Source organism: Liolophura sinensis, chromosome 7, assembly GCF_032854445.1.
Source record: "Liolophura sinensis isolate JHLJ2023 chromosome 7, CUHK_Ljap_v2, whole genome shotgun sequence".
In the NCBI taxonomy this organism is placed as follows: domain Eukaryota; kingdom Metazoa; phylum Mollusca; class Polyplacophora; order Chitonida; family Chitonidae; genus Liolophura; species Liolophura sinensis.
Genome location: NC_088301.1, coordinates 55,483,089 through 55,771,446, shown reverse-complemented (window position 1 = coordinate 55,771,446; position 288,358 = coordinate 55,483,089). Strand labels below are relative to the sequence as shown.

General features: G+C 38.4%; 15 protein-coding genes and 1 non-coding gene across 35 annotated transcripts in view; 10 read left to right on the top strand and 6 right to left on the bottom strand.

The window, feature by feature from the left end:
- Window positions 1–9,350, bottom strand: part of LOC135471045 (trichohyalin-like) — a 40,775-nt gene extending 31,425 nt beyond the window's left edge. Inside the window, 10 exon segments of the mRNA XM_064750093.1 lie at window positions 187–398; window positions 673–824; window positions 1,470–1,656; window positions 2,122–2,308; window positions 2,634–2,787; window positions 3,290–3,592; window positions 4,027–4,202; window positions 4,449–4,528; window positions 5,385–5,995; window positions 9,287–9,350. Coding sequence (XP_064606163.1) covers window positions 187–398; window positions 673–824; window positions 1,470–1,656; window positions 2,122–2,308; window positions 2,634–2,787; window positions 3,290–3,592; window positions 4,027–4,202; window positions 4,449–4,528; window positions 5,385–5,933 — 2,000 coding nt within the window. The 5' untranslated portion in view covers window positions 5,934–5,995; window positions 9,287–9,350.
- A 244-nt stretch (window positions 9,351–9,594) lies between these two features.
- On the top strand, window positions 9,595–9,665 carry Trnag-gcc (transfer RNA glycine (anticodon GCC)). The gene has a single exon. It is a non-coding gene; the product is annotated as a tRNA-Gly (tRNA).
- Window positions 9,666–12,563: 2,898 nt separating this feature from the next.
- LOC135471624 (solute carrier family 23 member 2-like) lies at window positions 12,564–24,987 on the bottom strand. The gene is made up of 12 exons (XM_064750920.1): window positions 24,857–24,987; window positions 20,931–21,118; window positions 20,177–20,328; window positions 19,706–19,806; window positions 18,414–18,487; window positions 17,595–17,776; window positions 16,702–16,822; window positions 16,238–16,394; window positions 15,513–15,766; window positions 14,982–15,267; window positions 14,561–14,656; window positions 12,564–13,542 (listed from the first exon to the last, which is right to left on the bottom strand). The coding sequence occupies exons 1-12, from the start codon at window positions 24,945–24,947 to the stop codon at window positions 13,349–13,351; spliced, it is 1,896 nt and encodes a 631-aa protein (XP_064606990.1). The 5' UTR covers window positions 24,948–24,987; the 3' UTR covers window positions 12,564–13,348.
- A 17,449-nt stretch (window positions 24,988–42,436) lies between these two features.
- LOC135471492 (solute carrier family 23 member 1-like) lies at window positions 42,437–55,993 on the top strand. Of its 2 annotated transcripts, XM_064750747.1 has the most exons (13): window positions 42,437–42,573; window positions 43,556–43,674; window positions 45,729–45,916; window positions 48,416–48,567; window positions 48,813–48,916; window positions 49,392–49,468; window positions 50,112–50,293; window positions 51,131–51,251; window positions 51,592–51,748; window positions 52,819–53,072; window positions 53,970–54,243; window positions 54,963–55,058; window positions 55,656–55,993. In XM_064750747.1, the coding sequence occupies exons 2-13, from the start codon at window positions 43,665–43,667 to the stop codon at window positions 55,847–55,849; spliced, it is 1,809 nt and encodes a 602-aa protein (XP_064606817.1). In that variant the 5' UTR covers window positions 42,437–42,573; window positions 43,556–43,664; the 3' UTR covers window positions 55,850–55,993. The 2 variants fall into 2 exon arrangements, with proteins under 2 accessions (XP_064606817.1, XP_064606818.1); XM_064750748.1 differs by lacking the exon at window positions 42,437–42,573 and having other exon boundaries at window positions 43,259–43,674; window positions 49,395–49,468.
- Window positions 55,994–81,537: 25,544 nt separating this feature from the next.
- Window positions 81,538–93,757, top strand: LOC135470058 (TBC1 domain family member 25-like). Of its 3 annotated transcripts, none has more exons than XM_064748775.1 (7): window positions 81,538–81,642; window positions 83,848–83,925; window positions 86,038–86,147; window positions 86,815–86,963; window positions 87,796–87,816; window positions 89,762–89,911; window positions 90,232–93,757. In XM_064748775.1, the coding sequence occupies exons 2-7, from the start codon at window positions 83,872–83,874 to the stop codon at window positions 92,202–92,204; spliced, it is 2,457 nt and encodes an 818-aa protein (XP_064604845.1). In that variant the 5' UTR covers window positions 81,538–81,642; window positions 83,848–83,871; the 3' UTR covers window positions 92,205–93,757. The 3 variants fall into 3 exon arrangements, with proteins under 3 accessions (XP_064604845.1, XP_064604844.1, XP_064604846.1); XM_064748774.1 differs by lacking the exon at window positions 81,538–81,642 and adding an exon at window positions 81,794–81,900; XM_064748776.1 differs by lacking the exons at window positions 81,538–81,642; window positions 87,796–87,816 and having other exon boundaries at window positions 83,771–83,925.
- A 5,294-nt stretch (window positions 93,758–99,051) lies between these two features.
- On the top strand, window positions 99,052–101,979 carry LOC135471044 (solute carrier family 23 member 2-like). The gene is made up of 5 exons (XM_064750092.1): window positions 99,052–99,123; window positions 99,679–99,860; window positions 100,273–100,393; window positions 100,939–101,095; window positions 101,687–101,979. The coding sequence occupies exons 1-5, from the start codon at window positions 99,052–99,054 to the stop codon at window positions 101,977–101,979; spliced, it is 825 nt and encodes a 274-aa protein (XP_064606162.1).
- Window positions 101,980–106,938: 4,959 nt separating this feature from the next.
- On the bottom strand, window positions 106,939–119,517 carry LOC135470573 (uncharacterized). 2 transcript variants are annotated; one of them, XM_064749595.1, is made up of 4 exons: window positions 119,426–119,517; window positions 118,040–118,233; window positions 116,040–116,579; window positions 106,939–108,487 (listed from the first exon to the last, which is right to left on the bottom strand). In XM_064749595.1, the coding sequence occupies exons 2-4, from the start codon at window positions 118,182–118,184 to the stop codon at window positions 108,057–108,059; spliced, it is 1,116 nt and encodes a 371-aa protein (XP_064605665.1). In that variant the 5' UTR covers window positions 118,185–118,233; window positions 119,426–119,517; the 3' UTR covers window positions 106,939–108,056. The 2 variants fall into 2 exon arrangements, with proteins under 2 accessions (XP_064605665.1, XP_064605664.1); XM_064749594.1 differs by lacking the exon at window positions 106,939–108,487 and adding an exon at window positions 112,570–113,506.
- Window positions 119,518–126,763: 7,246 nt separating this feature from the next.
- Window positions 126,764–136,582, top strand: LOC135471487 (L-xylulose reductase-like). Its single transcript, XM_064750743.1, has 7 exons — window positions 126,764–126,892; window positions 129,905–130,002; window positions 130,344–130,498; window positions 131,102–131,144; window positions 134,057–134,218; window positions 135,135–135,252; window positions 135,539–136,582. The coding sequence occupies exons 1-7, from the start codon at window positions 126,835–126,837 to the stop codon at window positions 135,640–135,642; spliced, it is 738 nt and encodes a 245-aa protein (XP_064606813.1). The 5' UTR covers window positions 126,764–126,834; the 3' UTR covers window positions 135,643–136,582.
- Window positions 136,150–153,310, bottom strand: LOC135471486 (uncharacterized). The gene is made up of 3 exons (XM_064750742.1): window positions 153,164–153,310; window positions 152,377–152,946; window positions 136,150–136,607 (listed from the first exon to the last, which is right to left on the bottom strand). Exons 1-3 carry the CDS (start codon window positions 153,306–153,308, stop codon window positions 136,150–136,152), a joined length of 1,173 nt encoding a protein of 390 aa, XP_064606812.1. The 5' UTR covers window positions 153,309–153,310.
- Window positions 153,311–155,954: 2,644 nt separating this feature from the next.
- Window positions 155,955–177,691, top strand: LOC135471497 (uncharacterized). 4 transcript variants are annotated; one of them, XM_064750755.1, is made up of 5 exons: window positions 155,955–156,012; window positions 156,960–157,146; window positions 157,566–158,205; window positions 166,119–166,858; window positions 169,107–170,312. In XM_064750755.1, exons 3-4 carry the CDS (start codon window positions 157,824–157,826, stop codon window positions 166,763–166,765), a joined length of 1,029 nt encoding a protein of 342 aa, XP_064606825.1. In that variant the 5' UTR covers window positions 155,955–156,012; window positions 156,960–157,146; window positions 157,566–157,823; the 3' UTR covers window positions 166,766–166,858; window positions 169,107–170,312. The 4 variants fall into 4 exon arrangements, with proteins under 4 accessions (XP_064606825.1, XP_064606824.1, XP_064606827.1 ...); XM_064750754.1 differs by having other exon boundaries at window positions 166,119–168,361; XM_064750757.1 differs by lacking the exons at window positions 166,119–166,858; window positions 169,107–170,312 and adding an exon at window positions 176,425–177,691.
- Window positions 177,692–186,668: 8,977 nt separating this feature from the next.
- Window positions 186,669–209,006, top strand: LOC135471122 (uncharacterized). 11 transcript variants are annotated; one of them, XR_010444410.1, is made up of 6 exons: window positions 186,669–186,733; window positions 190,687–190,853; window positions 191,952–192,605; window positions 197,074–197,726; window positions 198,228–198,316; window positions 200,111–200,220. XR_010444410.1 is itself a non-coding variant. In XM_064750194.1 (5 exons), exons 2-5 carry the CDS (start codon window positions 190,709–190,711, stop codon window positions 200,569–200,571), a joined length of 1,476 nt encoding a protein of 491 aa, XP_064606264.1. In that variant the 5' UTR covers window positions 186,669–186,733; window positions 190,687–190,708; the 3' UTR covers window positions 200,572–202,649. The 11 variants fall into 11 exon arrangements, 8 of the variants coding, with proteins under 8 accessions (XP_064606264.1, XP_064606272.1, XP_064606268.1 ...); XR_010444409.1 differs by having other exon boundaries at window positions 198,228–198,333; window positions 200,111–200,121; XR_010444408.1 differs by lacking the exon at window positions 200,111–200,220 and having other exon boundaries at window positions 198,228–198,350.
- An 11,441-nt stretch (window positions 209,007–220,447) lies between these two features.
- LOC135471340 (uncharacterized) lies at window positions 220,448–226,104 on the top strand. 2 transcript variants are annotated; one of them, XM_064750536.1, is made up of 4 exons: window positions 220,448–220,556; window positions 222,498–222,646; window positions 223,173–224,462; window positions 224,978–226,104. In XM_064750536.1, exons 2-4 carry the CDS (start codon window positions 222,502–222,504, stop codon window positions 225,121–225,123), a joined length of 1,581 nt encoding a protein of 526 aa, XP_064606606.1. In that variant the 5' UTR covers window positions 220,448–220,556; window positions 222,498–222,501; the 3' UTR covers window positions 225,124–226,104. The 2 variants fall into 2 exon arrangements, with proteins under 2 accessions (XP_064606606.1, XP_064606608.1); XM_064750538.1 differs by having other exon boundaries at window positions 220,528–220,556; window positions 222,498–222,608.
- Window positions 226,105–229,163: 3,059 nt separating this feature from the next.
- LOC135470399 (uncharacterized) lies at window positions 229,164–247,527 on the top strand. Its single transcript, XM_064749318.1, has 5 exons — window positions 229,164–229,214; window positions 230,943–231,109; window positions 231,408–232,061; window positions 243,954–244,896; window positions 247,346–247,527. The coding sequence occupies exons 2-5, from the start codon at window positions 230,965–230,967 to the stop codon at window positions 247,404–247,406; spliced, it is 1,803 nt and encodes a 600-aa protein (XP_064605388.1). The 5' UTR covers window positions 229,164–229,214; window positions 230,943–230,964; the 3' UTR covers window positions 247,407–247,527.
- Window positions 247,528–251,638: 4,111 nt separating this feature from the next.
- On the bottom strand, window positions 251,639–265,173 carry LOC135470378 (sodium- and chloride-dependent glycine transporter 1-like). The gene is made up of 16 exons (XM_064749280.1): window positions 265,035–265,173; window positions 261,851–261,991; window positions 260,952–261,243; window positions 260,484–260,627; window positions 258,753–258,912; window positions 258,128–258,260; window positions 257,345–257,479; window positions 256,952–257,055; window positions 256,529–256,653; window positions 255,866–255,978; window positions 255,206–255,334; window positions 254,587–254,686; window positions 254,014–254,114; window positions 253,653–253,829; window positions 252,838–253,011; window positions 251,639–252,616 (listed from the first exon to the last, which is right to left on the bottom strand). The coding sequence occupies exons 1-16, from the start codon at window positions 265,044–265,046 to the stop codon at window positions 252,476–252,478; spliced, it is 2,181 nt and encodes a 726-aa protein (XP_064605350.1). The 5' UTR covers window positions 265,047–265,173; the 3' UTR covers window positions 251,639–252,475.
- A 3,567-nt stretch (window positions 265,174–268,740) lies between these two features.
- On the bottom strand, window positions 268,741–273,942 carry LOC135471259 (polyglutamine-binding protein 1-like). The gene is made up of 7 exons (XM_064750418.1): window positions 273,818–273,942; window positions 272,374–272,719; window positions 272,092–272,192; window positions 271,672–271,739; window positions 270,946–271,036; window positions 270,530–270,593; window positions 268,741–270,064 (listed from the first exon to the last, which is right to left on the bottom strand). The coding sequence occupies exons 1-7, from the start codon at window positions 273,891–273,893 to the stop codon at window positions 269,920–269,922; spliced, it is 891 nt and encodes a 296-aa protein (XP_064606488.1). The 5' UTR covers window positions 273,894–273,942; the 3' UTR covers window positions 268,741–269,919.
- A 282-nt stretch (window positions 273,943–274,224) lies between these two features.
- LOC135470091 (MTRF1L release factor glutamine methyltransferase-like) lies at window positions 274,225–281,058 on the top strand. Of its 2 annotated transcripts, none has more exons than XM_064748839.1 (9): window positions 274,225–274,445; window positions 274,862–274,944; window positions 275,973–276,066; window positions 277,524–277,654; window positions 277,886–278,004; window positions 278,527–278,632; window positions 279,318–279,413; window positions 279,680–279,790; window positions 280,467–281,058. In XM_064748839.1, exons 1-9 carry the CDS (start codon window positions 274,245–274,247, stop codon window positions 280,498–280,500), a joined length of 975 nt encoding a protein of 324 aa, XP_064604909.1. In that variant the 5' UTR covers window positions 274,225–274,244; the 3' UTR covers window positions 280,501–281,058. The 2 variants fall into 2 exon arrangements, with proteins under 2 accessions (XP_064604909.1, XP_064604910.1); XM_064748840.1 differs by having other exon boundaries at window positions 279,926–281,058.
- Window positions 281,059–288,358: the final 7,300 nt, after the last annotated feature.

Here is a 288,358-nt window from a genome sequence, read left to right as displayed (position 1 = left end):
AAAATTTAATAAAATATTTTGCTGACTAGCTTCACTAAAAAAGCTAACAAGTTGTATTTATAAAAAATAAAAAATGTCTGTATCACAAAATAACACAAACATTTCAGCTGTAGCTAACAAGCACTAATCAATACAGATTAGTCTTAGAGGACTAATGTCCAGGACAATGATCTTAGAGGAGAGCACCTATTCCACGAGGTTCCATGTTTACTTCTTAAAGCATGGAGGAGTATAGTTTCTCTGATGGTCTGATACTTCTGGTCCAAGGTATCAATAAATCGTCTTTCCTCTTGGGTCACATCCAGTACGCCCAAGATCACAAATGCAATCGTGTCCAGATGTTCATGTTCAAAAGTCCTCACACAGGTCTTCATCAGCTTTTTTAGCTCTTTGGTGTCCTGTCAAGCAAGATGATTTATTTGAATACATAATTCATTTTCTTCATGTTTCTGAACGAAACTGTTCCAAGTACAACTTATTATATGAATTAATTCTAATCACACCAGTAATTAGTTACACATAAATGCATCTGGACTGACTTTAATCTGTGTTCAAGATTCTTGATTGCTGGTTACATTTCTGATTTCTGGTTACAATTCATTGTAATTTGCCTGATGTTCTTTCAGCTGGTGTAATGAAGGCCATGGAGCTTACAGTTCTAGAGCCACATACCTTTGATATGAAGTCCTTTATCAAGGTATCGAGGTCTACATATTGCTTCTGCTGTAAGTCTGCCAGCAGACTGGCATTCACTGCATTCTCTATCACATTAGGCTGCGTATTCATCAGGTCGAGGAACCTATTCTCATATGCAATGCCTACAGCTGTTACAGACAACACAAGAGAGTGGTCATCAGTTAATAAATGGAACTCTGATTATGAGACAAAACCTGGCTTCACTAGAATGTACCCCTCTCATCCTTACAGTTTATAGGTCATCTGGTCTGCTCTTTTTAGCCAATACATATGTAAGTGTAACTGGAATACACAGTTTTTCTTTTATCACATGGTTAGTTTATCTAATGAAAAACATCCATATTTTTACATTTCTGAATAAAAAAGGACAGAATGTAATCTTTCAGTTCCCTCGATATAAGAAGAAATACAGTAGGTAACAAACATGTAAGGAAGCAGGTACCCCCTAAAGCAAAACTACAGAGCACTTGTTGTTTAGAGATGTGCTGAGTTTTAAATCACACTGCTGTTACAATTTGTCAATGTATTCAGACGTGTATCACCATTTACTAGAGAGGCTAAGTAACTCATATTTGTCATTGTTATTTGTGCAGCTACATCCACACATGGCCAATGAACTTGTATACACAAAGGTTGCCTTGAAGACCTGTGGTTCAATTCCTCAAGCCTCTGTATAACAATGGCATTACGTGTTACTATTGTACTACTGACCCGATTATCAATTGCTTATCATCTCTTCACTCATGAGATTTTTTCAAATACCATTGTATTACCTTCTTGTAACAACTTCCTCTGATTAGTTTTCTGAGATTCTGAGGCCTCTGACCCCATTCCATCTCTCAAATTTTGTCTCTGGGTTCGCAGGCCATTCAGTTTACCTCGTCTCTGCTCCACTGATAACTTCTTAGCATCAGACTTACTCAAAACACTGTCTCTGCCTTGAAGCATGCTGATTAAAATCTGAAACAAATGAAATATGTATCATGACTATGCAGTGCTATAGTTCAGGTGATCTATTATTTCTTTACTGATTTATTTCAACACATACTCAAGAGCTTTACAATGAAAGCAAACAGGTGTGTTCAGGGTAAACAGTTGGCCAGGTAAACCTCCTAATACAAAGGAACATGTTGAAACAAGCACATTAATGTTCATTATGTTAAGGATTGTTACAGCAAGAACAATGCATTTGGCCCATCCCCATCCCAAGGAAACAGTAAATAAATTTCAAAAAAATTCCCCCAAAACTTCTTTTCAAAACACTGGAATGTACCAGTAATTCAAAACATTTTGACAAAACAGATGTTTTGTATTTCAGTATCAAAAATTTCATGAAGCAAGAAAAATCATTAATTACTGATCTGTCGACAAATGAAAAATTTTAACATTCACACATTCTAATCTAATGGCTTCACATCAAATTACCTCTCTTTCAGCTATGAAAGCCTCAACCATTTGATGCAGAATCTCTACTTGCAAGTCAAGTTCGCTCTCCTTCACACCATTTTCTTCAACATGCCTAGTGTGCGATGGCTTTCGAGGTTTTCTGCCCTTGCTTGCACCCAGATATAGAGCTGCCAACTTCTCCATCCTAGCCCTGTCCCAGTCAAACCTGTAGTAAAGATGAAAGAATCAGTGTACATTGTCACGTAATAAAGTAACACTGCATTATCTTATGTCATCAGCTTTGTGCAAGTTGTTAATTACGTGTACATGTATTTTTACCACAAGATCCTCTAAACATTTATCCATGAAGTATATTTTGCATCTTATTATCTCTTTCACTATTCTTATTTACCACTTTAAATTAAATAGGCACCAAGTCAAAACACCAAGTATAAATTAAGTCACTTTAGATACTGAATTTATTTACCATACCGGCATATGAAAAATGCTTACATACAAATACATTTTATAACATCTGCAAATGATTTTACCTTTTGGACCTGTATATCTGTGATCTTTCTCCCAACCCACATGCTAGTGCGGCCGGGATAAAGCTGCTCTCTTCACAAATCAAAATGTCCTGCAGAAGCAGCTTGAAATACTGTTTGAAATCAGAGAAGTGGCATCCCCTTGAGAGACCCATGTCTTAATAGCAGATGCTAAGGCATCTTTTTCATCTTGGTATCTTCCAAACAGGTCTGACATAATTTCACCACAAAGTTGACTTCCTGTGAGCATAAGAACAGAGGATGTTATATACTATATCAGTATCTGGGCTACATACAGTCTCCAAAATAGTTTAGATTTATGATATAGTTCATAAAATTTACATATTAGATATTCACCCCCAAAACAACTATTTTGCCTTATCTATGTTCCCAATTAATTTTATTTGTATTCATATTAAATTATTATTTATCTAATAGATATTTAACACCATGCTCATGATTTTTTCACTTACCTGGCAGTTATCAGGTTTATGGCCAAAGGAAACCAGAGTGCCCCAAATTATTTTTATAAATTATCATAATACTCAGATAACAGAATATCCATTTGACAAAAATATTTGTCATCTATTTCATCTACTTCTTTCACATCAATCCATTATTTCAAATTTTTTCAAAAACATCTAAAATTTTTAACTTACCTTTACAAAATTCCTGGTACTGTTCTTCGAGAATGTGGCAGGCCTGAAAATGGGATTTCCCTTCCAAGAGAAGTGCCTCATAATGCCTCATCACATCAGACTTGTGTTTGGCATCAGTCTCCTGCAGTTCTGCCATCAACTGTGTCATAGAGGAGGGTAAGTGGGAGGAGCTTCCTGGAAGCTCCGCCCACTTCTCTCTCAAGGTGCGACTTTTCCACAACTGTTTCACATGAATCTCCACTTCATGATAATTCTCAATGCCATCACCAGCTGCACTGTCAGAGAACTGTCCATCTGAAAATCCTATGTCCAATGTCAAAGAATACCTTAATTCCAATAACACAAAATCAAGCACACAAACTTATTACTGGCTTTTAATACATTTTGTTGCCTTGCTGTGTAAACAGAGTTCAGACGTATTACCTTTTTTTGTTGCTCTGCCGTGTGCAAGACTTGCACTGATTTTACACCTTTTGGTGCCCTCACACAAACAAAGCCTTAAAGTGACTTGCCCTGCTAAGCACATGGAGTTTTTGTTGTTTTATATATTTTTTGGCCAACTATAGAACAGTGTACCAAAGGAGAGTACAAAAAAATGTTGTTTCTATCAACTGCACATAACTTCATTAAAATGCAGGGTCAATAATGGATGGTGACTCGAGAGTTAGACTGACTACTTATCATTTGTTAAGCTTTGAACGTAGTTAAGTTTATAGGGTGTCGTAGTTTGTATTTACCTGATGTCACAGAAACCATATGCCATGTCAGCTTCTGTCTGAGGTGATTGTATTTCTCTTCCAAGAGATCATACAGATCTTTTATTGCAATCTTTTGACGTGACTTGACTGCTGTAAGTCTGTCCACATCTTCGCCATCATCAAACAACAGAGCTTCAATACCTTCTTGGTCCCACCTGTTTGTAAATAATGGTGACATCCCAAACATGTAAGTTTAAATATTTCCCAGTTTTGATGAGTTTTGATGATTGTGAGTAAAGCTGTTAGTCAGTAAAGTAAATGTTTTCTGTAGAAACCTAAAAAGAACTGACTGAATCTCATTTTAATCACTGAAGAAATCTCTTGTATGGAGAGAAAGATACACATTTTGACTATTTTTGGTCTTTAGCAACAAAAAATCTATGACATCCAAGTAGCCTTACTTTTTCTGTTTACGTTCTGCTTGTGTGAGCAGACTTTCATGATAGTCTTTCCTGTTTTTCTCCTTTGCAGCTACATTCTCCTGAATAATGTAAAATATTATAGGCATAAACTCCAAAGGCCACCTCTGACCAAACCCCTCCCATAACAAATTTCTAAGCTATATATACATATAAACTACATATACAGCAACAGCTCCCTGAAAGGGCTGTTTCATAGTCATTAGTAATGGGCTATGTTCATCACAAATGCCCATATGGATTGCCAGTACCAGGAGAGCCAGTGGTATTTCTCTTCCCACGTAACTGACTTCTCCTGAAGAATTGATGGGAGGCAATGTTCCCAGTCATGGCCTTGCTCAAGGCCCTTGATTCAAGTAATACTGCAAACAATTTTAATGAATGACAATAATCGAATAAAAAGTTCAGACTACGAGCCTTTTTGGATCGTTGTTCAGGTTACAGGTATGCCTAACATATATTAATTTTTAAAAAATTCAAAAATGCTGTCTATGGATCAGTATGAAGACACAGTTTTGCTGATTGTTACAAGGTAACATGTTTAAAACCCAAACAGATCTGTAAATGAGAGAGAAGCAAGCAGTGATGATTTTTATGGTTTTGGCTTTCATCACTGAAATGAATCAATTGTCCCAACAAAATGAGGATGGAAGACAGCATAGAATATGCTCATTAAGCTACTAAGGCTTTCCTAGTAGCTGACATGACAACACACAAAGTTAACAATAATGGAACCCAGGGATTACTAAAGTGAATTTGTTGGGAATTATGTAACTCAAATGTCTTACTGATTATTATTATTATACTGAATATTATACATTATGACTATACATAATGTAGTTTATTAATTTATTAAAATTCACCCCTTCTAAAGACAAAATGACAAAATTACAGGCATATTGTATAATGTAACATTACCTGCCAATGCTTTGCATTGTCATATAATTCAATGGCACGAGCTAGATGCAGATCTTCTAATTTATCTTCCTCAGACTTGAGCTGGTCCTTGTCTAATGTTGCCTCATGCTCAGTTGGAAGATTACATAAACACATTCTGATCTCGTCAAAACAGACTTCATCATTTGTGTTCTCCCTCTCAGACAAAAATCGCTCCCAGGCAGTCATTGAGAAATTCTCCCCATGGCTGTCTCTAAACAACAGTAAGGCATCTTTTAGTGGCAGTCGACCATCAGCATTGCTGTCCAGGGCCTGGAAATCCCAATAAGCTCTTTCTTCCACCGCTCGCCTTCGATCTAACTCTTGCAGGACGTTCAGAAAATTGTCTCTACCAACAGTGCCTTGACCATCACCTCCACAAATCTGTAATACAGCCGCATACACATGCTGGATGCATATTGGTGTGTAATGAAGAATCTCATCAAACTCGTGCAGTTTCTCACAAGATATGAATCCATCAGAGGATAGGTCAAGGGCATCAAACACAGCTGCAAAGTCATGAAACTCCATAGTGTTGTCACCAGCAATACCCCAAGGCATTACCTCTAGTTATGTGATTTACAAGGACAGCTCTGTAACAGAAGTTACAGGAGTAAACATATTCACTCTATGTGAAAATAATAAAACTACAATATAGAAAAAGGATACACATTATTGTGACATGCTAATAATTAAGGCAAAGAATTTATTTATTTATTTATTTATTTATTTATTTGATTGGTGTTTTATGCCATTCTCAGGAATTATGGTGGGAGGAAACTGGGCAGAAGTCAGAGGGAGGTTGTTTCAGTTTGTAAACCTTTCCAGGTACAACCGGAAAGAAAGCCAGCATGTACTGGACTTGAACTCACAGCCATGGCATTGTTGAGAGGCTCCAGTCCTGTGTCATCTTGCAGCTCTAGCATGGTAACATGGATGTACCATTGCATGAACTGAAAATGTTTCACTTAAACTTTGTTAGTCAGATTTAGTGAGGAGGTAACAGTCTCTACAATGTAAGCATTATGACTTAATTTATTTACTTATTTGATTGGTGTTTTACGCCGTACTCAAGAATATTTCACTTATACGACAGTGGCCAGCATTAGGGAGGAAACTAGGCAAGGCCCGGGGGAAACCCACGACCATCCACAGGTTGCTGCAAGGCCTTCCCACTTACGGATGCATTGAGACTTAAAGCTGCAGCTAAACCAGACAGCTTGATTCAAACATTCAGCCTGATCAGTCAAAGGGACTGGCATGTTTTGGGAAAGTTTACTCTTCTGGCCACCAACAGCTTGATATGCATAAGAGTTGGACTCCTCTGAATTACCTCCGTTGTTACACTACTGCATCTAAGACACAAGGAGGGATTAGTCTTCGAGTCGTGAAACTACGATAAAAGACCTCACCTAAAGAAGTATGCCTAGGAAGCAAGAAGATTATGTCACGACAACCACTTTCTATGCAGTATAAAGAAAAACATTAAGAGATCTCAGAAAACCGAGAGATCTTTAAATGAAATTGATGTTTTCTAGCTTAGGTATAATTTATGCATTTCACAGAGTTTGGCAAGTTGGCTCTAAACTGTACATGTAATCCTACATGTATTTCAGTATAAGAGAATTTTAAATTTCCTGAGAGTGGCTTTTCAGATCAGTTAACGAAATTAAAATTTGTTCTTGAAGGTCTTCAACTATCTTATGTCACTCCAGGGTTCAATGGGTTAACTGTCACTCTTGTAGATTTCGAAGGTCTAACAGCTCTAAATGGAGAAGGTCTGACAGCTTGTATTCCTACATAAAAGTTGCACTTATATGACGGTGAAGTATACTGAGTGTTGGTGGTTAAGATGCATAAACCAGCCTCATTATTTAGAAATTTGAAGTACAGTATTACTCAGATTGCACCGAATTTAACAATATATACAAGGGTCATTAATTTTGAGTAAATAATAAATCTGGACATTAATCCTTTAACCTCGAAACTGTCCATGAGCCGTTTACACCAGTTTCATCTAAACACAGCTTACTCCTAAGTGGAAGAATAAACTCAGGGAGGTAATTCACTGCAGCCCTAATCTCCAATTTGAATCATGTGCATGATCCTTGTATGATCCACTGTATACAGTATAGTATACATCATTCTCTCTACAGAAAAATTTATAGAAAAGATTTCTGGTGGTATCCCTGATTTCACTCCGAAGTCATTCTGTCATTTAAGACTCATGCAAACTAACATGTCAATCTGACCTCTAACATTAGGAAGACGTTGATTTAAGTGAGACTGTATGGTTCCCATATAATGATATATGGCCATTTTTGAACTGTTCACATCCATGAGGTAGTTCAGGGGAGATAACTATAGTTAGGCAATAGGTATGTTTAATTTCCATAATGTCACAACAACGGGACCCATCAGTGTTTATGATTAAATCTTTTAGATGTTTAAAGGTTCATTTCATCCTACAAGCAACATTTGCATTTTCGGGATACACACCATTCATTCGCAGACAATGGCCTTTGAAATTTCCACTTTTCACGGCCAATAAAATGGCAGGCTTTCAAAGTAACACTTTTTACTTTGTGCTTTCAATTTCTCTATTGTTTTTACTATATGTTACTGTGAATTGGGACATGATTTTCAATGCAGAATTTCAATGAAACAGATATTTTATTTAAGCAAGCATGCAGCCTCTAGATTAAAACAAAACTTTGATAACGGAAACATGTGTGTTCCTGCTCTGTTTATAGAAAACCTATTATGCCTGATAAGTTAAAATTGACTTCAACTTTCACAATGTGTGCGATTTTGCTTCAATGAACCCGGATATCTAGGTGATGCAACATCACAAAAATAAAAAAGATAAGCTTTTAAACTTCATGTGGGATATTGGTAGGCTACTGATCTTGAATGCATAGGTATATAGATAGCTCCAGTTGGCTGTTTCAACTCATCTCTTTATGCTGGGCTGGCAGTTAGGGTAGTCACAATTGCAACCTGTGGTAAACCGTACAACGATTCACGACATCTCCAATAAGTCCTTTCTAAATGATGTCTGCAGTCCAAAACAGACGTCATCTTTGGCTCTTACCTGTCAGCTTTCCCGCAAAAGCAATATTCCAGGTATATTTCGACACACCAGCCTTGTATCCATGATGCTGCAACCTACTTCAAAACAAATCCGCCATTAGGCTTGTTGTTTCAGGGTTAACGAGCCTGAGGCATTCAGGAGCAACAACTTTTTCAAAACCCATACCTGTGGTGAAGGCAAAATGGCTGCTTCTTCTGTACTGACAGTCTCATAAATTCAGAGCAGGTGTGCCATTAATGAGTGGAATATACCTGGGGTGTTGCGTGTGCGGGCGAGCTGAGAGGTAAGAGCCACAGATGACGTCTGTTTTGGAATGCAGCCATCACTGAGAAATGACCTATCGGGCATGGCATGAATCGATATATGGTTTATCATAGATTACCCTTGTGGCTGTAATATTCCGCCAGCCCAGAATATGGAGAGGAGTTGAAACAGCCACATAGCTGGGGACAATGTATATACATTTGGTGTAATGTTGTCTTTCCTTTTAATTTAAGACAGGTGGCTTGTTTGTGATTCGTTGACATATAGTACTAATACAATGCAGTAACAACATACAATTACTGCGCGGCCTGTCGCAACCTGTTGTTTACTCCTGCATGAGAAATATTTCTTCTAGGTCATGCTGTTGTTGTTGTTCAGTTGACTTTGACCGAAGATTTGTGCCGTGGAATAGCCAGTTCACCACTACATGTTAAGCAGAATGCGGCGTGCTGGCCGTAAGAACGCCAGGCAGTTGATTTATCATGCTGGTTTATCGAGACAAAATTTAGCAAAAGTGAAAACAAACCTTTGTAACCCACGAAGACAAATTGTGATTTCACGGCCATGTTGTTTACACAATTTCCATCGTGACAAGCCCAAACTTCACCCAAAGTTGCCCATTAACTCGTACATTGCTAAAGGTACGAGTGTCTAATAAAGCACCTGTTGACCTGCTTGACATTTGCGTCACGATTTTCTGACTTTTGTTGTAGTATTTAATATTTCTTTATAATCCTTGCTTAATCGTAGACAATTTACTTTATCAACAAGGTAACAGTGCAATTTGTTTTTCACTTGAAGCAGCTCTAAATTTTCCCCCGGTAATACTGTGAAGCATCGGTGGTTCAGTGGTAGAATTCTCGCCTGCCACGCGGGTGACCCGGGTTCGATTCCCGGCCGATGCAGCGGTAATGCTTTTTTTTTTTTCCTCCGATTTTTCTTTTTATACTGCTGTGTTCATAGCACCAGGGCCCATTCACATACAACTTTGTACAATTATTCCATGCTGAATCCTTGATGTTTATTATCGTGTAACACATCAGAATTGCCATATTATGGTGGTGGTTGGCTGTGTCAAAACATGAAAAATGTGTCAGTAATTTGTCAAATGTTGGCGTTTTCCCCGGCACTCATCTTCATCCAGACTGCTATCTGTTCGTATAAAGACGAAAAGAAAAAAATAAATAAGTATTGTCACTCGTGCCATTTCGTTATCCTTATAAGTAATAATATAATACCTCCATGCATTGTTATGAGAAAAAACAGAGAGAAACTCACAAGACGATTGGCGTATCTAAAATGAAAACCTAATTTCTATTCATTTATGTGCTGATTTATAGACGCGATGGGGAAACCAAAATAACAAACTTCTTTGGTACAGGTATTGGAATGTGTTTCTTAGTACATATGTATAGGTTTCTGTGATCTAGCGGTGATAATATAGTGAACACTTCCCGGCTTAAAGTAAAACGTGCCTATAAGCTGTATATTCTACTTTCCATTCCTTGCGAGAACACTTCTCATTGCGCGGTAAAAGATACCCCCATTGAGCTAAAACGCTGCATGCATGTTGCTGTAGATATAACATATTTTACACAGTAGGCCTAATTTAACCAAGCGCTACATATAGCCTATATGTTTCCTAAGTGATGTGTTAGAAGAGATTGTTACTGCAACATACTTAGGTTATGGACAACGCAATGACCCATTACATCAACAAATGTATTAATTCTGTTGGAACAACAAAAAAGTCTCTCATATATGACATCATATTTCGTAACAATAATATAATCTATTCTGCTGTCGCTCAGAAATTATAACATTATGTCAGTTTATAAGAGTTTAATTGTATTGTTTGTAGTGTGGATGGCTTTACGCCAGGAATATTCATTGTTTTCAAAGGCTTTTGTCCATAAGCTGATCAGCGTCATGCATGCGTCCATGAGACATTCTTGAGCATGACAATTATAACGTTCTGAAATCACGGTAATTAAACTAAATTAATACGTTATATATCATCAACGTAGCCGTAAACTAATCTGAAACTTTACACCACATTTAATTATATATCATCAAAGAGCCAATGGTTGAAAAAATCGCTGGCTTTATTGTAAATGTACATAATACTTTGGGATCAACCTCATAATGGATAAGGAGGCTATAAATACATATGTAAGGTCTACTGTAAACTAAACACGGGTGAGGACATATTTAGGATTATGAAGATCTACTGTGTCCTGCATAGGCTCCTACATGCAAGGCACATGTATATGCTCGTTCGTGTACTTTTACTGTGAGTGCAATGGCGATTTCTTCTAACCAACTAAATGACGCATGCACGGATCGCTAATTGAATTGTAGAAGCTTTGGTAAACATTTGTACTTATGTGACTAGATCCATTCAGTAGTGCGTATAATGGAACAAAGTATTCAATTTCACGCCCGGATTCCGGCAGATAAATGAAGAAAGTGTGTCTATTATGAAAACTTGACCAATTTATTTGAATCTTGTCACCAGCTAATGTAGCAGAGGCATGTGTACATTCCCAGGAATTAAGTGATAAGTGGAAAGGTGGATGTAATAAAATTACTCTTGTGTCGGTCATTATGTTCTCAAGTGGATGTCATTGCCGAGCTTTTTTCAGCACCAAAACACCGATGACCATCGGCTTGAAAGGATTTTTGTGAAAGGGTCCCTTCTATATAGTTATAGCCCTCACACAAGGAGGCTCGCCTAATAGGCAGAATTATAGACTCATGTCCCCTGTATAGTTCTTTCATCTCTACATTTGTCTATACGCTCCAACCAGAAGATTCAAGTATTTTCAAAATAAAGATCGTGGAATGGTTTTGCTTGTTTGTATATTGTACCTCCAGGCAAATAAATATGTATTTAACATCTTGGGAAGAAACTATATCCAACGGATAAGTTAAAACGTGTACATGTTCCAGATATACGTTTGTAAGTACATCATGGGCAACACATGATACACGTATAAGCGCTATATCCGTTCAAACATGACATACTTTATATTATATTGAACAAAAATCTTAAAAGTCTCTAAGTCTTTTCCAAAGAGTCATTTTTTTTAAACTATTGTTACTGTTGTCAAGACACTGATGATCTGGAGTGAACAATAGTTCTCTCTCGCTGGTTATAGAAACAGTCATGGGTATAGGTCTGTGTATGGCGTTTAACGATAATGGTTACCTACCATATAAAGTCACAAAAAAGGTAATTGCGTGCTGGTACATGTATGTTTGCAATTTCGAGTCCGACCAATATTCTGAAAACATTAGTGCCACTCATTCATTTACGGCCATTGTGACAGATATAAATGTAACTGTTAATCTAAACGACAATAAACCACCCAGACATGCATGATGAGGGATAAATCGCCAGTTGAAGACAGATTCAAAGTTTCTTCATGTATGTACAACGCGTACTTTTTATACAGTTAAATACCAGTAGAACTCCTTCAGTACCAGAACATCTCAATTCATAGTTTACACAAAGAAACTGTTTCGTTAATAGTTGCCATTAAAATAAATCATATCGCATGTTTTCATCTTACGGCATGTCTTGTCTTCATGAACTTGATCAGATAACTATCAGACTGTTGTTTCTCCATTTAGCTCACATTGTCCTTTTTGCCAAAACACAGGAATCTATTCCGTCTTGGTTTGCGCTACTCCGCCCAGCATGCATGCTCAATATGTTACATGTACTCCAATTATCCAGGCACACGTGGCTAACACATGTCGGAGATACAGGCATGCGCGGAATGACACGGAACAACGAATAACTGTAAAGTGTTAATATTTGTTATTACTATTTACGTCACATATAATATACAAGGATATGCATATGTACAATGCTGAAAAAAAATGATCACACTTTTCATTTCCTGCATTACTCAATGACAAAGAATATTTCGACAAATCTTATACTCTGTCTTCAATGTCCATTATTTTTATACCTATAATATGTAAACAAAGTGCAATATATGCATGTAGAAACATATGAATTAGATATATACATTGGCCATCTTAATTACACCTACAATGGCAAAGATACATTAAGCTGCACTAGCGGCATGTTTTAATGTCAGGCACTTTTACGCCACGAAAAATGACGAGTGCGATGTTAATGTATTATTTGATAACATCAGAATTCTTTGAATTGATTTACTTACACACAAAATGAATGATAAACAAACTACCGTACTGGAAATTTAGTTCTACTTTTGTGCATTACATAAACATTCGGATATGTTGCATGTTAGGGATACCGTAATGGCATACAGTTACTTAAGATACTGTGTTTGTGCATTAGAATGAATGGAAATGGGTTTTCCATCACAAACAGATATATTATTTTATCTCTTTCAGGAATTTATCTTGGTAAATTACTAGACAATTACAACTACATTAAAAATAAACATACAAATTTATACATATAGCATCAAGACAAGATACCCATATTCATCATATAGGCCTATTCATCAACATGTCTCAATGATGAGGTCTTTTTTCACAACTGAAAGGCACCAGTAAAGCTATATGCCATGTATTTATACCGTGTGAACTATGAGGTACCATCGCTTGCTTCCGCGTCAGGGTGGTAAGGCAGAAAAGGTACGAATCTGGCCCATTTACCGCGGAAAGCCCTGCTGGGTATAAAAGGCAGTTCATACAACCGCTCGTACTTCTTCTGTTTCTCCTTGGAAAGCATTTTGTCACCGGATTTCCCGCTGAAATCGTCAAACCGGCTTCGTTGACCTATACAGAGTACAGATTGTAGAATGGTCACGTGTAAAATGCCATGTAAACCAGTTTGTGTAAAATGCATGCTCAAAATACATTTATATTTTTATTTATTTCATCGGTGTTTTACGCCCTCCTCAAAAATACATTTATGTAGTGTTCATTGTATAATAAGCATGAAACTTTGTGACACAGCATTAAAACTTTTCCACCGCGGAGAAAATTACATGCACAAGGGTGAAAAGTTTTGTTTCTTTTCCAACATTTTTTTATACTTTTTAAACCGCAAACAGGCTTTGTTATTAAAATTATCTTTAAAAACAAAGAATTTAAAGTATGGGCAAAACTAACTAGAGCAAACACAGAAACAAAATATACAGAAAATCGGTATAAACTGAAACTGAACTGGACACATTTTCCCCGCGGTCTAAGCCTTTTCTCGACGATGTAAACCCTTTCTCCACGGTGCAAACGTTTTCTCCGCTGTGGAAACCTTTTGTCCGCTATTGAAACCTTTACTCAGTGGTCGAAAGTTTCTCCGGGGTGTAAACCTTTTCTTATACTGTATAGAAAGGTTTTCTCGGCGATAGAAATGTTTACTGCATCAAAAAATCATTGCTTTTTTTCAGATAAGTTTGTACCTGAATATGTCAAGTTTGTTTAATTTGTATCAATCTCTATTTCGCACATAGTTAAAATTCTTTGTTCTCAATGTTGTGCTTTCAGTAGAAAAACGTATGAATCACTCTAAATCAATGGAAGATGTTAAAAATTTTGAAAGGTTCTATAAGGGACACCGCATATATAGGAAGTTTGTCATATAACATAGCCCTGATGCTAAAATACTTACATGCAGGTTAGTTACTGTAAGTTAATGTTATAGATAATCAATTTTGAATTATGATTTTTTAAATAAATATTTAAAATAATCGCCAACAAGTTATTTTTCACTATGTACCTAGCGCACAATTATAAGGTTTTATACTAGGCTTTCTTCAAAGAGAGGATATGGCATGGGACAGTCAGAACTCACCTGGAAGTGTTGAATCAAGAATAAATCCAATAAATCCACCAACGAAGACCTCATTTCCCAACAAAGCCAAAAGCACGTGATCCAAACTCCTGGTTCCTGCCGGAGATAAAGGGCATTGGGCGCATGACATGCCTATGTGTACATTTAAGATTTATCCGATAACGGGAGTGGATTAAATACTCATGTGAACCAAAGAGGTTTAAATGTTTTCTAAACCGGCCTGTAATTTGCTAATTTGGAGCTTCAGCCATTGATCTTAAATGGTAATTTATGTATTTGTATAAATGGGCCAATTTATACAACACGGGCTGTTCGTCACGAAGAAACGAGCCCGTATGTGATCTTTGGAGCATTAGGTGCCTCATGGTACAAATGCAAATTAGGAATTCATACAGGTGAGTTATCTATAGGCTTCACCTACCTGTTTGGATGCGGGGCTGGCCGTCCGCAGTTTTCTCCCTGACCCACTCAGGGATGAGAATGCCTAGGACGATGGATAGGCCAATGCTTATGACGGTACGAGACTTAGTTAGGTTCACTGAGTGAAGTACCTCTATGCCCATACCCAGTAATGTACCGAGGGTAAGGAGCGCTAGTCCTCCTAGGACAGGGTACGGAATGTTGATAAGGATGGCGCTAAGCTTTCCAACGACACCCAGTATCATCATGATGAATCCTCCAATGATGAACACAAAGCGACTTCCCACCTGAAATGGTAAGAGATACAAGTCGTAATCAGTCGTAATTAAATTACGTACACATTGCATAGGCGGCGGATATGATATGATTTGATTTAACTGATGTTTAACGCCTTATATATAGGGATTACTTTTGAAATATTTCACGTATATGATGGCGGTGAGGTTTATTGATGGAAGAAACCGGAGTGCATTTGTTTCATTTGTTTTTATCATTTTTATTGTGTATTTCATTTTATCGTTAATTTAAGCACCTTTGTCAGACCGATAGCTGAGATCATTTCGCTGTAAGACGTTGTACCATGTCCAGCACCTAACATTGCTGATACCGCGCTGCCAACTCCCTCCGCCAAAATTCCACGGTTCAAGGCATGAGAGGGCGCCCGGGGAACTCCACAGACGTTCCCCACAGCAATGTAGTCTCCCAGAGATTCGACGACGGACATGAACACACACATCACCATTCCAAGGAACAAGGCTAAGTCAAACCGAAGAGGCCCGAACTGAGCTGAAACAGGCAGAGGTACAATCGTTAGTAATAAAATTCTCACCTAAACCAGTGTAAACAGAAATTGTTTAAAGCTGTGTAAAACATTGGTAGCTTGTAAAAGTGGAGTAAATTACAAGACAAAGATCATCTTGAAAGCCAGTATCATATCACACAATTAGCACCCAATATGCAATCTGGGATTAATATAACAGCTCCAGACACAATTAAGCCACTCGTGATGTCAGTGAAACAAATGTAAGTAGACAATCAAAAATATGTCTACGCCGATTAACTACGTGACGGAAAATATTATCCAAATGAATGCGAACTATTCATGGTAAGGTGGCCATTATGTTGTTTAAAATTTCAGTGATATACATCCGTGTCTTCCCCAATCGGGGATCCTTATACTTTTATAACATTTTAAATCAGTACATCTTTAGCTTACCAATGTGCACGGGAGTTATGAAATAGGCGATGCTAACTTACTTGGGTATGGAAAGTAAAACCAGTTGGCCTTAGTAATAGCCTCAGCATTGAAGTCTGTCCGTGCTTTGTACTCAACGTCATCTTTGTCGTCCGTAAACGTCCCAGTGGCGGTAAGAATATAAGACAGTATCCAGCCCAATCCCAAGGACACTAGAATCTGGTAAACATGCATTTTACGAAGAAATAGCGAACGGTCCATACATAGTCGCTTATCTTTAGGTCAAACACTAACGGCAGCGGATGAGTTAAACCAGACATTCTATCCTTGCAAACCAATGAGAGTGATTTTATTCCGTGTTACTTATAACAAGACGCTGTAATGTTTTGCTTGAATACACGAAGACACCTTATAACCATGCATTACTATAAACGTATATTTTACTAAAGACATATTTTCGTAAGTTGCAGTAAACTAAACATGCACTTTTCCTATAACGGAACTGGCGAGAACAATAACGGCTTACCGCCAGTACTTGGAAGACTGGATATGGAGATACATGGCAGCCCTGTTGCTTGTTGTAGGCCGGCATGGGAACTCGGATGAACTCCATGTAAGCCGTCATGATAAGGAATAGCAGAAACGTGCTGCAAGATGAGCATGGACAAAAAAGTTATTGGGAAGCTGTTCCTCTTCTATAAGCTCATAGAAATCCTGGTCAAAGGGGAAGAGTGTATGTCTTATACAGTGGGAGATGTGGCCTTAGCCACTAGCAGGTCAATGCCAGTAAGATTTTGGGCCACTGCAATCGGTAACCTTGACACATCGGTGGCTTGGCGATGAGCTTGGGTACTGGCACCAAGTCTACCGACACTAACAGTCAATGCGGAAGTGATTTCTAATTTATCAACATATGGCCAGTAAAGGCAGCATAGAAAACGGAAATTATTGCCAGACTGAACAAAATTGTGAAGTTACCTAATGTTGATAAATATACTAGCCTCCAGAACGTAAGGATAAATGAAATGTTTTCGGATCACATATTTTCCTCATTATTTAAAATTGTCAATCTGTGAAGGTATATGAAACTCACACCACTCTGCTGACATGTTTTCCATAAATTCTGTGCTTACACATGTGATCTTAATGGATAATGTGATTCTCAATGACTGACAAAAGAAGTAAAACAGCAAACATTTGTGTGACAAATTTGGGCGCATTCTGGGTATAGCGCAGAGCAAATATCTCATTTTGAGACCGTTGGCTCGTAACAGGGGAGTGATCTCCGCCAGTTTTCAGTACTACAAACTGCGTATACCCAAAAAATGCACAATCAAATTAACGATAATACTATTTCTCCAACCACTTTCTACATGACATGCACCAGTCTGATGAATATATAATATTAGTAAAGCTCACAATGCTGCGACTCCCCAGTGTGCCTCCATGAGCTCCGCTGTGGGCGGTACAAGCGAGACAGCGATGAGAATTAGCACTGGCGAGATGGTCAGCGGTCCAATGAATCGCATCAGCAGGCCCATCAACCCACTGCCTCCCAGGAACATATGAACCGCGGAAGCCGCCAGCAGACTCCCAGACACCTGCAAGTCAGATGCATACATGTAACAAAACCATGGTAGCACTGAAATATTGAGACACACTTTAATTAACGATTTATATATATATATATATATATATATATATATATATATATATATATATATATATATATATATAGCAAACAAAACTAGATGTTCTTGGTCCATTACAAATTTTACAAACCAAGAAGATTTTGGTCAATTCGGGTGAGAAACGAATTAAAAAATAATTTCCGAAATCTGTGTCATAGAAATGAACCGAACCGATGGTCAAATGTGATGTCAACCTTCAAAACTTGTTTGCCTGGATGAATGCCTGGATGAATCGATCCACTGCAGCTGTGAAGCCTGTGAGTTTTAGACAGGACTTTCTCTCTCAGGAACAGGCGGGCCGCATATACATGCATGTATATATATGTATAGTGAGTAGAACTTGTTGTTATAAAGGTTTTACTTTACAAACAGATACATAAGAAATATAAGAGTGACAAGTTCAAAACGCACACATTTTTATGGGTTTTTATAAAGGTTAATTATCATCAACAAAAATATGAACAATATCTTTTCACCATAATTACAGAGTAAGATTTACATCTTTTTCAAATTAAAAAAAACTCGTCAATAATACAGCTGCTCTTACCAACTCCATTCTACTACCACTGGACAATAATTCCACTGCATTCACATCTGTCCTGTTCTCCACACTTGTAATTTCTAAAGCGTATAAAGAAAAATTCTTTAACCTTGCTTAAATAAAATACAAAAGTAGTTTTATACATCTCGCTTAATCTGTATGTCCTATTTGGACGATGGATCATCTGTGTAGTCTTTCGAACTGAATAGTTAAAAAAAAAAAATATATATATATATATATATATATATATATATATAACAGGAAATATATATTTTAATCAGAAATATCACAAACAAGAATATGGGGACTGACTCGGATTTTCCCGAAGTAACTTACTGAGTAAGATATATCTACATATAAGATATAATAATATGAGATATGGATACATGATATGAAGAAGGCTTCAGTAGCTACATCATTGAATTGTGTTATAGGTAACAAATAACACACCAAACCTTGACAAATGTCATAGTCCGCATTTTCTGTCAGCGAAGACAAAAGGGAAATAATACTGAATAATCAAAGGTGCGTCTTTTCTTTCAAATTTAACATCTCTGTCTACACCGAAAAGGATTCAATATTTTCTGTTGGTGTATATTTAGTTATACTTATACCATGGAGCTTAAATCCCGACATTTTAGCTCGTCTATACCTGTGATTTGATGTTGTATATAAATATCAAAGAGCTGGTTAACTTCAGTTGTTGAAAACCGCCCCTCAGATTCAAAACTGAATGAGAAAGGTTTCTATATTCTCAAGTAAGATAATTTTTTGTCCTGTGACAGCCATGAAAGATTTTGCTTTTGGTACATATATTGTTGATTTCCCACCTTGATCTTTTGGTGCCAGTAATAAGACATTCCTTTGAAGAAAGTCTGTATAAAGGGACCTTCAAACACATTTAAACCCGACAAGTGAAATTCGTTCAGTATCGGGTTGAGGTGTTTATCTGGTCTGTTGGGCAAAATACAAATGCGAATGTCTGGGCTTGTGTGTTTAGTTATCCATCTCAGTTACACTGGTAATGAACCATGTAACTTTTAAATAGATATTTTCTTCAAAAAGGGGATGGGTTTTATGCAAAGGATCGGCTTAATAACTCGCACTTGGTAAAAAGTAAATGACGCATATACCTGGATGTGAAATTTGTTTTTTTTTTCCGGATTACTGAAGCCCATGAAAAAGAGAAGCTGAACAGGAAAATACGATTTCATCCATTTCGAATATAGATATATCATATATATCATGTAATCATGTAAACACTCGACGCCTTCTCACCTTTATGAAATTTGCCTCACCTGAAGTTCCATTGATGTTCGGGCATTGCCATTCAGGTAATGTTTTCATATTCAATAAAGGCACTAGGAAGGTAGGATTTGGACCTTGAAAAATTGGTAATCTGAAAAAGGAGTGAAAAAAACACCGCACATGACTTTTGAAGTACTATTGTGCTAAACATTAACCAGAAAGTTGTGACTTTAAATTGCACGAATTCTTCTTAACATTAAACCTATTTTTAGAGATCATTGTGAAATTTTCGCGATCTTTATGAACCTCATAGCGCTTTTCCTTTTGGTTACTGAGTTTTGTTCAGTGTATATCCTTATCAGATTGTAATGAAACTCGTTGGGAAGTTAACTTTAGAGTCGTTTATTTCCATTCATCTCTTGTCTGAAGTTAAATAATATAAAACTAACAGGTTTTTCGCAAATTTTGGCGAATATCGTTTTATACACGTATTCCAGGTAAAACGATGAAGATAAACTGACCTGATACCAAGAGCCGTTTGAATCATTGTGCTCAGTCCGGCCATAAACAGAGTCGTGCTGGTCAACTTGGCGGTGGTTTCCGGGTCGGCGCAGAACGCATTGGCCACAAGGATAGCCATGGTCACAGAAAAACTCACATTGATCAGGGCCAGCTGTAACCCATGCGTTGTGTGTATATATAAACATAATACATACACTTGCACTGAGTTCTACTACTAGCGCATGATGTCCACATGTTACGTGAAAACCAAAATGTCTCAAGCTTGGATTACAAAAAGTATGTTAAATAAGAAAATTTGTTTATTCACAAATATCGAAGTTTAGGTTAAATGATCTGCCCTCTTAGAGGTAGAAATATATGTGTTAACATATTGATATATTTCCTTGAATGCATTCATTAATATTGATGAAGGTTCCTAGCGGGCTCAGCACTAGAAGAAGCCGTTCTCAGCGCAGTCAATCAGGTTTTAACTAATGTTAAATAATAACAGGAATACATCTCTTTAGGAATCCAGGACAAAAGCCCCGTCAGTCAAAAGTCCCGTGGACAGAAGCCCCGAGGACAAAAACCCCGGCGGACAAAAGCTCCGTCTTCTTAATTAATCGACAAAACATATCCGACAGTCTGCATGACCGTGAATAAAACATTCTTAGAAATATGAAAACAAAATAGAGTATCCGAATGAGGCTATGTTAGACGTCATTACAGACGGACAAGAAAAGGATTTTTACCGATTTTTACGTTTTTACAGACCTGTAATCCATATATGAGTGTAATATGAATGGGTGGATAATCTTGGACTTCGTACAACAAATCGACTTCCTCTCGTCCTTCAGCTAGGCTTGGAGGAGTGTCATTTACTTCTACCTCGACGACATCGCCATTAATCTGCCTCTTCCGAACTCCATTTTCATCCGTGAAGGCAGGATTATCATAATGTCCTGAAATACATTCATGTATATAGTCATTAATATACATGTAGATGTTTACAGTTAAACCAGTGGAATGATGAAATCGGACAACGTTCCACAGCTATAGTTCCTTAAGCATGTGCATACATTTCATATATCATATGAAAGACCTCCAAACATTGCCCATGAAAGCAGTTTGCTTTATTTTTGTGGAATTGTTCCAACCGAGCAGACTGCTTTTAAAACATCAGATTCTACGGTGTTCAAAATAATAACCCACAAGGTATCAGTGACGTCACACCCATACTTTTGCTTGAAACAGTTCGTTGTAAGGTTCATTCGGCGAATGCAGTCATATATCTATATGAATATATGCGTTTAGAATGATGACGTTCTAGTGGTGAGTGACAAAAGTCTGATGTGACATCACTGGTCCTAATATGGTTGGCAAGGGTCACAGTAGAAATTTTAAATGCATTTTACTTTTAAAAATAAATCCAACTACCTTTGTGGATAGGAAAATGTTTGGATTTTTGTGTTTTTAATCTGGCATTTATTTCGTGTAAGTGTTTCTTTGCCTATAAAAATATGGTAGCCCGAAGATGTTCGCTAAGTGTTATGCTATTGGCGGACTACATGTGAGGTTTCCTCTTGGCCAAGAGGCTACCATTTAATATGTTATAAGCTTGTGGAACCAACTCTCCAGACAAAGGAACGTGGAGATGCACGTTTAAACGTCTCTTAAACGCCAAAGTGCATACGGATCTACATATATTTGATTGCTGACATTCCGTTTTTGTATACAGGATCGTAGTATAACTGTACAAGTTAGAAAAAGAATGCACCAGTGCTAATGTACTGGCAACGATTTATCTAGCGTTTAGTCTGCAAGAGGGTTGTAGGCCAATGTGTTTATAGCTAACAATGCATGCTGTGCATGTGTCGGTCTTTGCAGCAGGAATTCTTAGGGTAATTACAATGACATAAAACATCCATCCATGAGCACTTATTAAGTACAAAGAATCTCTTTCAACTCTTGCGTGCACTAAAACGTGTGTCGTTTACAGAGTGGCAGAAGCGAAATGCTTATTTTACAAAGTAAACAAACTTCATAGAAATTCGGTATGACGCACGATGTGCATCTGGCTATTTACTTCTCTATACGGCTCGATACAAGACTGTGCTCGCAAAATAACGGGTTACTGCGCAAAATTCCGTGCTTGCCGTAATGGGAGCTAGGTCGTTGCAAGGACCAGTCACCAACAGAATGCAGAATGCAGAAACCAAGTGTCAACAGAACAGAAATCAAGATTTCGCGAATGTAAGCTTTGCTTTGACGGGAGTGCTTAAGAGACCGACTATACAATTACTCTATTCTGAAGCTCTCATCCGCGCGAAATGACACGGGCAGTAAACCTCTCTATCGCAGTGCATAACTTTTTAATTTCAGGACATTTGACAGTCTTTGATCTGTGGTTCTTAATGTTTCATCTCCCACGCATGGAATCTATTATGAAAACTATTTGTTCAGACATGCTTTTAGAAATTAAAGCACTTTCATCGTTCTGTTTGTGATGCTTGAATGTACAGAATAATCACCACGTGACTTGGGTGGAGAAAACGCCTTCAGCCAATCAAGTCATGCACCTATAAGCCTATGTTAGATACTCCATTGAAAATAGAATTAATCCAATTTCTTCCACATCACTTCCTGTATTCCTGAATTTCTGAAGATATAAAAGATTTGAATTCCGTAAGAAATGCAAAGAATAATCAACCATGGTGTTAAGGCACAATGAATGTATCAGCTAATGGAAAGCGCCATCGCCGTTTTGTGCCTGCTAAGAAGCAACATTTCGGATAAGGCGTGTTTATCAGTATTAAATTCTATTAATTTTTTTCTCACTTGTCAGTAAGGCCAGTACACATGCGCCTGAAATTCCAGGCCTGTTAGCGTGCACAAGCCTCTGAAATACATTGGAATGCGTGAGATGATATATACTAATGCCGATATACAGATCTTTATATAAATTCAATAACTGCACCGGAAAAGTGCACAAATCCTGTCTAATACACCACGTACCCTTGGATTTATGCTGATGCTGAAGTCTTATTACATCTGAAATATATACTTTTAGCGAAATTTACGGCAGACGAAATGAGCCTTGGATGTTAAGACATAGGACGCGAAACCAGACAACATTTTTTCTCACATTATACCTGTCTTATCTCGTCCATCTGAAGACTAAGAGCGATGTAAGAGAAATTCAACAGATGCATTTTGAACTTAATGTTTTTAATTATATCTGTATATTCACTTCCAAACTACTGCATGTTTTAAATAGGTTTCGTTTTAATGAACTTCAGTCTCTTTACCAGGAACTTTGCCATATTATTCAGCTAAGGAAACACTGACAATTTCTGACATCCCTTCTCAAGAAAAAAATAATTGGTTAATTTTAAAGAGACCCCACCTCCTATAAATACTGTTAAAATTGTCCTCAACAACAAAGAAATCAAACATGAAAAGATACTTTAAATTTTTTTTATTTTTCTATGAAAGTTTTATAGGCCACACTCCACTATGAGACCTTAACCGCTACCTGTAGAGCAGCCGATATAGACTATATGTACACGCACCTGATTGAAATGTATGTTGATAAGTAGGCCTACCTAGTTCTCAAAGTGTGCATGTAAGGAGGATCATACACTCATAAATGAAGCAAAAGGCAAGTAAGTTCTATTATCGACATTCTTATGCCAGATTCCCCAATTTGTATAAAAAGGCCTATTTGTTGGGATTCACTGTCGGTTATGTTCAACTTTTTTGTCATAGAGCCCAAACATTTAATACTTAGTTGAAGTGGACAAATAAGTCTTTAAACGATAAAATTATCAAATGCTTTTCTTGAGAAGACTGTGTTTTCAGTCTTATACTAAAGTTAAAATGACAATGTTGGATGTCGCATTTTCTTATATCGAATTTCCTCCATTTAGGCTGACAATCCCGTTGTCTGAGTAGTTGGTAATGTTTTTGCGCATTGCGTAAATAGTGGTATTTCGGTGTTGTAAAGCTCCAGGTGAAGGTCAAAGAAATACCCTTATTCTTTTACATCCATCACATTAGCCTATGCACAATGTACACTCATCTACATACATTACCCAGAAAATTAAGGAAAAAGAACTATTCTAGTCAATCATGGCAACAGTTTTCAGAAATTTTCAAGGGCTCATGATAGTCATGCATGCATGTAATCCTCTCTTGATGAACTCTAGAAGTGTTTTTTCTCAGCAACGCAACTGAAAGGTGTAACTCAGCCCGTGTTTATAGTTGGGCTATTTGCTGAAGAAAACTACAAAACAGACATCCGCGATTTACAGGTGTGTATTACACGCACCGAGATAAAAGCGCACGTGTAGTAGGGTGTATTAAAACATGCGATACAAGGTGTGTGAATACGTACGGGCGGCAAGACCGGCTTGATATAATTCCATTTAAATCTATATGAAAAGGATATTTTAATAACGAGCTGCGAATAATAATAAGTGAAAAAATATTCAGGGACAAGGTACCGAATGTCTATATGCCAAAGACGTCCTATATAAATAAAATATAACCATCTGTATAAAATGTCTAGAATCATATAAAGCAGTACGAGTCATGAACCTTCGACGAGACTGTCATCTTGTCCGAGTCTAATTCGTCGCGAAAGACAGCATAGTTTTAAGAGGTTTAACTTGTGTGGCAATAAACCGTTTTTTACATACCTGTGCTAACAGTGTAGACTCCTTTCATTGTGATACTCAGGTGAGAGGGAGCGTCGTGTGTCGAACTGCCGCACGGCAACAAACCGTTCATCAAGTGAGACACGCTGTCCTTCAGTCACCGAGCCGTGGCTTCCCCGCGTGAATGGAAAGGTATTCAGAATACCACACAGTATGATCTATTCACGTTTTATAAACTTTCAGGTTGTGGCAGGACGAGTAGTAGAAGGTAAATATATATTTAGACTACACATGAAACCGAATATGTGTGTTGAGGGAAGATTTCAGCCGTCATGATAAAAACAAAATTCAGCCTTATATGCAATGAACAAACCAAAAGAAATGCGATCCCCTTGCAAGTGAGATGATGTTTATTATGCAACTGTTTTAACTGTTACAAGGCCTGCACTGTAGCAGTGACTTCATTTACCTGTGTTGTGTTCGGAGATGTGCTTATACTTTCTGAGAAGATTCCAGGGTGTACAGACCGTTACGGTAGTTCAGCAGTGTGATCGATGGTGCAGCTGACACAGGCATGGGGTTATAAGAGGTGCACCTATTGTGAAGCTTATCCTGATTTATGCTTATGTCATGACCAGTTGAAAACAGCACAGCGATGAGGTCAATACCGATCCCAGGGATCTATGCATCACCTGCCGGCGTCGCGTGGCCCGGAAGGCCACTCAGACGTTGTTAACATAAAGAATGAGAAACGATGTATAATTCGGATAACTTATTTATCAGTTTCATTTCCGGGCGTGACTTGCCAGGTGTGACACCAGGAATTTTGTACGAAATACCGTTATCTTATAATGATTTAATTATTAGCATTTCCAGATTAAATGTGGGTTAAATATTAGCTCTATTTTTTATATTCCTGTCCAATAAATAAGCTTATTTATATGGAATGTGTTCCGAACTCTTTCAACACAATTCTAAACCTTTCACACCAAGTTAGAAAGCATTGTCCTGAAGAATATTAAAATCATCAACAAATCCCACCACTGTCAGAACTGATGAATCCCCAGCAAGACGGATACATAGCCCACATACAAAACAAAGGATTAAAAGTCTGTAAAGAACTGCCACTTGTTATCGTTTCATGCATATGCGTATTCATATCATATCAAATACTGCTTATCTTAAGGTTTTTCAAAACTGTTTAAATGTGTAATTATGTACGACGTCTAGCCGGTTAACCCTTTTAGACCCTTTCTATATCCCAGTGTATCATATTGCATCTTCAATGCCGAAGAAACCGAAATATAGAACTGAAAATGCACCTAATTTCTCATAGTTGTGACATTTGTTTACTGAACGCCAAACTGTGCCGTGGGAGTCACAATAAACGCTGAGCGCTGCGCATCACTGAGACTAGCCCATTATGGAGAATAATCAAATTCAGAAATTCACTGAAGCTAAGAACTGTGAAATACTGTACCCAACCTCGCCTTTCAGACAAAGTTCATATCGTTCACAACTTAACATCTAAATTCATCCAATGGAAAAAATCTACGACGACTGTTAAGAGAAGAATTACAGAACAAACATAGAAAAGTTAATTAAACTTAATGGAGCGGTATACCAAGATGTATCTAACATTACCGCAGCTACCACGTGGCTCAAACTGAACGTCCTTTAAGCTCATAGTGGGAACACTTCCAACTATAACATCGCTGAAGCCAAACGTCAACATGGTAACCAACTGTTGCGTCAGGTCCTCAACGCCAGTGTAACTAGTGTAACAATGACTAAAGAGAAAAAAGATACTACCATTTGACCTGAAACATGGACATGCCTATTATCTGTCTTTCATACATAAGGGGATACATCTGCTTGACTCATCGTCACATGAGGGATCGTTTATCACGTCACATCAGGAAAATTTTACGGAAAGTGTCGAAGATTTTGTTTTTGAGGACTCTTCACCTATACGAGTTAAAAATTGTTATTCGTCGTAAATCTTTTTGAACCCTGGTGTTTGGCTCTCTTCCCTAGGGTATCCGTCATATCATTTTAATATTTCGCGTACCTTCTCTTAAGACTACAGTAGCACTTTAAATTCAATTTCTGTGTGTAGACATCATTAGGCTTACCCACTGACAGTTCCCTCGACAGTAAGTAACTTTTATGTTGTCACACATATGCTCAACCCGATAACAAATTGCAGGGAGAATTTGGGAGGAGCTTTCAAAACATATTCTTCCAAATTCTTAAAGAGAGAAAAGTCACAAATCTGCTGAAATTCTTGGAGTACAATTTGTGGACCTTAATGCTTGTAGACTGATCTCATATTCTAAGCGCATTAAAACGCTGACACATCTGAAAATCAAGTTTGTCAGGCCCGAATCGGATAAAGACAAAGGGAAGGGCTTATTACCCGCATGTACAAGGCGGCTAGAAATAAGGTGGTCCTTGTAAATGACCCCTTGCAACTAGATAGCAAGTCGTCCCACTTCAGTGCAGCAGCGAGGTGTAATTTATTTTTCATGCAGAAAAACAAGTAATCCTTACTTGAATATGAAGTACAGTTACTGAAGAACATGTGTGTGAAAAAATGGAATGATGTAAGTTATACCTTTTGTATTATCAAAGGCAAAGTAGGATCAAAAGCAGATTTTACTGCTTTAAAGCTTTTTCCAGTGGGAATTCCGTTTGCAATATAAATATGCTTACTTGAATCAGAATAATTTCCACATATTTGGTGTCTAGGTAAGGAGTATGTAAGGTAATGGGGGGAGGGGGAGGGGCGGAGGTTAATATGAACCACCCAAAAAATCTTTTTTTTTACAAACTCAGGGCTATTTACTGACAGAGTATCCTACAATTACATTGAGAAAGGGGGGCACCTGTTTGTCAGTTTAGCCTCGTAATAGATATATACTAGTATAAAAGACGCTGTCATATGTTCACAGTATAGTTCGTAAGACAAAACTTATTTCAAATTATTCTCCAAAGTGTGCCACTGTGTAAACAGGCTGATACTGGTCTCAAGGGTGTGTACCATGGATATATCATTCCAACCACCTTCAACAAACGATCCATGGAAATACCCATTCTCTCTGCGTCTCTGTGTGTTGATCCACAAGCAGATAGGCAGTGTATCCACTGGGGTTTCTTAAGCATCCACTGTGAAATACGGGATTATTATGACTTTGAACAACAAATTAATACAGGTGTTATAGAATACTATGGAAAACCATACATTAAATATGAACTTCTCTGGTGAGAGAAACATTTCTTATCTACATTTATTAATCTCTTTATCAAAGAGGTCACTACCGCAGAAAATGAATTCATTCTGTATTGTTAACTCGCTTTCTGCTTTCCAACCGTGGCAGTGCAAAACTTCCCTTTGATCAGATCATTGGTAGGCAAAGCGAGGACACTCAAAGATATTAGGAAGTTTGCGGCACAGGATTACTTTCCACCCACTGAAGCCAACAAACTTTTACAGTGAAACCCACGGAACAGCCCAAATAATTCCGCGGAGGATGTTAGTGGAAAAGCGTTCTAATACAAGTACAGTATCAGGACATATCTACTTGGGATTTCTCCACTCTCTTTACTATGATTCCTCACACGGATTTAATAGATAGAATTTTATCACTAATTGTTTCGGTGTGTAATAAAGTCAGTCAGCGTCACAACGTCAGAGGCAACAAAGCCTTCTTCAGTTCCACTACCTACAAGGGTTTCCATGTTCAATGAGTTCCTTGACTTTCCCATTAATAAGATCTATGTGAAATTCGGGGAAACCGTATACATGTATCAACAGTGTATAGGTATTCCGATGGGTACAAATTGTGCCGCACTTTTGGCCGACCTCTACCTGTTCTCATCTGTTCTCATATGAATACCACTATATGCAGAAACTATTAAGGCGTAATCCTCACCAGGTTTCCTGTCTCGCAGACTTTACAACAAGAGGGATAGTTTCAATTTTGACACTGTAAATTATCCTTACCTGGACAGCAATATACCGAAGGGTCTTGTATATGGCGTGTACAAATATTCGTTAGCATCTGTTTGATCCTGTGTGTTGTGCGACGATTTCAATGAACGTCACAAGTTATTATTGCAAATATTTTAAAAGGTTATTTCAGCAAATGCCTTGAATCCAAGTTTCTTAGGTTTTACAATTATAATTATCTTCTACGTGAATACGGACAGGGCGTCCAAAATCCCTGCCACACTGCTTCATGATTATGTGCAATTCCCCTTAACCTGGGGCTATGGTCTGGATATTCATCGTGTTGAATTAGATCAACACGTTGGATATATGAAGAGTTGCAATCAAGGTGCAACTGAGATACATATTTTGTTATCGGCAACTGATCAGTGATGTTGGAAAGGCGCAAGGTATGAGTGAAATTCAAGCCGTGCACCATGCTAGAATATATGTTGTTAATAATATATGTCTCTCATTTGTGCTTCGGTTACAGCTGTTCGTGTATCCAACGTGGCGATCTAAATTAAACACGATGAATATGAGATCCTAACTGCGGGTTAAACGGAATTAGACACAATCATGAAGCAGAGCACCAGATGTTCTAGACGCTTCCTCCATATTTACTTACAAGAGAACTAAACTCATTGTGAAACTTAAGAAAGTGAAAAAGTGAAAGCGTTTGATGGAATAACCTTGACACACTAGTTTTTGTAGTATCAACTTGTGACGTTGTTTAATTTGCCACACAACACGCAGGATCTTGTAAACGCTAAAAGGTGATATGTGTATTGGCCTTATGGTGGAGGTAGAAACAGACGATATATTTCATTATTGTAGTCAGTCAAGGAGACAGTATCAAATATAGTCACGTCACTGACTGAGGTCTAACAAGAAAAGAGTTATGTAACAGAGAATAAAGGCAGTTTCTGTGACATAAACTCAAGAGCATTAGCAAGTGATGTGATTTTATGAGATACACGTGAGGCAGTCAAAAGGTGTGCAGCGTGTTCTTGGATATTGACTAAGTGAAATCGTATTCATTGGATCATCCACAACCAGAGCAAACGGACTATTACATAGTTCACGGTGACCGAGCATGCTATTTCAGCGGCAGATGAGTTACTTAGACGCACCGTACAGTGTTTTTGCATTTTCCACCTTATACTAGTACTTGTAAGGTCTAATCCAAGAAAACGCGAATGATTGCATTTGGCTTCTAGAATTTGAATCACTACTGCCGTATATTAAACAGCATGGAAGCCGGTTAAAGCCAGCATCGTACGCTTGTATATTATAGCATAGTGAGGTGATGCAATGAAACGGTGGGGGTGGTGTCATGATACGACTAAATGATGCATCGAAGCAATGGATTAACGTCAAAAGACAATGTATTATGCAAATTACCCTATGGTGATTGGTGGTCAAAAGCGGGCAATGCACTAGTTGTTATTTAATAGTTTGAACTCATTGTTTTTGATTTTTTCGAAACCACCACCGTGACGATGACATGACCTATACTTTGCGTGCGATGGGAATGTTTGTTATTTATTGATGGGCGTTTTGCTTCTGCAATTATGATCAAGATATAAATCCTGGTGGTAACATATGCTGTTTGAAATTAAAATTAAGGGTATCATTTATTATTAGAATGTGAGAGTGCTTTTCTCTCACATATTATATATATATATATATATATATATATATATATATATATATATATATATATATATATATATATATATATATATATATGTGGAAGCAGCTTCTTGATCCCTACAATGCTGCAAGTTCATATAGCTACGTTAGAATGCTAATTCGTTATATCCTACGATTTGGTATCAGTGTTTCATATCTATGCCTTCTGTTGATTCCTATACCAGCTGTTAAAAACTATATAATTGAAATATGAAGGTATAAGTCACAGGCTAAATGCGTAAGTATGCTCCTAATAAAGAACACCTCACGGCTGTGTCTAATGCATCACGTGGTGACAACGTTTAAACTGTTTAGAGCGACATACCAGGAGTGATCACAAAAGAGAAACGAAAAAAGTCGTATCCGTCCAAAATATGTGTTACTTGAATTCCTGGCGGTTATATTAGTATAAATTTTTTCAATTAGAACATGTTCCTGTCATCAAAGGAATCATTATGTCTGGACAGGAAAATGAGAGCGTATGGCTGGACATAACTTGAGTGCTTGAGTACAATTTTAGAGCGCTGTGGTTTACCAGTTATTGTTGCCTTTTCTTTAATATGTGTAAAATGACTGTAAGAATGTGTCGCAATGGTTGGTTCACGCAGACTTGATTGGTGCTTTACGCCGTACTCATGACGGCGGCCAGCTTTATAGTGGGAGAAATCCGGGCAGAGGCCGGGGGAAACTCACGACCATTTGCAGGTTGCTGGGAGAGCTTTCCACGTACGGTCGGAGATGAAGCCAGCACGTACTGGGCTTGAACCATTTAATGTGTTTAATGTTATAGTCAAGAATTTTCCACTTCTAAGTCAGCGGTCAGTATTGTAGGTGTTCAGAACCGACATGTTTGCCTGGAGTAAACCACCGCCCTTCCCCATATATCTGACAAACCACGTGGCTTACAGAGCCTCCTAACAGGACCAGCGAGAGTTGGAATCTACTTCAGGCACCTCTCAGAGGTACGTTTGCTGAGAACATTGGAAAAGGGTAAGTTATAAAAAGAGCGTGAATTTGGGTTGATGACACATCTCGCCGCTAAACACAGCTAGGAACGTATTTATTTGCATTTTCGTACTACTTGTAGGCTATCAGGTCCAAAATGTAAGGGGTAAGGGCATGTATTTTCCCCTGACAGCCTCTGTGGGTGGTTGTTAAAAGTTCCAAGTGGTTTTACAGTTAATAATTTAGTCGAGTTAAACAGCTTTGAGCGATTCTAGTATTTGTATTTACCATCCGTCAACCATATTGGACGTTCCGAAATCCAAGACAAATGGTCAAACACAAGAAGTTCATTTTGATGTCATGGTATTGTAGTCAGAGATATATTGCATGATAAAAAGAATAATAAAATCGTTTCGGTAAATTACAGTTTAGGAGCTTCACAATCTTCATCACAAACTATTACAATACATTGTAGTGACTAATGACGATTCTATTCGAAAAAAAATATGAGACAGAAACCATGTTCATTGTAGGCCTATATGTATTGGAATAAATTTGTAGCAGTAACGCTATTAAAACATTTAAATGTCAACATATAATTTTTCGATTTGATGTCCTACTCAATATTTTTGAAAACATGCCTTAAGGAGGAGTACACACATTACTTCATATTACGAAGTAAAAGAACAGTATTCGGCACTATATGGCGTTTATAGCAGCAAACTTGAGTGTTTCTGTGACCTTTTTCAGACCTTTGCGTGGACGAATTCGTACACGTCACGAACAGCGAGGGAAATGGGAGGAAGGGGAAGAACTATGTCGATGTGAGTAGTGTAATGCGTAAAAACGTGTCGGAGGAGGAGGGAGAATCCCCTAGGTATGGTATGGTGTGGTATGATATGACTGCTGAGCAAAACGTTGGCTTGTAAAGTTGGGTTGAGCGGCTCCGTGGCGCCAAAACAGACCAATGCGCGACGAGCAGACCAAGAAACACAAGTCTTGGGGGGGAAAAATCGCCCTGGAACGCGGCGTTGGCGCGCGAATTTCATTGACGTCCCCGCGGGTGGGACAAATAGATGTGTGGGGAGCTGTAAAGTGGCAAGTTACTACGGCTATAACACCTGCCTACGCAACTCCCTTCCACGCTCGCCAAGACGCTTTTTTTCTTGATAGACGCTGCCATTATGTTGAAGCAATCCGCTTCTGCCAACCCTTTGCTGCCAGAGCCTGCCGAGAAGAAGGCGTGCCCATCTCCTAGCGAAACCGTGATCAAACTTCAGCTGTCTCCATGGCTGTGGCATCCTAGACTGTAACTCACCAGTACAACGACACCACCTAACCCAGCTTTTCTTACCATGGATGTTCGATGGGAACATCCGTTTACCTGCATTGTCAGCGGACCGACCGGGTGTTGAAAGTCCGTGTTTGTGAAACGGTTGGTTGCGCACGCTCAATCCCTCTTTCACTCATCCCCGCAAAGCGTCGTCTGGTGTTACGGGGAGTAGCAGCCGATATATGTCACGATACCGAACGTTCGGTTTGAAGAGGGTGTGCCGAGACCGTCAGCATTCGACCCAGGTGTGCGGACGTTAGTCGTCGTGGACGATTTGATAGCCGAACCGGACGAACGAGTGACAATGTCCTTTACCAAAGGCAGCCACCCCTGCAATATCATCGTCTTGTAAGAAAGCCACACCCGGCCAGCTGTGGCTCGCATCATCCCCGGAGAGATTTAGCACGCCTACCTGTCCAAGTCATAAAACGTCGTGTGTACGGTCCGCCGAATCAGTTGCTTCAACGTCGGCGACCGAGATGTCACGCCCTCTTCAACAACATGCGTCCTTCCTGTCCTTGCTGGCTTAAACCATTTCACCCGTTCGACGGGTGGCTCTGCGCGACAACGATGGAGGTCTACTTCTGTGTTTGTGCGAATGCACCAAAAATTTGTTAAATAGGAAAGTTCCACTCATGTGGGCGCAGAAGGTGACGTTACAACCGCATAAGACAGGTACCTTGGTCGAAATGCCGTTCCCTGCACAGGAAACGGAAATGGAGCTCGCCAAGAAAACGGCCTTGGTCCATGCTCTTAGGCACACTCACGCAGCCGCCACCCATCTCCCCATACCCCGTGCCCAGTACCGCCAAAGCCGTCTGCTTCTCCAGCACATCAAGCAAAGTCCTTATATGGGGAGGACGGACCGCGGAGAACTGACCGTCGATGGAAATATAAGCGTCAAGTCGGACATTCCTATACCATTCGTAGTCCGTAAAGGGCGTTCCAAGTCGATAATCGCTAGATCCATTTCCAAAACAACGTTTAACACTAACTCCCGAAGACAAAGGTATGTAAGAAATTATACAAATAAGAAATAAAGCCGGTAACACACAAGAGAAGCGGTCATCAGTTTTCAATGATGCTGGGCAGACAATGAATATTCCAGGCATGAATTCCATATCAAAGTTCGAATTCGTAGTCCGTGAATGAGTTCCATGTCAAATAAAGTCCCCGTGATCGACTTGGTGAACGACGCCTCGCGTGAAAGAAACACTTCCAAACAAGGGGTCGAGAAAATTTCGCCCGCTGGCTGAGAGTCTTGCTGACAAACTGCCACATCCCATACATTTGAGTGGCGACTGAGAATGTGGTTTGATAGAAATACAGTGCCCCAGCACCTGGTTTAACGTTCGGGAAGACGAAGTGTGGTATGTCATAGATTCAAAAGACGACCCTCACCTCGCTAAGCATAAGTTAAAATTACCAGCAAAAGAAAACGGTCTCGCTCGCCAAGACCCTGGTGACCTTGTTGATGGCTTGTTAACCAACGCGAACATCGCCTTGCTCACGCCGATGATTTGACGTTCAGTTTCGATGATGTGCAGAGGAAATACACCGAGGGACACAATTCGGAAACATATGGGGCTCAGTTTCAGGCCGCGTCTGAAGCAGCTCTTGAATTTACCGGACGACAGGATAATGGGGCCGGCGGATGCCGAGGATTTACAGGCGACCAGGCCAAATCTGTACGTGTACACGAACATTGTCGAACCACGCGTGGTGGGAGACACGCTGGCGCCACTCTGCGGCTGGTGACCACAAAGGGAAGTACGGGTAGCACACCTCCGAGACCTTCCAATACGTGGAATACATCCCCGTGCGGTGCAGGCATTTCTCGATGGTGGAAATCGATATTAGGGACGAAACGGGCGAACCAATAGAACGCGGTAAAGTGGTGCTGACACTTCACTTTCAACAGCGGCGCGCTTTACATGCCTACGTATGGGGTGTGAACACTGGTGAGCCGTGCTTTGAAACGCCACGCTATCGAAGGAAGAAGACAGTTGTTGGCCATAGCCGGTCTCCAGGCCCAGTTTATGGTGAGGACCAGGGTGAGGGGCAACCCTATAAAACGGAAGCCCCAACGCACCGTTCCCACGCGTCACCTGCACGCCCGGCGACTCCCGCAAACCTCGACACACAAACCACGGCCCGCGCCAGATATTTTTAGCTGGCTTTCCCTCACGCGAAGTGTTGTTCTGCGGTCAGCAGTGACATTGATTTGTGGAGGTTACTTCTTGCCGTTAGAGATGGTCGCTGGGATGCCTACAGTCCCATCGCCAGCCTGAGCGACGTGGGGCCCGTGGAATTTCTGACACCAACGCGGACGGTCACACTTACTTGGACTTGACCAACACCATGTACGTGAAGGCGAAAATCATTGACGGGGAGGGAGAGGTGTTGGAGGCCAGTAAGGGCGTAGGTTCAATCAACCTGTGGCTGCTCTCGCTGTGGCAACAAGTGAACGTTTCTCTGAACGAAAAACTCATCACCGCTTTTACCAACAAGATCAACAATGTGAGCGTCCGTATCTGACTCACCCCGTCCAATGACGCGTTTGCCTTGATGTCCGATGAGGAGGACACCCGAATTTGAGGCCGGGAATTTCGTCAGATCGTACATGAACCTCTTCTCCAAAACGGGGAAAGTGATCTACGACGAGGGGAACAGCCTACTCTCGACGTTCGCCAAAGACAACACGCTGTTTTGTTTCGAATTGACCCTCTGCCTTCAAGACAATCCCCAATCCCGGTCCAAAAAGGCGATTTGCGGCTGGAGATGCGGTTTGCCAGACCGCTACCGGAAACCATTAACGTGGTTCGACAATACCCCAGAAGTAGACAAAAACCGAAACATGCTGTGTGGCTTTAGAAAACCATGGACACGGTACAACTGTGACGCGTCATGCATGGTAACGCGTTTACCCGGGTCGTGCTGGGGGATATCTATGTTCGGGACCAACTCCCTCGCCAAATGACTGAGGGTCCCTAGGCCTGCGTCATCAACAATGACACTTGACTCCACCCCGGGCAACACTGGGTGGCCGTCTTCATAGACGTAGTGACACGGGTCACTATCAACCCGTGAACGAGGTAGCACTGCATTAACGAGGGGGCCAGCAGAACATTCTAACTAACTCTAACAGGGCATGATGTCATTGACCTGTGCGAACTCCGCCATGGTTGGGCTATGTCCGCCAGGCTCGCGTCAGTGTTTTAAAATATGGGTTAGCATTCCGCGAAGTGCGGTTTGAGATGGTCAAGGACGTGGATATCACATTCCAGGAAGCCAAAGAACCGGCCTCGGACAACAGCCTCCACCAGCTGAGCTTGCCTTGTGGGCCGTCGTTGTGATGGCGGTAAGGCGTACTGCAACAGGAAAGCGCGCAAGACAGGTTCTGTTTTCCGCATTCGAAGGAACTCGCACTCACATATGGATTTCAGCTCGTACGCCTGGGCTGGACATTCGCTTAGTTCCTGTCTACTTCACGTCGTAGGTCTTGGGGGGTAAACCCTCGTCGGTGGTTGTAGCGTAGTTAACCGTGGCGTGGGTGATTCAGGTTACAGCTATGGTATCTTTAATAGCAACCATGGAACTGGAAGACGGTGGGATGCCCGACGACGTGGGCGAACCTGTCTACGGGGAGTTGACGATCACCGATCTGTTTCTTCGTGTGGTTGAGCCACACGTTAATGGTCCAACCAGCCCGATCAAGAATAGACCATCAGCCTTCTAGACAGCTTGTCGTAAAAGGCGACAAGCCTAGAAAAACCATCGGACTTGTTAGACAAGGCTAACACCTCAGCCCTCTATGCAGGTTGTCGTAAGAGACGATTAACCTAGAAAACCCATCGGACTTGTTCCGACTAGTTTGTCTAGGTCAACCCTAGAGAGTGGCAAAGCAGTGCTAGGGGAGGCTTCATGAACAGAATTCGCATGATGTGTTCGTGAGGTCTGAACAGGCTGTCGGATGTGGTAAAAAAGTTAGCAACACGCGCGGTCATCGAGAAAAGACGGCTCTCGTTGCCAGAAAAAGAAAACTGAAGAGAATGAGTGAGCAAAGACAGGCGAGAAAGTTAATGGACAAAGAACAGACTTCCTGTGGTATGGTCTTACGTTACAGTTAGCAGTTAGCAGAACACACAGAGGAACCCGTTCTCGTCCGGCCTAAGTCGGGTTGCCGCCAGGGCAGATGTGGTACATTACGCAAGTCCGGTAGACGTTTCAACTCCCAGTTAGCAGCACGAGATGATCCCGACAAATGACAAACATCTAGCAGGCAGGAGTTGGGATTTTCATCCCTGCTGTGAAAAGGCGCACCTTTACGCAAGACCTGACCTAGACAGTGGACTCGATGCGGAGGCGTTGCCGACCGTTGCCTTGTGTGTGTGACATAGTGAGGAGAGATGGTGATGATGGCTGCGGTGTGCACATGCACCGAGAACACGTTTTGCCCGGCAGAAGAAGTACGGATTGGTGTCCTGCTGCACGAAGTGTATGTAAGTCCAACGAGTAGGAGTTTTCACCTACTGCGCGAAACGAGTCCTACGCAATTTATCCCCGGCGGTACTACGGGTTGTTGTCCTGCAGGAAATATATGCCACCCTAAGTGGTAGGAAGTGTATACCACAGTGTAAGTCCAGGCATTTTATGCCCCGCAGAAGCTGGGAGGTTTCACCTACTGCACGAGGCGAGCCCAACATAAAAGGTAGTCTACAGCGAATGGGGATTCACCTGCAGTGCGCGCGAGCCGTTCGGCTTTTCCGTTCCGTGTTGAGCTCGTTGATGCACTCGCCAATCCCACAACCGGTAGAACGTCTTACGGAACAAGTTCGCCCGTCGGGCAAACGTCTGGGCATATGTATCGCACGTGAAAGTCTCTCCCCGCAGGGTGGTGGTAGTGGTCTGCGTTAGCTGATGCCTGAGTCAGTTGTCCTGTCTGGAAAATGTCTTGGCACACGTTCGGCAAGTGAGCACACCCCTCTCCGAAGACTCTCCTCCGTCAGACGCTCCATGTTCTTGGCGTTGATGTCGCAGTAAATTATCTCGGTGACCAAACTCGCGCTGGCATTGTGCACGTGTGTGGGCCACTTTTCAAGCCGCTTTGTACACGCTGCTCCAACATAAATGCCCTTAAACGGATCCACCACTACTGCGGGTGCTCCCTTCCTTTTGTCGTCAGCGAGCGGTGAAAAACAATTTTTTTGTTAAATATAATGTTCAGCATCTCTATCCAGTCATCTATTTCTAAATTCGAAATTTATAGACCACCTTAATTGATGAACCTTAACTTAAAATTGTATGTATAACTTAAATAACATTTTCCTCGCTCTGTTGCTCTGTCGTCTTTGATTTGTGCAACATGAACGGGGCCATATTTTGTAAATAAAATACTTTGGCATCGCGTTGTCGTGCTATCAGTTAAAGCAGAAAAGTGGAGAACCACGTCATTAAATGTAGGCTGGTGTGTTCAGGTACTTTTGAAACATCTATATATGGAAACACGTCAACGCGATTTCAACTTAAAATCTTGCGCTGTCGCTCGTTTTTGCTCATGACATTAAAAATGAATGAATTACGATATTTTAACGTAAAATTACCTGTTTCTTAAACTTTTGTCATTGAAATCAAAATGGTCGACATCGCGATAACACGATATTTCATTTGTAAAAGGACCATGATTAGTTCTACCATATCGTTTACGGGCAAACGATGTTTTAAGTTCAGAATAACGCTCTGGCGTTTGCTGAGTTATAGCGTTCTCGAATTGTCATCTATTGAAAACTATGCCAATACGACATGTAAAAATGTTTAAATGCTACACTGATGCAGTGTTGAAGCCATGGAAGCACGAGAACACAACATTTTTACTTTTTATAGATGCTAGCCGAAGACGACGACGATCAGGAAGGCCAAAAGAGGAGGCCGACGAAGATCGCCCAGACCGAGAACTAGGTGAAAACAAACCCTCTGAAAACGAGACAGAACTGATGCTCTTTGGTTAGGTATCAGCCGCTTCTGTTTGTATTTTCTCATTGGCATATTGTTTAATATCGACGGATCAGGAGAGCCTCTAGGTTTTGTGACGTCACTCTACATAGCTATAACAAGTCAAAATGGCGTTACCAAATGAGTGGAGAGGTACTGGTGATCATTTGAATTTTAGTTTGTTCATGAGAGGTGTAGAATTTTTTAAATATTTTTAGAACATTCCTGGAACACTACTTTATTTATTAATTAAACTTTTGTGGCTGACTTTATGTTCATTTTAATCTGGAACTGAACGAGGCCATGGAATACACCATTGCGTGTCACTCGTAAAAACGGGGTTTCGGCGATGTCAGTCGCCCTCTGGGGTTGTAGAAATAACTCTGATTAGCTAAATTAATAACATTTACCGATGAGTATATTTACTTGGTCTAGCATTGTCTTTTCTTTTAAGGTTTCTATGTTATTCCGGTGTCTGAAATCATTTTATTGTGTCATAGGAAGACCTGTGAAGTGACCACATTATTGTTTAATGGAATAGGAAATTTATGAGCAATATCTACGTCGGTAGGCTGAATGGCATTTTGGTAGTAACTTGGTATCAAACCCAACAATATTTTTGTAAGCCATACTCCAGCGTATATTCAAGGGTGACTTGAAGCACTCATGTTCTAGACTATATAGCATTTTAGACCATATCAAATTGTACGTGAGTTTGGAAGCGCACATACCCTACAGATTTGAGAGTTTCTGATATGATCACCTTGAGCATTTGACTGACTGATGAATTCGGTCGACAATCCAAAAATATAAATAAATTCGCTTATCATTTATATTCATTTGATGTATAGTATGTATGTACTCAAATGTAGCGTGTAATATATTTACAGATTGGGATTCAACAAATATAAGAGTTCCATGCATGAAAACATCCAGGCACCACGATGCAGTAATGCATCCTGGGATTCATACTTTATTATCACTTTCACTATTATAATTCCACTGGAGACAAGTATCGGTATAGCAAAGAGACAGCAGAGACAACACTGCACTCCCTTAGTAACATGGAGATTCTTGGGGAGGAGGATAGCACGACGGAACGAAGAGATGGACCGATAGTACAATGATTGCCTTTCCCGGCTTTCATATTTCTTGGCTGTTTAAAAATAGATTAGACGAAGAAAAGTTAAATCAAACTAATTTGGATTTTAAAACCATTATAAATTCTTATGAAATGAGTTATTTCTATATTCCACGTATCAAGGGGATTAACTCCTGTAAGGTAAATTTTTTATAACATTCTGTACAATCTTTCTTGACTACGACGTGTGTCGTGCGTGTGGACTCGTCATAAACAAGAAGACACAGTATATGTACACACACCGAACGATTCCGCGTCGTCATGTGACTGAACAATTGTTAAGTACAACGTAAAAACCCAAGCATACATAAAATGTATTTGCAGAATAATGAATGAATCAAGGAATAAATCAGTGAATGATCAGAAATCAGTGAATGATCAGAATTTAGCAAACATTGTAAGTGTTTCAGTCTTGCATATTGTGGCGAAAACATGTTAGAACCAATAGTAACATATTGTGTACTCTCGTTGCCATTCAACAATGTCAACATGTTAATACACATACCAGTGTCATATATGGACGTGTTTTAATCACTTAGTTATAATGAGTTTTTATCTTCTTCAACTTTACTGGGACGAAAAGCTTAAAAACCATACATATCTACACGACATTTTAGAGATATCCAAAAGTTATAATTAACTATGGGACTACTCTGTTATTCATAAGAAAAGTCAGTAAGCGATATATATTATAATCTGTACATCTGTTATTGATGTTTTTTCAGTGCCCTCTTGCAGGCTGCTACAATCCATCAGGCGGAACAGCATTCAAGGAAGGGGGTGGGGGGCGTATTCCAGAGCTTGTCGTGGTGGCCTATTTAAATGTAAGGCTGGAACGGACCCATTCTTGGTGGATGCCTATACAATATTCCACGCAGACTGCGCCTTTCTTCGCTAAAATCCTTTCAGTGGGTCATTCGCGGATTTCAGCAATGGATAAATAATAAGCCCCTTCCTTATTAATGAAGAAAAGACGTATATTAATAATATATATATATATATATATATATATATATATATATATATATATATATATATATATATATATATATATATAATTTTCCCCATTACGTTCATAGGAAGGTGGCTCAATTTTTCCCATTACGTTCATAGGAAGGTGGCTCAATTTTTCCCATTACGTTCATAGGAAGGTGGGCTCAATTTTTCCCATTATGTTTCATGGGAAGATGGGCTCAATTTTTCACCTTACGTTCATAGGAAGGTAATGCTAAATACAAGGTCATAGATTAGGTCTACTTTCTGCTGGAAGCTGTTTAAAGCGTACATAGTACCCATCCTATTTCTGAAGGTGTCTATTTGTATGCAGTGAGGACATATATGTCAGTATATATATAGTCTGCATTATATGTCTGTATCCTTAGTTTTATGTATTGAAATATTATTGGTGCATGGGCACATCATTTCTGCTCTTTATAGATGCTATGTAAAAGTATCAGACATCATGATTCCTTTTAATGATATGTAATGTTAGTAGTATTTATTTTTATATTGTGTTTGTGGCGCACACGAACTGGTTTTATTTGGGGGTTCGGGTTTTATACTTGGTATAGAACCAATTACGATAGACTACGCCAGAACTCTGAGAAAAGATTTGTCAGGCTACATGTGTCTTTTAGCCCATTCATTCCCGTGGACGTAATATCACGGCTGTTCCACTTTTGGCAATAATATAGGTTCAGATGTGTTTCGTACGTTTAGTTATGCTCTCCTTGTCCTGGCGACATGGCTGTGGTTTGAGGGCAACAGGCATGCGGTCATCACTGATGTCAGGTTAACCAATGACGGTGTTAACGCAGTGGGAAGGCATGTCAGTGGTTTGCATCGGCCTTACTCCGTGTAAAAATACCAGAGGCTTTTAAGTGAACGAGATGCGCTAATCCGAAAAACAAATAATGTAACATGGTCTTGTTTATTATGATTAAAACACAGTGTAACCCAGGAACCAGGATATAAGGATGTGAGGATGTGTTCTTACTGAGATCATTTAAACGACAGATTATATGTTACAGTGTGCGTATGAATCTCGAAAGTGCTGCATGCGGCTTTTAAAACGCTTCCACTGTAGACATATCTAATTGACGATATCCAGGTCCTACATTTCTTTTCATTTGTAGCTACGATCCACGTGTTCCTGTTAAAATATCCAGCAAGATAAAGAAAACAAAACTTTATCCCAAGCCGTAAAGGCTGTACTATCGTTGGCAAGGGAGAGGGGCCACCATTTGCTTTAAAAGTGTTCATCTAGAAGGTGAACACTGTCCTGAAAGCAGAAGCAAACATGTAGTTTGCAACGTTCACCGAAAAACGGTGTCATTTGAAAGCATCTGTAACAAGTATTACTTTGGCTTAAAGTCAATTTTATGGGACTTTGTGATTGTATAGCCACTTTGAGAGCGTACAATTTGTGATAAACATACTTTTTATTACAGGTAAAAAAATGTAAGACCGAACTGGCTATTGAGGAGAAATATATGCCCTTATTTTATTTATGTACTCATAGGAAACACTTAATCTGTGGTTTTATGAAATAAATCGCTGGAAGAGGTGATGGCAGAACAGAGGAGGTTTACCTAAATCTCGTTATCCGGTCAACCGCTGGTTGAAAAAAAACGGACACCACATTGCGCGCGCTGTCTACGGTGGTCAGTATATATTATAGCATGTACATGCAGCTAAAGACGCACAGTTTGACAGCAGACCTTCCTCACGATCCAGTATTTATATTCAGCATGAGCTTCTCCCGATAATCTTTGAACATGTACTGTATTGCGATGGTATATGAGCTGACAGTAAATGACGTACATGCAGATTACTGCACACTAACTCTCAACATATGTACAGGCGTAAACGGGGCTTCATATAAAACTACATTTTACTCTAACCCATGAAAACCTTATTAAGGTTAAGCTATAGTGGCTCATTACACAAGGGCCTTTACATGTTCGAACAATGCAGTAAAGAATTTTTCACAGCCATCTATGTATACCGTGCGTGAAATTTACAGGATTAGTTGTTTAATTTGCTCACACTGACACCACAGCTCACATAGTTTTGTCGTACACAAATCGTTTAAACTTACATTTTCGGTTACTAATTTTATTTTAGATCCCATCTGCACTAAGTATGAAAAGAAAAATGCACTAGTTGGTTAATGGAGCACACAAGCGAACATGAAAGATGCATTATTCCATTCTTATATCATTAAAGACCATTCGTATATTCTGAGGACGAAAAAGTAGACCGATGTTTTTTAAAAACAAACTTGCAGAACACATTCAACATTTCCTCTCTAAATCTGGACATTCGTTACAATGATGAATTGTTGTAGTAAAGATGTAATTGAAGTAAAATGCTCTTTTTTTAATTATGTCACTGTAGTGGAGATATACAAAGACGCTTTATGAACAAGTATTAATGGCTTATTACAGATTAAGAACTATAACAGTGTTTCGTGGGCAAAAAAAGGATTGTATTTCTGTCCTCTGTCACGTGTGGTCCCTGACTTTGATGCACGTCAGAGACGATGTTAGGGAAGTAAAACATACGTCCTGAAATAGGATCCGTGGCACTACAGGTAGCAACAAAACGAAGAGATGGCCGAACTCGTGGTCCATCCATTTTCAGGGCTGTCACTCAGAATCACACCTGGCGGAAGGATATCTGGTTTGATCAGCTAAGTCCCAATTGTGTACGAAATTCTTGACGGAAGAGGGTCATAGCTGAGAAGCCCAATATGCCTCAAGGTAAGTCAGTAACTTGTTTTGTTTACCAAATAATCAAAATCACACGAAAAGACAAATCTTTGACACATTTTACACTAGGTAATAATGATTATTATCAGGATCGCTGTTTAACATGTTTAAAATTTTTTGAACCACTGAAAGCAATGTCCATTCAAATTGAGAAGGGCAATCTTGAATGTGTTTTACAAGTTTTAAATTTACAAACATCGATCTTTCACTTCTGTTGAGCGATATCATATATAGGTAGAAATAATGTATCTTTCATGTTCGGTTATGTGTCTTTCCGTAGGAGTGAGACCTGCTTTTCCAATGAAAATATTCCCATAAAATACATCACCTAGGTACACGATTTGGATGAACTGATTTCAAATTCATTCACCTAGGGCATTCCTTGTATCTTTCCAGCATCAATGAAAACTGTTGACTGCTTCTGTTTACATTAATCCACCCTGTTTTCGTACTTTATATACTTTGTTCGTTCTTTGGTGGTTTGTGTTGAATGTTGTTGTGGGAATTGGTCTTGTGAATTTTTACCTGGAAAATCCATTTTTAGTTGAAGGCTGGTATACGAATGTCAGTTTTGACGCCAGGGCGTCTAATGAGCCGAGTATATTCCTGATACTCCAAATAAAATACGTATTCATCAGATAAGAAAGCAAGGTGTATCTAGACGAAGAATGAAGCAGAAAAACGTGCATAGCATTCTGATTCAGTCGTTCAGACTCTGTTCAGTCGGTTTGGCCTCAGTGTCACCTCATTTTTTATGCCCCTAGTTCAAGCAAATATACTTACAACAACCCACATGAAGTATACCTGCTTATATTCAGACCAAGTCGCTGTGATGTGTGTCATGGCATCTTTCTTCTGTAAACTTTGCATGGTGTCCATTCTTTCTGCAGCGGTTCGTCCGTGAAAGCTGCAAGTATTGTATGATCGGGTTAACTCAGTATTTGATCCTTCTCAGTTTTCTCTTGTGGTATTCCAAGCATGCATACATAAAATACACCAACACTACCAACACTAAAACGATATTGTCATAAAAAGAGTGCATTCAGTCATATATACCGAATGATGGTCATGCGCGTGTCAGTGCCACTGACTAGATTAAGATGGCTGGAGTGTGCACAGTGACATCAGGTAAGACGAATCGTATTTATAACTATGAAGAAGAGATAGCCTCACAGATTCACGGAAGAACAGCTATTAAGGCTTAATTACTCACAATTTACACACACAACAACATATATGTCATGTATTTCGTTTCTGAAGGAGTTACAGGAGCTACCCTAGAAAAATGCACATTTAAATATTAGCCTTATAATGTACTTTTTTTATTCATCGCAGAATTTAACATGTTATGTCGCAAATTCTTTCCTTTTCAGAATTTTATATGTGTATGGTATTTAAAATTAAAATATATATATATTGTTATATAAGCTATAAGACAAGCTATAAAGTACTGGCTTGTAGGACAAAAGTGATATTTTACACTGCAACATTTGCCACGTTTGGCATACATGCTTCAGTATATTAATATTTAACCCACTTGGTTAAAGGATTGGGAATTTCCATCTGATTCACACAGTTATAATAACCCTTTCACACGCCTATTGCACTTTTTTCAGAAAGATGGAAATAATACACCTGGTGCTCATTGTCCTGCCTATTGTCATATGACTCTGGTTTATAACCCTCTGTGTTCTCTGACAGACCGAGATTCAGACCAATCGATATATCATTAACCTGTATATGCTTGGTGGCGTTTTTAAGGCTGCCGTTGATAATACTTGTGCTTATGGACGACCCGTCCATGGCTGTCTTTCATCAAAAACAAAATGAGTTCAATCCCAGCCTCGGACGATAACGACAGCGCTCATACGTCGGTTTAGGTGAAGTTACACGAAGCTCTTTGGGGATCACGTGCCTTCCATCAACTTGTCAAACACCTATTACTTCAGAAGTCAGTTATTTGCCAATAGGTGGTGGTTTAATCCGGTCACTCCTCTCTCCCTTCATTTGAAAGCATATTTGTAATTTTGCACTATTTATTTCAGGCTCTATAAACTTAACCCCCATTGAAAGTACCGGGTCTGAGAGAAAACAGCAAAGCCAAGCCACGCAAGGCGTTGATAAAGTCAACCTTAGTGAGTTAAATGGAGGTGATGAAGGTAGCACCTCCGACCTTCTGTACGGTGTTGAGGACATTCCCCCTGTCCCTGTCACCATCGTGTTCGCCATACAGGTAATGGCACTGGCAGGAAATAAAGTTAGGTACCGGTACCACAGGGATATAGGCAACGGATACCCTGCTGGTATATAAAAAGTCTTTTCTGTTAGCAATACCTTACATGTAAAATGGTTAGTTACGCCCTATTTTTGTCAGAGGTGATTATCCGGTCTTTGCCTCTAGGGCCTTTCCATGGTTCGAAACTTGAACAAGCAATAACCAATTTTTACCGCTAGAACCTGCGCTCAGCACATAAACGGTAATTTGTTGCCAAGCATTTGTGCTACAAATAACGGTAGTGTGGTTATTGATTTTCTTGGGCTGGACTTAACCCTTGGATAAATTCGGCCTAGTGAACATAGCAGAACCCATATAGTCATGCCCCAGATGCACACAAGTAACTGCTTTGTCCATCTGCAATTAAAGACGTACAGCATAGAGAGTAAAAGCAGAGAAGCGACGACAGCGTGATGGCTGGTAAATGGTCGCACGCAACCAGTGAAAGACGGCCTCTTTTCAATTTATCTCAATCAGGGTTTTATTCTAACTGTTAATGTAAATGCATAAATAGTAGCAATTCATACGCCTCCTAGAATTAGGTAAAAAGATATGCAGTGAAGTTAATTGCAGTTTACGTCACTGGTCTAGAACTACTCAAAATGCTGTGTTGTCATCATATTTAGCATACAATAACATTGAAACAATGCAAAGGGATCAGCAGACGTTTTGATCAGTTATCATATTGGGTGATTTGTCAGGAGGTTTGTAAGGTACGTGGCGAAGGCGGGTGGTTTCTTCCACCAAAACTTACTGCCTTTAACACCAATCAAATAAATACCTTTTATGCTGACATAAATGTAAATTTTATGATAGATTTTATCGATGTTTAAAATAAATTGCCAACGAAGTAGTTAAACGTTAACCTCTCAACAAACATGACATCTGAAAGTTTCTTTATAGCTTCTTGCCTACATTTCACGTTAGCCTTTCACATACTAAAGTATTGCCTTCCTTACCACGGCAAGGTTAGATGATGATGATGACTTCCCTGGAGTTATTTATTTATTTGATTGGTGATTTACGCCGTACTCAAGAATATTTCACTTTTGCGACGGTGGCCATGCAGTATTATTGTGGGAGAAAACCCTGCAAAGCCCGGGATAAACACATGACCATCCGCAGGCTGCTGACAGACCTTCCCACGTACGGCCGGAGAGGAAGCCAGCATGAGCTGGACTTGAACTCACAGCAACTGCATTGGTGAGAGGCTCCTGGATCATTGAACCGTCTGTCACGCTAACCGCCTCTGTCATGGAGGCCACCCTCTTCCCTATAGAGACTAATTTTTACCATGCGCAACGTTGGATATCCATAAGATGGTATCATGGTACAGTCAGAATTTAAAGGCAAATAAATCAGACAGGAAAAGTGTCAAAGGAAAGACCATCGTGGGATCAGTTATGTCACATCAGCTTTTTTTCCACTTAACACATATAGACTGCCAGATCTGAACTGTTTAAGGGTTTATGTTCATGTCTATGTGTGTCAAGGACCAGTTGTATGAATGGTATTCGAATGATTGTGACGAGTGGCTGGCTATAGAATATTACCCAAATGCAGACTGTTTACTAGATAAGTTGCCCGAATCCTAGTACATACACGGTGGGTGGTTTCACCTAGGCCTATGTGCGGTGTTTAGCTTGATACTGGCACATGTGATATGTTATATAATACTTCATCGCGTTTCTTACCTTTCAGATATGTGTACGTAAAACATTGCTTTACTCCTTCAACAGCATATTAGATTACAAAGATAAGGCTACCTTGAAACAGAATGTTAATTTATTTGATGTTCTTGCTCAGATGTTACTTTGCCTGTGCAATATATCACACTGTAATAAAATCGTTGCTGTTTTCGGGACAGTGGGAAGGATCAGGTTTTAAAGCATACTACTCACAGAAAAAAATCACTAAACTGACCTGTCAGTTACAGGAATGGATATCCATGTGTTGTCATGAATACACCTACATGTTCAATATATTTAATTTCATTACACAAAAGCACATATCTACTGAATCTCCTAGCTTTACAAAACAAAAATTTTACAACAATGGTTTGGAGAGAATGCTCGACTATTTGTACACGTTATAATCCCGAGTTTTACTATATTACATACCGCGCATATCTATAATAGCTTTGAGGATGAATAATTGCTGTTTTGGACATGTTTGACAAGTACATATTCAGCGGTTGGGGGGCCACATAGCACAGTCCTCTCAACAGCTATATACAACGTACATGTACTTGGCACACATAAAACCATGCCTGTACTATGGATACCAGCTTATGGGTATCCAACATCCATTTTGAAGATCTGGTGATGAAGGTAGTGCTTTCATTATAGCCTTTAAAATGATGTCATGAAATATAACGAGCATGAAGCTATATCCATTTTATTTTACTCTGAAAGCGGTAAAACGTATTGATGTAATGTGTTTTTGTCGTTTATGTAGGTCGCTGTCATCAACGTATCTTTCTGTGTAACCATGGCTGTGCTGATTGCCGGAGTGTTATGCGCAGATGCGGAAACGAAAACAAAACTGACCAGTACCACACTTCTTATGGCCGGCATTGCTACAATCCTCCAGACAACATTTGGAGTCCGGTATAAACATAAGTACTACACATAAAGATTATAAGCCTGAATCTTCACTGGCGCCTTCAAATACGTATCTGTCGTTGTGTGTCACAATAGCCTAAATTTAGTTACATTCATTGGAATGCAACTGTCAGTTATAGCATAACGCTGAATGCGTTGCAAAGTTTTATAAATGCCGATGTAGTGCACTTAAGAACGACAAAGACAGAAACCAAGATGTTTCGAAACATTCACTTTTATTTTCAAAACAGACTGCCGATTTTCCAGGGACCAAATGCGGTGTTTTTGGTGCCAATTTTAAACATGGCTAACTTTCCTGAGTGGCAGTGCCCAAGCAATGCGACCTTAGGTACAGGTATGTATATGTATGAACCCTTGTATAGGTCAGGAAGATGGGAAAATATGGTTCATAAGCAGTCACAGTTACGAGATTCATTTAACGTAAGAAGTCTGGGGTAATATAAGTAATATAAGTTAGGCCTAATAGGTCGTGTGCATGGCAGGAATTGCCCGCTTCCTTGGTTAGGATGGCCTTAATCAGTCAGTGTGAAAACATGGGAACTCAGATTTTCCATTTTTGCTCATTAAATCGATACGGAAAACAACATTTACGTCTATTACAATACTTAAGTCAAACTAAATGATATTATTATATTGATATATCTGATTTAGTAGCCTACTCATATAAACCGATTCCAGCAACCTGAGGATGATCGTTGGTATCCTGCCAGCATAATGCTGGCCACCATCATATAAGAGAAATATTGTTGAGTATGACGTATCAAATAAATAAATAAATCATTACATACTCATTACAGTTTTCTATTTAGTAGGGTACTTTAATGAGTCGGGATTGTCTGGCGTCGATGGAGTTGAGATTTTGTCGACATCCACTCGCATACAGAGGGTTAGTACAACACATACAATCTACACCCGCAATTTTTGCAAAATCTGGTGTAATCAGTTAGTCAGTGAAAAACAAACAGACACAGTGGTCGTCAGATTTTAGACTTTAAAGGCAAGAATGTCGCAGATGAAAAGTAGATTGTATTAAGGAACACAACTCAGGGCCAGGGATCATGAAGCAGTCTTGGACTTAAGTCATAATTTCATTAACTATATTTGTATGTTCCTTTCCGTTATTTTAACTGAAATTTGTTGTGCAACATAATTTACCTAGAATTTACATTGCCAAGCAATATTTTAGCCTTGTCAATACGTAGGAAATAACAATTTTAAATTGATTTAAAATTTTTACTGAAGTCTAAGATTACTTTGTGATCCCGGAGCCAGATCAATGGATGGGATTCAATCAGTACTCTTCTTGCGTTTCTAGGAGTTAACAAACTTTGGGGTTTAATACCACCAACACATTACCAAATTTTACGCCTCATTTTTCACAATAAGTATTCTTATAATATGCTGAATGCTGGTGTGGTATTTTCTATCTAAATATTAAGTCCTAAGTAGAAGTGTGAGGTATTCAGAGAGTCAAAAGATAGTCACACGGACATCGACCTGAGCAATTTGCATCTTCCTTTGTTTCATAGTTTGAGGGTAGTTTGTTGGTGGCTTCAGCTGTGCACATAACTCTGGGAGCCAGTGGTCTGGTAGGCTATGTGTCGCATTTCATTGGACCTTTGACCGTTGCACCAACCATCGCTCTTATTGGGGTAGTGATCATCGATTCTGCCATAGACCTCTCCTCCACGCATTGGGGAATATCCATATTGTGAGTTACACATTCCAGATTGAACTTGCACGACATTCTGGTTTTCGAATCGTACAAAGTGGAATTCCATGAAATTACTGGAAACAACATGCTGGTTTTTGTATAGTACACAGTGGAATTCTCTGGAATTATTGGAAATGATATTCTGACTTTTGTATAATACAAAGATAATTTCTGTGAAATTACTGGAAAAACTTTATCCTGGAGTTTATCATGATATGTTGAAAAATTCATGAAGAAATCCAAAACTAACATTCTGGGCTGGTTTTTTTTTGTTGTGGCATGTAATAATAATCTGCAAGATTTGCTTCATTTGGAAATAATACTAGTCATACACATTTTTGAATGATAACTACATCACAAGAAGAAAATCTATTGCTTCAAATATTTGATTTTGCCAAAGAAATGTATCTACCTCCTTTGAAATTCCGATATTTGCCGAAAATTATTGTAGGCCTACATGTACCACTTTTCCAGGCTTTTCTGTGTATTGTTGGGTCGTAATCTTAGATATAGGGACTTTGCGTCATACACGTTAGAATAGTACCGTATACAGTGCATATTTTCTGTACCCATGTATATATTGCGCATATGGTTCAGTTATCAACCGAAACAATTACCCCTTAAACAAATTGATACATGCATTACTTTTCTGTAAATATCAGAATTTGAGACTCCTGGTCTGCCCGCCCCATAGAGGGACCTGGAACTGTACGCGTTATTATCAATTACATATTATATAGTGTAGTATATTATGACATCATCTGGCCTACTTATTGGTCAACACCACAATGGCATTGGTATTACTCAGAGGTTGTCGGTTTCTCTGTTATTCAGTACAATGTTGGTGGTGGTCCTCATGACCTCGTACCTGGAGCATGTCAAGGTGCCCTTACCGGCTTGGACGCGGGACAAAGGTTGCCACGTTAGCCCTTACCCGGTTTTCCACGTCTACGCTGTATGTATCTTAATGTTGTTATTATCTTTGCAGACGACACTGCCAAAGAAAATTCAACTAATACATTATTATAGCCATTATAGTTATTGTTGAATCTCGTATTATTTCATGGATATTTACTTCACACCACTTTTTCACGTAAAAGTGTGTGAAGGAGTATACGAATGGGTATGATAGATGTCACTATTTGTGAAAATAATGCCCAAAAGAGTGAAGCAAGAAAAGTTAAAAATCTGAAGTGATATACCGGCTACATACAACTTTGGTACGATTTTAGCAAAAGATATCTACATGAAGTCACTGACCAAGCTGATGGTACACGTGTACGGTCACTTTGCAGCTATGTGGAGCTGTGCTGTTGGGATGGTTGCTGTCACTTCTGCTTACAGTGACTGGAATGCTGACCGACAACAAAGATAGTCCACAGTTCAGAGCTCGAACAGACGCTAGACTGGACGCCATTTCATCAGCAAACTGGTTTTACTTTCCTTATCCAGGTAGGCCAGCAGTGCAGTGCAGAGATAGTAATTAATTAATTAATCATTTATACTGTGTACCATTTGATATCAATCCATCTAAAGCGTTGAATTTGCAAAAGTCTCTGAACGCAATTGTTTAAGAATTATATTGTCCATTTCCATCTACAGTTTCTACACATGACACTTTATGACAAACTAAGCCTTAACAGTGAATCTTGATGCCTACTCATGTGACTTGCGGCCGTATGTGTGAAGGTCTGACAGCAGCGTGTGAATGGTCGTGGGTTTACCCAGGGCACTGCGCGGTTTCCTCCCACCATAATGCTGGCCGCCGTCGGATGAGTGAAATATTTTTGAGTACGGTAAAAAAAAAAAAAAAAACGTAAATAATACAATATAACCTGCGGGTCACTTGCGCGGTTAAATCTCTGCGAGCATACTGCGTACAACGCATGCATTGTTCTCTACGTTCGCTTTACATCACTGCCATCACTAGCATATTTTTGACAGAAATCTTGAACCACGCCGAGGTCACTGGGGTCAGCGAAATAAGGCAGGAAGTGATATAAGGCAGGAAGAAACCCCTAAAACTCTGTCTCAACCTTTCGTTATAATAATATAAAATACACATGTATTCTCTGTATCCAAAGTATTCACAAAATGATTCTAACCAACACCCGAACCATTTTTGTGGAATGCTGATTACCAGTGGCAGTGATGTAAAGCGAGCGGAGGGAGCGGCACATGTGCTGTAAGGTGTATGCTCTGCAGGCACGAAGTAGTTACGAGCACAATTATGGACATATGTACACTCATGGTATTTCTGGTGGTCACGGGAACATGACTTTTGCAAAAGGGTTTACAAACCTCTTGCTTTCAAACCGCAGCCAGAACAATGAGAGCTGAATTCGAGCGCTCGCTCTGATTGGTTAAGGACCAGGCGGTTGCAGTGAGCTTGGGGATTAACCCTCAGGGCCAACGATGTCCCTACACGTTATCAAGCCAGTGGGACGTAAAACGCTGATGTATATAATTCATAACATCGGGCAGGACTTGAAAACTTAGACTGAATATCATATTTTTTCCAGGTCGGTTCGGTGGTCCGTCTTTCAGCTTGAACATTTTTGTTGGGATGGTCCTTTGCGTGTTCATGTCCATCATAGAGTCCGTTGGTGATTACATCACAGCCAGCCGCATTTGTGGTGTGCCGATGCCGCCTACTCATGCCATAAACCGTGGATTGCTTGTAGAGGGAATATGTAGCCTAATATCTGGGGTCTTGGGAGCGTCTCATGCCACGACCTCATACAGCGGCATGATCAGCGTCATCGGACTGACCAAAGTACTACCTGTTTATATCATAATTTACCCTTTGAAATAGTAAATCATTCTGGGAAACGTTTACGCTTTATGGATATTGTGATCTTCAGGAAGAAGCACTAGCTGTCACTTAAATCAGATATCACTTAGCAACTGAAAGATGAAGGATTGATCGTATTATTTGGATACGGTTTCGACTAGTATATGTACGATCAGAAGTCCATGGCCTAGAAGTGTGGAACTTTCCTATAGCTAGTCTGCACTGCACTTTATGCTTTCCTTCAATCTTTAACACATTATGTGACGAATCTGCGCAGTCATGTATTTTTTTTCTTTCTGCTGCGCAGTAAACGTTTGAGAGTTTAGGGTAGAGTTTTGTAAAGAGCAGCAATGTCTTTGATAGTAATTGTTTTAGAGTTGCTTGGAAATATAAAAGTAGTCCATTGGTTCTTAATGATTTACCAGCAAAATCATATATTCCAATGATTCAGTTCACAATTTCCACCCAAGAGCCTGGCATATTTCTCCACCAGGTCACGAAAGCTTTTATAGATGACATAACTTGTATTATGTCCCTTGGAGACAAGCCATAGAGATGTTAGATATATATATATAGCTATATACATTCTCTAGCTGTAGAGAAACATATTTCTACGTAATGGGTTTCTTGTACGATGAATTCACGAGGATCAATCCGCTTTTTATTTCCATCATGCTTGTTTACAGTTCTTCAATCAACCGTTTGGGAGGAAAAACCGTTTCCTCCCAAAATAATGCTGACTGCCATATTAGACATGAAATATTCTTGAGTATGGCATAAAACACTTATTTTATATGTTTTAACATGAATGGGTCACACTCCTCTATTCTTATACTCATTTGAACATCGTAAATCATGGCTAACGACATATGACTTCAGGTCGGCAGTCGTCTTGTATTCCAACTCGGAGGTTTCTGTGTGATTTTACTGGCAATCGTGGGCAAGTTCAGCGCCGTGTTCGTGTCTATACCCGATCCTGTTTTTGGAGGGTTAACGATAGCCAGTATCGCGACGCTGACCGGGGTGGGGATTGCCTCATTAAACACGGTCAACCTGTCCTTGTCCAGAAACTACGTCACCTTGGGCTTCTCACTCATTTTGGGCATTCTCTTGCCCAGATGGGTTCAGGATCATCCCAGTGATATCGATACAGGTAAGGTGGAGTGAAGTGTTGAATTGGGATATATGAGAAAGAATAAAACAATAAACTTGAAGATTGATGTAGGTGAAAAGTCACAAGGACCTATGCTCGGTAGGTATTCTTTCCAGTCACAGGATTAGGCTGCCTATCTGTGTCTCAGGAACTGTAAAACCTAAAGCAATAAACTCAAAAGTGGTTTGGTTCATGCTCATGTGATAAATGGCCATAGCATGTGACTGACATATTAAGCTGATTCAAATTTAAATAGTCAATTTAATATCTACGCAAGAGAGCCGATTATAAGTTATGTTGGAGATAAGAAACTTGTAAATGATTGCATTAAATGGGTAATGTAATATTGCAGTTATTTAGAAGTAATAGCTATTGTGTAAGAAATGAGAAATATAATTTGCGCAACGGTTGGCATTGTTGATTGAAGTGAGAAATGTAATTTACACAACGGTTGGCAATGTTCATTGAAGTAACAATGACATACAGAAACAATTGTTAACTTGGGATTTACCTCTTTGCAGTCTGTTCTGTTATATCAGAGGGGGCAAAAGTTGGAGCAACGAAAGTCAATACCTATAATTATATAGTATATATTTTAAACTATACCAGTCCTGGCTATAGCATGCCTGAGGTATGCGAGAAGTATTATGAAGTTCATGTCCTACATGTCTGTCTATCTGATTCCAAGATTTCATTTCTGTTATATATCTATTGTACAGGTTCAGTGGAAGTGGACCGGTTTCTCGTTGCATTAATTGGGAACTCGCCATTTGTGGGAGGTTTTGTGGGATTTTTCTTGGATCTAACATTGCCAGGTAGATATTTTAAACGATCAATTATTTGAAATGTAAATCTCAGCATTTTCAGCTTCTCTGGGATTTTTGCAGTGTTGTCTTGTACCACCATTAATTCCCATTGTCATATAGATTAGTGCGCTTTATTATATATCTTTAATTTTGATCAACTGAAAACTCTCCAGTGGTCCCACGTGATCATCCTTTACATGGAGTGACACTGTATTCCGAAGGCCATGCTTTTCCCATATAGCAATGTACCCGAGGAATAATAATTTGACGCGGCTATGAGTTGTGTTTGTGTCATCTACTTTCTGTTTCGGCAATCTTGACAATAATAACTGGATGTTGACCACCCATTGCGAATGAAACAGGACTTCTTGTTAATTTGCCACAGTTTGGATGAGGAAACAGCAAACAACAGAGTTTGTGTCATCCTCATTGTAAATACAGTGTTGAAAAGTATGGACTAATAAATAGGCCTAGATTGTTGTGAAGCGTTTGGTGCAGTTTAAGTAAATTCCCCGCATGGACAAGTACGCCTTCAGTACCACAAGTGCATACAGTAAAAAATACAATATACTTCACAATACCCATTTAATACTTCTCTTATTTCAGGAAAAAGATCAACATTTCAAGACATACACCAAGAGAAGACACAGAAAGAAAGCATAGTTTCGTCGGAAAAGTTTGCGGTATACAACTTACCATGGTTGCCTAGTCGATGGTTCGCTGGGAAGTGGGCAAGATTTGTTCCCATTGTGCCGTCATTTTACGACAACGAAATATATCCAATACAACAGATAGAATAACACTGGATTGCTTTGGAATTTTTAATATACTAATTCCAGCAAGAGCTCATACAAAGTTAGTGTACGTTTTTACCGCTGTTTCATTCTATTGTTAATTTAAAATAGTTGTGTATAGTTCATATTGCATCCTTGAATTAAAACTTCAGCCGTAATATTCTGACCATTAGTGCTTTTTGTATTTATTTGTATATGCCAGCTAAACCTTATTCTATTACCTTAGATCTTCCCTGATCGGCCTGAACGTTTAGGTAAACGTTCCGACTTCAAGCTGCAGCCGGATCACGCGAGATCTAAATCTTAGTAAATCTGACTTATTTATAGCGGGCAAGAGCTACGGGTTAATAAAACAAAACTGGTATATGGTGGATAGAATAGAAGGATAGAAGAGTAAGGATGGTACATGGTGAAGGTTTCCTCCTGGTTCTGCTCGGTTTCCTCTTGGCTCTGTTCGATTTTCTCATTTCTCTGATTAGTTTCCTCTTGGCTCTACTCGGTTTCCTCCGGTTTCCGTAAACGTATACTGCCGTCATGAATAAGACAGATATTCATGACTACGGCGTTAAACACTGATCAAATAAATAACTAATTTTGCTTAAAACGGGATCGATTCTAAGGCATCCTGTCTTTTCTCCAGCAGCTCTGGTGTTGGGAAGATGACTTACCATGAGGCGAAATGTAGCTTGGATTTCTTTTTTACAACTATTTCGTTATAAACAAACATGACATGCTTAAATGATCCTATGAGGGAATGTCTCAATCGAAAACATAATATAATATGCGGAATTACACGACTATCATTTGCCGTCTCATTTTCTGCATCTGGTATCTGATAACATACGCATTTAATGTTGTCTTCAGTATGCGTATTTATATCACTGATAAGTATCCGAAATTCTTTCGCTCTCACTGCTGAAACTAAGCTACCGCCGACCATGGTAAGGCCGTTTCCATAATCTAACGTTCGTGATGGTAGGCATATTTGTATGTCAAACGTGGGAAAAGTCGGGTCGCGGGGCGAGATGTCCTCATCCGGCTTCCATACCTGTCTCCCACCTGTATGGTGTGTACATCTGTACATGTCATATGCCGGAAAATCGTCTGTAAAGGTCGCCAAATGTTGGTGGTTTACCGCAAGCTCCCTGGGTTTTTTTTCACCCTTAATGCTGAATGCAATCGTACACTTAGAAGTGGAGAAATTTTAACTATGGCGTTAAACAACAGTGAAATAAATGAATAAATAAAAGAAACAATATAGTGCATGGTTATAATATTCATCCTAGCAGCATAGCCGAGCAATATCAACCTATAGTAATAAAATCCACTTAATTACACACATCACCCTTTTACATGATCATGTGTGGGAATGTCTGGACCGATGCCTGATGTTCAATTGCTTTTTTTTTATCCCCGTTTACCTCAGCGGACCTGATGAAACGTGAAATATTTACCCTGTGAAATACCCTGGCTCCATTACTTGCCGCTAGTCATTCATTCTGTAAGCCCTTGGCCCCAAATACAGCTAAACATTGAGAAAAGGTAAACATGTTACATCTTCAGTTAAGCAAATTAAATTTTACAAACTACTGGATATTTTTCAAGCAAATTTGTTATGTGTAATAATCATAAAATATCTATTTAAGATTCTAAATGAGCTGTACAGCGAACATTTGCTGAATAGATAAAGATCTGCTTTTAAAGTGTGTTTGAAGTCTATACAAATACAGAAATTTGCGGTATTCTTGGGTACCGCCATGAGATCAGGCTAAGGTGAGCTAACTTCCGTGGAACAACTTACTAAACTGAACGTTACCGAATAACAGAGTAAGCGTTTGTGGTAAACCTGTGTAGTTTGTCTCGGCACCAAGTGCTCATTTCGACAACTCCGAGGAATGTATTCTCTCTGTGCGGTGTTAATGTTTTATCACATTGCTCCGTAGACATTATTTGACTTCGTAAACATATTAAAATTATTAGTTTTACAAGTCTATACATATGCATAAAGTGTCACATGGGTATTAATTAAGGTTTAATATTTAGAAAACTTCTTACTTCAATCGCTAAAACATTGTTTTCAACCGCTTCTTCCCAAAACAACGAAAACTTTGTGTAGATCTATTAACGCCTTTGGTTTCGCGACCTGTGTAACAAAAGACGGCCTCGACTGGATGATCATTCAAACAATGTTGTGTAGCATTGTGTGGGCCCCACATCCTAGGATACTGTTGCCAGCGTTGTAAACACAGCATTTGAAAAACAGATATCAGAGTGGAAATAAACTGTACTGTTGAAATGATTTAGGAACTGTAACTACATTTGTAAATCATATTGCATCTCCAAATCAATGCGAATATAATGGTGAGGGTTCATTGGCTCTACATGTGACATTATGAAACCGCCTAATGAACGCCCTACGTAAGCAAAAAAAAATTAAGCTTACCAACTAAAGATTGCAGATCGCGCAATGTGGCTTGTTTTCGTCCCCAAAAAAACTGCTAACCGTGTTCACTAGTTCAGGGATGTCTCTAGGAATGCTCACTGGTAACAGTGTCTGTTTCAAAACCAAGGCATTTCGGGAATGTGGAGGGCCAACAGTTTTATCATGGGCCAGTGAACCCAAAGTCGGCAGAAATGTCAATAAACTTACCCATAAGTGACACGCATGTGTTGGTGTTATTTTTTTCGACAATAGTGACCCATAGTACTGCAGTTGTGTTTGTGAACTGTTAGCCCGTATAAGAAAGTAGACAGTGTTTCAGATGTTCGGCAGGATACAGCACACCCTACTGGAAGGCATTTGTCAATGAAGCAGTTACCTTGAAATTTATTACCCATCAACTCAAACTCCCTCGGAAGGACTGGTAACAATCGGTACGCTGATTTAATGTCCACCTTACCAATCAGTATCCCTTTGCCTAGTTTAGCAATCATTTGTATAACTGTACCAAAAGTGTATAGCTGACTGAGCGTTGTGCGGGATCTATGAATGCAATAACGCTACTTCCCAATGGATAAGACAAATGGCTAATTAACCCACATCCTTCGTCCGTCTTCGGGATAACACCTATAGGGATACTCGTGGGCTGGGTAATGGTAACTCTGTGAAAGGTCCGCTAATACGCCAAAGTTAATTTCTTTCGCATACTTGGGACGCACATTCACTTGCCGAGTTAAGATTTTTACAGATTTATTAAACAAGGACCAGAATAATTAAGGGTGTACCCTTCACGAAAGTCAGATGACAACAGTGAGGCAGCGTCAGTATCAGGATATAGAGCCAGGTAATTATTGTGGGCCTCGGGTTTGATAGGGGAATTGTGCTGGAGGTGCAGGGCCGGATGGTTGGAATCGAAAAGTGGGTCGAAATGTACGAGGCTGTAATGCTCATAAGTGACACGTATGAGGATTACGCTTATGGCAGGTAACGGCTAGGATATTGCAGTTACACCATTTACATGCATGGTAGTAAGGACAAGATTGTTTGAGACAAGAGTCCGTGTTGTTGTACAATTAGTATTTTGCTTGCACTGGCTGTGAACTAGGGTCAGCTCGATACCCGATTGAAGAGCCCATGTAGATAAGCCATAATTCCGACTCTACCACCGCCCAAGAATGAGAAGGAATGGCTGCTTTCCTTACCTATATTGTATGAAGCATTCTTTCCACGCTCCCCGGTTGACACCCAAACGGATAGTATGCACATACTTCAGCAATCCCCTGGCTGCTCCAGGGTGAGTCAAGATAAATGTCCATAAAAATTATGAAAGAATCGAACCACCTGTCAAAAGTATCTATCTTATAAGGATTTACATCTCCTGTGACTATATCCCCAAACCCATGTAACGTAAATCGTTTCTCGAACTTTACATCAGGATTAATTGGTAAATAGGTTGCGAAGTCGACATACTGACCTTCAATAATTTTTTGTTTTATTTGTTGAGAAACATGCATACCTAAACCACGCGCATTGCACGAAACAACTGGGATGGGCCAGTCGCAGGTGTCAGGTGGTCAGACGTGTACATCAGGAGCCCTGCTCGTGCTGGTCACCGGCATGACGTTCTCGCTTGTGGGCTCAACTACAGGTACGTTTGACAAGGGAGACCACTCTAAATTAAAGTATCAAATTATCCCCCTTCAGTAATATCGGATATTTCTTATGAAATAAATAGTATTTCACTTGTACAACATCGGCCAGCATTATGGTGGGAAGAAACCGGACAGAGCCTGGTTACATGTATATAGGTCTGTTGGACAATTGCATATTGATGCAGATACTGGTGTAGACTGTCGGAAGTTGAATGTATGAATATCCCATATCCACAAGCTAAAAATGACTACCTTTCTCAATAATACGGTATATAAGCGAAATATTATAAAACCTGTGAGATTAAGAGTTCGTTTTGGAAATAGTGGTATATTCATGAATATCCCAGAGAACATATACATGGTGTGTAGAAGATAATAATCTTGCCATGTTACGAGGGTTTTCTGCTTTTGCAAACACAGCAGATACAAATAGAGATCAGCATATAGTATCACAATTTGTGACAAACGCAGTTTGTGACAACTGCTTCAGATCTATTTGGGTGGTTGACAAGGAAGGCCAATATATGACACATTTCCCCAGTAATGCATATTAATATTCAAGTGATGCAGACAATAGCTATAAGCAGACAACAAGTGATATCGCTTTACTATATAAACTACATTTGTAATAATGATTTTATCATACAGTTGACAATTCCAGGTCAACGATACATACAGTATAAAATTAATAACATAATAAAGAACAGCTGTTGTACGCAACAACATCGCGTAAAGATGGGCTGTTTTATCACCAGAGGACATGTAAAAATAAATATTACGAATACCAGTATACTTTCTCTCCATACAAAGAACAGAATTACCTCTTTTCAGCCTAGCAAAGCAATATTCTGCCACACTGACCACTGTTCTTCTTGAAACCAATGCGCAAGATTGACAGACAGACGATTACAAAAAAGCTGTGGTCTTTAAAGTTTAATTTTATTGTGAAATATTATTTTAAATGTGCGTTGCACGTCACGTGGTATGTAGAAGATTGTTCATTACGCGAAACGCATTAAGAGGCCGTCACAAAACAGAACCTCCGGCTATTGAGATTGGCCCATCTCACAGACTTAACATTTCATTTCTTCGTCAAGGGTTTTGTGTAACGCTGATGATTTGTCTGGGGCAGATAGACACATGGCTGCGACATGTGTTATTCCTCATTATTTAATGAGGTACCATCAACATAAAAAGCTGGACGAAAGCAAAAGGTATACGAACTGTAGCCACCATACCTTGGCACAGGGTAATGCAGTTTATTATACAGTTTGCAGTTTATATTATACACCAGGTCAAAGGATCAAGTAAGAGCTTCTGAAAACAGGGCCATATAGGACCTACATTTCCTAAAATCATACATCACGATCTAGGGTTATTTTCCACTTGAAACTATTTTGAAGCATACCGTTTGTTTGCAAACGGGCTAGTAGAGTGGAGTTCAAACTATTTGTTTCCAAATAATTGAAGCAATATTTTTGTATACATGTTTGAATAAATGTACTTACTAGAACTGTATGCTTCACTAAGAGTCCATGTAATATAACGTTAATAGCAGGTTATGTAATATGCATTTTAAAGCGTTGTGTAACGATACCACATGTTCTCAGTTTCTCTGATATTTTGGCTACAAAAGATACCTAGATACATTTGTGCGAGGTAAAGTGTGTTGGATACAGTGCTATGGAAGAATTGTATCACGCTCTCCGTGTAAACTAAACAATGTACCATTCCTTCTTCAAGATGCCAAGCAAGGAGCTGTGGACAGTGACACCCCAAATGGAAACTTTCCGATGGGTGACGTATGCGGCGCGAACGTAGAATCTGTTCGAAGAAGAAGAAGAGCTCAGAGCTTCTGTATAAAGTTCAAGACAACCCGAAGTTCCTGGTTACGCATGTGTTATGGCTGCACGTCATGGAAATGCATACATTGATACTGTAAATGCAAACATCAATTAAACACGTATATAGAAATATTCTGCTATAATTTCACATGCTACAGACTAACAGTTTTTGCCCTCAGGTATCTCCTTTTTTCGTGTTGTTTAACTCAAGTTGTATTTAAATAAAAATGCCAATTTCATATTTCCAAGACAAACATCTGTTCCAGATGTCTTAAAATGACAGAAATACTTACACCAACTTACAATACAATGGTGCCAATATGATATACTTACAAGCAAATTTAAACGATATGTATTCCAAATTGATAAAAATTACAAATTAAACTTTGTAGTTCCATTTTATTTCTTGAGACTTTAAGAGTTTGAAAACCTGAAATTGTCTCTTGTGCACGCCTGCTTCGTAATGTATTTTGAGGAATACATTTAACCGTCAGTCTGTCAAACTGTAAATCATACTAAAGTGTTTATATATTCACCATGTCTCAGAGACTAACACAAAAGTCAGCAGTTCTACCATTTCCATGACTGGAATTGGTGCCGTTCTTCAAACAACTGAATTTTCTGAAGCAGTATATCTGCATTAAATTGTGAAAAGTTTACTGATCGTTGAACTTTGTTAATTATTTTAAATATTACTTAATAAAACTCTGGATCAGACCACACGTTGAAGTTCTTTTTCCTTTCTCTTATGGTTTCTATAGTTAAAACTAGAGAATGGAAAATGCTGCCGTTAAGTGCAGGCAGGCCTAGACTACCAAAATGTTTGGGAATATGCGGCGTAGTTAGTGAAGGATTCCTTCCTATGATAGTTTTGTGAAAACAGAAAATAAAAGCTGAAATACGTGCTGGATAGAGATATACAAGGATTTATACGTGACGGATTACGAACGATTATCAGGAAACAATGAGAATGTGAGGTTTGAGGTGAACGAGGAAGAGCCCTTGTATTTTGCCTCGTAGGAAACACTCTTAATCCAGTACATAATCATGTTGGAACCCATAGTTTATCTTTATTCCGTTTACGTCATCTCTGTTCATGGCGAAGTTTACTAATACTTTACTAATGATCGCTTTGCAGTGAAAATGCCATTTAACGTTAACTGTATATTCATTGTTTTAGGTTGCATATGATACAAGCACTAAAATATTGCTTTCCTGGTACCTATGCTCAATACTGAGAAATTACCAGAATGGTGTTGTCCAAACAACTGGACAGAAGGTAAATTGTTTAGAATAATTCTCAAGGAGCTTGTACATTGAAAATATATGGTAAACTAAAAGCAATACACAAGTTTATATGTATGCATACATATATAAATATGTAATTCGATTTCGTTGAAGTGAACTGTTGAAGTTAAAACAGCAGTTGTAGAATACAACGATGTAGAAACTGAGAAGGGTAAGCTTGTTTGGAGTTTTCTTGTGATGTTGCTTTCTACACACGTTTCCTCAATGAATATAACGACTAACTCAGACGTGCACATTGGGAAGAACGTCTCAGCAGAAGTCTTATCTGAAACTCTTCGTGAGTAATTTGGCAAAGGTTGTTGGTTTTCCTTTCTGAAATTCCATAGCCATTGCCGTTGGCCTCCTCCTCCAGCAAAACTGAGTTTCATCGTTATAAGTGGAATTAGTGGAGTATATCAAATAAATAAATACAAAAAATACATTGCCCGAGGGCGTTCTGGTAACAGCCGATCAGCTAATATGTCCACATGATCGAATCCAGCTCTGGCTGAACTGGGCGCAACTTATGTGGCCTGGGGTTATCAGGTGCCTAACAAAGCTCGTGTTTAACCACGGGCACTCCGTTTACCTCCGTCTATATGACTACAATTCTTGATTTCGGCGGTAAACGAACAAAACAAATAAGCAAACATAAACAAAAACATTGAATGAGGCGTGATTTGTATAAACAGATGCTTATAGTTTCATCTGTTTTCTGTTCATCATTTAAAAAGCCAATTGTTTTTTACCCATACGCTATTGCTAACCAGTCATCATTTGCTCGGCCGTTGAACTTGTTCCACCCAGTTAATCATTAACCATTTTGTTGACTCGTCCTTGACTTTAAAGCGTATAACTTCATACTGATCTAAGTGTAATACTCTTCCTGTTGTTCCAGTGTGACCATTGTTTAACCTGTCGATGTTGGTGTATATCTTAAGGGCTAGTTTTTTTGGTCATGACGTCCTACCTGGAACACGTCAAAGCTCCTTTGCCAGTTTGGGCCCTGTAAAAGAGATGTCACATTCTCACCTACCCTGTGTTTCACGTCTATTTGGTAACTATAACGGTTGTGCTCTGTTGAGATCTTTCAGTCTGCTTTGGCACAGTAATTTTTGGACAGTTGTAGACTTAAATTATAGATAACTGTCTCATTTCACACGCCACGTTTCAGTCCACATTCTAAGACCTTTATTGGGTTTAGTAACGGTTTTTAAATCGAAACCAAAATATTTCTACATGTGTCATAAATAAATGAGAACTTGTTAAAATAAAATGACAGTTGAATTTCTTTCTGTCAATACATCGGACAAGATTGTAAAATTCTCAGGTACCAGTCATAATCAGGAATTCATATCTGTATAGTCCTTCACTCACTAACCTGAAACTCATTTCGAGAGTGCTGTTCTCCACACATGCCAAATCTCTACCCTACAATTCCCACAATAATTCAGACTTCTTATCACCTAGTTATTCGTGAATAATAAAGATTAACAATTAACGTCACAATTAACACAAACGTACCTAATGTCTCGGAAGCAATCCAGACTTTGCTAGTCGACATTTTTGCAGACCAGTTAGAATGTTTGGATTGAAACAAAGAAGATTACAACAGTAAAAGGGCTATTGACAAGTTGCTTGGGAATCTTAACATTATTTTTGGTTTTAATAATGAACAGATGAAACTATAAGCATCTATTGTTAAAAAAGAAGATAATCTGAATTTGGAAGAGCAGGAGAAACAATCTTAGCAACGGAATCACGTTACACGAAAATGGCGGTTTGCCAAGTTCCGATCCTGTCCGATTGCATGCGTCCGTTATATTCATGACAATTGTAACGCTATGGTCTTTCAAGTATTATTCCTGCATATGGTGAGATGATATTACGAATTAATTTAATATCATGGGAAACTGTTTTGGTCGTGTACTGTACAGCTTTGACACTCTGAGGACAGCGCAGGCGACAGGGCCGAATTTGTGAATTTCTAAATTTGTGAATGTAACAATTCAGAGCGGGAACATGGTTAACTGATCTCAGAGCTACCGTCATATATAATGGAATGTATACAGAATGGGTTGTACACTAGCTAACGCTTTGCATGCAAGATTCTGTTTAGCATTTCTATGTTAAAACGAGTAGGTATTCATAATTAATATTCAAAGTTACAGCTGATATGCATACGTATTACACCTGACGGATAAATGGAATTAGAGATCATCTTCAACTATTGCGCTTTCAGATGTATTGAACAATACAAATCCCACATCACTATTTCACATAAACTTTCGATCAAAATATTCTCTAAGTATAACTGAATACTTTGTTTGTGTTACTTTCCGTTTCTGAAGTTTTAAGACCATATATATTTAGGTTTGAAGGTTTGAAGGTTTGAGACTCTCCAGTATATGTATAGTTACCATATAATATAAAGTATCTTTTTATTTAATCAAGGGATTTAGTGTGGTGCATTTTGCTGACATTGCATGACCGTATTATTTACAGGTGATTTTGTCAATGTTTTTGGGATGTTGTGCTTGTTTCTTACGATGACAGGAATTTTATCGCATAAGCCAGAAGCGTTCACGGCCGGATGCCAAATCAGCCGCTATCTTGTCAGCAGACTGGTTTTACTTCCATTACCCAGGTCGCACTCTTACTTACTGTTTTGGTAGCCATTAAAATATAATCAATACAGGCGATGTTTTTTCTTTGGGAGGGGGGGGGGTTGTGTGTATTCAGACATTTTATGTGTGGCTTCAGTGTGATGCATTCACTTAAATAATACTGTGTTCCGTGCATGTATATCTAATTATGAAAGGCTTATCTAAATTTGGGGGATATAGTGACTTTGTACCTGTAAGATGATAAAAGGTGGTGAAAAATTAATAATGGGACACATTTCAGGGCAAAGTTATACATGACATAAAATTTTTAAAACTACATTCTAGTCGTCTATAATTCTTTACACTGCTTTTCAAATTTTCATTTTTCTCTGTTTCCTATTTTCAGGGCAGTTTGGTGGAGTGTCTTTTTAGCCTGGGCATTTTTGTGGCCATGGTTAATTGCATTTTCATGTAAATCATCGAGCCTCTGGGTAACTATATGGCTGGTGTGTAGGGTGCCCTTCCCACTTTCTCACGCCGTCGATATGGGAATCTTTGTCACCGGTGTATGTAGTATTATCTCCGGAGGGCTCGGCATAACCCACGCGTCATCGAGCGTCATAGTCAGCGTTATTAGCCTGACAAATGCAAGCTGGCAGCGCCAACGTTCCGCTTATCGTCCTGGTTGTTGGTTATTTACCTTATGCCTGTATTTGCATGCAAGCATGTTTATCCTAGCGTTAAACATATGTCATGAGTTTCCAATGTGCAGACATACACATTACACTCCCCTCTCCCTCCGTGTGTATTATTTCATTCAGGTTGGAAGCCGATTAGTTTTCCAAGCAAGCGGTCTGATCCTGGGGTGTTTCGACGTTGTGGGCAATTTCCACTCCGTGAGGATGTCTGTTCCTGACCCAGTCCTGGGTGGTTTAATAGCGGCCTTAGTCGCCATCGTGGCAGGAGCGGGCATCGCCTCCTTCAACATAGTTCTCACTTCTCACTTATAATTAGGCATCATGTTTGCCCGATGGGTCCAGGATGATATGGATCTCCACTTGGGGTTTCTCTGCTGTTTATACTACTATTCCTCACAGAGATTTAATTTATAGAATCTCATTAATAGTTTTTTTTGTGAACGTCTGTATACAAATACACATCTAGAATCAAATGACCGAGGTAAAAATTGTTGCTTATTCTTGGAGAGTAGTTGATTTATGAGGCTTTACCCTAACTATAGATCTCTGTTAATCATGTTGGGGACTGAAAACTACGCAAGACACTTTTTGCTTATACATAAATTCGGCTTTTAAATTGACTTGAAAGGTAAGGACGCTGTGAACAAATTATATAACACTGGTATATCTCGTCTGTACGGATTTGTAAAAAGACATGGCAGTTTTCTTTTTAACTGTGCGTTTTTTATTTTTCCCAATTTTGCAGTCGGAGTATTTTTTTTTTTTTTTGGAGCAGACAAAGATCTCGGGCCTCAACATAATAAGCCAATCTGATTACGTTTTGCTTCGCGCTTTTTTGGAAACACTCATGTATATGACACGCACTGTCATTGGCTGATTAAGTCGGGCCCCGGGATAATCATGCAGTGACAGTGTCATGTCGGGGTCCGGGATCTTTTTATTTTTTCTTTTTTTTTTTGTTCGTCTTTTGTGACGGTTTTTCTTTGGGGGGAGGGGGCAGAGGGAATGCAATAGTGGAAAATATAAAAACGCACAAATAAAAGAAGATTTCTGAATCAGTTTATTTCCTTTTTCTCTTTATACGAAAGCCTACGAGGAGCCATATTACCATTTCATCGAGAATTATCGATAATGATAAATCAATTATTGGTATTGATATAGGATCTATTGATATCGATGTACACAATCGATAAATTATTTATATAGATAATAGACTTATCTATTTCGATAACTCTTAATTTGGCCGCCCATATTTGTAATATGTGGCTAGTCAGTAAAAGTACGTGGTCAAGCCTCAAAGACGCGCTGTTCCTCAATTTGAATTCTTTTTCAAGAACGTTGGAAATGTATAACGTACGAACGTAAAATTGCCTAATCATTCCTTTCACATTTACCAATAATATCAAATTTTACTTGAAGGTAATAGAGAAGTCAACCGATTTCTTCTCGGTCTCTCGGGAAACTCTCCATTCCTGGGAGGATTTATAGGGTTTTTTCTCGACCTCCCATTACCAGGTAAAATAAGATGAATCAAGATCGATGTTTGTTTTATGTACTATATTAATTTATTTTATGTGGGTCTTTATAGACTTAGCAATCAATAACCCATCTTTGTTTACAAAGGAATTACGAGTTTCTAACAAAGATCATTGTATCATTCTATCTTCTTCTCGATTCCTTTCAGTTTATTGTAATACAATCATTAACCATTTGTATATTTTGTTTTGTTTATTTATACATGCATGTCAAAGATCCAGTTGTGTTAAGGATGAAGACAATCAATTATGCACAGGTGACACTAAGACTGCTACAAGTGACAAGGTGTGCGATTTCTTGTGGATACCCGGACGATATTTTGTCGGAAAATGGACAAAATTTGTGCCATTTTTACCAAGCTACTACGAAAAGGAGACTCAACAATAGACACAACTTGAACTAAATTTCATGTTTGTTGTGAGTGAAATTAATAAATGTATGTTGATTCAAAGAATTTATTGACAAAATGCTGTCGTTCGTCCGTTTTAGCTATTTTGGAGTTAAATCCCATGGAATGGAAAATACTGGTATGCCTGTTGTTGATTTTTTTTATTTGCTTTTCTGTAAGCTTCTTGTAGTTCGTTTCCAAAAGATGAAATAGCAATATTTTGTACGTGAAGGTGTAATTAGAAATCAAATGTGGAAAATGCGGCGATTTATACGTTTTGCATACTACGGTTCTGATACGAAGCAATTCTATTTCGCCCTCTATGCTATTTTGTCATTCTTACTGACTGTTGTTGACTATAAAACGTTGACAAACAGCACACGTGAAGGAAGTCGTAAACACTTACCAGTGACAATCAAAAGAAAACGGGAACAATAGAGCGAGTTCATGATCAGGTTATAACCTGTTTTTATTTGTGTGCGAATTAACTGCATCAATCTGTCTATCGAATGACACGAATGCAGAGTGTGCAACAAAAATGATAGTTTGTTTTCCATCATTGATTACCGGATAAACCGGACAAAAACAATAACAACGTCGCTGATGGTGGGCAGAGCTGAATATGATGAACCACATATGTAAGTGCATAAAGACCAAATCAGCTGATCTCCAGCTGATCATCTCTCACTGGCTTTGCCCTTCTTGTTGGACAGTCCTGTGTTGACAGACGCTATCACTGTTCAACTTACATACGCTTGACAAAAGGTGCGATATTACTTTAGAGTGGAACAGAAAAAAGTACCACCTTGACATGCACGGAGAGTGTGGTTAAGGACCTAGGCTATACATATTTCGTGAATCAGTATCATTATTTACACTTGTGTTTTGGGATACCAATTATGAATGCCAAACGTAGGCTATATGAAGTGTGAAAGGATGTCTGACAATTTCGGTATCATTGAACTATACCGATGAAAGAACCAACAATGTATGTTAACACGTGAACTGAACACACGTGTCTATCATCCGAAATAACCGTTGACTGAGCGACCTACATTTATTGAACTTTGAAAATGACACTACAGAGCAGAAACTGATACCAGATTTGACGTAGATACAGGTGTAAAACGTCAGAGTTACATGGCTAGTTCCGTGTTCGCTTTAATATCAAATCACTCTGCATGTTATGAGATTTAGTCATGCAAACAGAGAAGTCAGACTTGTAGTTATTAAAAAAGTTCTCTTTAACAATAAAGTCATTACTTTTAATGTGTGACCTCTCGTTCAGTTTTGTTTATTATGTATATTTTTAAATAGCGAGAAACTTCCAGGCGCATTAGAATCACTCTTCATGTCATTAACATGCGCAGGTGGTTTCTTATATGAAGAGTTTATATTTAGGTGCGACTGACTTCTGTATCCTCTTTATATAGCACTAGTTATTACTTACCTGTATGCGAGTGTCGAATACAATTTTGCACAACTTTGGTTATCAAAGAAAAAAATGAATCTTCCCGAGAAGTTTGTACAATTTATCCTTGATTAAGGGGTTGTACGATATAAGTATTCATGTAAATAACCCGTCTATAATGCTGTGTAAAGTAGTTATAGTTTTAAGTAACTATGCCGGAAAAATATAGTCAATCTCCTCATCCGGATCTTATGTAATTCTTATCTCCGATTTTATACGTAACATGTGTACAAGCTGGTCAGCTCCACGACAATGACTGCTAGACTTCTGCAGGGTGTATTAACATGCAGATCCGTTGTATATATGGCGGATTAGTCAGTTACTCCAACAAAATAACTAAACTAGAAGGCAATCCCACAGAGCAAATCTATGCAACAGTTGTAAATGTACAAATGCTCCGCTATGCAAACAAAGGGACAATACTGCAATGATGTATTTTGCAATAGTAAAGCATCGAGAGTAATGCCTTCGGGCAATGATGAAGAATCGTTTGAAAAAAACCCTAGTCATACTAAAAATATTTCAGGCACCAGGGTAGTGTTAGCTTGTGGCATTATTTTCAAGTATAACCTAATCGCTAATTTTCATTTGTCATGGAGGTCTGAAACATTTCATCACCAAAATGTAATGACTGGCACTTGTGAGACGACCTAGCTTTGTGCAAATGTTATCAAAATCTGTAGGCAAGATCTTTAAAGCTGCACGGTGGAGATGAAGAATCACGTTCCATATCCCAAAAGCCATCTAGCACAAAATTTCATCGAAATCATTCCAAAACTAAATTCTGGACTCAAATTTAACAATGGCCAAGAATCTGTTTCCGAAACCAGATTCGGATCACCATCATAATGGATTGGTATACTGATTAGTATCATTAACGTATATGGTTTGGAACTTTAATGAATCGTGAGATAGTCTGAAGAGCCGGCTTTAATTGTCGTTAGAGAAGTCAATGTTGCTTAAATGAACTGGCAACGACACGAACTAATAAAAGGATTTTACCCGGACGTTATGTCGTGTGTGGGGAGGGGGGGGGGTCTGAAAGGAAACAAATATTTACCTGAATATTCAGAGAGCCAGAGTTAAAGAGTTACCTGTGTCAAGTCCCAGGTTAAAGGGTCAAGTTTATATATCAGCACTTCTTAAGGGGATTGACAGAACTAAGTTTCAGCTCCTAAGGTCATCTCCAGTTCAGTCAGTTTGAGAGACAACTAGCGCGTGGCTTACTGTTAGCCTACAACTGTACTTTGATCCATCAATTCATTAGTTTACCGCTTACCCTACAAGACGGACTACACTGACGAAGCCTTTTTAATACGGTCAGTTGTTGGATCGGGGTTTACAGATAAAGCTTACTTCTTGTTCAAGATAAATCTTGTTCAGCTCCATCAGCATAATATTGTTCACGAATGACTAGAGCTGCTAGTGTAACTTAGTTCACATTGGACAAAGTAAGTACACAAAACCGTTTTTCAGATATTCATCTATACAATGAATACACACGCATATATTTACATAACAGATTGCAAATAATGCGTATAGTATGTCGGTAACCCAATGAACACAAAGGTGTATAATTTTTTTTAAAAATCATCAGCTACGAAATTTTTTAACTTTAACTGCACGATGTGCGTGATGTCTAAGGGACAACAAACACATGGTGTGTGATATTTAAAATAATAACCAGTCCAGATTTAACTGCAACTTCAAACCAGTTTTCTGAGCTGAAAATTGTGACTCATTTTCAATGAATAATGTTAATTGACTAAGACCTTCATGACAAAAATGTCCAAGCAACCTCAAATCTAAAGTCACGAGTAATACCACCAGATAAGACTAAGTTTGACTTGAATGTAAGACAGCTTTGCAATCCTGGGCCCAAGACATTTAGTATGCGCCCAGACATCACAAAAGTATCATGTAGGCGACGCCTGTGCTCTTTAATACACGACTCTTATACTGTGTGAGAATTAACATTATAATCTATATACATTTATCTCCGAAATGAAGAATTTTCATATGATTGGTGCCTGTTGTTATAAAGTACAGTCTGTAACAAAACAACAAAAGATCAGAGCACATAATGTAATAATATGACAAACTATATAAACCCCGACGAGTCCTCTCCATTTAATCAAGGATGTCCAACATCATAATTACGAAGCCAGTAGTGGAGTATCAACCGTTCTGGTAGCAAACTCATTTAACTACATTACAGCGTCTTATTCCTTCACACTCATTCCACGTTAACGCTCATTCCATTGTCACAAACATTCCATGTTTACACTTATTCCATCTTCACACTCTTTCCATCTTCATACTCATTCCATCTTCACACTCTTTCCCTCTTCACACCCATTCCATCGTCACACTGATTCCATCTTCACACTCATTCCATGTTCACACTCATTCCATCGTCACACTCATTCCATGTTCACACTCATTCCATCGTCACACTCATTCCATCGTCACACTCATTCCATGTTCACACTCATTCCACGTTCACACTCATTCTATGTCCACACTCATTCCATCTTCATACTCATTCCATCTTCACACTCATTCCATCTTCACACTCATTTCATGTCCACACTCATTCCATCTTCATACTCATTCCATCTTCACACTCATTCCATCTTCACACTCATTTCATGTTCACACTCATTCCATGTTCACACTCATTACATGTTCACACACATTCCATCTTCACACTCATTCCATCTTCACAATCATTCCATCTTCACACTCATTCCATCTTCACACTCATTCCATCTTCATATTCCTTTAGTGTTCACACTGATTCCATCTTCACATTGATTCCATCTTCACACCCATTCCATCTTCATACTCATTAAATGTTCACACTGATTCCATCTTCACACTCATCCCATGTTCAAACTCATTCCACGTTCATACTCATTCTATGTTCACACTCATTCCATGCTCAAACTCATTCTACGTTCACATTCATTACATGTTCACACTCATTTCAAGTTCACTCTCATTCCATGTTCACACTCATTCCATGTTCACACTCATTTAATGTTCACACTCATTCTATAGTCACACTCATTCCATGTTCACATTCATTTAATGTTCACACTCATTCCATGTTCACACTCATTCCATGTTCACACTCATTCCATCTTCACACTCATTCTATGTTCAAACTCATTTCATGTTCACACTCATTCTATGTTCACACTCATTCCATCATCATACTCTTTCCATGTTCACACTCATTTAATGTTCACACTCATTTAATGTTCACACTAATTCCATCTTCACTCTCATTCCAAGTTCACTCTCATTCCATCTTTACACTGATTCCATCGTCACACTCATTCCATCTTCACACTGATTCCATCTTCACACCCATTCCATCTTCATACTCATTAAATGTTCACACTGATTCCATCTTCACACTCATCCCATGTTCACACTCATTCCACGTTCATACTCATTCTATGTTCACACCCATTCCATGCTCAAACTCATTCTACGTTCACATTCATTACATGTTCACACTCATTTCAAGTTCACATTCATTCCATGTTCACACTCATTCCATGTTCACACTCATTTAATGTTCACACTCATTCTATAGTCACACTCATTCCATGTTCACATTCATTTAATGTTCACACTCATTCCATGTTCACACTCATTCCATGTTCACACTCATTCCATCTTCACACTCATTCCATGTTCACACTCATTCCATCTTCACACTCATTCCATGTTCACACTCATTCCATCATCATACTCTTTCCATGTTCACACTCATTTAATGTTCACACTCATTTAATGTTCACACTCATTCCATCGTCACACTCATTCCATCGTCACACTCATTCCATGTTCACACTCATTCCATCTTCACAATGATTCCATCTTCACACTCATTCCACGTTCACACTCATTCTATGTTCACACTCATTCCATCTTCATGCTCATTCCATGTTCACACTAATTCCATGTTCACACTCATTCTACGTTCACATTCATTCCATGTTCAAACTCATTCCATGTTCACAATCATTCCACGTTCACACTCATTCTATCTTCACACTCATTCAATCTTCACTCTCATTCCATGTTCACACTCATTCCACGTTCATACTCATTCTATCTTCACACTCATTCAATCTTCACGCTCATTCCATGTTCACACTCATTCCATGTTCAATCTCATTCTATGTTCACACTAATTCCATCTTCACTCTCATTCCAAGTTCACTCTCATTCCATCTTTACACTGATTCCATCGTCACACTGATTCCATCTTCACACTGATTCCATCTTCACAATGATTCCATCTTCACAATGATTCCATCTTCACACTCTTTCCACGTTCACACTCATTCTATGTTCACACTCATTCCATCTTCATACTCATTTCATCTTCACACTCATTCCATTTTCACACTCATTCCATCTTCACACTCATTCCATCTTCACACTCATTCCATCTTCATGCTCATTCCATGTTCACACTCATTCCAAGTTCACACTCATTCATGTTAACACTCATTCCATGTTCACATTCATTCCATGTTCAAACTCATTCCATGTTCACTCTCATTCCAAGTTCATACTCATTCTATCTTCATACTCATCCCATCTTCACACTCATTCCACGTTCACACTCATTTAATGTTCACACTCATTCTATAGTCACACTCATTCCATGTTCACATTCATTTAATGTTCACACTCATTCCATGTTCACACTCATTCCATGTTCACACTCATTCCATCTTCACACTCATTCCATCTTCACACTCATTCCATCTTCACACTCATTCCATCTTCATGCTCATTCCATGTTCACACTCATTCCAAGTTCACACTCATTCATGTTAACACTCATTCCATGTTCACATTCATTCCATGTTCAAACTCATTCCATCTTCACTCTCATTCCAAGTTCATACTCATTCTATCTTCATACTCATCCCATCTTCACACTCATTCCACGTTCATACTCATTCTATCTTCACACTCATTCCATCTTCATGCTCATTCCATGTTCACACTCATTCCATGTTCAATCACATTCTATGTTCACACTAATTCCATCTTCAAACTCATTCCATCTTCACACTCATTCCATCTTCACACTCATTCCAAGTTCACTCTCATTCCATCTTCACACTGATTCCATGTTCACACTCATTCCATGTTCACACTGATTCCATCTTCACAATGATTCCATCTTCACAATGATTCCATCTTCACAATGATTCCATCTTCACACTCTTTCCACGTTGACACTTATTCTATGTTCACACTCATTCCATCTTCATACTCATTCTATGTTCACACTCATTCCATCTTCACACTCATTCCATCTTCACACTCATTCCATGTTCACACTCATTCCATCTTCATGCTCATTCCATGTTCACACTCATTCCATGTTCACACTCATTTATGTTCACACTCATTCCATGTTCACATTCATTCCATGTTCAAACTCATTCCATGTTCACACTCATTCCATGTTCACACTCATTCCAAGTTCATACTCATTCTATCTTCACACTCATCCCATCTTCACACTCATTCCACGTTCATAGTCATTCTATCTTCACACTCATTCAATCTTCACACTCATTCCATGTTCACACTCATTCCATGTTAAATCTGATTTTATGTTCACACTAATTCCATCTTCACACTCATTCCATGCTCACACTCATTCCATCTTCACACCCATTCCAAGTTCGCTCTCATTCCATCTTTACACTCATTCCATCGTCACACTCATTCCATCTTCACACTGATTCCATCTTCACAATGATTCCATCTTCACAATGATTCCATCTTCACACTCTTTCCACGTTCACACTCATTCCATGTTCACACTCATTTCATCTTCATACTCATTCCATGTTCACACTCATTCCATCTTCACACTCATTCCATCTTCACACTTATTTAATGTTCACACTCATTCCATCTTCACACTCATTAAATGTTCACACTCATTTCATGTTCACACTCATTCCATCTTCACACTCATTCCATCTTCATACTCATTCCATGTTCACGTTCATTCCATGTTCACTCTCATTCCATGTTCACACTCATTCCATGTTCACACTCATTCTATGTTCACTCTCATTCTATCTTCATACTCATTCTATCTTCACACTCATTCCACGTTCACACTCCTTCCATGTTCAATCTCATTCCATCTTCACACTCATTCCATCTTCACACTCATTCCATCTTCACACTCATTCTACGTTCACATACATTTCATGTTAACACTCATTCCATGTTCACACTCATTCCATCTTCACACTCATTTAATGTTCACACTCATTCCATCTTCACACTCATTTAATGTTCACACTCATTCCATCACACTGATTCCATGTTCATACTCATTCCACGTTCACACTGATTCCATCTTCACACCCATTTAATGTTCACTCTCATTTCATGTTCACACTTATTCCATGTTCACACTCATTCCAGGTTCACTCTCATTCCATGTTCACACTCATTCCACCTTCACAATGATTCCATCTTCATTCTCATTTAATGTTTACATTCATTCCACGTTCATACTCATTCTATCTTCACACTCATCCCATCTTCACGCTCATTCCACGTTCATACTTATTCTGTCTTCACACTCATTCAATCTTCACAATCATTCCATGTTCACACTCATTCCATGTTCAATCTCATTCCATGTTCACACTCATTCCATGTTCACACTCATTCCACGTTCACTCTCATTCCATGTTCACACTCATTCCATGTTCATACTCATTCCATGTTCACACTCATTACATGTTCACACTCATTCCATGTTCACACTCATTACATGTTCACACTCATTCCATATTCACACTCATTCCATGTTCACAATCATTCCATCTTCATATTCATTTAATGTTCACACTGATTTCATCTTCCCACTGATTCCATCTTCACACTCATCCCATCTTCACACTTATTCCACGTTCATACTCATTCTGTCTTCACACTCATTCAGTCTTCACACTCATTCCATCTTCACACTCCTTCCATGTTCAATCTCATTCCATCTTCACACTCATTCCATCTTCACACTCATTCCATCTTCACACTCATTCCATCTTCACACTCATTCCATCTTCACAATGATTCCATCTTCACAATGATTCCATCTTCACACTCTTTCCACGTTCACACTCATTCAATGTTCACACTCATTCCATCTTCACACTCATTCCATCTTCACCATCATTCCATGTTCACACTCATTCCATCTTCATACTCATTTAATGTTCACACTAATTCCATCTTCACATTGATTCCATCTTCACACCCATTCCATCTTCATACTCATTAAATGTTCACACTCATTCCATCTTCACACTCATCCCATCTTAATACTCATTCCACATTCATACTCATTCTATGTTCACACCCATTCCATGTTCACACTCATTCTACGTTCACATTCATTCCATGTTCACACTCATTCCAAGTTCACTCTCATTCCATGTTCACACTCATTCCATGTTCACACTCATTCCATGTTCACACTCATTCTATGTTCACACTGATCCCATCGTTACACTCATCCCATCTGTACACTCATCCCATGTGTACACTCATTCATTCGCCACATTCATTCCATGTTCACATTCATTCATTCGCCACATTCATTCCATATTCACACTCATTCCACCGTCACACTCAATCATTCGCCACATTCATTCCATGTTTACACTCATTCCATATTCACACTCATTCCATGTTCACATTCATTCCATAGTCACACTTATTCCATCGTCACACTTATTCATTTGCCACACTCATTCCTTCTTTACACTTATTCCATCGTCACACGAGTAGCAGTCCATTGTCAACACCTCCCCCTACCCAACTTTAATTGGCAACACTATTCAATTTAAAACTGCCCTCGCACTTTCTAAAGTGGGTTTTGGGCAAATATTGTTCTGGGTTTTCAAACTTTCAAACCAACCATAAAAAAAATTCACCACAGTGATTATTCATCATCATTTATCAGCGTCTGATCGGTTAAAACATTTCTTTTAATTCGTTCAAACATATTAATGTACTGCAATTTTACTGGTCAGATATTTTAACCTCGGGAATAGCGATCATGTCGTTATTGAAATTGGGCAATGTAACTCAGCATTGAAACAGCGAAAGTATTAATAGTGAAAAACAGAAGTGCCCCTAAAGGCAAATTATCCGCCAGTACTTGCCCTATTCCATATTTATAGCAAGGAAACCCTACTAAGTAAATGTTTTATGACGCCATGACTGTATGTTTCTAGAACAAAGAAAGGTTAGATATCGAGTACATGTCGAGTTTAATTAGGATTTTACCGTAATGCTGGATAGGAATGCCCCTTTTTGCTATTTTACGGGCCGCCCGTCTTCATTCAGACGAAGTCGACTCGAGCTCTTAGCACACAAATGTTACAGGCTCCGTACTTGGATGGTTGTGCCGATTGCACGACCCCCTCAATCTGGTGGATAAAGGCGTGGATGAGGGCCAGGTTACTCTAGTAAATGTACAATTAATATCGTTCATCGCTTATCCGCATGTGCTTTTCGAGTAACTATTTATCCAACATACATGAGCGTATATCAGCTATATTTGCGTATCTGTGATGTATTTGTACGTAAAGTAAGGTAGTGATCCGGTAATTAAATTATGAATTGTGCCAAAATGTACAGTACTTAATCCAAACCTTGAGGGTGGATATTTTTTGTGTTAAAACACGCTCAAACGCGTGAACGGCTATATAGAATTCGAGAGCTTTCGGGGCTCTGCCGTCCCCTAGACCCCCTTGTCATTGGTTGGTATAATGCCGCCTCTCCTCTCACTCCAACTTTTAATTTGCTTCCTACATGCATGTTTTCAATTTTGCTGTCTCCGTCAAAACTGACTTTGTGAAAAACTTTAGGCATTTCTACTTTTGCCTAAACTTCTGTCATGCAAGAATACATGTCGTCCCCTATATTACAGGCTCAAGGGTCATGAAGCTGTCTTAGTCTTGAGTCAGACTTAGCTTAAATTTAAAAACTGTTCAATGTGGTAAAATTGTTGCTTACCTTATATAAAAATTATAAAGACCTTCATAACAAAATTGAAACTTAGCGTTTAGATTCATAGCTAAGTACAGAAATAATAGCACAAGTTAAGACAATAAGTCTGACTTAAGTCTAACACACCTTCGTGGTCCTGCATGGGGCTTGACGTACTGATGAAAGGATAATTCCAAGGCTGTCAGAGACCCGGACAGGGTTGACAGAGATACCCACTATTTATATCGTAAAAAGTACACTATATAGCTCCAAACAACTGGGACTGTAAGTCATTCAGTATATGTCGGATTATACTGTCTCTTTGCAAAAGTGGGTCCAACATTACATCGTGCAGTTTAAATAAAAGGACATGGTTACCCTAAATCACTGACATCTCCATGCAGATACGCCAAAATGTTGCTAACGTTGTTTGGAACTCTACACACGAAACTCTTTTAACAGATTGTTAAGCCATTTTCGTTACGTTGTTAAGATCTAGGATACAAGCGTTCAAAAGAAACTTATTAGGTAAACTATATAGATATGACGGGTTCGAGTAGAATGCATGAATTTGTAGGGTATCAACAGTCAGTCTATATATCTTACTCGAAACTAATGTCAGAAGTATAGATTGACATACAAAGAGTAATGTGCAGTAATTCTAGGCCAATAATTTCTAATAAATGGCCGTTAACATTTCTGCATTTTTACATGATTCTGCATAACCCTAACCCTAAATACAGAAGAGGCGGTATTTCTCCGGTTACGTGTGACCATTTGCCAAGTATATACTGGTGTCGCTGCTCTGGTTTTGCTCTCCATCCTGTATTCTTTTAGATTATATAAGTATAGGCCGACGTATATAGGATAGAGGTTCATGCGAATAGATTGCGTAGACCTAGCTTTTGCACCTGATACTATAACGATTAATATCTTGTAGGTTATAGCTTATGCACATTTCACTGGAGGGGGATGTTTCCTGAGAATGATCCTTCACCCAGCTTGACTTCTAAATTGCGGAGCTGTACACTTTTAATATGACAGAATATTTAATGACACCTGCTCGCTATATCGATCTCAAGTGCAGTGCGTCACTATCGTGGGAGGTATAGAATCCGCTCACGTCAACAACAGTCAAGACGCCTATTAGCAAGGACAAACATCCCTGTTCTTATATATGTCAACATGTGTATAACGGCATATAGTCTACAGAGAAATTTTACTGTAAGTGAACCCTTATTTATACACTCGCTGTTACCAAACCCTTGCTGCCCTATTGGTTGCATATACATGTACCCGTGTGATATTTTATTTATTATTTAAACAGTGTAAGTTGCTATATGTGACCATAAGAAAACATGCTGATAGACCTTGAGTGTCCTTTTGACAGCATCGAAAGCAAACGATTTTAAATAAGACATGTTTGCATTTTTTTTTCAAGAGAATATTTGTCTAACGTTATTTCTTCAAGAGCATCACATCTCTGCCATATGATGTTCAATGTATATTACAGAACTCTGGTTATCGGCATAAAAAAATCAAGAAAGTTACATTGTATCCGTGACTATCATATATGTACATAACGAGGTTTATAGATAATCACGTCTATTTATCCTGTAAGAGACGTTACAGGTATAGACACTAGTGATCGAGCGGTATTTGGCTCAACTTATACATACCACTTAAGGAAGAATAATATAGATATATATTTGGTTCCGAGGAACATGTCCTGGTCGAGTGGTTATAAGTTACTGGCCATTCAATCCGCAGCTAGGTCGCTTGGGCTCCATATCGCCATTTCTCGGAATTCAGGGAATTGTTACGATTCCCCTGTTTCTGGGGCTCTCGGCGCCTTGGTGACAATAAGCGGGCGACGGCGCTCTTTCGTGAGGTGTTATATGAAATTTGCTGGAGAACGCTTGTCGAGTCCGGTCATCAGTATTACGCTTGTTTTAGGTATCTTTTATTCTTTCCTTTTGTATACATACATCTACAATGTCCCCCTGTTCCGCTTGTATATATGTATAGTTGTTATACACATGCTCATTTATATGATCCATTGCTCTATATATATATGTAGTGTGTGCTTATGAGGGAGTGATGGAGCTTGATGCAAGAGCCACATGCTCTGCATGGGCATTGGTTTAGTAACATATAACGGACTGTGCACCAGACAATAACATATTGTGTATTTATTGCTTAACTCCACAAAACATTAAACCATAGTCCAAGTAATTGTCTGCGCGAAGGAAATGTATGTCGCCAAAATATCGTTTTTTTTTGTCTTCCATGTGTCAAAATATATCACCGGCCGTTTTGTCATGTACTTTTCGAAATGTCATTTTTTCTTTTTTTTTTTGTTTTGTTTTTAACATTACATTTAAAATATATCTCCAGACTCCAAATTTTGTGCTTCGAAATGAAGATGCCAATGACCTGTTTACTTCTGGGTGTTGGTTTAGAAACACAAAACCATGCTCCTGGATGACCTCCCTTGGCCTTGTGACACTAACCGCTGCTATGGGTCAGCTCATGATGAAACATAATACTGTGTTAGGTCTATATGTCATCGTGACAAATGGCAATCCAGATCAACATGTCCCGTCGACACCATTAACCACTTCATCTCTTCTTTCTGGGACGTTTGTTCATCACGTGACGAGAGTGATAGTTAGTAAATTGCCGACAATCTCTACTCTTATCTTATAGGTGTTATATGCTGTCTACATATATGGCCTACATCGGTGAACAACGCACCATCCAGTGATCGAGTCCTTACCCAATCAACTCTTTCTAGTCGGTCACAAGGTATCACGGATTTACTATCATGCATGCACGTGAAACACTGCTTGGTGTATCAGTGTATCAATCAATATACGTCATTACTTCTCCACTAACTAAAGGTCTATATCTATGTACATTTAGTACGTTTACACTCTCTGCCACTGAAGTACATCAAACTATGCCGGGGGTTTTGCAGCCTGCCTGAATAATAATAGTAGTATAGATACAGTTGTCGACGCCCACCCGATTGACTTGCCCTTTAGAAAGTCGACAAAACGAGAGGTAATTTCTCCTTATTTATTTATTTATTTATTTGTTTTCCTGTCTTTTCTTTCATATTCTTCTTTGTCTTGATTAAGCTTTTAATCAATACTGCCTCTGTTGACATTAATATATAGGCCTATTGGCCTACTTGACCTTGAACAATGACAGGTAATAATTAAACTTTTCCGGGTAGAACAATTAATGTTCTAATAATGGGAGTATTGAACATTTAGTAATAATATATTTATGCATTAACTCACATACATAAACTCATAAACTTAACTTCTGCCAAATACAAGCCGGCTACCAATATAGATTGTTAAGATTGTTTTCATGATTATAACACTTTTTATCTACAATTCCGTTGTCTGAAATGAAGAAACAAAAATCTTATTAACCCATGTATTACCAGTATTAAGACAACAGGCAACCTAAATGTTGTAGGCCTACTAGTATTTGTACATAGACAACCTAAGCTCTAGGTCATTAACTAGTCTCGCATGCATGGGTGGTCTTTCAGCATACACTTGGATATTGCAAAAAGATGGTACATGACTATAGAGTTGCATGCATATGGCGGCGGAGAAAAAGTGGCCTACTTACTCAGTGAAAGCTGATGCATGTTCTCATGTCTAAGAATCATGCATGTCCTCGTGTTTGTTCCAAGCTTATCAGACCAGCATGTAGGCTACTGAAACATTGCAAGTAATTCACGTTAATCACACAGTACACGTGAAGTAACAGTTAAATTATGCCACATGGTTTATATTGGCATATACACACGGTATGCCTTTATTTATTTAAAATTCTTTGAAACTGCACGAAGCCCATGTACAAAAGCCATGCACGACAAAAATTCCTCTCATCCTTCAAATCAGAAAAAAGTCTTTATACTCCTGATGAGAATTGTAATTATTTCAAAGCTTGGCACAACTATACATATGTATCACCCTAACGCCTTACTATCTAATTTTCAAAAACAAGAAACTTAATTGGCGCAATATTGTGTCGTCTTATTTGGGGTGTGCGTATGATTTATTCGTCTTTATGAAGTAAACTATTAACCGTATCCACTCTCACAAGCAGGTACAGCTGGCGAATCACTTAATTGTCTAGGCATATTCGTACAATACAAACCGTGACATCATGAAGATGATATGTATGTACCCGGTGTCTAATTTTCCTGTAAATTTGCATTAATTTGCCATGTTTAGGGAGATGTTAATTACAGGTACCGGTAACGTACAAATTTCCGGCGGAGAACCACTGGATATTGATTTAATTAATACTTCCCTTGCTTATTTAATTTTACTCTTACCATAATGCTGGCTGCCGTCGTATAAGTGAAGTAGTCTTGAGTACGGTGTAAAACACCAATCAAATAAATAAAGGCAAGGACCTATATGCTTATATGTGCCTAAATACTATGTCGATGGGTCTGTACTGAAATAGAACTGAGATTCTGGAAGACTGAATGTGGGGTTTATGATACAACCTTATAGTTGTCAACATACAGTATATCTTACACATGTATATGAGCAACCCTTATGCCCATAAGACCGAATAAGTCCATATTCATTGTTTTTACCATAGCGCAACAGAATACTAAAGTGGTTTGAATTTTCATTTCAGGATATTATACAAGGCTTGGATACAATGTGGGCCACTCAGAATTCAATTTATTCATGCGGACAGGTCAAAAATGAATTTAATGAGATTAAACCTGAATGAAATAATATGCATACACATGTAGGCCTAAATGTCAATATATATGTGTTATGTGTTTATAATATATGTGGCATTTTAGCAATATAATTAATTCTCCCGAGTTATCGCCCTTTGTTGCTTACGTCGGTAAAGCAAAACGAGGCTGTGGCATTTTCATCGAAAAGACTGTCGACAGGTTGACAGCGAAACCGAATATGTTGGAGTAATTGTTCACGTATTCTACATTTTGTCTTTCAGCCGTCTGTCCTGCTTGTTGAAAAGATGGCAGGAATGTATGGTTTGGTCAACAGGGAGGTGATAAGAGTGAAAGTTAAGGTCAGTATTCAATGTCTGTCAGATACCCGCAGTCACATTTTTATGACAAGATCAGCTGACGAACCTTCATGAATTGCTCTTCCTCGTGACACCATAATATCGTAATTATACGATTAATATTCATCGGATAGAGGCGTAAATATGATAGTCAAGGTTTAATGCTGTTGTCCAAGAGTGAATCGGCTGTAAGTTTGACAAAACAGCCCCCAGCCAATGTATGGAGACATATAGGCCTACTGTACTCGGTAGACCTGCGTACCGTACGTATAAGCCGGCTTAGCCTGCTAGGCCTACAGTTACAACCTTATATAATAGTTATAGGCCCTTCGTATGATGTAGATAAAGGCGTGCGAGACAGAAAAAGATAACAACTTCTAATGATCTTTTAAATGTAGAGATCCTATCCTCGACTTTCCATTTCTGCCGTGTATGCATATTAATCTATTCGTGGACATGACCTAGAGTCATATGCACTCCTGGAGTGGATGGGGGGAGGGCTAAGTGGTAGAAATGGGGTGGCTTTGATGGGGGTGTCATGGTGAAGATCACCATTGCTTATAATTTTTTGATTATGTTTACTCTCCTAGCATACATAATCACATTGCTTATAGAATGAGGGACGTCTGGCGTTCAAGGTGGGTGGCTCTCACAAACCACTGCAGCTAAAAGACAGCATCTATGAGTCTAGAGACAGATGTAAATTCACACGTTTCACCCAAGTTCGTTTGGAGAGCCCTCACCTTGTCTCACCTTCATCTGCATGAACTTGATGATTGGACTTATGTTAGCATTGTTAGCTTGTTAGCTTATACTGTGTTTCCTTGTTTCAAGATAGACTTGTGTGAATTCTGTATGGGGTAACTTGCAGCCAGGTTAAGTTTTAGGTTAAATTTCTTTAGTAGTATTTGGCAATGAGACTGCATTTGAGTCAAGAGCAAGATCATTTTATGGTAGGCCTTCCAACGGTCATTAAAACTTGCTTTACTTTGACCTGATATTGGTTCAATCAATTAAATGTTTCCAGTTCAAGTCCATGTCATCCAGCTTGTTAGAGAAAAAAAAAAAAAATAGAGAAGAAAAGTGTTTTTGGAAGAAATTTTCAAACTACCGGTACCAGTATGTAGCTTGCCAGAGGTTTGAGTATGAAACGTAGGAGTATGAAACATAGTAGATGTCAGTTTCTCAATTCAAATGTTTCAACCGCTGGATTATTGGTAAAAGAGGTTTTGTCAGTGTCGGTTAAGATATTTTTGAGAACAGGATGATTCAGTGTATGCCAAACTTTAGGACATGTTCAAGGAAATATTTCTTGTAAGGTCATGTATGACTAGAGCCGGGCTCTATGTAGTGGGGGCAGAATAGCTTGGGCTGGGCTCCTTACTGACTCAGTAATTCAGATGAATACAAAACTGTTAATTTCATCCCAGGTAATTTTGCTCGAGCTTACCCTTTGCGGCAGCCAATATTCCTTAGATGAATGCCAGTGGCATTGTATCTTTGAATACAATATTGACATTAAAATCTAATTGCTGATCAATTATATGTTAAATAAACACACTTATTTTAGCAGTTTTTGTACCATAGTCACTCTATATTTATAATTTATGTGTTAGCTCCAAAAACTGTTTGATTTAACACGTGTACTTGTACACCTTTGAAATCTATTAGTGTACTTTGAACTGCTGTCCAAAGGCACACACATGTAATCATGTCTGTTCAGAAACCCAAGTTGTGTCAACAGTTAATTACCTTTTTGTTACTCAAATATTCCCTATTGTCATGTAATCTTACGTGTTCATAGCAAAATGTATTATTCTGTGGACACACAGGTGTGTGTTTTATGTGCAAGGTTTTGTTTGATCAAGGTTAAAGTATCCTGATTCTGTTAAACCCACACTGTAGTTTTCTGGCTTTGTCTGTCTCGGCATGGGTTATGCTATCAGCTAAGATATGTAATGTCTCTATTTATACCTCACTGTAGCCTTGAGGCCTTGCCTGGTGATCTGTCTATAGAATTAACACAAGGACAACAGCATGCTGTTTATTTAGCATTGACAATTTAGCCTGACACGAAAGCCCTCTTGTTATTGTTGCACTGTTTTGTTTCTACAGAAATGCGATGGCTTGGTACAGCCTGAGTATAATAAATTCAGCGTGGACCCCCAGATCACCTCATTTGAGATGCTGCAAAACCTTTTGGCCAGAGCATTTAACATTTCCAGGTAAGAGAAAGAACATTGACATGTTTAATAGATGGATGATACAACATTGCCTGGTTTAGGTATTGCTCTTTCATATTGGTAAATAGTGCTTTGCCTTCTTATGAAATCATCACACAATCTTCTCTGTCGCTGACAGAAAAATTTGAATTATTCGTAAACAATGTTCCATTTCATTGTTTTGTGTTTGGTTATGAAATCATCACACAATCTTCTCTGTCGCTGACAGAAAAATTTGAATTATTCGTAAACAATGTTCCATTTCATTGTTTTGTGTTTGGTTGCGTGGTATCAACTCTATTTTACTCAAGAAATATGTCTATGTGTCAGACATGTACCTAAGCAGTTCAGACATTGGTTGATTTAATAGATTTCCAATGATGCCATGACAACTTTGGCGTATGGGTAGCAGTAAGGATTGCATGGCAGTCTTCAATTGAGTTTTTATGTGGCTGTGAAGTGTTATCTCTGAATGCATCTTTATGTGGTGTACAGCTATGATACTCATTAAAGTTACCTCCACATGTTTGCCTTTGATTTTAACATAGAAAGCATTCATAGATCATGGGTTTAATTAATGGGAGTGGCTCCTTCTGTGACAAAGTGATATATGTTGCCCTCTTTCTGCAGAGATGGCTTTGCTGATCTGTTTGTGCATGTTACATTTCAGTGACTTCACAGTGAGCTACTTGGCCAAAGGAGAAGCGGGGCAGAACACTTACCTTAGCATGCTGTCAGACTGGGACATGGATGCAGCATTTCAGACGGCATCTGACCCCTACCTCAAGCTGAAAGTTGATCTGAGGCCATTTGATGATGGTAGGCATTCTTACACATATTTAACATCTTTTCCATACTGTCAAATATATAGAAACGAGTCTGAAGCTCAATTCAGATTGTCAGGCTCAAGGTTTACAGTGAATGTAACACTTTCTTTGACCAGCTGAAGAAATACATGAAAACGATGTAACTGTGTTACATACAAATACATTATAACAGCAATATGTGTAAGTGGTATCACGTCTGCTTTTTCAGCATGGATGTTTTGGTATTTTGTGAGTGTCAATTATTATAATAGCCAGTAGCTGCTGATGTTCAGTTCAGTTAATTCTTGCATAGTCTTTTGTCTGTGTTTTGATTCTTATTTCAAACAGTTAAATGAAGTTACCATTTAATGTTAAACATTTTGACATACCAGAAAGCAGTTGTATCTGTTGCTTTGGCTGTCTCTGTGTGCACTGCACAGCTGTATTTGTTTGAAGGCTTAAACTGTACACCCTTTGGTCAGTTGGTCAGTCAGTTGGGGGCATCTGTCTGTTAATGGTATCAGGAGACTTTTACAGTTAAAGCCATACATGTTCATACGTGTGCACAGGTCTGTTGTGGCAGTACTGAGGCACTTCCCACTGGAGACATGATGCATCTGAGTGGGTTTGCTGTTGCCAGTAACTGTTAGTATGCCTGGTACCTGTGAAGCCCTGGGCACACAATGCACATACTATGACCTATGTCATACCAAAGATACATGTAAGCACAGCTGTACAGGGTGCATGGTATTGATTGGAGGCCTAGCTTAACAACTCTCTGTTAATGCCACTTATGTTTACACCACCAAATTTACTGATGATTGTTCTCTGTATTGTTTGTATAGATTGTAAAATGGCAGTGGCAGGTCAGTGCGCTTTGCTTTCTGTGTTTGGGGAAGTTCAGTATATCTAGATATTTGCACTTAATAATATCTTTTTGTTTGAATAATAGTGGTTGTGGTGTCAGCCTGGTAGTATCTGTATGATGGTAATACTCTCTGACCATGTCTTTGACTATCACATGTAGGGTAACAAAGAACATCTGTACCTCTCACCTCTAACATGAATGTTGTAAAAATGACTAATACACTGTACACCTGCAATAGGGAACTTGGCCAAAACTTTTAATAACAAATGTAATAAATGCGTACATAAACATGTATATTCATGCGCTCAACATATGCATTACTATTTATATACCTGTCATCTTTTGTATACTTTTATATATTTGGTGTAAACTGTGAAGTTGTGTTTGAGTTGAGGTGATAGTATTTGGGTGAAGGTGAAGATGTTTTTTTTTTTTGTGTGTGTGTGGAAATTTGGATGGTTATTTTATTCACTTGATGCATATAACTTGCTAGATGAAGGACATTATATTTGTGTACTCTGCACCAAGTGAATGATTTCACACCTGCTATTTACATGTACTTTAATATGTACATGGACCCACAGAAATGTCCAAATCAGATAATCTCCAAACTACCATCTTTACTTACTTCAGATAAGCATGTATATCTTCGAATTGTGTGTTTAATTGTGTTGGGATGTTTAAAAACATTTTGTATGCTTTGAACATAATATGTGATACGACCGTCACTGTATGGTATGGCAATAACTGGAGACAGAAATATCACTGTATGGTTTGGCAATAACTGGAGACAGAAATATCACTGTATGGTTTGGCAATAACTGGAGACAGAAATATCACTGTATGGTTTGGCAATAACTGGAGACAGAAATATCACTGTATGGTTTGGCAATAACTGGAGACAGAAATATCACTGTATGGTTTGGCAATAACTGGAGACAGAAATATCACTGTATGGTTTGGCAATAACTGGAGACAGAGATATCACTGTATGGTTTGGCAATAACTGGAGACAGATATCACTGTATGGTATGTCAATAACTGGAGACAGAAATATCACTGTATGGTTTGGCAATAACTGGAGACAGAGATGTCACTGTATGGTTTGGCAATAACTGGAGACAGAAATATCACTGTATGGTTTGGCAATAACTGGAGACAGAAATATCACTGTATGGTATGGCCAAAACTGGAGACAGAGATATCACTGTATGGTTTGGCAATAACTGGAAACAGAGATATCACTGTATGGTTTTGCAATAACTGGAGAAAGAGATATCACTGTATGGGATGGCAATAACTGGAGACAAAGATATCAGTGTATGGTATGGCAAAAACTGGAGACAGAGATATGGCAGTATGCCATGGCAATTACTGGAGACAGAGATCTCACTGTATGGTATGACAATAACTGGAGACAGAGATATCACTGTATGGTATGACAATAACTGGAGACAGAGATCTCACTGTATGGTATGACAATAACTGGAGACAGAGATCTCACTGTATGGTATGACAATAACTGGAGACAGAGATCTCACTGTATGGTATGGCAATAACTGGAGACAGAGATCTCACTGTATGGTATGACAATAACTGGAGACAGAGATCTCACTGTATGGTATGACAATAACTGGAGACAGAGATCTCACTGTATGGTATGGCAATAACTGGAGACAGAGATCTCACTGTATGGTATGACAATAACTGGAGACAGAGATCTCACTGTATGGTATGACAATAACTGGAGACAGAGATCTCACTGTATGGTATGACAATAACTGGAGACTAGGGAGGAAGACATTTTGGATGTTTTTTTAAATAAGCTGGGTAATGGTTGTTTGATTCACTTACAAAAGTCTATTATGTTGCAGTATAAGGGTATCTTGTGCTTGTAAATTTAAGCTAGAATGTGCTCATTATGTTTTGTTTGCTGTTGTTAGGCTTAGATGACTGGGACATCATTGCTCCTGTGGACATACCACAGCACCGGTTCAGTACGCTGATTGAGAAGAGCTCCTTCCTGAATTCCATTACTGGCACTATCAGCAGTCAGGTGGAGAGAACGGTCAGCCAGATGCAGAAAGTCATGCGTAAGTCTATCAGCCATCCACACAGCACTACAAAGCATGCTTCTGTGCCAGTATTTTAGTAATTCTCATATCTAAACTTTAGCACACAATCAATGAAGTAAAATTTAGTTGACACAGAAATTGACCAACCCAGATAATATACATGTATTTTTCATAATTTAAACATTTTTGAGCCTGTATTGTTACTGTCGTTAGGACAACATATACTAGTCTGTGTTAGTTCAGCATAAGGTAGTCTGTGTTGATCCACAGCTAGTCTAACCAAATACCTCAGGAAACATATGCTCTAAGATAATTATACTCTACTTTATTTTCTGTAGGGTTGAAGACAGACGAAAGCATTGTTTACAAGCCATTGAAGCCACCCATGACTGACTCAGAGTTCCACCATTATATGGACTCCGATGGCCGTCTGGTTCGACCAGAGGAATTTAGGTTAAGCATTTATCAGGGTGGTGTTGAGCCAGCGCTGAGACCTGTTGTATGGAGGCACATGCTGAACCTTTTCCCAGAGAACATGACTGGCAGGGAACGTTTTGACTATGTTAAACGAAAAGAACGAGAGTACTACAAACTACGTGACGAATGGAAGAACAGGTTCAGCAATGGTAATATTAATGAGGAGCTTAGGTTTGTCACCTCCATGGTGAAGAAGGATGTGTTACGAACAGATAGAACCCATAAATTCTATGCGGGTTCTGATGAGAACAAGAATGTGGTCTCCCTCTTCCATATCCTGGTCACCTTTGCCATCACACACCCACAGATTTCCTACTGTCAGGGCATGAGCGACATCGCTTCTCCTTTGCTGGTAATTGAGAAGGACGAGGCTCAGGCTTACCTGTGCTTCTGTGGGATCATGCGGCGCCTCAGAGCCAACTTTGCAAGCGATGGAATCGCCATCACTACAAAACTGCAGCATCTTCAGGACCTGCTCCAGCTGAATGACCCTGTGTTTTTTGCCTATCTGAATGATTGTAGTGCCCAGGACTTGTTTTTCTGCTACCGCTGGCTGCTGTTGGAGGTGAAGCGAGAGTTCCCGTTTGAGGATGCGCTGTACATGTTGGAGGTGATGTGGAGTACACTCCCTCCAGATCCACCAGATTATGACCTTCCACTGGCAGATCCAGAATACTCACCTGTAATCCTTTCTCCTTCACCAATTTCTCCCAACTTCACAAGCAAAAAGAGTGTTTACGCTAAACTCCTGGCCAGGCGGCAGTCTACCACTGGAAAGAATCAGATCAACAAAAAGCTGAAGCCTCAGAAGAATGTTTCAAAGCTGTTAGGGGATAATTCCATCAACAACAACTGTGAAGTGTCTCAGCTGGATCTATCTCCTGGAGATGAGGACAAGTTTATTATTGGTACGATTGAAGACTTCCCTGCCAGCGAGGACTCCATGACGCGCTCTCTGAGAGCTAAATCCACTATAATTGACATGTCCCTAGAGTCTGGCACTAAGCTGGAGAGACAAAATGGCTTTGACATAACTCCTGAGGAATGCTCAATGTCTGAAATTACAAAGTGTGATTGCAATGAACATGAGGCTGAGAATAAGGTAAAACCGGACTTGTGCAATGGCAATGGGCCAAGCTGTAATGACCATAGTGCTAGTATTGACGAAGAGGCGTTATTGGAGAGTGAGGATGATGTCACCAAGAACGTGTCTAAGCGTAGAATGTCAGCTTCATTGTCTCGGAAGCGACCAGAAGAAATAGTAATTCCAAAGCCTGTGTTCAGTGAAGTAGAAATGGATGTGGGAACAGGGCCAAAAGTCACTGGTTCCACAGTTCCGGATGTAACAGTTGATCGGTGTCCGAATGGTGAAGATAGCTTGGATGGGAAGGATTCCTCAAAGCATCAGTTACCAGTCACATTGAAAGAGAACGGTCAAGTCCAGGCTGTGCGTGAAGGTGTAGGCCTTCACATTTCAGACTGTATCGAGGCATCAGAACTGATGACGCCCGAATCCCCTGATCAGACTTCTATGGAAATTATAAAGGTAACGGAAAAGATTTTGAGTTTGCCGCAGCCTGAGGAATTTGGATGTGGGAATCCTTTCCTTATGTTTGTATGTCTGAGTCTTCTGCTTCAGCACAGAGACCACATCATGAGAAACCATATGGACTATGATGAGCTTGCCATGCACTTTGACAAGATGGTTCGCAAGCACAATGTTTACAAAGTACTGTATCAGGCTCGGTCTTTGTACTCAGACTATCTGAAAGACCAACAGAAACAGATGTTACAGGATGATGGAGTCGAGCCCAATAGTGACTTTAGTGTTTGAGACTGTGTGGTTTTATTTGCCATGTCACGTTTTCTTCCAACGTACTTACGAACTGTGGAAATGCTTCATATAAGTTTATAAGTAGATGTAGCGATTGTGTCATGGATATTCAATGTGAGCTCAGCTGGAAACAGATTGCTGTGTTGCAGACACTGGACTGACGTGCCTCGATGTGCATCATTAGTGCCCATAAACATCAGTACAGTGCAGTAGAAGGCATATTTGTGTCACAACAAAAATTCTGACACCAAATTAGAAATGTGTCCTTCCTTGTGCAAGAATTAGATGAGCTAGGTGTCTACAGGTTCTGGCTCATCTGATTTTAACGAAGTTTAGAAATCATGCCTTTTGGAGAAAAATGTCAGTATTCCTTGCAGATTTTGCTCCAGTAAATTAAAGCCAAATAATTGCTTATGCGATCATAAATTATGTTTTACGAAAAACCGAGGGTTGATAACTATTATGTGTATATTTATTATTTACCTTCGTATTATTATGCTACGTATATGACTGATCTCAATCCAGCCGACTAGCTTTATCTTTAGACAGAGAATGGGACGTACGGTCATAATTCTTGTCTTGTATGTGCAATATGAATGCTTTGCATGACTGATTTATTTACGTTGTATTTTATTTTAGTTTAGAGTATTCTGTATCTATTATGATTATTTCGAATGCTCTTGTATCTTTTGGCGTAAACAAGTGTGCATTCCATTTTATTTCCTAGCTATATTGATCTCGTCATACACTTCAAAATGTGACAGATTTTTCAGTTTAATGTCTTAGCAAGTCTTAGGCGCATTTTTAAATTGTAATGTTTTTCATTCCGCTTTTACATGACACTCTTCGAAAAGAAGTACCACATTTTGTTTGGTACGCCTCCATTGTTGTGTATTAATTTGTTATGAGCTCCACAATCCAAACTGTCTACAAAAGCCCAGTATGCACAACAGGTGAATTTGGGTATCTCAGTGCAAGAACACTGACAAACATATATTCACGCTAAATGGAATGGAATTGGTGGTTTTTGGGTGAAGCTCCATGTGTAAAAGACAACAAGTGGTTCTTATTAGTCATACACAAAAGTGTAAACGTAGGTTCCTGACTCTACTGCCTAGTGCAATACCAGTTGTATTTACTTGTTTTGGGGTGATTTGGACTCTGATGAGCTGAATCCAATATGTCTTGCCGTAATGTTAATCACCATTGATTGTTATAACGATAACAGTGGGTTCGGGTTCGGTTATTATGGCGTTGGGTGCGTTGGAGAGTTTGGGCTTTGGCATGGGGCACGTATTTAATACTGCTTAATGTCATCCGTTTTGTTGGGTATTATTGTATCCATATGAAGTAGGAAACGTTAATTTTTTGATGCATAGTTGTTGTTTGTTATTGAAACGCTATCCTCTCTTTGAGAAAGGTGGCTTAACTTTATGCTCAGTTAAATACACCCCATGGATGTGTATGTTATACAGGACTGAAGTTCAAAACGTGGAAAGTTGTGTTAATATACTTTCAGTCTCTAACGTTCTGCCACTGTCTTCGCTTTTCTTCTTTTCATAATAGCATTGCTTAAATATGCCTTCTGGTCAAGTGACGTATAGTGGAATTTACAGTCAGAGAAATTCACGATGGTATCCCGTGGTGGAGAAAGTGTTCAAGTGGTATGTGCACTAAAGTTACCGGCGACGACCATAACTGTTACAGTACACTCTATTCAGCAGAAGTCCATAGTTATATTATAATGGTGTAAACTTGAACCATTCATATACAGTTATGTGACATCAGTGACACTATATCCCATTTTGCCTGTTACCAGAAACCTGTGATAAACGTCTTACTGCCTTTTTTGAGTGTGGTTGAAAACTGCCATGCTTAGTAGAGCGAACAACTTCCATTGAGAGCAACAAAAAAGCTTGTCAGTTAGGTTCGGGATTATCCCTTGTATTGTGTGTGATTTGCATGTATGGATTTTCCCACAAAAAGCATTATTGAAGCGCATATATTTCAGAGTACTGCCGGTAGATCAAGGCTTTCGAAAGGTAGGTTCAGTAATTGCAAAACTTGTCAGTGGTGGCTAATTTCCACATGTTGTTGCTTGACGCAAACAAGAATATAACACCTATACCTCTAATCCCTCTGCGGATTTTCTAGGGCTCTAGGATTATGTGATTGGAAATTTTGTGACTTATGTCGAAGAAAGTAAACTTTATTGCTCGGTCAATTTGTAAACTTACAAGGTTTCACGGAACAGCTTTAACGTCTTCGAAGAACTTAGATGTCGTTGAACTTAACAGAACTGATCATGGGATACATATTTATTTACACTGATTAGTCCACTTTGCCGCTTACATATTGGTACACTGCATGGCGGTAAGGGAAAATTGTGTGATTGTATATGATGATGTTATATAATTCAGGCCATGACGCTATGCATTGGCCTAGAGATCTCGCATCGGGATTGGTAAATGGAGGACACCTATTATACCTGGAAGATACATGTAAATACAGCTGCAAGAGAAATCACAGAAACTGATATATTAAAACAATGTTATATCAGTCTCACCTTCCAATATACCTGATAACACTTATCAAATATCCCAGCATTTACAAAAAAATAACAGAATAACTGCCCGCCAAGTCATCTAGTGTTCATGTTACATCTGCCATGGTTTCCTGTGATGTAAGTTTTGCTTGTAAATTTGTTAAAGGCATACATTATGGAGAAGTGGCTGGTGTTAGGCTGATTATGGAATGCCTGTTGTGTTGTTACACATCATGCTTAGGATTAGCTCACTTCTATCATAGCCAAGGAGAAGGAGCAACTACAATCTTGTTGGATACTTCCAGTAGGCCCTACAAAGTGTTTGGAAACTACCCATTACCATTTTGTCTTACTGGTATACACCGCTTTGGACTATCGTATGATACCTCAACCCTTTCGATCTAGGTAAGCATAAGGCCTGGGTTCACCTGTAAGAGCAGGGCCATATGTATTAACATAACGGAGGCAATGGTTGAATAGATTCAGTCATAAGGCGAACAGAGTACTTAAGGCCTCTCAGGCTTCACTGTACATTTTCTTTGCATTAAATCACTCCATGTTTAGAGATATAACTCCACTTACAACATGCAAATGAGCAAATTGTATTCCAAAGTGGTCTGACATACAAACATAAAACGTATCGGAAATGAATTGTCTTTTGTTTTTGTCTCTGTTTTGGCTTCGTATGGTGATGTACGCAACACAAGCATACACAGCATGTTAATACTGATGAAAGTCCAACCATGTAAACTCGCAACATGCTCAATCCTCCGCACTGAGGCTCAACAGTCACGCACGCCGTTCCCAGATGTTACTTCATAACGTGTGTCAAACTACAACTAAACTTTTATTCACAGTGACCACTGCTTTTTTTTTCATTTGCATTTGATTCATCACTTCTAGGTCAGCACAAGTTATCCTGCCTTTACATATTGGTACACTGCATGGCGGTAAGGGAAAACCTGGTTTGAAGTCATATACCAGTGGATGTTAGTAGACTGAGCATATATTCCTACTAAACGCCTTGATTAGAACTCACTTAAGACTGCCCAGTATACATGTAGAGCATTGACGTTTGCATAATCACACAGTTTACGTCACGCATATGCCTAAAGCTAAGCAGTTGCTCTGTGTGTATATACACTCTCTGTACTATAGCGCCATGTAGAATTGTACTGATTGATTCGTGCTTTCTCTATATACACATGAAATTAAGTCGAACCCCTTTTCCTTCCGCTCAGCACTGGCGGTGTACTATAGATTCCTGAGACCTTCATTCACGTAATCCTAGAACGCTACACATCAATTACAGCACTAATTAAAACCTTGCACGTTTGTCACGGATTCGTAATGGTGTCTTATGAAAATAATGCTAAAGTCTACTCTCCCACACGAATATATTCCTCGATGTTTAAAATGACTGCTTATTATGACTTATACAAATGGTATTTTCTACACATAATGTAACATATCCTATATGCTGCGGTAACCGGACCTGTATATACACTCTTCTGTATAAGTGTATAGATTCTCAGAAAGAAAGAAATGTCAAGCTCGCAGAAATGACTCGTGTGATTTATATGTTCAATAAAATGCAAAATTTACATGTCCCCGTATACAACCATCGGGAAGTCATGCTGCATGGTCATAAATTATGAACCTTCATGCGTTTTGTACCGGCACCTAGCTTATAATAATCAAATTCTGATATAAATGATCAGTGCGTATGCATATTATACGTTTTAGTGTTGAATGGTCTGTTAAAATGTTTATAAATATGTCGCACCTGTTTATAATCTAGATGGACAGGTAGATAAATTCTTGCATTTAAAGATACCCATTTCATTTCTTTATATATCTTTAAGTTAGAGGGCTTTGCAAATAGTTAACATAATCATAACACAGATTGTGCCTTGAAAAATGGATTATAAATGCTATCGGCTCAGTCGTAAAAAGGGCTCTCCATTATACAGAAAACTTTCTCACGCGCGTTTGTCATTCACACATTATTTGTACAACTGGCTGTTGAGAATGCACTGAGCGAACAGTGACAAACGAGTCCTTTTCTCTAGCCCTTGTTGCATTTAGCTGCGCTTTGTTGGACTGTACAAATGACAACTGTCGCACTTTACAAGCAAGCAACCTGAGGAGGCATTAATTGAATTTGATCTGCTGTATAATTATATAGTCCCATACATGTATATATTCCAGTACAAGAAGCTGAGTGTAGTCTTACAGACATCTATAACCATTGACCGTTGATCCAGTACATACAGAGTTAGAGAAGAAAAACATCACGAAAGTGTCAGAAACTAATGGCCATACGATATTTACTGACAAGACCAGCGGTCCTTTGAAAACGTTTCCTTCACTGCCTTACCGAAAGCACGGGAGGCACATTTAAATCGCCTGGATTGGGGAACACCAACAGTACATATTCGTTGAAGAGTTGGATTATTTTGCTGTACCCGAAAGTGTCAAGTATACCATGGGCGACTCGGAGACCACGGAGGGGAAGTGGGGTGTTGTTATACAACGAGAAGATAAGACCTCTAACCTGCTGTACAAGGTCGAGGACAACCCTCCTTTCTATTTGACTGTGGTATTTGGAATTCAGGTGAAGTTGTTTTTTTGATCTATACCGGTTCAATCACGACTCCTTAGTGCTTTAGACCTACAACGATATTTTCACTCGTTCTGTGCTGAAGGATAAGACAACAGTATCGTTCAGCTTTTGTGCTTATGTCGAAATGTTTATTTTCTGAAATAAAGAGATGTCACAAGCTATGTTAACACCTTCGACATTTATGGTTGGAACCATTGGTGTGGAGGTTATCGCTGGCCTCTCTAAAACTCCAGGTAAATAAAACGACCTGCGCCCACAATCTCTAACAGTAAACAGCTAATCTGAGCTATTGTGGAGAATATTAAAAGTTAGTTTAATAGGCTATAACTGGCCCTATGTATGACATAAAATGTGACAATTTCTTCTACGGAACTTGCTTTTTATGAATATTTTAAAGTAAATGATTTTGACTTTATTACTTGGTGATAACTCTGTCCTCGACAAAAAAAGCCTTGAAATAATGTACAGTGTTTCCTTTGTACTGCCCCTTAACCTACGCACCGACAATCTTTCTGACATCTTGTACATAAGAGTTGGCTGATTTTCTATGCATGCAAACTTAAGTTTTATGGGAAGTGGCTTTTAATAATTTGATCGAAACTGAGCTTTATAACAACTGACTTTTGAACGAATTTTCAATTCTAGTAAACTTTGATATTTAGATATGGAACCAATCCCGACATATTCACGGTTCGAACAAGTAGTCACTGTCTTTTTGAAATCCATACTTTCGCACCCTGAACAGATTGCCTTAATGAATGTATCGTTCTGCATAACGGTCGCCTTGATCATCTCAGGCGTGTTTTGTGGGGACGACATCCTCACTTCCAAGCTCACAAGTTCCACGCTGTTCCTGTCTGGGGTGGCTACAGTAATACAGACGCTGCTTGGCCTGAGGTGAGTCTGTTGTCAGATAGACCTATCTATATACATTATCTGACTATAAAGATAAAAAATACAACATATGTCAGGACAAACAAAACAAGTTGGTTGCTCTTATCCAGATAATCGGACCTTTTTTAGCTCGAAAAGTAGGAGAAATTGAATAACAAAATCTGTTATAAAAACTCCATCATAATTCAAATTCCTCTCAATTACTGTTCAAAGGATTACTTTTGTATCAATATACACACATCCACTATTTTGAAGCATACAATTGTCTTCTCCTTGGTGGTAGGTTGCCGGTGTTCCAAGGACCCAATCCCACATTTCTGGTACCTCTACTCAACATGGCCGTACTTCCGGAATGGAAATGTAACAGACATGCCAACCTGACCTTCGGTAAAGAGCTAATGTTATCAAACTGTCTTTTCAGTTGTATGAGTGCATGATATATAAGTAGGCTTATTCATCATATTATAGTAGGCACAATAATATTTGAACCCAATGCATGATTAATGCCTCGTTCAGGGCTATAAGAACATATAGTGCGATATTGGGTAGTAGGGCCTACATACGTTGGGTTTCGACATTGCCTGTTTTGATTCACATTGGGGTGTCAGGTATACATGTAGTTTATGCACAGCTTTGTCTGGTTTTTCCACTTAATGATCAACACGCCACCCTATTCACACACCCATGCATTAACCTAAGGCTGCCCACGTGTCAGCGTATAGTTTTGGAGTGTTTTAAATTCTGACATTAAGAGATCCGTTTGTTTCACTTCTTTGTGAGAGATGGGGAGCCCTAACAATCACACTGGCTTGGATAATGGAGCAGTTTTATCTCCGATTGAGAGGATACAGATGGTAAGTCGGTAACTTAAGACACATTTCTGCTTTTTGCTATACATCGTTGACCTCATGAGTAATGGTTTCAAAAACGACAAGACACTATTTACTATATATGTAATTTAGCTAGTGATGATTCTTAACTATATTTCCATCAGTGCATACATACAAGCCTGAAGTCACAAGCAACCTTAACTCTATACAAGAATACCAGCTAACCTGTAGTCCTCAAAAGTTATAGTTCCACGCAAGCCTTGAGTTACAAGCAAATCTATAGATACGCACAATGTTAGAACAGTAAGCAAACATATAGCCAAAGAGAAACCTTGAGTTACAACCAACCAGTAAACTATATAGGTATAAGCAAACCTTTAGTTTTAAGCAGGCCTATGTAGTAACAAGCAAATCTAAAAACCTACTCAAATTAGATGTAATGCTGATAACCAGTTAAACGATTTAACGTACTGTTTTGGTTATATAGATAGAGGTTTACAAGGATGGGGGACACAAGGCCGGTTTCATTAACGCCTTGTAATGTATAGTACATGATGAAATTGCATATCTCTTTAACAGACCGAAGGAAGTTTAGTTATAGCTTCAGCCCTCCACCTTCTACTGGGCGGGAGCGGATTGATGGGCAAGCTCATGAAATACATTGGCCCCCTGACGATTGCCCCGACGATTGTTATGATAGGAATATCTCTCTTCCGGCCGGCGCTCGAGCTATCGGAGGGTCATTGGGGTATCACGGCATTGTAAGCTATATACTTTGAGGTGCATTGTATAGTTACTATGCACAAACTTCCTTTTTCGGAAAACTGCGTCTGAACATTCCTGGTGTATTTCCGTTATCATCGTTGACAGTTCTCTTTACATGACTTTGTGTTACGGTTGACAGCTTGTATGTGAATGTCTGTTTCGATGCCTAGATCTATAACAATATCAACCATAGATTTTCCAGCTACAGACAAGCTCATATTTATTATTGGTACTGATTTTGGTAAGCAATGGGGCGAGGCAAGTTAAGCCAATACTATTGTGCCCAAAGTTGTTTTTTTCTTTCGTACTAAAAACCTTATGGTCAGTTGTACATGTTCATTGCAGCATTCATTCGCTACCTATGTTAGTTCTCATTATTACTTCTGTTCTATACTGCTCATTTTGAAGGACGTTCATCATCTTTATGGCAATGACGGCATATTTGGGTCACTTGTCTTTACCCATTCCAGTCTGGACAAGAAAGAAGGGCTGTCACAAAATACGTTACCCCATCTTACAGATCATTGCGGTAATTTCTCTCCTAGGCTCCATGTACAGATATTCCAAATTGTGGTGTCTCTAAATGCATATTCAAGTACATGCCTGCTGATGTTTGAAAAGCGTTGCTTTTAAAACTTTGAATATTGAATACAAAATGAGATTTTATAACATTTGATGTTACTGGTTTATTTTTCAAAAAGCCCGTCCTCACTTCATACACACAGGTAGGTTAGTCACAGGTTACTTGTGCGTATATACCGGTAGTGTAAGATTATAGGACAAAGTGTTCAAATTATATTAAATTTTGCAAATGGAGGAAAAACTATATGTGAACTCAAACCATCTTGCACGATCCTTCATAACACTGGTGTGGTTTGGTCAATTACAATCTTTTCAAGAAAATGAATTCATTTCAAGCGATAGACAAAGTTAGCTTAATTACAATATGATTCAAGATAAGCATACTGGTGGAAAAAATGCCACCAAACCGCGTTCAGTTTCCCTTTGCATGTACGTCTACCGAATATCTACAGAGGAACACGGTTTTCATTCCACGTCCAATTCCTTTGTCAGGTGTTGGCGGCTTTAGCGGGAGGCTGGCTGTTGAGTTATATCCTGACGGTGACGGGAATGATCACGGACGACCCGACCCTGGTGGAGTATGAGGCTAGATCAGACGCCAAGCTGGATACCATCCACCGGGCGGAGTGGTTCTACTTTCCATATCCAGGTTAGTGGCGATGCAGTCAGGTCATGTTTAACGAAACATTGCCACGCCAATTACTGGTTGACGTGTGATATGGGTTTGTCAGAATTGACGACTAGATCCCAATATAAGGATTACGATAGACGATAACTATTTCACAATATAATAGACTGTGTAGTTTCACTGAACATATACAGTGGACATACATGTAATTAACCAATGCGTCATAATACACCGACATTACAAACTTGAAACATCTCTGTCAGGCGAATCATACTGTTATCGACACAATTCAATGGACAGAACGATTATTCACTAAATTCGACCACCATAAGTTGTTTTACAAAAAGAAGGATCAAGTGTTTTACAATATTATTGCTATTCCACACACAAGAGAGCCATATTTGGAACGATATATCACATATTCAAGGAATTCTACTCTCTTACTTGGAATAATTGACAAAAGGCAGATTTCCATTAATTACCTTGTATCTGTCAGCATACTTTCTGAAGAGTGAAAACAATCACGACGGCAGCAGAGTTGTTTTTATGTTCTGGCCCTGTCTTTGGCAAAGGTCGGTGAATAAACGTGTGATTCCAGTCTCTTCATTTCAGGTCAGTTCGGGCCCCCGTCCTTCAGCCTTCCGTTGTTCACCGGCATGGTCGTCTGTGTGCTCATGTCAATTGTGGAATCCCTTGGTGATTATGTGGCGGTAAGCCGGATCTGCGAGACTCCCTACCCCCCTCGGCATGCCCTGAACCGAGGGGTCCTAGTGGAGGGCATTAGCAGTGTCGTCTCGGCCGTATTTGGAGTCGGGCATGGAACCACGTCCTACAGTGAGATGATAAGTATCATCGGGCTAACAAAGGTAAACACATCTGCTACAAATAGAGATGTTGAGCTATAAACTAACTCAATGCATATCTAATAATAAGTTTCCCTTTTACAAAAATATTTTCATGGTTTCACTATATTTTTAACTAAGCGCTGTGAGTCAGATCAAAATAAATAGTACAGTTATATACAGCATAATCGAAGTCTCTCCTATATACCGCGATTTCTGCATCAGAACCTCCTTAAAGAGCGGGTTTATTTTAATTAAAACTAATATGAGCTACACAATGATAAAACTTTTAAAGACAGTTTCAAGTTTAAATCTTTTATTTAACTCAATAAATTGAGGGTCAGTAAAGTCTCAGAGAAGTTTATTCTGTCAGAAGTTAACATTTCATGTATGTTATAATGTGTATTTATCCACGACCTTTATTGTCCGTCTCCTCAAGCTGGAAATACCCAACGTTCTCAAACAACGATGGAAAGTTTTCATATTTCTTCAGGCATTAAACTTGTGTTACAACTGAAACAATCAATGCAACTCCATGCAGCATTTTCATATTGTAGGTGTCTAGTCGGCGTGTTTTCATCATGTCTGGAGTGATCATGATTCTCATGGGAGTGTTCGGGAAGATCGGGGCCGTGCTCGTCTGTATCCCTCCGCCCGTCCTGGGAGGCAAGATGATTCTTGCCCTGGGGACACTCGTCGGCATGGGCCTGTCTGCCCTGCAGTGCGTCAATCTGACCATGTCCAGGAATTATGTCTCAGTAGGCATGGCCTTGTTTCTCGCCATAGCCTTGCCAAGGTGGATCCTGGAAAACACGAACAAAATAAATACAGGTGATTCTAATTCTAGATCTGCTAATTTAAGGTGGATCCTGAAAACACGAACAAAATAAATACAGGTGATTCCAATTCTAGATCTTCTAATTTAATGGACAGATTTTATCTATTTGTTTTAACTTAGATTTTCGCATTGATTCGACTGACTACAAGATATTTGTCATATTTCACATAAATCCTGATTTATACTGGACCTATAAGGACTATCCAACCTGGCTGGCATCCGGGCTACCCCTGGTCTTAACCTGGTTAGTTAAGGTTATGGTCTTGGTAAGTCTATTACAACTCAGTGTATGAAATCAAACATTTTGCATAGATGGCAAAACTCACAGCATACCATCGAGGCTTATTATGTTCCAGCAGGACTTGTTGTATAACTCCAGCGCTTACTGCATTATCACCACATCTCTTAGTATAGCATCGAGGAATCAATTTTGGAAAAGACAGATTATTCCTCCATACTATGAACTAAGCATCCCTTAAGTCTTATCTCTCTGCATTGTTTTAATGTTATTGTAAGGTAAAGGTGATGACAACATCAAGACCAGCGACGTTTAATAAACTGCAAATAACATTACTGCAATTTTTGTATCTCACCAGATACCTGTGTACCATTTGCCATTTGCCAATTATCATGCACTGTCGTCGCTGCTCTAGTTTTACTGTGCTTTTTTTAAATATGCTTTAAGCCTTTCATCACATTTCATTGTACTTGGAACATCACATATTTTCTGATAATTTCAGGCGTGCGAGAACTAGATAACACTATAGTAGCACTTTTTGGAAATCCCATATTCATTTCCTGTTTTGTGGGATTTTTCTTGGACAACACATTACCAGGTAGGTACTATGTCTAGGCCTAAAACGGGTTGAATATACAGCAGCTGTCCATGCAAAAGAATACATGAAGGCCTAACGCCAAATCGGCAATATTTCTGCCACACCGTGGCAACATGCCCCGCAACAGGCAGACGGAGGGTACCGCCTGGTAGCCTGCAACATACGTGCCACTCAAGCGGCGATAACTCTCAAGTTTTAGCTAATTTTAATAAATTTTGAAATTCAGTAGATCAGCATCCTTTCGTAGAATTATATGTAACAAAGTAAACCTAAACTCGTCATGTAATACAGACATCAGTTAAACATATTTATATACGCTGTAATGTTCAATCTTAATTGCTTCACCAAATTTTGTTTTCGTGATACTACAGGTAAGAGAAGTCGCTTTGAGTTGCAAGACGCGAAGGCCTTCATGTCTTACAAAGAAAAGAGCCGTTACTCGGTGTACGACATTCCGTGGGCCCCCAAACGATGGTTCACTTACTCCTGGATCCGGTTCATTCCATTTCTACCGTATTACTCATATGACCAAGTAACATCACAGGAATGCCCTATGCCGATTAATGGGGACTCTTCCTAGATTATGATATTTTACATTCTTAGAAATATACCACACAAGAAAGGCTAGATAATACCAATAAATAACACAATGGAAAGATTTTGGAAGAAATCCTTAAGGGCGGATGTCAATGATTTTCTGGTCTCTCCTTCCCCACCTTGCCCAGGATTATCCAGATAGAAAATGTGCCGAAGGGATGAGACTCACCATATATACCCCTGTGCTGCTCTTTGAGTTTAAGCAGTTTTTCCAGCCATGAATTCTCGACGACGATAGTTGAGGCGGCATTGGTTTTGCTTTTTTTGGTCAACCGTTTGTAGTCCCTCACCTAAAAAAATATAAAAAAGAAAGCAACGTTAACTATATAACAAACATACAAAATGGCATATTAATAAAAAAAGTATCAATACATACAATAGTATACTTTAGCGTTTGATTTGTGTTTGCTTATTTTCGTGCAGTAAATAATGAAGAAGTATACAATCCCCAACAAACGTCTACCACAAGCTTGGTAAACACGATCGAATATCAGGTCTAGTAGAGCAACCATTGTTTGGGTGGCTTATCAGTGATGTACCAGAGCTCGATAATGCTTGGAGCAATTCAAAATGGATTGGACACACATACTGAAAACGGAAAACAGTTTGTTGAACTAGATCGTCACATTGACACTTGGGCAATATGACTGGCTAAAATAACTGAGACATGGCCATCTACATGTAGCTTTCATATACCCAAAATACGAAGGGTTGTTATTCAAGAAACCACACTTCTGTGTAAGACACAGGCGAATTTCTCAGCTGACATTGTCATTCAAGATGTACGAATACTACAGTATCTGCGGGCATACGACATTGACCAAATTATATCGTTTTGATCTGTAGACTTTATACATCTATATATATATATACATACACAATGGGCACTCCAGTCACTCCGCAACTAGACTTCTTTTATAACAGAATTTTCTAACATCTAACTCTGAGGACGGTGCCTTGAGATCATATAGCTACAAGGGACGGAATAAAATTCAGTTATCAAAATTATATTATAGTAAAACTTGAAAACAATTTCGCACAGGGCAGTGTCAGAAACCGGATTAAAAATGAAGTCTAGTTTAGGTAAAGTTGGCCCTAGCGCGCTCTTGGTCAAAACATGCTGAACTCCACCCATTACCCAACATGCCCTCGTATTTGAATTATAACGTCACTGGTGGCAGTGAGTTCTTGGTGTCCAAAACAAGCTTATGTAAGTTTAACAATATGAGTTTAACAGTATTCCAAGCGCATTTTCCTTGCAATAAAATGAACGTCCTTCGTATCAATGTGTATAGAGTTTGTGGTGTTACGTGTCACCAACTATACGTACTTATTGTGAGTATGAGCGTTTTCGTATAGCGGAATGTAGGCAACAAGTTAAAAGAAACGGACTAAAGGATAGTTTATTTGGTAACCTAAAGGAGATACACTCCTCAGTGTTAGCGATTTAAAATTTCTTCCCTTGCACAAAACTCCAAAGTGTCAAAATGTAGAATTTCACACTCAAAATTCCAATTATGACGATTCTAAGGATAGGTTGATGCAGGGGGAAAAATCATGACTGAATGCGACTTCATCACAGACTTCTGATGGTGTGTTCGGAGTATATCTAATGTGACCACTGGCTCATGTGATCCATGTGTAAAAAATTGTGAGCGTAAAGATTTATCCAAGTAGAGTATAGTAGAGTGAAAGGAAAGCCAGGCGTTTTTTTCCCGAATTCAAGGGACGTGGATCAAGAAAGGTGGCCATGTGTACTGCACGGTGTCCTCCGTCCATAATTCCAAACCTAAACTCTTCCTGGATCAAACGTTTATTCTTCTATAGAGGTCGGTCCTATTTCACACATATATATCCCACATTAAGTAAACATTTTTCTAAAACAAAATTACTAGAACTTGGATATTGTGAAAGTAACCTCTGATTTGCTGGAGGAATGGACTTTTCTAACTAATCACCTTGTAACCGTCATACTTTTCGCAATTAGAAAAATGTGATAGGAGAATTCCTTTAATTTGTATAGAGTGTCATAGACCAATTGTTGGCCCTAACCTCATGGCAAATTGCTGTGGATAAGCCTGAAGTATTATGTTGTCGTGTATCTTTTGTTCCAAATCAATCATGTCCAATGGTCTCTTGTTGAAGACCGGCGTATCACTTGCTGATTTTATTTGATTAGTGTTTTACGCCGTATGCATGAGTACTTGTTTACCTGGCTACTGTTAAATAATGCTAGATATTACCAATTATGTCCACCAATGAGGACATTGTGACAACACAGGTGGGCGAAAGAAAAAAGCATCTAGAGAAAAATGGATAAGGTCAAATCGAAAATTTTTGCATGGAAAATGGCCAAAAACGTTTCGAGTTTCGTTTAAGCAAAGTTTGTACAATTCAAAACTCTAGGACTGAAGTAGGAACGCTGGTTTTTAAAATATTACATCGGTCTGCTTTTGAAATTTTGAATTCTGCGTTTCCACTGGCAATGACTCATCACACTGCTTTTTCATTGCCTTAAACCTCATACCCTGAACAATTCGCGAACCTCGCTTCAAACGAAGTTATTTGAAAAATAACTGGTGATACTACTTTCTATCGTATCATAACAAAACCTTAGCCAGCTAACTATTGGGTCGTATCAACTAAATGAATACACAATCTCCATGCATGTGTAATGTAAGTAGGTTACAAATTTATAATTCCATTTAAAAGTTTGGGACAATACGTCAATATAAACAATCTTTTATTCCGTATGTACAAACAGAAGTCATAACGAATGTAAAAACAATACTGTGAAGGCAATGACCCATTTCAAGAACATGTTTCTTCCATAAGGCCTTACTGGTCAATCTCTGTTAAGCCATAATCTTTCATACATTCTGGTCAATCTTGAAGAAAGATGTAAAAGATGTAACGTACATATAGGACTTTATAAAAACAACATTTAGAAAATATTAATCACTTCTACAAAGCACCTTGAGCTTTAACATGGACATGTCTTTGACTGTCTATCACTACTTCCAAACATTATAAAAATATATACATATACATAAAAAGCACCATTTCAGACAGGTTTTACACTGGCTCTTCATGAGGTGGGTTACGTTATTGTGAAGGAGGATATCTACAGTCTGAGGTTTCACTGGAATTGATAAAGTGATAAGTTGGATCACAGTATTGTTACAGTGTATACAATGTGTCAGTTTCACAGGTAGCCATAATTTTTCCATTTGTCAATGTTGAGAAAACAGTGATATGGCTATTAATCAACTTATCTAAACATAAGTTTCACAATCGCCAAAAATATTGCTTTCAGTCAATATTTCAAAGAAGCGAAAATCACAGAACCACTCTGATTTACATCAGGCACAAACGTTGTATACATGTTGTCCAAGATCATTAATGATAACAGTTTCATTACTCTATATTCATGTAAACACTTCAAGCACAAATGTCAGCCTGACGACCAACGCAATGATTTCAATCACAGTATTTTGGAAGCGGCAATGAATCGACCATCTTAATGTCTGGACACTATAGTATTATATTTGATTGGGCCATTCAGTGTCTGTGTGTTAGCCATGTTGTGATCAGTGTTCATTAGGGGCCTCCGTGGTTCAGTTGGTTAGCGTGTTAGGGCAGCGTAATGATCCAGGAGTCTCTCACCAATGCGGTCGCTGTGAGTTCAAGTCGAGCTCATGCTGGCTTCCTCTCCGGCCTTATTTGGGAAGGCCTGCTAAAAACCTGCGGATGGTCGTGGGTTTCCCCCCGGCTTTGCCCGGTTTCCTCCCTCCATAATGGTGGCCGTGGTCATATAAGTGAAATATTCTTGCCTGCGGCTTAAAACACCAATCAAATAAATAAATAAATCAGTGTTCATTATGATTATTGCTGATCTCAGCCTGTTGGTGTCGGGCATGTGCTTGTTTGAGTCTTCTTTTCCGCACAGCTGCTTGGCTGTGACAGAACAATGGGGAGGAACGGATGAGATGAGGGTATCCCTTCTGTCTTAGGTACTGCTCCAGCCCGGACCGAAGTGTTATCAGTGAGTCGTAGCCGTATTCACCACCTCGGTCCGTCTTCAGAGTGGTAAAGAACTGAGCCAAGTAGGCGTCAAGCTGCTCAGGGGGAATGTCTTCCATGTGGCGGCTCTCGTTGAACTCGGCCTGGACCCATCGGTCAAACTTTGTCACGTAAGATCGGAGTTTGTATAAGGCTTTGCGCTGTCGTATGGCAGCCATTTCCATTTCACTGGCATCTCCGACCGAAGATTGGCTCTTGTTACCGGTAGACTGGTTTACTGTGGAAAAAAACAGAAATGGAGACAGCAGAATGGTTGTTATGATTATGTATCATCATGCATAATAACCCAATGACGCCAAAATGCAATCTGTGCCTTGAGAATCCCGCTACTTTTAGGAAATCTAACATTCTATTTTGAGCAATTGTAATTTTTGAAACCGACACAAGTAAAAAGATAATCTATTTTGAGGCATAGTATATCAAACAACATGATTGTACAAGATAATACATATCAACATAATTGAATAATAATCACATCTTATGAACCATTTTAAACACACGTATTGTTCTATATTTATGCTGAATTTACATTTACATTTTGAACAAGCAATGCCTTTATATGCTTGTCCCAGGCGTATGTTTAAGACCCTGAGTCTCCCTTCCGTGTTCAAAGGACAACAGTCAAGTATGGAATCGTACCTCTAAAGGAACCTTTAGCAACACAGAACTGCCATATTTTTTGCAGAGCGACCGTAACGTTGCTACTCGCTGAACTTCCATCGCCAAGTACACTGAACTGTTGTTCAGAATTCATTGCCATGATAGTTCAGCTAGGAGTAACGTCCCAAACGCCCGACAAAGTAGGATAAATATTACAAGAGTTTACGAACTCCGTTTCACTAGGCGATTTTAGGCGAATTTCATCGTCAGAACTATTTTGACGCAGGACGCTAAAATAGTACTATACGAGGACTTCAGCGCAAAATTCTCTGTGTGAAAGTCAGTTCAAAACAACTCATAAGGCACTGACAGAAGGGCGATCACGCTTTGAAATACCAATGGCCCTGTTTCCTACAGCCAGAATATCCTGAGGTAGACTTATCTAGCATGACGACGTTCACTGTCTGTGTACGTCATCATGGAAAATTAAGGATACTCTCAGGCATGAAAGGCTTTGTAAAACCAGGCTTCTCCCTTATGACAGGACAGAACAGAACCGATATGTCGCATGTGCTTTGCCAGCATGCAGATGTCTACCTTCCCTGGCGGAGGAACTGCCGCTGAGCAAGGTTGCCATCAACATGTGACACAGACAAACAATGGAAATATAGGTGCTTGACCGCCAGTGCGAGTCCTGCTGTGCTGGGGCTTCATATATCGCCAATGAACACGGAAAAGGGGTCCACAAAAACCGGAAACAAGACACGTAAAGGGTTGGCTTCAAGACTTAAAATCACCAAAGGGGACAACAATGCTTTATCGTGGAATTGCGCGTTTTTCATAGGAAAAAAATGCGTGAACATGGCTGATGCATCTCATGTATCGCGTTCAACCCGAAGACATGATCAAATCTGCCAATGAAACGAATACTGGGCAAACAAAATAATCGGTCATACCTCAACGGCATCCTCTATGCTTGAACGCCACTTTCTACTTTTTATCGCCCAGACTTGCTGAAACTTGATGTTTTTCAGTCCACTCTTCCATTTTCTTCTCTGCTACAGTATGCCGTCGATCGTTTCATCGGTGCAATGCAGGCAATTCGCACTTCGTTATTCGTGGTTTTGCTCGATTGCTTTTGTGATATCCATTTTGATTGCCAGAATATATCTAGCCGCGATGTGTTGATGATTTCTCTGTTGTCTTACATGTTGTTGAAGCAAGGTTTTCTATGAACAGCGTAAGAGATTCGGGTGCATACAACAGGAAGATCTCTGCGCATAAAAACATCTTCTTTAATGATAGAATTACGTTTCCAAGAAGTCACCAGAACTGTTATCAAGTGAACTTTACAACAGCACTGACGTGTTCTCAGATACGTGATTCCCTCATTAATGATGATGCTGGTATTCACAAAAGGCTTCCAGTTATAACTCCGGTCACTTCAAAGTCATATATATTTTTACTTTTATTTAAGTATGGACACCAAAGGCTGCAGGACAAGTATCAGTATATGCCTTTCCTTGCTTCATACCCGTCGCACTGCATAGCTGGGGCCCAAGCATCAATAAAAGTAAAATTAACGACTGAATTCTTTATAATGAAAATCTTGAAATCAAACAATAGCTTATACACAGAAAGGTATTCTAGACAACCTTTCAGACACAACCTGAAACAAAATTATTTGACAAATTTCTGAAAGAAAGTATTTAACACCCCCAAACAAAAGTAAGGTATCCTAAAACAGATTTTGTCTGGAATGTAGGTTGGTGGTAAAAAGTGCTGGCGGGATGCTTAGATTTATTGGCTTACACAAATTGTCCGTCTTTAAATACTACACCAAAATAAGGTATACCTCAAGACAATATTTATTCCCAAGTCTCCATGAGACCCTTATATGCAGAAAACACAAACGGGCTTCGTAAAGCATAGTACATCTTTGCAGTACAGCTGCATCCATAATCAGATTCACAGCATTTGACGAACCCTTGTGAAACCTCGAGAAAGCTTTCAGAAGGGGAAATCTCTACCAAAACAGAATGAGAAAGTATGAAACCAATCATTTCTCCCCCAATTACACTCTCTCAGAGGAACATAAGACCAGGATTTACTTCGATACAAGATTTATCATTGTATGAAAATAAACCAAAACTACACTGGTTTGTCTATTAGGGCCCATGCAGGTGTGCACATTCCTCAGATTTGACAGAAGAGACTTTCTTCGGTATTTTACTTTTTTTATTCAAATAAAAATATTCACGTCCTCATTCATTTCCATTCACTTTCTTACAAAGAAAAACATCACGGTAGAACAAAATATTGACATCATTGTACGTTAACATTTACACAAAAATCTCTAAAATTGGTGGGGCACAATTGGCAAGTGTGTTGAGTTCATTATGTTAACTCACAATACTATCTAAACTTGATTCAAATGCTCACTATAACAAAATAGACGTTATCTTCATCCAATTATTTATATCCAATAGTAAGAAACAAGTATATTCTTCTCAAGTAGAAAACAACTGTCTACACTCAATGCCTAAATAAAAAAGTCAAATTGCGCAATGTCTGCAAACAAAATACAGCACCACTACCTATAATACACGAAGTATTCCCCCCCCCCCCCCCCATTAAAACGTGTTAATTAAGCTCAATATAATACGAAAGAAAAGAGGCCAAAAAAAAAAAAATGCACTCATTGAAGTTCAAATTATTGCAAACTACCCTTTGCCTCTTACAAGAATAATCCTACATGTATCAACATGTGGAAGCAGTCAGCAAGACAACACTATGGTTAAATAATTCTAAAACATGTGGAAGCTGAACAAAGGGTAGATTCATGATTCAAACACAAGAAAAACCGTAGAGTCTTCCAAGCCAATTTGTATGTTTTTGTACACTTGCCAGTGGCTACATGGAAGAATCATTCTCTCCAAGTCAGTCTACAAGGTGTTAAATGCATCAATAAAGCAGGAATGCACTGGACATATATAAATATACGGTAAAAAAAATGTTGAGCGTGTGTCCAGCAAGATATGCATAAAAACTAAGAATGGAACCACTTGGGTTTATTGTAAATGCACTCATATTATCATTAGTAGATGACCTTCATAATACAGCATTATGAAATTTTCTGATGGCAAGATGTGATTTTCGGTGAACTCAGTCATTCAGAATAACAGAAATCAATGTCCAGCACGAACCCAGTCAACGTAACCGTTTACGAACATACAACACAAAATGATGGCAAGTGCATAATACTCCTCCTCATTGGTTCAACAAAATGAAATACCCGTAAATGATTAACTCTTTGAACTTCACCCACAAAAATGCCTAATTTTAACACCATTTCTGATTTGTTATGAACCTTAAAAGATACATTGTTACACTGGAAACAGTGCAGTATACCAATAAAAAGGCTGAATGATGCATTTACTATGAAAATAGTTTCGAAGTTCTTCTGAATAAACCAGCCCGTATGTTTTTTTTTTTTAATTCATAGCAACTGATATTCAGCCAGCACTTTTAGCGACACAATCATGATGATGCTCGACAAAACATCATATCGGGATTATGGAGACGACAAAGGCTGCTGAAACCTCACAATCACTCTCCAACCAAAAACATATTACAGATTGCCTAAAGAAGAAAACTTGATGATGAATAATTGCGGGAAGGAGATCAACCCGTGACTTCTGTTGCTCACAGAAACTCGTCAAAGCTTCCTGAAAGACATACCGGTACATATAATGAAGTTGGGTTTGATATTCAAATCTCCAATGTAGCAGTTTTCATTCCTAAATCATGAGCTAAGTCATTTTAGTGGCTATACTTTTACTTTGGACACACAATGTAAGAGCCTTTAATTGTCTGTTTTTCAAGCTGTCTCTTCTGTCGGCAAAGGCCATTTGGCTTGATACGAACAACTTTGAAGTAGTAATATTAGATGGGTAACCGCATTCCTTCAAATACTGGTTCATATTGCCTTGGAACTTTCTGAAAGTCCCATGGTCGTAATCCTCTCCATTGCGATTTTTGATAACCGAAAAGAAATGGGTTAGATAAGGGTCCAGCTCTTCAGGCGGTATAGACTCGCACTTGCGTGTTTCTCCCGGATACGTTTCCCTTACCCATCGTTCAAATGTTTTTCGCATGTAAAGAAGTTCTTGTCTCTTACGATCCTTTGGGGAGTACTTCCGCGAACGTTTGGCCTCAATGCCTTTCTCCTCTTGTTCCGTCGACGTCTCCGCCGGAATTCTAACCGACCTCCTTGTGTTATATGAATCTGCCGTTTGGACTTCTTGATGCTGGAGGGAGCTGTGATCAGATGGTTCTTGGTCCAGTCTAATTTCTTCGTCAGTGAGTGACTCCTGAAAACTTGTGTCATCCTCAAAACTACTACCGAGCTTACCCGGGGACAACGGGAACTTTAAGGAATAGTCTAGACTAGATGGGTCTTGATGCAACAATGTTTGTTCAGCAGATAATGAACTAGATGTGTCACCAGCTAAGATAAAGTCATCAAATTCAGGTAAATCTTGATATAATTTTTTATAGACCGTTTCTGATCTAAATTCCCTCTTGCCTTCGGACGATAGGAAAGGGTCACCTCTCTGGATTGGTTTGCGGGTATCTGTTGGATAAATCGGATGCATTCGCATAACAACCCTTTAATGTCAAGAAAATAGTGTGAAGAAAAATCTCCACTTTTATGCAGGTTATAATGCTATGTCAAAATAAGACAAAATAGGTTTCAGAGTCCACCTGTTCCATTATTATTACACAGCTGGAATAGTACAATTTCAGCAGGAGAAACTTAACCACAGTGATTAAATGCGCAGCTAAATACCACCCATCTCGCACACCCTTCAACCTCAAGGTACCAGATGGAGTCGGTAGCACAGTTTTGATTTATTTATTTATTTATTTGATTAATGTGTCTTATGTGGTACTCAAGTAAAGTTTTGCAATTTGTCCAAAATGTTTACACTGTTCCTTATGCTTGTGTAAATACATTTTCTGTATGTACAGAAGCTGCTGAATTCTGTCATTTCCAAATGTGTTTGTTCCAAAAAAATCAGTTGCAGCAAAAAGTAATAAACCACTGTCTAAAAAGATGGACAGAGAAACCAATCAAACCTTCGTTAATGTGAGCTCTGTGGCACAAAATTTATCTTTTATTTCCTTTACTATTTTCTCATAAAATGGTGCAACCAACCCAGTAATTGTTTTAATAGTAATAGATCGAGTATTCACAGCATATAATGACCTGACATCCAATTCAGCGCAAGACAATCCCCCTTTTTCTCCTGCAGCTAAAAATGCACTATTCCTCTCCAGTACATGTACCTGTTTTCCAATTTAATGGGCACAAAAGCACTCTTTTTTGATTAGAAAAAAAATGCAAATGAATCTGTACCACTGAAGGGTGACTTCCCCATACAAATCTCTGAATGACTTCAATTGAAGCAAGACTATACATATACTACAACAGCAATATACATTGGTAGTTGGATCTCATAATCAGTTAATAACTGATCAGTTATTTAAACTGTAAGCAATACTGCAGATCTATTAAAACTTTTTACTGCCAAAGTAAACTAGGCAACCTAGTACATGAGAAACTGGATGAACTTACAGTTGAGCCAACCAGGTAAGAATTCATTTACAATAAAACACAAAAAAGACCGAAATTCCAATTTTATTAGGAAGACTGGAAATGACACAATGTTCGTCAAATGGATGGCCTGTACAGCAACCATAGTCTGCAGATATTCACCTGGAAAAAAAGGAAACAAATTGAAATCTCAAAATTGAAAGAAAGAATTATTCTGTTTGTAATAAAATATAAAGCTACATATATATGTAGTAAACTAATTTATATTTTAAACTGTCAGAAGGCATTTTATTTAGAATCTACTGTTTTCTGTATTACATCTACAACATCTACAACATCTACAATACTACCATATGTACTCAAACCAAATAAATAAATCAAATAAATATTCTGCTGCTTAATCACTTAATAAAAATAAAAACTAAATTTACATTAAATTTATGGGTTATTGGAATTCGGAAAGTTAGGAAATAATAACCAGAACACAGAATAAATTGTACTTACACACGGAATTTGGTGTTCTCACTGAAGGCAATCATCTGAAGAAACACACTGTTCACGAACACACTTGGATGACATCACCAAATATAGAAGCCAGTCAAGTGATTAAGCCTGTTATTCGTTGTATTAAGACATATCTATACCATGACAGTATTAATTAGAATGGTGATTGCTAACTTCCCACATCAAAACTCCAATCAAACAGCCTCTGTATGGAGTATTAAACCTTATGTCATACTCACTTTAATAGTGCTTCAGTTATATAAGATGTCAAAGATGAATATCTGACAATCGAAACCAACCATCTAATAATATTTCTGCACAAATGTGAAACCATACAAAAATATAAATAAAAAATCCTGAATGACTGACTTATTGATGTAGAGATCTGTTTCCAGTTCCAAAAGAGGTATGACCAACCAGAAAATTGGCCAGCTAAGCACAATCCTAAATAAAAGGAGACACTAAACTCTCATGTATCTTTTACACAACATGTGCTTCATGGAGCATTTATAACACAATAATCATGCCATTGAACAAAGAGAGGTTAGGGATTCACTCCCCAAACTTTGCCTCTAAATAACCTAACATACACAGCATAGAGCAACCCATCCGCAACAAACTTCAAGCCAGAAACTAACCTTAGCTAATGACACCTGCCAACCAGCCAAACTTCACCAATGATATAGAGACCAGATTTTGCTTTTCGCAATCCAGCCAATAGAGCATGACACATACATGGTACTTCCTTTGTGGATATCAAGGTAATTGCTCAAAACATACCTACAAACATCCCAACATGGCTCTTCTACAATGTTGTGTTCAAATCATATTTTACAATGGTGGGCTTTCCTTGGTGTGTGGATGTATGAATATGCTTGTTGTAGTTCAGTCATTACTTTTATACAGATGTAACATTATTCACAACCAATGCTGTAGTGAGAACATCTGCTATGGGTTGATAAATTTCAAGAGTTTAAAGGTGGTATACATGTATGTGATGAATATCCTGTTGCTGTTGAGAAAGATGAAGATATATCAGACTCACCAGGGCTTGGAGTTTCATTGGTTGCAGCCGGAAGGTATTCTGAACCTGTGATTGGAGATGCCGTGTCTAACAATGTTGTCACTCCCTCATCTGCAACAACCTGCCGTGGTATGGACTGGAAATCGTCAGGCAACACAATACTCTGACTGGACGGAATGGTTTCAACTCTTTCCCTCTTTGGTGATTCTGAAGAGACTGTTTCTGCAGCACGTTTTCTCCTGATGATGTCACCTAAATAGGCATGGTCCTGGAAACTTACTTGTGGATAAACTTTCTCTTCTTCCGGTTCTCCTTTAACAATAAAGTTAGGTGGAATTGTCACTTGTGGCTCCACAGTCTGTTGAGCTGACCGAGGTCCTGAGATTCGGATAACGGGAGTTTGCAGTTTTACCAGGCTCTTAACTTTCTGGTCCTCTCCTGTGGCTAGCATACACTTGGATGATGATAATACTGCTGCTTTGCCCTTGGCCAGCCTCTTAGCTATTAAAGCACTAAGAATGCCTTTCAGCCATATCGGATCAGGTGTCTCGCCAGAGCAATCTACGTGAAATGAAAAAGTTACACAATTTTTATACCAACAGTATTTTATATGCACCTTATCTTTGTGGTGATGTAAAATCAGTCCTAGTCCAGAATGTTCCTTGTCTTTTCTTGATTGTATACATGCGAAATCATTTATAACACCCGCCTTTATTTCACAACTGTGAAACAGCTCTGTCTCACAGCAAGGTAAATTTAATACTTATTCCTTGACTTCAGAAAGGGATATTTATTTATTTATTTATTTGATTGGCATTTCACCACAATTATGGTGGGAGGAAACCAAGCAGAGCCCTGAGGTAACCCATGACCATTCGCATGTTGCTGACAGAGATGTACAGCCGGAGAGAAAGCCAGCTTGAGCTGGACTTGAATTCACAGCAACTCCATTGGTGGGGGGCTCCTGGGCCATTGCACCGTGCTGGCATGTTAACCCCCTTCAACCACGGAGGCCCCAAGATATGGATACGAAAAGAAAAGAAAACAAGCATCTGTTTCATTGTGGAGGAAAGATGTTCCTTGGCTGATGTAACAGTAGCAGGACATGAATTGTCCAAATTCCAAAATGAACCAAACCAAAATTGATGTAATAAACAAACATTTCCAGGCTGTTTTATTCATTGGACTGTGTAGTTTCTTGTAATAAAGTCTGCTTTTTCTAAACCTTGTCTGGTTTCTAATTCATACACCATAAAAAATAGTGATCAACAGCAACTGCATGGGTGTCCAAAGGACAACCATAAAATTCACTATTTTGCAAACCCCGATTTGTCTGTTGGATTTAATAATTATAAGTAAAGAATTAACAGCGTTTGTGTTGTCCAGTCGTTTTGGCATTTTGGGGGCGGGGTGGGGGGCGGCTTTTCAACCCGTGGACATACATGCTGTTATCGTGAATAGTTGTGGTCATTTTGTTGGAAAGGGAGACAATTAACTTCCCAATCAATTTACTACTTTCTTTTTATTTTACTAGATCTACTTTTATCAATGTTACCCTATGCACATGCACTGAAGCAGCAATAGTAACTACATGTAGCCAAATAATTATTTCATTGGTGTTTTACGCCATACTCAAAAATATTTCACTTACATGACAGCAGCCAGCATTATGGTAGTCAAATAATGAGCAGAATTGTCAAAACAAATTTTATTTGATGAAAATCAAAATGGCATGAAATAACAATCAATAAATAAACCTACCTGGTTCGTCTGAATGCAATGCACATGTGAGCACATTTTAGACGCATGACACTATAACACTACATGTATCTCTGTATTTGGCAAACAGACAATGTGCTACATATAAATGTTTATTGATGCTAACTGACAACTGACATTCAAACACAGCATCCCTTGATAAAATGAAGAGGAAAAGCAGCTAAAACACAGTTCAGCGCTTTTATCCACAAACTGATTTAACATAGCCTTTTTTCCACGACAAACACAAAAGAAAATCTTACCCAAGGAGATAGATCCTTTTAACTTGTATTCTGCTAATCTGAGATCCACCCATACTGCAAATTGTGAAAGGATATCTGGTTCACTGCAGAGTTCTCCAATGATGGAGGCAAATTTGTATTGTACTCGCTCCAGTGTTACACCCATGGTGTGTATGTGTTAGATTGTTACTTTTTGGCTGAGCAGTGAATTTTCACTGAAACAAAAAGGGAAAATTATGACTGTTAAAATTAGCATAATGGCAGTACACATAACAAATAAACATAAAATCTAATTTCATCTTTACTTGCATTATTCTACCTATCACAAAGTGACATGCACATATCTGATGTTAATTGTACTGTCGCTTAACTAATCCACAGAATAGCAACAGAGGATTAAATAAGGATTAGATTGGCTAGAACCTGCATTATATCATTATGGCACCCACCAGTGAAAGACACTAAGGGCCCAGCTGGACATGTTCTACTTGCCATGTTACTTTATTTATGAAAACAATAACCGTAAACAGTAAGGAAATATATAACTTTTGATAGCTATGACATGTATCCAGATATGGAGAATGGACTCTACGTCTATCCTTGAAATAGACCTTATATTATGTATATTTACCATGGACCACATTGTGCATATTATATGTGGTACATATACCTCTTGTTATATAATGTCATAGGTAGATACAGGTATGGCATTAGTTCTAGTATGCTGAATGCCACTGCAACTACTAAACTGTGTTATATATAAACTAGAATGGATTCTAATCTTCACAATGTTCCTTTGTCACAGCAAGCCACCTACACCCCATGCCATTTTATCTACATGTACAGCCACTTATTAAATCATAATGGATCTGAATGTTCAAAATTTCTCTGGATAACATTTACATAAGTGGAATTCATATAAGTATTTTCTGCTGGCTTACCAATTCAAAAAAAACAACAAGTTAACACCAACACAATACAAAAAAGAAAATCTTAAAACACACTGACAGAGATGGCTTTACAGTTATGTTCCTACACCCAAATACCCAAGTGCAGCCATCTTCTATTTCCAGCTGCTGATACTGTAGTTCACAAGGCTCTTCAACCATATGATAACATGGTTATCTAGTGTTGGTGCTGCCAATCATTCACTTATATGTCCATTGTAGGAAGGCAATTGGACAGAAATTAAAGTATAAGTGACTAGCAATTTATAATTATTGAAACTTATTTTCTTCACCAAAACTATATCAAATAGCAATGAACATGTATACATAAGTATGCTATTGTCAGATAGCTGTGAGATCAAACCCAGCCATGCAACAGGAATTTCTGGATATGATAACAGTCAAGCTCAAGCTACTTAATTTGCAAAGTAATCAAGACTCTCATGGAATCCACACCTACCATATTGAGAAGAATATTCAAAGTAATTTCTTGCAAACTACACAAGCTGGAATGGTTCCTGGAAGATGTGTATCACTTCAATGACACTTCTGCAAAGATACAAAGAAGTCATATGTTATGTGATTAGGGGTAGAAGGCTGGGTGTGTGTCTGGTGGGAAGAGGGGGAGCTATGGTCAAATAGTTGATCAGAAGTGGACAGGTTACAACTATCTCAGCCTCGCTCCCCTACCCCTCCATACATAGCACATGTCTATGCATTGTCATAATTTAATTTAAATTTTTTTCTTATTATAATGGATCTCCTGCCATCAATCAGCTTCTAGATCAGATACTTTTGTGGCATGACATTCAATTTCACTGGTTTTAAAAACTACAACCAAGAAACGCTACAACTTATACATTAGATACAACATTCCACCATATCACAGTACACAGGCACTGAGGCAAACACAACTTGATCAATGCATGTATGTGGAGGGCTATGCACGGTGTTTAAGACAAGCAAGCTGCAGGCGAGAGAAAGCTGTCCACTGGTGCCCCTGTAGGCATTTACTTTGGATACTGACCATTTAAAGCAAAAAACAAAAAAATTTTAAAAAATAATAATAAATAATATTTGCTTTCAATTCAAATATATACTTTTGAGCTCTGACTTTGATCTTCTCTAGAAAATAAGTAACAGATCATCCTATTGAGTTCAATATGCATCAGTGGCAAAGACACTGATCTGGCTCATAGCAAAACAGTGTCACTTTGAATGTTTAAAGACAAGATAACCTTATTAGAACCATTAAAACCGTACAAAAAAAATGATCATTCTCGTCAATGCAACAACAGTCAATAGACCTACCAGCTAAATACTGGTAAAGCACGTCAGACTTAAATCATAGCATCTGATGTTCAAGACTCACTGTGTATTTTTTGTACATGTATATGTAGGCCTATTTCACAAGTTTATTCTAGACAGTAAGATATATAACGTCGTGGCAGTATTCACTGAACTGGCCACCTGGCCATGAGCCCAGTCAAACTTTACACCACAGAATTATATACTGAGAATGGAAACGTGGAATGCACCATTGAGAAGTTGAAATCCAAATGATTTTATGAATTCGTTTAGGTTTTTGTTGAATCGAGCAATGCCGGCGAGGTCAAAACTTGCTCCACAATTACATGTATGTGTGAAAGACTTACTGCTCTATTCCGGTTGCTTCATTTTAACTACTAAATACCCCGTAAAAACAATTTGTGGTGTGAGTGGGTCGAACATGAGCATCTTCAATCGTGAAAGTTGCGACCAGTTTCTACCTCCAGTACAGAAGAGTTTAGAGTGCTCAGCCGTTTACAATGAAAACAAGTTCAGGTTTGCTGCACTTCAGGTTGCCGAGGAAGCTTTTAGCTAAAGGCAACTTTTTGGACAGTCGACAGTGCCTTATTTAACTCTAAGATATTTTGCACACGTCTGAGGAGCATGTAAGGAAGAAAGTAAACATGACTGACAAAGGGCGGGCCACATTTTGTCACTGAATCTCAACAAAATCAACTCAAGCCAGCCTAACACTGTACAAAAGAGGCAAAGGTTTTAAAGGCAAATTATCCAGAGGACCACTTACAAGCCCAGGGGGTATCAATTTGATGTTATTCATTCCCTGAGATATCGTACATGTGCCATTTGACCGAATCATTTTTCAAGCTAATTTTAGTGTTTAACCCGAGAGGGGAGATAACTTTTGCTGTTTTACAGTGGATGATAGCTCTATATTTACAGTACCGTAGGCCATATGTAGGCCTACATGTATAAAATAAATACATGTAGGATTAAACGGTGGGCGAGGCATCGCGCAAGATGTTTCGACATATGATTCATGTGAGGCGGCACTTTAAATATATCAGTATTGTGGCACTGTGTGTCCTCTTTGAATGAAAGTTCTTATAGAATCTCATTAAAAAAAGTCATGTTATAGGCCTAGTTGAATGTGGACAGGCCTACCGTCAGACCAACTTGTGTGTACCCTGCATTGAGGAACACTATGGTACCCATATTTATGTAGCGTACTTCCCTGAAAGTTTCGCCAGAAATAAATTGTACATAGGCCTATATCGTACCCAGTATGTGGGTAATAATAACGATTTCAAACCTACCTGAATAGGCCTAGGAAGATGCACCAAATAGGTGCTAAAATATTACAAAGATCCTGTCATACACATATATAGATTATAGGCTTGCTCAGATTATGACTGCTCGTCCTCAGCTTTAGAGACAACTTGACACACCCGCTCAGTTGTGAGAAAAACTCTTGGCAAAACCAAATTCTGCCGTGAGGTGGGGGAGGTGAGGTGGGGGAGGTGGGGCGGGGTACGTAGATAATGGCGTGTTCTGTCGTGAGGCACGCCGACTTCACGTTATAAACGAGGTTTGCATGCTGTTAATTGGAATGGGCAGTCATGTGACCAGTGCCTTTGTCAAGTCCATCCTGGAAGACGTTAAACCATGCAGGCATATGCATATATGCATATATGCATGTTGTTCGTGCATGTTGACCATTTTAATCAGTTCACTACTTATTACCGTACATCACACAAAAACAACCATTACCGGTAATTATTTACAAATTTTCAAATATATTTGTCTACTCAATTCGACGATTTCTGGAGAATATTTTATTGTGGTTATCAGAAATTATATACGTGTACTAGTATCCCAACTAAAATCATTTGCTTCTTTACAAAGCCGGACAACGTCCAAGCCCTGGGTTAAGTTACATAATTGTTCTGATCTTGGTGGGTATAGTAGATGTGTGCATTTATATTAAATACTTTGGAAAAGGGCAACGACATGATACATGCAAGTGCTGGGAAACATTCAAGGCACAAATATGAGGCTAACATTGCCTAACATACTAGTTCATACAGGTTTCAAGTGTACGATATTCTGGGCTGTATTTTAATCGTCGTAAGCGTGTAGCCCGAGTACAGTTTTCTCTTGTCAGCTGATACCAATGTGCAAAACAAGAACATGCAGAGAACGCTGTTCTCCTGTTGCATCCCATCCTTAACCTGGAGAAATGAGGAGGGAAAATCTTTACGAACAGTGATCTGGTGTTACACTTTGGCATTTGAAACCTCATCTCGTGTGTGATCAACAGCAGTGGAGGGATTTGGATATGCCCGTTAATTATGCCTTGCATTATGCATACCGATGATATGGTAAAATCTTAAGTTTTGAGATGACACCGATATAAGTAACCTGAAAGTCTGTCATCTTTGAGGTTTCTTAAGACCTTGACACTGTTTGTATAACATCCAGGAACTTGTCGATGAGTGATCGTCAAATTGCTGAAGGAACCATCACATCTCCTAGGCACGATCCTTTTATTATAAAATATGGACGGGTGTCTTGTTTCACACGTGGACAGTTGAATACGACGTAAAAAAAATTTGAGGTCATACATTGTGTTTCAAAGGTGTGAATAAGGTTTCATTGATGAGCATTGTATGAAAACAACAAAGCAATGGATAAACTAACAAATAACCATTTCTGTCTGAAATTAGGAATATTCCCCTCACACGCTGTTCTCAGTCCATTCTACCAGCCAAAGCATGAGTGTTGTTTCTTAACTTGCCTTATTTGTTTTCATGTGTTATTACACCGCTCGCACCTAGTTCCTGCGTGCTTGCACCAAGGACAGCCAGACTGTGTATGTGTGGCCTTGTGACCCGTGTTATGTTAATAGGTTACTTTCGTAGACCGTATGAAATAGCCTACATAGCTCAATGTTAAAAGTTTCGTGGAATTTTGGCGTGCATCGCTTCTTCGGGGGCGGAAAAGGCGTGAATGAGGGCACCTTTTGACCCCTGGAATATTTTACACAAAGAAATGGACTAACTAAAACGTATAAACGATGTAATAGTTTATCAGACAAAGCTCAGTCAACATTTATAGTATACGGCGCCAACTGAACTCAATAATTCCATGTATATATACTAAGGTCCACTAACTAATAATATTGCAATATACGGATCCGGTAGGCTAAAATGGTAGTCTAAATTTAGATGTTGTGAAGTTGAAAGAAACATTTATTTTACCGCAGTTTCGGTGCATAGGTTCTCAGGTAAATGGCTAAACAATTGTACGTCCATATTAAACACTTGTTGTGATGTCATTCAATTCAGAAACCGTATTTTCTCTCTCATTAAATCAGTGTGTACCGCTTCGGTAGCCTAATGTTAGAGCGTCCACCTCGAAGTCGGGTGACTTGGGATCAAACCCCTGTAGGGCCATACCAAAGACTGCTACTTACTGCTGGTTCGCTGGGTGCTCAGCGCCAAGAACTTAGAGCAAGTAAAGTACGACGCACAAGCATAATCATTTTTTTAGTCTTTCCATTCGAAGGCAGATGACCTGGGATCAAACCGAGGTCGGATCATGCCAACGACTTTAAAAATGGTACGTTTTACTGTCTCGCTCTGCGTTCAGCCCTGAGAGGTTGCAGGAAGGAAACAGGAATGGTTGGCGCGGTGTTAGAATAATATATTCGGACATGTATTCTAAATATAAATAACTATAGCAACAGTAAAACCTTCGGAATTTGGCTTTCCACTGTCAGTCGGCAAACGCATAAGGCTATATTTGTTAATGAAATCGTATTTGCCAGAAAAGATTTGCGAAAAAATCTTGTCCAGCTGTCATAAAAAGTATGTGAAAAAGTCTTGTCCAGATCACAAAAAGTATGTAAAAAAATCTTGACCAGTTCACATAAAATATGTGAAAAAGTCCAGCTCCAGAAAATATCAATAAGAGATTGAATGTTCCTGTGTGCACAACCTACATAATGGAATGAAACAAAATTTTTAAAAAACCTCCTTCAAAAAAGTATAGATTCAACAGCAACATTGGCAAATGGATAGCAAGAGAACTGATATACGTTTATCACCTCAGAGCATTGTCCACACTTTGCGTGAGTTCAAGAAACCTACATGTTAAACCTTGACACCATAAAACCCACTTGCGATGTTATATGTATCAGTCTGTCATATGTGGTTGGTTCGTTGCTTGCTTGCTTGCTTGCTTTGGCTGCAATAGTATTTCAGCTAATATGACAGCAGCCAGTGAATTACGGTGGGAGGAAGCCTGACAGAGCCTGGGAGGAGTTCACGCTTCTCTGTAAGCTTCACTGACACAGGCTTAGCCACTCAAAGCCTGGGAGAATAGAGTGAGAGCTGGATTCTACCATTGGCTTCATTGGTGGGAGACGACAGCAATCGTCAGGCACAAATTGCAATATTCCCTTCGCCCTTATTAAGATGGGGGGGGGGGCGCACATTTGGCACACTTTGTGAGTTTGAAAATTCTATACCTAATAATGCCGAGATATGGTCCGCACAAATTTGTGCGGAACGGGAGGACTGAAATAGCAATTGACATATGCTCCAACTTATCAAGACAGGTGAAGAGCATAATTACACACACTGAGAAGGTATGAAATCCGGTCAACTGGATTTTTACAGTGAAGGGTTGCCAAGGTTGCGTTAGCCAAATGCCTCCAGCAAGTACTGGAAAATGAAGTAAAGGTTATGGATCTGCACACACGCAGTAATACGTGAGTGGTACTCCATTAGTTGTAATTTTACCCGAATTACAAAAACAAGAAACATGGGAGAAAACAAGAATACAAACAACCGATTAAAGAATTAGAACCTGTGAGAACTGATGGACAAAGGATAAACAGATTTTAGGCGAAATTTTTTGATAATATCGAGGTATAAACACTGGCTTCATTGTTTGCCATGAGACATTCATCATATACACATCCACTTGACTAACAGTGGAATTGTTGTATTGTACGGGTATAGCAGGACGGAATTAATATGAGCAATGGTGCTTATGTAACTTGTTCCGCACAACGAAATTTTAATCTCGGATCTCTACAGTACAACTATTGCGCTCTATAGGAAATAAATTATAGCGAAGTCTTCCAGCTTCTTGTATAAACAGTTGTTAGATACCATTATTCTTCCAAGACACGCTCACATTCACAGGCCCAGTCACACGCTTAAGTTTTTGAACTTATTTTGTTAGGGCATCAGTGTAATGATCATATAGTAAGAGCTCCATATAAAACCACATCAATTTCGCCAATAGACATGGTTCAGTTCAACGGCTTTAAAGAAATACACAAAGATATATATACACGTAGTCTCCACCCAGGTACATCAAAGTATCAATAATTACATGCACACTGTTTCCTTAAACTACTTAGGCTTATTAAAATTCGTAAAAAACAAATCACTTCATAAGCCTAACATGCATTCTGTCTTACATTTGTATTAATCAAGGAATGTTTTAATATTTTAAAAACTCTTTCAGTCATCCAAACTTTAAAACGGTGGTTCCATCAAATGAATGAATGTTGCCATGCCATGAAACTATAGTGTAGGCTTTAGTTAGTTACCACCTTCTGTTTTGGTGTCCAAACTCGGTCGAGGCCGAGGCTGGGCGGTCATCCACAGCCAGAGTACAGAAAAAGAAAGTGACAAATATTACATACTGAGACGTATAGAAGCACTGTAGAAGAACTTTTACTGTAGATGTCATAAACTGAGCCTGAACGGTTGAGGGAAGGGTTTTCAAGTTTTGACCAGACTGTCTTTTCAAAGTATTTCGATTCTTTGCCCAAGACACATGTCAGTGGATTTTTTGACAATAATTTCACTGTTTACACAAATTCTAGAATCTAGCCACAGTACGTTCTCAAGCAATGATGTTACATTGTAGTAAATCCATCAATTTACATTGTTTGTATGTGTTTCGTAAGTAAGAAGGGGGTATACTCTGTGAGTGAAAGAAAGGACATCTTAAAACATACCTGTAGTACATGGTATAAGCCATACTCGTCTCCCAGCAGTACAGCTGTAATCACCGAGTACAGATATAGGCCTATACTCTTTCCTTTAAAAGTATTATTGTTCAACGTCCAGCTTCTATATAGGAAAGTTATGATGTCCTGAATTTTGACAAACGTAATTTGCATTTTTTTCTTTTAGTTAATGAAGTTAGTACAAATTTTATGTTCCGGTTCATTCCCCTTTACCCGTCTTATCGCATTAATATTAAAATGTGTAGGCATACCGACTGCAATGACAATCCCTTTATCGGAGGAGGGTAAAGCTCATCTCTCTTGTCAATCGTCTGCAGATTTGAAATTTAATCCCCACAGGTCTTCGCGCATGCCCCTATGTGGCTTGGGAAAAGTGTCCTTCAGTAACTCTTAGCAGAGACCACCCCAATAAGGAATAACCGGTTGCCAAAGCGCGCGATACGGTTTGCCTGGCTAAAACTAAAGTTCTGGTTTATATTGTTACAATATCAGAAAAAAAAAAACCACCGTACAAGAGGCACCTGGCTTTAATGACAATGGAGGTAAGGTTTGATGGGAAAAGAGCTCTAGTGACTGGTGCTGGAAAAGGTAAGATTTTCAACACCTGCATATATACTATAGTATTACAGGTACCCTCTTATACCTATTTACGCTTTCTTCTACTACTACTGAACAACGTTAAGAATGTTGAAAACTATAAGAAGGATTCAATGCTTTTTTTATATACACTTTTCTGTTTGTGGAAACCTGTTGTGTAAACCGGTTGGAGGTCTGCATACCTTCGAGTCTGAATCTATGGTGTCTCGGTACGGGCGTATGCATGCATGGTGTAACGAGTCGGTAGTTGTCTATAAAAGACTATACAGCACATAGCGTAAAACCAGAGCAGCAACGACAGCGTGATAGTTAACATATGTGCGTGACCGGTGAAATACGGTATATTCTCCACTTGTCTCGGTTAGAGTTTCCTTGTCTTAAAGTCAGTAACCCGTCCAATGTGAAGTGAGTGCGACTTTCGATGTTCATAATTCGGAGTGGCAATGATCTTTAAAACGAGGTGAAATTTGCATTCATACATACGATTCATTTTTTTTTTACAAAAACGACATTGTTCCACTCGCATTTGTACATTTACTGCACTACAGAAACAACAGTTTATATGAGTTATGAGTTTTTTGCTTTGAATCCAAAAAAAAAAAGGGTTTAATGCAAAAAATCTGGACGTATTTAAGCAACTTAAAAAACATAGGGTACAATGTATATACAGGTCTACTGTATATGTTATGCATCTTTCATTCTGAGATGCGTTTCTAACTTTTCTGCACCAAGTGACGTGAAATCAACCTGGAAAGAGCATAGTCAAACTAAGGTCAAGTTGTTGCATGCATGATGATTAAATCTGACTACTTATATGTATTTCTAGACTGCTTTCTACGTAATTCTGATGAATTTATACAAGATTTCCCATCAGACCTGTGTGCGCGAGGACAACCTCCTATATATATGTGTGTGTCTCGTATACATTGACTAGAATGTTTCCTAAATGTTATTTTAGAATAGACCAACTGATACCTTTCAGTAAATATCAACCTGTCCAAAATCGGCAGTGATGGTCCTAAAACTTATAAAGTGGGTCGTATTGCTATAACTATTATTTTAACTTTTCCAACCTTTAGAATCGTTTTAACACTATAAACAGTACAGGTACTAGTCTGATATTTACTGAAAGACAATAATTTGAGCTGTTCTTGGTAAGTACAGAGCATTTTTCCAATTATCTCTGTTATACCCTCTTCAGGTAAATATTTGACAATACATACACAATCCACTCTGAAGGAAAATTCAACAAGTCACTTTGGCTATATAGTTGAAAAATGTCTTTCAAAGTGTAGCCAAGGACTATATTAAAGTTTTTATCCATCAATATTTTTGTAATGAATGGTTGTCGTAGTAGGCCCTACGAAGCAACGTAATCAGTCTTAATACCACATGCATAGTGCAAGCAGAAAGGGTGGTCATGACCTGAGGAAAGCGTGTAACTGTACCAATAGCCTATAAGCAGTAATTATCGACGGTCAGGCACTCAAAAAAATCATCGGTAAATGTAGATTTACGATATTCCATCTAGTTTATCCAGATTAAACTGTCATAAAATTGTGTGTAGTCACACCTGACGCCAGTACGTCGATTACAAGTCGGGATATGTGTTGAAATTGATAGACGAATATCAATAGAGTTTTATTTCTATACTTCTATTGGTTTGATGTACTGACTTACAAGGCGCGCGGTCGTGCATCTCTTTCAGGTTTTAAAGACGTTGATATAGGTGCATATATACATGTATACATAGCTGAGAGTGACATATAAGACGCCCGTGTCACATTCACTATTTTATGGAAGCTAGTTCTGACCATGTTTATACGCACACATACAGATACATCAAAATGACAATATAGGTGCAATTTCGTTTTCCGACATTTAATGTGACATAGGTAATTATCTGTTCATACTGTTCATGTGTCCGCTGAATGCTCTGTTTTGAATTATATGAAGAATGTTGTGTTCTCCATGCCCTAATGTAATTAACCATGCAAACTGTGTAAATGTGTGTAATGAATCTTATTTGCATGCTTCACACACACACGATACAATTTCCACACAATATAAATACAGTTAAATTGGTAGGCATGAATAATAGATCTGCAAGATGTGCGTAAATGTTAACTGCATACGTGACAGCGGTTTATTTAAGCATTTTTTACTCGCCAGGCGTAGCTAATGTCATACCTCAGTGTTGACAATGTAAGGTAAATGTTTGTGGCGATATCTTTAAACGTACTGAGCTTAGTTTTAGCACAGGCCTACATCTAAAGCAGAATGACTCGGCGCCAGAGATTTATGCCCATCGCTGATGCGCCGTGTCGAATTAATTACTTAAATTTCACACGACTTTGTTTCTTGAGTATAAACAGTATCTCAAACAGTACTACATGTATTGAGCTTATCAAGTCTGGCGTACAAGTAAAGCAGAATAGCACTTTATTGTCATCAAATTATGTCATTCGAAATGAAATGGCGTCTGAATTCCTCGGCGACCGATTAAGTGCGCTCAGCATAGACCTTTGACATAGGGACGCATACTCCGCACAGCGCATGCGTCCTAAGGAGTATGAGCGGAACAGGGACATTCACATTAATTTAGCATTAGCTGACAATGCCTGCTTGCATGCGATTCACTATATAATGTGCATGAGCTTTCAAGTTTTCCAGTTGTATGTGATGTTGGTCACGTAAACACATACTTGTATACTGTTATTCGAAATTATACATTTATGACTCTATTCATTCAATCTCTGTACAACACATAATTTCTCTTAGTGGCGGTATGTTTCGGAATACCATCATCCCGAAATTGTCACACATGCTTCATTACCTAAGAATAAGTATAACATCTTGTAAATAAATAAAGAATAATTTATTGTTTTATAGATCATGGCACTATGATTTAATTAGAATCATTGCTTTTTATATTGACTTGCATAAAAGAGTCGTGACACTATAATATCAACCTCAAGAAAATGGATAGTGCATTTTTCACAGGCATTGGGCGTCAAGTGGCAATAGCTTTGTCCGAAGCAGGAGCAGAAACTGTAGCTCTGAGCAGAACACAAGGAGATCTTGACACCCTCAAACAAAAGGTATTTTTATTTTTAAAATCTAATTGATGTCTCTAAGTAAACAACAATACGACTGTTGAAATGAGCTGTTGTTAAAATCTTAGACAGTGCTACATATACACCTGCAGAGTTTTAATGCCAATTCTGATTGGAGATCCTCTTGCTCTTTTGCTACTTTCAGTTGAAGAATAAAACTTGTTTCATCATGTACATCGTGTTTCCTAATGATCATATGGTTCACACACATTTTGGCAGACACAAGAATTTAGAATGCATGAACTTATAACTATGTACTTTAAGTATCGAATACATATTGATGCAATAAAGTTAAGTTTCTCTGGATTGTCCCAACTGTTTTGCAGTATCCAAGGATGAAAACTGTTTGTGTTGATTTGGCCGACTGGGATACTACAAGGAGCTGTGTGGAGGATGCAGGGTTTATAGACATCTTAGTGAACAACGCAGGCGTTGGGTCAGTCGGACAATTCGTTGATGTTCCAAAGGAAGAGGTAGACAGGTAAATAATATCACATCTCACAAGCACACCTGTAATTCATGACAGGGGAAGGGACTCCAGACAAGATGATATTGCTCTCTGGAAAATCATCCAGCTGAAGCTTTTCCGAACTTAATTTTCGTGATAAATGTTATTTTCGAAGCCTTATGTCTTCATGGTTTACTTTGCCAGTGGTGATCTGCACACGACCATGTTTTCTATGACACTGTACTAAAGCAAAAAAAAAAACCGTCAATCGAGAAAGATAGTTTAAAAAGTGAAGTTCTATGTTATATATGGAAAAAAACAGACCGCATTAATCCATTTTCTATCAGTGAATTGTAGATTGGAATGGAGATATGTATGGCAGAGTGTGAAGAATACACTTCGGAGATATTCCAAGTCATATAAGTTATTCAGGACAGATATACAACTCTCGTCAATTTCATTTAAAATGAGGCTGTTCTCAAGTTTTCATCTTCAGAGTTGTATGGCTGGTCCTGAACTGTGTGCATACATGGTTGTGCAAGGGTAACTTACGGCATTTTATGCCTTACACTGGCTCACGACTTCATGAAACAACTTGAACTAAGCACACATACACCTAAAACATTACTTTTTCAGGGTTTTGGACATCGACCTCAAGGCAATTATAAACGTCTCACAGGTATGGATTTAATTATTTAAAGCTTATTTGCATGTCTGCTCCCCAAATCTTGAATGACAATTCTGCAATTGCCTTAGCCTATTAAATTTATCAGAGTTTCGAGTGACTCTCTCTGCCCATTCTTTTGTTTGTTTGATGTTTGACATTGCAGTAGACTACAACCTTATCCGCCTTTTTCTTCAGGGCCAACGAATATGGCTTGACGCTAAATCACACGGGACTTATAAGAACTGATGACCTTTGGCAGTATACACATCTGACAATTTATCAATCTGTTGTTATTTCACACATTGTAAAGTAACGAGGTTATTGTTTCAGTATACTATTACAGTTATGATGCAGATCAAAATATGTAACGATGAAGGATATTTAAAGAGAAGGTATAAAATAGCTGATGTCAACCGCATGTGTAGTGATGAGGGTTTTAACAACAAATTAAACACATATACAGACTGCAAGTGAGATGACAAAGTGTCAGCAGATTCATTGACTGCTTGTGGGTTCGACAGTAAGTAACATAAATAACCATGGCCTAGCAGAAAAGATTGCCTGGCAAATATCGCCAGAAACACACTTGTCCTGGGTCAGAAGAGTCCATGACACGCATTTTTGTCACACTGCGACCAGTTCAATGCTTAAAACAGCGCCTAATCTATCTTATCAACCAACAGCCCAGTGGCCAGTTTAACATGGGATCAGCGGTTACTCTTACAGCGATTAACTTCTAACTACTTATCAATAAATCCAATCATCAAACTAAAATTAAAATTGGGGTCATATCAACACTTGCGCGAACAATAGTACACTCGCCGTTCAGTCAGCAAGCCATAGTTGTGGGTGTAGCCCATTTGAAAATTGTATTCGTACTGACTTCAATGACTATCCTGCATATGTGAGTAACAAAATAATTCTCAGACCAGTAGATCATTTTATCAATAGCAGCTAACTGTAATTCGCTTATTAGAATTACTACCAGATACCAGACGACTATCAGAAGAGCCAGCGTTTCATCAGAGACTTAGACACCACATGAACACTTCAGGAAGACGGGCATCAACCCTGAAAGCACGTTTCTTTTAAGCATTATACTACACGCCCCTGGAAACAGCATTATCATCGCACCCAAACCGGTATAAAATACGAGAGGATATGTTCGCCTGTCTGTGATCAATTCTTCTACGTTTTTTTTCGGATTTCCATGAAACTTGGTGGTCACGATGTGATGAATATTTCCCTACGTTTGGAGATACAATTTGGACTCCTATAATGTTCGTCCCAACCAGAGGTGGCCAAAACAGATACACGCTTGATTTACTGGTTCGAAGTCCTGGGAAATCGTGGTCTTCTGGTGTGACTCTTTGTATTAATTTGGACAGACGTCTAAATCGTTACCACACAGAACCAAGGAGGATCAGAATTCGGTGGAATTTCAATGCTCGAAATCTGCTATCTCGGATCATGCAAAGTTGAATTCCCGCACTGCAACAGACTGGTCAAGCGTCGAACCATTGAAAACAAATTTAACCACCAACAAAAAAAGGAAACCATATACAAGTATAGAAATACGACATACAAGTATAGAAATACCAAGGTATGGAAATACGAAAACATGACTCTCCACTCACACGGCCTAGATCCAGTGATCTTATTTCGGCTGATACACGCTACTCGATCCACACCTAAGCCTGTTGGTTGTTTATTTCGTTAATCTGTTGTTTGTAATCTTTCTCACAGTTACCATTTCTGAATAAGTCTTCTCTTTAAATATCCATAGTTGTTATTTGTTGATGATTATACCTGATAACGGTATTATATTCTATATCAAAACGTTGCTTACAGAATAATTATAAGTTTGTTTTTTTCTATCTCATTATATGTTACCTATGTTAACTTAGAATTGCTACTGAAAGAAATTTGATTTGAACAGTGTATTCAAGAATATTTCACATGTATGACGACGGCCAACATTATGGTGGGAGGCAAACGGGCCGAGCCCTGGGGAAACTCGTGACCATTCGCAGGCTGATGAAAGACCTTTCCGTGTAAATATAAGTGTCATGTCCGACATTCGTATACCATTCGTAGTCCAAAAAGGGCATTTCTAGTCGATAATCGCAAGATCCATTTCCAAAACAACGCTTAACACTAACTCCCAAAGACAAAGGTATGTAAGAAATTACACAAATAAGAAATAAAGCCGGTAACACACAAAAGAGAAGCGGTCGTCAGTTTTCAATGATGCCGGGCAGACAGTGGATATTCCAGGCATGAATTCCATATCAAAGTTCGAATTCGTAGTCCATGAATGAGTTCCAGGTCAAATAACAAGGTATCTCAGTCGTACTTTGACTGCAACTGTTCATAAAGGCATGATGCAGATGTAATGAGAATGGCTGCCTTTACAGCCCCTAGCCCCAGGTTACGCGATATTAGATACAGTTCGAAAATGACGAGCATTACAGACCTTAACTGAACAGATTGTGATTCACAAGTAACGGACGATTACGTCTTTCCCGTTAATATGTAAGGATCTCATACTACAAGAGGCGCCATCTATGATGTTGCTGGTGACACATGACATGCTGGTCTGTATAAAAGCTGTCTACCGGAGAAAAAGCCAGCAAGAGCTATACTCAGTGACCACATTTATGAGAGGCCCATGGGCAATTCTGCTTGCTAGCCCCTCAATCACAGAAGCCCCGAAACGAATATAAGGCACAATAATCACAATTTAAATGCACCAGTGTCACGTCCATGCCCATAACAAACTATTGGAAGCCATCCAACATTTGATAATGACTGTCTGAAAATATGCTGCAAACATTATAAATTAATTGCAACGATATAAAACATGCGATTGTCCATTCCCTTTTATGGCGAATCATAAGGGATTTATGTAACTGTCTTTTCAGGTCATAGTGAAAGGTATGATGAAACGAGAAGGCGGAGCAATAGTTAATCTGTCCAGTATTTATGGTCAAAGAGTGTGCGTCGGGTCTGCCATCTACAGTACCACGAAAGCTGCAGTGGAAATGCTGACAAAAGCTATGGCTCTAGAACTAGCACCAAATAAGGTATAAACGCTGCATTTCTTATGTTCATCCAATGAAACAGGGGGTGATATTGGGCCTGTTGATAACACACTTGTATATTGTATTTTTATATCACTTTATCGAAATGCCAAAGAGACAATGCACGACACATGTGCTCAAGTATTACGGGCGTTTTTTTCTTATAAATATTGAGCGTGTATAAGAACCATTTAAATAAGTAGACAAATTTTAAAACCACTTAGTAAGCGAAGTTATCAGATCTTAATTTCACTTAGTAACAAAATCTTGTGACATTTCTCGAAATGCACAGTGATCTAAAGCTTTATATCACAGAGGAAGTGACTTCAGAAAACAAAGTTAGAGAAAACGGATTAAAGAAGTTTTATGAAATTAAGCGAGTACAGATCACTACGATGCAGACAGGATAGACAGAAAGTTAACAGGATAAAATAGAACAAATCAGCCTCTGTGGCTACATGTAATTTACCAGTATCAGAACAGGTGCCATCAGTGATACCACGACCACAATATTGCTTTGAAAGACACAGCTGGAAGCAGAGGAAAGAGAAATGTGGTAGGGTACATATATACAGATACAGAAGGATGTTGGACGTATTATTTGGGTTTGGTATAGTACAAGGCAACCAGATACAATTTGCACTTACACTCTGTGGTGAGGATAGGTGGGGTCACTGGGTGCATCTATACAATCAACTTTAAAAACAAATATATTATCGAACTGTGTCCCATCATCAAAGCTATAACCCCTAGGTTAAATCACGATGTGTCCACCTGTAACATTCAGAACTAAAATCACTGTACTGACGTGGAACTCAGATTCAACGACAAATTGGACAGATAGATTTTGACCAGATTTTATCACCGACGGACAGGTCACTTGTTTAACTGTTCTTACTGATCTTCTCTGTTCTAACAGATACGGGTTAACTGCGTAAGTCCAACGTTTACGTATACTCCTATGACGATGGAAGCAATGTCTGACCCGACATTTTGTAAAGCTGTCCTACCCCGGATTCCTGTCGGTCGTTTTGCAGGTATGTCCACATGTGTCTACAGTTTTCCCTAACGTTGTCTTGACGTGATTTAGAGGACTGAATCCATTCTTTGCTTGCGTATTGGGTTTTGCGCATAAGCATTCATCTATATATGAGAGTAGTTTAGGCTTATTATCAATTACGGTATAGACATGAAACATTGAACACTGTCACACTGTGCAGTCAAATGCAAGAAATCATGGGATTACACAGTATGATTAATAAGAATTGAACAATATTTAAATTTATTTATTTATTATTTAAACAATTTATTTTTTCCTTTTAGAGGTCGATGATGTCGCCAATATGGTCATGTTCCTACTTAGTGAAAAAGCAGCTATGACAACCGGCTCAGTCATTGCAGTAGACGGCGGGCACCTGCTCACATGAAATCATAAATTGACTTTGGGGCGTGGTAAAGATCAGATCTTATGTAAACAAGGGAGCTGAAATACCAATAATACACAGCATAATTCAGCAAATGCGTTTTATTTCCTCCAATCAGACAAATATTGCCGCTTTTGTGAATGGCAATCCAGAACAACAGACAGACACATTGCCATTATAGCGGACATTACCTGTACCTATATTTGATCACCATATAATGTCACAATCTCTTAACCCTTATAAAGACACAATATTTCAGATCAAGAAGCATACATTCATAATTACTCCGCCCATTACATGTAGCCTACTTACATTTACATTCCTCAGAAATAACATGCACTAATTAATCAGAGTTCAACAAATCTCGTGCCTAACTGCCGTAACAAACTGTGCGTCTTCGGTTAATGCGAATTGTTAATGTTCAAGAATCATCTTGGGAGAAGATATATAGCACACGGTGGGATTTATCTAAACCTGCAAAATGTATTCACAATATCGTTTGTCCTTTTTTCATTTTATGTGTGAAGTTTCATCTGGTAAGAGATTTTCAGTAGCTCGACTTTTATCGGCGGCGGACATCCTTTGTTGCTCTTGGAGTTGTACTTTGCGTGCTCTGTACGCCTGTTGGCTCTTGATGAATACTGGGGATGATGTAATGGAATGAGGATAGTTCACCTCTTTGAGATGTCTCTCTAATCCAGAGCGTAAAGAGATTAAAGAGTTCAAGCCATATGTCCCTTTCCGACTGGATGTGACTGTGGCGAGAAAGTCAGCAAGGTAAGAGTCCAGAATATCTGGGGGCAGATGTTCAATGTTCCTCCAATCATTTCTTGGCTCTGTTCTGGCCCAGTTTTCAAATTTGTTCACGTAACACCGTGTCTGGATGGCTCTGTAACGCCGCCTTCCTTGATCTATCACAAACTGTTTCAATGGGGAATTCTGTTCCATACAGCTGATGTCCACTTCCACTGAAAGGCAAAATAAGACAAATGTATCATGAGGCACAGTTCAAATTTAAGATGACAGAGAGACGAACACTCCTCAGCGGTCCGAGTCATCCAGAAATCTGAAGTCAACGCTACATATCCACATTTCATTGCTAATTAGTTTCTGGTCTAAAAAGTCACTGTACAGGACAATACACATATTGGTTGTCTGCCTAATGGTATTATGTATCACTCTATCAACCCAAGCGATAGTGTTGAGTCGGTGGTGAAGCTTTAAGTGGTATCTCAATGTTTTCTCCTGTTGTTTGTTTGCTTGTTTTTTGTTTTATTTTTGTTTTTTTCCTTTTTTTCAAAAATTACATCCAATAAATTATTTCAAGCAGGGAGATACAGTAGCCTATTGATAATCCTATAGAAGACCTAATAAAAAGCCGACAGATGCCAAAATGAAATATTCTACAAATAACCAGAGGCACGAAAGTATGAAGTTTAGATGCCAAACGGAGTATTGCAGGGTTGGATGACGCCTGACTGACAATGTGCTAGGCCTCAGGCTGGAGCACGTGCTGGAGTATGAACAATTGCAGTCTAACTTTATGAACCGTACCAACAATCTAGCTCATCCTTCACCTTCTATCAGCCAGTCAGCATCAATTCATGGTCTTATTGTTCTGGGATTGTGCTCGAATGGGAATAGCTCAGTCTTCCTCATCTCAGTAAGCTTTTCGTGCAATAGGCCAGGTGTGTCATCCAGCATTGACGTTCTCATGCTCTGGAAGCGATGACCACACATTCATTCTCTATGCGTAGCCAGATATTATGCTTCCCGGGTATTTCTATAGGACTACAGTTTGTGAAACAATTGTAAAATACCTTTGCAAGACACATGGTAACTTCATAAAAAAGCAAATCAGAAATGGTTCGACACATTAATGCCACGATTACTTGATGGGTGGAGGAAACCACTGCCAGAGGCAAACCACCCAAGTTACTGACGAACTGTTCCACAGATTTGCACGTCACAAAGAAAGAAGACAAGTGGTCTTCAGCGAACGATGGACCATGGGAAAGGCCTAAGTTGGATTATACTACAGGCTTTAGTTGGACTATGCAAAAGGCTTAAGTTGGCCTATGTAAAAGGCATAGACAGCGGGAATGGAACCATTTACATGCAAAATGCTCTCATAAAATGCATGCATTAATGGGTTTGTTGCAAGTTTTGACATTCTGCCCAAAACTGAAAGAGACACACTAAAAAGTTATACAATCATCTCCATATGTCGGTTATGATGTTTATTGAAAACATGACTGAAATCCTTGAAAAGCTGTTGCACTGACACGGTTCCTTTAGTCATTCATAGGATAATCTATTCTGCTCTACCATATCATAGCTCTACCAAAAGCAGCATGACACTCAACGACAAAAATATGTCACATGCAAATGTCCATATTGATTATGACAACTTTTACACAAGTGCATATATTTAACACTATTATAATTGGGGAGACGACTTTCAGGTCCATAAGGGACTTGACAAGGTCCAAACCGTCACATCTACATATATCGTGGTATATAATATTTTTTCCAATTAACTGAGAATAACGAAAACTCACTTTGAGATGTGAAAACACTTGGAGAACTGAAAACCTTTGGTGGATATGTGAAAGATTTCTTGAAAGACAACTGAAACTTGAACTTCTGGTGGACAACTGAAAAGTCTTGGCGGAAAACTGAAAACCCTTGGTGCAGAGGCGTCGAGAAGAATCGTCATATAACCCGACGCACATATAGCTATGTCTGCTATATGGTAACAAAAATAATAGGTTGATTTTTCAATCCTGTTGAAGTCCTATTACTCACTATGAAAAAGATGGTACAAATTTGAATAAAACATAAATCGAACGTTTCAGCCGACATACGTGTTCTACAACCATCAGTCATTCTGCAGCGAATTTGTGGGCTTCCGTAAAATACATACATCACCATACATTCTCAATTAAGAGGTTTAGTCTTAAGTAAACCATTTTGTTAAGATTGATAAACTCATGTACGAACCAGACAACAGAATGATCGATAATGAGTATAGAAACAACATAGTGTTGCAATGTATGCCTATACATCGTAGATTATATGCTGAGTTCTGCAAAGGACACACTCAGCGCTTCAAGTTTTAATAGTGACACAAAACTGTATTACACCTTGACGTAAGACAGAGGAGTCGCATGTTCATCTTCATGAGTATACATGATTTTCGTATATAGCTCTTCGCCAAATAATTGTCACTATACATGTTCTTCCAGACACGGTGTCTACTTTTTAGTTTTCACCAACAAAAAACTGGGAAGTTCTTCATATCAAATATTTCTCTGCGATTTTTTACGGGAAACTTTACTTGCACCTCGAAAGAAAAATTACAGACCCGTTACTCATATAAAAGACTACAGCTGGAAAGTAATAATATAGGAGCGACTACTGTATGATGCTTAGCAAATTGTAGTACGTAGTTCACTGGTCTAGAATATTTGAAATCAAGGTATAAACATTATTTGAAACTAGTTTGTGTATAAATCACGTTTGTGTTTCACGTAAAACAATCCACGCATATTTATGAATGCTAAGAAACAGCATCTAAAAGTGAATATGTTAAACTTCCGTTTCAGTTCTTTATTTAAGATGTAGCGATTTCTCAATAACAATAACACTAATTGTGGTGGACAGTAAGATACATCCTAACAATATGCTTTCAGACAAATGTGACAGTGTTTCATGTATAATATTTTTAAATGTAAGTATTTACGTAATAAAATTTATACGAAAATTTCTCTTTATTGATGAAACAATCCATACATGTTTTTAAGAAATAAAATATAACCACTTAAATAAGATCTTATACTATAATAAACAATCCATACATGTTTTTAAGAAATAAAATATAACCACTTAAATAAGATTTTTGCGATAATTATCTTCAGGGTTGCTTGATCACTCCAAAAATGAATCATTGATCACTTTATGGACATTTTCAGTTTCATAACTGTAAGAAAAAAAAGAGATGAATTCACATTACAACTCATGGGTTGCGGTACATCTCACTAAACATCAAGGAGGGGTTTTACTAATAACATGAAAAAATTCATTACAACCTTGTTAAGTCTCATTTCATCACAAATGGTCATAAAGGGAGATTATCTTTGCAAGCTTATAAATGCATGCATAATGAAACGCTGCAAGATTGTATCAGTCGTGCTTTTTATCCTGGGATTAGCACATGAATTCTATACTGAAATATAAAGGGGCTTTGCGACTTTTGCAGCGTGCCTATTACAGGATATATAAGACTTTTATTATATGACGATTCTGAATGCAACACACCAAACTCGCTATTATAGTAGAACCTGTATCTACTGCTTGCGTGTATCTAGAAGACTGATATCTTACACAGCATGGGTGTACGGCGTGAGTGGACACATTTACATCTACATCACCTGATCAATGCAAAACCATACAAATCACCTATAATTTCATGGCATCTTCTACTAGCTAATCCGTCTACTGTACTTCTGTTCGTGAAAAATCACGGCGATTTATATGTGAATGATTAGCAGTAATTCACATATAACTTCACACATAACACGTTCAACCATCACTCCTCTGTGCTATACTCATTGTGTACAACTGGGCACGTGTATATCAAGCAACTTAAGACTTAAGCCATAAACTGCAAGCCCTTAAAACGCCACACTCAGAACCGGAAAGAACTCAAATTGCGGTTTGTATATTGTTCTGCAGTTAAGAATCGGTGTACAAATTTTCTAAAGCAAAACATTTAATTTGTAACTGTGCTTGAATATTTGACTTAAGTGTTAAGACGTTTGATAAATACGGTCACAGGGTGACAAGTTGGTGAAAAATTCCATGACACTGTAGGTCGTTTAGGTAATCGCTAAGTTAAGTTTCCATATACAATTCTGTATAAGCATCAGCAATATATGTATTGTACAAGTACCTCACTTGAAATTTGTGGTAATTTTGGCACAGGGAATGCATGTAGGTGACTTGAGCTCGGCATACACGAAAGCTACAGCCACACTCTAATGGTCCTGGTTCCTGAATGGAGGTATATATAGATATATATATCACCGACTGCTGTATATGGACATACACCAGGTAGCTTCAGATGAATCGCGTCGTTCTTTCAATTATTTTTTCAGCTCTCCTGTATACCTAGACTTTTTGTGTCTCAGTGGTCCGACTGTACTTTTTTATTACCCACACAGTAAATTAGCTAATAATAAAAGTCGTGATCAGCATAGTGATTTTACTAACATACTGTTTTCTTACCTGTTAATATGTTTCTAACAAGATCATATTAGTCCCAATATATGTACAAATATTCTTCTCAAATATTCAGAGCTTCAGGTTAAACCATTACTAGCACACCAGAGCCATTCTCTGACAGAGCTATCTATCATACTGATTAATCACCAAAATATTTTGGCCTAATTAATTACATATGTAAAATAATATTGAAAAAAACCCCCACGAGATTAGTCACTCATTGTGACCAGTAAGGATGAAGAAGGTGTGTTTGTGGTTAAAGGTCTGAAAAGGTAATTAAATCAATGCCAGTGATCATAAGGGTATCACCCAACCCTACCAAAAGTATTTCTTTTATGTAAAATGCTGTCTTTCTCAACATCTGCAAGTCTTAATAGTGCATCATGACAGCCCTAACAGTCTTTGTCGGTCATTATCACAAAATGCAAATTCAAGCAGTATCACCTGATGTGCATTTACCTGATGGGCCAACATTACCCACTTGTGGCACAGCGGTTAAACATACCAGAGACACAAGGATACAGTTGTGACAAAAGCTTAAATCGCCGCTTCTGCTACATCACTCAATATAATTTGCCTAACTTATACACCACACACTATTATAACTATTTGATAATGGTAATTCCAAAACTCAAACGGATTCCATGCATTTTGCTCTCACATTTTGCTAACTACTACTGTCAGCGTCCTTGCTGGACTTTCTGTGGGTTGGGGTGCTGTGCGATGCATTATGGATGGCCACTCTTGGCTTCTCTGTGATACATCAAAGCTGCTTTGCTCTTTTGGTGAAGAGTTTGACCTACAGAGCGCAGCAGCAACCTTCAGACTCTCCTGCCGCTGGAGAAACATTGCACGGCTCTTTTGGAAGAGAGAGGAATGTGAGATTGCGTGAGCATAGCCATGCTCCCGGAGATATCTATCAATATTTGAGCGAAGGTTTCGCCATGACCTGTGGTCATAATCCCCACCGTTGGTCTTTGTGACTGACCCAAAGAATGTAAATAAGTAGGCGTCCAGCTCAACTGGTGGGATCTCCTCTATTCTTCTCAACTCTGGAAGATCTCTGTTCTGCAACCATCTCTGAAGTATGCCAGCTGCACAGGCGGCATTTTTGCTTCCTGTAGATGTTTCCCTTCTTTGCGGTGTTGAAGGCATGCTGTAAGGGTCCAAGTCTGCTAATCCTCGCAAGTCTTCTGGTATTGTCCCTGGAACGGCCAAGGGAAAAACTCAGAACAGAATACTAAAGAAGAATTTTGCGAAGTAAAGACATACTTTTTGAAGGTCTACATGTGACCAGAATAAAATATATTTGTCTTTGTGCAAATATTAATATTATCATGAAAAATGAATTTCTATGTGTACTGTAGGCTCCTAAAGTTATGTTACTGTCAACCTGACTTATATGCAAAACACTAGGTCTTTCAATGCAAGAATCCAAAACATTCTCAAAAACACTGATCCAACCATCTCTGTTCAACAAACTGAAGAAAACCCCTTAAACTTTATGGTGGTGTTCTCAGGGAGTATGACAAGCCCAGTCTGCCGACTACAAATTGAAACACAAGAAGACAAGCTTAGGAGCCTCAGCAATCGACAAAGTTTGTGCAGAATTAAGATGTTTCTGTAATTCTTCATTCTGTGTAATGAAGTCTTGATAGGGCAGAAAGTTTATGACTTCACTCGACATATGAGTTAATATATATTTATCATGCCGTAAGTATAACTGCAATATTCTCTAATTATCTAACAGTGCCTTGTGTTCCTCTTCGGTCGTACATGGATCAGTATGTCTGCAGTCTGCGCATGGCCATGGGTATCCCCTCTAGGTTCCTCCAATCATAATGCTGCCCACCCTCATATAAGTGAAATATTCTTAGGTATGTACATAAAGCACCAATGAAATAAATAAGTAAAAAAATAAAACTAACAGTGTCTTAATACTTAACCACACAACAGAGAGGGCTTTAATTGGTCACTTTGTTTTGCACTTTGTTTCGAGAATCTGTTTGGTACTTTGCAGAGTTAGCCTCACACTAACTAATGATGGAAGAGCCTGAAACACACTCAAGCCAATAAGCTTTGAGACATGATCACCAGAGTCTTCTAACACCTGCAGGGCTTTGACAAATAGCAAATATTTGACAAATGTAAGCATGTTTACAACTGTTTTTAATAAACGTCATCTCAACTGGACTACAATCTAGATGCAAGCAGCATATCATCATTATATGCATGTAGGTTGTATGGCTATTAATATCTTCCCTTGAGTGTGAACTCACACACGTTTATGTATACTTAATACATGTATATCTCAGAGCAATGCATGTGATTCTGAAATGATGGATGTCTCAGCATTTCCCTTCTTTACAATAACATAAGCATGTCACAAATGAGTCAAATTTTACTTTTTTCCATGCTCCAGACCACATGCCCCAAATTGCGTCATCAGATGTGGGAAATTCAAGCATTTTAAGACACCTCTTTTCCCAAAAGGAAAAGTACTGTCTGTGAGTCAAGCTTATTTATCAGACTAAATTTAGTTATTATTTTACCTTTCTTTGGTTTATGGTTGAGTAAATCAGCCACAAAACCTCAATTTAAGTTAACAGACTACACAGAAAACAATTTGTAGTCTGTTCAGTCACGATATCAACTTATACCTGCAAAAGCTGGAAAATCAAGTTGTACATAAACAGCAAAGTGAACAATTTTCATCTTTCCTGTGTCACACATGATACATGTATATGTAGACTATGATGCATAACAATGACATCTAGTGGAGATAAATGTGTATCAAGGTAAACAATCAGGATCCTCTGTAAGCCCATAAATTCTTGTGATACTGGTTTATAAAACAAATTCCTGAGTCAATGCAACTATCAGTCCTCGTAGATTATACTGTACTTAAATATGATAAAGATATGAAAAATGTAACAAATTTAAAAAAAGGCGACTGATGCATAAATACTGAGAATGAGACGCAAGTTGCCACAAACATACACTGCATACTTTTAGCAATTCTAATTATCCAGAGATGTATTTATGTCATGTTTTTATGTCTATTCCACATAAACATTCAAAAAGAATGTAAAACATACTAGCATCTTTATAGGTATACTCTATTTCAACTACATGTTCAAAATCTCCAATTAACTCCTTTAATTTACAGAAAAGTGATATTATATTGTTTCTGTTGTTTCTATACTATGAGTTTTCTAACACACAAGTGCCGCCTTGATGCCCAAAGTAATCTTATATGAGCCACTCGACTTTATTCGAGATGACTGATCAAATCTGTCAATCAATGAACCATATTTTGCGAAAAACAAAACAAATTGCACAATTTAAGATCTAAATACTTTAATAAAGGCAATACTGAAATATATTCAAATCTACTCTCCTCATATACCGGTAATGAACTAAGCCAGGATGTTTGCAAATACATAAAGGCAGAATATCATATGTATATAAATGGTATCCAACTAGTGACTAGAAAAAAAATTACCCAAAATAATTACACAAAACTCACATCAACCACTGCTACAAATGGCTAGATTGTTAGCTTCCTTTGTTCATGTCAGCATGTTCTGAGTATGGTAAAAAAACCAGCTTTTGATATCTCAGAGACAAATTTCCATGTAGTCAATATTTTAAATAAACAGGTTTATAAGACATTCAAAAAATGTCAACAACAAAAAGATGCCGAGACCTCTTCAATGTGGAATTCTTCAGTGTGTTCAACACAACATGTTCCTCAATTCACTGTAAACTGGCAAAAGCATGAAGATAACACATTTTTAAACTAAAATCTGTTCAGTATTTCAAAATCAACAGATAAGGGATAATCTAAATGCTTGAAATCTAACGCTATGAAACTAAAACAAGAAAATGTTTCAAGGAAGGGAAGAAAGCCAAACAGGAAATGAATAAGAACAGATGGGAAACTCAGGAAATTCCCTGACCGACATTCTCACTGTCATCATTAACACATATTTTGTCTTTTTTAACGGACCAATATTTAACAGTTAGTACTGAATTTTGGGAGAATGCTGAGCCAACTCCAACTGACATTTTCTCGTTCTAAATGCTAGTGAGCTTTTGTTGAAGAAGACAGACTTTGTGATAGACACAGGGTAGCCAGTTTTCTTGAGGTGGCTCTCTAGACAAGTTCTTAGTAAGTGTAGTGATCTTGGGTAATAATCTCCTCCATCTTTCTTCTTGATTGTGGTGAAAAAATCAGCCAACAAATCGTCCAGTTCTTCCGGAGGAATTTCTTCAATTTGACGACTGTCACCTGGACTTTTTCGACGGAACCAGCGGCCAAATATGCTGACTGCACTGCTAGCATTTTTGACATATTGGGAAGTTTCTTTTGGGCATCTTGCTGCTACGCGGGGAACATTCCGATAGGTGGAAGAGTTGTGGGAGGAGTTGAGGGAAGAGGATGGCAGGGCGGGATCAGGACTAGCTCCATACATGTACATCAATGATGTGTGTAAAACCTCGTCTACTTCCGCAACAGTCATTCTGCCCTCCATGGCCAGGTGTGACACAGACCCAGTTTCTGGCAATGAAAGGAGGAGACATTGTGAAGTCCGTGTTACATCCAATCTATATCCATCTTATTCAGCAGCTGCACACGACAAATATTATGCATCTTGAGGCACACATTTTTTTCTCTACTACTGCCTAAGAAAGATACTTGGCATATAAAATTTGTATCCACATTGCTAAATGCACACTTGAACGACAACAAAGCTCTTATGGTCAGTGTTTCCTATGAGCAGATAACATGTACATGTATATTGCATCAGTAATAAACTACATGCAAATACTTCTTTTATTATCTTCAAAAATTAATGAATTCTCTTTAACTGTATATGTGTTACATTATATGAAGACGTGAAAATGTTTCTCACAGGCTTTCTAATGGGCAAAGCCGCATGATGGCATTTTTATACCCATACACACGCATCTCTGAACTTTCACAAATGGTTATGTATAAATGTGATATGTGCATGTGTAAATGTGACTACATGTGCATGCGTAAATGTGACTACATGTGCATGCATAAATGTGACTACATGTGCATGTGTAAACGTGACAACATGTGCATGTATAATAGTTTCAATAAGTTTTGCCAAAAAGATTAAGTGTGGCAAGCAAGTAACAGATATACATGTAAATACTGCTTCGATAACCCCTATGCTTATATTACAATAATCCCTACAGATCTATAATATAGTCATGCTATATACATGTATAGCATGCAAATAAACCTATTAGTTGTTACTAACATGTAAGTTAAATGTACCCTATAATACACTGTGATCTGATTTATGTGTTCAATATTAGCTTTTAGTATGCGTGTCTTTAACCCACTGTTTTGTGTATGGCTTGTAATTTGTCAAACTAAGTTTGGGAGCCCAAACATTTCCTGGATCAAAAATTACTATAGATATGGACCTGGCCATAGGGGAGTTTTTTAACACACCCATTTCTTGGCACTCTTCTGCCACCCATAGTCAGACATGCATGTACATGTGAGCACATCATTACAATAACAACTTAAGCTACATGTATTTGCATAAGTCCTTTGATAATATTAAGACTGCTTCGATGGCCTAATGGTGATAGCGTCCTCCTTGAAGTCCAGGAGATAAAGGAATAAAACCCAAGCCGGGTCATAACAAAGATTTTAAAAATGGTACTTGTTGCACAATTATAATGTGACTGGGTGGGGTGTCATGTTTGGTGTCTTTGGCATTACACTTTGGTAACGGCAGCACATTGGCAGCATGGACTCGCCTTGCCACAAGAAGACACCGTATATGTACACACACCTGATGACTCCTCCTCATCACATGACTGAAAAATTGGTAAGTACAAAGAAAAACCCTAAGCATACATACTAATGTTAACATTTATAACTTGTCCATTTGTAGAATGGAATGATGAACGAGAAGAAATATTCTTAGAAATTAACTCGGTTCAAGCTTGAGAACTGAAGTGACACTGCAAGAAGTACCACCACACAGAACCGTAACTTTATATGTACATCTAATTATAACTAACTGAGCTCCAAAGCTTAACCAGAGAAGTCATTTCTTGAAGACTAGACTTACATCAGAATCCTATAAATGATCACCTTAGTTAACACACAAAGAACATTATTTCGGCCTAAAATACTGTACTTTGCAACTGTGGGAAAATGACCTAAAATTATCACCATTTTGAAGCCAAAAGGGAATTTCTACAGGCAAGTAAACGCCATGAAGTATAACTGAAACTTACATTTTCCACTCTACCTTCCAAATAAACCCTAAAACACCACTCTAAGATATAGAAAAAAAAAATCCCTAAATTCAGAAATATGTGCAATTCAGTCAATCATGGGTGAATTGGTAATTTATAGCTGTGAAAAAAAATACACATCACTTGAAAGGCCGTTTTGTTTAGCATACATGCACAATTTAAATATCTTTAAAGTCTGCAAATTCTATGACAGTATTCACTATGACTGGCTTCACACATACCCTAAGTGACGTTAAATTCCGACCATAACAAACTTTCCCTTTTTCCTGATCCTGAGAGTTCTATTGATATTAGAAAGGTGTTTTGGGGTTTGCTTGCAATATGCGATGATATTCTATTGGAAAATTGTAAGTTTCAGGACAGAAATAAAATTTTTTGACATTTATTAACCTATAAAAATGCAATTTTGTTGGCAAAATTTTAGGTCATTTAGGGTATCCTCATTTAGTCCACATCATAGTCCAGTGTATGATCAATCGCACATGAGATGAACAAAATGCACCAAAAGTGACACCTACATGCACTAAACCAAAACTGTCATGGTACATGTACCTTTGAAAAAGCAGTGGAAAGCAATATAGAATAATGTTGTGAAAAGTAATTATCAAGAAACTCTTACTTGACAATCACAACATGTTGCGAAAGTGACCTCCACATCTTACCACCCTATTTGTCTACAGGCTCAAGAAAATGACCCTTACATATTCACAAGCAAGGTATATTGAACAAAAACTAAATATTTAGCAACAATTAATCAGCTTGTGCAATGTATCCTTTTGTTGCTGAAGGACTAAATCAGATTTGAAGAGCATAAAAGAGGTAAATGAAATTTCCCGAGCACATTATTTATTTGAATGGGCTGTAATCCCGTATTGAAGGATACTATACAATAGAGGTCAGCTGGAAGAAGCTGAAGAGCACCCCTACTCTTGGCTGAGTTCCACAACCATATCAGCTGTATTCAAGCAAAGAAGCAATGCTTAAAAAGCTTAATGATCAAGAGAGCCCATGGGTGCTAAATTGTCTGTTTAACTTTAAATGTGTCCAAAAGCCAAGGATGTATTACCACATAGTTAAGCAAGCTACTCCTAAGTTCTTGGCCTTTCTGGGTACTACTGCATGCTTCAGAACTATCCTACCCAACAATACATAGAGTATCAGTGCTACAGTTATTTATTTTTTCACAGGGAGTGCGGTAATCTCAACTTTCCAAGAGAGGTAGTAACGAGTAGGCCAGTACACATTTTTTGAAATATTCAACACTGTGGGTCCCCAGCAAATAATACACCTGGAAAGTACGAAGTTGATCAAGTGAAAGGGGGTGGAGAAAATCACATGCATGCATGTATACATAGGCCTACATCATGTACAAAGATACTATATCCTTTGTATTTACATATACAAGTTGCCTAGATGTACATGTAGATTGCCCAGAATAGCCATACTTACGACTTGCCATAAATTTCTAAAGTAAAGTAATTATTTCAGCTTTTCCTCAAGAAGAATTAATTTTAAAAAAGTTCGTAAATAATACTAAATAAATAAGAGTTCCCAAAAACAAACATACATGTGCATACAATGAAATAAAGGGGCGTTACTGGCTCATTAGACAGGGTTCGTACAGGTATACGAAAATGAAATTCAAAGGGTTTTCCAGGAGTTTTTTGTCATTTTACAGCCTAGATTAAACATACCATGGTGCAAATTCTAGACTATGTTTTAAGTCTGAATTATAGATGCTTTAATTTACATGCATGTATGTTGAATAGTACACTTGCTTTTGCAAGAAATATCTGCCCTTCACCTCTGTAATGCGACAAATTCTTTGCTCCGTAAAAAAAAAAGAATGCTATACATCATTATGCAGGGCTTCCTCTGGGTCAGTATTTTTTTCAGTCAGTCACTTTAGCCACTCATCAGATTTTGTAGTAAATACTATTTTTCCTTAGTGGCCATGACTCTTGTAGGTCTCCCTCTGTAATTCGTTTTTACCTGCCTTGGTGTAACTGCTAGAATCAGTTTGGTCTCTTCTAGCTATATCTAGAGTTTATCAAATGAGGGCAATTTAGAACAATTGCCCTCAAAAATCAATCCTTTTTTCAACCTATCTTTAGGAATATGTAAAATGTAATTTCCTCTATAAAAAAAATTTGTTACGAAATTAATTTGTAAGTTCAGTTTATTTAAATGCAGCATTATGATCGGTACACTGGAGTAACACAGTCTGACAGGAGAAAACCAGACGACACAACGTAGACATTTATGTAACAGCACATATTTTGAAACGTTTAATTTACTTCAGATCCAAAAAAAAATAGTTTATTAAGTAGAAAAGTTTAAATTTTTCATGAGAGATAACTTCATTTACAGGTGTAACTCTACCTTGATTTATTTCCCTTGATGATAATGCCATGATTCTCATTTGTTATTTAACAAAAGTGATTTCAAGCTTTATATAATGTAAGTCAACTTGCATCAATGCTGAACCCCTTTTGTAGATTTCTGCCCACTATTCGCCATACCCATATGCATTTGTTGTTGTTTCGCCAAGATGAGGTCGTTTGAAGTGAAAGAAAGTGGATTATTTTTTTCATAACTAAAATTGCGAAAATCTGCTAAAAACTGTCATGATAGATTTTGTATAACGTTTGTATTTTTTTTAAGTAAAAAATTTCTCACCAAAACATTCAAATTTTATCGCCATTTCAAAGAATTGTTCCAAATTTGCGACAATGGCAAGTGCCAGTGGAAACCCTAATTATGGGAGAATTATCAGCAAGCTCCCGATATACAAACACGTCTTTGTCACGCTAGCAACTGTCGTCTTGGGGTCAAAATATGCTAAGATGGTTGTTGATATAGGCCTACCCTAATTCCTATACCTTTTCGCATATGAAATACCGATAGCAGCTTTTAGTGGAATTCATGAACATTTTTAATTTGGTTTTGGAGACAAAACTACATTGGTTAGATTCGCCAATTTCAGGGCTTCACAAGCAAAGTAATTTTATCCATCTACATATAATAATGCCTTCAGAATATGCTTGAATAAACACCTTGCAAACATGCAAAAAGCTAATTAAGGTTGAAGAATTACAGCATACGCTCAATCCAAATGGACAAAAGAGGACAAAATGTATTATTTTGTGCTTTAATTTTTGGCAGTATGTAGTACAAATGTTGTATTTCGTTGCATTAGCTTCTCTTGCATGAACATGCATACGTCAGAAACTAGACGTCTGAGAGCGATATTAGGACCAGTTTGTGAAATATAGTGGCAGAACTTGCAGAATAGCAACCTAAATGACCATTTTTTATCCATTGCTACATCTTCTTTGTGGTAAACACTAGAGAATGTCACAGACAAATATCACTGTATTCATTCTTCATGACTGTGGTTGGTGGAACACGAGCTTTTGCTTACAATGTCTGAAAACTAACACACGGTGGAGACTGTTCACTATGGAGATTTACTTTTCGATTTTCACAGGACTGTCTGCTATTTTCACATGGCTACCAATTTAGGTTTGGTTTCCCACCTTTGTCTATGATTTGCACATTCCTTTTCTGCGACATGAAATTGGCTTACAAGTGCATTAACCAATCAGCCATGCTGTAGTTTCTGAACTGTTACATAGGTAAAAAATGAATGGAATTATGGAATCAAGATGGCAGGTTGAAAAGACTTATTTGGCTGTACTAAAAAGTATACACTTGAAATTCTAACAGTCCAAAGTGGGGAACTGTGTTGAAGGTTCATTCTTAACTATCCAAGATGATGTCATTGAGTCACCAGTCAAAGTACATTTCATACTTTAACTCATGTCCACCATAACTTACAGGTGAGCTGCAAAGATTTTTAATTAACCAATGAAAATATGTTACATGACAACATGGCGATATAACAGAAGTTATAACCAATGGTTATAGTAAACGTGATAAATGCGGTGGCAGCATATTTTTCAGTCCCGCGAGTTGGAGCTAGTATGAAGCAGGGCCTTAAGTCATTGTGATGCCAAAACAATACTGTAGCACAAAAAAATGTCTAGAATGTTACAATTTTATTAGTTTTCATTGAAATGTCATTAAAATGTCAATAAAATGTGACATCACGATCAGTTGGGAAATTAACATTTGACGTTAATTAAAATACTTCAAAGTCCTGCTTCCGGGCATTCACAGGTCCCCATTGCAGTCGCATGTATGTGAGATCATGTCACTGCAACTGATGTTTACTATATCCACTGGTTATAATCTTGGCTAATACAATGTCATGTAATCAAAACTATGAACATATTCTCCTTAGTTAATTCTACATGTCATCTATTTTTTGCACTGTTTCAACCAGAAATAATTGTAAAAATACATGTTAAAAATAAATGAATACTTTTCACCAAGAAAACTTTTTTTAATATTTAGACAAAACTGTTTACCACAATTTTATAAAAATTGAAAGTTCACATTTAATGTATGGGTATACGGAATAAAGAAAAAATCAAATAAACACTTAATATGGACAAGCCCAACTTATGACTCTGACTGTTTGTTGTACCTACAGTACCATATCCCAAACTTGTTTCCTACATATCCATAAATATTTCAGCAAGTTCAACTCCTTCACTCGCCTGAACTTCACAAAGATGGAGGCCCAGCTCATACACAAACTGGGCTCCTGGGACACACATGCCCATCGATTGGCTCGGAAAACAGCCGCCATTTTGGCAACTTGGAATCAGCGAACAGGTTGAGGTTGCTGGAATATGGATGGATATTACCGTTAAGATGATCAACAGCTTGGGATTTTATCAGTCGGGTGCCCTGGGATGCTAAGCACTGTAATGGAGTAACTGGACAGGCTTGGGAGGTTAGTAATCAACAGTTTTCTGACTACGAGAGGCCCTATGAGTGTAGTCTTGAGGCTTATGGTGAGAGAAAACAAAGAAAACCAAGTGGGAACCTTCCCACGTACAACCTAAGAAGAAGCCAACATAAGCTGGACTTGAACTCACAGAGAAGTTTTGGCTACATTTATTACACGTTTCTTTGGAAACGTTCTGCTGTTAACATATTTCTCTGATCTACATATACTTAAACTGAACTCCTTTACAAAATCCAAATGAACTCATTTATACTCACCACTTTGTTCTGTATCACCAGACAAAACAACAGTTTCAGGTGGAGACCTGACATCTGGCTCACTTGATTCAGCATGTTGCTGTAGGTCTGCCTCAGTTTTTATGTTGTCACATGTTCTACTGTTCTCATTATTAACTGCAACTGAAGAACTGTCTGAGCCTTCTCCAGCATTTATTATAGACATAAGGCTTTCATTTGGTAATGTACTGCTATCTGCCTCCTTGCCACCAAATCGTCTTTGCTTAGTCTTATCTTGAGAATGTACATACTCTGACCGGGCTACAGTTTCTGAGGCTCTTCGCTTTCTGTCCTGTTGGCTAATTCCAACACCAGCACTTTTATGAAGATGTAGGCCGACAGGAAACACATCTGAATTATGCATTTCCCTCATTGAATTGGTAGATAATCGGTTATGGAGAGCCGAGACTGATTGCACTAAAGAGTTATGGTTTCCCAAAGATCCTCTACCAGGCAGTTTCAGTGCTGCCTTTTCCTGAGCCATCCTTTTAGCGAGTAAAGCACTCAATATGCCTTTCAGCCACATTGGATCAGGTGTTTCACCAGAGCAATCTGCAATGTAAATTTTTGTTTGGTTTTGTTTTGTTTTTTTTTTATTGGAGATATCAAATGCATCACCATACACTATACACATACTAAAACTAGATGGTGTATTTTACAATTTCGTATTTAAAGTATGTGACATCTGAGGACGCTAATTATAATATTAAACAGGAGCATGAGATTTGTTATTACCTTTAGGATATCAACCATGTAAAGTGAAACATACCCAATGAAATGGAGCCTTTCAATTTATACTCTGCTAGTCGGAGATCCACCCAGACAGCAAACTGTGAAAGGATATCTGGTTCACTACAGAGTTCTCCAATGATGGAGGCAAATTTGAACTGTACTCGCTCCAGTGTCACACCCATGTTTGGAGAAGATGCACATGAAGTGTTTCTTTATTGATGAAGTCTCTGAAAAAGGAACAGAAAAACAATACTTGTAACTTTTGGACAGTAAAATTAGTAGATGTAAAACTTCAGTGAGAAAATCTGAATTCAGATATTTTCTAACTCTTTGTCTTCTCTGTAAACATGTAATATTATAATAATACATAATATATAATATATTACAACACTTTCTAATCAAAATTATGAAAGAGAACCCTTTTCCTACATATGTATGTCAGCTTGTTTGTATTTTGTATTAGGTGTTAACTCACCTTTGTAAACAATTTTTTTCGGTATTTCTATGATGCATGGGATTTTGTAACTGCAGTTTTTTTGATATTATGACAATGTATCAAACGATCATTTTCTTTCCAGTGTGGCTGTAGCAAGTGGATCATTATTAATAAAAGAAAACAATGAGTGCACAAACTCTTAAATGCCTATCACAAACCCAATGCACAGATAAATATTATGCGAGTTTGGTAATAGATATATATGATATATATGCTTTTGTATCATGCCTTAAAGAATATCATCATTTCATTATTTGCAGCACTCCAACTTCTTCTCTAAACTCCTTTAGTCTGCAACGCTCTTGAGATCTGAATGAGCACAGGCAGGCCACCTGGTGTTCTTAATTGTTTCAGCCTGGCATGAGGCAAGGTGGTCAAGCCAGGCCAGCCAATCAGTGCACTTACTGATTTCAGTGTTGCCAGCTTGGTCCATCAGATTATGTATGGAAGGTTGTAGCACACACTTTTGAACTTAAAAAGTTCAATCAGTCCTAGTCTAGGGGGGAATTTATACATGGTGCATACCTGGTGTCATTTGGGGTGTTCATGTTTTCTCTTCCAGACGGGACATACTAAATATCAATCAACAGAAACAATATGCTGGACTCTGTCTCAAAATTATATAATAATAAAACACTGTGAGGCAGGACTTAAGATATACTGTACTGTTGGTCTACTACTGATAAACTGACGGATGGAGAGCCACAAAGTAAGAGCTTGCAGAATTGGGTGTATTAAATAGCAACCCCTTACTTTTTATCTGCAATGTTTTTCAAAGGATCCATGTCTACATAGCCAACTTACCCACCCAATTTCATTAGCTTTCAACTTGTGGCTCTTCGTCATATTACCAACAGCCAGGTCAGCAGAGGAGCCACATTACTACTATATGTAAGAAGGACATTTGCAGACATTTTGGCAACTGTCGTTTTACGAATGCCAACATGCTTTACTCATGCAGACATGGTGGTGAAAATACTGTATAAATAACATTCGAGGTAATACAAAACTCTGTTCATGGCCTCATAATTCCAAAACCTGGTTTTCTTGATGTTCATATGCTGTGTAGATTGTTCTGTAGCCCTTTTGTCCAATGCATGTTTGCTTGGCAAAGCAAATCACCAAACTGACATACATCAGAAATGTATGGATTACACACAACCATATCATACAGGGGACAGTATGAGTATGATCAGGACATCACAGAGAGCACAAGAGAGTGTAGGGAAAGTCAGTACTTGCATACAGGGTATTTGTGGATCGGGTAACTCTCATTTCAAGCCATGGAGTCATGGAAAGAAACAGCCCCAAATGTATCGAATTTATAGTAATATATTAATATGCACACACTCAATGAACGATAGAATATCCCCTTCATGCTACTGTGCTCTACATGTGAGCAAACCCTGAGCTCAATACATGCAATACTCTTAGAGAAACCACCCCTTTTAAAATGAATTACAAATGCAGGGCTCTAACAAGCACTATTATAACCTCAGGAAATTCTGAAGATAAAAAAGTACTGCGATTGTGAAGATAAAAAAAAGTACTGCGAGTAACACGCTTCTTACTGTAAAATACATTGTACCATGGGGTGACAGGTACCGCATTATGCTTGAACGATAACAAAGCAGGCAACAAAGCAACCCCTCAGAGCCAGATGTATCAGATAGTCGCATTTGATCTGTGGAATCAAAATCAAGAGGACATATCATCACAGGTGAGTTCTGCACTTACCTGAATCGGGTTAAAACGCTGAAATAGAGCCAAAATAACTGTGGAATGCCCTGAGATCTTGGTGAAATTTGGTGCCGATTTCTTAATCGATTCGCTTTTTCGCACCTCCAACATAGAAGACTTCAATCTGTATTATGGTCCTCTAAATCGGTACACTTACAGGTTTACAGGTTAATGTGCTCTCATTGCCATAAACTTATGTTGTCACCGGCTACATATTTTAATTACATCATGAATGAAATATTATAACTCAGTACAAAGTTTATTAAACTTTTTGGAAAGTGTAGTCCAATTTTCTTACCCGTGGTCCTGGGAGTTGGACTCGTGAGTTCCGAGCGCACAAGTTGGCCAAAGCCGGAGCACGAAAAGTATTTGGCAACCTTGCGGTGGGATACTTTATTTAAATTACCGAACATATTAGCAAGTAATGCACTGAATTTCAACTGTCTGACACTACAAAAACAGTTCAGAAGATTATTTTTAGTTTAGATTTGTTTTGAAGAAAAGAAAATGGTGCAAGGGACACAACTCACTTTCGTCGAACTCTTGTGTAGTGGAGGCGCAGAAATGAAGTTCTCATTACCATAATATTTATGCAGAGAGCGGTGGAACGAAATACAACTCTTCTTTGTGTGACCTGATTATCACAGGAGGTAATAAGGAAAAACGTCAAAGATTTGTTATGTGTATGCATGTCATCTGTGAATTTTTAGAACAGTTCCTTAATCTTGAATGTGTACAGTTATCATACATTTCCTAGGCGATGCTGGTCGTTGAATCCACATCACTAAACTGTCAGAACTCATGTAACGATTTTGTACGATTTGACTGTTAATGTTCTTGCAGTTCTGGCGAGCTGAAAAGTTGACGTTGCCGTTTTAGTCATGTGGTAGAATATGTAACTTTATTTCATTGAAGAATCTGCACATGAACATCTGAAATATGGGTCAGTGACACAGGACCATGTATCGAAATAATATATTACAACAACAACGCTATTTAATACATACGATATAAATGATAAAACTGCCTCCGCCCAATAGTATCCCGTAATGATTTGAATATTTTTTGTAGAGGTTTATTTCAGTCAGTTTATTTGCTCTTATATAGTCCTGCTAGATACCACCTTTGCTTCAATATCATTTTGAAGTCTGTACAGAGCAATCATGCATCCTTTTGTATATCTGCCACACCTTACACCAGGCACTTGTTATAGTTTTTCTCCAGTGAAAGGAAGTTATGCAATTTTTGGGTCCTCACCTTTATTCCTTATTAGCCTGCCGGCCTTCAAGATCATGTTTTTCAATAATTTCAAACATCAAACTGGATTTTAACAGTCACTTAAACCTTTTAATATGATGATTTCCATAACAAGAGACCATGATGAGCTCGACACCTTCTAAAAAGCTGGTTAAAGTGGGTCAGCACAGCTGTACAGTAGTGACACAGTAGTACTACTTGAGATCTCATTTTCACAGTACTTGTACTTGCTCAAGAAACCAGTTTGTAATTTTGTCAGATCCAACATGTATGAGACATTTGATAAGTGAAATTTTTTTGGAGTTCAATAAAATGAATGTATATTTATGTTGTGTTTCAGTTTGAGGCGACAGTAACACCATATGTTGCTCTAAATACAGCCATGGGTGTGACATTAGAGAGAGTGCAGTTCAAATTTGCCTCCATAATTGGAGAACTCTGCAGTGAACCAGATATCCTTTCACAATTTGCTGTCTGGGTGGATCTCCGACTAGCAGAATACAAATTGAAAGGATCCATATCTTTAGGTAAGAGAAGCTAAGTACAAGTTGGTTGGACTCCTGTTTTTGATTCTGACTCTTTTGAAGTCATGGTTTAGTTTCCTAAAAATATGCTCTGAGAATATACCTTCTGCCAATATGATGTGCACATCTGGATGTCACAATTGTGAAAATGTGTCAGTAACTAGCCAAAGTTTGATGGTTTAGGTCAGGCACTCTGATTTCCTTAATCCATAATGCTGACATTAATGTCATGGTATAGATGGAAAACAAAATATGAGTATGGGGTTGAGCATCAATCAAATAAATAAATAAATAACTTTATCAAGATTCTGGATATTGACAGTTTTTGTTTATTGATTGAGCTAATTTGTCTCTGTTTATATATAGCCTTCAGATATCTACAAGTAAGCTCAGTACAAAGTGCAGTTTTGTGTTGTTTGTAGATTGCTCTGGTGAAACCCCTGACCCAGTATGGCTGCATGGTATTCTCAGTGCAATGTTAGCTCAAAAAATGGCAAATCAGAAAGCGGCACCCAAGCCTTCGGGCCACAATCATGGAATATTGCTTTCTGAATCAAATAGAAATTTTTTGCATGGAAGATCTTCAGCATCGAAGTCCCATAGGCCTCGAAGCTATCAGCCAACTTCTAACAAGGACGAGGTCACATCTTTGTCACCTGTGATAAAAGAAGAGCCTCAGGATGAAGACATCTACCCAGTGGGATTCCATGTACATGAAGTTCCTGGAGCTGGAAGAAAACGCTCTGCAACAGAGACAATTACAAGTCAGGAAGACTCGCAAGACGGTGATATGTTGTACTCTCATTCAACTCCAAAACAAAGACGTTCAGACACGGGTGGAATTGTGGACAATGAAAGCCTCATGTCTATTATTGGTGTGGGGAGAGCATTCAAACAATGTTTCAGAATTATCCAGTGAGATAATAAGAAGCACAACAGATAGAATATTAGAGAGTGAAGAGGCTGCTAGTTTAAATCAGGAAGGAAGTTCTCTCTCCCAGCAAGATTTACCCATTTTCCCAGTGCAGATGGGACAGTCTGTTAGCCCTGGAGCTAATTCTGGTACGTATTCCTAACTTCAAATTTTTTTCTGCATCAGGGATGTAATTTTGACATGTCCAATGTGTGCTCAACTAAGCTGCTGTTGACCAATTTCTTAGGGTTGCTATGCTGACTAGTGACGTGTGACTGTATACTGAAATGGACATAATGCAGGAGTTTCTACATTTCATCATCAATTCCATTTTTCCTGTAATGTCATGGCTTTAAAGCTAGCAAGAGCAAATCAGTGTATTTTAACATCGTGGATAATGCTGAAAGATGATTTTTGTCTGTTGAATTATTTAACAAATCCTCTAAACTGAATATTTCAAGAAATAAGTCATTGATTGTGGATAATATCAATTATTGCATATATTCACAGCACACATATTCATTTGCACAATTGCACATCATGACACAAAGGGATGTAACCTGTGTTTTCTATTGTTTTTGTGTGTATTTTTTTTAATTTCTTTCATTTTTTATGAATTTGATTATCCAAGTTAAAAAAAAAAATTACAAAATATTCTACTATTTTGAAGATTATTTGACATTATTTATTGCTGATCTAAAAAGACATGTTTTTTAGGAAACTTTCAATAATTAACACACATACTTATTAGGCGGAACTTAGGCGTATTAGCCACGATGTGGGAAAGCCAGTAGAAATGAAAAAATAAATTAAAAGCCGTGTTGGTGAATCCTTAAAGGATTAGCGTCCTGATTTAGCTACTTGTCCAAAGTATAAACATTATAACAGGTTTAACAGTATGTTACGAGGAGGGTCTCTGAGAAACATAATTATGACTTTAAATGATTTACTACCCTAGGCGAGCTCCAGCTGGCCGCCCAGTTAAACGATGTCATTTTCGAGATGGATTCTTGCTACACAGAAGCAAATATACAGTTCTATCAATTTGAACCCATAGTGGATGATGTTGAAGTTCCGATTTATGACACTGACATTTCTGGTCAGACTTCAGATTCCAAGTTTTCAGACGCTGAATTTGATCTTTGTTCAGGAATTTCCAACTGCACTGGCAATACAGACTGGCAAGCTATAGCTTTATTCTATGTTACACTGTACAATTTGTTTAAAGCTAATTCATTAGTCCATACGAGAGACTCAGCCAATGGGATAGCATGTATCAAACGACATTCATTGGAAACCATCGTGTGGCTTCTTTTCTTTCACTTTACCGGCATACCGAAGATTGATCAAACTAATGACGAATGAACCCGCACTTTGTTTTACACCCACCAAGCCCTATCACCAGTTTATGTACATATTTATATTTAAAACTTAATATATCCTCTCATCTGTTAAAATTTCACTGCTCGCCAGGAATTATTTATCCTGCCAGCCTGGCAAAGATTTGGCTGTGTTTGTTGCGTATAAAACCCTCTGTCTTATGCTGTGAACCCATGCTTTCCTTAGGGCCAAATCGTCTGGAAACTTGAAAAAACAAACTCCAGGGTTCTTCAACAACCTATTTTTACAGTGGTATGCAGAACTGCAAACCATTTCGTGTAGAAATTTGTTATGTTTAATGTCACTTGTGTGGCTTTTTAATACTGAACTAAATGGTGAAGGTCTGACAGCTCGTAAAAGTTGGACTTGTATGACGTCATTCAGCAGAGACTACCAAGTGTTGGCGGAAAAAATGCATAAACCCAGCCCCATTATCTAGTGATTTTGGTGCCATATTATTCAGATTACTGTGCTTTTTTCCAACATTATTTAACACTGAATTTAATAATATATACTTACACAGCTAATTATGAATAAATAACCAATCTGGATACTAATCCTTTAATGAGGAGCTCTGACAATTTATAAATTTGATACTGGTTAAAATTCAGATACCCAAATTTATGGTTCAAAATAAGTGTATTTATTCTATATAGTGCTTTCATCGGCATGGGTTTAACCAGGATAGTGTTTCATTTTCATTGAGACATATTTGTTTCAACAAAATAAACGTGGGGAGTGAGAGATAAAACTTTTGTGGGACATCCAGATTTGAAAGCTTGACGAAATCTGAGTTCATTGGACATGTCAAAGTTACAGCTTTGGGTGTAAATGCACTTGTCACTGTATGCTTATGTCGATTGAAAGAATTTTTCTTCTCAAAATAAACATGAATTACAATTTGACATCAATTAAAACTGAAATAGCTGTTAGCATGCTAAAATCAAATATTATGTTCCTAGCAGTGCCCAGTCATGTGTATTGTTAAGTATACATTAGAGCGTTATTTACCATCAGAGTGGACATGAACTGGTCAATGGATAATATACAATTGGGCCTCATGCTAGTACACTGTGTGTACATGTAGAGATGTATATCCATGGATGCTTGGTATCCTATTCATAAGTATGCCCAGTAATACAGTGTGGCAGCACTGTAAATACATGACTTCTCTGTTGTTGTTTTGATATCAGCGTTCGAGTCGTCAACAGAGGAAGAACAGGTTAGCCTGACGCTTGTACATAAATACTACATCAAATGCGTATGTGTATACATGGATTGACTGGATGGGGGTTGCAGGGCATTGTGTCGAGTGTCACTGTCTATGCCTCATGTTTCAGTGAGACAGCAGTCAGTGTTGTGATTACTACCTTGTCATTCTCCTTGATGTATGACATTTTTGTTTACCGATTTCAGTGTAGGTGAAATGTTGTTGTGTACATATAAAAAAAAATGCTAACAGTGCTTTACCTATACATTCATTACGCTAACAGGGGTTTTTCAGTGAAAAGTATTAATGGACATTATATAAAAACCTTTCCATTTTTATTTCTTCATTTAAAAGTGCATTGTTTTAACATTGAGTAGAATCAAAAGTGAATTACCTCCCTTGGACATTTAGATGATCATCCATTTGTTTAGCATTAACTTTCTTTTATCCCTAATTCCTGCAGAGTAATTCATTTGCAACAGGGAGCATTTGCTTAACTTCTGTATCCCATTGAGTTTGATAGATACCTCAACATGATGAGGATGTATAACATCCAGTTTTCAGTACTATGGCAATGTGAATGGTGATGGCTGCGATTCACAGGCCCCCTTTTATAAATGAATATTTTTTTTTTTTGACCCGTTTTTCTTAAAGGTAAAGAGAGTGCCAAGCTCTTTGAAGATATAGTTTTCAGCATACAAACCTAGTACATGGACATATATAGTTATTTCTGTTAAAATTGAATTTTTGGCTGAAAATATTGAGTTTCATATCACAAAACTCACTCTTAAACTAAATTTAATGAATCAAATATTGTTTCCTAAAATCAGCATTCTTGAATCCCTGTGAGGCGTCACCTATTATTATTTATACATAGTGAAATCCCCAGTTTTTCCTTCACTGATAAAAATATCTTCACTAGTTTCATATCACTTTTGTTACATTTTGCTATTACACTGCTTCCCGTCTTGTGGGTTATCACTTACATCTCTCACTTGAACAATATTTATGGTATTCAACCTTCACTGTGTAATATCCTCTATTTAATACACTGGCCATGTACACTGTGAAACTTTCGATCAATACTGTCTAGGGTGTTTCATGTAAGTTTATTTTATTGGTATTTAGATACACAAGTACATGTGTGAATTTAAAATATATTCTCTGTGTGGTGCTGACAAATACAGTTCTCCTACTTCATACAGATGAAATTGTACACATGTATACATCAGAACATCTTATATTCAAATGTTCAAACTAAGAGATGAACATTCCCAGAATATCTCACAAACTTTTATGAGTATTTATTTTTTTATGAGCCCCATTCAATGTGATAGTGCTTATTTTAGAGGACTTTCTTTTTATTGGGACTCATTCATAAACAAGGTTCACAGCCTGACACTTACTTTCCTCTTTGGCTAGATTCCGAAGCTGAACCAGGTCTGTGTATAGAGTGGGGTTGGAAGCTAGATTTAGTTTATTTCATCCAAATACTATTATGTGAATGAAATAAACAGGTTTAAGGTTTTGGAATTCTTTTCATCATTTGCTTACTTGAGGTACAGTAAATGACCTTAAGTTTTACACTGTCACACGATGGCATGGCAGCTTTCGTTGTCAATCCGCACCACATGGATCAAATCACTGACAGTGAGGTGGCAGACAATTAGGCCCAAATGTACCTCTCTAATTTTACCCATGAATTATATTGAACAAAGTATTAGGTCATTGTACACTGCAGCCCTCAGTTCAAACGGCAAACGATTGTTCGGGTTAGCCAGTACGTGAAACTCACCTCACAGCATTATCTAGTGAACGATTGTCAACTCAGAACCCTTCTTATGCATCAAATATGTGTATTGAAAGTATTTCAGCTACAAATTTCACTGAGAAATATCTGTCATCATCTTTCTGTAGAATTCCACTGAAGCACATGTGTGTTAGTCCACACGCACATTTTCCTTTGTTACAGTCGGAACTAGTCTCTTATTGCATAAGAGTTCCTCTTCCTGATTTTTTATGTCGAGAATCTCCCATTAAACACACAGCAGAAAGAATTTGTATGACTTATCACATTCAGGAATTCGCACAACTCAGATATGGGTCACTGGCTATATATCAAAATAAAGGGCGTGTTTTATAATTATCTGATGGCAAATTTGGTAAGATTATTGTTTTGCCTTTTGCCAGCAAAAATCACGTCATCAATGGGTACACAGGTGGAAATTTCGAGCGCTGTGATTGTATGTGGCTTGTACCTACATATAGATAAAACCAATCTGTATGACTATAATTTCATCCAGGGGAACTTAATCAACAGTAAATTAACTGTTCATTTTTATGAAATACGGCGAAATTTGATAATCTTTCAAATTACACCAGAATGACACATAAATTTTTAGCTGCGGTGTGGCAAATGCAAATGTGTAGATGTTCCTTTAATCACAGTTTGACAATTTCGCCTTGACAGCTAGTAGGCCTAGTTTGCAAGTATGGATTTGCGGTGTGCTAAATTCTGTTATAACTTTGTACACAAAGAGCTCTGCAGTTAAATGGATATGTGACTTGACACTCCAGTGACTCAACATGTGTAAAGGTACTGGGTAATCACGCTTAATCTCCAGAGAGTGCTGGAAATTCCAGTTTGTCACAAAATGGGGATCAAAGAAAGAAAAACAATCAGGTTGTGCCTCGCCCTGTTGTGAAGTGCATGTATTAATCATAATTCATTATAATTAATAGTAAGGAAAACATGAATGGTAGGAACATAAACTGACTGCTCAGTGAAGTGTGAGCATGTTTATTACATCAGTGCCACAGATAATTTTTTGTCAGAGGGAGTATGGTACTCCTAACTTTGAAAGAGAGGGAGTACGTTACTTTCGACTTTCCAAGTATATGGTGCCACAAAACGCATCACCCCCCCCCCCCCCCCCAAATAATGAACACTTCATTATTTTGAGTAATACACCTGGAAAGTGTGAAGTTGATGGAGTGAAAGAGGGTGAAGAAAAGACATGTACATACATGTATAGTAGGCTGACATGTACAGAGTCTTTCCTTCGTAGTTATACAGGACTACCAGGTATACAAGTCGATGTAGGCCTACTTATAAATTGCCCAAAACATTCTAGAATAAAGTGATTATTTTAGCCCTTTCACAAGGGGAATGGGTTTGAATGAAGTTAATACAGTTAAAACATATCAACCTGTGTGGTGGGTTATTTCAATAATTCACTCACTGACAATTTTATTCTGTATTAGTATTCTTATTCTTTTCATTCCTTGTGTTTTAATAGTAGTGGTTGCAGTGTTATTTGTTTTACGGTAACCAGCCTGATGCGACAGGTAAATTTTCTTTTACCTGTCTAAACATTTCTTGGCCTGTACAAACTTGTTAACAACTCCCGTCTTTGAGTCAAACGATGATAAAATGGTTGTTCATATAGGCTAAATCCAAATGTAGTTCCTACATTAGAAGACAAGAATTTATTTTGTGCTTTAATTATTGTCAGTATATAGTATAAATCTAAGGTGTTTCAGTGCATGTGTTGCTAGCTGTTCTCATGATATTTTTTATTAAATTGCATTAGCTTCTCTTCAAGAAATCATAGGTACACGTATATGTCAGGAACTGGACCCTCGATGATACTTTAACGCTGCAGACTGACGATTCCGTGGGAAATTGAAATTAGATATTTGGAAGCGATATTAGGATGACTTTGGGCAATATAGAAGCAGAACTTGCAGTATAGTAACCAAAAAGATCATTTTTAACCCTTTGCTACATCTTCTTCATGGCAAACACTCGAGAACGTCACAAAGACAAATAGCACATGGTTTGCTTTTGATTTTGACAGGACCGTCTGCTTTAAATCTCGCGTGTACGGTAGCTTACGCGTACACACAAATCTTCGGGCGTTTACAGTAGGCACTGTTTTAATTTTTGGAAGCGTATCATCTATTTTTTAAGTGTATTTACGTCCAGTTTCCGTAGCACTGTTACATTATTATTTTGTTAGTCGCTATTACGGTACCCGACCTTGGTGTTCAAGATTTGTGTGCAAAGTTTGTTAATTAAAGCAAGCTAGAAGCATGTGAGAGCCTTTTAAGCGAGCTTTCACTTAACGCCTGTCTTAAGCACCCACAACATTTTGTACACTCTGTTGAGTGGAATAATATTGGTTGAAATAGAAATAAGTTTATGAACATGATTGCAGATCAATCCCTCATGAAAACTTGCACATATTTTAATGCTTAGATTAGCGAGTCATCAATATTTTTCTTATTTTCTTTTCTCTTATGTTAGAAGTGTGTATATATAGACAGGAGACGGCATTTCTAGCATACTATTATTATGTAACAGAATGTCAGTTATAAATGGTTATTAGATCTCTCAAGTCCAATGGCTTTAATTTTATAGACAAAATTACATTTCATTTTCTCTTAATACACCTCTTCCTCATTAGAACATGCCTCATTACAACTCTCGATTCAATAAAACACATGCTGGCCGCCGTCATATAAGTGAAATATTCTTGAGTACGGTGTGAAACACCAACCAAACAAATGAATAAATAAATCAGTATAACACAGTAATAAATGTGTCACTTTTGAAGTGTGATCGCAAAAAACCTTCAGGTTCTTGTTAATTGTTGATTCTTAAAGTGTTAACCGTTATGTTGTGCTGAATTGACTTAACATACACTGTGTGTTTTATATCTTATATATGTGTGACAGACTCAGTAGCTAACAAACTTTATACAACAATCTTCGTTTACATGTACAACATGATAAGCAGATTTGCCCTCAAAAAACAGCATTGTAATGTCAGGGGGGTGTATGAGTAAACATTCCTACACAAATTTATTTATTTATTTTTTTGATTGGTGCTTTATGCCTTACTGAAGAATATTTCACTTATATGACGGTGGTCAGCATTATGGTGGGTGGAAACCGGGCAGTGCTCGGGGGAAACCCACGACCATCCGCAGGTTGCTGGAAGACCTTCCCACATATGGCCGGGGAGGTCCTACAGAAATATTTATATGTACAACATTATAGACCTGTATATAGGACATACTGTTAGACATAAGTTATTGATACAGGTGAAAATTTATACAAGAAATTGGATGCAGTGTTTAGTGAATAGACATCAGTATAGAAATGTATTTATCAGAAACAGTCTATCTGAATGTGGTATTACTGGTATCAATACTTGGCATGTAATTGAAACCTGTCTTGGCATGCTTAAAGAACATACATGTACCAGTGTATTTATTGGATGTGCAGTATCATTCACTGTTACATAGGTCAGAAGAACTAGTTTAACTTTTTACCCCCCCAGTTATTCACCCATATCTTTATGACAGAAAACATCCTTATGCAGCTGCATGTATTGGCAGATTACTGCTAATCGTGTACTTTTTGTGTACGTCCGGATTAAGACTAAACTTTTCTTGCCGGTTCCAGATGCCTTGGCCTGGCATGGATGGACTTTTGGCGCTTTTATTACTCCAGGAAGTGTTAACCCAGACTTTGTAAAAGCAGAAGCAGCTGCAGCATCAAAGCCTAGTGAAAAGCTGCATGTACACAAGCCATTTCGATATGGAGTCCCAAGTAAAGTGTGTAGAGGACAAGGAAGAGGCACTGGACCAAATAGCAGGGATGAACGGACTAGCTTGAGCAGCTGTCCTGACAAGAACTCCAGGAGTTCAGCCACAATATTTGAGAGATGGCTTAACAGCTGCTCAGGTAGATACAGTAGAAGTCGTGTTGAAACAATCCCGCCAGAGGATCTGGATGGCCTTTTAGCGGATTTCCTGGCAGTAGTTAAAAAAACTTCTGGTGGAGACTATGATGCTGTTTCGTTCTCAAACCTTCGGTACAACTTGGACCGTTACCTCTCGGCTAAAGGTTATGGACATGTTATCAGCAAGTCGCCACTGTTTGGAAGAAGCCAAGCTGTCTTCAACAGTAGGAGAAGTCAGCTGAAAGCCAAAGCTACCAAAAGTGGTGGCCCTCTTACCTTTACTTCACCGCCCACTCTAATACCACAACCAGATGAACAGCAATCTCTAAACTCCGGGAGTGAGGAAAATGCCCAGGAGAGTAGTTGATCTGACATTAACATGTTTAGAAGAATGATGTTGATGAACTTTTGCAAAACATAAGAAATCATTAAAATAGTCTTAAACAGTTGAGGATCAGCGGTAAGAAGGCTGTGATGTGTTTTTGCCTACATGCATGTGAACATCTGACTATTCTTTTTAACAAACTGAAGAAATACCTGTTTACTTAAAACAAAATTTGAAGGTTATTGACCTAATACATCCATTTTGATTGACGGCTGGTATAGGAATGTCTGTTTCTGGTTGTACATGTTAATCAAAAAACCGTTAGTACAAAGTTTCATTTGTGAATTTGAGATAAAGAGGTGATTTTGTTCATTAGAACATCTTTGATGTTGCTCCTATTTTGACTGGATGTAGACTTGTATAATCAGGTCAATTTACTGCCATGATGTATTAAAACTGGGTTCAGTACAAGTGGAATACAACTTTTTGAACATGAAATAAAGGTAGAATGCTTTAAATTGGCATGTACATGGCTCCAGAAAGATTTGTTCATGTTTGTCCATGAAATGTCAACTGCCTAGCCACTGATGTATGTGGTCGATCTGGTAAATACTCTGTTGGGCTTGATGCGTCCAGGAAACTTTATAAAATTTGATACCAACTGGATAATGTTTTCCTTTAAGAATGCTGATATGTTATACAGACAGCCTCTGGTGAGTGAAAAAATTTCTCACAAACAAAAGTCCCAGCTTCCCTGCAAATTTCTTCTATTCTGTTTTCAGTTCTGCCTCTGAATTTATAGTAATATTAAATATCAGTGAAAATTAAATAATCCAAACATATTACAGGCCTTACTCCCATGACTGATCTTTATAGTGCACTGACTGACCAATGGTATTACCAGTAGGTCCAACAGATCTGTGACTATCGGCTCCAAACATCAGTTTTTAAACAATCTTTAGGTCCTACATTTATGATGTGAAGATGAATGTCCTGAAACGTAGTGGATGAAATGAAATGAATTTTCTAACTCTGGTGAGAGTAAACCTGTAATACTGAACCTAATTTCTGTAAATGTGAGCAGGCAATGGTGTGTGTTTGGTAATGTTTGTCTCCCAAAGAAAGACATTCTCACATTCCTCAGTATTTATGAACTAAGCATTGTGGTTCACAGTAATGATGCTCTAGGTGGTTTTACATATCCAAATGTGGAGATGCTAAAACACATCGTAGGTATACACTCTAAATTGGAACTACATGTACAAGTACTTCGGTAAACTGGTGACAATAAAAAATGCCCCATAGGACTCTGTCTGCTTCGGTTCCAGACCCCCAAAAACTTACCAATGAGTTAATAGGAAGTTTACTTCTAGCAATTGAGGCACATTATACATGTAGGAGAGGCTTTTAGAGCTGGTAGCATAATTTTCAGACTTTCAGTATGTGTATGTAAGGCTCCAAACATTTGATACCTTAATTGGACACCCTAAGCGATGTTTTTATGTTCTGTAACCAGAAAATGACCATCTAAAAAGTTCTACACTGGAAAGAAAACCACTGCTTTCTGCCTGATCATAACATCTCTAGTGTTCAAGACATTGATGACAAAATACAGTGGCTGGCTGTCAAACAAAGCAAGTATGGCTAAGTTGGAATGAATTACATCAGAATACATTGCTGTATTTTTTTCTAAAAGCAGATCTGCATCTTATGAATGTAGATTTGTTCAGATCAGCTCAAGAATTAGTTTGCTAAAGAATTAAGTTGTCCCCACTAACAACCTCGTTAGAACTTGTAAGATTATGCACATTATCTTTGTAATAGGAGATAGTTTGCCGTGTTTTTTCCTGTTCAGTGTCAAATGACTTTAGTCAAAACTGAGGAATTAAACTAAAGAAGTTTTCTACTTCAATTATGGCCTGCTTGCCAAAGTGTATATGAAACAGTTTTTAATTAGTTTGTGCAAAATTGAATTTTCATATCCATGCCCTTTTTGTAAGGTTTCAAATGAAATCCGTTTCTCTTAGTGGCTTTATTTATGCCATTAAGTTGTAGGTGGATGTACAAGTAAACATACATTTACCTACAAGTGTGTATATACATGTATATGTAATGAATAGCTTTTGTATTCAAAAATGTGTGTGTTTGTGCAGCAATTTGTGCAAAACCTTGGCTAATTTCTTTATTTGACAAAAGCATTTTTTGACAGATGTGAGAGTATACATGCTAAATTTAAATACATTTACATGTATATTTGTTTTACTTTACCTTACTTTATTCTGAATGTAGGATGCTATTCCCATGTATTAGATGAATATACATTCATACATGGAATCGAATAGTTCAAGCACTAACATCAGGATCATTTTGCCATTGCTTGCAGGTGGAGGGCCTGAAGGTTCTACCCTGAATTGCTACCCGGCTAATTTCACTTCTCTGTGTGTGGGACAAAATGACAACTTCCAGATTCACGAACATGTAAAACTGGAAAAAGAAAGACAAAAGAGTATCAGAAGAATAGTATCTTGTGTCAAAACATTTGAACGTTGGGCGTCATCTTTGTTCTTTGAAACTCGTAACATTGAGGACATACCACCAGCAGAGTTGGACGTCTACCTTTGTAAATTTTGGAACACAGTAACAAAACAAGATGGGGGAAAGTACGGCTTTGATTCCCTGGTCACTTTGAGGTCAGGATTAGAGCGCCACTTGCTGTCCAGAGGATACCAGTACAAAATACGTTCTTCACCATTATTTTATAGAAGCCAAGTGGCATTTAATTTTCGAAAGAGGAGGTGATATGACATACTGTAAAAAACTTGTAGTACAGATATCGCTGCAGTTGATACATACACACCTACATTGTACATGTACTTATGTATCTTCAGCATATTTGTGGTATTTGAGGCAATATGCTTTTTTAAGCATGTGTACGAGCTGATGACTGTGCAATATTTTACTTTCTTCTTGTCTTCGCAATGGATCAAAAATCCAATTTTTATTGAGCAGAATTACAAAGGATTTTGGATAGACTTCAAGAGTTCGATTGTTGGATGACATCATTTGAAACTTGGCACATGCTGAATCTTACTTAACAGACAAACTTGATCCTTGAGTTCACTGTTTCATCTTTTATTATTAAACTTTTGAAATGCTGATGAAGCTGAAAGAGAATGGCTCTGTAACTACGTCTATTGCAGTGTAGCTTTTATTGAAAAAGTAATAAAAAAATGTCAGTAAGAAATAGTTGTGAATGTGTACTTGTATAAATAAGAAAATTACATGATAGTGGTTTGCATTTGGTATATTTGTGATGTAGAATAAACCCATTTTCATGTAGCCTTACATAATCTGTGATAAGATGCTGCTTTTATATATCATGCTTTTCTAAGCATTCACAATCTTATGAGAATTACCTAACTTTTCCCAGCCTGTGGTAGGTATAGTGTGTATTGGAAATATGTATAAAAATCATAAGAAGGAATATCTGGTGAGGAAATTTTGAGCAAAAAATATTATTTCAGCTCAGATAATGGTAATTATGAGGCAAGTAACACTGCATATTTGAGATGCAGGTCTTTTCAATTCATGAGGGCATATTGTGATGGCTAGATGGGGTTTTAGAATGTATACAGTTATGCTTTCAGACAGACACGGAACACACAGAAATATGTATGTCATGAAATAAGGAACATTTGGGATTGTGAAAATTATGCTGCTCTGGCTTGTCGTGCGCATAATCATTCCTCTGTGAAAATGTGACTGTCTGTAAAATGTGAGCAGGAGGAATCAGTGTCTCCATCAATTCACTAAGCTTATTTTGGTTCCAGGTTTTCAACACAGACCAACATGTTATCCAACGTCAGCTGAAGGCTATGGTGACCAGTCCAAAGTTTCATATATATCTTCAATCAACCTAACTAGTCAACAGAAAGTTAATAAGAGTGATGCCTGCCGAGTCCGGTTGTTTGTTCGTTGGCTAAGATCCCAACCAATTAATGAATGTCGTGAACTTGTGAATATTCCCTTGGAGGAAATGGATACGTATTTGGCAAACTTTTTCTCAGTTGTGAAGACAAACAAAGGTTGTGAGTTCTCGGTGAGCTCATTAACTGCCGTTAGAAACAGTTTGGACCGTCACCTTCGTTCACAAGGCTACACTGAAGCCATTTCATCTTCACCTAGATTTCGCCGAAGCCAGTTTGCATTTCTCAGAAAGATGGAAGATGCCAAAATTCAGAAGATCAGAAAAAACCAAGTTGCCTGAGATCCGAACTTGGTTAGATAGCATTACAGTTGAAGTGTGGGTTTTGCTCTATTGTGCAAATCATATACATATACATGTATACCCATATTTAAAAGTTGTATGGAACAAGGGATGGGTGCATGACATGTAGTAGTGTTGGTTGTATGTCTTGAAAAAATTTGTCATTAAGAAGAAAGTTAGATATAACAGTTTTCAGGCACATACAGTTAATTTCACTCTTGGAAGGCCCAAAGTGTCTTTAGTCTTTCAAGACATTTTCCAAATAAATCCAAGGTGACTCTTGTGTATAAAGAAAAATTATACACCAGTTTAAGAGAGGTACACATTCAGCTTTTGACGATCGACTTTGCACTTGATTGTCAAGAGCCCAACGATCCTACTTGCCCCCACTTCACATTAAATTTGTGTGCCTTTAGAATGGAACAGATTTTTTTCGTTGATCTTAATCAAGCAGTGATATTGTTCATTTGATATTTACGGAAGTGCTGGACCGATTTTAACATTGACAACATTGATGTGGGACTCAGTGGTAATCTTTTAAAGCCTGGGAAACTGATTGGAAAACTCCTGGAAGAGAGGGAATGTATTTTGAGACATTTTGGATGCAAAACCATTCCTCTAGGATTATATTATCGGTAACAAGACATTATGGAAGCAGTAAATAGTATTTATGGAATTTACCACAAAGAAATCATCACCTGTTTATACTAAGTTGGTGGAATATCGAGTGAAATCTATATACTATTACTTGAGATGATTTTCCACTCTCCTGCGCAACAGTTTTACTGCAAGGTAATTAGTTGGAGGATAGTTAGGTAAACATACGATGATTTACTGTACTCTCAGTATACATATATTATTACCTACAAATATAGATGGGAAAGTTATAAGGACATGCTTTTATCATCAAAGGCCAATAAGGGTGCATTTGTGTGATCCACTTGCTTTAACCGTGCCTCTGTCAGGAAGGGTTGGCACATCAATCCCCTCTCACCACCCTCCATAAAACTGACCTCTGCTACTGTAATTGAAATATACTTGGTAACACCATAATGATAAATATACTTGGTAACAAGATAACAATAAAATAAGTATTAACCTAAAAAACTTCCCTTTCAATTTCTATTTTCAAGAATTTAGCAGAAAGCAAAACAGATGCTCTGAAGTGTAGGGTTGAAAAAACAGTTTAACTGAATATACCAAAGGATGGGGACTTCGAAATACACAGCATCCTGATTTAATTGTTGGCAGGAAGTGGTGCTATATAGGTGTGCATGATTACCAGTGTGCTGCGCGCACATGTATTTACATGTACAATGTGATTCTGCGTGCGCTTTGTGTGTACCCGTATATTTTATCTTGTAAGAAAGATATTGTTGCGTGATCAGTAATTCTCCATCAAATCGTTCGCTGTTTATTCATTGCAGATTGTGCAGATTGGAAGCTCCTTTTCTGAAATTAACCTGCTAGCAGTGTCAGTTTATACGACATGAATATAGGTTTTGGTTTGTGAAGTTCATAGCGGTAATGTTGCCCATATGATTACGTTATTAGTAGAGTGTTGTCTGTTCTATATAGTGCTAGCCAGCCACCTCTACAAAATTTGTCAGACACTGTGACTATAGTGATTTGTGCAGTGGGACAGTGTTGTATGTAACTGTGTCCATTTTATTTGGTTTAAATCACTGCGTTTGCTTAAACAGAGACATGCCCAGTTCTACTTCTTGTTCTAGCAGTGTAGAGCACTGATACGTAATTACCTCATGCAAATGCTCGTGCTAGCGGCATGTATGTGTGACAAAACATTATTGACGCTGCTCATATCATAGGGTTAACCTTGTATTATGGGTTTCTACATCCTATGCAATGGTGCAAACGAAAGATCTTGAACTACAAGTACTACATGTTTTAACATATAATCTCTCTTTCCTGGACTGTTTACTATGCAATTGCTTTACTGAAAAGTCATACCTAACATTTAAATGACCCCTCTTCCACCTTTTGCCAAAATTACTGAACCACTTTCAATGACGTATCATAAAGGGACACGTAACTGGTGAAATTCGGCCTCTTCAGGCTGTTCTTGCTCAGATCTACGGAGCCAGATTTAATGAAACTAAATACATAAACCTTCTAAAGGATGTCTGAGACCGGATTTGACTGCCAGATAGATGTATGTGTCATGAGATCCACTGATAGTGGTGTGTAATAGATCTACATGTATATATGATTAATGATTTAGGGAACCAATTTATAATGAACAACTCAACCAAGGTTTTGGTAATACAAATTCCTGTAATGAAAAGGTGATGCTTCTCTTCATAGTGTTAGTTTGAGAAATGACCCAAATCGAGAATAGAAAATAAATAACTGTAAGTGTATATTCTAAACTTCTGTGAATGAGAAGAACAATGTGATTTTTGTTTCAAAATGGATGGATACAGGGTCGTAAGGAACCGTGTTTCAGTGAACATAATGGCAGTGCTGGTGTACTCACTTGCATTTCTATTTAGAACCATGCAGTCTGCTGTTGAGTGTATTGCTTTATTTTCCATTTAGTTCCGGCCAGTGGAGTTGTGGTCAGGGAATTCTTGTGGAGTGTGTAATATTTTCTCATTGTTTGGTTCCAGGCATGGATGTGCCGAGGCCTTACGGAAAACCAACATTGAGCCGAAAATCGCTTCCTCTGGGGGCTTATTCCAAATCAGTGTCAGTAGGAGGTAGCGAGGATCGACTGTTGCAAGAAAAACTCAATGTTATTTACCGCAGTGAACGATCTAGAATAAATAACTTTGAGCGTTTCATCCGATCCAAACCATACAAAGACTACCGAGAGATATCTTCAATACCACCTGATGAACTGTCTTCATATCTGGCGGAGTTCTTCTTGACTGTAAAGACTCAGTCTGGTGGGGAATTTAGTAAAGCTTCTCTTGTCCGCCTTAGGACTAGCTTGGAGCGCTACTTGAAGGAGCATGATTATCCCTGTTCAATAACACTCTCTCCACAATTTACATTGGCAAGAATTGCGTTTAAAAAGAAGCTACAAATGCTAAAAGGACAGACACCATGTAGGCTACCAGCTGTTGGAAGTAAATCCACAGAGGATAGCAGCAAGGATGCTGTGGACGCCATTAATACTATTTAATGGCAGTAAAGAATGTGTATAGAAAATATTGCGTATCACAGCAAAAGAACTTTTGTATTATTAAGAAATGGAACAGGGACGTCCTGTGATTGACTGAGAATTGAATCATTGGCTAGAACAGAACGCACATGTACACATATAACCCTTGTACATTTTACTTAGGAAGAACAGTTGTGGAACACTATAAGTTAGCCACGCTGTAAAAAGTCATATATAGACATACTTAGCCATACTGTTGGGTGGTGAATTTTTAAAGAGCAGCTCTAGAAATTCTTCTTCTTTTTTTATTGTCGGAAAAGATTTATTATTTCTAGGCCAGTATCATCTGTGGTGTTACTCTGCAGTATTGAAAAAAAATAACTATACCTTCATCAAAGAATGTGCGCTCTGCATAATACTATGGGTTAAAATGGTTCGAAGGAGTTTACACAGCTTTATAGTGTTCTTTGTAACAAACGACTATAATTGAGCATTCTTGCGAGGGAAAAGATTTGAAATATTTTAGATGTTTTGTGAATGTTCTCGAAAACTTTATTTCCTAAGGAAGGTTTTTGTAAATGAAAGAATGAGTCTTAATTGACTGCAGCAGCATCGTTTCACTGGAAACCAATATTATTGAATATAATTTTATTGAATTCTCTGGTCAATTGACCTAAGAGAAATAAATAAAAAAATAAAAGTTTGAAAAGCTTTGCCGTTTATTTTTTTGAATGATTAGTTTACCGCAACATTATAAAGACTGCAGCTGGGGCATGCAGTTATATGTAAATAGGTGCATGTTAAAAAACATAATTTGCCTTTCATTAAAATTGCTTCATTAGAATATTACATTTATGAGTTATCATCCTGATTGAGAGCGGGTAATGTGGGTTAAGGCATTTGCCTATCAACCGTTGATTCAACAAAATCTGAATTCCAGTATGGGACAAAAAAATTTCAGATTCCACTGATTCCTTAGTAATTTTGAGGATAGAGGCATGTGGCACTTACATAAGTGTGATAGAAGATGTTTGTTTGCTAACAAATTACGTCGCAAAGTTCACCAATAACCTGCCGAATGTCACTAATTTACGCCACACATAAAACGCTTTTATAAATTATATGATTTTACCATGCAGGAATTACAACACCGTTCCAATGAAGAATCGTTTTTAAACATACATCTACAATCAGTTGCATGTGCCAAGTTAAGAATTGCAAATAAGTTTTACTGTGGTATTAGAATTTAATATTTGTAGTTCGCAGATATATATGCTGCCAAACGGAGAAACTGTCCGCTTTCGTCTTTGTTCAAAGGGACATTACCTGGAATGCTGTGACGTTCACTGTATGAGATTGCTGGTATTTTTCATTGTAACGGAAGAATCTTCATGTACATTTCTTTTGAAGCTCAGGTGATACATGATATGGTATCGATTGGATGGCAAAATTTGGAGATATGTATACGTAGACAGTCACACACAACTTCTCATTGGGGAAATACAGTATTACGTGTTATGTGAGATTAGAAGACATATCAATGGTGTGTTGATATTTGCCTGGTCAAATTATCAAAGAATGGAGTGAAAAATAGTCATGTAGCACAAATAACTTGTAGGCCTATACTTGTGTACATACATGTACAGAATGAAACTTATGTACTAAGTACACCAAATATAATAGTTCTTACTTCTGGCATACTCCTTGCTACATATGCAATACTAACCGCTTTGGTGCCTTAATTATGGTAAGGGCGTCCGATTCGAAGTTGGGGAAACCTCTGATCAAAGACTTGAAAAATGGTACTTGTTACTACCTCGCCTGGCGCTCTGAAAAGAGGGGAGAGTAAGGAAACAGAACTGGGTGGATGTGTCATCTCTGATGTCTCGACAAGATACGTCAGTAGCGGCAGCACTTTGCCGGCATGGACTCGCCCTGCCGCAAGAAGACACAGTACATGTACACGCACCTAATAGCTGCTCGTCGTCAGTACGACGTAAAGAGTGTCATGTCTGGTGTCTTCGGCATGATTCATAAGCCCTTCGCCGGCATGGACTCGCCCTGCCACAAGAATGCACAGTATATGTACACACATCTAATGTCCCCTCGTCGTCACATGAATGAATAATTGTGAAGTACTACATACAAATCCCAAGCATATATACTTTTTAAAAGTTAAATTTTGTTAAAAATGCGCCTCAATGAGAAAGATTTCTGTTTCGACGGCATAATTCATATAAGGGGGGTGTCACGAGATCTTATCTACATCTACTTAAGAAGCAACTTTTGTACCATCTATATTTTCAGGAGCGCAGTGGAGCCTTTTAAAGAATCCTGAACCTGAGCCTGAAACAGTGAGTGAAGGCAGTGTCTCAAAGCCTCTTTATTTCCAGTCCAGACGATCACGAGAACACTGGGAGAGAAGGTTGGATACTGCAAGGAAAACAGCTGGACACGTTAAACTGTTCCAGAGCTGGTTGTCGACATCACAGTTTAAGGATGACAGAAAGATGGAGGACATCCCTCCAGAAGAGCTGGACACGTTTTTGGAGTCTTTCTTCACGAACCTTACACGACAGAATGGCGCAGCATATGGTCATAATTCCTTTCGGTCATTACGAGACAGCCTGGAGAGACATTTACGAGCAGTAAACTACCCTGCATCTCTGACTTTGTCCTTGAGCTTTCCTAAGAGTCAGCTGGCATACAGAAAACGAATGAAGTCCCTCAGAAATAGTTCATGAAACATGGAGATTTTTGGTTATAGTCCTTACATACAGTTCACATAATCTCCCGAATGTGTTTTCCATTATGGTTTCTATGGTTACGGCGTAAAACACCAATCAATCAATCTATCCATTATGGTTCTGTGAGCAATATTTGATATAACAATAAACTGGGCATAAGAAAAGAAGCTAAATATACAATTTTCGCCACAGAATACCTGATGACAATCAGGATTTTTTACATGAAAAGCTGAATCTCAATATTTTTCCTGCAAAAAATCGTGTACATGCATTATAATAATTTATTAGGGTGTTGCATGTGCTCGGCAGGTTAGGAATGTCGCCTCTATTACCGTTGGACACATGCTCATTTTATTACTTATGCCCTTTTCAGAGAGGCCCCAGTGATCGTTATGTTAGAGACTGAATAGATCTGTTTTCTTTTTTTAATGAAGGTAACAGTTTATAATCTCTGTTATGAACATTGTCAGTTTAAATTTCGTTACATGTTGTAACCAGATTTTTCAAAATTGCCAACGTGCATGGAATGGTGTTTGTTGCTATAAAATAATTAAATTATGTTTACTTATTGTTAAACTTCACGAATGTATATGTATGTATTATATATGTCATTTCTGTCTGGGTTACCAAGAAATTTCCATTTTCAGGTTTGGTAAAATGTTAAGCAGATCTTAGGTTTTTGTGCACGTCATGTTAGGTTGTCATTATTTAGTAGGATACTCATTTTATCACTCAATTCTTACTATTTTAATGCCACTGTTAAGTGGCATGCTCATCCCAAGCAAAACTTTTCCATTTGGACAAGTTTTACTGTACTATTTTCCATCATACGGTAATAAAAACTCATGCACATTGAAATAATAACATAAGTGTGTGTGCACTTTTCTTTGGTATTACGAGTATTTGATAAACGTGATAACTCCAGACCATGCATATACTGTGTGACATCAGGACTTTCACTCTCAAGTGGGGCAGCCTGATGAGCTCCAGCTTGCTCTTGATCGATTAGATCGTCAGTTCAAATCCAACTATAATGCAGAATCAACCGCGACTTCATGTTGGTGTGGTTGATTCCCACAAGCTCTACAAGGCTTTTAAGCTGACCATCATTATACAACGGTATACATAGACGGTAATTTATACAAAACTTTGCAAGTCGTATTTCTCGTCTATACCTATTTCTATAGCTTATATACCTTCAAGGCCCCATGCGATTTGCGAGAGGTTATAAGTTATGAATAATTGTAAATAAATGATGAAATTGCTTGGTTCTTTTGGTGCAGTTATTAAAAGATTAGGCGATACTTCAGTTTCAATGGCTCTATAATATAAATGGATCCATATGCATGTGACTGATACGGATATTATTTCTCCTTAAACAAATACCGTCAAGCGAATATGTTAAACATTCTCCATGCCTTTCAGTGCGTGACCAGTAAATGATGGCGGTTTTTACATTTTTGGGTAATGACCCTGAAGCCTCTTACTAATGAAATCGCTGTCAGTTCAAGTCCACCTCATACTGGCTTCCTCTCTGGCCCTACGTGAGAAGATCTGCCAACAAACTGCGGACGGTCGTGGGTTTTCCCCGGATTGTGACCGGTTTCCTCCCTCCATTGGCCGTCGTATAAGTGAAATATCCTTGAGTACGGCGTAAAACATATTTACGCTCCAGGTCAATAATCGCAAGGCCAGTTTCCAAAACGACGTTTAACATAACGGAATTAGACACAATTATGATGCTGAGTACCAGAGATTCTGTACGGTCTATCCATATTTACTTACAAGAGAGTTATACTCATTGTAAAACTTTAAAAAATTAGGGTGAAGGTGTACGATGGAATAACCTTGATACACTTTTTTAGCAGTAATAACTTGTGACCTTGATTGAAATCGTCACATAACACACATGATCTAACAAATGCTACAAGACGAGCACCCTTCGTTATATTGTTGTCCAAGCAAGCATAATTCACGACGTCACACGTTACAAGAGTTATAAGAGTCATTAATATACAAAGCTGAGCCTCCCTTTCGTCGTTCAGATCATAACAGTGAATAACATTTGTATTCTGGTATGTCATAAAGCACAGAGGTTGATGGGTTAAACCAGCACTCTGAAAATGAATAACACAGACCGTGGATATATCCAGATATTTCGGTAATATGTTTTCTAAGACTCCTAGCGTTTTAAGATGAAGGAAAGAAAGATGCATGTCTGAAATATTAGTATGTGGTTCATCTATAAATGATGACTGGAAGAAATAATTAGACAGGTGAGAGTTTATGTTGTTCCAGTGTGATAGTTTATATTTGTTATCATCAATAATTGTTCAACATTTGTCTGTGTCATTAAGTTCAACTGGAAGGAAGCACATGTTATCAAGAATCTCAAGATCGAAATGTAGTTTTGACCGGGCGGTGGTGATCCGCTATAAAATCACCATTATAAAACGGCAATTCTGATTCTAGCCTCGGAAATGGAATACCACAATTGTGGTCGGTCATTTGGTAAATTGAAAAAAAGTTCGCACAGTAGCTGAACATAATATGGATGTGGGAGATGCACAGATAACGATGTATAAACTAAGGAAAGAACATATTTACAAACACAACTAGATTAGGACCATATGTTTACAACATTCTGACAGACCATATAAAACATTTAACAGTTCAAGGTAAATACAAACCCATGTTCACAGTTATATGACAGATGGGTGTGCGGGAGCCCTTCCAGGGCAGTTTACACAAGGAATTGCGATCAAAATGGGTGCAAATATATGCAACATTAAATTTGATTGGCAGGTTTTTTTTAAAGAGATATTCTTAAAGTAGGAAGTCGAGTAGTAAACCTGACTACTACCTCTGTAGATTGCCCGCAGACCTTCCCACGTGCATATCTTAAAGTAAGCAGAAATATCTTCCAGGGACACATAATAGATACTGGGTAAATAACAATGTTTCAGAACACAGGTTGACATAACAGTTTGTCTACACAACAATCTCGTGTAATTAAGTCTTCCAAGTGCACATAGCTGTGGGTAATACGATTCATATTTCTTCATTTCTTTCCACTCCTACTGTTCACTGTTCTCTTGGATGTTCCAGAATCTCAACATAAACTGTTTAATGCTAGCATTTGATCTCACAAAATATAGCCCTTTAACTGCATATTGATACTGAGATCATTAATATTATTCCACTTACTTCCGACCAATATGAGAGTCGTCAGCAGGGGGTCAGGGACATTGTGTCCACGTTAGAAAATCCAGGCTTGAGGATCTCGGATGTAGTTTGGTTTTGGATTGTTCTTGCTCAGAGATTGCATTCAGCTTCTTAACTAGATCGTAAGTCTCTGGGCCACTACTGGGGATAGGTCTGGAACTGCACTAAACCCAGAGCCACGGGCATCCACGAGCACAGTATCCCCTGTGGTATAGAGGAGCAAAACGAACTATTATATTATTCTTACCCTCTGGGCCCCCGGGCAAACGATGGATAGCTTGGAATAACATTGCTGTTATGATGTTCGTTGATTGTTCGAGTTTTTCAGTAAATGCTGCACGAACAAGCTCTTCTGATTTGCAAGTATCCTCATATTGTTCACCTGTGATTCTTTTGACAATTAAATTTCATTTTCATCCCCATATGTCCAGTTTCAGTCGCTCGTTTCTTTCCTTCATTAAGACCTTTTCTAATCCCGGTATGTCGTGCTCCTCGATTTCTTGATTGAGTGCCTCGACAGAGTTCTCAACATTGTTTCAACGACGTCGGACTTGATGAACGGTGTCGGTCAGTGACTTCATCTGGGAGCTAAACGACGACTGAAGTTTGGCAAAACACTTACTCAGGTTAGATATTTCCGATACTTGGTACAATTCCTCCAGGGAACTATAGTTCGATGTTGTGTTGTTCGTGTCAAAAGCTTCGAAAACCTCCGCTTAAGGCCCTCCACCCTTTAAACACCCATCTAAACATTACTGACGCTCTGTAATATCAATAAAATATCATTTCTATGATTTAACTTAAGGAGATTAAGAATGAATTTCTTATGGAAATAAAGACAATAGATAAATTTTCTTCTAAGTTTCACACCGCTACGAAATACTTGAGCAAGGTAGATGAAGATGATCTTCTCGAGGCTCTCGATTCCTACAAGTATAGGACAAAAATCAACGCGGATAACGTAGCAGCTGTGGTCCTAGAAATTGGCCGCAATGTAATTATCCAATCACCGTGTTTTGTGGCAGATTGTTGGAAGGAGGCCTTGGAAGACCTGGAAATTAGCGAGGAAAAGCTTGACGAAGCCTATCAGTCGTTCATCTTAACGAATACCGGTGTCTGTGATCTTCTGACAATTCCTGAATCAAGAGGACTTCAAGAGGAAACTGTCTTTAAATTATCGAAAAGGTATGTGAAAGAGCTCGATGATGAAAACCTGCAGCTGTTTCTGAGATTTTGTACTGGCCCCGACTTGCTTACTGTGCAAAAGGTTGAAGTACATCTTGGAGAAATGAAGGGGTTTGAAAGGCGACTAGTTGCGCACACTTGCGGTTGTATCTTACAACTTGTCAAGGAGTATGGAAGTATGAACGTCATTGAAAGAAGTTAATGACAAGGTGTAAGGATCACGGAATCTTATATGTATAAACTACGCCTTTATATGCTTTCAAGTTAATTTAACATTTTCATTTTATTTTGACAAGACCATAGTGCTGTGAGCGCACTATACTGACTACAGATATTTTGAGTTTTTTATTTGCACATTGAATTTTTTAATTTGTGTGATTACCAGCGCTCATTGCGAGAGCTTTGCTTATTCTGAAAGAAATTTCTTGAAGGTTAGGAAAAACAATTAATATATCTTTTAATTTAGGCTGTAAGTGTTAATAGGCCTGTGACTACAGTCATCACATGATTGTTCGGAACTTGTACTGACCAGGTGTGGTCATCGTTTCTTTGAAGAATATCCCTAATGGAGAATAACAAATGGGAGGATAAAGTACATGTAATTGCTTGGTTTAAAGTTTTAGCCTTGACAGAACGATTATTGCAACTGTCTGCGTGTGTGTGGGTGTGGGGGGGGGGGGGGGGGGGGCTGCGTGTGATCTGTTCACGGTGTATTTCTGAAGGAAAGAGCGATAAAAATTATCTTCGATCGCCATATTTGCAAGGTGTGTTGCTGAGTTAGCGATAAAAGAATGTCAACTTTTATTATTTTATATTTCTGTATCATTCATTTTTTGCGATTCATCTTATTTTTCATTTTATTGCGTTTTATTTTTATTTTATTCTGATGAATCGGATGTTATTTTTCAGTTAAAGTTAATTGCAAGTGTTTTTTTTCGAATCGTGGGCTTTCACGGCGGTTACGTTTGCTTTGGAAAGACATGGCACAGTGGAAAAGTCACCGGCCTATCGAACCATTCTTCCACGCCGCGGGCTCGAATCGTGGTGAGGTTAGCAAAAACGTAGGAAAACCACCCATCTTGGCAAGTACTGAGAACTTCCCTCACTTAAAGTCAGATGTGCAAAGTATAGAGGATCTTAACGAATGTAGGCTTTTGTAGGTTTTGTATGCCCCTAGAAAAAAATCACCACTTAGCTGCCTGAGGCAGAACGTGAAATTTCTATCTGGCCTATAAACTGGGCGTCTAACCGAGCAATTTGGACAGCAGTCCGTGAACTTAACCGCTAGGACTAGGCCTTGCACGCAGACCCTCACAGTTCGGATACTAGAACTAGATTTCATAAGCTGTTGGGGGAATGCGTGCCATTGCCGCATCTGTTAGGTGGCAAGGTTCCATCGCAGGTCGCAAAAGTGGTCATGAAACATATATGACCTCTCTAATTGATGTAGCCTGCACAAGGAGGTGACAGGTCGGTTCGATTTTCAGGATGTAAATAAAAACCAAACAACACCATTCCATCAACCAGTTATCCACAACGTCTCGAGATCGAGTCCCGCTCGTGTATCGAAGCTATTTCCACCGCAGGGATGTTTGGTTATTCATGGGACCTTGGCTAGGGGTGGACGCATAAGCAGGGCATTAAAGGTGCATCTGACGCCATACAACCTGCAATTGTTAAAGTTCAGCTGCCCTTCACCTGTGAGTTAACTCAAGTGGTGGAGGGGTGAGGGGAGTTGTCAGTGACTCACCATGGTCGGCGGTTTTACCCGGAGTTTTCCATACCAGTAATAACGGCACACCGTCATTTAAGTGAAATAATCTTGATCACGACGTTAAGCATTATTCAAAAACACCAATCCATGCGACGATTGAATCGAATTATCTGTGACAAGCCGCTTGTACGTTTTCAAGATAGCCGTATTTTAAAGAAACAAATTCTAGGCGACAATAGGGGGCTTTACATAGCTGTTGTTGGCCGCTTCGATGATTGTCCTTCATGGGTTCATCCGACGGGTTGTTGTTGTCTCATCATGACGCCACAGGACCAGAACAATGTGTGTTTGTGACTTAGTGGTCGAGAGTGTGCGAGGCTGGAAAGAAACTGCATGCTCTTAAAGGAAGTATAGCACAACCCATTGAGTAGTAAACAGTAGACTTTTTGTACCTCTGAGCCAAGGCCATATTTTATGCATTTTCATGCATTCGGTATTTATAATTTCCCCGTAACAGTGCAGGTGCTATAATTATGTTCTGTTTTTTGAATTCTTGTGTTTGTGTTTCTTTGCATCGGAAGTAAATACAGCTCTCACAATGAACAAATATATCCGAGTATCATGTTTTTAGTTGTATTCTCCAAAAGTATACTACATTATATAATTTGAAAATACATTTAGCAGTTTTACCCTTGTAAGATCAATAAACATAAAGTATTTTTTTTCTTTATTCTAAAGCATATGGACATAGCATAGTACTAAATCATCAGCTCGTCGAGATGGTCATCCTGTTTCATCACAGGGAAACGCTCCCTTTCCAACTGTTTCAGATCTGCCAACATCAAATTCCCACAGCTGTACATGATACTTGAACGACCTGTTGGAATCTGGCTATTCCTGCTTGGTCGCTTGCTATTCGATGGTCGTTCCACAGATGCAATATTTCGTTCAGCTCGTTCTGAAAAAGGAACAAAAACACAGAGGAAATAGCTGGCCAGTGTGAAATCTATACTCACACGCAAAAAAAAAAAAAAAATTAAGGACAAGCACGACTTCAGTGGGTTCAGGGTCATTAAAATTGGCGTCATCGTGAGTAGAGACGTTTTATTTTCTCTGAAGAGAGTTGCTTTTGTGTCGAAAGAGTCAGAATTTGGCGGCATCGAGGTGATCGTTTCGCCAACAGAAACATTCGGGAAAGGGATTCATACGGTGTACCTGGCGTCATGACATAGGCAGGGATTGGACTTAATATGATGGGCTCATGATGGGCTCATGTGCTTCCAGAATGTTGGTCAAGGTTGGGGACACGGCGTCACTGATCAGCGTTACATCGACAGAGTGATAAAACCTCACGTTGTTCCATTATTCGCACAACATCAACAACACATTTTCCAGCAGGACAACACTCGTCCCCATGTTGTCAGAGCTACCGTGACCTTTCTCCAACAGCACAACACCTCAGCCCTGATCTGAGTCCCATCGAACACTTGTACTATACCTGCCGATGAAGTTCGCGCAGCTGCTCTGGATGTGAGCAGGAGGATCCCAAAGGCCTTCACAAATCGTCTGATCCACTCAGTGTACAAGAGATGTGGGGCAGTAATCACCGCTAATGGTGGTCACACCAGGTACTGACTGACATTTGGGGAATTCAACCAAAAGTGTGACCCCTTAATCTTCAGGAAAAATAATGTCATCTGTGTTTCCATCCATTAAAATGTCTTCAATCAATTTTTTATCAGTCTTACCTTATTGATAATTCTTGTCTTTACCGTTGAAAATAAATAACATATATACTTGATACTCGACTTGCGTTTCTTTTTCGTGTAAGTATATTTGTGAATCAAGAGAGTGTAAACATCCCATTATCGGGTATCGTGCTAAATTAGTTTAGATATCTTGGAGTTTCAGGTGACACGATTCCACGACTACATGAAGTCTAAAAAAAATCGTCTCATGTGACCTCCAGCATACTATCTTCAACATGTGAATAAGCAAAGTACTAGGATCTTAAGCACTGTGAAATAATTATCTCGATGAGATTCGCTGATTTGTGATTACTTGATCCTTAAATATAAGACGAGTTTGCCCATCGATCTATTCCTGAACTTCTCAAACACAACTGCATCTGCATTATTCTGGAATTCTCAATAGGCTACCTTTATCAGCTCTTATTTGGCCAGGACATCCACCCAGTGGCGTTACAGTATCCACGAAGTAAGCAGCGATTAGTTTTGGATCACTGTTAGTGGAGTGTGCCTCTAGCCATAAAATATATCGAGAAAAGTCATCAATCGATCCACTCATACATATACCATATGGTTTCAGGTTGTCGTATCCGTCTATGTGCCACAAGAAATTAGGATCTCCGTTAAAGTATGCAAGACGCTTCATCCTATTTCAGCCTTCATCTGGCTCTATCACACGTAACAAGTTACGAATAACATCCTGGCTCACGACAAATCCTTTCTGTAGGCTACACACTTAAAATAGATCATCTGGTATCCCAACATTTTGTCCTGATTTTGGTTTTCAGACAGTAGAAATAGTGCATTCTTAACAACGTCACTGTGTTTTTTCTGCCTAAATAGAGTCTCTGCTTGAGTGTTCGCAAGTTTATCACATGCCCATAAAGATGCGCCAAGCAAGTCAGGATTTCCCTGTAACTAATCCCGAGATCGAAATACAATCGAATGATATCGCCCATCTCCATACTTATTAATGTGTAAGAGACTATATTTGAAATCAAAAGCAGGTACATAATCGGTATATCCTAATTAGAAGGTAATGTTAACTCCTATTTAGGAGATACGGTTATCGTATGTTAACTTCTAATTATGACAAAGTCATATCTCCTATATGGGAGATAGAAATTTTCTGCTAAAAATGTGAAAATAACTCCTAACTGGGTGAAAATAACTCCTCATTAGGAGAAAAATCTATGTCCTAATTATGTAATATTTCTCTCAAATCAATTTTTCCTAATTAGGAGATTTTTCACCTAATGAGGTGATAATTTATTTTATTTTTCACCTTAGCACTAATACGCTTCCGAATGTAGGCCTACGCCTACGGCAAATTACAATTTTAATCATGGTTCAACTCCGTCACAATAAAACTGCAATAGTACTGTAACATAAATGTTAAGTCAGGTTTCATAAATGGATGTTGGAAATTTTGAATGAGGCAACGACTGCTGAGCATTTGGCTATCGTCTGTGGCGGACAGCTGGTTTGGTTCACATTGTTTATTTTCTGAGCCTCTGTCAGCGTCACATTTCTTTTCCGACTATATCTTTCCGATGAGACATCATTATTTCATGCAATCAGTGGTCGATCCATGGAGCCTAAATTCATATTGTTATTCTGAATAACCTCAGACGCTTTTACTGAAATTCTCTCGATTACATGTCACTTTACTTATGTATGATTTATAAATAAAGATGTGCCAGGCTTCATTTTTCCCTCGTGTTAAATTCTAAATGGGATAATATTCTGTTTTCTGGCCACTGACAAAAGTGAGGAAAACCCCAACTACAGGCGAGCCCAGAGTCCGAAAATGAACGAAATGTAACGAATGTTAATTCGGTGAGTCGCATGTGAGCTCTTTTTGACTGGAGGTGCAAAAGGTGTTTATGTTATTAGAAAGACGTGTATGCAGGCCGCGCCGTGGGTGTTGCAGAAGGATCAAAGCTTTATAAAGTCGTCTTAGAATCGCCCAAGTTGTGGACATCTGGATTCGTCAGGTATCTGCCACATTAGAATTGTATAAGTGCTTGATATGGCTGATCTTACCCTAACACCATTGGTAAATCGGCCATGGAAATGGCGTGACCCATTTGTGCTAATGAGTACAGAGTACAGTAGCATGGCGGCGCGTCCGTGAGTAGCCAATCTGACTGGCTGACCGAAAACACTGAGCAATTTTATTAATGCTTAATGCAATTTAATGGCACTCACTATGTCCACGTCTTAATATGTTGACCAAAAACACCTTGTAAGTTAAATTCTTAGTTCCGAAAAGTGATTCCGTGCTATTTAACGCATTTTGGTTCTTAGCCGCGGCATCCGCAGCTAGTTCCTGTCTTTACGAGCCTCATGTCCGGTTATACACCTAACGCCTGGTATTTCTGTGGCTCAGGACATAGGTTAGGATTGTTGACCTTTTGAAGTGGGTATAGTACAGTTCTATTGTGTGTGTACGAGACTAAATAAGGATGAAATATACAAGTGAACATATAAGAATGGGGAGTTGTAAGGACTGGGGTTATATTTACGTGTTGTTTTGTATGTGCATTACAGCATAATTTTCTTCCCATGGTCACATGCTTTTACTGATTTTTCATTGGTTAAAAATGAATGGAGATATATTCAAATTACATACAAAGAAAAACAGTACAAATAAGAAGTTTATCATTCTAGTTTCGTCACGTGTCCCTGTCGTTTATATGACATTGCTTCGCGATTTATACTTTTTTGAAAGGATGGACTTGACTTGTTCTGAATTGCACTGGATTTGAACATCCATCAGACAGTATGTCTGTACCCGGTTGCTTATTCCACTACACCATTCAAGTTGATGTACTGGAATGTGGTTTTTAGACGCCTTTAAGACAGGTGAACATTATGTAAGGGTTGAATGCGCAAGTGCGTGTGTCACATGCCTTTGTCATGTGAACTACATCTGAAAAGGGTCTCCTCCAAATTTGGCCAGCCTCATTCAGGGAAGCCAGGATGAATTGACGTAAGTAGTGACATAGAAAGTTAGATGTAAATATAACCCTGGACTTTACAACAGCCTAAGAATGCTGAAAAGAAAAGATTAAAGCCATGAGGTACCATATTTAATACAGTAGGCCTATACTACATGTGGCAGTACTTAGTGAGGTGAGGATTCTCCTGTGGTCTGCATAATTTTCTTGAATCAAAACAGGACTACTTTGATGAGAGTTACATCGTGTGTTACAGTAAGCAGCACCCTACATTTTTTTTTTATATCACTGCCACCACTAGACAAATTTGGCCTTAGAGTATGCAGCTGCCTTCATTTTTTTATATCACTACCACCACTAGACAAATTTGGCCTTTGGACACCATGTAACACAGTCACACGTGTGCTTCCTTTGGCATAGCCTCATGATTTAAGTCATCATGCGGACCTACAATCAGCACTCACCAATAAAATCGCTTCAGGTGTCCCTTAGAATAATTTTGTACATACATGGTACTTAAGTTGAAGAAAATACAAATATATCAAATGTAATCCCAAATCAGAATTTTAGGGGTCTCGCCATTTCATGCAGGTTTGGATGAGCCAAGGTGGGGGCTCATGTAAGCTACATGTAACTCTGCATGATTTTATTGTAGGAGCTAGCTAGAATATACATCTTGAATACCTGGGTCTGTCAGCTAAGAGCCCCAACCTTATCTCACCTTATGAACCTTATGAACTCATGAGACACCTAAAGTGCTGATTTTGCTTTAGAAAGAAAGGTTGTTTGTCTTTTTTTCATGTCACTTTGTGCCATTCAAAATTTCTTCATAAAACTTGTTGGTGGTGGCAGTGCTCATGTCTTAAGCCTATTATTATTAGTCACAGAGACATTGCTGGCTTAATTCAGATGAAACAAACTTGCTTATTGGATGTCCATAGTACCGTAAATCATGCTGAAAATTTCTGGCCATAAAGATTAGCCGATTTGAGTTGCCAGTGGAGGTGACGGGGGAGAGTGATCAGCCCCCAGCTGTGCAGTAATCCCCAGTGACGATCTGGCTGCTGGTCATCGCCACATGGGGTAGAGTTGGGTTTTTTTTTTTCTACCAATGAAATAACTTGCAGAAAATGATCTAAAATTTCTGTGTCGGTTACTTCCGCACAGTCTGAGTTAGGGGCGGCATGACATATTAGATATTAACCTACCCCACCCCCATTAAACTTCATTAAGTATTACTACGGTACTTGACAGTGAGGCTTAAAGACTTCCCGACCAGTCACACCTTTGTTTTCACTCATGAATCAAAGTGAATAAAGTATCAAGCGATAGATGCTACCAACCTGTAATTTCTAAAAATGTCCACGCTAAACAGGCTACTTGACATCTTACCTCTCGGGTCATCAGACTAAATTTGCAGATTACACTTGCTGGCCTCAATTAAATGGGTGAATGCTTAATTCTTCAGGTTACGTGGAGGTCTCTCATATAATAACAGTGGTGAAACTCTCCTCCTATTTCAGAAGAATTCTATTTTCCCCCACTTTATCAAACCTCGTACCTTCAGTTCAACACAGAAAACACATTTCAGTGAAGTTTCCAAAACTAAATATACTATGTGTTCTAACCTCTTTCTCACATTGTTGTGATAGCCGATTGCCATGCAATAGACTGAGAACTCACTTACGCATAAATGGCTACAGGTAACTGACAGCTTACCGATTTCAGCACTCACCAATCAGATGCATTTATTCTGATTGACCCGCCCCTTGGAATGAGAAACCTCAACTGCCAAGCACAACTGCCAAAACATCAGGCGGTTGGATTGGGTCTTTGCTGTGATTTACAGGTCTCCTAAGCAATGTTGAAACTTTAAAGACCGTACTCAGAGCTTTGTGAAGGTTGGGATTAGCTCTGATATCAATACAACTCAGCTGTTTATACATGTAGGTTATACTGTAGTTTGGCACTTCTTCTACCCAATTTTCCAAACAATGAATGCTATTGTTAGCTGCTAAGGTGTGATCACAAGTAAATTGGTTGAAAATGAATTTTCTTACGCCAACAAGGTCAAACATGTAAAGCTAAACCGAATGGTGTTAAGTGGGAGCAGTGAAGTGTATTTATATTTGTTAATTAGCCTTTAAAATGCATGTGGGTATTTGTTTACTTTAAACACATATTTGTCAATCGGCACACCACACATGAGATGTGCATTCAGGCAGTAGCTGTGTAGCGATTCTACTGGAGCTAACAGTTGCATGTGCAGTGAAGCGTGAGCGTGTTTATTACAATGAATCACAACTAGACACAAAGAATCCGTGGATATACTTTTTAAAACCAACTGCTAAACTGATTTACGGTATTTTCACTCCCATTTCAAGTCGTAACAAATCCCATTCACAAATCTTGATGTCTAGACTTAGCCGAAAGCACATGGTTGAGACTCCTGTCAGTAAAAATATTCAAACCAAAACATGATTTCTGGCAATTATTGTTTAGGCTTCATCTCCCATCTTTTGGAAATTACAATCCCAGAATGTGATTTGTCTGGTACAAGGGAGACTACTCTGGTGATGTCACTGCTAGGAGCTTGACTCTGTATTTAGACTATTTGCAACAGAGATCTGCATTTTGACATTTTGTATTTGACTTTATGTTAAACAAAAAAGGTCAGTGATTTAACTGTAATACAGCACTAAGTCTAAAAATAGACTGACAAATCTATCTTAAAGCCTGCTTATTTTTTAATAAGTAATGTTTATGAAAGAAATGAAACCATATCATCTGGTTGTCCTGGGTCAAAAAAGTTACATGTACTCATATTAATGTTGTATATGGTTTTCATAAAGTTGTATGTGAAACTACTCAGAGAATCACTCCAAGCCACATAGGTTTAATATTCACATGTGACTTACATCAAATCTATTTAAACATTTGTTTCTGCAATTTGTCACACAAAAAAATATGAAAATTTATGTTTTCAGCAATTATTGATGACAGGACGACATGGGTGTGACATTAGAGAGAGTGCAGTTCAAATTTGCCTCTATCATTGGAGAACTCTGCAGTGAGCCAGACATCCTATCACAGTTTGCTGTCTGGGTGGATCTTAGGATAGCAGAATACAAATTAAAAGGCTCAATTTCTTTAGGTAAGAACACGAGTTGTGACAGGATACATTTGCTTAAGTTTATGAGCATCTGTTTTAATTTTTTATTTTGTTTTATTTTCTGTACTTTAAATGAATAATTGTTAGATTAATTTTTAGCTAGTCAGGGATATTGCGAGACAAACTTTCTTGTTAAGGTCAGCTATTCTATTTGCATGGAGTCCCTAGTAACGTTTTATGATTATGCTTAGTTTTTAGTACATATTCTTGATGAACGTGTTTTGAAGATTTAGCCCCCATAATTTTGAGATATATGATTTTTTTTTTTTTAGTTTCCAGGGTTTGGACTTAATTGGGTTAAATATCCTCACAGCTTTCACTACACCTTCTGGAAACTTAATGAATATGATGAGCATGTTTTGAAGGTGTAGGCCTATTAATTCTGAGATGTTGTGTGTTTTTTTTTAATTAACCATTTTTTTGTATCAGTGGGCTATTGTTCCCAGTGAATTTTCAAGGTCCATGTTGTTGTGCTTTATTGTATGGCAGGGCTATCTTGGTGGTCATTGTCTGCATCTGATTCTGATCGTTTTTCTTTTGTTTATTTGTAGCGGACAGGGCTTTGAGAAATTCTAAATGTTACTCTGAGGTGAATATCACATTTGAGAATGACTCAGGGTACACTTAAAATGAAGAAAAGAATTTTACTTATCTGACATTTGATTTCTGCGTGGCTAAACGGAGGGGAAGCAGATATAATTTGGACTTATTCATGTGTATATTTACATGCAGACTGTGGATGGGGCAACGGATGGATCCACCACATCTAATGTCCCACAACCGTCTGATGCAACCGTCAGGGCGTCCCAGAAAACATTAATATTTTTTACCTTCGTATGGGACATCCGGTTGTCCTACTAGCAACAGTATTTCTTAGGATTGGTCTGTGCATCTGTGCACATACAGCAAACCTAGTATGTATAGAATTGTACATGTGTACGGAACTAATGTACAAGAATGCACTTTCTTCCACTGATAAAAGATGCAGATTATCATCACCATATTGGTTTTTGTGAAATATCAATTAAATATATAATTATGAGCTATGAGTAATTTTTTGTTTGAATTTTTCTGTAACAGATTGCTCCGGTGAAACACCAGATCCAGTATGGCTGAAAGGAATAAAAAGTGCTCTTCTGGCCAAAGAACTTGCTTTAAAGTCTCAGCCAAGAACACCTAGTTTTAATCGTCGTAAAGCCACTCCACACCCACTAAAGCCTCCATTAACTCGACCTGCCACAGTTACAAGAGACAGTGGTGACGAGGTTCATCCTGTGTTGAGCTCAACCCCAATTAACAATAGATCCAGCACTTCAGCTAGATTATCTCCCCTTGTTATAAAGGAAGAACCTGATGATGTTTATCCTATAAGCTTACATGTGCATAATCCAGACAGTCGCAAACATCCCTATACTGTTGACTCTGATACTGAACAGCCTCAGTCAGCCAAACGGAAAAGATTTGAGGACACATCTCCTGAAGATGCCCCAGCTAATGAAAGTCTGATGTCCATTATTGGGTTAAATGATACGGCGGACAAAACGGACACTGTACTGACCCAGGAAGACAGTGTTTCCAATGAAATAGACTTGCTCATGGCTCAAGAATTGTCTGAGAAGGCAAGACAGGATGCAGATGTTATCGCAGCAGAAATTACAGAGCAATCTTTTTCATCACTGTCAACATCGTCTAATCTTGTGTCTAGCAGGCTTGGACAGGGAAACAATCAAAATGGTAAGTGTAAGCCAGGCTTTCAAGTTACCTGTTCTGTCATTTTTAAACTATGCTCTCAAGTGTCCATGTATTGTTTCTTCTCAACCATCTGAATTTAAGCTGCTTGAGTGATACCAGATTGCCAGCCAAATGAACAGGTGTGACAGCGTAAATATCAGTGTCTCTGCACACAATGTGATGAAGGAATTAATGAGAAGTAAGAAAAATTTCTAACATTTAAAGTTGTATAACATGATAGAAATTATCTTACACAAAATTGTCCTAAATTGCAGTTTCAACGAAATTGGTTTGTCATTTATGTTTTTTTGTCACTGAGGTGAAAAAGTAGAATATTTTAGAAATTATACATACATGTTTAATACATCTATGTACAGTTTTGGTTTGAAATGCAAAGAGCATACTTTAAGAATGACTGTTTTATGTGCTTGACATTCCATATATTCATGGTCAATCTTGTTTCAAGTACATTTGTCCTCATGATAAAATGTCTCAAAGATTTGTGACAACCATAAACATGGGTTGTACTGAACAGTACTTATTACTGCTCATTCCTACATTTATACTCTGACAAAGGTGGCTGCTGACATTTTTACTGCATTTGGTTAAAAGCCAAGAATTACAGCATTTATGTTTCTCTTGTCAGGGTTGATATGCTTTATTTGAACATCTAATTTATGTCTGACTGAAGTTTTATTGCTATGCTTTACATCACAGCAGATCAACAAAGCCTTGAAATATCCAACATGCTTTACTTATTACTCAATTTTTTCGCATGATATTAATATCTACTGTGGATGAATCTGATAAGTAATATATAATTACACTTTAAAGCACTACAGAATGGGCCTTGACTGTGAGTGGGATAATGTCTAATTTTAATAGTGTGTGTAGGATTTTGTTCTTTAAAACTCAATAATCTTCTTTGATGGCGATTGTATCAGAGACATTTTGAAACCAGGTTTGGCTTGAAACAAACTTTTACTATGCCTTACAATATAGTGGTCAGTTTTACTTGTATATGCAAATAAGGACTTACCACATAAATTTAAACGTTAGCATGCATTGATGTTTTTATTCTTAAGAATTTGGTTAGAAGTATGCAGACATTCAGTATACCTATTATATCTGGAACTATGTGTATGCTGCAGGATTAGGTTCAGATTAGTTCTGATTGCAAATATTGAGCTAATTTCTCAGCAGAATGTTTAAAACGACACAACGAATTTTCGGTGTATGAAAATTGTTCATATTAGGCCATATTCTGCATAGAGTATGTCTGTATTGTATTGGTGAAATATCCCAGTTCATAGCAACGTTTGATGCATTCAGTGGCACATCCTGAAAGTAAAAAAAAATTAATTTTACTTTGTTTGCTTGATATGACGGTGACAGGTAAAGCAATTTGACATGGACTGAAAAATATGTGAGAGTGTTGAGCTGATTATGGAAATACTGTAGGACTGAATGACATGGTTTGTCCTTGAAAGCTTGACATCAAACCATTCAAATGTGAAAGTGGAAAAAAATGACACAAAATAACTATATATAAGTTATCTCAGCCTGATCACTGAAGACTTTAGTGTTCTGAGTGGCTGTTACATGTGTAATGCTGAAATTCCATACAAGTTTTGATAGATGTTGTTCAGTTTTGTGTAATTTTAGCATGTCATGTAGTAATGTTATGTAAAATTATTTATTGAACATTTTCCCATCAATTTATTTTTCAGACAGTGGTACATGTATGACCATTATAGTACTTAGATAGTTTTATCAATTACATGTACATGTTCCTTGGCTTGCATAGAACAGCTATATTTGAAATATGAAGCTACAGTGTACAACTATGACTATTATTCCGAAAGCATTTTAAACTTTAGACATAGGCAAGCTATTTAGGAATTGTGACATGCAGTGTATGAACATCACTAAAGCCTTGCTTACTAAATAGACATAGGTACAGTATTTGTTGTAGGAAGTGTACTGTGTAAGTGATATGATTTTTGTCCTTACCGAAAAAATGAAGTCTACTCAATATGTAGTTCAGTATTTTTGACTGCCAGTATGAACAGTGGACACTGTTGAAAATGTGATCAACACTGGAAGTTATTTTTAAAATAAAAGCTGGTTTGCTTCTAAATACTTTATGCATTTTGTTTTGGCATAGATTTTTCCAGACATGAGAGCCAGGATTTTCACAAACTTCTGATGAAAATCCTACATGCAGGGTACAGTACTTGGGAAGCAGACAGGATATAGACATAAATTTGCTTATAACCACTTTGCTTGCGTTTTGTGACTCTTTACATATACATGATCACTGTAGCAATGTTACTGGGCTTGCTGAACACTACTGTTTGCATAAGCAATCAGATCCAAACCATGACCTAGATAAATATATGATAATCTGAAACCATATGTCGCTGTTACTCCATAGATGAATTCATGTGCTTTGCTGAGATTGGACATAAAAATAATAAACATAGTGTTGGTTGTATCTCATCCTTGTTGCTGTGCACGTGATACACAGTGAGTTGCCCTGAAGGGTTTTATGGCTGCCTACTTGTGTCAGAAGCTCACAAATCATTTGTTTATTACCCAGCCTGGGATAACTTCTGTCATTTTTTAAATTATGCTCTCAAGTGTTCATGTACTTCCTTTGTTCGTGTCACTTTGTTGGCTTTTCCTTTGGAGATCATTCTGACTTCTAGATCTTGTTAGGCATTAAGGTAGATGGTGTATACTTACAAATGGGTTTCCTTGATCCAAGAATGCTGGACATCCACACAGTGAGGAATCAGATGACATTCTCACTTTTTTGTATATTTTATGGTATAGATCTTCATATACTAAATATCTACAAGAATAATATGTTGGGTTATCATTGGGAAAGACTGAAGGTTTTCAGAACTGAATCATAGACAGCTGAATTGAAGTGTACTAGTATAATTTAATGGAGTTATATGGTCACAGTAATGAGTATCCAAAAGGCCACTACAGAGAGAGCAGAAGAAGCAGTGTCTAACCGGCCACTCACTTTTCTTGAAACCCTGGTGAAGTGCACACATTATCAGATTCTAACATTTGTTTTACTAGGTTTATTTTAATGAAAACCTTCTGCATTTATCCATGCAGCGCAAACTTATTACAGAGGCTTTATTATAATTAGGCAGAGTTCATGCAGTAAGGCCCATATTAAGTGCTACATTTAGTAGTACAAATCAGGACCCATTTTCATAAAGCAAACATGTTATAACCCTTAACTGTCATGACAGTGTGTGTTTTAGGGATGTGAAGTATGCTTACAAGCAGCTAAGGGCTAATGGACATTAAGCTTCATGTGTTTAATAAATACGGTAACACAAGGGAAAGCTTTCCCAGAAAAGATATTAACTCTGCCATGAATAGTCTCCCTTTCTTAGATACACGGGCATGTTGTGCACTGACTGGAAGTCTTGTTTCATTTGTATATTCACATATTGATGCACATTTATTGAACATTTAAGGATTTTCTGTGATGATAGTTTAAGTTTTCACAAAGTTTCAGCGAAATCCAGACCCATGAACTTCTGGTCTTCTTTCACACTGCATTCTTTGCATTCCTGAAACAAAACCCTTATGTGCTCATAACATACACCTCAGATCTGGCATAATCAAGAAGTTGGGGAAATATGAATTTAAGTGTGAAAGTCCCATTCCTTGTCTTGTGCAAGAGGTTTAATAAGCATCCAGTCTTCTGAAAGAAAATTTGCTAATAATGCTTTGGGATTATGGAAAACTGATCCCCAATAACAGTGGAAATCCTCACTGGTGATGTTGAAAATCAGTGCTACAATGATGTACTTGAGGTTGGAAGAATTTTGCTTTGGAGTGGGAAATTTTTATCTGAAATCACCTTATTTTGACTTGATTTTTATACTTTCTTTTTATAAGTATATGATATAGTTACTTCATTGTTATGTTTCAAAGGTATTATAAATAAATTGTCCACACTGTATGTTACTCAAAGAATGTAACTGGTTTTCGAAAGAGCAGAATTCCAAATAACTAAGTGTTTTGTTAAGATAAACTGGTGTGCTGTCATCTCCAAAAACTGAACTTACCAACCTGATACCTACATTTATTTTATATTCACAGGTGTGTCAGTTTTGTGCCATATGTGGTTCATGTATCACACTGTTTATCCGACATTTTGTGTCTGGTGATTTTTCCATCTCTGCATATTAACTTAACACATGTTCATGTACAATATATGTAAAACTTCTGTATTGTACTCCCATGTACTTGTATACTCATATGATCGTAAAACCACTCTTTGAGATCTATATCAAATTCATCTACGTGTAAATACATGTACATGTAGGGATGCCACAGTCCAGTAGTAATGTTAAACCTGGCACACATTTGTAAGTTACGTGTAGGGCAGTTTTCAAATGGTGATGAGGCCTGTTTTCTGTTCCCATGACAACAGGGAGGATGCTGGGGAGCTGCGGGGATGTCCTGGGCCATGTTGAGCTTAGCAATAAACCCACACCTGTACACAGCCCATTGATACGCCCTGAAAAAGGACATTTTGAAGTTGGATTTACATCACATGAAGAGGAAAAAAGACTTCAGTTTCGAAAAATTCAAACACGCTGTTACGTGAAAAAATTTGAAAGTTGGCTTGGCACTAACTACTCATCAGATAACAGACCAATAGAAGATATTCCCCCATCAGAGTTGGATCTATACCTTGCCCAATTCTTCTCCACAGTAACGTCAAATCATCAAGGAGATTACGGCTATAATTCCCTTCGAGCCCTTCGATCTGGTTTAGAGCGCCATCTCAGGGAAAAGAACTATCCCCACTCCATTACATCCTCAAATGTCTTCTCCAAAAGTCAGACTGCATTTAGAAGAAGGAAACAGATGATACAGTGCAGCAGAGTAGCAGTATCTGACAGGCCTCTCCAGTGTTAGCCCATGCTTCCTTACATTACTCATGGACTTGAGCCATTCCTTGCTTCTGATCGTCTGTCCGCTTGCCATAGCACTATCAACCATGGTTAAACAAAGCTTAGGTAACTGACAGCAGAAACAGGATGATACAAAGAATGCATGTATTTGCAAAGAGCAAGACAGGTGATTACTGCTTGTATTTTTTAAGGCATCTGCTTTGACCTTGCAGTTATGGTTATCTGGAGCCTTCCAATAATTGTGGATGGTTTACTTGTCCATTTTTATGCATTCAAAGTTTATTTACCCTTACATGTAACCAAACATGTATTTTGACTGCTTTATTCACAGCTTTGGTCTATGGGATTTAAATAAGAAACATTTGCGTTGTCTTGCTCTAGTGGCCTAAAAACATATGGAAAAACATATTGGAGTCACTTGCTCATTGAAGTCACTTCCTCATTGAAGTCACTTCCTCATTGGAATATTCTTTGAAGCATGGACATGTACATTTCTAGTTACATGTAGCTGCATGTGTATGATAACCACTGACTTTTTACTTCGTTTTATGAACAAAGTGCAAAATTCATAAAATTTAATATCCGATGGAAGTGGGAATGCTTAGATCAGAATTTATACTTCCATGCCACAGATAGCTCTTAAGTTTAGTGTTTATTTTGGTTGCAGAATCCTGCTTCACTCGTGGCATTCCAGAGCATAAGGCTCCCCAAGGGGAAGGTCGGCTGAGCTGCATTGATAGGCGATTACGAAGTCATGTAAAAGTGTTTGAGAGGTGGCTACAATGTGAACCCTATTGTGATTTCAGGCCTATTGAAGATATCCCACCACCTGAACTTAACAATTACTTGGCAGACTTTTTTCCTATGGTCAAAACACAGAGTGGTGAGGAGTTCACTCCTAAATCTCTGTGTCGCTTGAGATCAAGCCTGGAGAGATATCTTAGAGACCAAAACTATCCAGAGTCAATAACCCACTCAGATGTCTTTCTCTCTAGTAAACTTGCCTACAAAACAAAAATGAGTCTCCTTGAACATGCTGCTCTTCTCAATATTGCTACTGTGGGAAGGGTGGATACAGGAAATGCAGTCACATCTGAGGCAGAACCACAAACTCAGACAATTGCTCACATTAACTGAATGATAGTAATTTTCCAAATACATGTACTCAACCATGTTGGTACCATATGAACTTGAATCTATGAGTTGTGAAAGTACTGTACGTGTTTAAAAACAGGATTCTTTTTTATTTTGCACAAAGTTATGGTTATATCTCACGAGGAGGTGGTTTGATGTTTTAGTATTTATGTGCAGATTTACAGTTTGCTTTTATGGCCCAGAGGGATAGTAGAGAATTGTCAAATGGCAATGGTTGTTGAATTTTCACTTCTCAATGGCCAGAAGAAACTTGTTGGTTAGTATTTTGATACAAGATGTTTTTATGTAGCCAGTAAAGCATCATGACCATGTATTAATTAGATTAATGCAACAACAAACATAACTTCACAGCATCTCATTGGAGTTCTTCAGTTGATTAGATAGGCCATTTGTCATTTGTATGTAATTACAACATTGTAAACTATCTGCTCATTTAAATTGTTTATTGTTTTTTTATTCACAATAGAATAAAACATCTATGAAATAAAAAAGTAGTGATGAAAGAACAAACTGGATTTTTATGTTTGATTTATGAAGAACTGGACTATCAAGATATTTAGGGAGATTTGAAAAGGATTAGACCTAGGCTCGAAAAAAGGGCCATAGAGCAGTGTTTTTCGCAAGATTTTTATAAAACTTTTTAAATATTAATTTCAGTAACATATCTTTTTTGTGAGCCAGAATATTAAATTTAAAAAAAACAACAGTTTTTAAGGATGACCTGATGTAGTTACATGTAAATTAGAATTTGCCAGAAATAAGTAATTGGTTACATATAAGTTACTTTTTGTTCTCTGTATTGCATAAAAGATTGGTCCGTGTCCAAAAGCAATCCCCTCTTCACCACTGAGGACTTGTGCATCTTTTTGGCAGGTTCTTGTCAATGCATGGTCATATTTTTTCCACAGTTTTTTTTTCTAAATCCAAAACTCAAGCATTGTCATTTGGGCAAAATATTACAGTTGCAGAAAATGTAGTTAAGCACCATTTTGATATTCACAGTTTTTAACAAAGGTACTACATGGGCTCTGAAGAAGTGCCATGTGAAAAACTCACCTATTCTACGGTGGAAGGTTAGCTGGTCAGTGCAGTTTTGTTGGAGAGCCTTTCTCATGGCTTAAATTTTTTAAATGATTTAATCTGGATCACCACTTTACCTTCATCTGACTTTGAGTCATTGTTTATTCTGTGGGTAGGATATTAAAGATATTTCAAGGTAAAGCTGTTACAGATGAACTGTGTTCAAGGCATAACTCGCATGAAGTTGTGACTGCCTGGTGCTAGTTATTACTCAGTTAAATTGGTGGCTGATGATGCGGATACTGTACATGCTTTTTTGGTAATAACTTATGGGTTAGCGGTGATTTATTTTTGCAACGTTATTTTGGTTTACAGAAAGCAGGGAGCACTGGCCAAAGAAATCAATCCTTGTCGAATCAAGTCAAAGGCAGGTGTCTCCTCTGGTTACTGGTTCTTCACAACAAAACCAAAGTATAGACAGTGGCACAAGATGTCGCATTCGGACATTTCAGCGATGGATACAGGCTAAACCATTCAATGAGCTCAGAGACATTGGGAATATCCCCCCTGTTGAATTAGACAAATATTTAGCAAAGTTTTTCACAGCTGTTAAAACACAGACTGGTGGAAACTTTTCAAGAAAGTCATTTTATTTGTTAAGATCATGTTTGGATCGCTACCTTCAGAGTATATCTTATCCATTGTCCATTTCTCATTCTCGTGAATTCTTCAGAAGCCAAGTGGCTTTCAGGCTAAGATTGCGCTCAATAGCACTAGGGACAACAGAAACAGTCCCAGATGAACAAGACATTTTCTTTCCAGGGCAGAAGGCTTAAGTAACAAGAATTCTGGCTTTACTATATGTTTCTATACAGGCACATGCTAATTCGTAAATTAGTCACAAAGTTTGAGTAAATATCCTGCCAGATATATAACTGGAGTATTGTGTAGTTAAAAAAGGGTATTTCAAATTCAGTTTATTTTTTTGTCATCATGTGGCACAGTGCATACACATATTGTCAGAACAAGGCATTGTTGCTGACCTTTTATGTCATTAAGTGGCCGACACTACTGGAAAACAGCCATTATGTTATATTCAAATAAGAGTCAATCTCCTTTGATACCACAATTAATGCATAATTACAGTGGGATTTAAGGCTGTTATCTGATTGTGTTTGTTTGGTGGCGATCATTTTATTTTTACTTTGCATGTACAAGTATATGTATAGGGTAAAGTAGGTGTGAAATGGAAATTGTCTGAAAAAGAGAGGCTTATGTATATAGCAGTTACTTGACTTTTTTTTAAAGAACATCCAGGCAATTTTATGTGATGTCCAAAGAGATTACGGAGTGAGCTTGAAGCATTGACTTTTGTGTGTGTGTTTTTTACCATATTGGTTATTTCTCTTTGCTCAGCTTTATTCGATTGCATATTTGAAATCTTTTCTCTGAAGGTTGTCACTTTAATACACATCCTGCAGTTTCCGGGATGTCTTGGTCCTGTATAATATATTTCACTTGTGGCCTTGCCAATGGTCACGATCTTGGATAACCACTCATCTGGCCAAAATGTGTGGAATAACATAGTGACCAAATGTGTGCCTAATTTTTCTCCTCCCAGTTTCTGATTGAATGGCATTGTTTTGGTTGCAGAATGGACCGGCACCAATCAAGCTGCTGGAATTTATGGACATCATGCAATGGAGGGAACACGTTCTATAGGAGACCAACCAGTCTCATTTATGGAGTCCTTTAAATCCAAAGCTGATACTACTTTTGAAAGGACTGTGCGTTACCACGTTAGATCTTTTGAAGGGTGGATACAAGGTCCCCCATACAATGACCACAGGTCTATGGAGACTATTACCCCCGCCGAATTAGACCGTTATTTTGCTGACTTCTTTAGTTCAGTAAAGACAAAAAATGGGGAGGATTTCACAAAAAAGTCCTTGCTTCGACGCCGAGCAACACTACAACGTTACCTGAAAGATAAGGGGTATCCAGAGTCAATAACTAATACAGAAGTGTTCCCCCTGAGTTCATATGCATTTCGTGAAAGACTGAAAAAGTGCTAACCTTTTTTCTTGTATGTGGCCTTATGGTGTATGCTTGACTGTTAAAGGGCCGCCCATTGCTTTAATCTGCTAAGGCTCTTTAAAGCATTCTTGATGGAAATGTATGCATCCTGTGCAAAGTGAATACTCTAATTTTGGAGAATCCTTTTGAAGATAGTGTGAATAGGTGTACATTATTAACTTTCCAGATGGGATGACCTCTACCCCTCTTCCTGATTTTACTTGCGCCCTTGACTATTTATACTAATCTATAGGTGTTATCATGAATTTATCATGATTTTATCATTTTTATATATCTTTGGCATCTATGATTCCTAACAACAGATTTCAGAGGGTGAAGTGCCAAAAACTACCTTACATATTCAACTCGAGAAACATTTTTAAAATGTTCATGAAATGGCCAATAAATGTTTTCATACATTTTTCCGATGATTTATATCTTAGATATGTTTTTGTCTCTCTTTAATCCATATGGCTGTGTGATTTTTAAATAAACTTTTGCTGACTATTGATGTGTACATGTTTGTATATTTATTTATATATATAAATTGATATATTTGTCACTGGTTAGTTAGACAAAGAAACTTATGTTGAGCTGTGCTGTGTTTACCACATCTACCAAAGGTGAAGAAAGAAAATAGTGTGTGTTCATCCTGGAGAAAATTATCAAGTTAAAGATTACTTCCTTTCGGTTGCAGAGTTGATGCGTGCAGGAGGAATGAAGCACATGGATGCCCCTTTAAGGACCAATGCTGCACCATTGTGGCCTAAGGAGTCCAGGCTTGAACATTTGGGTAAAACTGTGCGCTGCCATGTAAAAGGATTTGAAAGATGGTTGCAAGAAATGTTTCAAGATTGCAGACCTATTGAGGAGATACCATCACCTGAGTTGGATACATATCTTACACAGTATTACTCAAGTGCTAAGACACAGAGTGGTTTAGATTTTAGCCGTAAATCTCTCTTGCGCATGAGAAATAGTTTAGAACGGTACTTGAAGGATCAAGGATACCCAGCTTCTATTGTGCATTCTCCTGTCTTTGCCCCGTCATTACGGGCTTTAAAGGCAAGGCTTCGATCACTGTTTCTCGCTCAGTCATTGCAAGAACGAGACCAAGGCCAAACTGAGCCAACCAATTTGTCGACCACAGACCGAAATTCTGCTCTGTCATTGCCAGCACAATCTGAAGCAGCGAGTTCTACAACCATTGACCAGACTTGTGATGATACAATAGAGGAACAGTCAGAACCTACTGACTTGTCCATCACAGACCCAACACGGGAAAAATCTGTCAAAGAACAAGAACAGTCTAAGCCAGACAATTGATTATTGAAGGTTTAGAATTAACCAGTTTAAAAATATAAATACATGTGTAGAAAAATATTGTGTAAAACAAGAAGACACAAAAACAGAGGAGTGTAATTCACCATTGTCTTGATGTGTATCACTTAGGTATGAATATTTATGAACAATTACGTGTAAATATGCTGACAAATATGGAGCTAGTAGTTCAAAGCACAGACTGCAGTCCAAAATATGATTATCGATGACCAAGCAGTGTCTTTGTTTTATGTGGTAGCATTTGTGTTTTATATTATATTCATTGGTATATTGGTGCAAGACAAATTGGACTTGCTTCACAGTGCCATCAGAATTTTCAGACTTGCAATTCCATCAGAAACCTTTCTGGAGTGAACAGGATTAAGGGCACATAACAGAGGACAGTATTGGGATGGGTCACTTGTAAATATTTTTTTTATTATTTGTATTCTAATTTATATATATGCTTACAACTTTGTTTCACACATTTCCTACAGCACTGTGAATTTCAGAGTATTATGGTGAAAGTTTATTATTTTGTATACTACATTACTGTGTTAACTGGAGACTTGATGGTTGCCATGCTGCAGGGATGGGCAATACTTCAAGTATGGGGTTACCCTTAAAATAGGAGGCAGATGTGAGCTTTGTCCATGTTATCCAGCCTATTAATGTTTGGCTGTTTCTGTACTATGTTGACGCCTAACAATAATGAAAGGACATCTGTGAAATTAATTTTCAAAAGCAAAGGTGCCTTCATAGAAGGGCTTTTTGTCACCATGCAGTGAACACATATGAAAAAGAAAAAAAAAGACATCCTATGATAATTTATAGTTAACGTATATGAGATGTCACATGTTCATATGCTGTCATGTATATAATATGAAGCATGCATGCCAATAAGTCTTGGGTTTGTATTTCGTATCAAAAAAGTAATTTTTTGGAATTACGTGACTTGTATCTGGTGTGCTTTTAGAAAATTTACAAATATTTTAGTCCATGTCAAGACCTGTTCATGATACAGCACAACAATTCGTGGAAAAATAAACACATTGTTACACATGAAATGGTTCTTCATGTTTCTTTAGAGGTTACTACGTATGCATTACTTAAGCGTGGACAAACTTCATTTTAGGTGGTACGTCCGTTTGGTTTATTTCTAACATAAAAAGATTCCTTTGATACTAATGGTCTTCGAATCGTCTTCTGTTGGCATACGACTTGATAGACCCCTAAACGTCATCACTTATGGTTGTGACCAGTTAACTGTAGGAATCTCGCCCAAAATGAAGGTTTCTGTTTATACTCCGAAGAGGCAGGCATTTTATGTAAAGTATGTAAAAGGAAAATCACCATTGGGTAACACCTATGCCTATTCCTACACTGAAATAGAAAGGCCTTAAATTCACCATTAAAGTTCCATTACTAACAATCCTTATTTTTGAGCACATCTCTGATTGAAGTTTCAACCACCATGGCAACTGTCACGAGGACATGTAGATCCAGGTACTCATGTAGTACTGCCTGTTTCTCTGGCAAAGCATGGTTATGTGCAACTAGCAATGTTTGGTCAAGCTTTTAATCTGGCGTGAGGCAGTAATAATTAAATGATAAATTAACGTTATGAAAATGGTGTGAAAAGTAAGCCAGCCCTATTTAGCCCTGATAGAGCTCTTTCAGTAGAGGTCGTACATTACCGAACATTGCTTCCGAAAATTTAGGAATAATTTTAAGTTTTTACACATCTTGATAAATTTTCGCAGAAAAAGTGTCGTTGTGCTGTCAATATATACATAACGCTAAATACATGTAGATTATGGAGCATACCACATAGCCAAATATTAAACTAAATAAGCAGGGACATAATATGTTGTAGACATGAAAGTATTGGTTCGGATGTTCACTTGAAATGTTTGGTTAATTTGACAACTATTGTATGGGCGTAGTAGATATGGCTACAGTGATTGTTGACACATTTTTCATGTGAAAGAAACACGGACTTCAACAGAAAGCTTTTGACACGTGTCGTTCTGATATTTTCCTTGTAGTTTCTTCCGGGTGTACACATGTTCCGTCCACGAACTACAACTGGTCGATTCCTGTGTCTGATGCCAGATTGAGAGATCTCCCGCGAGTACAACGATACCACGTCCGGGTTTTCGAGCGCTGGCTTAAGGCAGACAGTCCTATTGAAATGGTGAAAATTGAGCTCATCCAACCTGCTGTATTGGACAGATATTTGGCGAGATTTTTCACCAGTATTAAAACTCAAACAGGCGAGGACTTTACCAAGACATCGCTTTTCCGCTTAAGGTCTAGCTTGAAGCGCTTTCTTGATGACCATGGGTACCCTGTTTCAATTACCACCGCACCAGAATTTAATGAGAGCCAACAAGCCTTCAGGCAAAAGATCAAACAGTTGTCTTCACTCGGTAACACCAGATGTGCACAGGAATCCGAGTTAACTCACCTTCAATTTGACGCCTGAAATTATTTTCAACAAAGCATGGCGGTAGCGACAGTCCCCATCATGAATTTATTAATATGTAATTCCGTATGTACATACGCTTGCAAAACATCCACAGACGTTTGTGGCTTTACAAAAACTGAAGGTACGAAGTATAATACTGATGGAATCCTCATTGTAAGTAACGCTGTATTCCTGTGTTTCTTCGAAAGAGAGAACAGGCACATTATGCAGTTAAGCAAAGACACACAAAGAGACAAATGTTTACCTCAATTAATATTCTTTGAAGGAAGATCGTTACTTGGTTTTCTTGATTATCCCACCTAAGAAACAGGACAAAGGTAACTGTTTATTGACTTTTTAGATCTACTGTCGGATGAAGACTTCAGAACTACAATGTCCGGGGCGACTGTAGAGATGTCTACATTGTCTCCCTCGGAGTCATTTGGAGCAGAAATCCCTCAGATTACACTGTAGCCGCCTAAATGTCGCAGTTGAATATCCACTAATAAACGAGGAAACTTACTTTATACTTACTTGCATGTTTAGGTTACCAAAGTGAAGAGAAGATTTGATTGTATTTATGGGTCGAACAGATTAAAAACTGCGTGTTATTCTGTATGGTAAATCATAACAGCATTTGAATAGTAAACATACATGGATTAGCTCTTAGATACGTTATTTTCAAATGGATAATGCTTAATATTATGGATTGCTTGGATTTTTTTTTTATATTATGTCTTGAGAGACTTTGTAGTCGTCGATATATTATTCATAACCATTCTGAGGTACTCACTGGATGGGTAAAAACATTGAGTATGGCGTAGAACACCATGCAATCAAACTGATCAAACCCGTACTTTGAGTAGTATGGGTTAGGTGTTGAGGCGGGGTCCAACTGTCGCAGCCCAATAGGTGAGGTATAGGAGCCGTCTGCAGACAACCGCAGATGCTTTTTAGCGAATTTGTTTGGTAAGCTTAAAAGAAAAGACAAGCGTAAAACAAATGTATATAAAGATGGGTTAAGTATTCTATGTAAAGGTTTTAAAAAGCATACATTTTTAGCTCGTCTGTATACAATGTACAGGCGTAGATTATGTCGTACCATGAGCCTCGGCGTCCAGTGACGGGGGAAAAGCAAACAAAATGTTACGGGTGGTATCTTAAAAGGTACAGCAGGCATTGAGATCAGGGTTTGCACACATGTAGAGGGCAATAACGCCAGGGGGATGTTCCGTCGTTAATTTGGTGTGTACGTGTGAATAGCGTAGCTTACTGCTTTCCTGACTCGGTGTATTGTGTATAAGGACCAGTGTTAAACAAAGTGTTAGAGGTGGTATCTCAAAAAGGAGAACATGTATTGACCTGAAGCTTCAAATGCCTATAAAACACAATGACACATTATGAGCATTACTGATGCTCCGTGTGCTTGTTAATTACCGTAAATGGCCAAATTCGAGATTTCACTACTTTATGTACTGATCTGAAGTTTTGCATTCATGTGCCTCCTACAGGCGAGTTGTTTGGTAGCCTTGCTACCATTTTTAATTTATTTTTTTGATGTTGCATATCGCACTTCAAAGTAAAACTGCGCACGTGGCGAAAGTGGAATTTTATCAATTTGAACCTATCGGATGCGAGTTATTTCTATAACCCGAGAAAGCACTTTTGTCCGCAGGCGTCATGCAGACACTGTTTATGACCTATAATATAAATAAAGATGTTTTAGAGGCAGTTTCATAATTAACACTTACACATTTCTCAAGGTTATAGTTATTTCTACGCCGTTCACACCGCAAATATTTAAACCGGATCAAATCTGAACTGGTTTAAATCGAACCCAGTTGTAACAATGCGTGCGTTCACACAACCATATGGCCAAGTCGGTTTTAAGCCAGTTCAGGGAATTACCCGTTCACATGGTCACATATAAACCCGCTCAAGCCCTGAAACTGGCTTAAAGCCACGTCGCTAGCTGGGGAGGATTAAATACCCCCACTTTGCGTTGACGCGGGCGGCGTGAAACTGGCGCAAATCCACTTTGGCAAGTTAAACCAGCTTAACTTTGCTGGTGTGAACGGAAACAGTTCGCCTTACCCATTCACCCCGAGCACTGCAATCATGCCTACCATCAGAGGACGCCATGTTTTGGTGCTGATAGCCATTGTTCCCATTGACATACACCGTCTGTTTGTTCGCTGAATGTTCTTGGGCGAAAGTTGTTTCTTTCACTTAGCAATGTTCAGATGATGGTACTATTTCCCTATTTGGACAAAAAGATGCGTGTTTCAAGACCTATTTCTGTGGGTCAGTGGCACAGATTTCTTGCTCTCTGTTCTTATCTCGAAAACTAATGAGAGGATAATCATGCATAAATGTTGAATATTTAATGAATACTGTACTTTTGATTGGTCATAATAATGTGCAATTTGGATAAATTTTTGTGTGCAGATTCATTTTGTGGACGCAAAGATCAATATCGGATCACCGCATTGATCCGTGCTTACATCTTGCATATTTGTTTTATTCTTTATTTTAACTATACATATAGATATATCAATCTCTGCCTATGATGATTGGGAATATAAATGAATACTATTAAACTAAAGGTGTGTACTATACCCATGCATTGTGCTCGGTTCGTTGTAGGAGACCAGTATACTCTTACCGGCATACCATCGACCTCGAGGTCAAGGACGACCTACGCCCCCCGAAAAAATGTGAGGGCGGATCGGCTACGATATGTGGATAGGAGAATACGGTCTCGCATTAACACGTTCGAGAGTTGGCTACAGACTAGCACTCACAAGGATTCCAGAGCAATAGAGGACATCCCTCCGGCCGAATTGGACAAGTATCTGGCCGACTTCTTCGTGACGGTGAAAACTCAGTCAGGAGAGGAATTCAGTTACAACACACTGTGTGCTCTGCGCGGAAGCCTGGAGCGATACCTTCGAGATCAAGAATATCCATATTCAATCACAACCTCGCACATGTTCAAAGAAAGTCGGGCAGCTTGGCTAAAGAAGCTAGAGGTGTGTAAAGTGAACGAGAGACAAAAGCTCAAATTAAGGTCCAGGGAGAAACCGCAGTTTTTAGATTAGAAACATTTTGTACCTTTTATAAAGGGCTAACTGTAGCGTGCACCAAAAATAAAAATGTCAGTTGAAGGTAAACTGAGCAAGCATAAACCTGTACCGAGGACGTGTGCACATACTGATTTTACTCACCATTAAACCTTCATCTCTGTGCGCTCTTCGTACAAATGACGAGATGTACGCCACGTGGACCGTCAGGTGACTTCCGTTTTCCCAGCACATGTGAGCCTATACGTCGCCTAAGGAATACAGGAAGATATCTGGACGCTTTGCACATTCGCTATGTATTTGCCGGTGATAATGAAATTTATCCAACACAAATCACCCAACAGTTGCCTGTCTCAATTAAGGTAGTACAACTGAGGCCAAAACGAGATGTTTTTAAGGAAACTGACGGCTGTCTGGACCAAAGGGGTATAATAGCTTGTACAACACCTGCATTGACTCGCCATAGACTTGTAATGTGATATGACTGAACAATCACAAGCCCGAAAGCAGTGAAGATTACATTTTTCGGTGTTTGGTGATGTCCTGAATACCCTTCATGAAGATTTTCATTGACTACTGTATTCCTAGATATTTAAAGAGTAAAGTAATATAAAATCAAGCTTCCCAAAACCAATCACCGCTACACGCAGCCTTACAGCTATATATTTCTGATGTATTACCGTTGTGAATGTGTATTATCAAGTATACGATAGATTGCAGATTTACCTATATTTGCCTCTTTCAAAACTCAGTTATTATTCTACCGGTAGAGGAAGGGATACAGTTTTTCCCCTCGATCCTATGTCAGTTTATATGACACAGGACCGTTTCGGTGGTCTAATGGTTAAGCCTAAAGTCGGGAGACTTGGATCAAACCCGGGTCGGGTCGTAACAAAGATTTTTAAAAAATGGTACTTTTTTCTGCCTCGTATAGCGCTAAAAAAGGTAGAGCAGGGAAACAGGACTGGTTGGATTGGCTGGCCCGGTGTCAGTGTAATGTGACAGATGTGTGGGGTGTCATACTTTATGTTTTCGGCGTAATACTTCAGTGGCGGCAGCACTTTAGAAAGAAGACACAATATACACTGTATACACTCACACACCTAGTGAATGAATGAGTGAATGATTATGGCTTAACGACACATCCACAATATTTCTGCCATGCTGTGGTGAGAACATGTTTATACCACACACACCTAATGACTTCTCGACTTCATATGACTGGAAAACTGTTAAGTACAACGTAAAACCTCAAGAATACATACATATATACACACAGACCAATGTCTAGTTTTGGGTCGTACATATCGTTCATTTTCGACACAATTATTGCCGTTTTTATCCTCTTTGGGCATTGACAGTTTGGCAGACTTTTCAAAATGTTTCATCAAATTAAGTTGAAACTTCCTACAGTGCTTCACCTTGACGATTTACTGATCAATTTCGAGCTGAATATTATACCACCATGACGATTTACAGATTAAGTTTTGGACGGTTTAGTTCATTTTCCACAATATTATGGACCTTGTACAGGTCAAAGTCGAGTATTGTACCGTTTCTTCAGTTTTGGAAAAAGATTATGTTCCGTTTAACACTGTTAACTCAGTTATATAACTATTATTCAGATGCATAGCTGTTATTGTGACGTCTCTGTTTCCCCCGGGTTCTGCCCGGTTTCATCCCACTATAACTCTAGCCGCCATTGTATGAGTGAAACATTCTTGAGTACGGCGTAAAACATAAATGAAATAAATCAATACATAATCTACTAGAATGTTTGAAAAAAGCACGAAAAAGCTTTGAGGCACGATTAAAATACGCCTCTAAAAAATTATAACAGGCTATATATTTTTTTTTCGGAAAACCAACTATTCAGATATAGGCTGGTCATAATTTACCCTAACGTTTTTATTAATATGTCAAAAATTGTAGTCTTTGTTTTCTAGAAAGCCGTGAATACAAAAACCTGTTCAGTGGATAATGGATTGTATAATTAAGCCCAGGCTCCAGCGTTTCTGCACGACCTAGGCATGCAGGACTTCTCTCGTTTGTGTTCGGGGCAACATTACTATGCACATGGAAGCGGCATGCTCAATCAGTTCCCGTTCCTTGTACATGAATACGTTATTTTACAGATTTCTGTTCATTTTCATTCATGAAGTTTAGTAGAAATCCCAAGTGCACCCATATGTCATTGCGGAAAATATTCCATTGTTGATACATTGATGTGCATGTATATATAACTGTTTTATGCCGTAATTAAACTTAAATGCCATGGCCATATTGTTGACCTGCTGATTGTATATACATATTTACACAATCGATATTTTACTGTTTGCGGGTGTATGTTGCGACAGTTACCAATGCCATCTACTCGGCACACTTGACTTAAGGAAAAAAACAGCATATGTTGTAACTGTATAGTGCTATGTCAATTTTTATTTACCATATTATTGTGAACATATTAAAGACTAAAGGCTTGAACAGTAAACCCATGTGGAGCAGCAACGACAGTTATGGTTGACAAATGGTCACATGTAATCGGTGAAATCTGGCCTCTTGTCAATTTTCCTCATTTAGGGTATTATTCTATAGCTTCATGTAAAAACTTACAATAGTAGCAACGTACACGCCCTCTCTAACTATGACTTAAACACAAAATTTGGAATGTCTTAATTGCAATTTTTTACGTCAATGATCTAAAATTACTCAATATGTTGTGTTTTTATCACATTCAGTATACATGTACATAAAACAATGCAAAAGGACCAGGTTACGGGGACGCTTAATGCACCAGCAGAATTCCGGCTCAGGTAGGAATACAATGTAAAATACTACAGCACAGGGAGTAAAACAGAACAGCGACCACTGTGTAAATAATTAGCCACATAGTCACAAGTAGGCCCTAACCGGTGAAAGCCGGCCTCTTGTCAGTTGATCTCAGTTATATAGGTTTTTAGTCTAACTGTTAATGTGAACGCATATAAAGTAGCAACATAGACTCCATAGCAACGGCTTAGGTAAAAGAAAAATGTTTGTGTTAAATGCAATTTATTAGACGTTATTATAGAATTACTCAAAACGCTGCTGTCATTACATTTAATAAAGAGTAACTTGAGAACAATGAAGTCCACCAGCAGAATCCTCGTTTGTGCAGTAATACAATATCGGATTACCCTATAGCGACGATGGTGTGATAGTCGGCCAAGTAGTTTCACGCAGCCAATTTACGTCAGTGTTTAATTGTAAGTGTTCAGGTGTCCCCATAGTAGCGAAGCTATTATCAGGGCTGTTGATATTGTATCCCATGCGAAGTAGACCTAAACGATATCTGCACCTATATGCTAATTGTATCGAGGGCGTTCGGAGGCATAATTTTGCAATCTTAACCAATTGTTTGGCATAAACATGTCAAATATCTGCGACTAAAACTGCCAGCTGCATTGTTTTGATCTTCGAGAGGGCAATCATATTTCAGATGGGCGTCTTAGATCCACGAAGCAGAATATTATCTGCTATAGCCATTCAAAGCAAAAGGTGCGTCTTGACCTGTATGGACTGGAAAAGTGAAAACCGATTCGGTATACCGTATTCGACTCAGAATTTTGCAACATCAAACCCCTAATATATCAGATCTTATATAAGTATACAAGGAATCAATAATCTTAAAACTATAATTACAATCCAATAAACATGACACAGTTTAAGAATTTAGCGAACTCCGTGGGCCGACATATTTGTCTTAAGTGCTTTCATTTCTTATGGTGTCTTCTCCTCAAGTACACAGGTACCCATGAGTTCGACACCATTCAATCACTTTAATCCTGTTTGATATTTAACGTGCCGAGCGAAGCTTCTTAAAGGAATAAACCAATCAGGATTCTCTCCCCTGAACTCGGCGACGCTATTACTCTTTGAATCCGATTTTATAACATTTCCTGAACTCGGGCTGTTATCCAGTATGACTTGTACATGAGATTCAAAATTCTTATACGAAATGAAAGTTCTCCAACAAGAGATTTTCAGTGAATCAGATGATGAATATTTATTATGACGAGGGAGGAACTAGCAGTTGACACAAGAACCCAATAGTTGAGTGTCATATAGTACAGCTAAGTGTCATATGGGACAGAGTCCCAGTTGAGTGTCATATTGGACAGAAAGTCTCATGAGACTCTTGTATCATATTATGGTACCAAAGTTCAGTTGATTTATTCTGGTATATAGTCTCTGTGGTCCACTTTTGACATCTCAGATAATTTCTACTTGCATGACACTGGAGCTGGATTCTCAGGTTTCGTGCGACTGGAGAGTTCCAGAGTTTTGGAACTGGGAAAAGTATCATGAGACTCGTCTCAAATGATAGTACCAAAGTTCAGGTGATTTATTCTGGTATATAGTCTCTGTGATCCACTTTTGATATCTCAAACAAGTGGAACTTGTTTGAGATATCAAAACAAGGAGCTGGAGCTGGATTCTCAGGTATCTTGAGACTGAAGAGTCCCAGAATTTTGGGACTGGGAAAATTCCCAGATTTTTGACATTGTATTCCCGGCTTCGTGGGTGGATCACAAATCACTATTCCCAGTACTGGGACTGTTTCCCAATTCACGGTACAAGAATTTTCCCACTCTTAATAAAATAACTACTTACTGAGAATGCTTACCAGCAATTTAGTGTCAACTCTCGGCAGATTCCAAGGCCATCTGCAGATGCTGAAAAATCAGCATATTTATAGATTGTGTGGGCGGGGCAATGAACCAAATCAGGAGACTCTGATTTGTCAGAAGAGCAATTATTGACGGTTTGTAAACACAGATGACACGATGATGTCATCACGATCGCAACCAAGAACTCCAAAATAATGGCTTTACTTTGAAGCCAAAATGTAAATGCCGATGTCTGAAAGGTTCATATTTTTATCCATATTACTCAAAAAGTATAACCATTTTCTACACAAGGGTATTAAATGATAAATTTCTTTTTTGGTCCGATTTCTAAAAGCCTGTAAGTGCGGGTTCTGTAGACACCCTAATTACCACAAATGTTACAAAAATGGCGGCAACACAAACTTCTGCTTTCGAGGTTAGACTGAGGACAATAAATGTCATATTTTCTGTGAAACAAGAACGAAAATAGAAGGTAAAGATTTTCCAGATAAGACAATGCCATAGAATTTCGTAATTTCTACTTTATCATCAAAATACTTTCAGCAATGTATTAATTATCCCAAATATGTAGGAACGCCGATACAACAACAACAACATCATGAAACAGATAAACGTAAGCTTAAAACTGCCTACGAGAATAAATAAACTGGAAAATATTGACTTGGTAAATTAACTAGTATGGTACGATCTTAACAAAACTTCGGTGAAAATTCATTAAAACATGAATGTATGAAATTTCCCTACGTTAAATTTATTTCTTGTATCCTACTTCCTTAAATCCCGCAACAGTATTCTCATTTCAGCCATTCACATTCGTGGATATATCGATATAACGTTAAACGATATTTTAGCCTAATCTCTTTATTTGGACTCCTTTCAGTGGCTAATAAACTGTAGTCTGGGAGTCAGCATTAGTACCACGTGGTTAAGGTATTAGCCATTCCATTGTTAGATCACGTGAAACCTTGGATTAATGCCTGTCTCCGACATGGACATATAAGATCGACAGCTCTCTCTTGTGTTGTCTTACATATGCAGTTTCTGGAGAGGCCTGCCTTCCACCAGTATGTCACACGTGAAAACATCCGGCATGCAGTTACCTATCAAAGGTTGGTGGTATACTCCCGGTATCCCAGTGTCCTCCACATCACTGATGTTTTACTCCACACTCAAGAATATCTCACTTATACGACCCCGTATTGTGGTGAGAGGGAACCGGGCAGAGCCCGGGGTGAAAACCACAACCATTCTCAGGTTGTTGGAAGACCTTCCCACGTATTGCCTGAGAGGAAGCCAACATAAGCTGGACTTGGACTCACAGCCACCGCATTGGTGGGAGGTTTCTGGGTTTTAGCTCCGTGCTGGCGTGCTAACCATCTCGGCCCTTGTATGCTTTATAGATAACTTTTCCTAATACCCGGTCCACACGGGCAAAGTTAAGCTGGCTTAAATCCGAAAGTAGTTTTGAGCCACTTTCACTTCGCTCGTGTGAACGCAAAGCGGGGGCATTTAATCCGGTTTATTTGTCCCTGCTAGCGACGTAGCTTTAAACCATTTTCAGGTCTTTAGCCGGTTTATCTGTGTCGCGTGAACGGCAACTGGATTAAATGCTCCGGATATGTGGAGGTCAGGATGACATCGTAATTACTAAACCGGCTTAAATGTGACCGTATGGAATTCCCTAAACTGGCTTTACACCGGCTTCTCCACATGGTCGTGTGAACGCCGGTTCACATTTGATCCGGTTTCAATTTTGGCCGTCTTAAAGGGGTATAAATCTGTGTTACAGATGTTTTGATCTCACTTCTTCGTTTCTTTGCAGATGTGGGAGATGACGTCATGGAAGCTTTACCAAGGCGCTCTGCGAAAACGACTCACCGAGGAATCCAGCCTGTGCGACGCAACCTGCATCAAGGCCGACTGCAGCATATCGACAGGCGAATGAGGTGCCGCATCAACGTGTTCGAGAGCTGGCTTCAGGCGGAGCCATACAGTGATCTCAGGGCAATTGAAGATATCCCGCCGTTCGAACTGGATCAGTACCTGACTGACTTCTTCTTGTCAGTGAAAACTTTGTCCGGGGAGGAGTATACCCACAGTTCTTTAAGCTCCATCAGAGGTAGCCTGGAACGGTATCTGAAGGAAAGTGGTTACGGAGAGTCCATAGTGTTATCTCCCTTGTTTGCAGGAAGCCAGAAGGCCTGGTTTGATAAATGTAAACGGCGAGCGAGAAGACCTGCGGTGAGAAAGGCGATACCTGCCAAGAAAAAGCATATAAGCTCTTCCGATGCACAAGTTGAATTTGACTTTTAGATTTATAGATATTATGAAGTACTAGGGGTGATTCTTAAAAATAAGATCTTCAGTGATAGCAGATGCCCAATAACTTTTAATTAGTTATAGGCTTTCTATAATACAGATGCATGGCTATGGTTAGCAGAAGAAAAACGGGCATGGTTAAAGCGACACCATCGCCCAAATATTAGGTTGTGTTAGGTTAGGAACTGGCTATGACACCTCCACGACTGAATTCGTACATAAGAAGATTCCCCTTTTACCATATGGGCTCTAGGAGAGCGGAGAAAAATTGAACAAAGTCAGAAAAATTCAGCTTCAACAGCTTACTAGCATAAAAAAGGTACAATGAAACGAAACTGAAAGTATCAGCATTTACAAACAGTTAGACGAAATTTTCATGGCTGGCCACGCCCTATTCTTCCGGATGAAACACCACGTCTGATCAGGAAGGACTGGTCTCGTCCCTAGTTCTAGGGTTTGTTGACTGGGCTCATATCGTTCTGCGTGGGTAACAAGGTTATCAAGCCCCCCCCCCCCCCCCCCCCAGGGAATGGCTTATCTCACTGGATAGGATCGACACGCTTACAAGGGTAGCTACCTAGACTGGAAACGCCTCTTAGCCCCTAACACAGGCACCGTGCTTACTCTTTGCAAATATTTTAACCCATTCGTTGAAGGAGGTAAAGTACATGTGCAAGTAACATCCTCGACTCGTCATTGTTACAGACTTATCTGCCGTCACACGCATTTCTGTTGGTCGTTCTTTCCCAACTCAATCAAATTATATAGTTATAGTGAGCATAATAACAGAGGAAGTTCCTATAGACACAAAGTTCATACTGGAAAGGTTTTAATGTGATCGTTAGGGCGAATGGCTGTTTTAACTAAGTAGAATTACAGGTTAATTAGGGCGTAGAGGAATGTAAAGTAGATTGCTAAATTGCCTCCACTGGGTTAATTATCACAGTATTTATGCGTTATTATAGAATGACATGAGTATCGAGTATTTTCTCAAGAAGTAAAAGTTACAGGCTTTTCGTTGATCCCACCCCAGCATTGTACGTTAAGTGAATGTTTAAAAATAACAAAAAAATGAAAACTGAAAGTCTGTCAAAATGTTTAAATGACGTTTTGTCAATCCAGTGGAAAAGGACCATGCTCACATCGTTCGGTAAACTTAATATGTAAACAAACTTGGCTGATTACACGCAAGAAGGACTTATGGCTCGCTCGTGACAGGATCGGCCAAAAAGAGGCGGGAAAAGAGCTCGGCAGGTTGACAAGCAAGTCTAGAGTTGTAATTGGTAGTTAATTTGAACGGCGGATCTCGCTTAGTTACTGGTTAGTGCTTGTTGAACTTGCCACTTACCTTACTTCCTGGATAACCGCGCTCGGAATTAAAACTGTTATAAGCAGCATTTTTAGCCAAGCTACCTCTGTATGCGAGTTATGATACAATAAGTACATCTTCGGTATATTGCTTAGATGGAGCAATGTCAACTGAATAGGAAAGATAGCAAGATCACACTATCACAGTTTCTGTCACCCAGACGTACCTCGCTCGACATGTTTGTTTTGATCGGAACGCCGCGTATATGCTTCGGGTCCTTTCGGCTGACATTAATGAGGCTTGTACAAGCTGCATACTCAATGAATATTTTTTGTTTCAGCGCGAGTGACTTAGTTTATGAACGAACTTTAAAACTTCGTTAAGACGTTGCTATCAGAATTTGTTTAAAAATCCAAATTTTGGGCGACGATGTCATTTTAAAGATAACCAGCCCCAGTAACCATACATGTACGAATATCGTGGATATTTAACGTGTGTGTGTTACTGCCTTGAACGATATAACTGAATTGGGCTGGGCTGCTTTGTATGATGCAAGCGTTTAGATCCAATAGCAAAATTCTTGCAAACTTTTATAATGATGACAGGAATAAAATTTTACATATTGTTGAAAGCATTACAAAGTGTTTTGTTACGAAAGGTCACAGAAATAAGTTGGCATCCCCTGAACTCGTTTTCACTCATGTTGACTTCGAGAAATTATCTCTAAGATCCAGTATTTGGGGGCGGGGGGCAGTTTTACATTCATGATGAAAATTTATGCAAAGAGGAACACATGTCCTTCACATAAGATTCAATTTTGCCATCAAATCATAAGTAATGAGTATTTATTTCCATTCGCAAGACAAAACTTATAGCCTGTAGTATTGCCAAAATTTAATTTTATTCCCTTGGAGTGTATTGCCGTGAAATACGAGTACGTTTATAGTAGCCATATCTTTTTTTGTCGTGGGTTAAATTGGTTTCTTTTGTGATCTTTTGTTAACCCTCCGCTGGGTCTTGATATGGCATGACGACAGCAAAGAGTGTTTACCTGTAAAAATAGGTTCTGTAAAATATAATAATGATAGTGCAGAAATATCCGCAGCACCGCAAGCTGCATAACCCAACGTCATCGGCGGGTAGATACGGCTTTCAGCTGCATTTTTTAAAATGCAATGGACACGGGTATAGAGTTTAAACGCCTCTAAGTGGCTTACTTGTGGTTTACGAATGTCGGACTTGACGCTTAGATTTATATTTAACTATTGTATACATGCAAACATCTACCTGAGGAATAATAAACCTTGGTAACATGTGTGCGACATGATCTCGAGATCATCCATTTGCACGGATGTTTGTTTGTTTTAATAGTAAACTCAATAATGTTAACAAATATGACAGTTTGTGCACATTCCTGCGTCTATAATATTGCACAAATAACGATAAAGGGACGATGCACATTGTAATATCCAAGCTTTCGGAAACTTCTTCCATTTTCTTGGCAAATGATAAGGAACGTAGGCCTGCTATTTATACTGTTTGCAGAGCGTGAACATACATTGTGTGTGTATATTGTGTGCGCTGGCCAGCTCAGCATTATATGATTTTCTCTTCACTTTCAGCAACAGATATATTGTGTGAACTTACCCTACATCAGTTTAGCATCTATAGACGTCAAAACAGACATCTGTATACAAGCGGTCAACCAAAATGGAGGTTCGAAGCTAATTCCCAATACCACATTCATCACAAACCACCAACTAATAAAGTATAATGTACGCCAAAATCAGTCTAAGTTAATCTGTCGTGAAACAAGATGTTCACAGGATACTATTTGAGTGTCAATAAAGGCACCTTCATGAAAAAGCAACTGTATATCTACAATTCTACCTTTGTGGCGTAAGGTGTGTCTCATATGATAGTTTCTTTGCAAAAGAAGTTGTCTCCACCCACTCATAGCTTTGCGCTACAGTCAGCTCTACGCTGACTCGACGGACGCCTGGAATCGGCTGTTCCCCATGAATCATTCTTCAGTCAAAAGCTCAAAAGCCCTTCCTTGTCACGGCACGGGGAACTACATTTGAAAGTACATCTAGAAGCACAACTTCCAGTAGGGCTTCAGTACTTTAACTGATGGCATTTCGTTCCTTAACATTTCTCGCTACGATATGGCTGAACTATTGTTGAAGTGGCCGTTCCTTCTTCGCACTTAGGACGCTCACATTTAAGCATGCATTAGATGCACGCACCCAGTGTTTATCAGAATTGGATATGCACGATTTTGCAGATCATCATAAAGAACATTCCTCAATAAAAGGATAAAAGATATTGTTCAACTATATGTAGTTTTAGTTCTGATATATGCATGTTGACATATTGAACAATTTAAATACCTGGATTGAAATGATAATAAATGTGACAACAACACAGCATTTTGATTAATTCTATACCAGTGGTTACTAATAAATTTTAACTAACATTACTTTGTATTTCATTTGTTTGTTGTTGTTTTTTGTTGTTGTTGTTGTTGTTTGTTTTTTTTTTACACCATTTTGCTGATGCCATGGTGGGAGGGGGCTTGTACGTTGCTGTTTTAAGTACATGCACATGGAAAAAACCCTAATGCATATTGAAAAGAAACGAGATTTCACTAGTTACGTTGCCAACTTTAATTCACACTGTCGTCACTGCTCTAATATACTTTCTATGCTGTCGTTTACATTATATTCCTGCATAAGCCAGTATTCTGGTGGTGGATGGAGGCCTAGTCTCTTTGCATTGTTTTAATGTGATTATATATGACTTGTAAATGTGATGACAACCCAGCATTTTGAGCCTATAGCTTACGTAACGTAGGCCTATAGGTCCTACACTTTTCATACTGTTTTGAATTTTTAAACAAAAGAGAAAGCCTCTACAGATTAAAGTTAAACAGCCCGAACATTACCCGTATATCCAATAATTATGTTCAGCACGTTACCGGGCTATCGCAAGTTAAAAATAATCACCATTAGATGAAAAGGACTGGGTTTCATTTGCATGAGAAAATTGTCTCGGCTGGAACATATATAGGCATGTATGTAGGCATAAACACAGGCCCATGTATCAAATTAGTAGATCGCCTGTATGTGCTTATCAGCCCTTATAAAAAGTACCGATAAAGGTTGGAAACGCTTAATGGACTCAAAATTTAGCATTCTGCCGCCCACACATCTGTCCTCTACTGATGCTATTCAACACGTTCTGCCTAGCTTTTTATACGTTTTATCCTTTTTTCTGTATTTTGTTTCAACCTGCTAAAAATTTTAAATACATTAAATACAGCGCCAAACCACATTTGACTAAATAAATAAAACTAATCAAGGGCCTTTTTCAACTCTCGGTCCATCTTTAGTAAAAGTTCTATGACTTCCGGTGATTAATGATGGAGCTCTCCTGTTTCGAAAGTACAAAAAGACATGGTGGAACGCTTCGTGACGAAAGAGAGCGTTGTGAACAGTTGTTCTGTATTTTCCTAGTTTTGCTCGGGAAATGAATGTTTTTTCCACTCAGATGGTGTTGATTTAATTAATTGGTATGTACGACATTTTATGTTTAGCATTGCCAACTATGGCCCATGTAGGTATTGAACTGAACTTTCATTGTTAATGTGTGTGTGTGTGTTGGTGGGGGGGCTCCGTGGCTCAGTCGGTTAGCGCGCTAGCACAGCGTAATGACTCAGGAGTTTCTCACCAATGCGGTCGCTGTGAGCTCAAGTCCAGCTCATGCTAGCTTCCCCTCCGGCCGTACGTGGGAAGGTCTGCCAGCAACCTACGGATGGTCGTGGGTTTCACCCGGGCTCTGCTCGGTTTCCTCCCACCATAATGCTGGCCGCTGTGGTATAAGTGAAATATTCTTGAGTGTGGCGTAAAACACCAATCAAAAAAAAAAAATCATTGTTAATGTGACGTGGAGTCGTATAAGTGAAATATTCTTGAGTACGGCGTAAAACACCAATCAAAAAAAAAAATCAGTTATTGTGACGTGGAGTCGTATTTCAAAACTTGACAGTGAATATATGCAATACTCCATAAAAGCACCTGCCCTAATCCTTCATCCTTTTCAGCTGCCTCTACAACCAATACTTTGAAACATTCTGAGAGAACTATGGGGTGTAGTGAACTAATTGTGTGCATATATTCCACTGAAAAAAATTGCATCAGTAGGAGAAAAGGGTTAAGATTTACAGTAACTTAAAATCTGATGATAAAGTACATGTAACTACAACACTGTACAATACTCCGTCACGCTGTCATAATGAGAGGTTAATTTATTCTCCTATGAAATATACATGGGTATTTTAGTGGTACGACGGAACCATGTCGTTTGGAAAGAATAAACATATATATATTTGATCAGGCTAATTTGTTCTGATTTTGAATATCTTCTAAAGTGACCGACTTGCAACAATTACTTTGTAAGGTCACCAGTAAGACTCTGTTCCAAAAAATGATAATAAAAACAAATAGGTTTATTGCCCAGATCTCATTCATGCCCTTGTATCAAATAAGTGATTGTGTTTACTGGTCCTGCTTCACCAAGAATGATATGAAGATAACTTATCTACCAATTTGGTAGAAGGTTCTGAGACAGATTATTTTTTATAGAACATCAGCCATTCATGACTCTCTGCTAGTGCATAAATACTGAAGACTGATGTCACATTATGTATTATGTTCATGGCAATTGTTCTGAGTGCTGGCCATTATCATTTGCAGTAACAGACCAGTTTATTAAATGAAATTACATATCTTCATGGGACCAAAACGAACCGGTATGCATATTTTGTGCCACTGTTTGAATCTGTAATATGGGCAATGCATGTTTCCAGAAGAAATTTGGCCCTTGCTTATGCTAGTACACAACCAGCCCTACACCAAAGAGCTTTAAAGCAAGGGTGTCAGGGGAGATAACTACGTACATGTGCATGGCCAGATGAGGTGGGTTCCTCAGGAATTTCAGGCTTTTTTCTTTTAAACCAAAGGAAAACTTCATTCCATCAACTTGTTTTTGAATGAAATAAGTAAATGTTTCCTTTAATTTTAGGCGCTTTCCAGCACCCTGAAAAGAATTGTCTAGAATACATAAAGCTGATGTGAAGAGTGAGTGAGTTCTTGGGGTTTAACGTCGCACTTAACAATTTTTCATTCATATGACAACAAAGGAATCGTTAGTGTGCATGGAATGTGCACACTTGTTGCAGGATTTCCACTGTTCTTTTACCTAGTGGAGCTTCACTGAGACGCCTTACCAAAGGCAAGTAAACCGTCATGCCCAAGCCATTATACTGATATGGGTCAACCAGTCGTTTTACTGTCCCCTTCGTCTTTGGTGTGACTCGACCCAGGATTGACCCTGGATCTACCCCTCCCAGAGCGGACGCTCTACCAACTGTGCTATCGGGGCCAGTAGCTGATGTGAAGAAAAAGTTTACTTTTAATCAGAACTTTTATGAAAGTCCTTTTGGTTTTTTCAGAACAATGGTTGTGACATTGGAGCGAGTTCAGTTCAAATTTGCCTCCATCATCGGAGAACTCTGCAGTGAACCAGATATCCTTTCACAGTTTGCTGTCTGGGTGGATCTCAGGTTAGCAGAGTATAAGTTAAAAGGATATATTACACTGGGTAAGTGTCTTGATCAATATGAAAATCTTGATCAAATGGTAAACCCCTATCTTGATATTCTTTGAGACCTAGGAAATCAGAAAATTGTGTTTAAAAATTTTAGTTGGCATGCTGAGATCCTCTTATTGGATTATGTGTTAACATTATTGTTATTATATTTATTTATGAATTATAATAATTGCTGTTTATGGGGTGGGTGTGGTGAAGAGGGCTGGAGAAAGTGGAGGGGAAATGTAATTGGTCCATGAAAATATGGCAAAAGTTTATAAATTTCCAGTAGCTTAATTCACTGTGTAATATCACAGCTATGTGTTTTATCGGGGTATGAAATTGTATTTGTGCCATAGTAATAGTACTGATTGGCTGTTTGTGCAGTCAGGAGAGCTTTTTGTTTTAAAGAAAGAACAGAGTAAAAAGGTCACCAATTTTAGTTAAAAATCACACTGACAAGGTGACTGGATTGTTACTCTGAATATTGTGAGTAGTATAATATTAAATATCTAATAGCTGTTCCTTTTGTTTGTAGAATGCGATGGTGATACTCCTGATCCAGTGTGGCTGAAAGGTATTCTGAGTGTTCTACTACAAAAGAAATCCAAAGAGAGGGAAGTTGCTATCGAATCACCTGATTGTACCCACAAATGTCCTTGTCACCATGATATGAGTGACTCTTTTCAAGATGCCAAGTCTGTTGTAGGTGTTGATGAACATGGACAAGACAGGTGTAGTCCATCTGATAAGCTTGAACAGAAGGCATCTTCCAGCAACCAGAGCAAGTGTAATCAGCCAACACCAAGTTGCAGCAAGGATAACAATAAAAATTTATCAAGTCCAGATGAGCAGGAAGCAACTTGTGAAGAGGAATCACTTTATGTTGTTGTAAAGAAAGAATCCCAAGATGAAGATTTTGTTGTTATTGTACCTCCAGGAAACCAGTCACAGTTGGACAGCAGCTGTATACATACATCTCTTCATTCTCATGAGACTACTGTACGTGATAAAGTTGAATCTGACTCCAGAAGTGACTCTGAGGAAAGGGATTCACCAAATCACCAAAGTCTGATGTCTATTATTGGTAAAACTTTACCTGATACTGACTTTCCTTCAGATGCCACTGTAAATTTGAAGAATAATACGAAAACCAAAATCTCAAGTGCATCGCAAAATGTCCAGGTTGGCACATGTTCCTCCGGTGGATACCCAATTCTCAGTAGTTCAATTCTTTTTCAAGTTCCAATCACAGCTGTCAATGTTGCTAAAACCCAGGGAAGTTTAGTGAATGCCTTAAGTTCAGGGCAGACAGGAGTAAATATTAGCTCCATACCCCTCCAGTCAGCAAGTCAGTGTGGTGTGCCTTCAATACCAGTGCCTGTGAAGGTAAAACTGCCTTTTGCCCCTCGTATTCCGATCTGTAATCCAGCCATAACTAATCTAAATGGGGGGCAAATGTCTGTTCTTAAAATGCCACACAAATATTCAAGCAGTAGTCAAGAAGCAGTAAATGGAACAGAGGACAAGAAGAGGAAGTCAATATCGAACTCTACTCCAAATACCAAACAAGACCGTTTTAAGAAGACAAAACTGTCAACTGAAAAACCCTCTAGCTGTGAGCCAGTAGCAAGTGGAAAACACCTGGCAGCTAGTGGAAAGCACCCAGCAGCTAATGGCAACCCTACAATAAATCCTTCTAATCAGGCAGCAACACAGGCAGTCTGGTCAGGAATTCAGTGTGTAGTTCCTCACCTTTCTCCTAATCAAGTTTCTCTGGGATTGGATCAAGGGGCAACGTCCTCTCCAAATATTTCACCAACGCAAGGTACACCCAAACTTTAACACTTCCAAAATATTGATCCAAATTATCTGAATAATGTTCAGTGTTTTATGAATCCTTCCATTCAGGATGTGAAGCTCTTATCTAAAATTTAGGGACAATTTAATTTCTCAAAATCCTATTATTTTGTTTTTATCAGACTATATACTGTTCATTGATTAATCACTCAAAACATCAGACTTTACAGAAATGATTTTGAAGATGCCCAATGGGGCCTCTGCGGCTGATTGGTTACGGTGATGGACGTATGCGGGAAGGTGTACCAACCAGCTGTTGATAGTCCTGGGTTTCCCCTGGGCTCTGCCCAATTTTATCTCATCATAATGTGCTGGCCACCATTGTATAACTGAAATATTCTTTACTGCAGTTACAGTCAATATCTGCCATATCCCTTTAGCACACTTTTATGTAATTTTTCCTAAGGTGCAGTTAAATTTCACTTCCACACTTACTTGGCATTGAACGGTTACCTGATGAATATTGAATATTTCTATTTCCAGGGCGGAAAGTGAGCTTTAAGTATCCAATGAAAAAGAGAACAGTTGTCACAAAGTACAGACCTATCCTACCTGCCGATTCAGGAGCAAAGATTCCAGGAACAACAGCATCAGTGTCTAGAACGATTGACAGTTCACCAAAGAGATAGCAACAGAACATCCCAGTTACCATTGGTTTTGTCTTTATTATAGGCACACAGTGATCTTGCAGTGGTCCATTGTAGTATCTACATTTGTATTTGCTTTCCTTTCATTTTTGTGATAAAATACTGAAACAACGTTGCTACAACAGATAATTCATTCCCTGATGTAAATATTGTAAAAGAATTGTTTTGTGATACCACAACATAAGTGTTATGTTGGTGGTGTATTAAATGTTATAGAAAATTATCCTAGGAGGCTTGAAAATTCTTTGGGTAGCTGTTTCAGTTTTGGTTATAGCAAAAGGCAACAGCATTTTTCTGGAATATTCCAATAGAATACCACCACAGGTGCAATGCTAAACCTTTAACCGGCAAATATGATCTCCAGTACAATACCTGTGAAGTAAACAGCTTTAGTAGTGATCTCCATCTTCGACATGCCTGTTCGCACAAGTTCCTTGCCAAGATTTTTGGTAAATACATCCGCACATATCGCAATGAGGAAGCCACCTTCTTTAAAGTTGACGTCAGTATGTTTAGTCAATTTACCACACAGTAGCCATATAGCCATACCACATAAGATTGTTGTTGTTTTTTGGAGATGGTATCAAGGCATTATACCCCTTCTAGTGCATCAGTGGTATCAGAACTGGGTGGGATTGGTGGGCAGGGGCCCAAGGCACCCTCACTTGTGGGTTATGGGTACCCAGGTGTGCTTGGGCCCCCACTTTTTACCTGCCCAAGATTTTGATCCAGGATGATATGCAAATATAAATTGTTCGTCCTAATTCTAAAATTTCTGTCCTTTGATATTTTCTGTACTGAAATGAACAACAAAGACTAGGTAACACTCATCATCCCTTAATCTAGCATATTGTAGAGTGCCTACAAGATTGATTCTTACTTATCCGTAACTACGTCTGGCTAAATACACAATATTGTCTACTATGCAATGTAGAGCTAGATACTCACAAATGAAAAAAGTACTGGTATGCAAAATTATATTAAGACTTTTTAAATTCTTTGTTTTGTATCGATCACATAAGGCTCATTTACGAAACTTTTTGCATAGTGAAAAAACGACTTGGCTTACCGAATGTTTCACGTCTAAAGTCGACTCCAGACTCCTGATGCGATCTTTTAATTGTCCTGCTTGTGTTTTGGCATATCGGCGTCGTTCTTGTTGAGTCTTGTATGTTCGGCAAGCTTTCACGACAGCTAGGCCACAACTTGACAGTCGTTATATTGTCCTGCTTGCGTCGTAATTTAATCGTGCAATTATCTTAATTCGGTGGCAAAGATCGGCATTTGGTCTGGATTTGTCGCCATTAAGTCGTGTTATGTCGTGACTTTTTTTGGCCCCAAAGACTGCCGGTAATTGGTTCCGTTTCTCTAACGCTATGTGGTGTAGTGGTACTTGGAGCTGCTGTGGGCCTACGTAGCCGTGCTGCTTCCTTAGACTTCCGTAGCTGCTCCCCACTGCAACACATGTAGCAGCACTGCAGATAACCAGTTTCCCCACATCCCGAGGGACATCTTTAAATTCCATGTTGTCCAGCCAAACACGCAATGTGGTAGTGAAGATGGAAATGGCATCGAGGCGCCAAAAACTTTCCATCCGCTTATGTCTTGAGACACTCTTGAACTCTCGTATTCAGTTTAGTTTGTTTAGTGATTGCTATAGAAACTGACAACTTGGGATGGTTGTAAACAGTCAGGAATATAGTCGTGACAATAGTGGGAAAGGGGCTTTATATTGGGAACCACGACTAATGGCTCAGCGCACCAACTTACGATCTGCCTTCTAAATGTGCACAAAGTACAAGTTTAGTAATACTAATGTGCTATTGATACCCATGTGTATCTGTGGTGTCTGGCAGGCTCCTGACAGAATACATGGGTGTTGAACCTGATGTCATGGTGTTCTGTAATCCGTCATAAAGACCTGTCATAATTGACCATCCGATTAACATACAAGTAAGCAAACACAATCTTTTCATTTTTTTGGTCTACATATATGTATACACATGAAAATATTTAAAAATTCGAAAGTGGTTCCCAAGGCGAAAAGAATATGCACAGTACCCCTTTAGCTAGACCATGCGTGTCCCTTGCCGGCTTGCCTGTCTACTTTTCGATTCCGGCTAATAGTAAAAAGTACAGCTGATCCAAAGAGGCGTGCGGGATCTTTTTCTGTATGGTAACTTGTTTCAGGCAAGCTCATATCCAGACGATGTCATTAAAACTATAATGTGCAAGTGTTCCGCCATGACGCCTCCACATTGTTAGAGTAAACTCAGTTGGGGCTCAAAACCAGAGACCGTATTAATCTCTTCATGCTGACATCAAAACAGACACTGCACTAGGATGACCAAAAGCCTGGTTAGAACAACTGGCTCCTATACAGTAGTAAAGGCTCAATCAAGAGTGAAATGCCACTTTTGTCTAGTAGGACATTTCTGACAGGCATGTTTTCACATACTGGTACAGGCACTGGTACTTAAGTAGACAGATTGGTCTATTTCATCCGTTGCGTGTGACCATTTCTTACCCCTGAAAAGAAAAGAGGATGTACTGGTAGAATTGGATGAAGCTTTGGACGTGAGTTGGCTTTGGGCCAAAGACCACTCCATTTGATGGTGATCCGGATACCGATCGAGAATTGTGGAAATTTAGCTGCATGTGTCGGAGGTTTTTTGCTCATGTGGTGTCTTTTAGGGCTCCTGGCCTAGCTAGAGGCGTATTCTGGAATTCACAGTTTAGATACTGAGTGTATGTAAGATGGTTTGTGGATATTTTTAGTCTGTGCGTCCGCATTGACCCGTTGGTGAAGTTTTCCGTAGTTTGATCGTATGCTGAAAACTAATTAGAATGAATGAATGAATAACATCCAAAATGAGAAAAAACGGGAAATAGACGCCTTAAAACCAGCAAAAATTCGAACATCAAATGAAATACCATTTTGTCAACATGCTTGCATTAAGGACAAATTTATGTTTTAAAATATACTGACTTATTCTGCATCGGGCCGACGCGCGGTGTATATATATATATATATATATATATATATATATATATATATATATATATATATATATATATATATACACACTGAGTATGTCAAAGGCTAGTGCATGGTAATTTATGCATATGTGTTTTCTATCAATTTGATTGATGTCCGTCAAAATATGTCATTCCGTATTTTGCTTCTATTAGTACGGTGACGAGCAGAATCACAAAAATCCAGAGGTCAAAATAACTACATGCCAGTATCTTCTCGGCTGTACACTATGTACTGGAAATATTTATAAAGCTTTAAAAGAGAATCTTAAAATTTTAAAAATGATATTCAGGAGTTTAAAAATGATTTCTGAAGCTTTAAAATTCATTCCCAATGCTTTCAAAGTACGGATTTAATCATATCACGGGCGACTAGTCTTGTGACTAAAATTAGGTTTTGAATCCGGAAAGTTCTGCATATTTGTCCTTTCTTTCGATGTTTTTTTTTTTTTTTTGTTTGTTTGTCATTGAAGATTCATAAAATTGGCTTTCTTTAAAGGGGATACAAAACAGGATCAAAAGACTTTATTTTTATTGTATTTTAAAGTGTAAATGATATAATAACTATATCAGCACTTTAAATGTCAATAATTTTAATTCACACATTTCTATGGACTGATAGGATTGGAAACCTAGCAACAATTATGGTTACCTTCATTACCTGAATCCATATCTACACCGATATCTAGACGGAAACTTGCATATAATAGTAAATACACGGCTCATTGCTACTGCTTGTCTTTTCATAGATCTGTCTATAGCCTAGGCCTACGTGGCATATTAAAGAGTGTTGAATGCGACGGCGACGTCTCAGCTAGATCATTTCGCTAAACAAGCAAAGGTAAGACGTTTGGAAATGAAAACCAAAGTGATGTAGTGACCAGTACTAAGCAGTGTGTGCAGCACCAACCAATCAACAAACGAAGGCCTTTGTTATGAATGTGTAGCTCTTCCCTTCGGTGAGGTAAAAAAATTCACAGAAGAAAACCACGGCCCACGATATCCGAAGAGAGACGATTTTCTGGCAGAAATTCCTGGTATTGTGATAGTATTTTAACACATTTGACTTAGAAAAGCTTTCAGTCAAGATTTCAGACTTTACTTGCACGAATTAGGGCATATATCATATTTCTGTAAGTCGGTTTAGACCAGTTAATTTTAACCTAGTTCAGTAATCGGCGATTTGATCATCATGTTGTTGTTGAGTTGAAAAAGTAGGCTAAGCCAGTCCGTGTTTAGCTAGGCCATCCTGGGCCCATATTCTGAGTATCTGACAAATACATGGTAAAGGCAGGGGTTTTCTCATTTGATTCGGTTATTTTGTGTTATGATCATACAAAATATTGTGTTAGATTTTTTTATTGAAAAAGATCTTAGACCAGACGAAGAATAGTCCAAGTCCAGTTGATTGTAAGGTTGAGAATTATTTTAATACGCCATAATCATAGCTGCTCAACGTTTAGTTGAAGTGATGTGGGACACATTGCAGTGTGAATAAGCACTCAACTTACCTCTGGTAAAATCCATGCCATAACATCGCCTCATCACCAGTTAATTTTAACCTAGATCACTACCAAAAGTCGAATCCTGAACACCACAATTCGTAGCTAAATTCAGATTGAGTCTACTTTCTTTCCAGCGGATGGTTGTGATTTCCCGCAGATTCAGTCTGGCTTCCTCTCACCATAATGCTGGTCGCTGATGTAAAAGTGAAATATTCTTGAGTATGGCATAAAACACAAATAAAATAAATAAATCTTAGCAAAGGGACTGGCCTGCTATATAGAGACATCCTGATATAACCAAAATACACACCTGTTCATGCCAGAGATATGGCGGAGCCTTATTTCAATCTGTTCACGCCCCATTCATCAAAAGAAGGATACACTTGTTCATGTATTTAACATGGCTTGACTTTAAAGAGGCATTGGAGAATCTGATCTAAGTTAATACACAATACACAATAGGTTAAGTTTTATAAAGAAAAAACATTATAAAGTTAACAAATTAAAAAAATAAATAAAATAAAATATAACACCCTGCAGTGTAAGGGTAAAGACATTTCATTCACAACAGTTGGCACAAAGCCAGCTGACCCCTGCCAGTGCGTTGTTTTCATCTCTTCAGTTGTATGCTAGATAGGCGTCTCTGAAGTCAAGATGAACACTATGTAAAACCCAATTAAAGAAACATAGATTATGAGATATCAGTGATAAGGTTATTTATCTTCGATACGCTGAAAGAAATAGAGGATATTACTCAGTGAAGGTTGAATTCCATAAATATTTTTCTAGTGAGAGGTAGAAACAATAACCCATGAGATAATAACATTCTATATTAATGATATTTTGACAGTATCATGATTTTGTGTATTTGAGGAAGGTTAAGCAATGTTTTTAGCTGTAGGTCTTTGGACCGCTTCATTGGCCTAATGGTTAGAGCATGCACCTCAAAGTGGGGAGACCTCAGGATCAGTTCCACATCGGATCATACCAAAGGTTTTAAAATTGGCACTAAGTACCGGCTGCCTTGCTTGGCGCTCAGTTCTGAGAGGTGAGGGCAAGGAAACATTACTGGTTGCTTCAGTGTCATGAAGGAAATCCTGACATTTCACATTTATATAAATAATAACAAGATATATAAGTTACTTTTGTTTTTGGTCAGATTGACCTGAACCCAATTAATCATGTATTTAAAGGAAATATAGGTGATAACAGTTTGTAAGATACACTAAAAGGAAGCTTATACCTGTATGACTTTTTCAGCTTCACCAAAGTGGAGTTCACCATGGATGTGACTTTGGAACGTGTGCAGTTCAAGTTTGCATCAATCATTGGAGAGTTATGTAGCAAGCCAGTGATCCTCTCCCAATTTGCCATATGGGTGGACTTGCGATTGGCCGAGTACAAGTTAAAAGGATCAATTTCATTAGGTAGGAAGTTCATGTGTATTATAACGTCAGATGATTACTTGTTTGGTGCTCATTTTTATCACATGTTATATGGTCTACAGTTTGTAGAGATTTAACTTTTGACTTGAAAACAATAACTTTGTAACACTTCGATCAGTTTCCTTTAGGCTTCATTTTTGTATCCTTCATATAGTTTATTCAATGCATGACTTCTCTCAAGGTTTTGAAGGGCTTACATAGAGATTAGAAATAAAAGTAACATTACAGTTGGATGTTTTAACAGATATGTTTACATTTGTGTACTGTTTTTCAATTCAAGACTGTTCAGGAGACAAACCTGATCCTGACTGGCTGAAGGGTATGAAAGAGACTGATGGATTTTCAGATGATTACCCAAATGAAGAGCATCACAAAAACTCGTCAGTGCACTGGCATTTGGCTCACAACAGCAATGTAACTAGCCTGGAGCAAGATAGCATTGCTGAAAGACTTGGTACAGGTGCTGAATTGCAAAACCCAGCCACTATTGTGATCAAAAATGACTCTGATGATGAAGGGCAGGAGATTTTTCCAACTGGTTTACATGCTCACAAAAGGACAAATTATAACCACACTCGAAAGAGATCCAGAGATACTAGTGGGTTGGACAGAGGAGAAGACGGACTTTACTCAGTAATTCATCACAAAGTATTGAAGTCACCAGAACCATCTGTGACTTCACAGACATCAAACCAAAGTTTAATGTCCATAATTGGTGGACAGGACTCTATGCATGAGGCATCACCAGTGTCAGTGGAAGACGCTCAAAGAGACATTGATTTAGCAATGGCAATTCAAATGCAGGAGAGTCATCATATGGGAGATAACTCACCCATCACATACATTCCAGGGAGACCATCACATGCTAAAAGCACAGTCACGAAAAGCAGCCTAGACTCAGACTCATCATTCAACAGTCCACCTAGCAAACCTGGTAAGTGGTTGAAGAATGGTTAAAGAATGCAGGAATATAGTCATAACATATTTAATGTGGGAACGTGTATACAGTGTAATAAAAATTAAGCTACATAATACATGTACTGGCAATCCAGAAATCGCCATATGGTGGGTATATATAATATAAATGTTGTTTTTAACCATTTGAAATGATACATACATGAACTCTAGTCGGTAAGTTATTATGCAGAGATAATTATATAATGCAGTTATGTATGCAGAATTTTGCTCACATTGTATTTCAGTCAAAGGAAAGCTGTAGATTCATTCAGTGAATCTTATTTTGCGTACTGTCTGCAGACATAAATACATGTAAATCACTTTCTGTAAGAGATTGCTTAGTATTACAATGTACATGTACCTAGGCAAGCAGTATGTACATGTAGTTTAACCATGGTGTGTGCCCTAGAAGCAAATATCAGGTAGAATTACTGTATATATGTGAGTTATTATTCTTCAACATGCCATTGTCATATTATGAGACACCCCCTCCTCTTTGACAGTGTCAAGACCGACGGGATGTAAGCAAAATCTGGGCAAGTAGGCCCCTACCTAATTGATTAAAGTGTTGGTCTGAACATATTGATACTGTTTGTGGGAGAGAAGTTGTACAGCGTCATTTTCTTGTGTCATGTCAATAATAGAGCTGGAAGATGTCAAACAGTTAACCTGCCTCTTATCAAGTGCAAATTTGCGATAGCTGCAACATCCTGTAAAAAATTTATGTTTGCTTGCGTACAGTGGACAATTAAAACAATTTAATACCATATTTAATGAATGAAATACAAATGTATGTTTTAACATTTCCACTAGAAGGCTGTACAAATCAAGTGTATACTGGAAAACCTTTCTCTTGACAGCATTAATGTTACTGGGTTTTCTCTGAACAGGCATCATTCAGTGTGTATATTATAAATATGTTGTCTGAATTCATTAACTTTTTCATACTCCTGTAAGATTGAAGAGCATAGACTTGATCTGTGGTTCATTTGTTTGTGCTCCTTTTGGCTTCTCAGAGTAATGTAATGTTATGTAGGAATTGTCAACAGTGAGTTTATAACTGTGAGAAGTGATGATGATACATCTATTTAAATATATTTATTCCACTTTCTCAGTGGCTCAGAAAAATCAGAACATTAAGTTTTCAGCAACTTCTGTCTTGAGTTTTTGTGAAATAAATTGATTTGTGTCAACCTGTCCCATGCAAGTAAAATATACGTGGGACATCAACTGGCTACACTGATGTAGAGGTCTTTAATAATTAGGAATTTTCATACTGCCACTTCATTGACTTCAATGATTTTCAAAACCATTTACTATAGTGTTTCTGTGTTTGGGCAGGTAACTTTGAGTCAGTGCCGGTCCCAGGGACAATTAGCTGAAGATTTATTTAGTTTTAAGCCCTGATCTGTGCATTCTGACGCCCTGTACAGTATGATTGAAGTCAAGTAAATCCACTGACATTACACAAATATGCATGATCCAATAACATGGATATGCTTATATGTTGGATGTTTAGGTCCACGTGATGGTCATAAATTCTGTAAATTTTAATATTTTTTTCTTCTGAAATTAAGTTTCTGGAAAAAAATTAGCTAGAAATAGGCCTGGCACTCTTAAGACTCCTTAACAGATCTGGTTGCATTGGCTTCATGGAATAAGAATTGCATTGTACAACAACATGGGTTAATTTATAGTTTTGCCATCATTGAACATGTGCCATATATTGCATGATAGATTTTAAGTTTCTGTAATAGTTGTTTGCGTGTAAGCATCTTCAAAAAATCAGTGAGCCACGGAACCAAAGTGTCACAGGGGAAATACTTTATTATAATTTTCTGTCATCTGAGCAGATGACAACGGATAACCGTTTGAGACTCTGGTTAAACTTTAAGCCAATAAATCATTATACAGTAATAAGTGTGCACTAACTAAGGCTTTATTAAAACATTTATAAATGATAACATAAAAATTGACAATTATAAACCATTTTTCCCACTTTAGTTGGGAAAGGTGGGAAAAAGGTCAATGATATAGATGAGTTAGTATTAACCTTATCTGCATATTGGTGATCATTTAAGATTGCGTTCATTATATTATATATCATTTTGATCCTTCATTTTAATCTCAAAGGCTAGATGGTTGACCCACATGTTATTTAAATCTAAGGTAGATTAAGACACATGACCAATGATTTGGCTGGTACCTGTAATCTTTCAGATTTATTAGGCATTGTTATAAAAAATCTCAGAATTTTGGGCAACGTGCTTATTCAGTTTGAGAATCAAAATGTCATCAAACACAAGAATGTTATCTCCCATACATGTAGACACTATTTGACTAATTTACCTTCAAGCTGAAATGTGCAAATGAAAGTCCCTACTCAATTTCTGCTGCTAGTGGATTGGCACCTCCTAACACCTCCTGAACGCATGTGTTGTACATGTACCTGTGAATTGAGTATTCATTGAGATCATTAACTCGGCAATTGACACGGCTTGGCCAAGGCTCTTGCCATCTATGAGATCTTCTTGTTTTAAGTGCTAGCATGCACAAAACTATTGTACAGCACTCTAGGTCTTCAACTGCAGACCTGAGATGAGATAGGTTTAAGATGACTGAAAGCTTTTTAATAGATTTTGCATAAGTGGAAAGTTTATCAGTGGGGCAGATGTTCATCTTTCGCGCTGTTTTTGATAGAGGACCAGAATGGAGTCTTGTCAAGTGGCAATAAAAGTTAACACCAGAAGGTGATTTTGTGAAAGGTATGTTGGGACTTCTTATTTTATTTTTCTCTCATGAGCTATCGTAATGTGTATATCCTCTGACACGTAAAGACAAATTAGGTGTGTATAATGGTTTTGGCCAAGCCTGTGTCAACTTTAAGCCATATTTACTGCAAATTTTAGATTATTCAATACATGTATTGCTCAGTCTTTCTGTGTGGTCATCTTGCTTTTTTTATGATTAAATGTAATGATTTGCCCACACAGGTATGTGGTTGATGCCTCCAGGAAGATATAGTGCAGAAGAAGCTGAACAAGCTGGGTAAGACAGTTCTGTCGCATTGTATAACCCGTTACATTCCTATGGATACCTTGATATTAAAACTCAAAACTTATTGGGAATATACAGTTTCTCAGTCGTAAAAATGAAACAATTACAGTAGTAATTCTGCTTTTTCACATGCTAAGTTGAACATAACATTAATCATTCCTGGGGTCTCCATGGCCAAGGTGGTTAGTAATGACCCAGGAACCTCCCACCAATGTCAAATGTCTGTGGGTTCATGTCCAGTTCATGGTGGGGGTATGTGTAAAACACTGATAAAATATTAATTATTCGTTATTGCAGATGGTGGAATTGCTGAAGGGCAGGGGTGTGTATCTTTACCCTCAGCTTTTGATGAGTGCTTTGGGACTGTGTACCAGTGGTAACCGTTCTGGCAGGAGAAGCCACAGTGTCCTGCGAGACGGACAACCTGCAGGCAAGGTATCTCCTCAGCGTCTTCTTCTCCCGTGATAAGATAGTGAATGGGACCCTCAGTCAGACAGCTGAACCACATGGAGGTTCTAGACCCAGTCATTGTCCAGGTTATAACAGGTAAATGTCACTAGATGCAACTGTGCACTGTCAGGTGTGATTAAATTACCTAAGTGTAGTGACATACACTCCCTATGTACATGTACGTATAGATCTAAGCTACTAAATGATCATACACGGTATTAAACTTCAACTGATCATCTGTGAAGTAAAAGTCAGACAGTATCTGAAAGTAAGGAAATGAAAATTTGACTTTCAGAAACACATAGGGGCTTTAAACTGATACTTTTGATACATACGCTTAAGTTTTTCTGACAAGAAATTAATCGTACTTCACAAAAAAAAAAACCTCTGAAGTGGCCCTATGTGGTGGATAAATCAAAGAAATCAACCAAAACGCTAAACTTAGGTAAAATTGAATACTCTTTTTTTTTTCACTATGAAAAACCTGTAGCTTGTAACTTCCATTGTCCTTGACCTATGATGTGATTAGTTAACATCTAGTTGTTACATGCAAGGCTGTCAAGCACCTGGCAAAAGGTTGTGGACGTGGTGGTTTCCTTCACCTATAAGTTTGACTGCTGTCTTATAAGTGAAAATTTCTAGTGTACGTAATTTAGCACAAATTACATAAATTTAAATTTAAATTTTAAATAAAAACACACGTAATTTCTGAAATGTCATCCTTTCTTGTTTGAGGCTATAATACCTATATTGTAGTGATTGGCTATTTTATTGGTATTTGTTAAAGCTTTCCTTTGAATAATTGAACAGATTTAATGCATTTTTATTCTCAAATATTTGTGCATGTTTATTATCCTAATGATAATGAAAATTTCTTTCAAATTTACTTCCAGACTTCTGCCTTCTGAACTCAGATTCCAAACGAAGCCACATCAAGCAAGCCTTGTACCGAAAGATATCTTCCTATAGATTTAAGTACAAACGAAAGGAATCCAGTACACCTCTTGCTGAAATCTCAGATGCCTCTGCCAAGCCAGAGACAAAGTTGCAGGCTAATGCTGCCCCAGATGAACGTGCCATCGAGCACAGATGAATGTTTCAACCCATCCTCAAGTGCATATGGTGGCTGTCTCTGTCATGTATACTTTCATCAGTTCAATTAAAATCACATCACATATATAAGCTGCCATATTTTTACATACATACATTTGTTGCTGAGAAGCCTGTCCAGTTAACTCTTGTGTCAGATCGGCAGTCCTGTAGGATGCAGTAGTATGGTGGCAAAAATTATGACCAGATAATATGCAGTTTATTGGTTGATAAAACTGTGGTAGAATGTTTAAATACATGCCATTTTAACAGAGAAAAACTGGTAGATGGTTTGGTGTAGTTGAACATGTAATTCAAAAGACCCAATGTCTCAGTATAAACATTAGGTGAAGATGGAGCCAGATAAATTCAGATAGTTCCATGAGCTCTATGTCTTATCAATGGAGCCTCTGAATTCAGAAATGAACTCACACAGCACAGACTCTAGTACCCTGGCACTGTGGTCGTAGGTGGAAAAGTCTACCAATAACCTGCGGAAGGACGTGGGTGTCCCTCGGGCTCTTCCTCGTTTCTTCTTACAACAAAGCTGGCTGCCGTCATATAAGTGAAATATTCTTTAGCATGGATACAGGACCAACAGGACCAATACAATAAATAAATCCCAAAGATCCAAGATGTCCACAATACCAGTTGAATTATTACATGATTTCTTGATGTTTAGGACAATATTACTCTGAATTTAAAACCATGGATCTTATATTCATGTTTACCTGTCACAATTCCGAATTGTGTACTATTATAAGGGCAATTCTCCCATTTAGGCAGAAAGGTTCAGTTCTTGCTACAGCAGCTCACCTGTGGATTTCTGAAGTGTTAAACATTCAGAAGTGTTTCTGGTGTGTTGCCTCACTGTTCTGTTATAGGTATACAGATGATCGGATATTAGTTCTTCCTACAGCAGCTCATCTATGGATTTCTGAAGTGCTAAACATTCAGAAGTGTTTCTGGTATGTTGCCTCACTGTTCTGTTATAGGTATACAGATGATCGGATATTAGTTCTTCCTACAGCAGCTCATCTATGGATTTCTGAAGTGCTAAACATTCAGAAGTGTTTCTGGTGTGTTGCCTCACTGTTCTGTTATAGGTATATAGACGATCGGATCTTAGTTCTTCCTACTGCCGCTCATCTATGGATTTCTGAAGTGTTAAACATTCAGAAGTGTTTCTGGTGTGTTGCCTCACTGTTCTGTTATAGGTATACAGATGATCGGATATTAGTTCTTCCTACAGCAGCTCATCTATGGATTTCTGAAGTGCTAAACATTCAGAAGTGTTTCTGGTATGTTGCCTCACTGTTCTGTTATAGGTATACAGATGATCGGATATTAGTTCTTCCTACAGCAGCTCATCTATGGATTTCTGAAGTGTTAAGCATTCAGAAGTGTTTCTGGTGTGTTGCCTCACTGTTCTGTTATAGGTATATAGACGATCGGATCTTAGTTCTTCCTACTGCCGCTCATCTGTGGATTTCTGAAGTGCTAAACATTCAGAAGTATTTCTGGTATGTTGCCTCACTGCTTTGGTATAGGTGCATAGATAATCTGACCTCTGTTTGAGTGCCGCTGAAAGTTTTTTTTCAGTTCATATTTTGAGACAGGCAAAGTTTTACTCATCATTTTGAATGACATTTCTTATACAAGTGTTCTGTTCTCAATGTTCTCGAAATAACTGATGGTTGTCAGTTGAAAGACAAGATAATGTAATGGGTGAACATTGTACAAATATGCGTTAAATGATATGACGTGTTTCATTAGGTGTGCAATAAAGATGAATGACAACAGGATTATTGTGTATGTTTTTATTACGATATTTACACCTGTTTCAAGACCGCAATACCCTTTGGAATCCGTAAAGGTAGAAATATGTTTTTGTATCATTCGTATGCTATTACATCAGACAAACAAAGATCTAAGAAACCATATTCTTGAGGTTTCGTAGGTAATGAGATAGATGCGTCGGTAAATATCACCTGTCCTGTTTTATATTGCCTCGCACAGTGTGGTTCATTTCCATTTAACCCGTTGATACCTCGTATTAACTTCCAGAGGCCCTTTGAAATAGTGTTAATTTTATGAGTATAATAGCCCAGAAGACATCCAAAAGTTGTTGATGGAAACGTTTGAGCTTATGGCAATTATTATGTTATATAAGTTGTTAGTTCTTCATTTGAGAGATGCTTAGGGGAATACATGTAGTAAGCGGCAAGACTAAAATGATTGAAATCCTTTATTTAATAGTAGCAGTCGGGTAAGCTGGTAGTAAGACACATAAACTTTATTGTTAAGACCGGCAAAACCTATAAACGTATCTTTTTATAGGAATGTAGTATGCAGTAGCTGTCTTAATGCATGTTAATCAATCCCAGCCTTTACATGTGTGTTAACGTTACCAGGACCGTCAATGAATTTGCTCTTGATACTCGCCCGATTGCATGCATGCTGGTTTCTTGAGGTGATATTGACGCTGCTCGACTTACGCCGTCTATGGCTTTCATTGACAGTGCCACACAGAGGACAGAGGCCTGTCGACGAGCGTGAGAATTTTGCAGCTGCCATTGGAGCCAAGAACCTCGAGTGGAGATCTCTGGAATTCACTGGCCCTTTCTATCGCCATCCCAGAACCAGCCAGACCCTTAAAAACACAAGTAGTGCCGGCGGGATTTTCCGTCGTTGGCTGTCAGGAGAGCCTCATGCTGACAGTAGGCCAATTCGCGAGATCCCGCCTGAAGTGCTGGACGACTATTTATGTGACTTCTTCAAGAACGTGAAGAAACGTGATGGTCGTAACTACAACCCGGAGTCGTTCAGTACCTTGAGACTCAGCCTTAACCGGTATCTGAACAAGGAAGGCTTTGACAGCTTTACTCTGAGATCCGCGATATTCAGTCGGAGTAGACAAGCTTTTAGTGAAAGAAAAATGGAATTAAGTGCGGATATTCAACAGGGGGACCCATCTTCATAACTTATTTGAAACTCCTCATCACTGTGATCCAAGTCTGGGCAATAATTCATGTTTAAATACTACACAATGCGCACCATGCATGCCCTATGTGTCTTGTCCAAAAATTTAGTACCAGCAAGCTTGGTTAAAGAATGCGTCTTACCATGTGGGGTATCTGTGTTAAGTAGTCATGTGGAATCGTTACTGACTATCTGTATAATATACACAGCTGACTGTTCCAGCATTTACATCACCCAACATCCATGTAGGGTGGAGGAGGCCTGTTGTTTATTACTTATTTCATTTCACAAGATGAGTCTTTTTATGACTTCTTTGGAAGTATTAACTTCTATTGTTTTGAATTATTCTCGTATACCACAGGCATAGATTAAGAGATGTAATTTCTTTGTTTAGTTATCCTTTTTGAGAAATGATAAGATTTAAACGCAGGCTGCTTTAAACCAGCTTTTAACGACAGTTACTCAAGTTCAAGCGTGTTTTGTTCAAACAGGTGCTTTGTATCATCTTCACTTTAATCTGAAATAGTGAAGAAATCTCGTAGACCGTATATGTGCTTTGTCGTTGTGGTAATACCCCATAGTTTTATTGCTATTGGGAGCAATTTTTACATACCTTACTGAATGGAACCTGTCGAGTGGGTATGTGTTCAGTGCATTCTGGAACTGCAAAACACTATACTTTGTCCATTATAAATAATACTAAGCCGTAAATCTTTTATATGGATGAAATCTCCACCTGTCTTTCATCTATTACTTTTTATTCTATCAGTTTACCTTTTCAAAGTTGTTCGTAAAAAATTACATTTGACTGACGGTAGAACGACTTGAAGACAGAATATGTCATCAGCCTTTAGATGCGATCAATCTTTGGGCTCCAAATCACTTTATCTATCCAAAGGTTATATAATGTGAAATTCAGTTTTATGTGCATGGGTTTCGACTGGAGAATTCAGCGTAGAACTTGTAAACGACACTGATAAAGATAGATGAAGTCAGTAAATATATATGGCTGATGTTGAGCCATAAATATGTGCCTAGAAGGTTAAAAGTTTTAGTAATTACATGACGGAAATCCCATTCCAGTCAGCGAAACTAACAACTTTGCATTAACATTCCCGCTTGCATTATAAGTTTCGAGACTTAAGAAATATTAAACTTTTCATGGGAGTCGCTCAGATTTATTCTTTTCAATGTAGATAAGTTACTGTTGGTTTCTTTCCAAGTGATTTATCATTAGGAGCTTCTGTGACTGTACAAAGGTGATGCTATAAAGCAGCCGTGTTATTGCACGTTGTTCCATTATTGCAGTTAACTTTTCCAAAAATGTTTGAGGATTATTCAGAATTCATCCAGAAAAGTAATGAAATGAAAGATGTTTATTGTATTTTTACCGTAAATGAACCCAGTCAATGTCGAAATACGTTACAAGACAACCTTTCTTAGTTTACGGTGGAAAGGTAACCTCAACAAAACATTTACGGTTGACCCCACTTCGTCTCTTGCAGCACGGATGTGTAGCCGGACTGTGGCACCGCGGCACTTCTCAAAAAGAATTCTGTCCGATGTGAGAAAGTTTCAGAGTTGGGTGAGCGGCCCTCAGTATAAGGAAATAAGGCCTATCCAGGATATCCCGCCACAAGAACTGGACGGATACATGGCAAGTTTCCTTAGAGGTGTGAAAACGCGCCATGGGGATAACTACGACCCCAACTCCCTGCATTCACTGAGAAGTAACATTGACAGGTACCTGAAAGACAGTAATTATCCTTACTCACTGACCAAATCGGTCGAGTTTTATCAAAGTCAAGCTGTGATGAAATCACAAAGGAGGCAGCTTATAGAAGATATCAGTTTAAGCCACGGCGAACTTACTCTCCTAAAGGAGCAAAACTTACTTACGATGGACACTCCGGAGGCTTTGATAAAATCAGTATTTGCCATGATGTCATTGTGTTTTGGCACCTACCTGAAGTCTCGCGGTGAACATTGCAACCTGTATTGGGGCGATCTGGATTTAGAAGAAGACACTTCAATGGAGGGATTTCTGGTGCTCGCAGGAACTATGTCTAAAGCTGTCGGAAGTTCTCGGTTAACTAAAGCTCTTGGTCAGCGGAGTGTGCGAGTGCCGGCCGACAAGGAATACCCAAACTGTTGCCCAGTAAGATTGTACAGGGAATACAAGAAGCGTAGGTCAGCTGATAATTTAGCCCCAGACACACGGTTTTACCTGCGCCCGGGGACCTTTGGGGATCCTGACCTGTGGTTTAGCAGTACATTGCCGGTGAACAATCAGTTTTTGGGACAAGTGGTGCGGGAGTTGAAGGCCAGGATACAAGAATGTGAAGTACAGACAAACGAGGACGGCCACTCTTGCTAGATGTATGCGACAGTGCTAAATGATGTATGAAGTTTAGATGGTTGTGCAGTGGTGTGTATTTCCGTTGTTAATAACACTGTATATTGATGTTCGACTACGGTGCTCTTTTTTGTATGATAAATTCGTCCTGTCTTTCACCTTTACCACGCTACACAATTACGGGCCTTGAGTGAACAAATGTGCCCATGTACAGCAGATTGTCACTGACCCATGTCTTTATTTAAAAAAAAAAAAAAAAGCTGAAGACTGAACTTGGCCAAGAGCTGAAGCAGTAGTCTGAATGATAGTCCGTCAAAAGTATTTGTTGTTCTGTGGACTTGCCGGGGACTTAAGTGTTCATACAGAACAAACGATTAAGCTCCTCATTCATGTTAGGAAGATTTGCAGTTTTAAAATACAGGTAGTGAAATATAGGTGTAGCATCGTTAAGTTTTCATGAATGAGACGTTTGAAACTTATTGAGCTGAAGATAGCAAAAGTCACTAAGTTGGAGATATTCGGCGATTAACACCACTGGCTATATTGTTTTCACTTATCTATATAAGGCTGAAAGAGTATGGAGCCTTTCCTTTGCTTCCTACACATTTACGGACACCCTCAGGTTCATATGCTTAGTCTCACGCTTGCATAATGGAAAGGCTTATAAGATCCTCATAGAAAATATGTACTATTATATAATTATACCATTCAGCCAACCGCCATCCATGTGTATAACAAGGGAGTGGAACATGTCTCAGTGGTAAGGTGCTGGACTGAGACTCCCAACCGCTGGCAAATATAGAAGTTAACATTTAAACTTGGACCGCAAATTTCTATATTCCACTGATTCCCTTCTTGGTGAGAGCATGCATTTGGAACTTTACGTTCCATCAGTGTGCATTGCGTGAAAACCTATATGTCAAACGTAGGTTCCTCTCTAACTTCCCAAAGTTCTGTGGTTTACTCCATTCACTCCAGTGTCTTCTACCCGTAAAGATGACCGAGATAACATAAAAAAAAGGAATGGTGTGTAAACAACATTGATGAAAATGTGTGCAATCTGTGTTGCTTTACAAATGACGTTTGATCTCACTTTTCGTATAGTTTCCTCACTCAAAGGCCTTCATGTAAGATTAGGATCAGCCGACAGTCTGTTAATGAGGCGGCAAACATTCACCAAGGACATCAGCTTTAGAAACCTTTCTTCTACTGTTGTTGAGGGATGATATATTTTACTATTATGATCTTACTATTATGATCTTACTTTACTTGTTTTATATATTGAGGTAATAGCCCGTATTTTATTTTAATAAAAGTATTGGTAGGTGATGCAGTAAAGGACAGCGTTTTAAAATCTGCATGTATATGTATAATCTGTGACATCGAGTATTTAATCTTGGTCGGTCATTCGACTTGTAGGTATTTTAGTAGAATAATTCAAAGCATCATATCTTCCATAAATACAAGCTTTGCTTTAAATTTGTAGACTTCTGTTTAACTATAGTATACTTTACTGTTGTACTGAGTGTGTCATACCTTTGAGTGGGTCAGTTGTTCGTTGTTATCTTACGGGATATTTTTATCAAGGTAAAACACTGAATTTCCCCCATATAATCGAGGATCGCATATTGCATTATGCAGTGGATAATATATCACAGTAAGTCATGAGTTTTAGATATGCCAGAACCATAGTCATCCAATACTCAATAACAATTGTCGTATTTGCACAACAAGGAAAAACAATTGTTGGCGTTTGGACACGAAATAGGACCAATATAAGATGTCCATATCTTTCCATTACTAAAACCCAAGAATGTATACGACCATTTAATTCATTCATGGCGCGGCTTACCTAGGGAATGCATGACAGCCCTTCGTGATTAGTCTAGGGGTGCTGATGGTTGGCGATATATTCTATTGTCTTTGGTTTCCCAGGTGCGTCAACACAGGATGTCCGGATGTCTACAGGACAAGTAATGCAATCCCCATTCCCCACTGGTGCTGAGGACACCTTCAGCGGCAGGACAACGGCGACAATGCGGAAAACTCGCAGCGACCTCAACATATTCTATGGCTGGCTACAGTCTGAACCGTACAGGGATGACAGGCAAATCGAAGACATACCACCTGACCAGCTTGATCAGCTTTTGGCAGAAATGTACACGTCACTCAAGCCCAGAGATGGCGGCGAGTACGATCCGAAGTCTCTGAAGTCCGTGCGAAACAGTTTAGAGCGTCATTTACGTGACAAGAGTTATCCTGTCTCGACGGTGGCTGCAGGGTCGTTCGTGAAGAGCCAGGAAGCGTACAAAAAGCGAATACAAGATCTCAAGGAGTCTTCGTTCCTCAGCAGAGATGAGCTTATGGGACTCAGAGATAAGATATTTGATGTAGATCTGTCCAACACTGAGTCACTTCTTATCGCTATGTTCTGGATCACATCGTATTATTTCTCGGACTCTTTAATCAGTAAAATTGACCATTTCAATCTTTTGTGGGGCGATGTGGAATTGCTTACCAAAGACGACGGTCGGGAGTATCTGACGTTAACGGCTGCTGCCTCCAAAAGTAAACCTGGGAAACATCCAACCGCTCCGTCAGCATTTGAGGCTTTAGCTGAACCGGATGATCCAAAACGCTGCCCTGTCCGTGCTTATAAACAATATGCCAAGCTAAGGCCAGGCTGCTGTGGTGCTTTGAGTAAGTTTTATAACCAGCTGTGTGTACTGGCGGAAACTGGAGTGCTGACGTTAGCTCCGACGCCGGCACCAATGCGAATGGTGAGCAGTATACTGAAGGCCATGAAAGAGCGAGCCACCTATAGTCTCACCGTGGCAGAGCCTTTGGAAGACGTTCCATTCCCTGAACCCTATGTCCAGTAAGAATCATCCAGAGGAACTGTGCTTGGAAATAAAACTTTGGATTGTCTTTTGTGACGAGGGATTTCTTTTGATGTCTTTATCCGAAATGTTGCAAAGTTCGGGTGTTTGGCGTATCCGACGTTCCAGCTAACACCGATGGTTTTGCTAGTTAAATGCATAAGTTTATGGCTTAGAGGACAGATGGAGAGGAAGTATGGAACAACCTTATTTTGGTCGATTATAAAACTGATTTTTTTAAGTCTGAAATTCCATAGCTGAAATCCCACGTGTGCGGATGAAATAAGTAAGCCGGGCTGTAGAGACACTGTGTGAATGGGACAAAAAAGTTATCAATGGTCGTTATATACAACATTATTTGACGATTATTTATTAGTTTAAACTACTCACGATTTCTTTAGGCTGGTGTGCTTTGTCAACTCTACAGGACATTCAAGTTTAGAGCGTGTTCACTTCTCTCTGCTTTCCCTCATGTTTTATTCAAAAATACTTCCAATATCCATACTTTTGAATTTATGTGAAGAAATGACGTTTTATGGGTTCATTAATAGTTAAGCTAAACTACTGAATAAGAATTCCATACAAATATAGTAATTTAGAGGTATCCCTGTTGTATGTTTGCACATATCTTGTTCTTCTTAAAGGCGGGAACGCTTCGGTGGTTAGAGCGTCCGTCTCGAAATCGCGAGACCCCGGGACCAAACCGGAGAATTCCTACGACTTTAAAAATGGTACTTGCTGCTACCTGACTTGGCACTCAGCACTGAGAGGTTAGAGCAAGGTTGCCCCGATGTCAGTATAATATGATTGTGTGGGGTGTTATGTCTAGTGTCTTCAAATGACTCCTCGTCGTCATATGACTGAAAAATTAAGTACGACGTGAAACCCCAAGCATACCTACATTCTTAAATCCGCAGGGATAGCGTGCTAGCGCGGAAGAGTGAATGGGCTTCTCGTGAAGCACACTGTGAGTTCAAGCCAAGCTTACGCTGGCTTCCTCTCCGGTCGCACGTGGGAAGGCCTTCCTACAACTTGCAGATGATCGTCTCTTTCCCCGGGTTCTGTCTTCCTTCCACAATAGTCCTGGCCTCCGTCGTATAAGTGAACTATTTTTGAGTACCGCATATAAAAGACCAGTCAAATATATACAAATATATTTTAAATATCAACGCTAAAATCTGGTAAGTGAAATGTATAGTCTAAATTAACATACTGATATCTATATATGAACTAATGTTATGGTACAGAGCGAAATGTTGACCACAACAGGTGTATTTTAATCTGGAAGGTTTTACAATTATAATAACTACCACTGGATAAAAGGATCAAAAAATACCGCTTTGACGAACATCTATTCTATAAATTCCTTAATTCCTTTATGATCCCTTACAAAAACGACAAATAATTAGAATGTATTGTTCAAACACAAGACATGATGAATACTTATTTTATTCCTTTATTATACCAGAATCATAGTACAGTCAGAGAAATTTATTTAGTTATTTATAAGCCCAGCTCATGCTGTCTTCATCTGCGGCCGGAATGTCTGTCTGCAATGTCTGGGTCCCCCCCCGCCCCCCCCCCCCCGGCTCTGCTCGGTTTCGTCGTATAAGCGAAATATTCTTGAGTACGGTGTGAAACACCAATCGAATAAGTAAATACACCATAAATCTGACTACCATCGTATAAGTGAAAAATTCTTCAATATTGCGTTAAAAGAAGCAATTAAATAGAATCCAAAGATGCATGGAATATGCAAGGCGACGATGCACCGGCCTTTGGCAAGGTAATGACGAAGATTCCTACAAGTGACATAGATATGTACTCCATGCATATTTGTTGGCGTAGGCTTCTGGTCTTCAACGAACACTAGGCAGCGCAAAATCCAGTCAGCATGCATGGCACCACGAACAGTGAACGCGGGAGTATCCACAAATTCTCTGCCCAAGTGCTCCGAGAAAGAACATTATGTAATTAATACGTTCTGAGACTGACGTCACATCCGATGATTTCGCATATAAGTCTTAATAAAAACTTAAGTCAAAAATTATAATTATTTTTGGGAAAAAATTCTTGCGTTAGTCCTATGCACCATGTGTAGTGAAATTGCAATTCTGGGGCAGCATATAGAGTAAGAATAGAGCAGCGACGACAATATGATAGTTGGCAAATGGTCACACGAAACCTGTGGAATGTGGCCTGTTGTCAATTTACCTCAATCAGGGTTTTTTTCTAACGTTTATGTAAATGCATAATTACTAGCGAATTACACGTCTCTTATACCATCCAGGCTTAAGCAGAATTAGATTACAAAATGCAGTGATGTTAATTGCAATTCATTAGACGTCACTGATCAAGAATATGACCAGAACGTCACATTTAGCGTACCATAACATTAAAACTATGCTGCGGGGTTTTTTTTCTAATACTTTGTTTTCTGTTCCACAGAAACCATTTCCTCAGAACCTTTTTACCAGAATTCACGAAGCACAGAGGCTGTATTCAGTGATAAAGAGCAGTATGTTTTGCAGTCCGAAGGTGAAGTCGACAATTCGATCGGGAAGAGAATTAAACAAGAGCCGGTGGATGATGTAGCGTATGAATACCAGTGGAATTCAACATCAGTTGAGCCAAACTTCGTTTGTAAGGCGGAACCTTCGAAAGGAGATGATGGTACGTGTTTAAGAGAAGATTATGTCAGCGAAAATCGACTAATTACGGACCGTTCTTCAGATTCTTATCTACAAAAAATCGTTAAAAAAGAACCGCCTCCAAGTCCCGCGGTACAACCGACAAGGCGGCCTTTTGGATCTGCATCTCAAACGCTGCTTAGCTTGTTAGAGAAAGGCAGAGATGCGAGTGCTCTGACTTGTCGGAATACAGTCAGTAGCTCGTCTGTGTCATCGCCTAGCAAGGATACAAATGCATCCGGGATGACATTGGCCACCTTACTAACCAGGACCCAAAAGTTCACACCCGGCGCACTGACCTCTGGCACGGTCGTTAGTCACGTAAAGGGGTTCGGTAGCAGTTGTTCAGTTGGTGGTACAACAGGGCTCGCCTCTAGCCCAGATGGCGCTGAAAGTGGACATGGCGATGCCAGGGGTCTCACACGGCTTCGACGCCTCCTCCAAGGAGAAGATATCACTATACCACCGTTGGAGCCGTTCAAGAAAAGGTGTGAAGACCTTGAGACTGCTAGAATAGCCCTGAAACAATTCATCGCGAGACATTCACAACTAGACGAGATTGGGTACCATAGCGAATACAGGCCGGTAACTTTGTCAAGGGTCTTCACTTAAAATGCATTTTCTGTGACTACACGAGGACTATCCAAGAAGATAATAACTTCATTCTTCATGTGTTTGCACACGCGAGTAATGGTGAACTAGATCAGTACAATTCTGTATGTCCAAGATGCACTGTTGGCGATCTCCCCAGCACCGAGTTTGTCTGCCACGCGCTAAGCCACTGCATCGTTACAATGGTAGGACCAAAATCGTGATGACTTGAACACCGATCGGAACCCGTTATCCTATTTGAAGTATATCGTTAATATTTGCTAAAACTGAAAATTCGATGTATTATTGGAGTGGAATAAATGTAACAAATGTGGTTCATGTTTCCAGGGATAAATGCTGCTCTTAAATTTCACTTTTCCTGGAAACATAAGAAGCAAGGACACTTTATATCAACTTGTGTCAAGACTTTTTCTTCTTTTTGTCATTTATTTATTTCTTTATACATTTAGTATTATCATTATTTGTAGGTTAATGTTCCCTATATATGTATGAGAGAAACATACACCTGAGTTTTATGTAGGAGATTCAAAGTGAAAGACAAGTACATGGAGCGTAAAACTATTGATCACAATTAAGGTATCGTGCTAGAAGGTCTCCATCAGTGTTGAGATTTCATAGGATGTGTTCGGACCGCTCCGGTTTACTCCACCCATAGACCTGACCGCCGGCGTCGAAAATTGTTGAGTTGGGGGTTTTTGTGTGCAGGCTTGGTGTTATTGTTGACATTCTGTCATAAATTTACGACAGTTAACATTTGCTACCTCAAAACGTGAGTTAGCTCAAAGGCATTCTGATAAAAGGTCGCATAAGTAGAAAATGAATTTTGAAATCTAATCCAGCTTACCAGAAATGAGCATAGAAATGTGTGGTTCAGTGACCTAAAGCATTGGCTTCATGTGAGTCACAAAGCCGGCCACTGAAAGTCAATTGGTAAACAGTCGTAAATAATTAAACATATATCGTTAATACTCATTGTGTCCGTCCAGTTATCATTGTGCTATGATCTTTTACGATCGCTAAAGAGGACATCACTTTTTCTAACAATGCAGTGGATTATAGCATTTTGTAATACCCATTACCTCATTCTGGACTTGTTACCTGGAAAACTTGCCCCATGTTGGGGTACCGTAAAAAATTGCGTTTTTCTCTGGATGTTTCCTTTCTGTTTTTATTTATACTGACGACATTAGTTCATAACTACTAATGTCCCACTTTTAGAAAAAACAGATGTTTATATATAATCGAAAGGTGCGGCTATACCTTTTAAGATTCAACAAACAAATGATTCAAAATTATTTTGTAAATATGACCTTTTATACCTCCCTTTGAGAATAGTTAGAACTCTCCAATGAGGACATGTAAGTGGGAATACTGCGAAGTAAATTGTCCTTTTGTTAGACAAGTTCACATTATTGTTATCAAATTATTGTTTGTTTTGCACTCCGCCAGGAGAGATAATACCATGTTTGTTGTGCATCTGTCTGTCATTTCTGTGACTTAAGTTAAAGAACAGTTCTGTTTTTGCCTGTTGGTATCCTTTCATTTGTTTAATGCGCCAGGTGGCAAAATCTTTTTCAGACGACTTTGTTCGATATTCATCCAGTATGGAGAAGTGCCTAAGGCAGTTCATCAGAGTAAAAGTGATTATACATAAATTATGATATATGAAAGATATTAAGATTATGTATTTTTGTTATGTTCTTTGAATTTTGTCATATATCTCAGTATCGCCAAATTCAACCCTTTCTTCTCCATGATATACCAAAGCAATAGGAAGCGCTTATAGTATCAGAATGGTGCCTTATGTGATTAGACAGTAAAGAGAATGTTTACGAAGAACTTATACATAAATTATGTCGTTTCTTTCATTTTTATTTATTATACAATATCTAGAAGAATTTTGTATGAACATTGAAGTGCTTTATGAATAAATTCTATTGTTTTAAGTACACCAACCGTGTATGTAATAAAAATCGTGTTTGTGAACTTACTTCAAGCTATACAAATGCCGATTAATGAAATAAATACAGATTGCCTCATGGTAACACAGGACACTGTGAACCCCAAGATGCAGCCCTTGGGCGTAATGGACATGTCAGCGGAATTCCAGCGGGTTTAGTTTATTAATTTCCTTTGGAATTCCAAGCGAAATGGTTTATATTCATGGGTATACATTCAGCTATGACTTTCCAGCGGAATTTCACATGCATGGTTACACATTCAGCTATGACTTTTCAGCGGAATTCCACATGCATGGTTCCACATTCAGCTATGATTTTCCAGCGGAATTCCACATGCATGGGTATACATTCAGCTATGACTTTCCAGTGCAATTCCACATGCATGGATCCACATTCAGCTATGATTTACCAGCGGAATTCCACATGCATGGTTATATATTCAGCTATGATTTTTCAGTGGAATTCCATGTGCATGGTTATACATTCAGCTATGATTTTATAGGGGAATTCCACATGCGTCGTTATACATTCAGCTATGATTTTCCAGCGAAATTCCACATGCATGTTCGACATTCAGCTATGATTTACCAGCGGATTTCCACATGCATGGTTATACATTCAGCTATGATTTACCAGCGGATTTGATAGGGGAATTTCATATACATAGTTATACATTCAGTTATGATTTTCCAGCGGAATACCACATACATGGTTACACATTAAGCTATGATTATCCAGCGGAATTCTACATGCATGGTTATACATTCAGCTATGATTTTCCAGCGGAATTCTACATGCATGGTTATACATTCAGCTATGATTTTCCAGCGGAATTCCACATGCATGGTTATACATTCAGCTATGATTTTCCAGCGGAATTCCACTAGCATGAGTACACTTTCAGCAACGACTGTTCAGCGAAGTTCTACCTTCATTGTTATACATTCAGCCATGACTTGCATGAGTGTACTTTCAGCTATGACTTTTCCAGCAAAATTCCACATGCATTAGTAAATATTTAGCTATGATTTTCTTGGGGAATTCCTTATGTGCGAGTTTGTTTTCCACTGAATGGAACCATTCCAGCTGGAGATAATCCTGTATCTTACACATAAATGCCGTCCAGCTCATGCTGGCTTCCTCTCGGCCGGAAGGTCTGGCAGCAACCTGCAAATGGTTGAGGGTTTCCCCCGGGCTCTGCCCGGTTTCCTCCCACCATAATGCTTGCCGCCGTCGTATAAGTGAAATATTCTTGAGTACGGCGTAAAACGCCAATCAAATAAATAAATACACATAAATGAGCTAGTCCTTATCAAGAAATCTGACGTTTAACTAATACAAATTTGAAATACTGGACAGCAAAAAATATAAAAAGACATCGAATAGCAGAAATAAAAACGTTATTATTCTAATATATAAAAATTGTGTATACATAATACAGTCCATCATTCATTTCTTAAGGTGTGAACATGAAATTAATGTGACTCAGAAAACATATTTCATATTAAATATACATTTAGATGCATCGTGTGAGGTAAATAGGCTAAGTAGAGTAATACACATTGAGCTTCTGTCAGTGATTTGGTCCGCATCAATTGTTTAAAGAAATCCATGATTGAAAGACGCTTATGAACAGTGTTCATGTTAACGGAATTCAGGTACGGTTATATTTCAGAACTGACACTGAGACTGGACGGATTCCTTATAAACATTTGATCTCGATCAGGGATAAATGCTCAATACATATACATCTGAACTTATTGATTGAAAGAAATTTTTGTAAGCTTAAATACACATTGGAGGAAATAAGTATTAATCAAAGATTGTGGCAGTCAGTCAGAAAAATAATTATTTCGATCAAAAAAGACTTTCAATCATTCTCTTATGGTGATCATCTGGTTTGCAAGACTTTCAATCATATCCATATGCGATGGTAAGTTTTAAGGGAGAAATGTCGACAGACAGTCATGGTTACACTCAAAAAATAATCCGTTAATTTTAACAGAAAGTTTGCTGTCTGAGTGATGTTAAAAGGTATTCTGTTATTATAACATAATGCACAGTCAAATTCAATGTAATATTCTCTTACTCTAATATTATATTTATGCTGACTTAATATATTGATATGTGTGCTATATTTAGCAAAATAATATGCAATGGTAACAGAATACATTCTAGCATCGCAACAGACTTTCTGTTCAATGAATTGCCTTTTGAGAGTACAATCAGCAACATGCAAGTTTTGTTATTACAATTCAGTGGGTGATATTTGACCACTTTCATTGTCCACAAGGTGTAAAATTGTCCGCTCTGCTTCATACATTGGATTCAATTGTAAATATCGAGGCACGTCCGCTGACTAAGGAATGTTGTGACCTATCAGACGGATTTCCAAGAGACAAGGTATCCATTCTTGATAACTTCCCGTATGATAAACTTCCAAGGCTTGAGTTCGTCTGTTGAGAAAAAGTTAACATGTAGAACAGGAATACAGCATTACTCTACCGTAATATACCTTACATATATACAGCTCTGAATACCTCTACCTTTGCTTACACTCCGGAGTGCACGCAAAGGTAGAGATATTCAGAGCCAACACATATACAGTGCTGCCAATATTAAATATCTCGAATACTGACCAAGAATAGAAAGTACCGCTAAAATGCAAATAATCTACCTCAAGAATCCTCGATGATTCAGATACATTGACGAAGCCTAGATTTGTAAGACCGTTGTTAGCGTCTTCGAAATTGGGGTCCACCACGAATCCGGGCACGTGATGAACTAACCGCCGATGCTTCACCAAGGCTGGGCCCCAGTAGCGAGTTGGTGTTGTCAAATAGGAGAGTTTCTGCAAGGTAAATCCAAATGATGTTAATATTAATGCCCATTAGTCTGCCGTTCTGTATTTACTACGTGTCAGTTAAGAATAGAGTGCATCCAGGCGGATTCATCATTACTTATGTCACCTGGATTTATATAGATGAATAAGGTCGTTCACTGATTGAGCATCAGGTTAATTGACCTTCTGCTGCATAGCTGCTGCTTAGAAATGGTAAATTCATTCATCAATAGACTGTGGTCTCTAAATTACATTATATACAGAGTGCTTAGCCCTAAAGGCTTCTTCGTTTCAGTAAGAACAAACCTTTCCCAGCAACAAATATACACACAGATTTGTTCAATTTTAAAAAACGATAAATTATGTTTGAAAAGATGATTTTCATGGAGTCTGTTGGTTGCGACGTTGTATACATTCATGGATTTGCATCGCTTCTCAAAGACGTTCTGTCATCACAAATTTTTGACGAGACATACTTTCCTGGGAAACACTTTTTTTGACCTCTATTTCAAATGATTTTCATAAATTTTAAAATCCTTACATTTCACATTTTCCTCCCTGCTTCGCATTTAGGATGAAGTTGAGCCAATGCATATCAGAGTAGTATATAGGCCCCCTAATTACCAGCGTATACTTAAAAACGATCTCACCTGTTTCAAGGTATCCATATAGCTGGCCTTATTCACCTTGTACAGTATGTATACAGGAATAGGTACAATAGGCAAGAGGGAGAGAATCCAGGCAAACACTTCCGCTCCGATTGGATAGAAGTAGTCGTCGCCGTATTTCGGTTTGGAATAATCCGCCCAGGCGAATATGAGTATTCCCTGAAACATAGATTAATGACCATTCGTAAGTGGAAAATAGTTTTATTCTTATAAAATTTCTGAACGTGCAGATGTTTATAGTTGTAATAAGTGTAATGAAACCCTGCAAGTAAATGATTTTCACATATAAATGAAATTGCTATTATCTTTTTTGGCTTTTGTCTGTATTATATTACATGCTTACCACAATAATGACTGGACTAAATATAGCCCAGCAGATAAGCCAGTATAGCGACGGTCTTTTCCCAGTCATAACCGAAATGTCATCGAGGAACCGGCGCCCACCTGAAAAACATGCAGACCAGTATTAGATGTTAGATATAGGTATAACTATGAAATTAGGGGCATATTGGCTACTCCAGTTCAAAACCTGGAAGATCCTAAGGTTTGCATTAGTCTGGCTTGCACCTATAATGTGGCAAGAAATGAGGCATCAGTATTCACGAGGGTCTTGATGACAATAAGCGGTCGTCATTTGCTCAGCTTAACGTGTCTTCTTTACACATAAAACTGATCAGCTATGTCGTTACACAAAAATCAAATAAATAAATAAATCTAAACAAATTGAGGATGTATGATTCAGGCCAATCCAATAATCGATTTCGAATGTTGATGTTATCTGTGATAGATTCATTCCTATACATATTTAAGCCGTTTTGGTCTCGTGTCCAGACGACATCTTAAACATAACTCGCCATGCACTTACCTGTACTATCATATTTACAGCTATACCAACAATAAGCAATGTACAACTCACCATAGATGTAGCATATGACGAGCGCCTCTACTAGGCATACAATCGGAAGGGACCAGGCCCCTATGAACTGGTCCATCAGCTGGAGTATATAAACACCACCCTGAAGAATAATGTTTAATGTATATACACGCATATACTAAAATATGTTAAAATACGTTAAAGAAAACAGTAAGTACACTGATGCAAACTTGAAGAAACTTGAAACGTTTCTCAAATAAACTTCTTTAAACTTTAAACATGACTTGAATAGTTTTGTCTTTGGAATGATATAGATAACTCTCATCGGGGTCTTACGACAAAGGAACTTGCGAATCTGTATGTTTTCAATTTGCCATTGGTGTTTGCAGAACAACACCAAATCATAGCTTAATTTGATTTAAAAACTAAGTTGTACCACGGCACTGTTGTATAGAATTCTATACTCAAGACGAAGGGGCATCGATCGAACTTTCTACTTGTTGACTATCTTACTCATAGTATAGAACTTGCATGACATTGCTGATTTCATAAATTATTCCTTGGCTTTTAGGTTAGACCTCATTTACCTAAAGGAACACAGAACGATAAAATGTTTCAATGTAGACATGTTGCATAAAGAAATACCGGTAAACCAAATTACCCTTGTTGTAACCGGAAGGCCAAGAAAGAATTCCACTATGCAGATTGCGAGCACCATGTGTGTCTTTCTGGATCGGAGGTGAGGAAATTGGTCTATCATCCCCGTCAAAACCGTTTCCACAGTGGTGAACTAAATACAGATACGGGTAACCGAGAATCAGATATATGTATTCCACTGCATTGATATCCTTGTGTGGATGTAAAAATGCATGAGATGTTTCACGTAAGACAATTTCACGATTATCCATGAAATATCTCATCTCTCAAAAACGGTAACATTTAACAGGAAATCCCCTTTTTACCCTTGCTTACAAAGATTTTAACCAGTGTTTTAATTCTTTGACATAATCTAGTATAGTCACAAAGTCTTGTGTCCCAGATAAATTTTGTTCAGCCCATTCGGCTTAGAATATATTTGGCTTCAGCCGTCTGTAAGAACCATTGTATCAAGAAACCTTTTCTTCCACTGATTAATTAAGGTAAACCCAAAAACGCGACACTCATATTGACACATGACTTTGGCACTTTATTTGTCATCCTAAGGAGATGCTCATAGGTAATAACTAGTCAATATAAGCCTTTTTCGGAGTTACATTACTCGTGCAATGTTACAAGGATACAGGCTATCCTGGCACTCTTAAGGAGACCATTAACAACTTACCTGACTGTCCAGCCCAAGTGTGATGAGCATGAAGAAGAAGAGTATGGCCCAGACTGTGGGCGCTGGGAGTTGGCTAACAGCTTCTGGGTAAACCACAAAGGCCAACCCGGGACCTGTGAATACAAGGTACTAATTACAAGGAATATACATATAAGTAATTACCCAGCCTACTACCGAAAGAGAAAAAGGTTCTGACATAAACAGCTACCAGACTAACGGCACAGAATACAGCAGAATACCATAGTGTTTATATTAGGACAGCGGAATCACAGCGTGCACCCTTAGAATTTGATCAAAAATAGGTAATCTTATATCTGATGTAGCTGGATTTGAACTAGACATCACATTATGTAAATATGTCTACGTAAAACATCTGAAATCAAACTTCATTCAAATAAGCTTGTTAATAAGCGAAGAAGTAATAGCTCCGTTCGTGCTCGTCAGCCACGGTATCGTATCACCATGATACGTTCACGGTATCGCGTTCACAATCACCATGACAGGCGTGTCTATAAGGCCAATAAGACTCGGCCTAGAGATAGGCATATGTTACCTTTAGAAACGCATTTTTTGTATATCTGTCAATGAATTAAAAACGTTATATTCAGAAAATGGTTGTATTCTGTTTTTAAAATATCACAAGATTGATTGCAGTTTGCTAACCATCTGTAGCCACCTCTTCTACATCCTTCCCAAGTTTTCCTGCCATGTGTCCAAGGTAAGCAAATATCACAAATCCGGCAAAAAAACTTGTAAGGCAACCACCAATAGAGACTATCAAAGCATCCCTGTAAATAAACATATCCTATTAACAATCAAACAGAAAAATGTTTTTGACATCTTATTAACAGTCGCCCAAGTCAATGCATGTATTTATCTAAATGATTTAAAAAAAAAAAAACTAAAAACAAATCTTGGTTTTTGTTTTTTTAGCACGATCATATGCCTTTGTGGCAAAAGCGCTGACCGTTTGCGGATAGGCGATACATCCATATAAAATGCTTTGATGCTTAATTGTACGTAAAATCGCCATAAAAAAGACAAAGGCATAAAAACGACAAAAACACATAACATTAATATACCTACTTCAGTGTGTTGTTATGAAACCTATTGTAGCTGGCAAGAGCATGTAGTCCACCCCAACCCATACCCATGGAGTAGAATATCTGGTTAGCGGCAAAGCGCCACACCTGCGTAAGGAGAGTACCAGGATAGGTTCATAAGACGGGGCTTTTCAAACTCGTATCATAAAATAAAAAAAAAGAAATAGAGTAACAACCATGACAGTGACAAAAGTAACATAGCACATAATTCTTCTTCGATAGATATAAGATAAAATTATAATAAAACTCTCGAGACAATAATCCCCATACCATCTTCTAAAATAACGTTCAAAACAAAGCATCCAAGAACTAAGAAAGTATATAAAGTAAGAAATTAGACAATAGTGGAAGCTCACGAATAAATTCATGATCTTACATTAGCGTCCAACAGCTTTTCAAACTTTGGGATGATATAAAACCTGATTCCATCAATGGCGTTATCGAGTGTCAAGCCTCGAATTAGGAGGATCAGAAGCACAACATAAGGAAACAGAGCTGTGAAATACACCACCTAAAACAAAGGAGAGACTTTTGCTGTTAAAATGTGACAAAACTTTATTATTTGTATTAAACTTTATGAACACGTCATTTTGTTCAGCTTTGGATATAAATATAAATTACGTGTCCAAAATCGCGTGCATTACCAACTGTGTAATGTATACCGTCCATAATAATTTAGAATAACAAACGTGTGCACAAATTCTTAAAACTATATACAGGGGAGAAAACAAACAGGGAAGTTCTTGCTCGGTAATGCAAGAATCTGTTGGCAGGATATTTGTAATTAGTATACGGTCATTTTGACTTGGAGGAAACATGCGGCACAACCGTAGCCATGGCCTAAGTTGTTGGACATCAGTTTAATTTTGCACACGTTAGTCGTTATTTTATTCATTTGTAGAGGGGATAGTTAAAAACATTTCTTAATCTATGCGTTGCTTATTATAAGGTGGTTAAAACTCGAACTCGCTAAAAACAGTGGAGTTGAGATTACAAATACAGTGGATTAGCCTCACACTATCCATTTACGAAGTTCAAGCGTTCAAACACGCCATGAAGAACAGCATACATTATAAACGCCATTTTCGTAAGTACTTTGAGCTCAAGCCAACGTTCGAATAACAGGGCGCAATAGCCATCAATTGTGTTAGAAACATACCTTTCCCGTAGTTTTTATGCCCTTCATTAAACAGAAAAAGCAAATAACCCAGGCCAGAAGAAGGTTGAGCACCAGAGCCCACTGCGGGTTTCCAATGTCGTGAATCCCTGTACTTTTGTGAAGTACATAATTACTGAAAAAATGCCGTTACAGACTGTTGATACATTGCTTCATTTTACAGTTTGTCACGATGTTCTCTAAATTCGCGTTAAGAGAAAAAAATGTTTTGTATTTGACATTATCCTAATGTTTATATAGGTGAATGAATCGTCCATCTTGCAAGCACAAAACCAATGACTGCAAAAAGAGCATCAGAGACCTTTAGCCAGAAGTTAGAAGTCCAACTTCGAAGAAGAATAGGTAAACTTTTCAAAATTTGAAGTTAGAACTTACATTTTTTAAAAGGTCTCTTTTGACTTGATAAATGTCATAAAACGGATTCAAGGCTTCGTTCAGAGTAAATCCAGAACTCTATCCAGACAAAAATGTTTTATTAAACTTTTAGCACGATGCTTAACTTGATCAAACAGAAGAACTGATTATTCACAAGCCACTTTGTGTGTCCACATAAACGTTATTATTCGATTTAGCTGTCTACAAAAGACATGGTTAACATAAAACGTACTTCCAGTATTCCTCTGTAGGCAAAATACGTTTCAATCCCGTGATGTTGGTAAACACTGTGTCGTTCCATAGACCAATTCTTTGCGTCTGATTATAGCATGTTCCGTTCTTAAAACTTGTGAATTTAGTGCAATCAACTATCGGCAGTTTGTGCAAACAGACTGAAAAAGAAGTAAATATAACTGTCAATTACGACGACATTTATATTTTTATAACTCCTGTCTAATTCATTCTAGATAGGTACAGTTCTGAAAAACAAATAAAATACACAGGCCATTCGCGATACTAGTATGCAAGTAGGGGATTTTGGTCCTGGTTTTAAAGATTTGTTCAGGGATCAGTACAATAAAAAAAGAAACTACGAGATTTGATTTGGAGGTATAATCCATGCTATTTCAATTATGCTGAATTTATTTAGCTATCTGTTTGGGTGGTGTTTATCGCCATACTCTAAAAATAACCAGTTATATGCCTGTATGTTGGCGGTCATGGTTGTGGTTGATCCTTATATACAGATCTCATGACTTAAAGCTTTAGTCAGATACAGTATGGTGGCAATATGGAAAACGAAAACTAATTACTTAAATGGAATCTACATATTACATATGTAAACGTCAGAATGCTTTACGTGTTTTTATCTTCATTCATCTCGATCTCACAGGCATGCACGTATATATATTGCTTCTCTCTGGGCGTGAGAATAGTAAATTGAGACATAAGAGCAAAACCCATAAATAATTAGATGTTTGCCAGCATATCTATAAACGGCTCCAATTCCTGCAGACTTGTGCTCCGGATTTAATGATTACATATTCTGTAAAGGATAGGCAGGTATACTGAAAGGGAAATCAAGATTGTCTAGTATCATCCCGATCTTACTATGTGACGATGTTCTCCTGCAAAATTATTAATTAACACGCTGTTCTCCTACTTTACCGTAAACTCTACATGCAATCGGATTTTCGATATCTGTTTATTCAGTCAAAGAACAGACTATACTCGACCACACGGCAATCTACATGCAAATTTTAAGTGAAGTGGAAACAATTTTAAGGACTACAAAAACAAGAAAGATCTTCTGAATAAAAGCCGGCTATGTATTATTTGCACATTACAGTTTTATGCGGCAGTTTTTAGGTTTGTGAGCAATGTATACAAAGTAAACATGCCTATACCATATGAGAGCACGCGTGGTCATCATTTATAAAGACCTGATGACGCAGTCTTTATACATTTATTGTCTAAGCCCCAAAGACTTATTGAAAACCTTGTGGGGGGAAAATGACAGTTGAAAATGGTTGGTGAGGATGAAAATACAAGTTTCTATTGCTGCTGTGGTTCCGAAATTCATAGATTCATAACTTACACTGTTGCATGAAATTAATCACATGATATCATGCAAGACCACATTTGTCCCTTTTTCTTCTTCCTGCCGCGGAATTTGCGACTTTGAGAAACCTGTGAGTTTTTATATCGAAATGGATTTTCACCTGTTTTTAAGTTGGCCGAATTAAAATAATGATGGACGTAAATCATAATAAGAGCATCTGGAAACTTCAAAGGGTTTTAAACACCTATAAAGGTACTATTCGCGCGAAGTGCTTGCGCCATATTTATATAGCCTATATATGTAGTCACATTGTCAGGCGCCCAGAATCAAAGGAAGCACAATCTTCACGCATTGGCCAATCACAGCATGCTACATCATGCCTGACCAATATCATATACTCACGTTTGGAGTTCCAGGCATTTTCACATGATATCCATGGTAACTGACTCGTAAATGAGGCGAATAGATAAAACTGGGCCCAAGCAATGATCATGTTGTAATATATAGTGACAAATCCGGATATGATCATCATGGCTATACCCACGCCTGAAACATATGTGATATGAACAATTGAATAAATACACTTATAAAAACTACTCGTAATAATTCATCAGTTTGATCAATTAAAATGAACAATCTGTCGATGTTTACATTAAGAGATTTATGTAACATCACAAGTCTGATCTAGCAATACTCGCGTTCGCTTTATAAATTTACGTATCGTCCATGCAGACAATGTGCATTTTCTAAATGGTGCTAAGTTAAACACTGCTGGTCTAACCTCTACCGAAATTAATTCAGTCGTGTTTGTTTATGGGACATAAACTTTCAAGAAAAGAAAGGCACAGGCAATAAAATAATACACGGTACCTTTAAACAGTGGTGCAAACTGCCAGCATGTCATTGGTCCGTTACTGCAGAATTGAGCTAGGCTGATCTCTAAGAAGAACATGGGAATGCCGACGAAAAGAAGGCAAATGGTATAGGGTATCAGGAAAGCCCCGCCTCCGTTCTGATAACACAGATAAGGAAACCGCCAGACATTGCCCAGGCCCACTGAAAACCCCAGCATAGCCAGCACGAAGTCACAGCGTCCGGTCCAGTTTCCACGTTCTTCGTTTTCGTCCACGCCATAGATAGGCTTCCTGTCATTATCTGTTGTCTGTAACCAATATGTATATTTTTTCATTCTTTTATACATTATTGCCACACGGAAGCCTATAGAGAACTGCAGGATATATGCAGATGCCAATACATACAAGATTTCGTACACTAACCTTGAGTCATTCAATTCGTATTTTCCCTTCGGAGCATTACTTAAGAGTTTACATTTAATACAGGGATAAACAACAAAACAGGGGGCTGTATGGACATTATTTTATGATAAGAATTTATCATATGGCCATGGTGCTAGGAGGCTTGTAATTTGCTACTATTTAAGCATTTGCGTGAAACGTTAGACTTAAACTCTCAAGGAGGTGAATTGACAAGACTATATTTCACTGGTTACGTGTGGTGGCAAAAACTCTGTGCTGTAAGTCTTTAATTATATTATCTTTGTCCGTATATACATGTATGTCATTTAGGTTGAAAAAGTCGTAGAGCTGTTCGGCTACTTCATTGGCTATTTGTTTCCATCGGGTTTTGGTAGGTATCCTTCATTTGTCGCAACCTTCCCTTGCACATTCGACTTTAATCCTGTTTTTCGATGCAGGACTAAATAGCATTACATGGGAATACAATCAAACTTGAAGGACCGTCTGATTTACCTGTGATCCTTCAGTCGTGAAGTCCGGTGTTTCCTTGCCCTGAAGGTCTAACTGTGGTCCGTCGTCCACCTTTGGGCTAATGGCCTCCAGGTCGTCATACTGATGACCCCCGAGGAGACCAGACGGCCCTCGCTCTATACGCTGCAACAAAAAGGTGACATTAATTAAGGTTTTTCAGGTACGAATATGACGAACGTCTGGTTTATGAGCGGAAGGAATATAACAGATCTCAAATAGGAATCACCGCATATATGGTCAGGTAAGCGATCGAACGTTCTTAGGTAAAGATTTTATGACCTACATTAAATACACATAATACATTCCTTATATAGCTAACCAGGATCACTTGATCAAATCCATAACAATGTCTTCTCCCATATATACGAAATATGCGGAGAGAAAATGCGAAGGAAATGTTCTGAAACCCGTATAGACGATTTCCTCAGAAATTTTGAATACTTCGGTAATAGATATATAACGACAACTACATAGATATACTTCAGAGCATATATTATGCCAGGAGGGGCCGGGCCTATGATGTGTCAAACCGGAGCAAAGAACAGACAAATCATAACGTGCAAAATTGATGCAGCTGGCATCCCCACAATGTATATATCTAAGTGCTGTACACACGTTATCTGCATTACAGTATGTGGTACATGATAGGTAAATGCGCATATAGATTTATGCTGGTCTGTTGCTTCAGTGTTCTATAGTAGGATAAAAATGCCCGAGGCAAGCACATAACTCATGTGTGTATGCCTATGTTATTTGAAAACCTTTTGATCTTTTCTGTGTGGCTTTTGTACACGGGCATATGCTGTATAATAATCGCTTCCGTATATAGGCCTCTGGATGTCAACAAGATTTCTTCCAGTCTTCGTGGATCATACAAACATACATATCCCTATGTGTACAGATCTCTGTATGTCCACCAATGGTTGTTCATGTCTGTATTTTCTGCAGAATCTGTGTATACACATATATTTGATGTTTCTATATTCGTTTCAGTCAACTGAATAATAATCTCTCATCTGACGCTATAAGTAAATATGAGGTAGATTTTAGGAATATCTCTAGCTTAACTTACAAGTACAAATTTGAATGTAACATAATGTTCTGTTAAATACCCAAATTCATTATTTAAACAGTTATTGGGTATAATTGTCTCTAGTGAGAATTGGAGGAAAAAATATAACAGGAGGTATTTGAACAGAATATTAATATTTCCGTATTCAGTACTACATTGCATGGCCTACCTTATGGTCGTTAGAGCATGGAATGCTGAACGGAACCTGAATAATTTCCATTTTATATAATGTTATATTAATGGAGGAAGCAGAATGAACGCAGCATCTAATCCATAGTCTTAGTCTATACACTATTTATGCTATAGATAAGTTACTCTCAACCTCTAGGCATATCAAACAGTAACTTTTTATATGATTTTGCCATAGTGCAATTGTAAATGTATTTTGGACACAGTAATGTGTTCCCTGATTTGCAGCTAATGCTCTTCCTAGACATGTCTTCTCTGCGTACGACGAGTTTATTGAGAATTTATTTTCAGGAAATGTCTGTATAGCATGACTGATCAGTAAGAAGGCCTAGATACACTGAGCCTATAGGTAACGCCTGTACCGCCCGCAGACAGACCTATGCACCATCGGGGCAACAAGTAACAAGACCTCCGGAATAGCTGGGGTTACTTACTTTCATAAGCATGTCACTAAAATATATGTTTCTGTGTACCTGGGCCCATTTACACGAAGCCCTCTTAACGTTAAGAGCACATAACTACCATGACAACCAGTAGTGTAGGCATTACATTACGAGCGCTGAGTGCAAGTATGCTTGAAGCGGCAGAGAGCATTACTCTTAAGTATGTGAAGGATATGCTCCCTTAGAATATTTCTTTTTGTAATTCAATATATCCATACTTACCCGTGTAATTGCTAGAGAAAAGGCACGACTTGTATACGCCCTACATAGCTGCATTTACATACGTAGGTATCAGTGTCTTGAGTTAAAATTGCCCAGATGTTTCTTTCAGCACAACCTTTACACGAGATTGCCCACGAAACCTTTGTCAGTTTTGTTATGGGTGTGCATGGGCAAAAGACTGGGTTTCTGCAAAATGCTTTTCCCTTAAAACAACTTCGTTTTAGGCCTACAAAGCATTAATATTAATGAATGTATTGTTATTGTATTCGCAAACTCCCCATGACAATAACATGTACTTTATAAGAAACTATTTACTTCAATACTTTTGAGCCAGATCGCATTGTTTTATCGAAATGCATGAATAATACAAATTAACCATGCAATGAGACCAATAAGCAGGCTTAATTTAGCTATAGTTTGTATGTAGTCTATACACCATCTAGGTTTCTTACCCATTATTTTTATATATGTGTTTTATTAAATTGATATTAGTGACATGATTGTTTGAACATTCGACAATAGTATATATTTGTATGTAAAAGTAATCATGTAAGCACGAACACCTGCAGCCTAGATACTTTGATGAAGAGAACTGTCTCCGAGAATCCAGGAAACACATGTATAACTTCTTACACGATTGTACCATTGTCCTCCAGGCATTTCTTACAAATTTTGACACATACGTGTACATTGGTTGACTTGTTTGGGATATGCATTTCCTCGTGCAATGTATATATGCAATATGTACACTGTTCGTCAAGCGTACATGTACACGGTGAATTTGTGTGATTAAAAAAATAGCTAAATAAAAAACGTGGGTTATCAAGCGTGAACTCACCCAGGTATTTATAAAAAAAACTTGTCATTGGTTATGTCGGTGTGTTGACGTTACCTGTACATGAAAAACACTCCTCTAACACCGATGAGAAAAGTGTCTTCGTTCGAATACCAGAACTTCCCGCAAGAAGTATACATACAAATGAGCCTTACCATACACTTACTGCAGGTTAGTACCTGTACAGTTAGTACCAGGTATTCTGGTACATTAAGACCTGGCAACAGTGGTCATGTAATATACATGTATAAGTTTGAAACTATTGTGTTCGTTATGGGTTATACAGGCGTACATATATGTGTAGTTTCACCATAACACGCGCGTGCCAAGAACGGCCATCAGCTGTCATGGCCTGTGTCATGATCGCGAACCCATAAGTCGATACACCTTATGCTATATAAATACCTTGCTATCCATAGAGAATCATCTTTTACCCTCGAGTGTACTGTGTATTGGCTACACGCGTATGAGAAGATGGCCGGTATGCTCGAAACCACAAACTGGACAGTACGGGCTGTGCTAGATTTGGACTCGCACAGGTGATCACACGTCAGTAGGAAGATTTCGCGGAAATTTAACTGTATACCTCTTCCAGTAGGGCAAGCTTTTCCACCGTAAACCAGTTCGTGGACAATATATTGTGTAAAGCTGGTACTCACCTGTCTGACGCGGTTCCACATCAGTGATTCCCCGTCCAGGTGAGAAAGGCCCGTAACTGTGAACAGGAATTCTTAACTAGATCTTTTGTATCTTTGTCCTATAATCGAATGAAGTCGGCCAACCATCCTCCACAACCCACCCCCACTCCACCCATCCCCTTTTCCTCTGACCAGCGTATAAAGCCGCCCCTTATCCTATATCCATCGCATGAAGTCACTATTTGTCCGTCATATAAAGTCTCCTCTCAGCCTCTATCATATAAACTCGCATCTTTGCAATATCGTATCATCCATCGTATCTATGCGTAGACATTCGTATATATCAGTCGTCAATCAATATGGGAGGCCTCCGTGGCTCAGTCGGTTAGCGCGCTAGCGCAGAGTAATGACCCTGGAGTCTCTCACCAATGCGGTCGCTGTGAGTTCAAGTCCAGCTCATGCTGGCTTCCTCTCCGGCCGTAGGTTGGAAGGTCTGTCATCAACCTGCGGATGGTCGTGGGTATCCCCCGGGCTCTGCCCGGTTTCCTCCCACCATAATGCTGGCTGCCGTCGTATTAAGTGAAATATTCTTGAGTACGGCGTAAAACACCAATCAAATCAATAAATAAATAAATCAATATGGACGTTCCATGCCAGTTCCCCAAACGACGTACGAAACAAACCAACAAAGAACTAAGAAAGTATACAAAGTACGAAATTAGGACGGAATCATTCAAACAATCCGCTAACAGTTTTCAATGATGTTGGAAAGGCGCCGTTTAAGTTCATATATTCAACTTGGCAAGCTAATTCAAAACGATGAATATAGTACCTCAAGCCCGAGGTTAAACGGAATTAGACACATTCGTGTAGCAGACCCTAAACGCTCTGTCCATATTTACTTACAACAGAAGATATACGCATTGTACAACTTAAATTCAAAGACATCATTAGTCCCAATATGGTCAGAAAACGCCCCAGCAGATTCCAATGCTTTAAATGCATTTTACTAGGTCGAAGGCGTGTGATGGAATAACCTTGACACACTAGTTTTTGCAATAATAACGTGTAACGTTGATTGAAATCGTCACATAACACACATGAGCTAACAAATGCTACAAGGCGAGACATTTACAGGACCATTCGGTGTAATGGTGTCCAAGTAAGGATAATTTACCATGCCAAATTTGAAACTATCCCTTTTGTCGTAAAGTCTGCGAGAGAGGAAACGGTTTCTGTATTTGTACAAATATAGTTCCAGATCAAGAGAGTCTCCCTATGCCACTGTCCCTCGTATGAAGCTGCCCCTTTGCCTCTGCCCATCGTCGAAAAAGACATTCGTACACCAGCCATCAAGCTTGATGGACATTTTAGGTCAATAATCGCACGGCCAATTGTAAAAAAAGACGTACAGCACAAATTACCAAAGAACTAAGAAAGTACCCTTATATAAAAAGCGTAAATAGAGTGGAATCATACAAAGAGAAGTAGTCACGAGTTTCCACTGAAGCTGTCCTAGGCATCTCTAACAGAGTATAGTTTCACTGACATAACAAATTAGACATGTACATGAACTGCTTTCAAGGAACCTGTGAAATTTTACAGACGCAAATGTCTCTTAAGCGATATGAGAAGATGGCAGGAATTGTTCAGTCACTAAATGCGGCAAATTTTTATAAATTCTGTTATCAGGCAGCATGCAGTATATATTTCTGCTATGCTGTTCAATACTGAAATAATCGAGTTGAAATGGAAATATCTCTGTGAAAATTAATCATGGGACTGGAAGGTCTAACTCGACTAACAGTACCCTAAAGCATAATCTCCCGCTCTCGTTATAGGCCATTTGGAACTGGAGGTTCGTTAAAGGGAAATGACATGTAATAAATGATTTGGATTAAGGAGAATAAATCGCTTGAAAGGCTGATGTCAAAGGATAGAAACACAGCTTATGGACGGGGGACCGTGCTTGTACGGAGAAGTATAAATTGATTTTAAAAAAAAGATTTAAAATAAACCTTGAAAAGAACTGTCAGATCATGGCTTCTGTCAAAACTTTTTAAAAGATGTATATATATCCAAGCCAAGACAACCCCTGCAAAACACAAACAATTCCCCAAGTATAATGTAACATGAGTGGAATAATACATATAATTCATTGTCAGTCGAGTAAAAGGATCTAGTACGGTATGGCGAAGAATTTGTCCCGGAGAGGTACGATAAGATAGTTCAAATTTCATAATCCCTGCAAAATTCCGTAATTTTCAAACCAGAAGTATAAATCTTGGTCGAAGCACCCATAAATTTTACATGGCCATAAAAGAGATGGTTGCTTAGCAATAACCCGACAAAAACGCACTCTCGATTTAAAACGCCAATTTTTCGTTCAAACGAGACACTCTGTTTTTAATTTATGGAAAAAAAAAGGGTTATGAAGATCAACGTTAATCAGAAAAATATCTTTACTGAAACTTTCGTGTGTGTATTTCTACTTGTGGTCAAAGTTCCGATCAGTTTTGTCATATTTTGGCACGTTTAAAATACGTATTTCTGCCTTATTCTCTCAGCGATCCTCCATAGTACAATAAACAAACGAAGTCGCTGTTGAAAACAGAGTGCACCTCAGGGAAGAATTCGAACCTTTGTGGCACTCTGTTGTTAGTTTTTTGTAAGTAAAGATAAAGAGGTCTTGCATTAAGAAATTATACTGTATTAAAATATGGTATTACGGCATATTTGTCAACTATAGCGAAATCATACGTGAATCCTCGTTGAGAGCTATCGTCAACATGATCACGTTATGCGTAGCGGAAGTATAAGGCTGACAGTTACATTTATTATGTATTTATTTAATTGATTGGTTCATAACTCCGTGCTCAAGAATTTTTGAGAAAGCTACATTTGTGGTGCAGTGGTTTTCACAATTCTACAGTGCCTAATGTAAAAAAAAGATCTTTCAGAGTCACTAGAGCCGGAAGAGTAAACAGAAAACGAAAAAAGCAGTAGCCTTACCGTGTGTAAGTACCTGTCACTCACAGCTATACATAGTCATTTTCGCTGCTTGAGGTGAACAGTTTCTTTCACTGGGGTGGGGGGGGAATTCTCGGCTTTACCATACCTTTGTCATTGTTGGGGAGAGGGGACGGGGGGGGGGGGGGCATCTGCACATGCTCACACAAATCTGTCGAGTTCAGCAGCTTTGCTTGTGCGAAACTCATGAATTGTCCCATACATACCAACCTGGTAAACAGTAGGTTTACTGAAAGCGCAAGTCTGGAGCTCCAAAACAGAAAAACTGGCTCTCAATATGAGCCTGCTACTAAAACGGGGATTTCTGTGTGAAACAGTTTCACTTGTATTGTGCTAGCACCGTTCAAGGTTGCCATGTGTTTGTGAGTGCGGACAGACGAAGACAAAACAGTGGGAATGAAAATATAAACGATTTAAATGGCAGTTTTATTTAATTTGTTTCCAACTAACAGCCATTACGATGTATTCGTGGGTATTATACCTAGAGTATCGTTTTATTCATATCTGTATAACTAGACTGGTGAAGATGACAGCACTGAATTGGTTCAAGAAAATACTCATTGGATACAACACATGAAAAATAATGCAATCTACTCGACAATATTAGACTCGCGTTTCTTGTACAATATCTTGAAACACAGAATGTCAGATTCACAAACGAAAAGATTCCCGAAAAAAAAAAATTTCCCCTTAAAATGTTCTTAGATCAGCTCACATATGTATTTAGTACAAATCTATCATATTAGCCTATAGCCGACGTACTTAATCGTTGAGACTAAGTATTATTCACGTTTTGCTACATTCCGATTCGGCGCTAAAACAGACAACATTTTACACCCAGACATTTTATGAATTATGCGACCGAAATGCAACCCCAGTACATTTTCAAGCCTCCTTTGAGTTGAATGACCAATAAATGCTTAACAGTGAAATTACCTTTCCTGGGTCACATAGAAGGAAAATTTCAGCAAACAACCCATACTCTTAGTGACTGAAACAGTAGTATTAATACCTTTTCACGATTTAATAACAATGAATTAGCCAGATTACCTTTCCAGGGTTATTTATAAGAGAATTAAGGGTAAATGATACCAGCTCTAATTGACTGAAACAGCTAACTCAATTGAATTTAGCCGTCAATTTACACCAAATTATAAGAACAGTTTTAATTAATAGTGTTACTCTGCAGGTTTTAACATAACACAAACTGTTCACTTTTATTGTATTTATTTCACCAAATACACTTCGAATTAATTTACATTCATGAGATTTATATAGTAAGCTAATCATATAAGACAACAATGAAAAATGATAAAGCTTTGCTGATCTTGTACTTTTTTCAAGCAAACTTCAGTGTTCCCCTAAAAGGCAAACTCTGTCATGGGAATTCACAATGTCTCTTATATTCATGCATGATGTGGTATCACAACTGCATTCTCTACAACATGAGGTCAGCCAGAAAGACAATAAATGGAAATAGTTTTGTTTCCGATTACAGCCCATTTCAGAATTTGACACCACACCTGTCATCCTCACATCCTCCTTCAAAACTGTAATGTCTTGGCTGGGTTCAAAATGATCCCTTACAGCACAAAGCTCAGATACACCAGCTTTATGGCAGACTATTCTGGGTTAGATTTTCTGTTTGCCCTGAGAATGTCTCCTGGACTAGGGTATGGTCTTTGCTGAAAGAGTGGTCCTGAGGCAGTGACATCAGCTCCCGTTTTGGCCTCCCCTCTACGCTCTAATCCTGTTGACCAGTTGCCTCTGCAAGAGAAGGACGACAGAAACGTTTATCACAATCATACCATTTGACCCTACAATATGCCAGCAGAGACAAGATGCAAATTTACCAGAAACATTTACCAAAAACATAACACCAAAAACATAACACCAAACACAATAACAATATTGGCGGATTTATTGATACACTTCTTTAAAACTGAGCCGAACTCCACATGTGCTTCTGTTGAGAAAAATTATTGAGACAAAACCATGCCTCATCCTCAAAATCAACTTTCTTCGGATGAATATTTGTTAACTTCTTTTTAATACATTCACATGTATAGTGTGGCCTGCACGACTGAGCTGTTACAATGTTTAGGCTTAGAAGCCTCTCACCACTGGCATTGTAGCCAACAGTCTGAATAGAGATAGGATACAGTTTATATCACTGTGCCAATGCATGGATAAGAGCGCATACAGAAATGTCAAGGCTTCTACACAACCTACCTGGGTACATCTGAGTAAGCTGCAGGATCCATTGGGTCAAGTTCTTCTTCTTTTCTTCTGCGACCTTATAAAATTTTTAAACAATTAAATGAGTATCAGAATATGAACAATATTTGATGCTGTTTTCTCGATCACAACCTTCGCAATTTCAAATAATGAACACAATACTGACTACTTTTGGTACAATCCATGCTAATGAGACCAACAATTCTGCACAAGATTGTGGCAACTTATGATAACAGAATTATATAATGCTTATTGTATTCTTCAAAAGAGGAAATTGAAAGCACAAGTATTCAATTTTTTGTGTATTTGTTCACTTCATGATTGTTCTCACAGCAAAACAGAACATCACAGACAGTATGAACTGTCTGTGAATTTTTTATCAATTTATTTAAATGAATATTTTTGCTCACCTCTCCTGTCTTTTTTCCGTCTGTCTTTTTCCTCTCGTAAATCTTCTTCCATGCGTTCAAAGTCCATTTCTTCATCAGTATCCTTGTTAGCCTGATAGAAAGTCAAGATAATTGATAATTGTCTTTCCGGAAGTATATTAGTTATTGGTATACTATGAAAGTACTCACTAGTATCAACACCGATTCATCCATGAGGCAACTGCAATTGTTGAAGGTGATTCAGCCTTGCTAGGAAGAACAACCAAACCTTACCCCAAAGTTGATGTAAATTCTGACATCATGCGCTAGCCAGCTAATCTGTCTATGCATCCATGTGGACAGGTGAAACAGAAAATAAATGCTATTTGGACTCATTTCTTTTCAGCAGCATTACTATTGGAAAGGTACACAAAATTTTTAAACATTGCCAAAATAGCCTGAAAATGGGCTGTTTACTCTAGAGTCTTTCACATTTCTGGCTAACCCACATTTCTAGATATAAACTGGTATATCTCGTTGATCAACAGCTGAATAGCTGCGGCACGAGTAATGCCCTGTACATATGAAAGATGTCAGGCACCATAAAACTGTAGGAGAGAAAGCAGAAATTTCATTTGAAAACAGTACATCAGTGCTTAATCTAGTCTGCTCTGCTTACAAGGGCAATAGATTTCTTCGAAGATTTAATCACAACAGCTATTATACATGACTTGAAGAATAATAAAATACTGATAAAACATCACTCACTTCTTTTTCTTGCATATCCATTTTCTCCACCTCTGGCATCTTGATACTCACTTTTGCTCTAAGAAGATCTAAATTAAAGAAATAATAAGAAAAAGCATTTCAATACAAATCCTCATACAACACTGTTTACCAAAAGCAAGTTCAAAACTTAAGAACTTTTCACTCCAACCTATGAAGTTATTTTATCGGCTTATCTAATCAATGCATAGTATTGTGCAATATGGTACTTTTTTGCATGTTAGGTATGTACCTGTACAGCAGAGGTGCTCCAATATGACAATCCAAAGCTCGTCATGAAAACACTTCACAACAGATACCAAACCCTTAGTGTTATTATTATATGTACACATATTGCAAAGTCATTAAATTATGGGTGTGCTATATCTATTCTACTAATTCAAGTGCACATTGTTCACCCACCCTGCAGTGCTTTTGCTGCCACTGTTATCTGAGCCTTGGGATGGATAGGAGATAGCCAGGACACTTCATCTGTTATTCTATTCCAGTAATAGTACCTGTTCCTAAAAAAAAAAAATGGAAACTGTTGTCAAATCAAATATTTATCAGTAATAATAATAATGCAAGGAAAACACAAAATAAAAGCTACTCTATACTTCAAATGAAGACTTGAAATTAAAGTTCCTATTGTGTAAGAAGCATGACAAATCCACCACTCCATCCTCTACTGCTGGCAATACATACGTTTCTGGGTCAGCTACCTCCTGCCAGTTGTCAGGCAGCGGGTATTTCCTAAGCATCCTGTCCCGTCGCCGCAGCATGTTTGAATCTGGTTGGAAAGTGCGTACTCCCCACCTCTGTCTGCAGTAGTCAACACACTGATGATGTGGGTTCCATTTGTTTGGACAAGCCAGAACTTCTTCCTCTTCTGGTTCTTCCCCCTCTGGTTCAGTGGTGGTAGGCACACTGGCCACGATCTGGGGAACCTCGGCTTCCTGATGATTTGGGTGGGACAGATCGTCATAATCCTCAGCAAAAACTTCCTCCACCTCCTCAATTGGATTGCTTTGGAAATTTCCATATCCAATACCTGAGGATTTAAACAAACAGCATTGTGAAGGCTTAGACTCACCATTCCATACGTTATGGCTTGGAGCTACTCTCTCCTATTCCTTCAGCATGACAGAAAGCGAGTTCTTATTTTGTAAGACAGCCAAGAAGTTGGAGACAATGTGATCCCCCTAGCGAAGCCGAAAACAAAATTACCACCCCATGCTGAAGCAAAGGGAAAAAGACGCATGTTGCCACTTGGTAAGCCCTGGTTGTACAAAGCACAGAAATGTCATGATTTCTATGATTCACTATTGCTGTTTTCCCATGTTATAACATTGGGGGTATGATTCTTTTCACTTACACTGTCCGTTACTAAGGAAATCACATGATCTCTAGCTTTCAGGCCGCCCTACAGAAATGGTACATTTTGTAACATTCCATTAAAATGAGTTTCGGACTGATGTTCATTTATTTCCAATAGAAAAGAAATCTGTGTAGCTGTGTATGTATGTGACCTGTCCGGTTACTTCTTTACAATGCTTAGTGTCCTGGACTTCCAGAATGTTAAAATCCTGAGCTGTCGATCATTCTCAGGAAGTTCAACTTCTCAACTCCCTTGAATTACACAAAAATGGCTGCTCAACCATCCAAGTCCCTGGGCCACAGATTCTTACTTTTTACAGTTGCAAGTCCCGGGAACCAAGTTAACCAAGTTTCAAGCATAATTCCACACAGACAGTGGCCATTTAGGAAACTTGAAATCAATGAATAGGCTGAACTTGAATTAATATAGTTGCGGAATGTAACTCTCTGTGCTGAACAACAAAACTATTGGGAGAGTCACGGGGAAACACTGCTTCTAATATGTTGAATGGATGGTAAGCCACATTTACCGCATTTTCACGCGCACATTAAATCTTTCCTAGCGTAATGACAAAAAATAATGTGAAATGAATATTTACACGTGCATATTTAAAGAGTTCATAAATTCGTTTCACAGGCACAAAACTGTATTGTTCGTCTGCTGTGCCTGGTAGCATTCGGTGATCAGTTTTCGTTTCGCTGCAAGATGTGAATAACATTGCGTCTTATACAAATTTATCGTTTTTTTTTTGTCAGTCATCGTCTTTCTTACCTGGTCTTTTAGACTCCTGTCGCTTTACTATTCCCCTTTTTTCTAATCGAGCTTGCAGGGCTGCAGGAAGTGGCATATTTGATTTTTACAGCAACAAACCTGTTTCTGTCGCTTCTGCTGAATGACAAATCGGACTCTGACGCAGAAAAATTACATCGCGCAAGGGAAATCACTCTAGGCTTTCTCGTGCAGCCTCCTGAGCCCCCGATTATTTTGAAATTACGACCTGCAAGAGTTAATTAATTTTTTTTGATTTCAAGTTTTATTTTTATATTTTACATTGCAGACAGAGCTCAGTTTTTTGTTTTTCTAACTTTCTTTCTAACATTATACATGTGCTCCTTAAAGCGGTACCCAATTTTTTACACGTAAGATTTGTCCTTTTTTGTCTTCAAATGCGATGTATTGTGTGGCGAGTCCATGCAGCATGAGATGTGTTAATGCGTTTTTATATAAAGTTAACTTGTGTAAACAAGCACGCTGTATTTCAAACACATGTAGTGGCTATGCAAATATCACTGTAGAAGAGCTGATTTCTAAATGGCAAGGTCGTTTCCTGAAATGTAGTATTCCTGAGCCCACATGTTCAGTTGAGCTTTTGACAGCTCATGCCCTTGGAAGAAAAACTGTACGTAAATTACAATAGCGTTTTCGAATACTATTTAATCAGTCAACGCTTTGTCATGTCTGTCTTAGTGCGCTATATATGCTTGTAAGCTTTGATAAATGGTATTTTACATGTACTAACGCGACTTAATAGACAGATAAGGGAGATAACCCATGTTGACTCACAGCTGCTTGCGATTCACAATCACGCAGCAACGTGGACTATATGGAAAGAAAACTCACAGCAATATTAAGGAAGGAGAAAACTTTGGCGAGTAACACGATGTTAAGTCGCATGCGTTTTAAAAATAATCCGCTTGGTTAATGGTTCAGGAACATTTCTTGACTTCTTTTTCTTTAATTTGTTGACAATGAAAGTTGATATTGCAGGGTAAAAAGTGTGGGACTTGTGTTACAAAAGTCTTTTTGTCGCCACAGCTCAATGAAGTTTCACCAACTCAAGTGTTGTCTGAAGAACAAGTGACGCGTGTTGATGAACTGTGCACGAACAGATTGACAAGGTAAAAAAATTTATCTTTAGATAACAAATTAGAAAGAACACGTAGCTTTATACATACTGTGTAGATAATACTGTACATTGTTTAAAAAACGATACATGAATCGATGAATGGAGAAGTACAGCATATTTAGTAAAAAGAAGTATTTATTAACACTATAGTAATGGTAAACTGATAACTATTAATATAATGGCCCTATATAGTAAATTTACACCTCGTCTGTCAGTTCTCCCCGTTAGTTCGTCAGTCTGTCACGAACCAGTTTTCCAACATTTTTTTTTTATCAAAACCCTATGCTTATTCGTATTGAATTCTTTTTTTTGTGTGTGTTTTTATTTTTTCAAAATGGTTGTGTAGGACTTCGACAGTTTAGGACTTTTCTTTCTTGTTTTCTCTTATTCTTCTTATTTTCAGAGCTTTTTTCAAAACGTTTTTTTAATATATATATATATTCTGAATTGAAACTTGGTACACATGGCTTCACTGAGACAAGTTACATACTTCACACGAAAATTATTATATTTGTTCAGTTCCAGATTTTAACATAGGTATTATTCTGAAAGCCCATGTGCAATACTTCCAGAATGCTGGTTTGTTTCATCATACAAACTTAGGATAGTAAGTCCGTAAGTTATCCTTGAGACCGCTATATCTTCAATAGTGGGCCTGAGATTATCAGGCACCGAGGAATTGTGATACCTTTCCACTGGGCTCTGTCTGGTTGACTTTACACCAACCTGAACACAGAGAATCATTGCGATGACCTACCTTTTATCATGCACCATTTATCGCCATCGCTTTACCATTATACTACAGATGAAAGCCCGCTAACCGTATTTGGTACTTATACCTTCGTCAGGACATCCCCGTGTTCAGATTGGACATTCCACGTGACTTGATCGCGTGGTTATATATAATGCGATTGAAACAGTAATAAAATGTCAAAGTAATATAACTGACTATACATCATTTTAAATTTAGGTATATCATTGGTCGATCTATTATTTTGTGTTTGTCTCATGGGCATATAGATTGCCCGTGCAATACCTTATTGGAGAATGGGATTTTCTGTCACTCACACTGAAAATGAAGCCACCAGTATTTATTCCGAGACCAGAGACAGAGGTAAGTATATATGGGCCAAAACATGCATCACTAAGAGTTATTCCAGTATATGTCGGTACTGCCTATAATCATCGGATGCAAAACCCAGATGGATAGAAAAAACGGACGACAGGGTACCGAGCTATAACTGCCGATTGCAGGAAAACTCTTCCAGAAAACATGTTCATCTGTAGACATGTAGGCCAAGCTATTAAAATTCAAAGATGCAAATCCTTTTTTCCCGGCGTATGAAAATGTATGTGTGCCATACTGAACAGAAAGAGAATTCATTTCCAAAACCCAAGAGCTGATTAAACATAGTGACATTTAAATGAAAACGCACGCTTAGCTATATACAACTGAATGTGTTTTGAATATGTAACATATGCACGTAATCATCGCTAAATTATCAATATTGCCTTGCGAGCTATAGAACATATACATGACAAAATACAGAAAGCTTTCAGATGGCTGACTACTTGACCAAATTGTCCCATGGAGAAGGATGCAGTGAAATATTACATGCACAGTGTAATTACATAGCAGTCTTAAATTCCCTTATCGAACGTTGGAGGTGAGGTTGGTGTACGGTCTCTCGTATACTATATTCGCATTTATGTATTAAGTTAAGATGTATAACTGCACCATCACGTTAATGACCGCATTTAAAATTTACACTGATATCTGGATCAAAGATTTTGTATATTTGAGCATTGCGTCCAGATATTTGCGATAGGATCAGTAAGACGCTGAATTATTAGTGAAAAATGTATTAATTAAGTTATGTGTAGAAGAAAATGTTATCATCTATATTTGAATGTATGAGGCAGAAAATTGATTGTTTAAGGCAATTTATTCTTCTCCACTAACTTCATCGACCGATGCTAAACCAATTGTCGCGAGACCGCCGTCCTTCGTTGCTCATAAAAAGGGATGAGCATAATTAGATAATAGACACTTAGAAACGCCAGTGTATACTGTGATCCTTGGTGAATCCGATTTGTACGACGCCTTCTCTGAGGTTTATGTCTAAATGGTCCAGCCGGCAAGAGGGTTCAAACTAATTATGCCAAGCGTCTATTAGGTCTTCAGTGTTTTGAATACTTGAATAATTTTCATAACTGAATTATACAGCCCAAATGTGGGATTTATGAGGAAGGAATGAATAGCGGATGTGGTTCACCCTCGTTTCAACGGTCACCTGATAAGCATTACAATTTGTAACTCTCGGATGGGAACCATAAAATGGCAGGAAAATGAAACATGTCCCCCAAAAAATAAGCTTAACTCTTATTGAATCTATACGAGTCAAATTAATTCCCAGCCCCTCTCAAGTTTCAAATTAAATTGTCACAGAAGAAGAGTTTCGTAACAATGTATTAACTGTTAAACCATTTTCATCTCCAAATAAATGATCCCTTGACTTGGTTTGGGGAATTTCGTTTCTGTATCAGACTGAATTCTCTTCGTGTCCCCAGGAACTTGTCACTCTGGTCCGTGAGGGTATCAAACACGTGGGCGCAAACTACACAACGTTACAGTTCTTGGATATTGGCACAGGAACTGGCGCCATTGTGATTGCCTTGCTCGATCTTTTTCCCGAGGCCAGGTTTGACAAGCACGCTTGTACTCTTCTTCTATGGATTTAAGCAAGATCAGCATTGTTTAATCATGTTTCATTTCCCGCAGTATTAATTAATAACACTTGTGCATTAGTTCATGTTTTTCTGGGCATATTATTGTTCCTCTCAGTCTCCAACACGTGGTCATCAAATTACGCGCTGTATTTGACCTCTGTCCGGAAGCCAGAAACCAACAATCGTCTTTGTGTCTTCCCCAGGGGCGTTGGTGTGGATACACTCCCGGCCGCCTGCATTTTGACGGCAGAAAACGCCGAGCTGATTGGCGTAAACAACAGACTCACTGTTCTCCATGCGACTCTTAGCAACGACATCTACGGTATACACAAACACTTTGCTATTTTATGTCAAGTTTATGGTATCATATACACAACATAATAAACAATCTTTCAATTTTATAATCTTGCGTAGCGTATATATCATAACATAATACCGTGTCGTATTCGTCATAATCGCCTGTTTCTGTAATACAGTTTTCATGTAGGATTATAATACAGTTAACATTGTGTGCTGTATTTAACAGAATAACCTGCTGCATTGACGGAGCAATCTCCTGCAATAACAGAATACATTCTAGCATAGCACAGACAATTTCCAGATTCTAACTATTTAAATTTAACATATGCCATCGAGGAATTTGTTTAATGGTTGTTTATACATATTGTGCCGTTATCACCATGTTTGACAGCCTATCTTCGTAGTCTAACCGGTACTGTTAAAGCGTTTTGCTAGGAATGGAATAGTCCTGGACTTGTCTGATTCATAACAGTACGATTCCCCTGTCAGTGTGGGCTGATTGCCCGTACTGGACAGTTACCAATTCCCCAATTTCTGTATGTAGATTGGACCAAATTGACGGAATCCTTTGGCAAATTCGATGTGATTGTCAGCAACCCGCCATATATTCCAAGTGGCATTGTGGGTGATTTAGAACCGGAAATAACAAGGTATCCCCCGCATTTAGGTCGTTAATAGTGTCATTCGTATCCTTTATTAGGCATCCCGTTATGTGAGGACCAGGCCTTACATTGTTGTGCCCTTGGTGAAGGTCTGTACCTGGAAATGAGGGCCTTCACTGAAAGAGGCACTTAAATCAAATCGATTATATATACAACTGCGCTTTTCTGATTTTAAATGAGTCGTATAGTGTATCTGTGTGTCCTATTTTGTCAATTTTTTACATTTTAGCGATGTCAAATTAAGTACACAAACAGATCTAATTTTTTATGGCACCTTTTTATGCTTCGAGATTTGGACTTCCTATATAGACCTGAGACGATGGTTAAAAACAGCTTCCAGTTAAGCTATCATGAAGGCATACATACGTCTGCAATTCAGTGTGAGATTTGCAAGAGCGTGAAAGATATCAGTGTGAGTGAATTTCGATCCTATGAGGAGGAAGAGCTGATGCCCATTTGTTAAAGGATGTCTAACGAATCTGGCAAGTCACTCACATTGCGTGTTGAAATGATTAGTACATATAGTGATTAGGTAACGCTGGGTTCTGTGTGAAAACGGGACATAATGCATCTGTTTATGAATATCTCTTTTTATCTGTATTGATAAATAAAATGATGAGAAAATATTTCCTGAACTCCATGCATTACAAGTTATTGGCGATCCTTGTTTCAGATATGAACACCACAGTGCCCTGTTTTCTGGAGAGGACGGCATGCACTTTATAAAGCAAATTCTTCAAAACACATCAGATCTTCTAAAGTCTGCAGGGTAAGACCGCTTGATGACGCATAGTTCAGAATACACGGCCACAGGTGTACGCTGAATAACCTGGTGCGTAAATGCTTAACCCGTTGACTGGGACTGTATAGTGCATGAGGTATGAAAATATATATATACATATATATATATATATATATATATATATACACAGTCGGTGGAAATTTACAAGTAACATATGTACATATTGCTTTCCTCATGAAGGTTTTGCCTATATATTAGTTGCCTAAGTGCTTCCATGTTTCAATGTCCAACAGGTCCCTTTGGCTTGAGGTTGACCTTAAACATCCCCAGTTAGTTCGCCAGTATGTCCAGGAACACGATGTCGGATTGACCTACGTAAAAACACACCGTGATTTCACAAATAGGTGAGAAATGAATGACCTTTGCTAATTTGGGAATGGAATCCATAATGATTGTCGTTAAATGGAATGTGCGAAGACAAAGAATCTTTTATACTTGGACTTCCATCTCTGTTATTGAATTTTTAACCTCATTTGTAGGGTATATATGGCATACACACACACCTGAAATTCTGCGATGACACTGGTATGGTTGGTGTTGTTTGATTACTGACAAACTGATATCGCAAAAGCGAATGAACGTTAGAATCCAGGGCAGAATCCGTTAGAGAACACTTGGGATATGCCTGGCCATGGGATACAAACACCGCATTCTCCTGCACAAAATGTGAGAGAACTGGGGAAAGCTTTGCGTCAGGAGGGCAGGTCCGACATCTGATTGGAGGAACGAGACCCAGGGTGGAGACCAGTAACCTGGATACATGGAGGCTGTGCGCGAGTTAATATACAGTTAATGTAGCCGTGTTCCATACTTGAAAGACATATTTTTTAAGCATTCTTAAGCTTAATGGGAGATCTGTTTGTTAGCAATCTCATGTCATGTGTTACGGCACAATTCCAGGGAGGGTTCTTGTTTGTATAAAGTAGATTTTGTACATTCACATTATATATATTTATATATAGTGCATAATTTGTACACTTTGCACAAAGTGTATAAGATCAAAACGTATTTCTTTTGCAGAGGAAGGTTTTGCCATTTAATGAAATGCTCCTGAATCAAAGACGAGTGGTTCTCCTACAATCTGTGGCCCATGCAAAGGCATCTGGCATTAATTATCCATTTCCATTTAGACAGCTAACGCCAAACTGCGTGATTGTAACCCAAATGTAACCCGTACTTTATATTGCTTGACATTATATGGTGTTTTTATACCTAAATTTATAGCATCACTTTTGTTGTAAAATGTGTTGTTTTTACTCCATAGTGGTGAATATTTCCTCAATCCCCTAAAGTGAAATAACGATATTATTCTACTCGACATGGCTTATACAGCTGTTCCACATATACTCTGCTTATTTTCCATGCAGATTTATTCAGTATGAATATTATATTTTGCGCACACAGCTTATGGTGTGGCAGGTTGAAATACAACTGTCGCTGGTGGTTCAGCCTCTGTTTTAAGTCACAGTGCCAGGTATATACCTGGCGAAGGGCGGTTGTTTACTCCCGGCACTGAAGTTTCCTCAAGTTATATATGCCTGTCCGCCGTCGTACGAGCGGAATATTATTGCATATGGTGTTGAGTACCAATCAAATAAATAAATACAATGAATTATTTTATTCTATTTATATACATGCGTTTTGAAAAGCGGAATTCCCAAGGTTTGATGCGAATCACATGAAATGCAGTTTATTCGAAAAGGGTCAATGTTTTAACAGGTAGTTTTACACATCTGTGGAGAGTTCTCTTCGGGCATTAGCAACTCCTACGAGGAATAAGTTGTTAGGGGAATAGCTGAAGTGACTTGATAACTCCGGGTCCTTCTGAGCAGAGGCCTCGGTAATGCAATCAGTTCCGAACATCTAAACAGGAACACCCATAAATAGCTGTAATAACCGTAACCCATGTCCACCTTTAGGCTGGCTATGTTGAGGTTACTGGGTTAGACCGAGATGCGCGGAGATAGTTCTATCACAAATTGGAATTTTGCGAATATATGACACCAATTCAAATGTCAGCTTAATTCCCGTCAATGCATATGACGCTTTTAATGTCACATGGATTTAACATATATGGGAAAGTGTTACCCAAAATAAAATTATGCTCCCTCTTGTCAAAGTATTAAAGGCAAGCACACTATACTGAATCAACGGTGTAAAGGTATTCCAAGAAGCAAAATTGATAAAACATCAAAACAGGTGGCGATGATCGTTGTTTCAATAATTCTGTGTGTTTACTGTGTACACATATGTCGATATCTTCATTGTGTGAATGATGTTCCCGTCCGTGTTGACCCTGGCCCTTTCACCGAGGCGGGGAATCTATACAGTGACCATGGTATGAGGGACGATGTGGTGAAAATCGGATTTATGTCCAGCACCCCAGTGACGAGGGGATAAATGTGGCATAAAAGCGGTGTATTTGTCCACTCAAGCAGGTAGGGAACGCCAATAACCTCAAGGTGAGAGCCCGGTAAAGATCCGTTGGCGTCGTCTGGACAGGTCCTTTCGATTTGAATAAGAAACGGCGATTCCTTGTATCCGTAAGCTTTTTGAATTCGATACTAACGTTCTCTGTGAGATCCGACGGTCATGCTTGTAATTCTGGAAAAAGGACACAAGACAGTTTATAGGGGAGAAAGTAATACACTTTGGACACCCAAAGCGAGAATTTGACGAGACTATTTGACCAGAGTAGGTCTAAAGTAAGATGTATAGCAGGACAGAAATTCCAGAGCCAATTATATACACGGTTCCACTTTATTACCTAGAAAAACCTGGGGTAATTATTCTATGGGCCAATTACGTCTGGATAGTCCGTTGACTCGATCTAATTCTGGAGTAATCTTCAATATTCCCTGGAAATTGATTTCTGTAAACGGATTATGCTCCCTCCAGTAGCTCTGTCCGCCAATTCTAACCCGATCCACTTATTGGTGTACAGATGCCGACTTGATACCCGGTCAGGTTAGAATACACGGCAATCAGAGAGGTGTTCTCCATGGGGACTCCCGGCATTCTGCCCAGACACAGAAGCCATCGACAATGTAACACTCAAAATCCACCGCCAGTGATTCCAGTGCCGTACTTATCTGGATTGTGTACTCAACTTACAATCGTGGGTGACATTTTGTTCTGTATGACACCATTTTATGTATACTCCTAATAGGAGTTGTGCGTGCTATCCATATCCAACTGTGAAGTTTAATTGTCTCCTAAAAATCTCTTATCGTTATATGTCACATCATTAGTGACACTGAATGGCTGTGAGCTTTCCGACCTTTGCAATATCAGACACGAAGCTGTCAAGATGCTTGCGGGAGTATTTGTCATCCGAAATATTTCAACAAAAACAGCATGAAAACACAGGGCTTCGAGTTCGGTGTTGCAGTATTTGGCATGCATCATCTCTACATACAGTAAAGAGGGGTGGTGTGGTTGTGGGAACAGGTCTCATCCTACAGGCTTAAAAGAAATGTCCCATATCTCATTATCACCGTTAGCCGGCTAGCGCCAATTACAAGTGCGAGTGTAGTGATAGGGTAATGCGTATTGATTCCTAGCTAGTACTGTTTACAGCCGGCCCTGACTGGAGTCTTCTTAGAAGATTCTGTACACATACTTGTATGGTTGTGAAGAATGAGACATTACATTTATATGAATTCACTTAATGCTCCACAATACTTTATGATATTGTCATTCATTTTTTTTTTCGTTTGATTGTTTGTTGTTGTTTTTTGTGAGTGAACATGTTAGTTTGTTTTTTTTTTGTTTTTAGTAGCTTTTTAATTTTTTTTAATTATTCTTATTTCTCACTTCGACTGTAGGGCGTGCTTACCCGGCATATATGGTGCATATATATTATCTGTATATTGCGCTATCTGGACGTCATAAAGCAATCTTATGCGAAGACGCCATGCAGAAAAGTAGGCTCTGCGGTGATGGATGACTTGTATCATCGTCATGTGCTGTCATCTGAACAGTGGACTCGTACACAGAATGAGTGTTACTTGGATATCAGTCGTCAGAATAACACGCCAGCCAACGTCCTACATGCCGTTGGCAATCAGACAATGGCTCGGCGACAAGAGCTAAAATACTAGACAAGACACACTTAGACGATGTCACACGTGGGTGGAAATGTTCTGAAATGCACAGGGAACAACATTAACGGCTGGTTAATGACAAAAAAAAAAATTATGTCTTCTTAAGGATAATGTAATGAAATGCATTAGATCTTCCAGCATGCAGGACCATATAAGCACACATATTCAGAATCTGGTTTGTCATCAGCAATATGCAACAGATACAATTGTAATATGGATGTAGGCTACGTAGTATATTAAAATACTCCAAGTATATGCATTAAACTATATACATGTATACTGGTGATTAAAGTTCAAATTTCTAGGTAAGTATACCTGTTCAGCAGCCGTTTCGAATACTCATTTTGCAAATTCTGCATTTGGATGTATGCAGTGTAATTAAAGACGTACATTTAGTTCAAGAATCAGGAAAGCTAAATGGTCATCTAGTTTAGCGAGAAAACATTCATAGGCTATACACCAAACGGGTATTTAAAGGCAAAGAAAACACCAAAAGTATTTATCAGATGAAAGACCATTTAAACACTATCCAGGAAAATAATTTGATTTATTTTTTTAGATTCTTTTCTAACCGACTAAAATGCATTTAAAACAGGATTCTATGGTGATCTGGTGGGACCACTTCGTTTCAAGGTTCTTTTGTTCAATGCATTCAGAGCTCTGAATGAAGATGCATTTTGAATGATGGAATATAGCAATCTGTGTGTGTCAAATTGCAGAAAGCTGAAGTGATATAACTGGTCAGAAAAAACCCACAAAAGAATCCAAAGTTTTAAATGCATTTTACTAGATCGGAAATGTTCTAAAAAGCAAACAATTTTATGGACAATTGAATGGTCTTTCATCTGACGTACTTCATGCTAGTGTGTTCTTTGCTTTTAATTTTGTAGGACCCAAAATGAAGAGATAAGGAGTTATCAATATACAACTATAAAAGCCTAATGCAGCAGCTGAAGCAAAATATGCTATCAAATTCATGCCGGTTGCTAGACTTTGATCAGCATTAAGATCGAAGTCTAAGGACCAAACGTATAAATCGGCTAACAAACACTGCAATGATGTTCTTCATAAAAACTGATAAGCATATGTATCACGTTTACCACTAATGGTATTTGACATCCGGGCGTTTTGTTTCGTTCTTTCCGGAGTTCAGATCTTGTCAGAATAAACACAACCCTATATTTCAGGAGCCATTCGACCCTGTGATTTTCTAGAATTACGAATGATGAATAATGCATTGGCAATGTTGCGGAAAACAGATACGGTTGCCCAATTCAAGGAGATTTTGTGCTGTCGTGGTAATCTTGAGTCTCCTGTGTAGGGAATACAAAAGTCTGGAATACATCGTTTATTTTGCCATAAGCAGCTTGTCTACTGTCTGGCGAGCACCTGTTTTCGAAGAGCTCCAAATGTTATAGGACTTATGATACATTTTGCAGACTTCTTTATTACCCTTTTAAAGTTAATAATAAATGAATAAATAAAGAACATACTGCGATGGTAATATTGTATTTTAAATACTCATCTTGTTGCAATATGACTTTTTTGTTCTTGTAGGTGAAAGTCCTGTCTTTCGATGGGAACTATGTAAAGTTCAGGGTGAGGGAGTAAAAACAAATCAGAAGTTAAATCGAACCAAAAAAATGAAGACCTGTGCACACACGTGACTTGTAGACTGTTTAGTCCATAAAACTATGTAATGGATGTATGTGAAGAATAAAAACCCCGTAAAACGATTTCAGGGCATCTGCAGTCGTCTAGCATCTTAAAGCTTCCGGGGTCTGGGCGGTCCCTGGACCCTTGTCTTTTGTGCTGGAATATTTATTTACTTGACCGATGGCCGTACCACTTTCGACTTGCTTCCGACGTACCTCGTGGAAGAGTGCTTCATGTAAACCTCCGATTTATTGGCAAGTTATACTGAAGAACTTGCCCCTCATATGACGTACATATATATCCCATATTGGTGGAGGATAGGTGGTCTTCAAATAACGTTAGACTGCGCAAACGGACATGCACACCATGCAAGATACACCGGCTTAATAAGAACTGTTGCTAAAAATCCAAATAATGGACAGGGAATAACAGGAATAATTAACCCGTCAAAATAAAATATCAAGATATTAATTAATAATTAATCAGCAGTGTCCCTGACTCTTTTGGATCTGGTTATCCCCAGGATATAAAAAGTATAATTTCAACTATATACATTTTGTATATGCCTCTGTAATCATAGAGATGTCCAATCAAATATTAATTTGTTATATCTGCATGACTTTCTTCCCATAAAAGCAAATTTCAGATCATAGATTTTAATGACCAGAATCACCATCCATGTATATAGGTAAAGCCATGGACCCTTACTTTGGCTGTAAAATTACCATGATGCAAAATCCTTATTCGATACGGCGGTCAGAATTATGGTGGGAGGAAACCGGACAGTGTGCATGGGAAAACCATTCGCCAAGGTTGCTGACAGGCCACGTACATAATCAGGAGAGGAAATCCTCTAGCAACAAGGTCTATTGTTCCTCTTTTCTGTTAAGCAAATACCAAACAGACGTGTGCACACATGAACTCTCATTCATTTCTCTTGTATACAATCTCTATTTCCAACCAAATCGCAGGATTTTTCAGAACCTTTAATTAGAAGTACATGTGCATCACAAAAACCCTTAATTGATTTAATTTGCTTCTTTTGATTTATTTATTTATTTATTTGATTGGTGTTTTACGCCGTACTCAAGAATATTTCACTTATACGACGGCGGTCATCATTATGGTTTTAGAAAACCGGGCAGAGCCCGGGGTGAAAACCACTACCATCCGCATGTTTCTTGAAGACCTTCCCACGTACGGCCGGAGAGGAAGCCAGCAAGAGTCGCTTCTTTTGCAATTTATATGAATTTTTCATATTGCATTCTGCCTGAATGTAGGTTACATATGCGCCATTGAGGCAGATGCATGGGTACAAGATTTGCCCCCGAACTGAGGAGTGAAGGAGCACTGAATGAGTAATACGGCCACAGTGACATTTAAGTTGTTAATGGTCTATTACTTACAGCACCGTTAGGTTGCATCTAATTAAAATATATCAGAATTTTGTCTGTTTTGAATAAAACTGAAAACTGCCAGAATTACTTAACACCATACTTACATAAATGATGTAATAGTGAAATTCACATGTAGATAATTTCAAGAATTCAAGATACTTACCTACATGTATGCCTTTATGCTTGGACACATTGAAAATCCAGGTTTGTATAGACATGCATTTTAGTACAGTAAAATAAAATCACAGTAATGCCTATATGTAGTATAACCATGAGTATATTTGGGCTACCTACATGGATTAAAAATAACCCTCAGAACAACCTCTCACACTTAACAACCATACAGCATGCAGAATAGGTATATATTAAAATTAACAGCTCTCATTAGCGATAGGTACCATATGCTCTTAGACACTATCTACAAGACCTGTTCTGTGGACCTTAAAGACAAAATTCAAAGGCGTTATTTGCTTTCCAATCAGTATACATATGTACTTTTTTTGTGTACATTTTAGATAACCTGGCCGAAAAACTCATTTCGGTTTGTATATATGTAGGCATAGCTCAGGACATCCTCGACGCGTACACCTGATCACATGGTCCAGTGAAGATCTACTACGGTGAATGCATGTATCACTTAATTGAAACCAACATCTTTCCACGAATATTAATAATCGCATCAGTCCACACATACAGCTTGATAGCAAGCACATCATACGCTCGACCAAGCTGAAGCTTTAGACTTTAAGATGTCGTGTTGCCATATCCCCTAATACAGCAGCCTATTTTAACTTTAACGATGTACAACGGACAATGCGTTTTCTGCTCAATTCTGTTGTTCACATCATTGTGCAGGATGGTTTTGTGAGTAGGCCTATTTGCCTTGAAACTACAGATGATACGGCAACGTCCTTAATGTCCAGTGGCATGAAAGTCTATATACGGCTTCAAATACACTGTCCAAATTTATCAATAAAACTTATGAACAACTGCGAAGAGAAGCGTAAAAATTCACCTAGATACTACGTCTCTACATGCCTGTACTATTTATGTCGAGTGATCTTATGTAAATGTTTGAATCAAAGTGACGTCCTTCTCTGGTTACATGTGCTATATCTACCTAAGAGTCTTAAGTATTTTTTGAATGTGCACGAATCTCGCTCAAATGTGCACGAATCTCGCTTACATGATCACAGTTACGTTTTACAAACTCCCACAATAAGATTTATTTATTCACTTAACTGGAGTTTCAGTTCCAGATATTTCTGCCTTAAGATTTACGTGTAGTAAAACACTGCACTTTCCCAGGTACCACACTAACTTCATTTGACAATGGCAGATCGGCTTCAACAAAGGCGACGTTTAAGTCGAAGGCCTCTAAAATGCACGGGTACATATGGTCTCAACGGGTTGTTCTATGCTGCACACCATGAATGCACTTCAGTGAATAAAATAAATATTAACAACCTCTTTACAAACTGTGCAAACGTTTTATACAAGGCGTCCAGAACAAATTATTTTTGTTAACTGTTCAGTCTAAGAAAGAGTCAGTTAAGTTTCCTTTGATCTAGAACAGTACAATAGAAACACGTTCTGCTACAATCGGTACCAACACTTCATTGTTAACCACGTCAATATGCTGTGTACAGTATAATCTTTTAATAACCTTTTCTGTACCTGAGTTAATGTGTCGCCTACACAAATACTAAATAACGAAGAAAGAAACCTAGCGCGTCCTCACTTGTGGCTCCCA

Excerpts from the sequence above, each read along its gene's own strand:
- LOC135471624 (XM_064750920.1), bottom strand. The coding sequence starts at position 24,947 with ATGAACGGTTTGTTGCCGTGCGGCAGTTCGACACACGACGCTCCCTCT. Across the intron at positions 18,488-19,705 it reads GAACATCAATGGAACTTCAG|AAATTACAAGTGTGGAGAAC; the intron begins GTGAGGCAAATT and ends TATACGCTTTAG. Across the intron at positions 15,268-15,512 it reads CAGCTATCGGTCTGACAAAG|GTGGGAAGTCGCTTTGTGTT; the intron begins GTGCTTAAATTA and ends TTACCATTTCAG.
- LOC135471492 (XM_064750747.1), top strand. Across the intron at positions 49,469-50,111 it reads CATCCACTCGCATACAGAGG|TTTGAGGGTAGTTTGTTGGT; the intron begins GTTAGTACAACA and ends TTTGTTTCATAG. Across the intron at positions 53,073-53,969 it reads GCGTCATCGGACTGACCAAA|GTCGGCAGTCGTCTTGTATT; the intron begins GTACTACCTGTT and ends ATATGACTTCAG.
- LOC135470058 (XM_064748775.1), top strand. The coding sequence starts at position 83,872 with ATGGCAGGAATGTATGGTTTGGTCAACAGGGAGGTGATAAGAGTGAAA. Across the intron at positions 83,926-86,037 it reads TGATAAGAGTGAAAGTTAAG|AAATGCGATGGCTTGGTACA; the intron begins GTCAGTATTCAA and ends TTGTTTCTACAG. Across the intron at positions 89,912-90,231 it reads CCAGATGCAGAAAGTCATGC|GGTTGAAGACAGACGAAAGC; the intron begins GTAAGTCTATCA and ends TATTTTCTGTAG.
- LOC135471044 (XM_064750092.1), top strand. The coding sequence starts at position 99,052 with ATGGGGAGCCCTAACAATCACACTGGCTTGGATAATGGAGCAGTTTTA. Across the intron at positions 99,861-100,272 it reads CATTGGGGTATCACGGCATT|GACGTTCATCATCTTTATGG; the intron begins GTAAGCTATATA and ends CTCATTTTGAAG. Across the intron at positions 101,096-101,686 it reads GTTCTACTTTCCATATCCAG|GTCAGTTCGGGCCCCCGTCC; the intron begins GTTAGTGGCGAT and ends TCTTCATTTCAG.
- LOC135470573 (XM_064749594.1), bottom strand. The coding sequence starts at position 118,184 with ATGGGTGTAACACTGGAGCGAGTACAATACAAATTTGCCTCCATCATT. Across the intron at positions 116,580-118,039 it reads AAAAGGATCTATCTCCTTGG|ATTGCTCTGGCGAGACACCT; the intron begins GTAAGATTTTCT and ends CATTTCACGTAG. Across the intron at positions 113,507-116,039 it reads CAATGAAACTCCAAGCCCTG|ATACCCGCAAACCAATCCAG; the intron begins GTGAGTCTGATA and ends TTTATCCAACAG.
- LOC135471487 (XM_064750743.1), top strand. The coding sequence starts at position 126,835 with ATGACAATGGAGGTAAGGTTTGATGGGAAAAGAGCTCTAGTGACTGGT. Across the intron at positions 134,219-135,134 it reads TAGAACTAGCACCAAATAAG|ATACGGGTTAACTGCGTAAG; the intron begins GTATAAACGCTG and ends CTGTTCTAACAG. Across the intron at positions 135,253-135,538 it reads TCCTGTCGGTCGTTTTGCAG|AGGTCGATGATGTCGCCAAT; the intron begins GTATGTCCACAT and ends TTTTCCTTTTAG.
- LOC135471486 (XM_064750742.1), bottom strand. The coding sequence starts at position 153,308 with ATGGGTGTGACACTGGAGCGAGTACAGTTCAAATTTGCCTCCATCATT. Across the intron at positions 152,947-153,163 it reads GAAAGGCTCCATTTCATTGG|ATTGCTCTGGTGAAACACCT; the intron begins GTATGTTTCACT and ends TTTACATTGCAG. Across the intron at positions 136,608-152,376 it reads TGGTGATACAGAACAAAGTG|TGGAAGTGGACATCAGCTGT; the intron begins GTGAGTATAAAT and ends TTTGCCTTTCAG.
- LOC135471497 (XM_064750755.1), top strand. The coding sequence starts at position 157,824 with ATGAAGACATCTACCCAGTGGGATTCCATGTACATGAAGTTCCTGGAG. Across the intron at positions 158,206-166,118 it reads TAGCCCTGGAGCTAATTCTG|ATGCCTTGGCCTGGCATGGA; the intron begins GTACGTATTCCT and ends TGCCGGTTCCAG.
- LOC135471122 (XM_064750194.1), top strand. The coding sequence starts at position 190,709 with ATGGGTGTGACATTAGAGAGAGTGCAGTTCAAATTTGCCTCTATCATT. Across the intron at positions 190,854-191,951 it reads AAAAGGCTCAATTTCTTTAG|ATTGCTCCGGTGAAACACCA; the intron begins GTAAGAACACGA and ends TTTCTGTAACAG. Across the intron at positions 192,606-198,227 it reads ACAGGGAAACAATCAAAATG|AATCCTGCTTCACTCGTGGC; the intron begins GTAAGTGTAAGC and ends TTTTGGTTGCAG.
- LOC135471340 (XM_064750536.1), top strand. The coding sequence starts at position 222,502 with ATGGTTGTGACATTGGAGCGAGTTCAGTTCAAATTTGCCTCCATCATC. Across the intron at positions 222,647-223,172 it reads AAAAGGATATATTACACTGG|AATGCGATGGTGATACTCCT; the intron begins GTAAGTGTCTTG and ends TTTTGTTTGTAG. Across the intron at positions 224,463-224,977 it reads AAATATTTCACCAACGCAAG|GGCGGAAAGTGAGCTTTAAG; the intron begins GTACACCCAAAC and ends TTCTATTTCCAG.
- LOC135470399 (XM_064749318.1), top strand. The coding sequence starts at position 230,965 with ATGGATGTGACTTTGGAACGTGTGCAGTTCAAGTTTGCATCAATCATT. Across the intron at positions 231,110-231,407 it reads AAAAGGATCAATTTCATTAG|ACTGTTCAGGAGACAAACCT; the intron begins GTAGGAAGTTCA and ends TTTCAATTCAAG. Across the intron at positions 232,062-243,953 it reads CAGTCCACCTAGCAAACCTG|GTGCGTCAACACAGGATGTC; the intron begins GTAAGTGGTTGA and ends TTGGTTTCCCAG.
- LOC135470378 (XM_064749280.1), bottom strand. Across the intron at positions 253,830-254,013 it reads TTAGTCCAGTCATTATTGTG|GGAATACTCATATTCGCCTG; the intron begins GTAAGCATGTAA and ends TCTATGTTTCAG. Across the intron at positions 252,617-252,837 it reads AATCATCGAGGATTCTTGAG|ACGAACTCAAGCCTTGGAAG; the intron begins GTAGATTATTTG and ends TTTTCTCAACAG.
- LOC135471259 (XM_064750418.1), bottom strand. The coding sequence starts at position 273,893 with ATGCCACTTCCTGCAGCCCTGCAAGCTCGATTAGAAAAAAGGGGAATA. Across the intron at positions 272,193-272,373 it reads GAGGTAGCTGACCCAGAAAC|GAACAGGTACTATTACTGGA; the intron begins GTATGTATTGCC and ends TTTTTTTTTTAG. Across the intron at positions 271,740-272,091 it reads GGCAGCAAAAGCACTGCAGG|ATCTTCTTAGAGCAAAAGTG; the intron begins GTGGGTGAACAA and ends TCTTTAATTTAG.
- LOC135470091 (XM_064748839.1), top strand. The coding sequence starts at position 274,245 with ATGAGATGTGTTAATGCGTTTTTATATAAAGTTAACTTGTGTAAACAA. Across the intron at positions 279,414-279,679 it reads GATCTTCTAAAGTCTGCAGG|GTCCCTTTGGCTTGAGGTTG; the intron begins GTAAGACCGCTT and ends AATGTCCAACAG. Across the intron at positions 279,791-280,466 it reads CACCGTGATTTCACAAATAG|AGGAAGGTTTTGCCATTTAA; the intron begins GTGAGAAATGAA and ends TTTCTTTTGCAG.